The 251,126-nt window shown below is 36.0% G+C and overlaps 11 protein-coding genes and 1 long non-coding RNA gene across 22 annotated transcripts; 8 read left to right on the top strand and 4 right to left on the bottom strand.

Annotated features, from left to right (window-relative positions):
- Positions 1 to 4,955: 4,955 nt before the first annotated feature.
- Positions 4,956 to 19,695, top strand: LOC135696270 (macrophage metalloelastase). The gene is made up of 5 exons (XM_065215614.2): positions 4,956 to 5,694; positions 10,207 to 10,741; positions 13,612 to 13,905; positions 16,179 to 16,393; positions 17,007 to 19,695. Exons 1-5 carry the CDS (start codon positions 5,584 to 5,586, stop codon positions 17,388 to 17,390), a joined length of 1,539 nt encoding a protein of 512 aa, XP_065071686.2. The 5' UTR covers positions 4,956 to 5,583; the 3' UTR covers positions 17,391 to 19,695.
- A 16,432-nt stretch (positions 19,696 to 36,127) lies between these two features.
- On the bottom strand, positions 36,128 to 37,518 carry LOC135696279 (uncharacterized). The gene is made up of 4 exons (XR_010517357.2): positions 37,365 to 37,518; positions 37,124 to 37,176; positions 36,456 to 36,583; positions 36,128 to 36,282 (listed from the first exon to the last, which is right to left on the bottom strand). It is a non-coding gene; the product is annotated as an uncharacterized LOC135696279 (long non-coding RNA).
- Positions 37,519 to 60,947: 23,429 nt separating this feature from the next.
- On the top strand, positions 60,948 to 63,920 carry LOC135696277 (uncharacterized). Its single transcript, XM_065215625.2, has 2 exons — positions 60,948 to 61,387; positions 62,352 to 63,920. Exons 1-2 carry the CDS (start codon positions 61,303 to 61,305, stop codon positions 62,891 to 62,893), a joined length of 627 nt encoding a protein of 208 aa, XP_065071697.2. The 5' UTR covers positions 60,948 to 61,302; the 3' UTR covers positions 62,894 to 63,920.
- A 146-nt stretch (positions 63,921 to 64,066) lies between these two features.
- On the bottom strand, positions 64,067 to 96,538 carry LOC135696263 (uncharacterized). Its single transcript, XM_089112473.1, has 15 exons — positions 96,030 to 96,538; positions 94,467 to 94,542; positions 93,493 to 93,619; positions 92,721 to 92,954; positions 91,882 to 92,059; positions 91,341 to 91,429; positions 90,060 to 90,194; positions 88,229 to 88,319; positions 85,025 to 85,186; positions 83,666 to 83,759; positions 83,180 to 83,271; positions 82,604 to 82,822; positions 80,973 to 81,094; positions 70,763 to 79,340; positions 64,067 to 70,311 (listed from the first exon to the last, which is right to left on the bottom strand). The coding sequence occupies exons 1-15, from the start codon at positions 96,122 to 96,124 to the stop codon at positions 70,263 to 70,265; spliced, it is 10,341 nt and encodes a 3,446-aa protein (XP_088968599.1). The 5' UTR covers positions 96,125 to 96,538; the 3' UTR covers positions 64,067 to 70,262.
- Positions 96,539 to 97,499: 961 nt separating this feature from the next.
- LOC135696266 (kinesin-like protein KIF11) lies at positions 97,500 to 116,019 on the bottom strand. Its single transcript, XM_065215604.2, has 26 exons — positions 115,829 to 116,019; positions 115,407 to 115,640; positions 114,717 to 114,795; positions 114,284 to 114,349; positions 113,474 to 113,599; positions 112,818 to 112,942; positions 111,618 to 111,708; positions 111,123 to 111,189; positions 110,400 to 110,575; positions 109,803 to 109,898; positions 109,006 to 109,094; positions 108,143 to 108,585; positions 107,560 to 107,669; positions 106,693 to 106,755; positions 105,537 to 105,665; positions 104,996 to 105,094; positions 103,929 to 103,997; positions 103,114 to 103,218; positions 101,355 to 101,416; positions 100,957 to 101,056; positions 100,454 to 100,537; positions 100,208 to 100,303; positions 99,460 to 99,682; positions 98,727 to 98,854; positions 98,245 to 98,322; positions 97,500 to 98,082 (listed from the first exon to the last, which is right to left on the bottom strand). The coding sequence occupies exons 1-26, from the start codon at positions 115,888 to 115,890 to the stop codon at positions 97,963 to 97,965; spliced, it is 3,120 nt and encodes a 1,039-aa protein (XP_065071676.2). The 5' UTR covers positions 115,891 to 116,019; the 3' UTR covers positions 97,500 to 97,962.
- Positions 101,018 to 132,857, top strand: LOC135696268 (uncharacterized). Of its 7 annotated transcripts, none has more exons than XM_065215608.2 (6): positions 101,018 to 101,129; positions 123,418 to 123,532; positions 124,142 to 124,210; positions 125,915 to 126,055; positions 129,010 to 129,072; positions 129,684 to 132,857. In XM_065215608.2, exons 5-6 carry the CDS (start codon positions 129,017 to 129,019, stop codon positions 130,879 to 130,881), a joined length of 1,254 nt encoding a protein of 417 aa, XP_065071680.1. In that variant the 5' UTR covers positions 101,018 to 101,129; positions 123,418 to 123,532; positions 124,142 to 124,210; positions 125,915 to 126,055; positions 129,010 to 129,016; the 3' UTR covers positions 130,882 to 132,857. The 7 variants fall into 7 exon arrangements, with proteins under 7 accessions (XP_065071680.1, XP_065071683.1, XP_065071678.1 ...); XM_065215606.2 differs by lacking the exon at positions 101,018 to 101,129 and adding an exon at positions 118,595 to 118,771; XM_089112483.1 differs by lacking the exons at positions 101,018 to 101,129; positions 124,142 to 124,210 and adding an exon at positions 118,595 to 118,771.
- Positions 132,858 to 133,730: 873 nt separating this feature from the next.
- LOC135696272 (acid-sensing ion channel 1C) lies at positions 133,731 to 166,660 on the top strand. 4 transcript variants are annotated; one of them, XM_065215619.2, is made up of 7 exons: positions 133,731 to 133,903; positions 160,444 to 161,183; positions 162,629 to 162,776; positions 163,181 to 163,237; positions 163,710 to 163,875; positions 164,554 to 164,645; positions 165,602 to 166,660. In XM_065215619.2, exons 1-7 carry the CDS (start codon positions 133,879 to 133,881, stop codon positions 165,733 to 165,735), a joined length of 1,362 nt encoding a protein of 453 aa, XP_065071691.2. In that variant the 5' UTR covers positions 133,731 to 133,878; the 3' UTR covers positions 165,736 to 166,660. The 4 variants fall into 4 exon arrangements, with proteins under 4 accessions (XP_065071691.2, XP_065071689.2, XP_065071690.2 ...); XM_065215617.2 differs by lacking the exon at positions 133,731 to 133,903 and adding an exon at positions 143,249 to 143,383; XM_065215618.2 differs by lacking the exon at positions 133,731 to 133,903 and adding an exon at positions 144,252 to 144,615.
- Positions 166,661 to 167,995: 1,335 nt separating this feature from the next.
- Positions 167,996 to 190,461, top strand: LOC135696265 (erythroid differentiation-related factor 1). 2 transcript variants are annotated; one of them, XM_065215603.2, is made up of 28 exons: positions 167,996 to 168,183; positions 169,162 to 169,250; positions 169,662 to 169,736; positions 170,594 to 170,697; positions 171,158 to 171,221; positions 171,682 to 171,713; positions 172,317 to 172,410; positions 174,226 to 174,294; positions 174,600 to 174,679; positions 174,946 to 175,111; positions 175,937 to 176,049; positions 176,610 to 176,721; positions 177,742 to 177,804; positions 178,394 to 178,478; positions 178,950 to 179,002; positions 179,223 to 179,281; positions 179,506 to 179,547; positions 180,355 to 180,424; positions 180,918 to 181,082; positions 181,931 to 181,981; positions 182,464 to 182,529; positions 183,410 to 183,740; positions 184,397 to 184,728; positions 185,668 to 185,849; positions 186,598 to 186,736; positions 187,255 to 187,413; positions 188,153 to 188,311; positions 188,966 to 190,461. In XM_065215603.2, exons 2-28 carry the CDS (start codon positions 169,200 to 169,202, stop codon positions 189,605 to 189,607), a joined length of 3,558 nt encoding a protein of 1,185 aa, XP_065071675.2. In that variant the 5' UTR covers positions 167,996 to 168,183; positions 169,162 to 169,199; the 3' UTR covers positions 189,608 to 190,461. The 2 variants fall into 2 exon arrangements, with proteins under 2 accessions (XP_065071675.2, XP_065071673.2); XM_065215601.2 differs by having other exon boundaries at positions 169,659 to 169,736.
- Positions 190,462 to 191,745: 1,284 nt separating this feature from the next.
- Positions 191,746 to 201,164, top strand: LOC135696275 (stAR-related lipid transfer protein 7, mitochondrial). Its single transcript, XM_065215622.2, has 9 exons — positions 191,746 to 192,493; positions 193,661 to 193,812; positions 195,025 to 195,074; positions 196,498 to 196,608; positions 196,848 to 196,892; positions 197,496 to 197,533; positions 197,788 to 197,887; positions 199,393 to 199,477; positions 200,387 to 201,164. The coding sequence occupies exons 1-9, from the start codon at positions 191,970 to 191,972 to the stop codon at positions 200,458 to 200,460; spliced, it is 1,179 nt and encodes a 392-aa protein (XP_065071694.2). The 5' UTR covers positions 191,746 to 191,969; the 3' UTR covers positions 200,461 to 201,164.
- On the bottom strand, positions 200,748 to 205,892 carry LOC135696278 (copper homeostasis protein cutC homolog). The gene is made up of 8 exons (XM_065215626.2): positions 205,752 to 205,892; positions 205,225 to 205,284; positions 203,234 to 203,402; positions 202,738 to 202,778; positions 201,921 to 201,956; positions 201,605 to 201,738; positions 201,354 to 201,381; positions 200,748 to 200,971 (listed from the first exon to the last, which is right to left on the bottom strand). Exons 1-8 carry the CDS (start codon positions 205,807 to 205,809, stop codon positions 200,748 to 200,750), a joined length of 750 nt encoding a protein of 249 aa, XP_065071698.2. The 5' UTR covers positions 205,810 to 205,892.
- Positions 205,893 to 207,223: 1,331 nt separating this feature from the next.
- Positions 207,224 to 222,278, top strand: LOC135696273 (protein SSUH2 homolog). Its single transcript, XM_065215620.2, has 13 exons — positions 207,224 to 207,379; positions 210,241 to 210,550; positions 211,248 to 211,313; positions 212,677 to 212,749; positions 213,412 to 213,541; positions 214,021 to 214,081; positions 214,920 to 215,044; positions 215,440 to 215,502; positions 215,993 to 216,084; positions 216,849 to 216,941; positions 218,671 to 218,773; positions 219,405 to 219,509; positions 220,883 to 222,278. Exons 2-13 carry the CDS (start codon positions 210,256 to 210,258, stop codon positions 221,027 to 221,029), a joined length of 1,353 nt encoding a protein of 450 aa, XP_065071692.2. The 5' UTR covers positions 207,224 to 207,379; positions 210,241 to 210,255; the 3' UTR covers positions 221,030 to 222,278.
- A 487-nt stretch (positions 222,279 to 222,765) lies between these two features.
- Positions 222,766 to 237,284, top strand: LOC135696271 (2,3-bisphosphoglycerate-independent phosphoglycerate mutase). Its single transcript, XM_065215615.2, has 12 exons — positions 222,766 to 222,844; positions 224,807 to 224,882; positions 226,453 to 226,736; positions 227,423 to 227,555; positions 227,901 to 228,079; positions 228,348 to 228,429; positions 228,670 to 228,779; positions 229,364 to 229,490; positions 230,230 to 230,378; positions 231,536 to 231,653; positions 231,987 to 232,121; positions 236,944 to 237,284. Exons 2-12 carry the CDS (start codon positions 224,819 to 224,821, stop codon positions 237,078 to 237,080), a joined length of 1,518 nt encoding a protein of 505 aa, XP_065071687.2. The 5' UTR covers positions 222,766 to 222,844; positions 224,807 to 224,818; the 3' UTR covers positions 237,081 to 237,284.
- Positions 237,285 to 251,126: the final 13,842 nt, after the last annotated feature.

Genomic DNA, 251,126 nt, shown 5'->3' with positions numbered 1-251,126 from the left:
CTCGAAAGGCAAAGTTGATTTTGGCCATCTATGTTGTATAAAGGGTGTGGCCTAACGTTTTTGTCTTGCCGAAAACTTCTTTAAAGTTTTTGAAAAAACTAAAATATCTTTTCGGCTCTTGGCTCTTCTTTACTCTATTACGAAAGAACATGATTTCTGATCTTGGGAAGGAGAAAAGCCAAGTGAAAGTTCACTTTCTCGCCCAACTACCCTTGTGGAGCCCCTTCCCCCAGGTTTCAAATATTTTTCATAAGGGTTTATTTCTAATGCCAGCTTTACGCCTCGATATTCAGAAATTAAGTGAATTTGAATTAAGTGTCTCAAAATAGAGCCTCTTTTAGCAAGAGACTGGGGCAAATGCCCCTTGCCCCAACTTCATCACAATATTTTGCTCTCTAGTAGATGTTTATCCTTTCCTTGTTTCTGTTTTTTCTGTACATGTATTATCATATGCTAACCCGAATCCTTAGCAACAGCTGAAAAGGTATTGCTACGAAAATGCAGGAAGCTTTTCAAGCGTTCAACCAATTCATGATAGGCTGCTCATTGTATTCCCTCCTCCCATTGTATTCCCAGTACACTGTTACAAAGGAAACATACTACAGCTTGACAATTATTGGGGGGGGGGCTACAAATGGTAAACTACAAAAGAGTTCAATTACATGTTAGCTTCTCCTAGTGGTTCATAGGGCGAATAAAAATGTTTTTCTTCTATCACACAGTTTTTGTTAGATAGGATAGAATTGTTTTTCAATTAACAAACCATGTCAAAGCAGGACATACAACAACATACAGGTCGTGACTTGCTTATTCCAGCCTAGTTGCCACATGTCTATGCTATTTTTTATGAGCCGTCCATCCTCAAGAATACCCCTTATCTCGACAATTGACACCTACAGCTCCCTGCCTCCCTCCTTGGATGCAAAAAACAAAACGCAAGCTACGTGAATTTGGAAATTAAAATCATACACTTGTAGGACATATCATTCATAAGAATTAGAGGCTAGAAGTGTAAATCAGAGGTCAAACAGAAACGAAATCTACAAAAAATCCTTGCTTTATCCTGGGTCATTTTATCAATCAATTAAAGTGTTATTTGTGGCTCCTCCAGGTAATTAGCGTCTAAAGTCAGTCTGTGAAGAACTTCTCCTCCCTCTCTTTCAATGAGCTGCTGCAAAAATTATGACAAATATTTTTAGCATCTAGAAATGGTTCATGACTTTTGTTCCCTTAATAAAGACTGCTGCCATCTCTATCGGTGGGCTCCTTTGCATTATGATTAAACATTACGTTTCAGTTTCAGATAGATAATGTTTCAATTTGGACCAAATAATATTCCACTAAGTGCTTTTCAATCTCTACGCATCTATGGTCATTTTTCGAATACTCTCTTGATCCTTAACAGGAACGCTTCCTTGTCACATGCTATCCGATGCTAATATGAAAGTAATGCCCTTCCTATCTGAATGAAGTAGTGGTAAGATTTGAATTTTCCTTCGATTCAGAATGCAGACAATGAATGTGTTTTTAGTGACCTCAGACTCAAGAGGAATAAGTGCATTTACTTGACAATGTCATTATGTGACGTAGAAGAAAGATGGGGAGATAAGAAATGCATGACAAAAAATGTTTAAGACGAGTCTATGTAAAATAAGTTTGGCACTCAGTGAATGAAATAGGACGTCATATCTGTTTTTGTGGGATTGGTCAATATAAGAAGTGAATTGTTGGTTGAATTGAATTGAACTGTTATTTTAATGGAATTTGCTAATCCATCGTCAGATTTGAAACAAACTCGCCTTGAATGCATTGATTGCAAATTAATCAATTGATGAAGAAGGCTAGTAACGAAAACTAGTCAAAGATGTGCTATTTTGGCAGTCCCACTGAATGTGATGTAGATGTAGAAAATTGATTTTTATAATGAAAACTAGATGGTCTTGAACTCAGATGCTCAGCCCGAAAGAGCAGCATGCTAACCAGAAGAATCTTTTAATTGATTCCATTAACATTAATGAAATGTTTTATTAGAATCGAGGGGAAATTATTCAAAGCTTTTTGTTATATACGAAACGACAACTACAGAAAACTTGTTTCTCTTCTTTCATTTTATATTTGGTATCACTCCATTCCTTCAATGCTTTCTTGGAGATTTTCGTTGATAAGTTGATAAGAGTTTGTGCATTTAGGAAAATTTTGGTCCCATTTTGTAGTGATTAATGTGACCAGGCCCTTTTCCATTTTTCAGATGTATTAAACCTGTATTTGCAAGGGCGGAGATACCTTAATATGGATATGAGGGGATCGATGGGGTTCAGATAACTTCAAGATGGAAATAAGAAATTTATTAGAATTTGGAGCTGCAAAAGTACAATCATTTAACTAGCAAAGTCTTCTTAAACTTGCAGCACCATTCTCTTTCTACTTAGTAAAGATTCCAAGCTTAATGGTCCGAGATTAAGGTTTCTGAACTTGATGAAATTCTCCTGCAGTTACAGTCCAACAAGTACTCACGTATAAAATGGAGGGAAAAGATCAACTACGAGCTTATAAATTTTGGCTTTCCCAACTTTCGGTACAATGAGTTGCATTTCCTGCCAAAAGTCTTTGTGATATATGCAATCAAGCGAAGGACATTTAAAAACTGGTTTTTTGTGCAAATCAATGTCAAATTTTATTTATTGCATTTACCGAGAGATTTTTTGTCAGGGTGCTAAGGTAAAGGCAGTTCTGAAGTTGAGTGGCAAGTTCAGATGTTTGACCATTCAGACAACAACAAAGAGGCAAGATTTGCCCTTACTTACCCAATGTTCACATTTAAGGCTACTTTGGAACATGACAACTTTGTAATGAAATCGATGATTTTTGTAAAGCATAGAAAGAGTTGTTGGTGATAGATAGCAATTATTTTGTACTGGCATTTGGAACTTGTGGCTCCCTTCGCTTTTAATGGCAAATCAAGCTGCAATTAACAAAATGTCAACTACGTGATCAATACACTTAAAATATAATGTAACGTTTTCACTGGCTAAAATTATATCCGGTAGGACAAGTTAATTGGTTTTAATTAACACTGTCTAAAAATATCACTCGTTCATGCTTCAAAGCAGCCTCATGACTCGGAGAAAAAGTCTATAATGATAACGATAGCCTTATACAAGCCTATGGCCTTCGAATTGGGGGAATCTGCAGCTTTTCTTTTCCAACCCTGTTGTGCAGGGGCAACAGGGTAACCGCCTCCTACATTCAGCCGACTCGGACAATTATGCTAACTGTGAGTCTGATGCAAGCAATTGCGTCATCACTACGTCAGCGTAACGTCATTTGAAGGAGAAACAAAAAAGATTTCTTGCTTATGAGAAAGCTTCGCGCGATGAAACATTCTTCAGACTGTCGTGAGATGAACCAAAAGTCCCATTACGGAGTGCTTGCTTAACAAAAAGGAAAAAGCGACAAGCATCAAGTTTAGGGCAAGTAATTTTATCTCACACGGCAAAATTAGCCTCATAGATTTCGAAAAGGCGATCAATGTCCCTCAATCTTTACAGACACTTGAGCGCCTAAAAGGCCTTTCGTATCTGATGTCATTTGCATAAGTCTTTATCATGGATTTATTTCTGTTACATAAAAACTTGTTGAGTAGAGTCCTTATCTAAACGAAAGGAAAATTGGTTGAAACCCCCCTCTGTCAAAAAACCATACAGATTTTCCATTAAATAACAAAGACTAACATCAAGGGGCACTTTTATAAATGGAAAACTTTTGGCTCCCTTGCCGCTTCTATGACGTAAGGGCAGGCCCGTCGCTAGCTATTGTGCACAAGGGGGGTTTCCAAGTCCCCTTTTGCCAACAAAGTGGGCGAGCCATTCTTTATTTGCCGATGATCTGAAAATTTACCCACTAAGCTCTCATGCATGCAAAGAAAATCTTCGTTTTTGCAATGGAATTTTTTCAAGGGGGAGTCACACCCCACACACTTACAAAAGAAACAATCTCGTGAATTGGGTGCAATTGGCCTTGCACCCAAAGAACTGTTCAGACTCCAGAAAGATTGGCTATTGCATTGCTTTTATAAATGTGGCCATTGTTTGCTTCTGAAAAACGTTTTCAAAGGACAAACATTCTCTTAGATTCTACCTCTGCTTTTACAAGAGCAAGGGGGGAAATCTACTCATATGTTGCTCCTTTGGTGCAGACTTTCTTGTTCCGACTCCAAAGAGTGGAAAAGGACTCTTTATTCTATAGTCATAGTTTGCATCGAGGGAAAAATTCCCTCTTGTAGTTGGCGTACGAGATTTCCGCAAGCACTAGGAATTTTAAGGATTTTCAGTTTAAAAATGGGATTTCCACCAATAATGAATGAGATTTCTTTTTTACCATCCCAGCTTTCCTTACAGATAGAAAAACAACTTTTCATTACACAAATGTCACAGGAGTCCATACCCAAACCAATATTTTCTGTAGCCATCTTTCTTCTTTAAAAGACATTCATTGACAAGATCTTGAATAATGGACATACTTATGATAACAATTAGAAATGTAATCACGCAATTCTGTAACTAACCACAAGCTGGAACATACGAAATGTTTTTTTTGACAAAACAAACTTTGAAACACGTAAGATCACGGTAGTGGCATTGTTTTCACGCGTAACAAAACCTAACATGAAAAATATTTTCCATTGATTTAATGTATTGATCGAAAGACCTCAATGGAAGAGTATGACATCAGAAAAGAGAGTGAAATCAAATGCAATTCAGTAGTTGAATGAGTGTGTCCTGATACCACAGATAAAGCATTTAATCCCTGTTACGTACATAGTAGGGAAATGACAAGAAGTCAAAGAATGAATGGATTAGTGAATGGAATGGAAAAATGAATGTAGACTTCATGGATGTGTTCTATCAAGATCTTATGTTGTCATGATTCTATGGATGAATAGTAATAAAATGCATCGTCCTATGCAAAGTAAATTTATGTTTACAACAGGTTTGTAGGAATTTTGGTGGACAATTTGGGTTCTAAGTTCTATGGCAAAGATCTGCCTTGCTTCCCTAGTTAATGAGAAAGCAAAAGAGGATGTATGCAGAAGGCAACACCAGTCACCAGCCGAGAGTGGGTTTATCTCGGGAAGCTAATCTCAGCAGGCGACGTGTCTCCAGTGTGCAAACGCAGCCTCAGAAACTCAGGTTATTGCCGATAGCAACGTGGATACAGTTTTAAATGCAGATTAGTACTGCGGTATGAGCGAGAAGAAAATTTTATTGCGAATTCCAAGGCAATTCTTCACTGACATTGTGACCGCAACTTTACGGGGGGGTCAGATAGTTAACGCAAAAGTCATTGATACATAGCAAAGTTGGTTTTCCGGAAGCCTATTGTTGATCTTAATTGGGTCTTTAAAAACAAGAGTGCATTCGTCCTCTGGTCAGAAGAGACTTTGACGCCTGCAGTACGGCAGAGAAAAAGATATAAAGTGTAGCAGACTCGGCGATTGTTAAGTCAAGAATTTAAGCCTTGCCTTTTCAATTCTAGAGAGCGAAGATATAACACAGGCAGGTTTGAGAACCGTTTTTGCCAAAGATGTCATTATTAGTATTATTCGTTTTGATGACCGTCAACGCTTGGAGAGTATGGACGATGCCTGTTGACTACAGCTACAGCTCGACAAGCATGACAACAGATCAGGTCATGGTAAGAAAGTTTTCGCTTGTGTGAATTTCTATAAAACCATTTCTACTAAATTCTAGAAGAGCATACCCATTTGCGGGATATCTTCACATTACACTGTTGAACGAAGGGACGTTTTAAAAATGGCCTGGATAATAAAATCAAGACTTGTATCAGTACTTTGATAAAATAGCGTTTTGCCCAGCAGATCTGATCCAAGGGTTCAGATGAAGGGGACAACATTTAAGGGTGCAATCTAGGGGATAGATTTAACCCCAACTATTACTCTAATCCAAAGAAGCATGATTAATGTGAGGTATGTTTACTGCATACGCACAGAATAAATTTACACGCCTTCCCTGGAATAGAAAATTATCAATACAACTCCAACTGAATTATGATAACCTCGACTGTAGAACTGAGCACTTAATACTTTTTTAAAAAGTATGTGCTTTACAAAGAAATAAGATATAGAAAGAAACTTTAACATCAGACTTACAAATTAGAATTGACTTATAACCGACATTTGAATATTCCAAAATCAAGGCTGTTTTGTTGTTTATCAGGATAAAGCATAGTAATGATATGCAACCAAAGCTGCATTTGAAAAGTTGTTGAGCCTCATAGACAGTTGTTGACAAATATTTGTCTATTTGTGTTGAGAGAAAAGTCAAAAGATTGGTTGAAAATTTTTTAGCATTTTTATGGGTAAGAATACGCCAGTGTTGTTACAGTAAATATTTAACAATTTGTTAAGAAAATAGGATGCATGTCGTATAAATCGCAACATCCATGTGTTTAGTGGCGATAAGAGGGAATTATTTGAATAAAATTGTGAATACAAACACAAGTACTGCAAATCCCATCCTGTTGTTCGAATGGTTGATAAAAGGGGCAGTCGTTACAATGACAGAAAATTGTTTCAATTAAAATGACAGAGCTCTTGTTATCTGTAACAAATGAACCTTTTCGAGTCCTGTTAAACAAACAGGGCATGTATGAAGTGAGCCATGACGACCGAAAGATAAATTGTTTCGCAAACGATATGCTGATGCTTGACAAGGACAAGGTTGCTTCCTGCGGCGCTCTGCTGATTTTTAGGAAGAGAGACGTTTGTCAATCAAACTGAGTTTTATTTACGAAAAGACCTCCCATAAGTAATCCGCTTGAAAACAGAACTTCAACTTGCAGAGTCAATCTCTAAATTTTGCATTTTCTCCTTTTTTTATTGTTGACCTATCTTCGTCCTCCGATAAACCCCTATTAAAACATGGGTTCTTACGTCTCCTGCTCATTCGGGGACAATGTCCCCAAGTTTTATTCTGGGAAACTGACCCCAGAAATTTTTAGAAGAATAATGTTTTCAAGAAGCAATATTTTTAAGAGCATTTTTGTAACACGTATTGCTCAGTTTCAGCTGACATATTTGTCTCATTTTTCAGCAGTTGCTTATTCTGCCATGTTCATAACAGATAATAGCATTACTGACACATCTCCTTTTTTTAAAAAACTTGGTTTTTATTTGAGGGCGAGCAATGTTCCCCTGAAACCAGATCAGATTTGAAAAAATATACTTTAAGAATATGTTCAGGCTCAAAACAAAAATATTTTCGAGGCTGGACAAAGTTTATAGTATTCTTATAAAAAACGGAATGTCTTGTTGCAGGTCGAAGATAACCAAATGCTAATAGAAAATGGTTGTATTCTTTCGGTTTCGTTAGCAAGAAAAGTTTACAGGCCTATTCAATTCAGTTTATTGCTTTTATTGAAAGTTACTTTTCTTAAACTGACCCTCGCCTAAGGAGAAACTTAAAAGACTGTGACGCATCTTTAAGTTTTCTTAAACCAGGGGTTCCTAGATGAGGTAAGTGTTCGAGCAAGTAAATGTTCTGGATTTCGGCAAGAGGAGGAGGTACTACCGCTATTGGCTCTGGTTCTTTATGCGTCAAAAGCCGCCTGTTTCGCACAATTTTACATGTTTCCTCGTGAAGTGACATGATTTCTAGTGACTTGTCTGTATGCGACCCCGTAGGAAGTGAATGAATGACCAAACAGGTGTTAGCCCAGATTATCCAATGAATGGAATCAAAGGTGACCGGCAGATTCGTCTCTTGTCGCCAAGAGTTAGACTTGATCGTATGATATGACTCCCTTGAACAGTCAGCAATGACCCGCCAAATTGCCCATGGGAACATTCTACTCAAAGGGCATGGGTTTCAATAGCTATCCCTCTATTCGGCAATTTCCAAACACGATGCAACCCTCTATGTGACCGTTACACAGAGCGGCAGGGATGTTTGCTTTTTATTTGTTTTCTAGAAATAACGAGACAGTATTGTCAAGGCACATAGACAGGATTTCTATAGAAGAGCATCGCTGCTTCATTCAGCACAGTTTTAGTGTAATACAACCAATAGTCTGATATGCCTTTGGTGATGCTAAATAAAAAAAATTAGCACGGAATGGGGGTAGCAAAACATCCTATCATGGCAAAGATTTTTTTACATTTAGTTAACTTTCTGTGAAAGAAAGTGGCTTTGTATTGTATTGCCATCCACTTACACTCTTTTTTGTAAGAACCAATAAATGTAAGTTTAGGCTGACTGTTTTTAAGCTGCCTACTAAGCATGAATGTATGCAGCATAGTTATTTCTAGGCACCAATAATGGGACTCCTTCGCTTGCTGGCCCTGATGAGCATGGTATAGCTTTGAGAAAATAAAGAAAACGGATATACAACTTGTGTACTTTGGAAAGGAACGATTAAGCGCGTCAACAGAAAATGGCATAAAATTCGAGTTGTAAACATTGATCACTAAGGGGTGTGCAGCAGTCACCAGTTTCATAGCAATTTAAAATCTCAACTCAAAACATTTCTGCGGGTTTGTGTTTGGTGATATTAACGAACTAAGGAAGACAAGAGTTTATCTGTTGCAAAGTACCCACTCATCTTTGCAAGCATAGAGACATGAAACTTCCTTGCAGGAAAAAAGTGTATCTATAGAACCCTGGTATGATTAAAGTTAAAGTGAATCGGAGACCCTGCCCTTCCTAATTTATTTTCTTGCGTATCAATGTATATTCTTAAAACGTTCTGCTTTGTTTTTCACTAAGTATATTATCTCACATGCTTGCTTGATAAAAAAATTCAGCTCGCAATACCGTAATTCCTCTAAAAACGCCCCGGCCTTTATTACAAACTTCAAATTTTGGATGCGGCGTTCAATAGAGTGCGGCGTTTTTCAGAGGGCGGTGTTCAATACAAAATGAAAAGTTTGTCAAATGACAAATGACAAGAAAAGTGCAATGAAAAAAGATAGAAACAGACGTTAAACGCTGTTTTTTCCCAAAAACACATAGTTAAGATTGTGTGAACAATTTTATAAAGTTCACAAAAGATGTGTTCACGCTATGGCAATGTCCAGAAATGTCAATATCCCAGTTTCCGTCGGAGTCCTCGTCACTATGACATAAAAACTTTCATAGCTTTTGAACAGTTAGCGCATAAGCGATTCCTTGATTCTTGTCTGGTGTGTTCTCTAATGAACGCCGCTTTTCAAGATACGGCGTTCAATAGAGGGCATCGTTTATCAGAGGGCGGACGGCGTTCATTAGAGGAAATACGGTATCCCGACAGGGGCATTGAAATCACGTGGACTGCCAATCAAAGCAGTTTGATACACTATATTGCAATGAAAACATCCCTTATCAGTGATTGTTGAAAAGAAGGGGGCAACTTGACAGGGAAGCGAGCTGACCATGATTTGAAACATCCAAATGAGTAACTGCTGTAGCAAAATGTTAACAAATATCCGCAATTAATTTGATTTGAAAATGTTTATTTCGCAATCAATCCACTTGTAGGATATGTCCTAATGATTAATTGCTTCACGAGCAATCGTTAACATCCGAGATTTATGTTAATTGCAACTATACGTCGCCCATAACGACTCGTAAAATAATTTGTACCTAGTCTAACGCTCATGTTGCTGTCGCTTTAAGCTTGTTGATATTCTGTTAATTATGAATTAAGCACGTAGTTGTTAATGAGCGTTATCACATTATGCTCCATATCTGAAATTCTGTAGACACTTCGGTGTATATGACATGACTGTTCTATATGTTGCAGTTCCGTACGAGCATCGGGCGATCGGCTCTGCCGGCGTCGAGCACTATGAAACAAAACAGTCTAAAAGTAATTTTTTGAATCTTTATAGAAATAGGTTGAGATTTTCCCTTAGTCAAGCAAATGATTTTCTCTTAACTTTTAATCTATATGACAGTCTAAAATCCTGGCAGTCCTACTCGGCATTATGAAATGGAGTAATTTTTTCATCTTAAATTATTTTGTTTCTATTATTTAAGTCTATACTGGTCGAAGACTTTCTTTGTGACACTACCTACAAAAATTACTTGGATTTCTATGTTTTGGTCAAATAAATTTTCGTGTTAAGTGAAAATAAACTGCTTGTTGAATCAATGATTTTATCGATATTGTTATCAAGAATTCAACGCAAAAAAACTTTCTTTTACCTAGAAATATCTGGTTAAATATGGTTATCTGCCGGATAAAACTCCAACAACAAGTACACCCCTCGCTAATGGTGCAATCAATGTGACAAGCAACAATAGCGTTGTGAACACCTCAGTACCCACGACGGCTCCTGCGCAGCCCGAAAAGTCAGTGACGTCATCAAATAACTATGGAAGGGGTGAGATACCAAGGGCCTTGGGAGATTTTCAAGAATTCATGTCCTTGAAAAAGACAATGATGCTCGATTCTGAAACTTTGCAACTAATGAGCCTGCCGAGATGCGGAGTTGAAGACAAGAGGCCACACGTTTCATGGTTGCCTGATATAATGCGACGAAGGAGGTTTGTTGTAGAGGGCAGCAAATGGTCAAAGACTGCCCTTACATATTCCATATCACAACCAAGTTCAAAGCTTGCCATCAATGATCAGAAGGAAGTTCTTAAACTTGCGTTCAGTCGTTGGGCAGAGGTTTCCCCACTTACTTTCACATACACAGACAACAGTCAGGGAGCCGACATCAATGTCCGCTTTGCCTCGCGTAAGTAAACGCCTTTCTGCCATTCATTCAAGTTCATTTCTCTTTTGGCTGATTTTGTTTGTTGGGCAGGGGAAAACTTGCCCAACTGGGTTCAAACGAGTGCAGTAATAGATGAAGTCATGAGTAAACCATTCGAAAAATTTTGAAATTTTAGTTCCTGGATGCTTGAACTGAGGTGAAAAGCAAAAATTTTCGGCTTGCCCTTCCTCTCAGGAAAGATATGATAAATAGGTGTTATTATCTCGATAAGACGTAATCATCGAGTGAATGGTTCCAAGCATGTTTCAATATAGCGGTGATGAGGAAAACCATTTCAGTTGCACCTGACTACTGTTCAGTACGTAAATCTACCTCGGTCTATCCTTAGGGTCAGTGAAGCAAGTCCAGCTGAAATCTTTCCTCAAAACAGTGAAAAAGCAGCATAGTATTTGCATAGTTCGAGTGCTCTGCTCCGACTCATTTTTTTCAACGGCCTTATTCATCATTGTGTGAATAAAATAAAGGTCACGATAGCAGTCTGCTCGACGGACTCCAAGGAGTCCTTGCGGCAAAAAATCGATGAAAATGTAGCAAATAAGAAACACCGCAATGCGACGAGAATGAACAACAATAAATACGCGTAAATTAATGAAGGTTAATATTTCGCTCCGACATACGGGGCTTCATCAGAGCAAAAGTAAACGGACTAAAAATGTACACATTTAGAAGAGGCGATGGTGTTCGGATTGGCTGATGTGGAATGGTGTGAATGCAGCGCAGCGGCGGAGGAGGGAAGGATGGTGACTGAGAGACCTCCCGTTTCTCTATTTTTCTTGGCCTCTTTGACTGATACAAAAAGTATATGGATCTTATAGCTTGCGTCATAACGGACTCTTTCTGGCTTCTAATTGGGACTGTTACCCAGAAAATCCATCTTGTTGACAGTAAGTAACAAAAGATGTTTAAAAAGGAACCGACCTTTAGAAAGGATTAGAAGGAAAGTCGATGTCAAGCTGAAAATGATACAATTTTAAGGATTGCCCAACCTGAAAATAAGGTTTGAGATAAAACCTTTACGCCTACTTGCAAGGGATTCTCTCACCATTGTTATCTATTCGAATCTTCTGTTTCACCTTAATGTGTGGTATAACCTTTGCGCTGGCCTCTTGATTTGTGAATGAGTGTTAAAATACCAACATGTGTTACGATATAATCATACTAACCAGTATGAAGTGGAAATATCTTAAATTCTGTGTATCTACTGCATTTGTGATCTTCAGCTTGTTTCTAAGGAAAGGAGCAAATCTGTTCTTTGACTTGTAGTACAATGCACATTTGCATTGGTGGCATACGAACATTATGACTTTGTGTTAGATTTTGTGTGAGTTATTCTTTAAGTAAGCATTTGATGATAAAGACTTTGGAAGAAGAAATTGGACTCAAGGTGGGGTGGGCAGGGGATTGCTTGTAGCTACGTCACTGCAGCATACCTCGTTTTTATTCGTTGATTTTGACTTTAAGTAGACTGGTAGAAGTTTTATCAATGTTGTGTTAGTTATGTGGAGTAAGAAATGCATGATGAAACGGAGGGAATTGATCAAGGGTATGCCGATGAATGTATGAATAAAGAGAAGAATGAATCCACTAGAATAATAAATGATTCAATCAACGAATGGTTGTATTTGCTATTAAATGCTTATATGATTCAGGGATTTGATGAAGACATACATGGCTAATTATAGAGAAGACCGATCTAGGAAATTTGCAACGCATACTCGAGTGTTATTGTAGACGGGAATTTAAACTTTCCTGTCCTTTCATATGTATGGGATAGATGTAGGCATTGAACTTAACAAAGGCAAGCAGCGAACAGACGCCAACGGGCTTTGCCTCGTAGCAATGCAGACTTGAATATTGTAAACAAGCGGCTGGATGTTCATACCTATATTTACTCTCTTTTACATCCTAACGCAAGCTACGGATAAGCTGAAAGAGGTCTTCATTGACTGAGTGGAAGATCTCGGATGTATAAACATGCCTTTTAAAACATCCAACAAAGGCTGCAATTTATTGAAGGCAATTTCTCGATACCTTTGAGCGTTTTCCGCCTTTTCAAGTAATTGACTCTGTTTCCGATAAGGCATTGTGCCTAGATCTCGTGCTCATGCTCCATGTCTGCATCAGCAGATCCGTACGCCCCCGCAGAATACAAATACCGCTGCAGTACAAAAGGCTGTTCTCACAAGCATTGAACCAAGATCAGGATGCGCAGTTTTCGCTTCACTTTATCGCCGCTTTTAAAAGGATGACATAAAAGCATAGCGTTGTCTGCTTGCCCTTAGCTCATAATTGTCCTTCTCCTCCTGCTTTTGTTAGTTAAAAGTTTATGATTGTTGAGGAAATCAATTAAATATCCTTGATAACTCTTCTGTGCTAAATCAGCTCTCAAATAGAATGCAGTGGACTTTCCAAAACAAGTACATCTAATACTTGTAGCCAGGTCCTCTGTTGGGACCTCTTCCAGTTAGAAATGAATCTTTTGAAGTACATATAATCATGATGATCCATTTTATCCCACTGAAGATAAACTACTGTTATTAGTTTCTATTTTATTCAAAACAAACCCGTTGTTTCGTCCGATAGCAGCACTATGTGAAGATTTACCTTCATATTGTAACCGTGATCTTTTTCTTTTAGTAATGAGAGTTAAAAACCAATCCTAGTTTTTCACTGATTAGTTTCCAGTCTTAGCATAACATCAATAAATCGTTAAAACACTTAGACAAAGTTCGAAACATTTAGCAATCTCCTGAGTGATGATGATTCTTTAGTCTATGAAATTAAGGTAAGATCCATAGAACTCGTGCTTAATTTTTTGCCTCAATTTTTAGTTTCACACGGAGATGGAAAACCATTTGATGGCCCCGGAAACACTCTTGGCCATGCATTTTATCCTTCAGCTGGTGGTGATGTCCATTTTGACGAGGATGAAGCATGGGTGACCGGTTTGTCTACGGTGCCAACAACCTCAAAAAGTCTTTACAAGGTTGCAGTGCACGAAATTGGACACTCGCTTGGTCTGAAGCACTCTTCAGTCACAGGATCAATTATGTCCCCGTTGTACCATGCAGGTAGTGCCACAACACTTGCTGATGATGACATCAGGGGCGCGCAAGCTATGTACGGTGAGTAATCTAACTTTTTTCTCCTTGCATTGATCGTCCCATCACCTGAATCAACACAGTACTTACTCTAGTTTCTAGTGCTATATACTATAAAGGTTTCCAACAGACGGTTTTCTGTACTCAATTTTCTTGTCTCTTAACAAAACTTTAATACGACCACTGAATGCCAGAGACAGAGCAAGATTGAGGGGTATTAGATCATGGCTAGATTTTGTTATCACGCCCTTCATGTGCCTTCAAAATGATGGAAGGGCTTGTTTTTACAATTCCATTTTTAGCTATGAGATAAAGAAAATAAGAAGATAAATAAAGTAAAATTTTAGCGTCATTTGATTACACCTGACTATCAGAAAAATCTTTTTACTGAATCAATGCAAATTTTTCTGAACGACGCAAAAATATTGGGAGTGGATGCCACAGCCCCGTATCCCACGGTAAATCAGTCCCTGGCCATAGATCCCATGTTCCTGTTTCTAGAATTGCACTATCCGTATGTGATTTATTCACTTGATAGAACGATGTTTGTTTTAGAATTTTCATCATTTTGATTTTGGTTTTTTATTTCATCAAATAGATCTTAGTCTATAATCGTTTAATCGGAAGGCAGTTACTTTTAATACCTAAAATCGGACATTACTCATCTTGCAAAGATTCTAATTTATTATGTTGAATTTCCATTTACTATTCATTCTCTTGTGTAATAATCCCATCACTGTTTCTAATTCGTCTGAGGCCCCGAAAACATAATTAAGTTAATAGACCCTCCTGAGTTGCTATTATCTTTGGGATTTTCATTGCATTTTACTGGGCACCCAATTTGATACAATTTTGATGATGAGTAACTCTACAGATACATCAAAATCCAAACACGTTTTATTGCAATCCTTGAATCTGAATAAGTGCTTTGTGCTCAATCTAGGCAGTCTGTAAATGCTTATTTAGCGATAACAGCACTGCAAATGGGGATCATGCTCTTTGCGCTCAGCTCATAGTCTGAATTCTTCTGTCGTGTATTCTCTGAAACGCAAACAGTCACCGCCAGATGACTACAGTTGAGGTGGCAGGCAGCAAACATGCTTTTAATTGGAAAAACCGATCATTAAACAGCCAAAGTAAAATCCTTACCCAGTGCTAGACTCTCTCAATTCCTTCATAGCCTTTAAACCAACAAAACCAATCGTAGATTTAGGTAAATTGTATTGAGGTGTTATCTCCAGCCTCTTGCAACGTTTATGTAAACTGTCTGTGAGTTTTTGGAAATGATTTCCTTACACAGTCAATATTTTCTATTTCAAAGAGCACGATTCCAGATTCTAAATGCTGTATCAAACGCGAGGCGGATGTTGGTTCCTTTACTCAGAATCTGAAGGAGCAGCCTATATGCTTAACCAACAACGCCATATTGGTAGACAATTTCGTATTTTTATCAAAGACTAAGTGTCCTGAAAAAGCACACAAATTGAACAGAAAATGAGTTATTACGGAGAAGCTGTCTCCAGCAGATGCCTCAATGTTGTCGAGCATGACACTCGAGCAAGCTTCAGCACCCACGTATTTCTGCATGAAATCGTTTTGTAAAAAATCAAGCATCACATGCTCTCAATATTTGAGAAACATTTCCTAGAACTGTTTTTTATCGTTGGCAAGTTCTTAAACTCACTGATAATTGTGCATACCCTATAGAAGTATGAATTCAAAATGGTATAAAAAAGTTCTTAGTGAATAAAATGATAATTTGACGACAGTTATTCCACTCAAACGATGGGTCTAAATGTTTTTTGAAGCTTTTAAACGGAACTTCAAAACTTTGTTACATGCTTCTTCTGTTACGTTATTCATTGTTAGGTTTTTTTAAAACCCCATTACGATTTAAGAAACTTATCAAAGAATATTCATTACTAAAATCCTAAATGGTACGTTTTATTCACCTCCTAAGACCTGATTTTATCATAAAGCCATGCGTAATGCAAAAAGAAGGTTGCTGTTTTCTCGTTGAATATCATCGTTTTCCACAAAAGGCCCAGCACCTAATGGGTCTCTTATTAGTGTTGCCAGCCTAAGATTTTCGCTGAGGAGCAGTAGCGGACGAAATTCATTGTTCTAGTATGTTTGGTATGGTCCTGTCATGGTTTTTGAGAGAAACTAAATATTATCATAAACTTTGGCAAATAAAAGATTTGAATTTTACATTTTCAGTGCTTGTTAACTAATGAGATTTAAGCACATTTTTCAAGATTCTAGATAACTTATTTCAAGATTATATTTTCCAACAGGGCAATGCTCAACCTCCATTGACACTGTTTTCAGCTGGATAGCAAATGGGAGGACATATTTTTTCAAAGGCGCAAATACATGGAGATTTTTGGATGCTGCGGGTAAAAGCGAAGCAAGTTATCCAAAAAGTGTTGGCACCCAATGGATAGGGGTTCCCAATAATATCGACGAAGGCTTTCTTTGGGCAGGAAATTGGAAAACATACTTTTTTAAGGTAAGGTACAAGGGCTTTGTTTCCATTTATGATATCTTTGATAACTACTTCTTCTGAAGTGTCTTTGGAACTGATTTTTGCGTCTATCAGTTACCAGAGTCTAGAAAGGTGGTCATCATTCCTCTGTACAACTTTTTCAAGTTTGGAAAGCCTTCGTAGAAAACACAGAAAATAATTTCGGGGCTCGGGGAAACATTTTAATTTTCTCTTGTTTTCATTGGCCTTTATAGTCCTTGATCATTTGACTGCCATGTTTCCCTGGCACTGTCAGTTCCTTTCTGAGCCACTGAACAGCTGTCAGAGTAAATTTCCAGAATATTTGAGCCGCAGTCCTTGCTGTATTTGAATGAAAGACTGGCAAATATCATAAAATTGCCTTTTGGCAACCATTTTAACGTAGTTCACTGCTTGCAAATTGCTCACGAATACCAGCAACGACAGAAGCCATTTCAGAAGGAGGGCTGGTATGCAGAGTAATATGGCCTCCATTTCACATTTTTCATTTATATAAATTGTTGATGATTGCATTAACTCCTTGAACCAATGGCTTCTTTATTTCTCAATTTTTTCATGAACCTAAATGTTCTAATTCAAAATTTATATCCACTTTCAGGGTAGCAATTATTACCGGTACAACGATCAACTCGACAGGGTAGAGAGTGGCTATCCTAAGTCAATTAGCTCAGGTTGGAGTGGAGTGCCTGACAATATAGATGCAGCTTTCTCGCTGAGTTCTCAAGTGAGTTATTTCTTTAAAGGGAACCTTTGCTACAAATTCGACAGTGCCACCGATAAAGTATCTACTGGATATCCTAAAACAATAAGCGAATGCTTCCCCGGGGTTCCTGATAACTTAGATTCAGCTTTTAGATACTATTGGGACGATGTTTCGTATTTTTTCAAAGGACATTATTATTATCGATGGGATGCAACCAATAATAAAGCTATAGGTCCTTATCTAATTGAAACGAAATGGAAAAATCTCTGCTTTGTATAGTTGAAATGTTAATATGTATGAAACTTCACTTACCAAATAACGTCACAAATTCATCTCCTTTTGATTGCAACTGGAATGATAACCAACCAATCAAGTCCTATAAACAGGCACATGAAAGATGCATAAATGAAAAATGATACATACCTCTAGTTAACCAATTTTTTCGCTTTAAGAGAGATTGAGAATGTAATAACAACACACTGTGAACTATGTACTATGTAATTTTCCAGGATTGTATTAAAATTCAAGGGCTCTAAACTGGGTAAAAAGAAACGTAAACGAAAACTGTGAAATCTTTGTTTGGCACATCAATCAAGGAGATGAATTTTTGATAGTTTTTGTAGATGGCTAAGTAATGTAATCGTTTTATGGTGTATAGATAGGCTGGATTTCGTTTCTAGTTTTACCCTTGTTTGATTTGCAATTCGGGCCTTGCAAGAGCCTCAAATTTCTATTAGCAGTGTAATTGATTAATTCTAAGAGGTAACCCTGCTACGAGTTTTTTAATTAACCTGAAATGCTCACATGAGTGTCTAGCAATGTTGAGCAATGTATTTCGTTCTTAGATTGCTAAATTGCTCGCAGTGTAGCAGACTTTGAGCTTACGAAAATCAAAACAAAACGTATCACTTTCATGGCACAAGTGTTAAATGTATGATAATTTTGGGCATCTGTGTTGAAAAACGAATCAGTCAACACACTACCTCTATTAATATACATAACCGTGCTCCTGCGTGTATTTTTGTTTTAATTTAGCCTTGTGATACCAGCCTGCTCTTTACAGCTGCTGTTTCTTAAATCACATTTCTTCCCCACTGAATTTATTTCGTCATTCAATTTTTATTTATCGTCGAGGAATTGTGTGAATTTTGGCTCGCTTATGTAATATAATAGTTTAAGCATTTTCTCGATGTTGTGCGTTGATATTTTAAAGTTGTGTAAATATCTCATTTTGATTACTAAATATTTTATTACTGTTTTTCAAAATATACCATTGCCTTTGTATACCAATATTTGTTAGGAGAGAGATTTCTGTTCTTCGACCAGACAGCTTCGAATAAATTACCCATCACTGCTTTGATCTATTGATGCAGAAGTTTTCAATTCTTTGCACCCCTTTTAAGTTTGAATGAGACCCCTGGATTTCAGGGCTTCCAAAAAATCAAATAAGATCGAGTTTATTGATAGAAAATTTGAATGTCAATGTAGAAGCCGGAAAAACCTCTCTCCTCAGATATACATTTATGTAAAAAAACACTAAAAACATCTCATCGACGATCCCAGTTCTCTGGGAGCATGTCTAAATTTTGTATAATTCTGGGTTTTAACGCAATAATTTAAGCGTGGATGTTGATTTCCAACTGGGTTGATTCGGGTATTCATCAATGCCAATATCAGTTTGAAATATTATCAGTATAATAACAATATAAAAACGTTTTTATCAGCCCAGATTATATTGGGCCTTTGTCTGTTCAAACTGTGAACTCATAACATGTTTGAATCAAAGTAGCCAATAGTTGAAAAACCAGGCTAATATTAATTCAAAGAGAGATGAAATGCCAGACAGTGTGCAGCCCAGTTTCAATATTCATTGATATCAAGTTGTAATATTCGATGTAACATATAAATATTATTCTTAAATTATATCTTCATGATATTAGTCGACGCTTGGCGTTTTAGTTGATTCGAGTTACAGCAATCAATCGTAAATTAAAAAGGTTTAAGTCAAATCGACCGATGGAGCAGATAGGTCGTGTTTTCGAGCTAGGTTTCACACTCCTGTCTAACTTATTAGATGCTAAAATTCTTTTGCAATCTCCAATCTACCTTTGTAGATCAAATTACCTGGTCGCAGGAATATTTTGGAGGTCATTAGAAAATACCCGTGCTAAGACGAGTTTCCCTTGATAAAACGTAAAGATGTGGTTAATATGTTCTCATATAGTTTATAGTGGCGTTGCTTACGTCATTTATCCCTCAAAGTCTACAAATTCTATCTTTATATAATCCTATATAAGAGCAAGTTTTGTATAATGAATGAAATCTGCATGAAATCTTCAGCTGTTTGGCGTGATAAACTTCAGTGAAACTCTTTTTGTTTTTCGTCTTGTTAGCATTTTTTACTTTCAAGATCTGACCAGAACTTTAAATTCTTCTTTTGCCGTTCAAGTTGATATCTTCCTTATTTAATACTTTTTCTGTTACATTTGAGCATGCCAACTCAAGATGAAAAGTTGTAAATAGTGATATTACATGTAAGTTAATACTATATGTATGCATCAATAAGATTTTTACCTTCATTCTATTACTTGTGTATCTCTATTCAAGTCTCATCTTAAGATCCCACTAACCTTCACCAGGGGCGGATCCAGAGCAAATTTGAAGGAGGGGCAGTTGGTAGCGGGGCGCTGAAAAATTTTCAAAAATTGGTGACGAGAGTACGCTGTATACAGCAATTTCAGATACATTTTCGGAATAAACAACATAACTTTGTGGTAATCCTTGAAGCAAATTAACTTATCGGTCTCAGAATCTTTTTCATCTGATTCTCATTCTTCAAAAGGGGCGCACAATTTCTAAAAAAGGGGCACCACACTTGTTTCAACTCGTTGAGGGGGGGGCAACTGCCCCTAGTTGCCCCCCCCCTTAAATCCGCCACTGACCTTCACGTACATAAAGGCAACCAATTGTAAGGCCTAGCCTAATTAAACTGGATATTGTTTCTCCACTACCTCTTTTATACACCGGGGCAGCAAATCTGAAGTTCTAGTCCCGCAACATTGGATATCATTTTCTCTCTTTCACTTTTACGAAAGGGCAACGAAGCTGAATTAATGGAGGGGCTAACCGGGGGCCAATCTTTCAGTTATAGGAGCCAACTCTAGCTATTACTTTGGGAACTAGTAGAATGTAAAGTAGTGGCGTGGTGGCTCAAAATTAGCCAGCTACAAGGCACCGGTTTTTAGCTCCCCATAGATAAGTATGTCCTTGGTACAGCTCTTTCAAGTTTGTTATCATTTTTCCAAATAGTTTTATTAGTGGTGTAAGGAGCAGCTGTGTCCCCTAGGAAAAATAACAAAGAAAAATTGTTGCTGGGGCTCCCTAAAGGTTCGGGACCGTTTGTTATTTGACTAAAAGTAACTTTGTTCTATTACTCCACTGAGTTTTATCTGTTTAACAATAATGCATCATGATCATGATTTTCAACAGAAGAACTAAACTTCTATAAAATAAAAATCTAATAGCTTTATGAGGTTGATTGGTAAAATTTTTCCATAATAGGTATGTCTTATATCCAACCTCCATGAGATCAAGCAAATCATTCTGTTACACAGAATTTCAAGTCATAAAATTTCGATAAGTAATAGTAGATTGCCAAGGTATACTGGGATGGTATTGGGCTGACCCTGCGCACCCCACCGCAAGAAGGTGGATCTTCGTGATAATATATAGCAAAAATAGAATTTAAATGATTGTCAAGAATGAGTTTTCTTGGTAACTACAGAACTCTTGGTAACACTTGGTTTTTGCTTGGTAACTTATTAGAAAGGAGCCAAAATTTCATAAATGTCCACCTCGGTTACAAACCAAAACGCTCATCGTGGCCCCTAGTTTGTTAAATAAATGCAATAAAGATAGTATTGACGAAAATAAAGAGAGCAACCCTAACAAAGTGAAAAAACAACTGAATAGCTTCGGCAGAAAACATTGAATTTTTAATAGAAACTTTTGAAAAAGCCGGGGGGGGGCAAAACAAGGGACAAAGAAAATTTCTGGGGGGGCATGGCCCCCGTATAATCGCCACTGATTTAGCCCCGAACCCACCCTGTAAAACAAAGCATCTTTATCCTTGTTGCATTTCAACGAACCAATTATCCGGTAAAGAGACATCTTATAAAGTCAGACGAGGGTGCTAAAACCAAATAAAAAAGGCTTTTATGGTGGTTCATTTCATAATACCTTGCATTTTTGCAAAAATTTTAAGGGCTGTAGTCCACCTAGCCCTCCTACTCCGCAGTGCCTGCATTCCCCCTTGTACATAGACATCCTCACTAGCCCAATGCCACAACGGTGAATTCAATTTTCAAAAGCCTAAAGGCAATAATTTGAAGACACAAATACCAAACAAAGTTTGTCTAATTCCGTAACAGTTCTTAAATTCTTGCCCGTTGCAGGGTTTCAGATGCTGTTCAGAAAGAGCATATACGTTGTGCTTTTTTGAAAAAAGAATATCAAAGACGATTGAATGAAACGTTGAATGAAATCGTCGGAATGGACCACCCGTAAAGTGCCTACCATGTTCTTACACCGATTTACTTTGTAGATAATCTACCGATACCACAGGTTAGAAGGTGCTTTATAAAATCAAAAACTAAAAGTAATCCTTGCGTTGATATTGTGAAATAACGAAGATATCAATTTCGCAAACGTAAGTGATCCCAAAGAGAAAAGTTCTTTTTGATGTATCGTTTTTGAATACAATCAGTCGCTGTCACCGTCCGTCGTTGAATATACCAGTAGACCTTTCCCCTAATCACGCCATTACGCAATGCATTCTGGTACTTGTAGTTAAACCCGCGAACATTGTCACCAGCCTCATTTTGAAATTACTCCAAACTTCATTTTACGACTTTTTTGAGCTCAGATTTGGTTTTATGACCATACTTCCCAGCTAAATTCAAATTTTCATCATTTTTTTTGCTTGGATGTTAGATTGTATGGAGAAATAAAGTTTAAAAACTTGTAAGGAATTTTATCCCAATAATCGTTCCAGGTTAAATTTTAACCCCCTTCACGGTCGCCAATCACGGTCAAATTCCTTATAAAATTTTTATCTGTCGTCACAAAATCAATATCGTGAGCAATAACATAATGAAAACTTTCAAGTAGACTAAAATTCTTGAGTCAAAAATTTTGTACAAAATGTTTCGAAGAATTTTCAAAATGAGGCTGTAAGTTGAATTGGCGTCAAGTCACGTAAATTCTAACACATTTCTGGTTGTTCAACTTTGGTTCGACAGGATTATTGTGGGGACGTAAGGTGTAATCCTTGCAAAGACGTTGCTTTGGGCTAGGTTGTAGCTTTAGAGAGGCTCTATTGAGACTATACATCCTGAGTTTATACATTAAAATAAAGGCTCTCGCTCCAGCAAGTCATTCGTGTCCCTGGCAGAATATATATATGCGAGTAAACGAGTCCTAAACGCCAACCACCCATGATTTTGTGGAAGTCAACGTATCGGGTTATATTGGCTTATACGATGAACCTTCCTTGATGTTACAAAAATTGTTCAAATTAGGGATACACTCTTTTTTATAAGAGCAAGTATGTTAAATTGAAGGCTGGCTGTTCTTTTAAACTCTGTTTGAAAATTTTACTTAGGGTGTAAGCAGTGTGGGTGCATTCAGGCGTTATATGCAAACAAAGTGAGTGAGGCATCAATTGTTTGCCGACAAGTTTGAACAAACCGAAAACGCATCCCTAATGGCAAAAAACTCCTTGCTTTTATATGGAATATTTCAAGGGGTCTTCACAACATTGCTCAAAGTCACATTTTACAGTAGCCTACTGTAACTAGTGTTATCTTATGTGCTCAACAACAAGATTTAGTATTTTGATATTTATTTTGGTCTTATCAAAACCTTTTAGCTGATAATTTTGGGTCTGTAAAATTTGTTTTCGATACTTTTAGATGAATTTTGATAATTGCAGATGGATCTCCCCGTTTGTGAAAAGTCTGATTGACTCCCCTGGGCGTTGAACTAACCCAACTAAAGAAAACAGCTAATAATACTTTTTATGCAAATAATGTTGATTAATCTAAAAGGTTAATCGAAAATAGTATATTGATATATTCGTAGTGATATCAGGCACCGCGTAGCGTTGCGAAAATTGGGTAGGGGGGTTAAAGAAAGTGCGGGGGCTAACACCAAATTAAAAAGTACTTTACTGGTGGTTTTCTTCTTAATATTTTGCAATTCTTGCGAAAAGTGAGAAGCTTAAGCCCCCCAGCCCTCTCTCCTCCGCGGTACCTGGATATTCTGATTGAATATCTAAAATCCGAATGCCTGGTATCATTATTACACTAATTATAGTATTTCCAATTTTATACCTTTATCAAATTTTTTCTCGGTGCCCTTGACCAGTTTAAGGCACCTCAGTCAGGTTCACCTTATTTTCAAAAGTTCTAAAAGTTTCTTCACTGAAGCATATAAATTTATTTATCCCTAGTTCACAAAAACAATTATCATTTACATCATGCTGTTCTTTTTAGTAGGCTGTGCATCATGGGATGGGACCTTCTAGCAGTCTGTAGATACAGGGGCATTGTTTCAGTTTTATTCATAAAGCCCCTAGGTGACATTGTTACGCCACTGCCCTTGGCCCGGCAAAAGATGTCGATGATGCCATTTAAAAGAGACGTCCTGCACCTGAAGAGAGGTTGGAGTGCTGCTAAACGAGACCACACGTGACTATGATTCTCTGAAACGTATAAAAAAGATTTGATTGCGCAGCCTAGATCTCTATTTAAAATCTTGTGACCCAATTGCTTACAAGTCTATATTAGCTAGGAAACTTTCGTAGCCCATTACACAGTTTTCAAAATGCATGCTAAAAAGTTATTTGATGAACAAATAATAATGGAACAGCTATGAAATGGCAAATTTGTCCAAGGGCTGGTTGGCATCAGAGAACTGGTTGCGCAGACTTAATTGCAACAAAAGAGAAAAATCAGTCATTATACTCAAATTTGTCTGATGAAAAGACACTGAATAAGTTAGCATTTCACGAATAACGAATAAACCAATTATAAATGCTATACACACAGAATTGTCTGTTAATTGCCTGCACCTAAAGAAGATGTTTCCCCAGTGTCCTGTTGCAGCAGCTGAGGAAAAGAGCCAGAAGAGAGAATAGAGAATACTTTTAAAGTAAAAATGGGAAGGTATAGAAGGTTATATATGAAAAGTGCAGAAAAATGCGCAGTCCCTTGCCCAAAGAAGTTTTTTTTGGAAATAAAGAGTAGACACAAAAGAATCACAGCTCCATGCATGGATGCAGAGTATAGATGAAGAAAGGCAGAAATAGAAAAACATCAAAAGAAGACAAGATATGAATAGAGAAGCCGTATTAAATGAGAAGAAATCACAGAAATAACAGTTTTGCTAGATAAGATATGCAGTATCTCTTCAGCTAGTGTTGCTAACTGAGAAATGAAATTTGTCACGTTATTGATGGACCAGCCGAATGGGAATGACTTTTTCATAGCCCCAAAGGGACATGGAAGGATTTTTTGTGGCCCATCCAAGCACCATCCGCTTCCTTAGAGAGTACTCTATTGCCAGTCCATAAGGAGAAGGGGTCGCGCTTTTTGGAATAGAAGTTTTGAAGAGATGTTTTCCAGAGAGGAGTTCGAAAAGGGAAAGTAAAGTTTTGAGAGCAAAAAGTTGGTCGATCCGAACAGTAGTGATTTAAAAGAAGCTTCTCGACACCAAGTGTTTGGAAGCTTCTCGACACCAAGTGTTTGGATGGAGGGGGGGGGGGGGGGTTTCCAAAATCAACAGCGAAATTACTGTTTCTTACATGAAGATGACCACTTGCATTGGCAAAAAAGGAAGGAGAAAGTTTATCTAAACTTTTATAATACAATACTTTACAAGCTCTGATAAATTCTCCCTCTTCTGCACTTTCGTTTATGCGTGACTTTACAAGTTGGGGAGACGGAGACTCATTATATGACAATGCGAGACAAGTTGGGGGAGGGGTAAAAAGTGGTAAAATAGGGTGTAACTTTGATTTTAATTGTCTCAATTGACGAAAATAAAACCCTCTTTGCAACAAATTGTGTCTAGCAGAATGTAAAGTTTGCCCTTTTAGTTATCTGTTACACTACTTTTGTTAGCAGAAATTTTGCAGACGTTGCATATTCAAAGATCCATCTGCCAGCCACCTTTGACTTCTATCAATCAATTGCATTGCTAAATCATGGGGTTTGTGGAGACAAACAGTTCTGAATTGACATAGTCTGCAAAGGTATTGAAATCATGAAGAAGGGTGTTTCTGAAATGAAAAAAGTGTCACCTTAAGGCTTCACCTTTTTATCTTCCCCAACACCACTATCCCCTCTGACTTACGACACCGAAAAGCACCGTCACTGACGGATATGACCCACAAAATGTAGCACATGTATTAACGGAAAGGAAACTTCATAGCCTCCAGCTACATCCATCAATAGGAATGTCTTATAATCAATAAATAAATTCCTAGACGGATTACAAATTATACCCAAAGCATCCCATGCTTTACTTGATGGTGGAACAGATCCCAATAGAGGGTCATCGACGATTTTTGTCGTCTCTAGTTACCTGACAAGAAAATACCTGTGGTACCAAATGTATGAAAAAAGGAAAAACTGGTATTAGCTCGTGTCAAGGAATTGCTTCAGATGACGTTCTTCTATTTGATACCATCTCTTCTTAGAATTTAAATGGGTATAGGGGATTTGCTGCCCTTTATGAAAGAATGTGCTTTGTATACACGTTGGATTAGTAACAGCATAAGAAATCTAAGTATTACTCTGTAGTTTACTCTTGGAAAGCCAATTGTTTAACTTCTTATCATGTCTTGGAGACAGTTCATTCATTTCCTTCCCTGAAATTCAAGATTATCACTTTTCCTTTGGCTTTGGTGAAATTCACACTGCTTATAAGTATTGATGGCTTATTTCACAAAAGATTTCAGATATATGAAAGTTCCTTATCACCAAGGATGTCTTCTCTAAAACTATGGTGCTTTACAACCTTTTGCCAACAAAATGCCGAGAGCAGCCTTTTTGCTGTCAAAACATCTTCAGTTGAGATCATGACAAGGAACGCAAATTAAATGGTCCTGCCGACTTTTTAGACGAAGCGAACAAGAGGATCCTTGTCAATACATTGGTATCTTAATTCACTACTAAAAATACTTCCCGCATCAAGTTGTTTTGACTTCTAGCAAAGAGAAAAGGTTTTTGATTGAATCTATCCATCTGAAACAATGCCTAACTGCAGTATAAGGTGTTTCTCCAGACTCCTTTCTAGGTCAATTCTTTTCAATGCTCTACGCAACATGTTCTATCTTTATTGAAGCAAAAAGATACACTGTACGGTGACTATACATAGGTTAGAGTATTCATCAAAGAAAGTGCAGAGTAACTCAAAATCTTAATAGGAGAATAAAACATAGCTTAAGAGTGGCTTACAAATTAGAATTAAATATTCAAAGAATCAAAAGTTTAGAAAATGGAATAGGACATAAATGCACTTTACCAAGAAGAAATGCGATACTCCTGAACCATAATCTAAATGCCAAATTCGTAAATTTCTGGATTGTACAAACATACACAATATCCTAGAGATATTCAATATGCTTAACTGAGATTCTGGCTGCAATTTTAGCGTAATGCTTTTTTAGGCCGCGAATTAATCTGCACCCAGGTCAGTTAAAGAATAAAAATTGCTACAAAAAGTATTTTTAGTAGTGCAGAACTTGAAATTGGCTTTGAAAAAAACATACATTTGATAACATATTGGCTAAAAGCTTCTTCGTCTGACACTCCTCGGGGCATAAAATGTCAGAATAAGGGTCCCAAAGAACGCGATGGAAAATATATACCCAATTGTGAATCGAAATAGGCCAATCAGAAAAAAAGCAAGCGCATGACCGGCATTGTTGTCCAATCAGTGCCGCGTGCCTAAAGAAAAATACCACTGGAGTCCAAGAGAGAAAACAAACTCCTTCTGTCTACATAATGGCGGCTTTTTCATTTGTATGTAGATCGATTCCAAAACTGATAGATGAAAAGACGACCGGGCTCTGCCAATTATCTGAAACATGTCGTCATTATAGAGTTTTGCACAATCTGGGTAGTCTTGATGGCAGAGTCACTAGTTTTTACTGTCTTTCTAGACCTACAACTACAAGATCGAGGAGGCTGTTATCTTTGAGGGGCAGTCTTGCTTCTTATGTTGTTTTATCCTATCCCCCAATTTTTGGGCTGTACGTCCTGAAGATTGGTCAGTCCATCACTGAAGGAGCTTAAGCACAAAACCTTTGCAATTAGTTTGTAATTTGTATTTGTCTCCCCTGCTATCGAAATTGCCCTGAATAGTACCAGCTTGCAGCTGAAGAGACACAATACTTCGTTTAAAAGTGGAACAAATCAATCCCAATTTATCAGCCTTCTTATTAGTTCAAAAAGTACAACTTCACTTTTACAGTTGTTTTTTTCTAAATCGTACTTCATTTATGCGAAATGGATTTCTACATTCTGCTAATATCCACTTTTTCGCTCGGAATTTTTCAAACTCGGCCTTTAAAAAGAGTCTCTCATTTGAAATTAAACTAATGGCTGAATTGTAAGGAGCTGTAAAGCCAACACCCAGGAAATTAAAACCATTCTATTAGAGACACTTTTGCCTAAAAAGTTATTTCCAAGCAATGGTAAATGAAGTTTATTTAGGCTGGTACACTATTCATATAATGTTAAGAATCTAATACATATCTTGATTCAGAAATATATTGTTCATTAAGCAATGGGCCAGCCAAAAACTACGCCAAAAAATAATGACCTTGGCCTTCCCAAGCCAGTTAGTCATAAGTGAGCACGACATTCGTCTGAAAAAAGCCAGTTTCTATGCATAGTCAATACAACTGACCTCTTCAAATCTAATCTTCGACGCTTTTTTAGAACATTTTCCCTGACCTGAGTACGGTCATACTAGGAAATGACAGATCCCGTCTAATCGAACCGAGATTATGGCGTAAGTTTATCTCTAAACAGTGTTGGTCTTTTGCAATGCACTAGAGGCGAAAAGTTCTTAGCAGCTGTTAAATAGGCTTAGGAAGAAATCTCTGAATCGACTGGGGTTTACTGCCTACAGTTATTCTTCTTGCCGCAAAAATCGAATGACGAGAATCAAAACCATCTTTCTTTATCGGTGTACTTTCTTTACGGGTTCTAGATGTTGCTTGGCTGAAATTCTTAAATTTTAAATTCCTCTACACCAGACAGCTGGAGGTCGTGGAATTTGTCCAAGAATTACTCTGAATCATGGGGGGGGGGGGAACTAATCACTCTTAGAAGCCTGCCCGTCCAAATGCATTACCATTGATTAAACATGCATCTTTCATAATTAATGAGACTGAATAAGGGATCAAATTTGTACAGATTGTGGGATTTGAGAACCTTGCAATCTTGCAAGTCTTATAACTACAGAACTTTTCAGCATTTTCGCCATAAATTGGCATTTTGCTCTCAAGTAATAAAGCTTTGAAGAGGGGAGGCTACTGAGGCCATTAAGAGTTTAAGAACTACCTTATCTGAAAACACCATTTTTGGGGACCTTCCCGCAAAAGAACACTACAATAGAAATTGTTAAGATCCGGTCCTGAAAATTGGGACATTGAACTCAGTTGCAAAGGTAAAAGCTGCTTCTTTGTTTGAAAAAATGCCATATAAACATTAAGCTAAATGTTCCATACCTTATATACCCCCTTATGGATTTTTAATTAAGAACATCTCAAATAATATCACCGATTTAAAAGTTCGTTGAATTCCTTATAAAACCCCCTCCCTTTCAATTCCATTCGTGGAATCACCACAGTCATGACACTGCGCCAATAATGCTTTGCGTTAGGATTCGTGATCTAAACGAGCATAGATTTGATCACAACTTTGCCTGCCATAGCCCAATGAGGGAATGCAAAGCAGAAGTCGATTTAATCGATCATTTATTCCTACATTACAAATCTCGTTTGCATTATGGGGAAACCCTGGTCGAAGAACTTTCTAACATTCTAAATTATTATGTAACTCAGTTACCTGACGATGATCTATGCGATTAAATACGTTATGGTATAATAAAACTTTTAACTCACTAGCCAGCAAAACGATTTTGGAATGTACCGTTTAGAAGGTAGATATACGTAGATATACATAAGGTAACATTTATCGCCCTGAATAGATTGTTATCAGTTATTTTGTGTGTATGGTATTTGTTTCGGTATATCTCCAGTTTAAATTTAATTTCGGTATGAGAAACAGCTCAAAGACAAAGCTTTTTTGCACTCATCTCAACAGCTTAAAGTTATTTTGTACTGTAGTTACCCTACGTATGTTAAATTTCTTCGTCCTTAAGAAATGCTTTGCATGTACTTCAGTCAGCAAGATCAGTATTGGGGACTCGATTCTCCTTTCTCTAGTAACAGACGATATCTAAACAAGAACTTCAGTGAACGGGAAGATGCCTCGACCCAAATAAAAATTAACAGTCATAAAGTAGTTACAACAATTCAAGTAATGATGAATCCAAAATGCCAAGATTGAAAAATTCTAAGCAAATGCTGTTGAATGATGGAAAGAGCCAAGTCCTTTTCAAAAAAATTTTTATTTTGTCCTAGAAAACGCTCATTCGTAGAAATGAGAGTTTCTCGAGCGATGTGTATATATCAAACTTGCAATTAGCGTCCGACCTCTGCTTAGAAGATTTACTCTAACAAATCGAAAAATATCACATTCCGGTTTGCTTGGCTCCTCAATTAATATCATGTGTGTAAATGTACATCTCAATGACAGCATAATAGTCCACTTCCTGCAATTAAAAAAACGTATGCCCCCACCCCCAACAATCAACTTTCTAACCAATTTGGCACAAACCACATGGACCATATTTCTGAAAAAGGGGAGGAGGCAAGTTCCCCTGGCCTTCCTGTGGCTCCACCAAACCCTTAAAGGCAGGTGGTAGATTATTCTAACAGCGATGCCTTCAAAATGGTCAGCTCTTACTTATCAAACCATACTCAACAAATTGAAGGTGTCTCCAGAAATGGATACAAATCGAAAAAAGGATGGTGGCTTTCCTTTTGTGATTAATGGGGACTCATGATCAATTAAAAGATTAGGAAATTATGGGATGAAGTTCAATGGGTGTGGGATTTGTTTCCAGCCAACGTGAACAGCCATTTTTACTACTGATTGGCAACAAGGTTTCAAGAGCTCATCGAATGTAACAGGGTATATCTTAATGGTAAAATGGTAATTGTTTCACTAAATTTTGCGGGGAGTTGATTGCATTTCTTGATTGAATTTGTACCATCTACAGTTTTAGGAAAGACCACAGCGTATCCCTTAATGGTTTGATTGAGTTTCGGGCTCGTAATGACTTCAGATAGTAAACAGAATACTATAAATTTGGAATAAAAAACATTTGCTTGGATACATGAGTTCCAGACAGTTTGAAAAGAATTCGCATTTGTAAAAATTATGAATGGTCTTTTTTCTTTTTTAACTTTAATTGATTTGGCCTAGGATTACAGTATTCAATGAATACCTTCATTTTCTAGTACGTGAGGATGATATGTAGAAAGACGGTCTGTTTAATAGGGTTTAATCGAGTTGATATAACCTCTAATGCGTAAGCTAAAGTTGCCCTACTACGATATTTACGATATTCAAGCATACATGTACTAGCATAAAAGTATAAAATGTTTATACTCCTTCTACTAAAGCTCGTATAACATGCATCAACCATTTACATCATTTTATGTTACGTCACATTACATTTAAGTACACTTCCACTTTGTTACATTCGTTCAACATTCTACTTGTGCAATAGTGGTTTATTTCTTTCGTAAAGCAAGTTATGCATTGGATTGCATTTGATTATTTTTATCGATATCAATCCACTTCAGAATCAAAATCTTCCATCAGAAAATATTATACGTCATTTTGCATTCTATCTGGAAGCTTTATCTTGCTTCATTGACGTAAGTTATAGGTGATATTGAATCATTCTACTTTCAAGCTTTCATCATTTATCAAGAGAAAATAGACGTAACACTATTTAGAAGAAGAGAAAATAGAAGAAAGCACATTTTATCGATTAGCATTCCACCTAAAACCTTCCATCTTGCATCAAAAACGAATTTACGTCACATTGCATCGAAGTAAATTTTGTCGTAAAGCAGTCTACTTCGAAGATTCTATCTCCCATCTAAAAGATTTCTAGCGCACATTGGATAGAAGTAAATCTTATCGAAAAACATTTCACCTGGAAGCTTTCATCTGGCACCATTAAAAATTATACGTCACTTCGCAACGATGCATATCTTATCGATAAAGATCCCACCTTTAGCTTCTATCTTGCAACTATGAAATTATGTGTCACATTAAATCCGAGTAAATTTTATCGATAAACATTCAATCTATATAATTATATCTTGCATACATAAAAATAATGCGTCACATTGCATCGACGTGTATCCTATCGACGAATATTCTACCTTAAAGCTTCCATCTTGCACACTATTCCCACTCATCTTTTGCGGTTTTCACCTACCACGCATGCGCTTTTCCCCTACTTTCCCCTATGTCAATTAACTTTGTTTTCCCATATTTCCCCTACTTTTCCCTACTTGTCATCAATTTTCCCTGCAATTTTTCTCACCCAAACAGTGCAGTAACTAGATAATTGTGGTTTGGGGGGAAGGAGTATTGAATGGTGATAGACAAATAGGCACACCTCCTTCAGAAAATCCTTTATTGCAAATGCCCTTCGAATGTGTAAGCAATTATTACACCTCAATTGAGTCCTTCAAGATAAAAAATACCATGTTTTACGCCGTTTTCAAAGAAATATGTTTTTGAAATTTCCAAATATCGAAACAAGGCGTTTGTTGCTTTGTAAAGCCTTTTCCTTTTAGAACCGAAATTGCTTGGGTGGACCGCCGGCCCGCGGCACGCCGAGCCAGTGGACTGCAAGCCCTCCCCAACCCGCGCTGCAAATTAGCAAAGAACGAACAAACGCCATCCCAAACACACAAAATCCCCGTCACACAAAACCCCAACACACACAACCTGCCCCCTGCATAGGCGTGCCCCCGCAGAGGTGTTGCTCTCGCACAAAAGAGGCTATCGCCAAAAAGAGGCTATGGCGTGCTCCTCCGCAGAGACTGTGAGAACCACGCCCCCACAAAATTCTTCCTCAAAAAGATGTGCAAAAACACTCGCACTCCTGCAGAATTCAGCGAAAAAATCACTCGACCTCCAACGCGATTTTTACTCGAACTCCTGTCGCAGGCGCTAGAGGGCGGGGAGCATAAGACGGAGAGGAGAAGGCTCCCCGCCCTCTAGCACCTCATTTTTTTACATTTTCATTTTATAATATTTATACAGGTTAAAGGTTCATACATATATATGTTTTTCAAGCTGACCTGTTTAAAAGATTATAATAAGCACTTATACTAGTAAAAAAAGAAATTTATTAACCTAACCTACATTACCAGCCAAAAGTGTTGGAACAGTCCAATCATCTTTCCTACTAAACCTCTCCACTCCCCCCATATACAATGTTGGATTGCGACTGGAAAATGACAACAAATGTATGTCAGCGCGCAAATTTTGTAACCCATGTTTAGCGACATGTTTATCCTTCTTCACAACATTGTACAAGGGGGGAGGGGGTTCCGTCTGCTTGAAATAGGGAAATGAACTGAAAAAAATACATTTATTACAGGTACAATCTCGGTGTTACAGGTACAATCTCGGTGTTCCAGCTTATGGATCTCTCGAAAGCCTTTGATTGTATTAAACATGACCTCCTTATAGCAAAACTAGATGCTTACGGATTCAGCCATGAAGCACTGTGTCTTGTTAACAGCTACTTGGAAAATAGGCATCAGAGAGTTAAGATTAATGGATCATTCAGTACCTACAAACAACTGTTCCTTGATGTTCCGCAAGGATCAGTTCTTGGTCCCCTCTTCTTTAACATCTACATAAACGACTTACTTCTCTCCTTAATGGATACGGATATCTGCAATTACGCGCATGATACAACTCTATATGCGTGCGATAAAAATCTCAATAATGTAATTGCAAGGCTAGAGAATAACTCAAGTATAACTATCCAATGGTTCGCTGATAACTTTATGAAGTTGAATACAAACAAATGTAATTTACTTATTCTTGGCAAAAGTTCTAATCAACAAGTTAAAGTTAATGTAGGAGATTCTATCATAGAAAACTCGGAAAAGGAAAAGCTACTAGGTGTTGTGATAGACAAAAAACTCAGTTTTGAGACACATATCAGTAAGTTATGTAAGAAGGCTGGTAGCAAACTCACCGCCCTCGCTCGCATATCTGGATACATGGACGCTAAAAAACTTAAAATCTTAATGAGAGCATTTGTAATTAGCCAATTCGAATATTGTCCACTAGTCTGGATGTTCCACAGTAGGCACTTGAATAGGAAGATTAATAGAATACACGAAAGAGCTCTGAGAATTGCATACAAAGACTATGATTCTAGCTTCAACACTCTGCTAGAAAATGATGGCTCGGTAAATATTCATGTAAAACACCTGCAAAATCTCATGATTGAAATGTTTAAAACAAAGGGAAATATCAACCCTCCTTTTATGAGGGAGATTTTCTGCGAGCGTCATGCTGTTTATAATTTGAGAAATAATAATGAATTTATGGTACCAAGAGTAAGAACAACCATTTATGGAACCGAAACTATCAAATATAGAGGGCAGCGTCTTTGGCTCTTTTTACCTCAGCACATAAGGAATGCTCAATCTATTAATGAGTTTAAGAAAGAAATTAAAAGCTGGAATGGCACAGACTGTACATGCAAACTATGTAGGACGTTCGTGCCACAGCTTGGTTTTTTGTAATTCTATCTTTTAAATAGCTCAGGTTTTTATAGTTTTTTAATGGATCATTTTGTATTAAAATTTTATGCATTTAATCTCGTATGTATTTAGTTGATGTAGTAGTTTTAACAGTTGGCTTGGATTAGCTCATTTCTTTGTAAATAGCTATGTAGCGCCAACTTTAAATAAATCTATTATTATCATTATTATTATTTTTATTATTTGACGGGCATTGTAATTTACAATATTATATAAAACTAAGGCTATAAAACCGCCGCACGCCTGTGACAAGAGTGCGAGTAAAAGTCGCGTAGGAGCACGAGTGACTTTTTCGCTGAATTCTGTTTTTGCACAATTTTTTGAGAAAGAATTTTGTGATGGCAGAGGAAGTGGTTCTCGCAGTCTCTGCGGGGGAGCACGCCACAGCCTCTTTTTGGTGGGAGCCTCTTTTGTGCGGGAGCAGCACCTCTGCAGGGGGCAGGTCGTGTGTATTGGGGTTTTGTATGAGGGAGTTTTGTGTGTTTGGGGTGGCGTTAGTTCGTTTTTTGCGAATTTACAGCTCGGGTTGGGGGGCTTGCGGTTCACGGGCTCGGCGTGCCGCGGGCCGGCGGTCCGCTGGCTCGGGGTGTCGTCGGCCGGCGGTCCACCCAAGCAAGACCCCGCTTTGGCGGGATCGCCAAGAAAGGCTAGTTTTATTCCATTCCTTAATAAAAAATAACAATAACATTCAGTAAATACTTTTAGGAGGATTGTTGTCCATTTACATGAAGTGTGGTAACGTCTGACATGTTCTTTGTGGTAAATTTTAGTAGAGTGGAGCATCAAGAAATATATTAAATGCGCAAAATAAGTCAATTCTGGTATATATTGCCAGAGATATGACTACATATATACTGGCTCCTTCCCCATCAAACCTCTGTATTAGGGTCTTTGCTCATAGGCTTATGAACTGAGCCAAAATACAGCGATTTGTTAGCAAACTTCTTGTTTGTTGTTTGGTAAAAATTCAAAAACTCTTAATTGAAAAATTAGAAGTGAGAATTTTAAAAGGTACGCACATCACCTGGTTTGAATTGAAATATAAGTCCGCACTTTTTTATTTAGCGTGTAGCGCAGTCATTTTTTTGAATGAAAATCAAATCCAGTTTAGTGTGCACTGTATGGTCCATGGAGGAGTTCTTAGGTGAAGGCAAGGTGACCTTTTACAATAGGACAACATCAGTAATTTAGTGTAGTGGAATTCGATATAAAAACGGTCTAGCCCGAACAAAAATAATATAAAGCTGTAATTTGGCACAGATGTTTTATATACTAAGTTGGAAATGACTAGAAAAAACCCCATCAATTGACATTGGGAATTCCTTTTTAGGGCAAATACCATAATGGCGCACTGATCAGTAGTGGTTCAAAATTTGCTATAACCACATAGTATGTACATCTTTTGAAAGATAATTTCATGCTGAATAATTCTTATTTAACATAAGTACCCTTAGAATATGCAAATTTAGTGGTGATTGGGCAGAAACAAAGTGGGACAAGTGAATATTGAAAATTACGCGGAAAAATGGCTGATCCTCTTGCTGAATATTTTCATTTTATATCGCAAATTCTATCGATGCAAAATCATTAAGAGTGTGAATGAGATAAAATATGATAATACCCACTCAGCCCGGGCTGACTTAAACCAGGCCCACTCAGCCCGGGCTGACTCAACCCGGGCCCACTCAACCCGGGCTGACTCAACCCGGGCCCACTCAACCCGGGCCCACTCAGCCCGGGCCCACTCAGCCCGGGCTGACTCTAGTGAGATTTTTTCACTGCAGCAGCAAATTCCGGTAAAATTTAAAGAAATATCTAAATATTCAAAACAAAGTAACTCGCGACCGAACGGTCCAAACAACATTATTTTACATTATAAACTAATTTAAAGATAAAGATTTCAATTTTGAAACTTTTTTCATTGATATCCTCCATCTTAGTAATTTTTGTTACTAAGACGTGAAAGACACTGCCAAATTCAGTGCAAATTCAAAGTGGCTGCAAAAAACTACAGCTTGGTGCTACAATTTGTTAGCTTAAAATAATTTGTTTGTAAATATACATAAATTAAATTTCAAATTCACAGTTTTATTTTCTTTCTTTTCTTTTTTTCTTTTTCTGTTCATAATCCGAACGTGAATTTCATCACCGGGCCTGTGAAATGAAATAAAAATTTGTTAGGAATTGGAGGCAACAATACAACAATACAAGGGAACAATACATCGCTTGGAGGGAAAGAAAGGAGCGTGTAGGCACATCATTACCATTTAGGTAAATTTCATTATGCTTGCATGGAAAAGAAAAAAATAGATGTACTCTATTGGTACCTTATCTGTCGAACAGGGAGCCCTGCTGGCGTTACAAGGCGAAACCTCGTTGCTTGTGGTATTTGGAACTCTCACTCTCGGGCGATCTGCCCCTTCATCCGAAACACATCATTATGATCTGGAAGCTCCTGTGAATATCAGATGTACATAAGAGGTATCTAAACAGAGGGGATGCTAAATTTAAGTGTAGACAAAGTTAGAACACGAAGACATCATTTAAATCAAAAATCGCTTGCCCTGTGATGAAGTTGGATCAGAATATCTTGTACAATACTTTGGTCAATCCGCCACGGCAATTACCTGCAAAAATTCCAAGAATAACTGAAATGAAAGCTGTGACGCAGCAAGTTTACCAAAATCAAATGTCGACATCGAAGATCAAGGTTCCTTCTCGATGCGTCACTAATGATCGTTAACGATCCGCACTCACAAAAAGTTTCCCCAATAATGATCCTGCAGACAATGGGGTCACAACACAAAGGGGGCGTAGCTTCATCGTCGTTCACAACTCAGGCAAAACTGTCCTAAAAATTTTGAATTTCTTGAATCTCCGTGTTGCAATTCCGTGAGAATTTGTTCCATAAATTGACAAATAATAAAACATCTCGATCTTGAAACGTAGATAAACAAAAAGGCATGGAAATAACTCCCAAAACAAACACACTAACCTGATGAATATTCAATTGAGGAAAGGTATTCAAATCGTCTTCTCGAAACTGTCCTGCGAAAACAGCAAGAAAAAAGACGGTAAATTGTTATAGCTAATAAAAGAGCAACGGACACAAAGCATTCAATGAAGGGGCAACCATCAAAAATTTCACGGTAGGGGCAGAGTGTTTTGATAGAAAAATGGCAGTCAAATAAGGGCAACGTACAGAAACATAAACGAAAGGAATAAACAATACTCACAGTCAAAATTGCGTCCAAAATCAAGGGTCCATTGTGAGAAACAGGTGCACTTCTAAACCTTCGTTTCCAGCCGTGTGCTCTAAAATCGAGTCAATTTATCACCCTTTTATCCTGTTGATACTGTTCAGACACAAATTGTACAGTCATTTATCAATCGATCCTCCATAAAAGGGAATTTTTCACTTACTGGGAAAAAAACTGTCCCAGCAACAATGCAAATCGCTACGTCATTGCAGCGCATCATGAAAAGACCATAATAACCATGCGTGCCTAGTTTAAACAACAATGAGATAATCATGACAATCATAACTTTTACTGTACGGTCTCGAGTTTTTAGGAGAAAGATGCCTAATTCCACTGGTTTTGATTCCCAGAAACTCGAATCGAATCTTCCACCGAGAAGGGAGAACCGACCTGTGACGCAGCAAAGTTTTCTTGGAAAGGAAATCGAAGCTGTGAGAAACTTGAGGATTCCGCAAGCTAGGAAACTTCCGCCAAAAAAAAGTTTTTTTCGAGGACTTTTCAGCAGAAAAAGGCAGAAGTTTTCGAACGAAAGGAGAAAAACCCATTCGTTTCGGGAGACGGTCTCTCGGGCAGCGGGGACCGGAAACAGGGTCGTCGCGTCATCCGAGCAAAAAGGGGAAACAACAGGTTGCGGACCTCTGACCGTGTTCAAGCTGGCATGGAGCTAATTTGCATAGTAGCATCTTAGACCCCGTTTACACGAGAGCGGATCCGAACCGGATCGGATCCAAAAGAGTACGGATAAGCCTTGCGTTTACACAGGAACTGGTGGATCCGTATACTTTTGGATCCGCAATCCGAACACTTTTGGGATCGCTTATGCGTTCAGAGGTGATCCCGTGTGGATCCGATCTGGACCGGATCCCTTGTAAACGGGTGGATCTAGTCCAGATCGGGTCCGTCTACGTTATTTGTCGAAAGTGAAACAGAATATTTTTCAATTCAAGGTAGTTTGAATATGTAATCTGTGGCTTTTTGGCGCCAGAAAACCGAACATCATGTTGATAGACTACTGTGTTGAAGAATTACTATGAAACTTTGACGATATGTCGTCGTACTTTGTCCTTATATTTTCCCAATCCTGTCCATCTGCAAGCTTTGCAGTTTTGTAGTCCAATACTACTTTTAAAAGTAGCGCGGTTTTTTCTTCAGTCCACGAAAATTTACCCTTTTTAGCGTTACCTCCCTCCATGTTCAGGTTGAACTGTATTTTGATCATGAACGAACTTCTGAAAACATCATATTCGCGCCGATTTTCAAAAAGCACATGCGCTTAATCAGTTGAATTCATCTGGATTCTTTCCCGTGTAAATGTAAACGCAAATGGTTCTGGATCGGGTGGTCCTGTGTACAAGCGCGCCAAAAATTAATATCAACTCGAGTCTATCAGTTGAATCAATACGAGGCTATCCCGCTTCCCGCCTAGGCGAGCCACCTTGGTCAGGCGGGCTGGCCCGCCTCATATAAACAGGCCCTTATTGACAAATTTACCACCTAAAAGTTCTATCTTGTTTAGATAGAAATTATAAGTCACATTGCATCGAGGTATTTTTTATAAATAAACATTTTGCTTTAAACTTTCTACCCGCCTTACCTCTTGTGACTGATGCGAACTCGTGACCAATTAAAAGAATTGAAATTATGGGATGAAGTTCAATGGGTGTGGGATTTGTTTCCAGCCAACGTAAACAGCCATTTTTACTCCTGATTGGCAACAAGCCTTCAAGAGCTCATCGAAGGTAACAGGGTATATCTTTATGGTAAAATGGTAATTGTTTTACTAAATTTTGCGGAGAGTTGATTGCATTTCTTGATTGAACTTGGAAATGGAAAAGCAACCATAAATAGTTTTTACCATCTATCTACAGTTTTAGGAAAGACCACAGCGTAGCCCTTAATGGTTTGATTGAGTTTCGGGCTCGTAATGACATCAGATAGTAAACAGAATACTATAAATTTGGAACAAACAACATTTGCTTGGATACATGAGTTCCAGACAGTTTAGAAAGAATTCGCATTTGTAATAAATATGAATTGGCTTTTTCCTGCTCAAATTTAAATTATTTGCCCTACGATTACAATACCCACATAGGTACAGTATTCAATGAATACCTTCCTTATTCCATTAGGTGATGATGATATGTGGGTAGAAATACAGTTGTAGCAAATATGTTGAAGCAAAAAGCATAAACATTATCAAGAAGATTGAATTCTTGAAATGCAAACATAGAAGATTAATGGGGTTTTATCGAGCTGTAGTCAATCAAAACCCCTAAATTGATGAGCTAAAGTTACAGGGGCGGATCCAGAGCAAATTTGAAGGAGGGGCAGTTGGTAATGGGGGCGCTGAAAAACTTTGAGAAATTGGCGACAGCTGTACGATGAACTGTACGATGTACACAACACTTTCAGACCCTAACTACTAACAGAAGGCTCTCCATTCACCTTGTAAGGGGATTTTTACAATATTTGTTTCATTTTTTGAGGTAATTCTTGAAGTAAATTAATCTTTAAGTCTCAAAAACCTCATTTTGGTTCTTCAAATGGGGCGAACAGTTTCCGAAAAAGGGGCGCCAGATTTGCTTCAACTCGGTGAAGGAGGGCAACTAACCCCCTAAATCCGCCCTAAATAGTTTTTTGTAAAATCTCAACCGTACAAAGTAAACCTGCGATTTCTGATTTTGTATTTGAAAACAAAAATCTTGATTTATTTTTGTACGAATGCAATACTCTCTGAAACTATGTAAGAAACTGAAACCAAAATTTCACAGTTTATTCTTAAAGGTAAAGGTAAGTTCAAAAATAGTCAGCAATTGTGAAAAAATATTTGGTTCATGTCTTATTCACAATTGAAATATCAGTTTTCATTTTGCAGGTCAATATATTTCCTTATAAAATTTGTAAGTTCAAACTTTACCCCACTAAATCCGCCACTGTAAAAATACCCAAATGCGAAGATTACTCTTATATGATGGAACATAGCAAGGACTTCATTTCGTCAAGCTAACATTACATTACATTTTCATATAAAAACATAAAAGTAAACGAATTTCATACCCCTTCCACTGACGTAGATGTAGAAAGTATTATACGTCACATTACATTTAAAAAATTTATATCGATCAACGAAAATAATACATCAGCATGCATAAAAACAATTCTATCGACAAGCATTCTGCCTAGAGGTTTTAATATTTTACAAAAAAATTTAAAAGTTATAAAGCATCGAAGCAATTTTACTAACAAACAGTCCTCTTAAAAGATTCTCTCTGGCATCAAAAAAATTCTATACGTCACATTGCATAGAGGTAGATATAGTCAGTTTACACTCAGCTTGATAGCTAGCTTTGTGCATCAATGGAAAATATATACCACGTTGATATGAGGTATGTTTCATTAGTTTATATTTCAAAGGCAGATTTCCATTTTCTCATCAATAAAAATTATACGTCACATTGTATGGTAGTAAATATAATTGGTAGACATTCCATTTAAAGACTAGGATGTGCATCAATGGAAATTATACGTCACATTTCGATGAGGTATGTTTCATTAATTTATCTTTCAATGTAAAATATAAATTTTGGATCAATAAAAATTATACGTCATATTGCTTGGTAGTAAATATAGTTGGTAGACATTCCACTTGAAGACTAGCATGTGAATCAATAAAAATTATACGTCACATTTCAATTAGGTATGTTTTATTAATTTACCGTTCAATGTAAAATATCCATTTTGCATCAATAAGATTCTACGTCATATTGCTTGGTAGTAAATATAATTGGTAGACATTCCACTTGAAGACTAGGATGTGCATCGATAGAAATTATACGTAACATTTCGATGAGGTTTGTTTCATTAATTTATCTTTCAATGTAAAATATCAATTTTGGATCAATAAAAATTATACGTCATATTGCTTGGTAGTAAATATAATTGGTAGATATTCCACTTAAAGACTAGGATGTGCATCGATAGAAATTATACGTAACATTTCGATGAGGTATGTTTCATTAATTTATCTTTCAATGTAAAATATCAATTTTGGATCAATAAAAATTATACGTCATATTGCTTGGTAGTAAATATAATTGGTAGATATTCCACTTAAAGACTAGGATGTGCATCGATAGAAATTATACGTAACATTTCGATGAGGTATGTTTCATTAATTTATCTTTCAATGTAAAATATCAATTTTGGATCAATAAAAATTATACGTCATATTGCTTGGTAGTAAATATAATTGGTAGATATTCCACTTAAAGACTAGGATGTGCATCGATAGAAATTATACGTAACATTTCGATGAGGTTTGTTTCATTAATTTATCTTTCAATGTAAAATATCAATTTTGGATCAATAAAAATTATACGTCATATTGCTTGGTAGTAAATATAATTGGTAGATATTCCACTTAAAGACTAGGATGTGCATCGATAGAAATTATACGTAACATTTCGATGAGGTATGTTTCATTAATTTATCTTTCAATGTAAAATATCAATTTTGGATCAATAAAAATTATACGTCATATTGCTTGGTAGTAAATATAATTGGTAGATATTCCACTTAAAGACTAGGATGTGCATCGATAGAAATTATACGTAACATTTCGATGAGGTATGTTTCATTAATTTATCTTTCAATGTAAAATATCAATTTTGGATCAATAAAAATTATACGTCATATTGCTTGGTAGTAAATATAATTGGTAGATATTCCACTTAAAGACTAGGATGTGCATCGATAGAAATTATACGTAACATTTCGATGAGGTATGTTTCATTAATTTATCTTTCAATGTAAAATATAAATTTTGGATCAATAAAAATTATACGTCATATTGCTTGGTAGTAAATATAGTTGGTAGACATTCCACTTGAAGACTAGCATGTGAATCAATAAAAATTATACGTCACATTTCAATTAGGTATGTTTTATTAATTTACCGTTCAATGTAAAATATCCATTTTGCATCAATAAGATTCTACGTCATATTGCTTGGTAGTAAATATAATTGGTAGACATTCCACTTGAAGACTAGGATGTGCATCGATAGAAATTATACGTAACATTTCGATGAGGTATGTTTCATTAATTTATCTTTCAATGTAAAATATCAATTTTGGATCAATAAAAATTATACGTCATATTGCTTGGTAGTAAATATAGTTGGTAGATATTCCACTTAAAGACTAGGATGTGCATCGATAGAAATTATACGTAACATTTCGATGAGGTATGTTTCATTAATTTATCTTTCAATGTAAAATATAAATTTTGGATCAATAAAAATTATACGTCATATTGCTTGGTAGTAAATATAGTTGGTAGACATTCCACTTGAAGACTAGCATGTGAATCAATAAAAATTATACGTCACATTTCAATTAGGTATGTTTTATTAACTTACCGTTCAATGTAAAATATCCATTTTGCATCAATAAGATTCTACGTCATATTGCTTGGTAGTAAATATAATTGGTAGACATTCCACTTGAAGACTAGGATGTGCATCGATAGAAATTATACGTAACATTTCGATGAGGTATGTTTCATTAATTTATCTTTCAATGTAAAATATCAATTTTGGATCAATAAAAATTATACGTCATATTGCTTGGTAGTAAATATAATTGGTAGATATTCCACTTAAAGACTAGGATGTGCATCGATAGAAATTATACGTAACATTTCGATGAGGTATGTTTCATTAATTTATCTTTCAATGTAAAATATCAATTTTGGATCAATAAAAATTATACGTCATATTGCTTGGTAGTAAATATAGTTGGTGAACATTCCACTTAAAGACTAGGATGTGCATCAATAAAAATTATACGTCACATTTCAATTAGGTATGTTTTATTAATTTACCTTTCAATGTAAAATATCAATTTTGCATCAATAAAAATTATACGTCACATTGCATGGTAGTAAATATAATTGGTAGACATTCCACTTAAAGACTAGTCTGTGCATCAATGGAAATTATACGTCACATTGCATTGAGGTATGTTTCATTAATTTATCTTTCAATGTAAAATATCAATTTTGGATCAATAAAAATTACACGTCATATTGCATGGTAGTAAATATAGTTGGTAGACATTCCACTTAAAGGCTAGGATGTGCATCAATGGAAATTATACGTTACATTGCATTGAGGTATGTTTCATTAATTTATCTTTCAATGTAAAATATCAATTTGCATCAATAGAAATTATACGTCATATTGCTTGGTAGTAAATATAGTTGGTAGACATTCCACTTGAAGACTAGCATGTGCATCGATAGAAATTATACGTAACATTTCGATGAGGTATGTTTCATTAATTTATCTTTCAATGTAAAATATCAATTTTGGATCAATAAAAATTATACGTCATATTGCTTGGTAGTAAATATAATGGTAGATATTCCACTTAAAGACTAGGATGTGCATCGATAGAAATTATACGTAACATTTCGATGAGGTATGTTTCATTAATTTATCTTTCAATGTAAAATATCAATTTTGGATCAATAAAAATTATACGTCATATTGCTTGGTAGTAAATATAGTTGGTGAACATTCCACTTAAAGACTAGGATGTGCATCAATAAAAATTATACGTCACATTTCAATTAGGTATGTTTTATTAATTTACCTTTCAATGTAAAATATCAATTTTGCATCAATAAAAATTATACGTCACATTGCATGGTAGTAAATATAATTGGTAGACATTCCACTTAAAGACTAGTCTGTGCATCAATGGAAATTATACGTCACATTGCATTGAGGTATGTTTCATTAATTTATCTTTCAATGTAAAATATCAATTTTGGATCAATAAAAATTACACGTCATATTGCATGGTAGTAAATATAGTTGGTAGACTTTCCACTTAAAGGCTAGGATGTGCATCAATGGAAATTATACGTTACATTGCATTGCGGTATGTTTCATTAATTTATCTTTCAATGTAAAATATCAATTTGCATCAATAAAAATTATACGTCATATTGCTTGGTAGTAAATATAGTTGGTAAACATTCCACTTAAAGACTAGCATGTGAATCAATAAAAATTATACGTCACATTTCAATTAGGTATGTTTTATTAATTTACCTTTCAATGTAAAATATCCATTTTGCATCAATAAAAATTATACGTCACATTGCATCGTAGTAAATATAGTTGTTAGACATTCCACTCAAAGACTAGCATGTGCATCAATAAAAATTATACGTCACATTTCAATTAGGTATGTTTCATAAATTTATCTTTCAATGTAAAATATCAATTTGCATCAATAAAAATTATACGTCATATTGCATGGTAGTAAATATAGTTGGTAGACATTCCACTTAAAGACTAGGATGTGCATCAATAGAAATTATACGTCACATTGCATTGAGGTATGTTTCATTAATTTATCTTTCAATGTAAAATATCAATTTTGGATCAATAGAAATTATACGTCATATTGCATGGTAGTAAATATAGTTGGTAGACATTCCACTTGAAGACTAGCATGTGCATCAATGGAAATTATACGTCACATTTCAATTAGGTATGTTTCATAAATTTATCTTTCAATGTAAAATATCAATTTGCATCAATAAAAATTATACGTCACATTGCATCGAAGTAAATATAGTTGTTAGACATTCCAGTCAAAGACTAGCATGTGCATCAATAAAAATTATATGTCACATTTCAATTAGGTATGTTTCATAAATTTATCTTTCAATGTAAAATATCAATTTGCATCAATAAAAATTATACGTCATATTGCATGGTAGTAAATATAGTTGGTAGACATTCCACTTAAAGACTAGGATGTGCATCAATAGAAATTATACGTCACATTTCAATTAGGTATGTTTCATAAATTTATCTTTCAATGTAAAATATCAATTTGCATCAATAAAAATTATACGTCATATTGCATGGTAGTAAATATAGTTGGTAGACATTCCACTTAAAGACTAGGATGTGCATCAATAGAAATTATACGTAACATTTCGATGAGGTTTGTTTCATTAATTTATCTTTCAATGTAAAATATCAATTTGCATCAATAGAAATTATACGTCATATTGCATGGTAGTAAATTTAGTTGGTAGACATTCCACTTGAAGACTAGCATGTGCATCAATGGAAATTATACGTCACATTTCAATTAGGTATGTTTCATAAATTTATCTTTCAATGTAAAATATCAATTTGCATCAATAAAAATTATACGTCATATTGCATGGTAGTAAATATAGTTGGTAGACATTCCACTTAAAGACTAGGATATGCATCAATGGAAATTATACGTCACATTTCGATGAGGTATGTTTCATTAATTTATCTTTCAATGTAAAATATCAATTTTGGATCAATAAAAATTATACGTCATATTGCATGGTGGTAAATATAGTTGGTAGACATTCCACTTAAAGACTAGGATGTGCATCAATGGAAATTATACGTCACATTTCGATGAGGTATGTTTCATTAATTTACCTTTCAATATAAAATATCCATTTTGCATCAATAAAAATTATACGTCACATTGCTTGGTTGTAAATATAGTTGGTAGACATTCCACTTAAAGACTAGCATGTGCATCAATAAAAATTATACGTCACATTTCAATTAGGTATGTTTCATAAATTTATCTTTCAATGTAAAATATCAATTTGCATCAATAAAAATTATACGTCATATTGCATGGTAGTAAATATAGTTGGTAGACATTCAACTTAAAGACTAGCATGTGCATCAATAAAAATTATACGTCACATTTCAATTAGGTATGTTTCATAAATTTATCTTTCAATGTAAAATATCAATTTGCATCAATAAAAATTATACGTCATATTGCATGGTAGTAAATATAGTTGGTAGACATTCCACTTAAAGACTAGGATGTGCATCAATAGAAATTATACGTCACATTGCATTGAGGTATGTTTCATTAATTTATCTTTCAATGTAAAATATCAATTTTGGATCAAAAGAAATTATACGTCATATTGCATGGTAGTAAATATAGTTGGTAGACATTCCACTTGAAGACTAGCATGTGCATCAATGGAAATTATACGTCACATTTCAATTAGGTATGTTTCATAAATTTATCTTTCAATGTAAAATATCCATTTTGCATCAATAAAAATTATACGTCACATTGCATCGTAGTAAATATAGTTGTTAGACATTCCACTCAAAGACTAGCATGTGCATCAATAAAAATTATATGTCACATTTCAATTAGGTATGTTTCATAAATTTATCTTTCAATGTAAAATATCAATTTGCATCAATAAAAATTATACGTCATATTGCATGGTAGTAAATATAGTTGGTAGACATTCCACTTAAAGACTAGCATGTGCATCAATAAAAATTATACGTCACATTTCAATTAGGTATGTTTCATAAATTTATCTTTCAATGTAAAATATCAATTTGCATCAATAAAAATTATACGTCATATTGCATGGTAGTAAATATAGTTGGTAGACATTCCACTTAAAGACTAGCATGTGCATCAATAAAAATTATACGTCACATTTCAATTAGGTATGTTTCATAAATTTATCTTTAAATGTAAAATATCAATTTGCATCAATAAAAATTATACGTCATATTGCATGGTAGTAAATATAGTTGGTAGACATTCCACTTAAAGACTAGGATGTGCATCAATGGAAATTATACGTAACATTTCGATGAGGTATGTTTCGTTAATTTATCTTTCAATGTAAAATATATCAATTTTGGATCAATAAAAATTATACGTCATATTGCATGGTGGTAAATATAGTTGGTAGACATTCCACTTAAAGACTAGGATGTGCATCAATGGAAATTATACCTCACATTTCGATCAGGTATGTTTCATTAATTTATCTTTCAATGTAAAATATCAATTTTGGATCAATAGAAATTATACGTCACATTGCATTTAGGTGTGTTTCATTAATTCATATTTCAACGTAAAATATCAATTTTGCATCAATAGAAAATATGGGTCATATTGCATGGTAGTAAATATAGTTAGTAGACATTCCACTTAAAGGCTAGGATGTGCATCAATGGAAATTATACGTCACATTGCATTTAGGTATGTTTCATTAATTTATCTTTCAATGTAAAATATCAATTTTGAATCAATAAAAATTATACGTCATATTGCATGGTAGCAAATATAGTTGGTAGACATTCCACTTAAAGACTAGGATGTGCATCAATGGAAATTATACGTCACATTTCGATGAGGTATGTTTCATTAATTTATCTTTCAATGTAAAATATCAATTTTGGATCAATAAAAATTATACGTCATATTGCATGGTAGTAAATATAGTTGGTAGACATTCCACTTAAAGACTAGGATGTCCATCAATGGAAATTATACGTCACATTTCGATAAGGTATGTTTCATTAATTTATCTTTCAATGTAAAATATCAATTTTGGATCAATAGAAATTATACGTCACATTGCATGGTAGTAAATATAATTGGTAGACATTCCACTTAAAGACTAGTCTGTGCATCAATGGAAATTATACGTCACATTGCATTGAGGTATGTTTCATTAATTTATCTTTCAATGTAAAATATCAATTTTGGATCAACAGAAATTATACGTCACATTGCATTTAGGTATGTTTCATTAATTCATATTTCAACGTAAAATATCAATTTTGCATCAATAGAAATTATGGGTCATATTGCATGGTAGTAAATATAGTTGGTAGACATTCCACTTAAAGACTAGGATGTGCATCAATAGAAATTATACGTCACATTGCATTGAGGTATGTTTCATTAATTTATCTTTCAATGTAGAATATCAATTTGCATCAATAGAAATTATACGTCACATTGCATGGTAGTAAATATAGTTGGTAGACATTCCACTTAAAGACTAGGATGTGCATCAATAGAAATTATACCTCACATTTCAATGAGGTATGTTTTATTAATTTATCTTTCAATGTAAAATATCAATTTGCATCAATAAAATATATACGTCACATTGCATGGTAGTAAATATAGTTGGTAGACATTCCACTTAAAGGATAGGATGTGCATCAATGGAAATTATACCTCACATTTCAATGAGGTATGTTTTATTAATTTATCTTTCAATGTAAAATATCAATTTTGCATCAATAAAAATTATACGTCACATTGCATGGTAGTAAATATAGTTGGTAGACATTCCACTTAAAGACTAGGATGTGCATCAATGGAATTTATACGTAACATTTCGATGAGGTATGTTTCATTAATTTATCTTTCAATGTAAAATATCAATTTTCGATCAAGAAAAATTATACGTCATATTGCATGGTAGCAAATATAGTTGGTAGACATTCCACTTAAAGACTAGGATGTGCATCAATGGAAATTATACGTCACATTTCGATGAGGTATGTTTCATTAATTTATCTTTCAATGTAAAATATCAATTTTGGATCAATAAAAATTATACGTCATATTGCATGGTAGTAAATATAGTTGGTAGACATTCCACTTAAAGACTAGGATGTCCATCAATGGAAATTATACGTCACATTTCGATAAGGTATGTTTCATTAATTTATCTTTCAATGTAAAATATCAATTTTGGATCAATAGAAATTATACGTCACATTGCATGGTAGTAAATATAATTGGTAGACATTCCACTTAAAGACTAGTCTGTGCATCAATGGAAATTATACGTCACATTGCATTGAGGTATGTTTCATTAATTTATCTTTCAATGTAAAATATCAATTTTGGATCAATAAAAATTACACGTCATATTGCATGGTAGTAAATATAGTTGGTAGACATTCCACTTAAAGGCTAGGATGTGCATCAATTGAAATTATACGTCACATTGCATTGAGGTATGTTTCATTAGTTTATCTTTCAATGTAAAATATCAATTTGCATCAATAGAATTTATACGTCACATTGCATGGTAGTAAATATAGTTGGTAGACATTCCACTTAAAGACTAGGATGTGCATCAATGGAAATTATACCTCACATTTCAATGAGGTATGTTTTATTAATTTATCTTTCAATGTAAATATCAATTTGCATCAATAAAATATATACGTCACATTGCATGGTAGTAAATATAGTTGGTAGACATTCCACTTAAAGGCTAGGACGTGCATCAATGGAAATTATACCTCACATTTCAATGAGGTATGTTTTATTAATTTATCTTTCAATGTAAAATATCAATTTTGCATCAATAAAAATTATACGTCACATTGCATGGTAGTGAATATAGTTGGTAGACTTTCCACTTAAAGGCAAGGATGTGCATCAATGGAAATTATACGTCACATTGCATTTAGGTATGTTTCATTAATTTATCTTTCAATATAAAATATCAATCTTGCATCAATAAAGATTATACGTCACATTGCATGGTAGTAAATATAGTTGGTAGACATTCCACTTAAAGGCAAGGATGTGCATCAATGGAAATTATACGTCACATTGCATTTAGGTATGTTTCATTAATCCATATTTCAACGTAGAATATCAATTTTGCACGAATAAAAATTATACGTCACATTGTATGGTAGTAAATATAGTTGGTAGACATTCCACTTGAAGACTAGGATGTGCATGATGAAAAATTATACGTCACATTGCATTAAGTTATGTTTCATTAATTTACATTTCAATGAAACTTTTTTATTTTGCATGAATATAAATTATATGTCACGTTGTATAGAAATAGATATGGTCGGTAGACATTCTACTTAAAGGCTAGGATGTGCATCAATGGAAATTATACGTCACATTGCGTTGAAGTATGTTTCTTTAATTCATATTTCAATGTAAAATTTCTATTTTGCATCGATAAAAGTTTTTCGTCAAATTGTCATATTTACTTCCAAGTAAATATGATCGGTAGTCACTCCACTCAAAGGTTAGAATGTGCATCATTAGAAATTATACTTCAAATTGCAGTGATGTATATTTCATAAATCATTTTTCCAAATGAAAGATTTCATCCTGCATCATTAAAAAAAAGTGATATTTTTTCAAAGAATATTTTTTTGATATATTTTTTTCTTAGAAGCTTCTATTTTCTATCAATAAAGCAATTACGTGATATTGCAGCGAAGCACATTTTATTGATTAACATTCCAACTAGAAGCTTTTAACTGGCATGAATAAAAATTAAACGTCACTTAGCAACAAAGTATATTTTATCAACCACATTCACCCTAAAAGCTTCCAGCCTTCATCTTTATAGAAAGTATGCGTCTCATTGCACCGAAGTAATTTTTATCGGTAGTCATTTCAACTAGATGCTTCGATCTTGTGGCAATGAAAATTAAACATATTATCGAGAAAAGTAGTTATTATTGATAAATATTTAATTTGAAAGCTTCTATCTCGGATAAATAATAATTATACGTTTCATTGCATTGAAGAAATTATAATGGATAAACATTGCATTAAAATTGATAAGAAGTTAAGCAACATATTGCTGCCACTTGAGTCTTTGTCGATATATTATCTTGGTAGGAGTTTATATTTTTCATCTTTGAAAGATTGAGCGTTAAATTGTATCCAAGTAATTTTTATCTATAAACATTCCCGTTAGAAGTTTATATGTTGCTTCCATGAAAAACTATTCGTCATATTGTAACCAAAGACAGTATATCAATCTCATCAGTGTTTATTTCTTGCATTAATGAAATGTTAAACGTCATATTACATAGTAATGAGCTTAATCGATAAACCTTCTAGCAAGGAGTTTTTACCTTGTAGCATAAATCTATTTCTCATCACATTTCATCCATGAATAATTTGATCATACATTCTCCACGCAGGTGATTATATGTCACATTAAACCAAAAAGTATGTAATCTATATGATATCTGTTTAAGTGCCAATAATTTGCATCAGTAAATAACTTTTTTTTCCTTTACCCCCGTGTATATTGCATCATTGAACAATAATATTGTTTATAAAATTCGATATAGAAGTCTACATTACGTTAAACCAATGTTAACTAAAATTGTTTACATTCTTTCTGTACATGGTTTTATATCTAAGAATGCTCTTTTTCTGTAGGTAACCTGATTTTATCTTGCAACAGCTAATTATTTTACGATATATTTTATCAGGATAAGTGGCGGTTATGGTAAAGCACTTTGTCAAGGTTGAGCTGTAGCGCTTTTGTTGTTTTCTTTCACTTCTTTCAAGGTATTCGTTGTTGGTACGAATTATAGTCGAATTCAAACCAGTAGAGAACATATTTGTCAACCATCTATGTGTTATTCTTCTCTTTGTAATTTGTGTTATTCTGTAATTTTGTAATCTTTGTAATTCTGTAATTTTTGTCTCATCATCCAACCAAAATTCAAATTAGTTTTACTGTTACTATTGTACATTCTATTGTTTTTTATCCTTGAATGCGCGAGACTTACGCAAAATGTGCGAGACTCCACACAATGTGCGAGACTCCACACAATGTGCGAGACTCCACAAAATGTGCGAGACTCCACAAAATGTGCGAGACTCCACACAATGTGCGAGACTCCACAAAATGTGCGAGACTTCACAAAATGTGCGAGACTCCACAAAATGTGCGAGACTCCACAAAATGTGCGAGACTCCACAAAATGTGCGAGACTCCACAAAATGTGCGAGACTCCACAAAATGTGCGAGACTCCACAAAATGTGCGAGACTCCACAAAATGTGCGAGACTCCACAAAATGTGCGAGACTCCACAAAATGTGCGAGACTCCACAAAATGTGCGAGACTCCACAAAATGTGCGAGACTTGGTAGATTTGCATAAGCTTATTGTGGTTATGAGACTCGAATGAGTTGGTGCATTGTGTTCTACTCGAAAGAAAACTCTACATGTTGTTAAAGGAACTCACTCGATCTTTCTGAATAGAGTGAGAGTAAATAGATCAAAGAGCATCTTTTATGTCGGTAAGCTAAATATCAATAGACTACTGACTGTGACTACTGACTGTAACTTTGGCATCACAGCCCATTAGATTTGTCAAGTTTACTTTCTACCGTGACATGGAGAATCTCTCTAAAAGGACGTAGGAACCAAAGTACACTGTCACAATGTTTTTTGAAAAAACTCTCTCCTTCAATATTGGAGTCACACGATTAATAAGATCCTATCATACCAGAATTTCGAAGCAAATTCCTTCCAAAACCGGCACAAGTTTTCTCAAGGAGTCCTGACTAGTCAGAAACCAATTAGATGCGCTTTCTTGCAAACATCGATGAATAACAGCGTTTCAGGGAGTAGAAACTTTGAGCTACCCTAAATGTTTCCTTGCTGATACAGTAAGGGTGCCGTTCTAAAAAGTTAGGAAGGGAGGCTTTACTGTAAGCAAATTCAAGAGACCACACCTATACCATACTTGCATTTGTGCTAAAGACTCTCCGTTGTCTGTTGAAATCATTCAAACTATTCGATGACACAAAAGACCTAAGAAATTGCCCATTCCAGAGAAATCTGTATTAGTATAATAAAGGGTTGCCAATGCAGAATTCGTCCAAACAAATATAAACTCACTTTTTAAAGGAGACTGACCCTCTGCCAAAATTCTCTCTGAATTTTAACAAGAGGGCTGAACCCCCCCCCCCCCCCTTAGCCTCCTCTGCACGGCACCACTGATACAGTGCTGGATCTGCCCTTTAAACTAGAAAATAGAATCAAACCCTGAAGCGCAGTGCAAAGTCCATATTGAGAAACAGCAACATTTCAAAAATCCTCTATTTATTTCGTAATCATCTATTTCGTAATATTAGGAAGCTAGCAGATGCTCAATGATTTGGTTAATAGAAAGGCATAAGATGAATGTCTTGATATGTTTTAAGGTCATCCTTAATTGACAGGATAAGCCAAGTACAGAATAACAGGCTCTTGAGTACTCAGCTGTTCGCGACAGCAGGCTCAAAGGGCTGATGATTGAATTTCATGGATTTAGAAAACCCTCCTCTTTCTTTGAGGTATACTTTTATCAATCATTGTCTTGATAATCAAAACTTGATAACTATTTGAAACATTGCAAATTCATCCTGATTAATCATCTTTTGGTTAAAAAAACTTTAACTTCTAAGCAATTTTCAGAGGACCTGGTGGGGTGAACAAAATCGAGTGTTATATCAGCCTGATTTCCGAAAAACATGCTCTTCTTTACAACTTTGGTATATTTTGAAAAACCAGTTCACGATGTTACTATGCTAACATTATTCTTCGTATCGGACGGCCTGGATGTTTTTTGCACAAAAAGTTTCAAATTCTTTAAAAACTAAAATCCAATAAGTAACCTTCCCCACTGTTTGCAACAATCATAAATAGTAGTGTTATTTTTGATGTTAGCAGATTGGGGTGAATAAATCACAAAGTATCAGTGTATAGTTCCAAGACGTTTTCAGTGTTGTAAAGTAATGCAATATATTGTCTTACTGACTGATTCTTATTTCTAATAGCTTTAGCTCTTATTTTTTCAATTTTTTCAGCATTGCTACCTTCAAGATAAACTAATATTTATGTTAAAATCTGATTATTGATGAATTATTTGCAAATAGTGTGGCTGTTTAAGGCTAACAATCATTGACTGTCTATAGTTTCTGACAGGAGCCTTGATGAATGAGACAACCCAACTACAAGACAACCCAGATCTATCATTTGTTTGGGACACGATTCCAGATTCCTATTGTTTACGGTAATCATTTGCCTGGACCATTAAGAAAAGGCATCATATGCACATGCGTTTCATGGGTGAAGACTTCATTCTCACTTTTCTCATGAAACATTTTCCTAAATATTCTTAGTCGTTTTACTCGAGACTAGGTTATCGAAGAGCCACCAGTGTTCCTACCCGCAGAATAAAGTTCGCGACGTGAAAATGACGTCATCGATTTTAACTGCGCATGTGCATATGATACAAAATTTTGAAAGGCAACAGAAATTCGAACAAATGCTAGTTCGTCTCCCAAACAATAAACAAAACATCCTTTCGGAAGAAGCCACGCAGCACCTTCAACAAAACATGAACTTGCTTATCGTTCTTTGAAGACAAATTAACAGGCTTCAACTAATTAAATAACTGCTTTTTAGAAAGAAACAGTTCTTGCTGGCATGCGTCTTAATCAGCAATTCAACGTACTTGTTTAAAAGTGACTCCATTACTAAAATATGCAAACAGAATCAACATTTTACATCAGAAAATCAGATTATTTTTCATACCTAATTTTATATTGATAGTAGGTAGTGCCGATAGCGTAATTCCTATTGCTTTCTTTGCAAAGATCATTCATACTTCAAAATATAAATGAAAATTTGACTTACAGATAAGCATACTGCTTAGGCCAACTCGTGCCAAATATCCTTCCGCTGTATGGCCGTGATGTCAAGTTAAAGTGCAGTTAATGGCATTCAAAAAAATCCCTTGGGTACTACCAACTCCCTTGGTAAAAACAGCTATTTGCAAAGAACGTAGAATCAAAACAAAATCCAATACAATCTTTCCCTCATGGGATGTTAAGTTTGAAAGATAAAAAAACTCCCTCAGAAGACGTTGCCACATCCCTCATCAAATAAGGTCCTGAGGCTACACTCCCTCATCACAGGAAGCAACGTTGGGCCGTTGGTGCATCGGCACAAGTTGCTTTACCTAACCCATACAAAAACCTAACCTTTGATTAGCAGCAGCAAGCAGCTTAAAGTTCTGGGCAGGGAATGGGCAAGAAAATTTCACTTTCCCAACTAGACAGCCGATGCACCAGTCCTACCCTAGATACCTACATAGATAGGGGAGGGGAAGAGAAAACATGACTGAATTAAGAGCCTAGTCTTCCCTTAATGAAAAATAACAAGAACTTTGAAATGAATCCCATGATTTAAACAGGCCTTAGCCTAATATAGTAGAATAAACAAGGATTTGGAGAAAAACACTACGCTTGATATCAAAAGAGGAATGAGGGACGGGAGAAGAGAACAGCGTGGAAACAGCATACAAAATAAGCACGATATTCCCGACCCAAAACATTTAAATACACCCATTCTATTATTCTTCTTCTCTATTATTTCCAATGGCATCAAAGGAGCAGATAAGGACTTGAATACCAAGTTAAAGCATGATAATTGACACCCTAATGAGAATAATACAAATAAGTTGAAATAAGAACCCTTAGCGAAATAAAATTCTACAACATCCCTCGTGAAATTAACTCTAACAAAAATTCATTTGATCAGCATTACATCTACCCTAGGGTTGGTTGCAAAAACGGTCTTAAAAGCTAATTTTCTAAATGTGCTGGTCTCTTTATTCTGACACAAATGTCAGATTTTAGTACTAAAACTTTCTTTCTCCCCTTTATATAAATTTTTTTCTTTCGCTTAGTATCTGTAACTTTCTATCCGGATTTTTCGTTAGATAGATTCGAAAGCATCCTTGCATGTTAAATCCGATGTTGATGAAAACAATATTTCATATTTTTGTTCTTGGTTTTACAATAGTTGAAAATAAATCACCAATAATGCATTGAAAGGTTAAAAATTGTGTCATTTGCTTGAAATTGGCGCGTTTATTCTTGAAAATTGACCAAAGTTGAAAGTTGTGTTTTAAAGGTCAATTTATTAAATCAATAAAAAACTACATATAAATATTGACATATTCTGGGGAAAGTTATTTTTAAAAACTTGATACGAGTCTGAAAATGCGCTAAAACAGGAAAAATAACGCAAGAAGATCTCTAATTTCAGGTTTTTGTCTGTTGCAGAGCACAACTCAGCTTGTATCACAGCACAGCACAGCTCAGCACAGCTCAACTTTGCAGGTTCAAATAATGTTGAGTAGAATGAGAGAAGTTGAGGCCATAAATTGCAACTTATACTATGTATTTTGTTTCTTGTGGTCAGCTATTGAAAAACTGACTGTAATTGGGATTGCAATACTTAGAATAAAGTTAACTAGAAATGGAAACTGTTACTTTCACGTGATGTGTGCAATGCACATTTTCCATTTCTCTCTTGATCTTGAGGCGGTAATGGAAAATCCTATATTGTTTTAGTTTTCTGCCAAAGCACAGATTCTAGCCAGCATCAATATGGCATTATGGGTTACCTAACATGGAAAGTTAAAGAGGAAATATTGATGTCTAAATGTTATCTGTCTGCTCATACTTTCTAAAGATTTTACTGTAAGAATATCAACATGGTAACTATGTAGTGTCATTTGTCTTGTGTTATGACAAGCTTCGACCGGCATCTTTTTGATTATGTTTGTTTAATACCTTCTAAAATTGCAGAGAACATGTCATAACATACAACCTTGCTTGGATTACCATCTCAACTAACCTCCCACTTTATTTACATGCGAAATACCTAAAAAATAATTTTATCTTGTGTTCTTTCGCTAGAAAACCACATGCATTCGAGATCTCAAAAACAAGGGATTATGAACTCGACGAAGCTAAAAAATGCAAAAACATTGCAAATCTAAAGCAAATGGCAAAATAATTGACCCTGCATCAGAAATCAAATATTTAGCCAATTCGACTTATCTTAAAGAACTATTTAATCTTGGTGAATCTTTTAATACCATTATCGAATTCAGCCGTCTGAAGTACAGTTGATTCAACAGTAATGCTAACAAGGTTTTGTTATCTTTCTGACTTGTACCCATGGTCAAATTTCGGTAAGAACATCCAGAGCAGCATAAAGTTTAATCCTGCTAGTGTCGAAAATGTGGCCACAGTTTTAGGTTAATTATAAACATGGCTCATAACTCACCACAATTAATTTAAGAGATTTATTCCATATTATTATGTAATATCATGCAAATTGCATGATAAATATTTGATATATAGCAATCTACCTAAGGATCATAGAAATAATTTGAGATCCAACATGGCAAGAACAAAGGTTTCCAGTTGTAAATCGACAAGAGCAAAGGAAACATTAGAAATATTTCATGTCACATGTATGGGAAAAGATCAAAGTCCGGAGTTAGTTTAATTTTGAGAGTCTGGACAGTCCGCTTTCAGACTTTTCGCAATATAAAGGATCATAGTGAAAGTGCACGTGGTGGCTGGGAGCACTTAGGTTATCGATTTCTGTACACAACTGCGTGCACGGCAATGATTGCAAAAGGCAGATTTGTGTCACTCAGGGGCGACATTCTGCTTTGATGAAAAAGCTTTTTACTCGGCATTTGGTCAGTGATGTTTCGAATTGATAAGGTGTGATTTTCCTATCCATCCAATTAACACGGCCAACGCCCTTTTTGGCCATGCCCTCCATATTTTTGCGAAGCGAGTAGTTTTAAAGCTGCAGTAGAAGAGTAAGGAAGCCTTGGCCCCCTACTTTCGCTTTGGTCCCCCCACTTTCAAATTTGTGGCGTGGGCCCTGATTAAATTGCTGCGGCAACGGCCTGGTTACCAGTCCTTCATGATGAAATTAAAGTCATGAAGATATGATCTCACATGCTATTTTTATTAAGAAATTAATGTTGCTTGAATTATTCAAAAGCTACTAATCCCACTAGGTTTTCAACGAGATACCTCATGTGTACAGCTACAGAAAGTATCATCTTCCTTCTATAAAACTGAGCCTGGTAATGAAACATTAACCACAGGGGCGCCTACATCGGGGGGCTGGAGGGGCAACAGCCCTGAAATATAAGAAAATATTATAAAATCTTATCGATGATTGATGACCACCTTGATCACTCTTGTTATGTTAGTTTCTATCAGAAAATATTAGAAAAATTAAGACACCAGCAAAAACGCAAAAATTGAAAAAGTTTGTCTGTGGCAAGGTGGGCTACAAGAGGGGAAGCGGCAAAGATAATTGTAGATAAACAAAAGTCTTGTTCCCTCAGAAGTCATCTAGAAACCAAAGAAGAATAAATCAGTATCAAAACTTTGCGGGCAATCGAAATTTTACAACCATGATTTTATAAATCCAAATATTGTGTATAGTGACAAAGCCATTTAATACCCATTTTATGTATGGGTATTTTCGTCAACATTCTCTCTATGTTTAAAATCATTGATGGTAGAAAAACTCAGCTGTATGGTTGGCACATATCCATGTTAATATTTTATCATGTTACCCCACCTTCCCAAATTTCTGCGATTTGCCCTCAGCACCAACACTGCCCCTCCTGCCCTAATCTTGTGCAGGCGTCCCTGATTAACCACGAGGTCATAAAGTTGTCGGATATTAAGTTTAAATTACAGCTAGCTTTTCTTTCGTCGTATCAGATCGTCATCATCAATATCTTGTGAACGGGCAAAGGTACTGAAAGGAATTCCGAGGTCCTTTCGAAAAAGGAAAAAAAATGTTAGAACACAAATATCGTGTATCAAATCGCGTGTACTCATTGGAACAATATATTATAAAATGCAGAACCGAAGTGATTTGAGTCAACTGCTCAAGCATCCGCCCTTTCCATTTCAGTGAAATAGAGGGTTCAAAAGTATCCTTTTTTAATGACAAAAAAATTATCACTAAGATAGAAATGTCCGGGACTGCATAGATTAAACTACAGGGAAGGAACACTTTTGCTATATATGAAAGACAAGGGTCTGGTGCATAATGACTCCTACCCCCCCCCCCCCCCTTCGGGCCTTTTTGGATAAGGCTTAGCGTACAGCACGAGTAGTGCGTTGTCTTTAAAACCAAAAGAGTTAACATTTTCTTGCCAACACTTGGTAACATTAACAGGCTGGTAGAAGTAATAGGTTTAATCAATGTTTTCTGGCGGTACAGAACTTTATGTTATGAAATGTTTGCTTTTTTCAAAGCCATTAATGTTCCTATTAACGAAAAGAAGCCGCAGAATGGTATATTCTGGCTTTTAATCTTCAGGCTCCAACAAGGCTCCGAACTTGAGCCTTTATCGTCTTTCATTTTTACGCATGCTAAACTTTCAAAGCTAAGATTTATAAACATTAACAGGGCCGGCGAAACCGGGGGGCCGGGGGTGCCATGGCCCTCCCACTTTTCTGCAGAGCTAAAGAAACATTTTAGGCAAAAAGTGGAAACAAATGTAGTATATGATTCTGTTAGTAACTTTGCCTAGTATTCGCTTAAATTTGTCCTTAGCTTTACCTTGGTTGCTATGTCTTTACCATAGAAGACATACATAAAATTGAAAATGGGAAATAGATCGAAGAAATCGGTCATTGTCTAAGTTTTACAACGAGTAACAGCTTGGCTTAGCAATTAGATCGAGAACCTAGTCCAAAAGAACTTAGTGCCGGCACAAATTGACGGAGTTTTGTTTTTTCCATCACACAAGGTGTTTTGTTAACGAAAACTTTCTCAGAAACATTACAAAAAGAGAGAAATCAGTTGTTGAAGGAAAAGAAACAGCTGGAAACAACTTTTTATATGAGAGGATATGAGAAAAAAGTATGGGCAGATTTGTTCTTAAACAGTATCATCAAGAAAACTTCAGAGTTTGATCGTTTGGATAATCCCTACTAAGAAAGAGAAAATATCGACGCAGTTATAAATTCTATCTAAACTCATTTTGAAAGGCCAGTTTGAAGGTTTTTCAAATTTTTGTTAAAGCACTTAATTTCCGACAAAATTAAGATCAGATGTTATATCTTAGCTGAAAGTTATATCCTAACTGTACAAAATTGCTCAACTTTTTATTTTTAGTTGATAGTTCCTCTGCTGATATTTCAACGTTGGTGTTTTTATTAATCCGTGTTTCACTTACTATTCTCCCCTATCTTATTTCGGGTACTTTTAAAATCTAAAAAAAGGTTTCATTACGAGCTATATGATAGTGGTTATTCTAAAACTTTGCAAAACTTTTCTATTTCAAGTCGAAATCACAATAGACGCGACTATGCGACACCTTCAGTCAAAATTCATTGTAGATATTCAGATACAGTTTTTGGCCATCCCTAAGACACCATAATTCTAAATTTTTTCTTGCCGCCAATCACGGAGGCGGCATTTCCTAAGCCCTTTTAAGACTTTGATATTTTGGCCCCTCCATTTTCAAATACGTTTCGCCGGCCCTGATTAAGATAGAAGAACGCGCTATAGGCGCGAGAAGGAGGCTATCTGCAAGTGAATTCAAACTCAGTGGGATATGACTTGTCAGTGGAAGATAACTCATAATGCCACAGCAATGATTAAGAACTTCAAGCGTAATATTTGCCTAAATGGCCAATTTACTCTACAATGCCACCTAAAATACTTGGAACATCCAGCAATTTCTGTTGTATTTCATATCTTTCATTTCCTTTCTGAAAAAATCTCAACTTCCTCCTAGAGCAATGTTGATAGTTACAAGTAGCGCAAAAGCAGTTCTAAATCTCCTGTGCCATTCTACAGTAAACCAACATTAAGTCCTAGGGGAAAGGGGAATGACCTTGAAAACTGACGTCATTGTAGTAATCAAATTTGGATAAGAGCAGTAACAATGTAAAAAGGGAAAATAAGTTGTCATGTGGAGAACATGGTCTCAAACACAGGTGAGTAGCGGTCCCACCCCTCGGATCACATACACTGAGGACTTTTCTGCCCGGGGAGGGTGCACAGTTTTAGAGCCAGCAAAGCTTTCATATATTTCTTATCGCTTAATTATTCTCAAACGTGTTTTAAATTAATGTCAAGATAAACGAAACATGAGCCTTTGGACGTTGAGAAATTCTTCAACAATACCCTGCATGTTCGATTGGGTCATATATTTGAGACCTATCTAAAAATAATCCCACAATACAAGCAAAGAGTCAACAATATGTTCACAAATCCCCTCAAGGGTCTATAAAGTGCACGAGCCGGCCCTTGTCAGTCAGAACTCTGTGTTCATTGCAGAAGTACACAGCCAAAGAGACTTAGAAAAGAAGGGCTGCTTAGGAATTGCACAGTTTCGCAATGGCTGGATGTCGAGGCCGATCAATTGATGATGGCTGGGTGTCGAGGCTGATGGTTTTTCTACTGCTTTTGCTGTGTAATAAAGGTAAATATTTTGCACTTCAGAGAATGCTGTTTCTAAGTTGTCAAGTAAGCTGAAAAATGTACGTTCAAGATAAAATTTTTATAAAAAACGAATTAATTGGCGTTTTCGTTCTTTCAATAAATTCAATAAATTAGTTTTTCTTGAAGAGCAAATAAAAACAAATCACGTGACAAAATAAACTAATTTCATGAATATGCACGCACAAGGCTACGTTTTTAGAGGAGAAAATTTGCGAAGTAAACTATTTTTGGGTTTAGGTATTTTAATGATGCTTGATCAAAAGAAACTTTTGACTCTTTCGCTAGATTCAATCAATGCTTGCTGCAAATAATCCAGAGGCCTTGAAGGAAATTAGAAAAATGAAGAAGGGATCTTCTTAACCTGAGTGAATACAATATACAGCTAGCAATATTCCTTTAAGACTATTTGTTCAGAAGACTTTTAAAAGCGAAATTGAAATTATGGTCGTCGCGATTTTGGTGCATTTAAACTGCAGCAAAAAACAAAAGAGATCAATAGTCTTCAACAATCTTTGCTTGTCGTCTTGAATATTATAAAGAAAAGACAGCATTGAATCTTACTGAAATTTTGAAACTTCAGTAAGTCAGTAAGCTAAGAAACAACAAAGTTCTTAGCATTACAAAATCCTCCTCAGCATAAATTCCAGAAAAAGCTGACAATTCTGGAATGAACTAGGCATTAGGGTAGCAGTTCAAAGAAGCTTAAACATTTTTTATGCTAAGAATAATTAAGAAAAGATTTTGAAAAGGAAATAATCCTGATGTTGGCTGGGACTTTGAAAAAATAAGGGGAGCAGTCAATCAATCAGATATTGCGAAAAGTCAATCAATCATTAATCCCCCAGCCTCAATATTGTGACTCGTCTATCATTAAGAAACGTATAATGTGACGTAATCGCTCGACAAATGACAACCTGTTTTTTATATTATTGTTTCGATCTTAGGATCAAATGCAATGAACACAAGCGGTGACAATGGGGGAAGTAATCTGTCTAGCGTTGTCACTGGCTACGGGAGCTCTGGGTCCGGACGAGGTTCTGGTACATATACCGGATCGGGTTCTTTAGGAACTTTGCCTCCATGTACAGAATGCTTTGGACATGGCAGCAATCCAGACAGCAATCCAAAATGTAAGTTAGGATGCAGAGGCACCGATGAAGCAACCACAAGGCAAAATAACAACAGAAACAAACAGCTCAATTTCAACGCAAACGTCGGCTATCATGCTTGCGGACAGAGCAAGCACTGTCCAGATAAATCGAACAACCAAAATAACGACAAGGATAGCAAGAGCGGCTTTGCGGCACATGAAAACGAACGCGCGAAGAAACTAAAGCTGCAGCTAATTGTGTTTACATGTGTCGGTTGCGTGGTTTTAATTGTAGCGGTAGCTTTAGGACATTATGTACGGCGCAGGCGACTAGCGCGAGTCGTTGTGTCGGAGGAAAATTCAATAACGATAGAGAACCCAGCTGTTGTGATGTGAACCTATAAGAAATCCCATCCAATTGAAAGCGCAGGTCAAAATAGAGGTGATGCACCCTACAATTGCCACGTACGCAGGCGTCATCGGACGTTGTTATGGAGCAAACTATAACCAATGGTTGCACAGACAGTTCGCGAACTAAGAACGCCAACAAAAACTCTACTTGGGCGTAACAGCTAGCGATTAATTGAAAAACTTTGTCCAGAAAAGTGCGCAGCCCTTTAAGCGAGAGATAGAAAAACCACTCTTAAACTTCCTCTCTATTTGGAATGACCTTCAATCGACCACTTGACTTTGGGGCTGGTATCTTTTCTGGATTGCGTACATGGATAAGAAATGAAGGTAGCTTCGTAGCATCTATCCCATTGCTAAAATGTTAGTAGTAAAAACGTTAAAGTAGTATTTGGAAAATTTCATACTAGTTTTGAAGCAAGCGGTATGTGCAAAGATTCTGTGCAATACCTATCTGTCACACTCTCAATCCTTTCATGTTATCTATTTGCACCCTAAGGAGGGTTTTTGCACTTATCCATCACCAAACGAAAAAACAACATCTGCACCTCGAAAAATAGATTTGAGGAAATAAGAAGAGCTTCTTAACTAAACCGATTGCAGTAACAAGCAAAAAGGGAGGGGGATGTAGGGTTGATGTTCTGTTGGTCAGCCATTGTAGTTTATGCTAAAAACAAATTTCCCTCAATGGCTTATTTGCCAAAGTCACTGACCATGAGAAGCCCTTTATAGCCTCATTGGTAAGAAAGCACCCTTGAACTTTTCCAACCAAAAGGTCCACATTAGGAACACCCTTCACAGGTCAGTTCTAAACGGCCCAAACCCCAGTACTGTGGTGATGTTATTTGACGCCCCCAAAATGAAAACCATCCTCGCGAAAAGAAAGTTCGTGGGCAGACGCTGCCAAGTGTTCATTTATAAAATTTCTTTTTAAAATAAAAGTAGCTAATTTAAGACTTGTTAAGCTATAACAATGAGTTTTGTATTTATTGTAGCTGATAAAAAATAAAACAGAAACTGGTATTTTTTCTTTTGTCCTGGTTCTTATACCTCTGAATATCATGCTTTTCTTAATCCACTCTTGACAATTGACAAAAATCCACTTTTTCGCTTTTCAATACTTACTAGACAGAGTCGCTAATTCAGAAATCTTTTCGATAAGTCAAGAGTTCGACGACTTTAAACTTTGCGAGATGGAGCACTTTCGAAAAGTCTTTTAAAGTGTTCAGTCACTGACAGAATAATACCGCCATTCTTTTAAACATTGAATTTATAGAAAAACCTGTGGAAAGCGTCTTGTTTTTTGCAATGACAACTTTCCCTTATGCTGATGCAGCTAGGACAAAAACACGATCGTTATACCACTGTCGTTACTGAATATTAGATTTGCAGAAGAGAATCTGGAAGAAATGTTCAATTTTTTTATTCTATACCACGTAAATGCAACAAAACAACAAACATTAACCTTATTATATCTAAAAATTCAAAAAATATACAGCTGATACCAGAACTAATGATATACTTAAAAACTCTAATGCGAAAACTAATTCAACAGTAACAAATCGAAATACAATATAAGGCCTATATACTATTCAATCGCAATAAAAAGTAAAAGCATGTCTGGTTTTTCTATTTGCTACGTAATAAATACAGTAAGATATTATGACATGTCTTCGTTTAAAGGCTCTTTCGCAACCGGCACGCTAAGCAACTACAACTCAAAAAAGCGGCCTAATTTCGTACTGCATGAAACCACAAAACACAATCAATTGCTGAAGACAACTGCCGCTAAGCATGCCGGTTGCGCAAGGGCCTTTAAGAAATACCTTTAAATCCTAGAACCAAATTGAAAATAAAAATATGAACTGCACATTGACAGCATGAGAAATCCACTACTTTATAATTGGTCTCGCTGATAAAATGGCTTGAGGACTCAATCCCCTCTAACGATCAAAATGCGCTACCTGAATCTACCGCAAAGTCGACATTTTTGGGGGGAAGTGGGTTCAACCACAGGTTTCTGACAGGAAGTTTTGAAAAGAAGAATTTTCCATTCGTGCTTTATCAACTCAATACAAAAATTCTAAACGCAAAAAATTTTCCAATGAACCATAACTGGAGCGCTAGAGACTCAAATCCCCCGTTATTTCCGCCACTATGAATCGTCAAAACAAACGTCGAAACAAACGTCGAAACAAATGTCGAAACGAGCGTCGAAACGAACGACGAAACAATCGCCGTGCTCTTGTTTCAGTCCCATCCACCACATACTGTTTTACCAATGAACCTACCTAAAGCTAATTCAAAGTAAATTGGTCATCCATAAATTAAGCACTGGAAACCATCTAGTTTAAAATAGTGAGCTTTTCGGATGTGGAGTTGAACAGGCATGCGCGTTTCTTATATTATAAGCATCCTTGAGCTAACCCCTGCGTAGAGTTCTAAAGATAAGGCTGGTATTGAAATGTAGTGCATACAAGATACGGGAAGCATTAACAAGGTAGGGATACAACCTAATAATAGATTAAGCCAGTATTGGCAGACAATCCAAGCCAAAAAGATTCTTCTTTTTGACTTCTAAGCGATAAGAAAAATTTCTACTCGCAAATACGAGCAGCAGCTGCATTGTGTAAAATCGTAATTCTGCAAGATATAAAACAGAAAGAAATGTAGAACATTACTCCTGAGCATCTTAATATAATGTCAAATAATGGAAAAAGTGGATTGAGCGATAAGAAACAGCACATTTTTAGGATTCTTTCATTAGAAATCAAAAGGCGCTGTATCATTTACCGATAGATGTGGCATGGCAGGGTTTTAACAGATGCATTTAAAGGCACAGGTTAGTAGAAAGTGATTCAAAGAAAAAACTGATTCAAAGCAAGGCATTCAACAGAAGCTTTGTCAGGCCGTTAAATGGCAGAAGATTGCAAAATTAGCTAAAATGCTAAATTGAAATAAGGCAAAGCGATCATGTGCATTGAAATCAAGAACAGAGAATATTCTCCATCCAAAAATATTTTGACAGAGGTCTGTCAGCAGAAAGGTGAAATTCCTACAGCTGAGAAAAACAGGCTATTTTGTGCTAGTCTTTATGGACAGTAGATTGTCGTTGATTAGCAGTGATTCCAGCACACGAATTTGCATATCGCTAGATGGTGTTATGAATAGACGATAATAAAAAATACAACCCATGAAGATTTTTACGAGAACGAATAGGGCGTAACTGTTTGTTGGTATCAGAGTTTAATTATCGAATCCACAAGCAAACAGAATTGTCTCACCGATATGCCAATATAAACTAGGCAAGGAAAACACAGCTTCAGTTTATGGTCATTAGATATATCGGAGATTAGCGGATTTCAAATAAAATGCCTTTTTAAAATGGTCTCTGTGCGTAGAAGAGGCACAAAAATAATGGAATAAACAAAAATTATGGTACGAACAAAACCTTTGGTTTCAAAATTTAATTAAATTATTGAAAATATAGAGGAACAGAAGCTTTAGGATCAGGTAATGTGTAAAGAAAATGAAAATTATCAGCGGCTTGTAAATGACAGAATAAGATTAAATTACACAAGTATAATAAGAAAATAGTACAAGTATAATAAAGAAGTGTCACATCTTTCCTTGTCAGAATTTCCTTGCAACTGAAAACCAATTCTGATGTCATGATACCTTTAAGGGTTTATACCACAAATGCACAAAGTTTCCTAGATGTACTGCTCATCCTCTGAAACAAATTATTACCATTACTTTTTGAAGGCTGTTTCTAGTCGTGACTGTTGATAGGGATTTAACCAAAGTTTTAAATCTGATGTTGCTTCGTTGATTTAGTGAACCGTACATGAAGTTCTTTACATAAAACGAATTGCACAGCCATATCGGCGGTTTAAATAATCAACTCCGGTGAACACATAGAAATTGTGACAACCTCCATTAGGAAAATTTCTGAAAAACAAACTGACTCCAACAAATGATTTCTTAGCTGTTAAAGCACTGATTAATTAGCAAACTAGATTCATTTTGCTATTGCATAGTAAGTTGATGCTGGATTTCCGTGAACACTAGAATGGAGTACTCGTTTTTTCCTCGAGTACATATAGCTCTTTTAAAGCTAAGTGAACGGTATTTTTAATCTATACATGTACAATTAGTGCTAAACTCTTTATGAAATTTGAACAAGAACTGAACTTTTTCTGGCATATCTAACGGTGCTCTGCTCAAAAATTTTGATTTTTGCAACTCTCTTGTGATCCAACTGTAAGAAATTGACTCCATCTTGCCCCTGCGGCCGTTTGCAATGGATCCCAATCATGTGGTACAACATGTATTGTTGCATTGGCTAAAAAAGATGCAATTTTGTCGATATCGAATAGAAGTCAAAAGCGAGAATGGTGATGTCTGTCAGGTCCTTCCTTTCTGCAATAAGTCAGCTATCGCCATTGAGCTATAATCAGTACTGCCGAATCTAATGTTGCAGGGAGCATTGAACAAGGAAAATGTCAAAGTATGGTGTGGTAAAAGCAATCTTTAAGGCAATGTTTGTAAAGATGCGGTAGAGGAAGGCCGAAAGATCAAACACGACCATAAAGGCCTTCGTAAGAGTTCTTTCGTAAGAGAATTTCCATACAACCGGCCGACTGCAAGAGGATACGAAACCTGCTTATTGAAAATCAGAGAATGCTCTAGTTGGTTAGAGATGGGCTGTTGAGGCCGCTACGTCCAATGGATGTGTCTGAAGGAAAAAGACATCTGCTAAATTTGGCAAAGATTATAATTGCAATCCTAGCTGTTATCCCAGAGTATCATTGCACAAGGTCTTGAAAATTCATCCATAAACAACTGTGTTTAGTTCTATCCATAAACAATCCTACAGGTCGGGTACCATAATGTTCCAATATATAGTTCTATACTTCTATAAGAGTCCCATAATTCCACAACTACAAAACAGCATCATTTGGGTTAAGAAACATGCATATCACTTTGAGCAAAACTCGTCATTCTTCGGAAAGGCTGCATTGCCGTCACCGGCCTTTCTTGGCAAGTAAATCCACATACATTAACAAAAAGCATTCGAAAGATTTTTTTGTCAATGACTTCTTGCACCGATCATGAACCAAGCTTTTGTCAACATTGAGCTTATCTTGGAACTGTAAAAACTTTCAGATCTTTGACATTAACATATATTCATTTTAGAGGAACAATATTACCAGAACTTATACTGGAAACACAGTTGGCATAAAATCAACATAATATAACCACGACTGTCGTCCTATATAAACCACTTATCTTCTATTCATATTTTCTTCTATTCTTTCTCTTGTCTCTTCTTTTCCTTAAATCTTTTCTAGCACCCTGTCCAGTGATACATTCCTGGCATCCTTGGATACGAATCAAGGTGGGAAATGAAGCACAAGGATTTTAATATAAAACTACTTGAATCAATAAACTCTCCCGCAGAAACAGAAAATGTGTACGGCTGGCTTTTCTTCACGACAAAGTGCACTTTATCTCGAATATTCTTTATTAAAATGTATCCACCGAGAAACCCCTCTTCATAATCCACTAAGGTATTGTAGGTCCTCATCAATCTCCAATGAAGCTAAAGTGGGTCTTCGGATGTATACACACCAGAGAAAGTTTGAGGCACTTCTGCTCCATTTGGCTTAAGTCAACTCTGTTGCATGTTATCAGCCCTTTTACTTTGTCCTTAACACGCCGCCCAAATCAAATATTCTTCCACGAAAAGAAAAAAGACAACAGAAAAATACAAAATATAAACAAACAGATAACTAAACGATGAAAGAAACAAAAGACATGATAACTAAACGATGAAAGAAACAAAAATGAAGCCAAGCTAGATATCAAATGACCTTCAGATACATAGGCAAAATGAGTAAAGCATGAGGTAAGCATGAGGTAAGCATGAGGTAAGCATGAGGTGAGCATGAGATAAGCATGAGATAAGCATGAGATAGACACGAGGTAAGCACGAGGTAAGCATGAGGCAGTTGCAAGAACCTTTCAGAAAAGAATAAGGACAATCTTGGTTAAGACACCACTCAGGTTGTATAAGCTAGAAAAGATGGATGTTTTGCAAAAAATATTGTTCAGTGAAGAGTTTCTTTAGCAAAATCTTAAATAATTTTACACTTGAAAGCGACGAAGAGGTTATTAAGCATTCTATGCTGAAAAAAGCATGCACTGTTAATAGAAATTGGTCAAAACTTATTTTTTGGATTAGCTCTGCAATGCCATATCGTTTAGATTGATAATACATGTAACATCAATCGTATTAAAAAGAAAATCCAGTGCCGAACGAGCAGTTTGTAATAAAACGAGAATATCGTTGAGTGAATCAGAATTTCCAAAGTTAAATAAAGGCAAAGAAGTTCCCCTTCAAAGAAGATGCTTTCCACAAATACTGGTTACATGTAGCAAAATGATTTGTGGAGTGAACCTTTTTGACAGTGGTAGGAAACAAACAAAAATGGAAAAGCATCAAGAACCTGTTACATTATCATATTTGGCACAATAGTGGAACCATAAAAATTGGCACTGTATATAATTCATCCCAATTTGATAGCAAAGACGTCCAAGGAAAAGAATCCTTCTAGTTTCACTTCTGATTTCACTTCTATAAAAAGTACCAAAAACCTACAGCAACTGCATGTCGTGTACGGCTCGTTAAGAGAGATAAATTAACATCTAATAAAAGAGATTCACATCGTATTTTCCAGCACAAAAACAAAATACAGAGAAGAAAGAGAAAAGAGATTTTCTTGGTGAAAAGAATGGTTTTCGAAGTGTTTCAAAGCCAAATAGACAAAAATTTTTGAAAGCAAAAAGAATCCGTTTTTGAGACGTTTAAACTGATTTCCTAATGTTCCTATCGACCCATTACTATTAACATAGCCTCTGAAAGCAGACTTCTGCCTTCTTATGATGACCACTTACAGTGCCTCTGCTATAGCATATGCATAAGAGAGTTGATAACAAGCCTTTAAACACAGCCTCACCCCTAAAGAACCTTACGCAAGAATAGGCCCAAAAATGCACATCTAAATACTTCTAATGCTCAGGAATCTTTGGCTGTACAATAAGGAATTTAACCTGAACACATTCACAATCTGCTACTTATTTCATCAATATGGGTTCTCCCACATCCCACAGTACCCATCGCTTCATGACATCCCACAAGTGTACATACTCGCTACATTTATGTTAGAACGCAATTTCGAAACCAAAGGCGTGCATGAGATGATCTAATGAGGCTCAATTCGCCAATTAAAATATCAAATGTAAATCTTTACGAATTTAATAAAAGCATATTAGCTTACTAGTTCTCTTCTTCTCATTTTGCATCGACAGGAGAACCAGCTGATTCAGAATAGGCTTGACGTCTAGACGTGATAAAAGGGCAAAGAAAATTAAGCCTAAACAATACAATTTCGTCATATGTAAATGTTTCTAATATGTAAGCAAAGAAATTGCGAGTGGTTCACTTTATGGGGTACAAGGCTAAATAAATATCGCCCTAGGGAAAGGTCAGATAAGCAAGTCGATAACAATACTTTTCAAAAAGCAATTAGAAACAAAAAGAATTAGAAGCATCTCATTAAAAACAGCAAAGGATAGAAAATGATATGTAGAAAACTACATCAGTGAGAACAAAGGTAACAAATGCCCGAGAGTCTGTTTACTTGTCTTATCTCAAACATTATTTCCGCTTCGACGTTTAAGACGATCCGTTTGCAGTTTTACGTATAGATTGTTGATGGATTCAAAATGAATACGACTTCAAAATATTCTACATGGCAATAGAAAATAACGAACAATTTTAACTAAACTCACCGATCTGGACGCAAATAGCGTGCAAAGCCTTTGTTGACAATATCATCAGCAATGAATTTGTTTGGGTCATCAGGGTCTTTGATGTTGATTAAGATGTCACCTGACGATGTCTCGCCACGTACAACTGCTGTCACTGGTATGTTGCCGCTGTCCAGTTTAAAGGCAAAATACCTTATGGCTTCAGTTGACCACTTGTTCCTTATCAACGGCACAATATTGAACAGACGGCATCGTGTGGCTCTAAATGGCTTCTTGAAATCTTCTGGAATGAGTCGCCTTAGATTTGACTTTTCAGCAATCTCTGTGCGTCCTTTGTCGGCATCACGCACCAAAACTTTGGTGTCAGAGTAAACGCTCTCAATGATTGCACGAAAGTATGAGTCTTCCACAGGATTCTTGGCAGCGCATAGCATCCCTTCGTTGACTAATTCCAATTTTTCGCCATCCTCGTACACAACGCTTGATAAATTTTTATTCTCTTCTCCGGCATCTAACATGATATAGAAATGCCATAAATCCTCTAGACATGAGACTTTGCATTCGATCTCGACACCACTGAACAAAGATGGCAAAGTTTTCTCCTGTGGAAACCTCTTGCGTTTGTTATAACTTCCTCGTGTGAAACCATTTATGCCACCTCTAGGCACATTATTATTTGGCGCGCTATGATTCCCTCTGAAATTGTGACTTCCTCGACCAAAAGGCATTCCTCCTCTTCCATAAGGCATTCCTCCTCTACCATAAGGCATTCCTCCTCTACCATAAGGCATTCCCCCTTTTCCATGAGGCATTCCCCCTCTTCCACGAGAAACCCTCCCTCTCAAATTTCCATTTTCATTCTGTTCTAATTCGTCATTACTTGAAGAAGACGATTCCCTTTGGTGAAATTCCACATTAATATCACGACCTCTTCCCCTGGTACGACCTCTTTGGCTACAAACTCCTTTACCACGAGCTCCATTAAAATTGCCAAAGCCATTAACGCTACCATTACTGGCAAAACGATTATCACCACCATGTAAATTAGCATTATTTGCTTGATTTGAGAACATATAGGGATTGAATGGAAACAAGAAAGGACTGTAGTATTGCAGCAATTGAGGGTCAAATGGCAGATTTCCTGCATTTTCAAAAAAATTGGACATCTGCTCCATAAAGGCCGGTGGAGGAAAAGCTTCAGGAAATCCATTGTTCTGCATAAAACCAGGTCCTCTGCTTCCTCCTCTGCTTGCACCTCTGCTTGCTCCTCTGCTTGCACCTCTGCTTGCTCCTCTGCCTGCCCCTCTAAAATGTCCTCTTCCTGCAAACTTTTGGTGGTTTGAACCACTGTTCCATTTATTTTCACTCTGAAAATGATCATTTGCAAATCCATTCTTTTGAGAATCTTCATTATCAGAGTTGCTAAAGCTCTTACTTCTTGGCTTGAGTCCAGATGAATGGTAATGAGAATTTCTGTATCTACTAGATGACATTTTACCATCAACAACATCACCACTAAAGTCACGTTCTTTCTTTTCTACATCTGTCGAGCAAGCTGATGGAAATCCCTCAGAATCGTTTGTTCCAGTACCATTATGCTTAGAGAAAACTGGAACATAAGCTTCAGGCTTTTGACAGTGCCTAAGGTCACTGCTGTTCGAATTAGCTTCTATTGAAGATACTTCATCCGCAGACTTACCATCTTGCTTTCTTAATTCATTCGAAGACTTAGCGCCCTCTTTGCATGAATTAAAGGCAAGCTTAGCATCAACTAAGAGTTTCCCTACATCTTCACCAATCTCTTCACAGATCATCTTTCCAAAGGTTCTCTCGTTCTCAGTTTTCAAAACATCAAACATGCATGGCTGGAAAACAATCCTCTCTTCCAAAAATGCCTTTGCATTCTTAGCCCATGTAGCGCCTGCTGGCTCAATGTCACATAATGTCACACGTATAGCTTGACCAGGTAGTGACTTCAGTTCATTTGGCATCATTCTAAGCCTGTCTTTTGTTGTTTCGAACGTGTTTCCATAATCATAAAAGAAAACACGGCAAATGTCACCGTTAACAGAAAGTACTTTTGCTCTGTACCAAGTTTCATCGGTAAAAAGAGCACAGCAAGAGTCGTCTACCCTTGGGGTCATGTAAGGGACTGGCTGCATATCGGCAAGTAGAGCTGAGAATTCGTTTACTTTTCCAATCTTTTCAGCATCAGCAATTTGTACATATATTTCTTCAGGAGATTCTACATGAACTGGAATAACTCTTTGTGTTTCTTTTGCCTTTAGCTTTTCAATGTCAATGGTAAATGGTGCCTTGACCTGTAGCCTAGCTGCTTGATTTTCGCTTCGGCTGCTAGTGTTGGCCTGAATAGAACTTTCTTTTGCCCTAGTTACAGAAGGACTTCCTTGCTTTGTGCCAGAAACAGCAGCAAGCTTAGCATCAACTAAGAGTTTCCCTACATCTTCACCAATCTCTTCACAGATCATCTTTCCAAAGATTCTCTCGTTCTCAGTTTTCAAAACGTCAAACATGCATGGCTGGAAAACAATCCTCTCTTCCAAAAATGCCTTTGCATTCTCAGTCCAATTAGCGCCTGCTGGCTCAATGTCACATAATGTCACACGTATAGCTTGACCAGGTAGTGACTTCAGTTCATTTGGCATCACTCTAAGCCTGTCTTTTGTTGTTTCGAACGTGTTTCCATAATCATAAAAGAAAACACGACAAATGTCACCGTTAACAGAAAGTACTTTTGCTCTGTACCAAGTTTCATCGGTAAAAAGAGCACAGCAAGAGTCGTCTACCATAGGGGTCATGTAAGGGACTGGCTGCATATTGGCAAGTAGAGCTGAGAATTCGTTTACTTTTCCAATCTTTTCAGCATCAGCAACTTGTACATATATTTCTTCAGGAGATTCTACGTGAACTGGAATAACTCTTTGTGTTTCTTTTGCCTTTAGCTTTTCAATGTCGATGGTAAATGGTGCCTTGACCTGTAGCCTAGCTGCTTGATTTTCGCTTCGGCTGCTAGTGTTGGCCTGAATAGAACTTTCTTTTGCCCTAGTTACAGAAGGACTTCCTTCCTTTGTGCCAGAAACAGCAGCAAGCTTGGCATCAACTAAGAGTTTCCCTACATCTTCACCAATCTCTTCACAGATCATCTTTCCAAAGGTTCTCTCGTTCTCAGTTTTCAAAACGTCAAACATGCATGGCTGGAAAACAATCCTCTCTTCCAAAAATGCCTTTGCATTCTCAGGCCAATTAACGCCTGCTGGCTTAATGTCACATAATGTCACACGTATAGCTTGACCAGGTAGTGACTTCAGTTCATTTGGCATCATTCTAAGCCTGTCTTTTGTTGTTTCGAACGTGTTTCCATAATCATAAAAGAAAACACGGCAAATGTCACCGTTAACAGAAAGTACTTTTGCTCTGTACCAAGTTTCATCGGTAAAAAGAGCACAGCAAGAGTCGTCTACCCTTGGGGTCATGTAAGGGACTGGCTGCATATTGGCAAGTAGAGCTGAGAATTCGTTTACTTTTCCAATCTTTTCAGCATCAGCAATTTGTACATATATTTCTTCAGGAGATTCTACGTGAACTGGAATAACTCTTTGTGTTTCTTTTGCCTTTAGCTTTTCAATGTCGATGGTAAATGGTGCCTTGACCTGTAGCCTAGCTGCTTGATTTTCGCTTCGGCTGCTAGTGTTGGCCTGAATAGAACTTTCTTTTGCCCTAGTTACAGAAGGACTTCCTTCCTTTGTGCCAGAAACAGCAGCAAGCTTGGCATCAACTAAGAGTTTCCCTACATCTTCACCAATCTCTTCACAGATCATCTTTCCAAAGGTTCTCTCGTTCTCAGTTTTCAAAACGTCAAACATGCATGGCTGGAAAACAATCCTCTCTTCCAAAAATGCCTTTGCATTCTCAGGCCAATTAACGCCTGCTGGCTTAATGTCACATAATGTCACACGTATAGCTTGACCAGGTAGTGACTTCAGTTCATTTGGCATCATTCTAAGCCTGTCTTTTGTTGTTTCGAACGTGTTTCCATAATCATAAAAGAAAACACGGCAAATGTCACCGTTAACAGAAAGTACTTTTGCTCTGTACCAAGTTTCATCGGTAAAAAGAGCACAGCAAGAGTCGTCTACCCTTGGGGTCATGTAAGGGACTGGCTGCATATTGGCAAGTAGAGCTGAGAATTCGTTTACTTTTCCAATCTTTTCAGCATCAGCAATTTGTACATATATTTCTTCAGGAGATTCTACGTGAACTGGAATAACTCTTTGTGTTTCTTTTGCCTTTAGCTTTTCAATGTCGATGGTAAATGGTGCCTTGACCTGTGCCCTAGTTGCTTGATTTTGACTTTGGCTGCAAGTGTTGGCTTGAATAGAACTTTCTTTGGCTCTAGGTACAGCCGCATCTCCTTGCTTTGTGCCAGAAACAGCAGCAAGCTTAGCATCAACTAAGAGTTTCCCTACATCTTCACCAATCTCTTCACAGATCATCTTTCCAAAGGTTCTCTCGTTCTCAGTTTTCAAAACGTCAAACATGCATGGCTGGAAAACAATCTTCTCTTCCAAAAATGCCTTTGCATTCTCAGTCCAATTAGCGCCTGCTGGCTCAATGTCACATAATGTCACACGTATAGCTTGACCAGGTAGTGACTTCAGTTCATTTGGCATCACTCTGAGCCTGTCTTTTGTTGTTTCGAACGTGTTTCCATAATCATAAAAGAAAACACGACAAATGTCACCGTTAACAGAAAGTACTTTTGCTCTGTACCAAGTTTCATCGGTAAAAAGAGCACAGCAAGAGTCGTCTACCCTTGGGGTCATGTAAGGGACTGGCTGGATATCGGCAAGTAGAGCTGAGAATTCGTTTACCTTTCCAATCTTTTCAGCATCAGCAATTTGTACATATATTTCTTCAGGAGATTCTACATGAACTGGAATAACTCTTTGTGTTTCCTTTGCCTTTAGCTTTTCAATGTCGATGGTAAATGGTTCCTGGACCTGTGCCCTAGTTGCTGTATTTTGACTTTGGCTGCTAGTGTTGGCTTGAATAGAACTTTCTTTGGCTCTAGGTACAGCCGCATCTCCTTGCTTTGTGCCAGAAACAGCAGCAAGCTTAGCATCAACTAAGAGTTTCCCTACATCTTCACCAATCTCTTCACAGATCATCTTTCCAAAGGTTCTCTCGTTCTCAGTTCTCAAAACGTCAAACATGCATGGCTGGAAAACAATCCTCTCTTCCAAAAATGCCTTTGCATTCTCAGTCCAATTAGCGCCTGCTGGCTCAATGTCACATAATGTCACACGTATAGCTTGACCAGGTAGTGACTTCAGTTCATTTGGCATCACTCTAAGCCTGTCTTTTGTTGTTTCGAACGTGTTTCCATAATCATAAAAGAAAACACGACAAATGTCACCGTTAACAGAAAGTACTTTTGCTCTGTACCAAGTTTCATCGGTAAAAAGAGCACAGCAAGAGTCGTCTACCCTTGGGGTCATGTAAGGGACTGGCTGGATATCGGCAAGTAGAGCTGAGAATTCGTTTACTTTTCCAATCTTTTCAGCATCAGCAATTTGTACATATATTTCTTCAGGAGATTCTACATGAACTGGAATAACTCTTTGTGTTTCTTTTGCCTTTAGCTTTTCAATGTCGATGGTAAATGGTTCCTGGACCTGTGCCCTAGTTGCTGTATTTTGACTTTGGCTGCTAGTGTTGGCCTGAATAGAACTTTCTTTTGCCCTAGTTACAGAAGGACTTCCTTGCTTTGTGCCAGAAACAGCAGCAAGCTTAGCATCAACTAAGAGTTTCCCTACATCTTCACCAATCTCTTCACAGATCATCTTTCCAAAGGTTCTCTCGTTCTCAGTTTTCGAAACGTCAAACATGCAAGGCTGGAAAACAATCCTCTCTTCCAAAAATGCCTTTGCATTCTCAGGCCAATTAGCGCCTGCTGGCTTAATGTCACATAATGTCACACGTATAGCTTGACCAGGTAGTGACTTCAGTTCATTTGGCATCATTCTAAGCCTGTCTTTTGTTGTTTCGAACGTGTTTCCATAATCATAAAAGAAAACACGGCAAATGTCACCGTTAACAGAAAGTACTTTTGCTCTGTACCAAGTTTCATCGGTAAAAAGAGCACAGCAAGAGTCGTCTACCCTTGGGGTCATGTAAGGGACTGGCTGCATATTGGCAAGTAGAGCTGGGAATTCGTTTACTTTTCCAATCTTTTCAGCATCAGCAATTTGTACATATATTTCTTCAGGAGATTCTACGTGAACTGGAATAACTCTTTGTGTTTCTTTTGCCTTTAGCTTTTCAATGTCGATGGTAAATGGTTCCTTGACCTGTGCCCTAGTTGCTTGATTTTGACTTTGGCTGCAAGTGTTGGCTTGAATAGAACTTTCTTTGGCTCTAGGTACAGCCGCATCTCCTTGCTTTGTGCCAGAAACAGCAGCAAGCTTAGCGTCAACTAAGAGTTTCCCTACATCTTCACCAATCTCTTCACAGATCATCTTTCCAAAGGTTCTCTCGTTCTCAGTTTTCAAAACATCAAACATGCATGGCTGGAAAACAATCCTCTCTTCCAAAAATGCCTTTGCATTCTTAGCCCATGTAGCGCCTGCTGGCTCAATGTCACATAATGTCACACGTATAGCTTGACCAGGTAGTGACTTCACTTCATTTGGCATCACTCTAAGCCTGTCTTTTGTTGTTTCGAACGTGTTTCCATAATCATAAAAGAAAACACGACAAATGTCACCGTTAACAGAAAGTACTTTTGCTCTGTACCAAGTTTCATCGGTAAAAAGAGCACAGCAAGAGTCGTCTACCCTTGGGGTCATGTAAGGGACTGGCTGGATATCGGCAAGTAGAGCTGAGAATTCGTTTACTTTTCCAATCTTTTCAGCATCAGCAACTTGTACATATATTTCTTTAGGAGACTCTACGTGAACTGGAATAACTCTTTGTGTTTCTTTTGCCTTTAGCTTTTCAATGTCGATTGTAAAAAATGGTTCGACTGGAGTTCTAGTTACTTGGTTTTCAAGACTATTGCTAGGCTGCTTTTCTCCATTTGTGGGTAGTAGCTTTGATGACGCTGTATTAGTAGCCACGGCAAATCCATTTTCTATCATTAATTGATCAAGATAGTAGTCAATTTCCGGAAGATAAACTTTGACAGCACAGGTTTCATCTTTTGTGATAACATCTACAGAGCATAGGGCATTCATCAAAAGGGTTTCTTTACAGAATGTCTTCTCTTGATTGGTCCAAGGGCCACTTAATGATGATGCTGGCTGGATACCATGAAGAGAGAATTTTCGGGCCTGCATTGGAAGTCTTGACAAATCTTTTGTAATTGGTCGTAAGAAGCACGGATCTATTTCTAAATGATTTCCGTAGTCTATATACATAATTTGGTATGTTCCATCCTCATTCTTTTTGGTGACCGCAGCTCTTGACCAAGCCGCGTCATCTGCAAAATAGGCAATGCAGAGTTCGTTGATCTCTGGTTTGAAAGAAAAGGCCGTGTTGCCTTCAGCGAACTTCGAAAGCAAGTTGCTCATTTCTGCTAAAGCCTTCATATTTGATCTGTCCTCGGTTATAATCTGGGCATAAAAGCATGACGGTGAGACCACATCAGTTACCAAAATATCAAATTTACATTCAGTTGGAATTGGCTGCATAGAAATATTTTCAAGCATTATCTTTTCACTGCTTTGATCAGTCAAGTTTTCTAACAATTCACTCATTTGGCTATTAATGTAGGATCCGGTATTTCTGTCTTTCAAAACAACGTGACAAACACCTTTTTTAACGTCTTTGACTTGACAAAGCATCACTTTCTCGAAAACCAGTTCTTTCAAGTGGCTTGATAATTTTTCTCCAGTAGCTTTATCGAAATCTTTGGGGAAAGCATGTAGAACTAGTGTTCTGCATTGTCTTGGCAGATCTACTCCAAAACGAGGCATCAGGTAAACATCTGAGATATTCAATGTTGTTTTATTACCATAGTCAACAGCAAGCACTTCGACTTCTAAAGTTGCCTTTTTGACTTTGGTAATAACACCACGGCAGGTTTCATTTTGATAGTTAAAGAGAACAAGTATACCCTCCCTGCAATCATGTTCAGTTAGGATCTGAGGAGAGCCCTTAACATGTTCAGATAACCTTTCTGTCAGCTCCAGAAATTCCTCAGTGTTCTCTCGGCTCACAGCCTGACCTTTCATGGTTAAATTTTCTACGACATAGATTACAACTTGTGTCTCTTTCGGCAACTCTTTTTGAGGAGGGATTTCATCAATATTGAAAATAGCATGCTCTTCAAGCTCAAGATCATCAAGTTGGACAAGCAATTGCTCTTCACATAGATGCTCTTCAGGTTTGCCCTGATTGGATGTACTTGTCCCATTCAAGTGCCCATGTGGCTTTTTTGGCGACCCATTTGTCCCAAGGCAATCTGTTCGGTGCTTCGGCCAGTGCTTGGTTTGGCAATCCATACTGCAGTAGCAGCCCTTGCAACGCATGCATGCAAGTTTTCCTTCCTTGTTACAAGCCAAACACAGTCTTGTTTCTGAAAATCAAAGGTCGTAGAAAATAAAGCAACCACACTGTAATGCAATATATTGGAAAACAAGCGAACATTTAAACAATGATATTGGGGTACAGTGTTTGATTGCTTATAAAGTAAATACTACATTTCATTCTAATTAACAGAAGTATCACGCTATAACATTGTTACACTAGAGCATAACACGCAGAACAGATAAACCCTAAACAGATAAAACTCTATTTTTACAAGTCCGGTTGTATTGGAACTCGTGTTGAAAAAATAAAGATTCCAAAAGCAGTCCATGAAAAAGCATAATTCTCTTCTAAAAGTTAATTTATTGAGACGAGTACGCTCAAAGCACCCAAAACTGAGTTTAAAAGTGTTAGGCCCTGAACAAAGTGCAACGAATAAACGCCTAAGAACTTTAATTTAAACTTTTCGCGGTTCATTTTAAAAAAACGTGTATGATACTAACTCATGGTGATTAATTTTAGTTTGCAGTAAAATTGTAGGCAATGTAAGCTGGGTTTGCAAAAATTAACCCAAAATTGGGTTTGTCATAGATTTTAAAATTACTTCACATTCTGATGCAATCACACTGCAAGTGTGATGCATCTTCGAAAAACGAAGTCATATCTGCTAAAGCCAGCACAGCAAGTGCAAAATGACAAAAACTCCATTTGCTGGAGATTTGCCTCAAAATCACGTTGTCGCTTCTCACTAGGCAATGCTATCTTTATGGGTAGGTGGGTAGGTAGAGTTGCTTATGTAGCCGTTGGAGCCCGACTTTAGCGAGTACTTTCGTGGGATTTGTTACACCCAGTTCTTAAGCTTACTATCAGTGGCGGACACTTAGGGGGGTGGCGGGTGGGGGCGAGGGGGACGACCGCCTCCAATACTTAATAAGACAATGATAATGATCTTTTGTTCTAAAACAATGGAAAATGTGACATCATCTTACTAAAACAATAGGCTTGCCCCCCCAATATTTAACCAAGTGTCCGCCCCTGCTTACTAATGAATAAGGAATAAAAACAACCTTTTGGGTTTTCACTTGTGAAGGAAATGGATTTCTTACTAGCGTACACAACAAACCAACACTTACTGGGCAATAAATATGCTGGAATTCCCTTTGCAAAAAAAAGCCTGGAAATGTTTATCACAATGTGGAAGGAAAAATAAAATAGGCCATAACCAATCGTTTTTCAACGGTGAAGCCACGTGTGGTCTATAAAGTACTAAGGTCATACTTCCTAGCAAACACGATATTACAAATGTGAAGCTCTGCATGTTGGACGCACTAGTCAAATGTTACAAGAAAGAATCAAACAACATGTTCCTGAAAGCATCAGGCAAAAACGGTTCCGAAAAAGGAAAGGCAATGACGTAGTGGCGGAAAAAAGAATATCCAAATAAACTGCAATTCGGCCATAGTTCCAAATTTGCACTTTGTGAAACGTGTGTCCTATGCATGACGTCACAAATTGGGAAAACTCCCCGAAATCGCGACTTCCCTTAGGTATAACTTCCCTCGCTTATGAGTACTGAAATGTTGTCGTCTGCTTTGAAATCAGAATAACAATTTAGTAAGAGCAAAAAATCCAAAATTCTAAAGATAATGTCACGGCCATTGAAAAGGAATGCAAAACTTACTTTTATTGCCCGTTGAACTGCCCATCGCAATAGGTAATACAGATTCTCCGTTGGTCGAACACTTGACTTCTTTACTATTTGGTTGGCCTTGTTTTTCCGGATAATCTTCTGCTGCATTCGAACTGGAAAGAAATAATGTCCGGTGAAAAAGAGGGCTTTTACTATCTTTAACTGGAAATGCAATTCCTTACACCCACTACCTTGATAAGAGCTCAAAAAACATGCATTGGCCAAAGGCTTTAACACCCATAAAGATCAAGTTGAACATTGAGGATATAACGTAACAAACGGGGGGGGGGGGGGGGCGATTATTCGATACTAGAGAATGCTTGCAAGATTAACAGCAATTCTAGGGAGAACGTGCAAGACCTTTAGTAACGCACTCAATAAACATCCCTTTCATATGATTCAAACCCAGTATGTCACTGTCACAGTTGAAATGTTAATAATGTCCCCAGGGGCGTCGCGACCAGTTTGGCCGACATCTTTTACATCTTTTAGACAACCCAGATTGTGCAAAACTCTACAATGACGATATGTTTCGGATAATTGGCAGAGCCCGGTCGTCCTTCCATCTAGCAGTTTTGGAGTCGATCTACATACAAGCGAAAAAGCCGCCATTGCGTAGACAGGAGTTCGTTTTCTCTTTTGAACTACAGTGGTAATTATTTTTAGGCTCGCGGCACTGATTGGTCAACTATACCGGTCTTGTGCTTGCGTTTTTCTGATTGGCCTATTTCGATCCACAACTGGGTATATATTTTTCATCGTGTTCTTTCGGACCCTTATTCTGACGTTTTATGTTCTGATTCTGACGTGTCCGACGAAAAAGCTTTTAGTATGTTGTAAAATGTTTGCTTTTTTCAAAGCCATTTTTAAATTCTGTACCGCAAAAAAATTATTCACAAAACTATTAGGAAAGTCCATTATTATCATACAGAGTTGGATTGACAAAATGTATTGCAGAGGTCTGTGACAGCGGCTATAAAATTTCAGGCAATAATTTTTTAATCAGGTAAATTTGTAGTTCACCCTCCCCCCTACGAGGCTTGCCTCGCGACGGCCCTGGATGTCCCATTACTATATATTTGATATTGCTATTACACGTTTGATATTGCTATTAAACACACTTTATATTAATTTTAAGTGTTTCATGGGATACGTGATTTTCAGAGACTGTTCAGTGCACCTAAAAGAGCGCAGGTTGAAGAAACAGCTTATACTGAAAAATTTAGGCAGAATTTCTCCAACCTCTTTTACCCGATGAAGAGTTATGCTCGAAACGGCGCAATTATATTTAACCGTTATTTAAGTACATTAAATAAATTATAAATATGAAGTCGTTATTTAGTAACATTAATTTTTTATCATTAAACAGCAAATTTTTGGTTTCTACTAAAAATTCGGCTAAAGGAACACGATTTCCAGTCAGGTTAAGTTAACACATTTTTCAGACAGGATATAAAGTTAAAAGGGACTAGAGGTGGATAATACCCCTATTTTTAACTAGATATGCCAAAAACAATACTGAGTTTTTTCAGATAAAAACTATTTTCTTATAAAAAGTCTTGCTATTGATTTTTCTTAAAAGGTTAAATAAAAGACAAAAACCTGATTCAGAAATAACTCACCTAATGCTATTATCAGTGTTTGCTTCTAGATTTTCGCTATATTCCTTGCAAAGATTTCTGTAAAACTCTTCGTCTTCTCTTTGTCTTTCTCTCTGTCTTTCCCTTTCCTCATCTGACATAGCAAGCTTCACTCGCAGTCTATGCCGGGTGCCAAACGAGTAATTATGGAACGCTTCAATTACACTTTCAGCATCTTTGGCAGAGCTGACAGATGCAAACCTATAAGAAAGTGACCAGACTAAAAAATTACTAAAAAAAGATGACTAGCATGCTGAGCGATATAATAATGCACCAGTCACAACATTGATTGGAGAGAAGGAAATCTGTGAAACAAAATTCTGCCAAAGAGACTAGAGTTGAATGCGCTTTCCTTAAAAACATTAATAGAGTTTAGGAATAGTCAAGCTATCAAGGTTTTGGTATATGTCAAAACTCTTGCCTAATGAGACAAAGAACAAGGGTACCATAAATAATTTGACCGTAAAACTTATGAAGCTTGAGTCTATGTAACAAACATTGATAAATTTGTCTGTTTTAACAGCATATCACTGAAACAAAAGCTACATAGTATGATACCCATATGTTGTTCCTCTCTCTGGGTCCTTTGATGGTAGAATAGAAAGTGAGTTAACTTGAGCAGCTCTTGATAGCAAACTCTTTAGGCCGTCCTAAATAATAGAAAAAAGAAAAATTCAAATCAGAAATTTCTATTCAGTATAAAATGAGGTTATTTTGTAATTATGACTCCCTTTTTAAATCATAAATGATCTCAATCAGGACAAAATCAAAAACAGATATCTTTATCCAAAAGCAACAAATATGTGCTCATTGGTAGACTAAAAAATACTCCTTATCTTTTTACCAATAATATCTAGTAGTTGCTAGGTGGTTGTTTGATTTGATATTCTGCACAGCCAATAATTTGACAGAGTCTCCAATGAAAATTACTTCATAACACACACACCAACACAATTCCAGGAAACGGATTATCCAATAACAAGTGTAAGCATTAATTTAATACTTTACAAAACTGACACACAAATTAAGGTTTCAAAAACTTACCCTTGAAAGAGTCAATGGTATATTACCAATGTACAAATTTACTTTATTGCTTTCAGCTTTGGATGGAGAGACCGACTGGTGCAAAGCTCGGGAACTGCAAGAAGCATAAAGCTCAAGCTAAGACTAAGACATCCAATAATAGGGAATGATGAGAAGGACAGGGAACAATGTCCTTTTGACTTTTTGTAAATGAAATACTTAAGTTCAAAATATAAAATTACAAAATACGAAATTTAAGTTTTGGACAGTCGAAAATACAAATAATGTAGGCCCTCTGAGCTTTAGAGATTTCAAGAAATTATGCTCCAGATTTTGTTATATGATTGTCAAAAATGTGAGGCTGCTTTTATTTGAACAAGCTTAACCCATCTAGAGACTTTAAAAATGCCATAACTGGTATCACATAACTGTAATTTCAAAATATTGTAAAGAGTTCTTGATTTGGATTTTGGATCATTCCATGTCAACTAAACAAGAGTATGCCCCAAACATATCAGAATTGGCTAAAGTTCTGTCTATAGAACCTTAACATATCACAGGCACATCTGTACATTTTCCCTAAAATTTCAAAACCGTTTAGAAGTTAGGGGGTTTAAATTTTATCAAAACTCTCCCAAGTTGGCACATGGTGGCCATTTTGAATTCCAGTTAGAGTCTTCAAAGAGAACTAAAAAATTAAAACCCTAAAATATTATGTGTTTGGATGATTCTGGTCCACGAAACTGTGCCATGTATGAAGATTCTGGATATGCTATTAAATTCACCATAACTGTCAAACTTAACCCCCATAGTATCATTTGTTTTCCCCTGTTCTTTAATGGGGTACTTCCGATATCACTTTTTCTACATATATTCAAGTTTCAATAAAAGATATTAGACAACAATATTTAAGGCCAAATTTGGCAATGAGTATATTAAGACACTGCACTTTATCTCAAATAAAAACTGTGATGGTCTTTTTCTCCATTTTCAAATAATTTGTATCTAAACTTCTACAAAATTCATAACTGCATTTGCAGACTAACCTTATTTGATAATTTTCCTTTACGATATGGAAACATATTTTAAAAATTTTTAGGCTATTTATTACCATGTCTCTTTAGCAAATCTCAAGCAAAAAGTCATTGTAAATTAGATTTTGCTGTGGAAGAAAGACTTAATAATATCATATTTAATCATTTTCTGCTCAGTTTCTTTAAATCATTAAAAGAATTTTAAATCAGCAGGTTGTAAGTTCAATCCAAGTCATTGAAAATGCCTAAGTGGAGCATAACAAACATGGATTCCTAAACTTTGCAAACTTTTGTCTTTGCAAAAATAGAATTAGAAGTAATGTACATATAAATGTGTTTCTCCTACCCTTCAGCTACTGTGTATTTTTCACGAAAGTTGGAATCATACTTTGGCTCAAAGTAGTTGTTGAATGCCTTTCCCTGGAATGCATCAGTCATAGGATCCCAGTCTGACAAGTGAGTACTGGTTGCTTCATTGATTTCTCTTCTCTGTGCTTCCTTGTCAACACTAGGAATTGAAAGCACATGTTACTTTAAACACCAAATAAATCAATTGAATAAAGCAAAGGGAGATACTTTCTAAAATAATTTGCCAAAGACTTTATTCTTTAATTTCCTACCATGAATAAAGGGTCCATACCAGCATGGTACAGCCATTGAGCTAGCAGGGGCTATGCCCCCTCACTTTTTGCAATTATATTATTATGTTATTAATGAAATACCAGGGGTTGACAGAGTGTGCAAGGTCATGAAGCTACATATGTAGGTCTCTACTCTGGTAGGAAGAGACAGAAGTCTGGTAAAAACAACAGCCCCACAGCCAGAAAATTTTTGACAAAAATTTTGTATCAAATCAAACAATTTCTTCAACATTGATTCAGTCATAATGGAATGAGCAGAACTGGCTTGTAAAGTCCCTCTTACACAGCCAGTTTTTATTGAATTCTACTCATCAAAAGCAACTAAATCTGATCGTGTACAAGTATAAATGAAGATCGAAAAGTTTTCAGACAATTCAAATAGATTTTCTAAGAATCAAATGTGGTTTATTCTTTTCAACTAAATCTAAAGGTGAATTTGTTCATGCTGTTTAGTACAATCTACTGTCAGCATGCCACTAATTTGTGCCTTCAGAATTGCCTAAATTTAAAGAAAAAAATAAGGAAACTGGTGCAGTTATTGTAGAATATCACAATGATTGCTTTTTCCCATTGCAATTTTCACACTCGGTCTCAAATAACCAGTTTAGTTCCCTGCGACACTGTGATGCATATTCTTTAAAGGGGCTGTAGTGTATTTTTGTCTGCAGATTGAGTATATGAAAACATATTAATATATATGTACAATTCAGAAGACTAAGAATAATAACCTAGATTTTCATAAGGGCCAGTGGCCTTGGCCTCTTTGCCATGTGGTCACAAACCCATAATTAACTAGGAAACTACAATAATTTACATTGCTAGAAATTTTTCATTGAAAAAATATAAAATGAAAGCAAGCTTTAATGGAAAGCTTGGCTTGCACATGTGTTGTATAGATCTCCCACCTATTGATGAATGGAAAATTTATTGCATTTTCATCAAGAACAAGAGCAGACTATATTTTAAAGAATGTTCAAACAAATACTCTTGATCCATTATATTGATAGAATGGGTTAAGAGTTTTTGTTTTTTATTTGTTTGTTTTAAAAACTTTCTCAGAAAACCTAATTGTTTAGATTGGGTATGCTAGATAGCATAACAAGGCACACATATATATAATTGCCTGCCTAAAATCCCTCTGTTTAATTTTAATTTTACAGGGATGTTTTAATTTTACGGGGATGGGGTGTTTGCCGTTTAATGTGTAACATGCAAGCATCGGCAAATCGTGGCACCAATAATGCGAGCGATTAATCGCATGAGTTGTATATTTGACTGTTGTTTTTGACCTTCAAAAATTTGTTTTCTTCAAGGAAATATTGGAGTTTTATTTATCATAAGCTGAGCAACATCAGCCATCTCTTTGAATAGTGCCTATTTTTTGTCTTCCTAAAGTGCTCTGCTCTATTCACATTCCCCCGGAAAAATGGCAGTTGTCAGATTGTGTTCTAAACTATTCCCTTCCAGTTTTCGCCCCAATCAGGGTAAATAACGATAAAATTGCGCTAATAAAGATGGGCTTTTTTTAATGATGCGGCAGGCAGGGGGCAAATGGACCGCAAAAGAAGATCTTTCGACGATCAGAGTCATTATCAATCCAGTTTGCGTAGAAAAGAAAAATTCATAGAAGGGGTGAGAAATTTAGATTTTCCGACAAAAAATTTTTAAGAACTTTTATTTTTTCAAAAATTGCTTGAGAAATTGATTAATAATAAATTTATGAACAAAGTCAAAATTACAGAGGAAACAGCTAGTGAACTTGTGGCCGTATCTCAGCCAATTCGAAACACATTTGACTGATTTTGCATAACTAGAGGTAATTTATGTACTCTTTCAGGTTATGGGATCCAAATCCAGATTTTTGTGATGTCATAATTCTAGAACACTATGCTAGTGTGATGCTAAAAAAGCACATATTTTCTATGACTTCATTTTCAAAAATATTTTTATTATCCAACAAATATTCCTTGCTCTTTTGATGTAATAATTTTTTTAATTTGGTAGCAGTATTATTTTTTATGGCAATTTTCAGGAAGAACTAGAGAATTCTTTTACAAAGATAGATATTTTTAAGGTAGGCTTGACAGTGCTTCTATTCGCCTATTTTGCTGCCAATAAGAAACATTTCTCTGTCCTTTAAGACAAATCTTAAAATACTGTATAAGCTAGGAAAATCTGAAAAACAGTTAAAAGTATAAGGAAATTAATCTCCAAACCAGTTTATTACAATTGTTAGTTTGTGTTTATTTTGCATGTAATCAGTGAAGGACTATTGTAAAAAGTTGAGCTTATAACCCCGTCAGACAAATCATTTAAATAGTTTAAAAATGGTTTATTTTTATGCATGTCGTTGTAAATGATATATTTCAAGTCAAGCTTCTTTAGATTTTCATAGTTTTTTGTAATATATCAATCGTTAGGTTTGCATTTGAGATAGAGTGAAGTACGGATATTATTTACAGGCAGCAAAAAACATAGAAAAGGTGCTATGTCAGCATTAAGTCTAACATAAAGTGTAGCTAGACTTCTTCTCAGCCTTCTTCGAAATCTGTTAAATTATGTTGTCTTAGACACTATAGGCTCGAGACGCTTGGCTGATTTATCATGCAGCAAATCAGCACATGTCAATAAAACACAAAAGGGTCGACACAATCTAACTTTGCACAGCATATGAGAAGCATGAGAAACTATTAATTGCAATGCAGCTAAAGAGAGATTTGCAGTGATTACAAGAACCATTTAATACAACTGGGCCTAAAACAACGAGTGTACACCAAACCAGGCAGTCCACGACCAATACAAAAACATAATGATTCTGGTCAACTTACCCTGAAAATTCAGCCATTCTTGCTGGAGTTACAATCTTGAGTGTCGTTTATTTACACAAAGTACATAGATTTGATACTCACATCTTGCAAAATAGCAATATATCCCCCCAAAGTGAAAGTTTTTTACTGGTGCCAGAAGAACACGTGCGAACTTTCGGAAAGGGGATTGCGCCTCCTCACCGTTTCTATTTATATGATGCGTAGGAGCAAGCCTCGTGGGCAATGTGGCTGTTCCCCCTACTATTTTATTAACCCACGAGGAAGAACATAGAGTCAGTCATTATCGTAAAGGGAAAATCCCACTGATGTAGAAAATTTGTTTTTGCATTGTTGAAACCTTCCATTTAGTAAAATCAAAAAATGACAACTCTGATAGCATCTTCATCTAGAAAATTTACAACTTCAATTTACAATCAAGGAAGATCCTAGGCAGTATCCATAATCCGTAACACTTTCGTTGTAATTGTGCTGCATATCTTAACCTGGTTTGATACGTGGTGATTGGAAAGGTCTTGCAAAGGTTTAGAATAAAACATTAAGCGCAAAGATGGAACATTATGAAGATCGCTTGAATGTAGATGAGCATGAATAAAGCTGTTAATGTTACGTTATTCAACCTTCAAGAAGTCAAAAGCCCAGCAAATAAGCCCTTCGAAAACGCTTGGTGGAAACTTAAAACCGTTTCACTTGGCTGTGAATGCACAAAGTTTATTAGATATGGTCAAAGTTAGTAAATATATTAAATATAAAAATTTATAGATATGTTTCCGTGTAAATGAGAGTAGTGACAAAGTAGCGATTGCGCAAACCAAGTCAGCAAGGGGTAAACAACTCCAAGATGAGAAAAAACAACAAAACATAGACATATTAGCAAACAAGTTTAAGTGACCTCATTTTTAAAAAAGATATACATCCCTGAAATTACTCTACGATTGAGTAAGAATCAAATCTAAATCAAATTTAATCATATCTCTACACACAAAGTATGCAATGTAAAATATATTTTAGACAAAAAGTACCAAATCTTTCATCAGAAGTTAGATCAAGTTGAGCAAGAGCATATATGAAAAAGGATTTATTGTACAGCTGCCCCCTTAACGAAAAGAAAGTTATTATACAGCAAAGGCCTCGTTCGGATTTCTATTGAAAATTAGGCTTTCTTTACTGTAATTTAAAACATTATTCAAATAAATTAATACCAAGCAAATTTTACGCTTATCTAGCTAATCATTGCCATGAGAGGGTCTGTCTAACTCATGTGCCACACAAAAAGGTTTATACATAAATTTTGAACTTTCTTCCAGATGTGGGGAAGGCACTATTGATTAGTTAAAGCTTTGCAAACACGCACCTCACAGAATGATTTGGCATTAGAAGCAAGTTTTAAACTGTTTATATATTTAGCATGAAATCTAAAGATGCTGTTAGGATGCGCAATAATTGAAGTCTTAGATTTTAGATACCATTTGAGCCTGCTACACCAAAAAGAATTATGGGTATCAAGCTATAATAAAAAGACATTGATCAAGTACGTACACAAAGAAGATAAGTTGATGGTTTAAAGAGAGTCTAATATCTACGGATTACAGGGTCCAAGCCACGAATTTGAAAGTGGGGGGGGGGGGGCAATGATAGCAAAAGTAGGAGGCAAGGCTTCTTTCCCCTTTTACTGCAGCTTTAAATTTACTTGCTCCGCAAACAATGGAGGGGCAATAGCTTCCATATATTTCTTAACTACAATTGATGCTATAGATGTTAATGCTAAAAAGTGATCGACATCGATATGTGACTGGTTTGCTTAGGCATCCGTTCACTCAGAAAAATAAAATATCCCAATCCATGACACAAGGACCTTTCCATTGATTTTTGTTCATCTCGTGCAACTTCCTTTGGTATATATTAAACGTCTTTTAAGCTGGTATAACTTCTCTTTTGATTGGAGGGCCTGGGTGGTTATATCTTCCAAGTGAATACCCAAATGTATCTTTACAAACTGGCAACAGTCGAGTCATGTCACCATAAGTGTTGCTGATCTCAAACCGTCCCCCTAAAGAAAAATATAACCGTGTTATTAGATGTACATTGACAATGAATGTCACCTATGGAGGGGTGCGGGGAACCTAAAAAATTTATTATATGGAGAGCATAGAGCGTCTTATGCAGTTTACAACAGGTGTTTTTATAAATTGATTAACAGCTAAACTAATAACAAGGCTAAAGGAAATAAAATTCATAGTTATCCTAACTAAAGCACTATCCTTCAATGAGCAACAGATAGGAAGTAAGATGCTCAGCCAATATTAAAATACAAGATTTTCAGAAAACACAAAGGATAAGTTACTCTTTTGAATTTGTTTCAAAATTTCTATGTCTTAGCTTTCAGTTCCCCATTAAAAGCTAGGTATGCAATGACAAATATTGAATAACAGCTGCTAGCAACTATATTAGGATAGCTACACGCTCCTTCAAAGTAAATGTCCTTAGGAAACGTAAGCGTATCTATGAATCAAATGGCTAATTATCGTCAAGAATACCCTTTCTATCAAAATGCAGATATCATAAACGAACACCTGGTGTTACTTGGACAACGAAATAAAAAATTGATGCCCTTTCAAACACTGTATCAATTATCCTATAATAACCTTTTCATTTCCTTTTTTCAATGAGTAAATGCTTCCTCGGTGACCTTTTCTGATTTGTGGTCTTCTAAACATTGGGTACTTGCAGAAAAATTTCAATCTACTGCCCATACCTTCGCCATAGAACAGATCCATACAATTTTTACTTTCCAGGAGAAGTTTGTCTCTTGTAAAGCTAGTTTAAGACTAAACTGCTCTTGTAAGGCTTGCGACAAACTTTATTTCGGTGCTTTTGTTTGAATCTTTACAAATTCGTTTGCAACAGATAAAAGTATCGTTCACTAAATTATCGAGCACTATCAGACAAGCACACTAACCTTGTGCAGTTTGTTGAAACAAGAAAAGCGGATTGATAAATCTTACAAAGACAACATGCATCGATGACCCGTTTTTACTGTCTCAACTGCATTATAACTTAAACAGGTTGCCCCTCTTCATTATATCTTCGAAAATCAGCCTACGTTGTCTCTCTTCATTATATCTATCAAAGCATGAAAATTTGTGCAATTTCTTCATTGAGTGTATAGAGGGTGAAAACCCAATTAAAAAATTACCTGGGACATAGCCAGTGTACTTTGGTACCATTCCAATTGGCTTGTAAATATTTCCATAGCTTCCAGTCTTCGATAAAGATGGAAGCGACCTTAAAACGAACATTGAAATGTTACAGAACAATTTTTTTTTTAAATTTCTCAAAGAAAATGAGCCTTTCAACATATGATAAACATTCAAATCTGTAATTGGGCAACCGTTGATTAACATTATTTCAAAGAATTATTTACTTGCAAAGCTGTAATTGGGCAACCATATAAAACATTACTTACTTTTAACAAAAAAATTAGACTCTTTTGAACATTTATATTTCTTTGACATTTCAAAACAATTATATTTCTTTCTTCAAACCACCCCCTGTTTTTAATCAGCCACAACAAGTTGTAAAAAAATACTTATAATCTTTTTCACTCGTTTAATAACTTCTCGTCCAATTTTCAATCCAACCGACATCAAAACGTCAATCTGTACTTTTTTCAAACAACAAGCGAATAGAATATTTCACTCAGACAGCGCATATGGCTCTAAGTATCATCTAAATACCTTTTAAGTTCAATAGACCATGTGCTTGAGTCCTCCTGTCTTCGTTTAGTAGTGAGTGCATCGACATAAGCCTTTCCAGACCAATTACCGTAGGTTGAACCTAACTCATGCTCCTGTTTCTTTGGGACAAATCCTGTGTAACCTGGGATTGGGGATTCGGTGAAATCCCTATGATCAGCTACAATTCAATGCAGGCAAGTAATTAAAATGAGGCCTAAATAAGGATTGGATCAGCGTCGAAAAGATTCCAGTGCCTTAGAAAGCCTCGGGAACATACATAGAGATAGAGAGAAGGGTATAAGGTATCAAACGAATATGACAATACATGGGAAGAAATTCATAAGATTTTCGATAAGTTGGCAAAAGCCATTGGCGTCCTTGGTTTAGAAGTAGTGGCTGGAGTTAAAACGCTGAAGACGACCTGAAGCAAAGAAACCAGCAGAAGGCAACAATCAGGGGCGTCGGAACCGTTTGGAAGGCCAAAACCTTTTCAGAAAGACTACTTGCTATTCGAAATTACAGTAAATTCCACAAATACGAAATTTGCGAATCTTTGCTGAATATAAATCGATCTTTAATGGAAATGATGAAAATTTTCAATATCTGTGTCTTGTGGTTAAAATGTAATAGACGCAAGGTTGTTATAAATATCTGTGTTTCCTATTTTGTAAATATAACTGTTGTTTGTAGTTGTTCTGAAACTGTCGAAGATAGAAAGGAGAGGCCTTTTGTTAGAATTTTTACAAGGCAATTCAGTTTTGCTGCGTTTTTCACTTTGTTTCGCGAAATTATGAATTTTTGCCTATTATATCAAGCAAAAAGATGAGGAGCATACTCACAGAATTTTTTTCCATAGTAAGCTGTTGCATATCGCAGATTTGTGCCAGGATGCGATACATCTGGAGGGGGGTATGTAGCAGACAGTTTCAACGGTGGTGCCATTGCAGCTTTAGCATTAAGGTCGAGTATCTCGGTCTTCCGTTGGTCATCCTTCCTTTTAAACTTAGCAACAGCCCTTTCGGTACCTTCTTTGTATGTTGTACCAAAGCCAAAATGATGACTCGGCACATAGCCTGTTTTAACAAAACAGTCAGAAAAAAAGTTATGGACGATATGAGATCAGATTCAAAGATACATCTTGCAGTGGCGGCTCCAGCCTTGGATATGTGGGAGGGACAAAAGGTGTGTCAGGGACCACGCCCTTTTGGACCACGCCCTTTTTACCATGTTTGAAACTTTTTCTTCCGGAGGAAACACCTGTTGTCTCCCAAGAAATGTCATTTACATGTGACGATCTAGATAACGTACATACCCCGTCCCCCCTGAGGTTTTCTCATCAGGTTTGCAAGAATCTCAAGGACCAACTTTCTGGAAAAGTGGGGGGGGGAATAGTCCCCCAATTCCCCCCGTGGCCCGCCACTGACATCCTGTCACGTAGAAATATTAGTTTGTGTAAAAACGCAAAGATGTAGAGCTTCTTCTCTTACATTCTGCTAAGAGATAATGATGAAAACGAGAGAAGCAGTGGCGGCATCAACATCTGCAGAAAGACGTTGTAACAACATTGTATTTGTTCTTTGAAATTCAATTGCTACGAAATGTGATCATTACCTGTGTATCCTGGTACCATTTTCTCAACATACTTGTTATCACCAGTATGCCTTGGCAAATATGTTTTTTTCAGCTGCAAATCTGTGTCTGGCCTTGTGTGTATTAGCTTTTCATTACGCATATATCTCTAAATCATAGGAAAGATGGTATTTTTGATCAATTAGACTGTCAGAAGACATGAAAGATACCTTGTATATAACTCAACATGCTTTGTTTTAAATATAAGGATCTAAAATCATTCAAATCCAATAATAGCTTAGAAAATGAACTATAAAACATGTTGTTTTGGTTTTATAGGATCGATTGTTGGTGTTTGATTTGTTCCTATATTTTGCTTCTATTCAGTGTGCTATCGTTTTTATGGTCTTGTCTTGTTTAACCTGCAGAAAACACGGAGCCAGCAAGAGACGTTATTGCGTGACTGTAGCGTCTTGATGAATTTACTGACTGACTTAATAAATACAAAACTGGGCATTTACTCATAAAACAAAGGGACAAGGAGATGCTACCAAAGTGTTGTTGATTACGTTACTTGTTGATATGTAGACAATGGATGGTGTTAATGATTACGATACAATGGATAAATTATTACGATTGGAGAATGGTCATTACAATTTCACTTTGTAAAGTTTGAAGACAATTAAAGTAGATCCTCAAGCAATAACCCCCTTTCAAAAGAGCAGCCTTTAAAACTGTAAAAATATTAAAGAGAAGGGCTATGATGATGAGAAAAAAAATTGCCATCTTTATTCACCTGAGTAGAAAGATAACATTTACTTCTTAAAAGAGTTCAAATCCAACTGACATAGTGTGTCAGGGCCATCTTTAAATAAGCACATTTAAAAACATTTGAATATTAATGAGCATCCCTGACATGTTTGAGAATATTATAATTCTACCTTAGTTTAGCACACCTTCAGTGATAATATGCAGTTTACATTAATGTAGATGCAAAAAAATTAATCAATAGATACCTTTGAGAGAACATCAGTATGATAACCATATGTATGGCCACAATTGAATTTTAGTTGGGGTGTATGTCCATTATACCTGATAGAAGATACATTGATGATATGATGAATAGAGAGTTTTGACAATTTTAGAAGTGACAGAAGCAGAAACTTAAGGAGGTATACACCCCAGGGTAAGCTGTATTGGCTCATGGTTGGCATGGCAGCTTTACACAAACAAAGATGTGGTACCATGAAACACTATATATATACAGCCCTGAAAAAGGCTGTACCCAAAACATGTGGTTGAACACTCTAGCCTAGCAATATACTTCTCATGTTCAATTAACTCAGAAAAGTTTCTGTTTTCAATTTGAAACTCTCTATAGTGGCATGAAAAGGAAAATTTGTATAGTAAATAATGGATATAGCACAGGTTAACACAGGGTCTCCGATGATACTTTAAAAACAAGAAATTTTCATTGCAAAATATTTTGTCATGAGTTTTTCACTTGCTTATCTGACCCCTGATTCAACTTGAATCAGAGCTTATGCAGCAATGCAGTGGTAAGGTTGATACAAGGGTATCAGTCATATCATATTCTATGCAGCAGTGCAGTGGTAAGGTTGATACAAGGGTATCAGTCATATCATATTCTATGCAGCAGTGCAGTGGTAAGGTTGATACAAGGGTATCAGTCATATCATATTCTTGTTTCAGTAGTAAAGCTTGCTTAAATTGCATTTAGGAAAGACTCATCTTCACAAAAGCTCTATCCTGTAATTCTGAGATAAAAACAACGGGAAAAGTGCACATTTTAGTGTGCATTATTTATCAAAAAGTTTACAAAATTCTGAATTTCACTACCAAATACTTATCAGTTATGAATACTGAAGAGCTGCAGTTTCTATATGATTCAACTTAGAGTGTCTTGAAATCCTTCACAATTGTGCTGTCAAAATTTTCTTATGGGTTTCCCAAATTTTATGTTTTCAAAGCAAAATTTTTATTCATTCTTGGAGCTGCTATGAAAAAATGAAGAACATTTCAATACGTACGATCATTCCACTTAATTATATTTCGATTCTACTTATCATGGCAACTTTTTATCCATCACCTTGCTGGAACGCCACCCTAACCCAAAATTAAATGAAAACGAAAGAGATTGCTGTTTTAATGCTTTGAAAACATCATCATAACTTAAGTCATTTAAAACTAGCAAAAGAATTAAAAACTAGTTTTTAAAATGCGTACTGTGGCGGCGTCTTGGCAACGATAAACAGAAAAGTATTCAGATTGAGTTTGAAAACAGAAAAGTATTCAGGCAAATTCCCGCCCGGCACAACAATTATTCATTTACTTGTCTTTGTTTGTGAGTTAATTCCACACTTTAATCTTAAAGGTATTGCTTTATCAATGTAAAAAATAAGTTGCAGGAGCTTTATACACTGTCTGTAATATGTTCATTTGCTATGGCTCAACATGTGAACAATGGAATTGACGAGCGGAAGCTTTCGTGGCAATTTTCTGGGGATTCAATCAAAGTTAAGTGCAACAATGCCAAATTGATAAGTAAAATAACATACCCTGGTATCTCACTAGCTTTGTGTGGATGAATAAGGTCTTCTGTTGTTAATGAGGCAGAAATTGGATTTTTCGGAGAGACGAAACTGTCCGCCATCTTCGTTTATCATGAGTATGGTTGCTGTGTCCTTGTGGTTTGTTTAGTGACTATTGTTTACGTTTCCAAGGAAATCATTGATATCCACAAATGATGGCGGCTGCGTTGACAAAGGAAACTATCCCATCTGTTCTGCAAATTTGCAGGTTTAAAAAACGTACCTTAGCAGGTGTTTCATGCCGCAAGATCGCTCTTAAGAATGTCTCAGTCGAGGATAAAGCGTACTCTGACAATTCAGTTTTATTGCAAGTTTAATCACGTCGTAGCAGTTCAGAAGCCAGTTTTCAAATACACTATGTACACTACCAGGACTAAAGTATTGCAACACCCAAACGAAAATGGCATCCAACAAAATTGAAGTTCTGTAAAGTAATATCTTTATGCTGAAACATTCTCCTTAAAGAGAAAATAATCATGCTAAACCAGTAGTAAAACTCTTTGGAATTTATCGAGGATTTCGAAATACTCAGAATTACAATATTAACCTAAATATCAGAATTACAATTATAATATTCGAATTTACCCTTCATTGAAATTGCAGTTTCATTTGCGCGCCATTGGCCGATCAAACAATAGCTTAATCAGACAACAACAAAAGTTATTGCGTGATCCGGCATTAAACCCCTTCGCAGGTGTTGCAATACGTACAAGTGATCAATTTTCTCAGCGCCTTCGTGCAGCTTTCAGTACAAAATGATAAAAAAAATTTATCTAAAAACTCAAAGAATCAGTCATTTTTGGGTACAAGAATTAAAAAGGAACGATATTTGCGTAGCAAAACACTTTTGTTTTTCTTGACAGTAGATTGGCGCGACGGATTCACCGAGATTTATTCAGAAACGCGGTACGTCAACTGCTGAACGGTATTCACTGCAAAATTTCATACAGGTGAAATTGAGATTACCCAGACTGGACCTTTAGAATAAACACATTTAGGGATATACTGTATTTGATTATCCATATGTAAAAATAGCATCAAAAATAGAATACTGAAGCAAAAATTTAAAATTGCTACTGAAATTCGATTTGTTTACCTCCATTTCTAAACTTCCAAGAAAAGTTTTCTTGTGAGCTGGTTTTTAAAAAAATTGTTAATTTTTGTTGCATTCTAAAAAAATGTTCAAATGAGACATTTACGGAAGCATATCAAACTCAACAGCTGAAAAAAGTGTCAATGAAAAATTTAGCAAAAGGCCTACTGCTTCAAGAGTCAATCTGCCTGATTCGCATTTTCCTGAATCGAGCGCAACCAACAGCAGGATAATCGTTAATTCTGTCGCAAAACCAAGTGTAACCGTAGTTTTATATGCATTATTGTCGATAATAATGGTGCAAGATGAAAATTTAGAGATTAATGCGAGAAAATATAAGAACAGACTTTCAATTGATTCATACAACTTGACTTTATATACAAACAGAAAGATTAAAAGTGAGCAAGTAAAAACAATTTATCAATGCAACTGTATAGCGAAGTTAGGCCAGTGACAGCAAAATAATATTTTCAATAGTTGGGTTCAATGCAAACGCGGCCCATGCTAATAAAAATATGATATTGTAGAGAAAATCAAGGAGGGGCTGCAAACACATACGACCAAAACCGAGATAACAACAGGTTGTTGGTGGATATCAGTGTATATACATTCGTAATTGTACGCCAATTAGCGATATGTTCTAAATAAAATGAAATTAGAATACAAACATAAGTGTCTTCAAAGATAATTTAAATTTGCATCTTCGTGAATGTCTCTCTGCAATTTTTCGGATCATTCTTTTATACATTCAGATGCTGACCAAAATGACATAGGAAACATTCCAATAGAAAAAGGGATTTAAGATTTTCAATTGACAATTGCAGTTCTAAGCGGCAACTTGCTCCTCCCACTTGGGCTGTCACTAAAGTTTTTAGCCTTAATTGCAGGAGAAGAGTTCTCTTTGCCAGATTTTTCAGAATTGATCATCTGGAAGAAAATTTAATGGATATCAATAAGATGTAAATTTAAGACAACTAAATGTTAAAGGAAAGAAATAGTTTTACCTATTATTGAGCCAAAGTATAACTAACATTAATAGTGGAAGAATATATAAAATGAGAAAATGATGTTGATAGAAAGGGTACTAACCATTCTTTGAACATTTGCAACATTATTTTCTTTGTCTTCAGAAGGACTGTCAACACAAGGTGTTTCGACTTCGTTCTCCTGAAAGAAGGAAAAAACGTGGTGGAAAAATATCGCTTTTACTTCCATATCGCTAGTAAAGGAAGACCTTTTACTTAAAGAACTAACAATATACACAAAGGTCTTTTTGGGAGTGACTCTGAGCTCAGCATTGGCCAGAGAATAAAACAACCAGGGGTGGACCTTGGTCAAATATTGGAGAGGGGGGCAAGCCTATTGTTTCAACAAGATGACGTCACATTTCCCATTGCTTAAGAACAAAATACCAGTGTCCTCTAAAGAATTGGGTTCACCCCCCTCCCCCTCGCTTCCCCAGGTATCCGCCACTGAAAACAACGGCCCAAAAAGCGTCGACATGCTACAAAACAGCAAACCAATGATACAAACACAATCATTTCTCAATTTATGATCTACGAAAAACTCACCTCTGTTTCGTCAAAGTCTATCGAAGGGAGGTCATTTTCCTGTCTAAATTTGGCAATAAGAAGCTCGTGAGGTTCTGTTTTAGCTAGATCAGCTGGGTATTCAAATTTTCTCCTTTGAGGAGTTTCACCTGAAATTCAATATAATGTTTTAGCAGATTTGATTACTCAAATTTTAATTGAAGGATAAACTGCAAAATACAAATATGGAAATATACTTTAATAGAACAGAAAAAGCAAAGATCTTTTCAAGCTAGAAGCAAATTAGAACAACGGCATGTCTTTGTACAACTAAGCAATCCTCTCATTTCACTAGCAAAAGAACTTTTAAATCTCTACTGTGAATGCCTTTTGGCTAAAGAAATGGGTCATTTGAAAACTGCATTGTTCCTACCCCTTGAAAGCAACAGGTCCATAACAGGTACTAAGAACAAGAGATTTGAGACTGTTTCGCGAGACAAGAAATATTTATGAAAATTCGGTGAATAATATGGCTTTACTGGAATTCGACAGAGCTTAACAACAACCATAACAGATTCCTCGCTTGTCTGCGCATTACTGACGAGAAGAGTGAACTGAGAAAAGTCTTCTGAAAAAAGGTCCTGAAACTCTTCATATTTCATTTAAGTATGGTCGTTCTTCGGCCGTGGAGTATTCTCAAATTTCGAGTAAGCCGTTTTTGAAGGTGTCTGTTTTCTACAGGAGCTGCTTTTTGTACTTGTTACAAATTATTTACCTGTAGGAACCACACGCTGTAATCTTTTATCCAGGAACTGATCAATATCTTCTTGTAAATTCTCATTTCGATTTGTCATTTGATCGGTCCACGCTGATGTCTCCTTGAACTCTTCCTCTACGCACAGATTGATGTCATCTCTGGCCTCGTTCAGGGCAGCAATATCTGTATCACTTTTCTCTTGAATTCTTCCAGCAAAGTCATTCTCTTGATGCATTATTGCCTTAAAGCAATGACAGAAGTTAGCAAAGGTTGATGCTTTTTCAGTGAATCTGGATTTAGCGATACATCCCGAATGCTTTTCGAAAAGCAATGTCATAAAATCATAAGCAATATCATAAAAAGATCAATTCATATCATACAATAAAGATATTTTTCATTTATGATAATGCTTTAAAGAATTGTGACATTTAGATGAATCAAACTTTTAAAGAGATTAACAAGTAGACTGAATGCAAGCAATTTATTTTCCCTGCAACGGTCTCGATCATATTAAATTACGGAACATGCTCTTACTTTTGCTTTATTCATGAAGGCTGACACTGGCAAAACTGGCAGGTGTTTTGCTATGTTTTGGTAAACATTTAGTAAGAGCATTAAATAAATTTTCGCCACAAAACTTTAGATGCACTATCAACAAATGATTCTCCAGTCGAATCACAAACCTTTTGAAACTCAAGCATGGCCAAACAAAGATCACACATAAGAAATAAGAGCAATAGCTGTTTAAAAGTAAAAAAAGACTTACTGCAGTACACTCCAACATATCTTCGAGATCAGAATGACGTTTTTCAAGGCCATCCTCGGCAAAATTGTTTAACTTGTCTTGGTTTGACTCCAAGTTCTGAAACCAGAGGTTGCTCGTTACTGTTTTACAAATTCAGACAGATATACACTAAAAGGTAAATCAATGGTTCCAACTGCTCCTTAGAAATTTTTTAGAATAACCACGGTATAGTAATTTTGGTAATTCGGTAACTCTATTAGAAAATACCTGGCAAATTTCGTTTAAGAATGCTTCCTCGGCATTCGACACAACTTGCGCTTGAGCACTGATGCTGTCGCAGTGGTCTTTGACCTAAAACGAAGGAAAATCAGCTTAAATGATTCTCTCAGTTCTCGTTAGAAACATTCTGCGATGGTTTGATGAATTTAACAAGTAATTCATCTATCCTTTCTAAGGAAAAAAGGAATTAAGTTAAAAAGCGAAGTTCTGAAATGAATGCTCAAACCATAATTGATAAAAAGTGGTTAGAAAAATTGAGAAGAACGTAAAAGAAGTTTGGGCGATTTTCTTTGGCTTGGGCGATCTTTAAGGGTTGGGGGAATCTTTAGGGTGTAAAATCTCTGCTTTCTTTCCTGGTGTTGGTGTGATCAGGTTGAGCACTCTTAATTGAACTTCGGAGATTACAAGTATTTGATAATCTTACCAATAAATTCAAAGCAAGAGAGAACTTAACACGGGAGATTACATTACAGCGAGTAAAATTTACTGACCATTGTGTCTGATGCTTCAAAATCGACCAGTCTTTGTGAAAACCACAAATCAGTGGTCGAACCAAAAGAATTAGCATTGCTCAGTATTGACGCTACTTGACTGGAAGAAGAAAACACAGATTTGTGAAAAATTCAGACAACGAGGATATCTACTGATAACCGAAAGGATAAAGGTTTGTTTCTCTAGAAAGTACATTATATTTTTAAATTCTATTTTTGTGTAGGTTGATATGCATCTCTTGACCTCTTTTAAACACCAGATGTATCACTTGACTTTTTATTATTAATGCGAGTAACGCAACATTAAAATCACACGATGTATCTTGGGTGTTGTTTGTGTGATGGAAACCTGTTTTCACCCATAAAAAGCTTTATTTGAGGTTTGCTTGCCCACTCACCTGGAGACGTTCTGCTGTAGCGCTTGTTCGTGTTTCTGGAGACTAACAACTTCCTCCTCAATCTTGAATGAAATTAGTACAAGTTAACGTATACAGGGGCGAAAATACCGGGGGGGTGTGGGGGGGTGTGACACCCCCCCAATCCAAAAAATAGTCGATTTCGCAGGGCAATCGAAGATTTCGCAGGGCGCCAAGAAGAGCTTTATTGCCACGCAGAAATGCCACCTCTGAAGTTCGTAAAGGGCCGTTTAGGAATTTTTAAATGGAAATATCGTATTTTTTATGAACCTCCCTTCCTGACATTGTATTTTGGAGAACGGAACAGGTATGTAAATAAAAGCTCCGTTATTTGCAAGGCGAAAGCATTTCTTACCGAAAGTCATAGCCAATGGATGCAATGATGGATGCATATGTTTATGAGGGCAAAATTGAGTCCATGCAAATTAATTTAAGTTGTAAATTATTTTCATGACAGGCACGGCGTCACTGGGGGGAATAGGGGGCTGAAGGCCCTCACTTTGATCAAGATAAGAATTTTTTATCATTTTTTCTATTACTTTTTAACAGTGCATGAACTAAAAAACATAATAAATCGTTAAGATACCGAATTTGTTTCATCTAATTGCTAACTTTTTCACGTATATTTTTATCATTTTTCTTTCATTTGCATTAATTCAGTAAATCATTTTCTGTATCATTGCAATGTTTTAATTTTTGATGTGTAAACATGTCCTTCTCGATACAAGAAACTGCACATTTCTGTTCAGGAAAAAAAATTCCTCAAATCAAAACAACATCTTCCTCTGTCATTCACAACTACGTGCAATCTGAAACGAAAGGTTGCCGTTTCTTTCCTTCCCCAACGTTTAACACTAGAGTTTTAGCATGATATTCCCCCTCCCTATTTTTTCCAATAAACAATAATATTTTCAATAAACAATCAGTTCTTTTAGCACAATAGTATTTTGCTAAATTTTTGTCTGAAAGATGCTTTTTAGCCCTTTTAGAAGGTATAATTTCAAAAATTTTCTTCACGTCGGACCCAACCATGGTGGGTCCTCCTACCTCACTTAACTTGATTCTTAGTCCCCCTGAGCTAAATTTCGTTGCGCTGTCTGCATCATGTATCCCCCCCCCCATTAGCTGTTTATTAACTAGTATTTTGCAAACCAACATTCAATGAAGTGAATATAAAAAAAAATTACGCTCACGTAGAGAAATAGATATTTCATAGGCAATGAAGTTTCAAGTTTGTTTTTATTGCTTAGAAGTTTGTCTTTGGTAAAGACCAGTGTACACTGGTAAAGCTTTCACTAGTAACCTATAGACAAACCGTTGCTACGAGGTCTGCAGGGCACCACTCAGTTTTGCAGGGCAGAAACCCTTTTCACCCCCCCAAACCTATTGGCCAAGTTACGCCCCTGAACGTATAGATAGCCCTCAGTGCAAGATAAACAACGATATTTTAACAAATTAAAAAAGAACGCTTTAACGATGTTATGCCCTAGAACTTGGATAGTGGAATGTCTTTAAATAGGTGGGAAAAGATTTTTTGAGCTCCGTTTAACTTTTCAAAGCGTTGAAGGTTTGAAATAACATTCAGCTCTTCCAAATTGAATATCCTTTTCAGGAAATGACCTTTCCTTTGTGTTAGCTCAAAAATGAAATGGTGAATGTTAATTGTTACTACGCAGATGCCAACTGCATGCGCAAAGACAACTTGCCTTATGTTATTGAATCGAAATGTCAAAAAACGTACCACATTTAGGCCTTTCTTGGCTTGTTCGGTTTGTTTACAGAATAAATTTTGTAGTTTAGACGACAAGACATCCGTCACTTCTGACATGAAACCTTGTAGCAATTCCTAAAAAATGATCACAATGATTTCAAAAGAACGGGAACGGCTGAAAAAGCTAATCAATATTGCTAAATTTCCAGTTTTCAACCAGTGGCGGGCACCTTCCAATACTTTGGAGGACAATAGTCTTTTGTTCTAAAACAATAGGAAAATGTGGCGTCATATTAAAACAATAGGCTGCCCCCAATATTTGACCAAGTGTCCGCCCCTGTCTTCGATTGCAATGTCTTTTGTGTCAAGACAGCAGCAGGAACAAAAAGCAGAGATGGTGTCACGGGAATGAGGTAACTCTACACAAGGAGGTAACAAATATCACATTCTTTATTGACACGAGAAAGCATCAAAACAGCAAGGACACACTCTGTTGGAATTAACGAGAAGGAAAAACGCAGAGACCAAAGTCTTTTGAATCGTGTAAGCCAACACTTAAGAAAAACTTCCAAAAAGTTATATTTCAAACGAGCATCAGGATTCTACCCTTGAAACTAGTTTTCCATGTTCTGTAATGAATAAATTAAAACAAAACAGAGTTTAGAATTGAAACAGCTGCCATGTCCCAGCAACTGCTGTGAGCACGGAACAAAATCCTCTGAAAAACCAGAAAGTCTCTTTGAAAATCAATCTCCTGACGATATTTATGCAAATATGAAAGATCTGTCACCTGGCTCGTAATTACTGAGAGTTCATAAATTTTACAGTATAGAAGTACATTGTACCTGATTCAGCTGTTCCCGCTCTGCAACCCAAGTCCTGTTGGTTTGTTGGATTCGCTCGAATGACTGGTCCTAAAGCAAATGAAGTTCTAAGTGAGTAACAAGAAATATATATTTAATATACGAAATTGGAATATTTTGTTTTGCAGTTGGCGGTTCAATGCTAGTTCAAACAATAACAAATTAACAACAAGAGACATTTTAATTTCATTCAAGTTTCATCAAAGATTGCTTGAAAAAGCTAATCAATCTTTCGAGTGACCTAAATTACAAAGCGTCACTAAGATGAAGATTTTATTTTGCTTTCCTAAATTACATTTTCGTTAAACTTTAGAAACAGTGGTTTTATTAAAAACTTCCATGTCGAAAGCATTTAGCTACCAGCAAGGGTTAGGAACGTCAAAAGACATCCTGCTACGAAAGCAAGCGGAATATTATTTCAAGGTTGAAAACATAGGGACTAGAAAAAGTAACTCTTGTCTTAGATTCTTCATAGAAGTAAAAACAATACTGTTGATCTAATTAGCGACTGGTTATTCAGTTAATTAGCCTGATGAAATCGTTAGACTAATTAACGGAATGTTACTCGGTACAGAAGGCTGGAAAAACAAAAATTCTCTCTGAGGATGATTGTATTGACCATACTAAAAATTCTATTCAGAATAATCTACACGGAAAAACAAACAAGTAGATGTAAACAAAACTGTAAGGTTACTATGGAAACTACTTAAATTACAAAGATAGATTGACATTTGGTATCATTAGTGAATAGAAAGAAGCGAACAGTAGAGCGAATGGGGAATTGGGCTGAGTTGTGAAAAGCTGCCAATAACAAAGGAAGGCAAAAAAATTAAAAACATTGATGCACGTCAGCCAATAAAAGAGCAAAGAGGGCAAAATATGGTTGGTAGTTCTGATGACAACCAGTTGAAAGAACTAGCTCTTTCTAGCAGCTTTACAAGCTTAAGCTTTATCAAAAAGCAGATGTCTTTCATAAAAAGTGGTTGAACATTGGACTTCTTACTGGCAAAAAAGAGAATAAAGAGCAGAGTAACGAGAACGAAAGCTACCTGATCATGCATGTGATTGTCAACCGCACCATTGATAAGCATCAGGCGTCCTTCGAGTCGCTTCACAAACATCTTTTCCTCTTCTTGTTGGCGCAAGATCTAGATTGTCGAAAAGCGACTTTAACATCGTTCTTTTGGTCTTTCAAATGCACGTTAAAGCAAAATATATACCAGACAAAAACATTCAACTTGTAGGTATAAAACAACGTTGATATTTCAAGCATCCTCTTGCTGGAATAACAATTCATATCAATTTGCAACATGTTGCTATTTTGTTATCTCGAAAACGGTCACAAATAAGGACATGAAATATTTCCTTGGCCTTAACAAAATAGGCTTGAATTGCATTCGAAATTTCCGTGAGTAAAAACCATGAGATTTAAGGCAGAAAATTCATCCCCACGGAAGCTGAACAAGCAAGTGGCTTTTAAACCTATTCGACTCTCAGTCAAAACATAAGTTAAACCATTCTTTGATGCAACATGTCATCAAGCCAAGACTTTAAATACAACCTGCCTCTCAGTAACAAAGTAAAACTAACCTCTCCTCGAATATTTTCATGAAATGCAAGAATTTCTTGGTGCATAGACTTGACACTGTCACCAATCAGCAACATTTTTGGGGAGAAAGAAGCAATTTCGTGGTCCCTGATCTTCGTGACATATTCATCCTGTATGATTCACAAAAACAATATTACTTTGAATGTAACTCATTGTGATAAGCTTTTGAACAAAATCTTTGCGACAAGCTATTGGACGTACGTTTTAGAAAAAGTCATACACATTGCTTTGCCCAGGGTTGAAATATTCGGTGCCTCTGAGTTAGAAATATGTTATTTCAAGTAACCAGAAGATTTGCTACATTACTCATCTCAACTTTAACTAGCTTTTTGCGGTTTATAACATTATAAAAAGATATTTTTCATCTAAACTCTGTTTTTCAACCCCTATTTATGAATTTTCTAAAAACGTGTAATTAGAACAGAGTCTTGCCCTAAATCCTCGAAAGGCCTCCTTTCCTTCTCATCCTCTGCCCCTGAAATTGTTCCAATCATAGGGGTGAAAAATTTGAATAACCCCCCCCCCCCCACTCTTGAGCGAGCCTCACCCTGAAATTCCAAAATTTTGCAATACGATATTTTGGTTGATGTTAAATACAGTATTCAAGGGAAATTGATAATAAAAATAAATGAAGCTTTTTCATATTGTTTTTGTGTTAGTATTGTTGTCAGCATGTTTCAATTTTCAAGCCCCCTTCCAAAAAATGGCCCCTAATCGAAAATGTTTCAAATCAATAAGCACCCAAAAAATTAGTTCGAAAATTTACGGTATGCGAAATTGCACCAGAAACTTCAAATATAACCATCGGATAAGCGGATTCACAAGATCGAATTGAAAAAAATTGTTTTTGCTACACATTCATGTGTATTCACAACCTTTTTGGGTTGTACTCAGTAGGCCATCATTGGTTTCCAAAACAGAAACAACTGACAACCCTTAAACGGCATAAATATCTTCAACTTTAAAGATATTTAAACATAAATATATTTAACTTTAATTTGAAAGATACTTCATGTGGTTTATTGAACATCAATATGTCTATTGACACATTATTAACACAGGTCAAAAAATACTTCTACGTGAATGTAACAAAAGGAGTTTATAGGAGCATACGTGTTTTACTCGAGATATAATTACCTTAGCAGCCTGCATTTCTTTACAAAAGGCATCATTTTCAGTATCAGTCTTTTCAACGGATTCCTGTGAATGTAAAAAAGCATTTTAGTCACTTCTTATCATTGAGAGAGCAAATCTATGAAAAAAGGCTTTTTGGGGGTTTGTCAAACTGCGTAAATGCCTGAGAAGAAATTGCCATACACTGGATTTTGAAAATTGTTAAATCTCGATAACTGCCGTAAAAATCCTCGAATTGGACAACAGCCTCGCATAGGCTTCCCATTAGTTGACATCAGCTTGGAACTGAAAACTGTCCAACCCCCCGACCAAAACATGCCAATATAATACACGATTGTAGTCTATGGCAGACCATTTTGAAAAACGAAAAATGAAAAAAGGAAATAACTGAAACATCCTGGTTGTCAACAACGTCTTGCAGAATGGTTTGTTCCTCAAAGTGAACGTGAAAAATTGAAAAGCTTAGAATACAATTTATTTGTATGACGACTTTCAGAAAATATTAACGAGCCCTCCTTGCTTAATCTCCTCACTTTCTCGTCAACCCTTATCTAAAATTTATATAAATGAGAAAGCATCTAGAGGGCTAGTTTGAGGATTTACAGGGCCTGGCAAGGTCAGGTATGATAGGTTCAACGCTTGCTATGTTGATTTCACTTGTAGAATGCTCGATGCCGCGTAGATGCATCGCATGTACCTGCTTTGGTGTGTATGGCAGGACAGGTCTAAATTGCTACTCCAAGATAAAGAGCATGAGCCAGCCTTATGCGAACATCATAATTATTTTAAATTGTTGTGTGTTCCTTCTGAGATTAGCCGTTGGAAGTTGTACTGTCTTGCAATGCAATTGACATTATATAGTTGATTTACCTTGTTCTTCAAAGAGACAGTGTCTAGGCTTTGTGTGAGGTCGAAGGCTCGATCTTGTACAATTTTGCTAGTCACTTCCATCGCATAGGACTGCATGCGTGCCAGTTCATCTACGACCGCAAACAAGTTATGAATTAACAAAATATCGTAGGATTAAACTATTTAGGCACAGTCAGTATAATATTAGCAATTTATTCCTTTGCACTGGTTTAGGCAGCGAATATCTACACTATAACAACCTAATATCGGTTCCTATTACAAAAAACAATAAAGATGCAATCTACATTTTTATTGTAACTCGCTGAGAAAAGGTTCCAAATTCAAAAGCTACAGAAGATATCTTAGACGGCAATAAAGGGAATGCAGAGATGTTTGAACTCTTCAAGCCTCTCTATCAAATCTTAGAAAGAGCCATTCGCATAAATAAGAATAAGATCGAGAGTATTACATACATGATACATGGCTTAATCAATTTCAACATAAATTGGTATTTTTTAAAGAGTGGCTATGGTTTCAGGATTCGAGCACAAAAGGACTTTCAAAGAAAAAAGATAATGATTGTAAAACTTAAGAGAAAACACACCCATCTTTGAAGTGATTGCTGAGAGAAATCCTTGCTGCCGTTTCCTGCACAACTCCAAGTCCGATCCCATTCTTGCAATGTTTTTATGCATTTCTGATTTGAACATGCTGCAGCTGTTTTCGTTATGGGAATGAACGTTGCTTGTTCTATCTAGCTTTGAATGCAGTCCTTCGACGTCAGAAATACTTTCACCTACAGTTCTCAATAAATCTGTCGCTTGACCATACAGGTGGCTGCCTTTATCCACGTGATGCTCTAATAGATGCTGTCTCTCATCTCTCTGCTGCGTCGTCACTTGTAAATTCTTCGAGGTGACCTCCAGCTCGCCCTTCGTGTTGTTAAAAAGTGAGGTGATTTTCTCTACTTCCTTTTCCATGGCAGATATCTTGTCAACATAATCCTGAATCGACGATTTCTGTGCTTGCAGTTTCGTTTGCATTTCGCTATTTGAAAACACAAGATATTACCCCTAACGAAACATCAACTGTATCGAGAATTTCATGTACACTAAATTCGACTTTTGGCATCTGAGTACAAAGTTTTACGTTTACAGCATGCTTAACCCTTTCGTAATACAAAGTTCTACGTGTTTACGTTCCACACATCTTAGGTTCCATACAAGATGCTGGATAATTTTTAAACGGAGAATGGGCGGCTGTATCTAGATGTCTGATTTTTTTCCTCGGTTTGAAATTTCAAGCTAAGATAGACCTAGAAAAAAGTAGCTCAGGGACAGCAACAGCAACCTTAAGTGTAAAATGATCCATCCTCAGAGTGATAAATGCTACAGTGCGTCCAATTCTGTTCAGTTTATGTTTGTTTATAAAATGCGATTCATTGTAGTTATACAAGCAAAATCTCACGTGTAATTTTCCTCAGAGATGAAGATTCCATTCTTATCCCTTGCAGCAACAAGGTCGCGTTTCAGCCGTTCGATTTCTTCAGTATATTCCTAAAAGGAGAACAATTACATGACAGTCAAATGTTAATTCTTAAGCCATATATTGAATACTCTGGATGATTTTAGAAACCTTTCTGCGATGCCTCTTGTCGTATAACCATATTTCTACTACACTTTCAATTTTAATATTGAACTTTTTTATACCGTCTCAAATGCAAATGACATACAAAAGTATGTGAAATAGAATATAGACGACTGTTACAGCAAAACCCTAACAAAATTAGAAAAATCTTAAAGAATAATAGTAAATGTTTTCCTTTAAATAATCAATTACAACCAGGTTTAAAAGAACACTCAAATTCTTTACTACCAACCCATAGCTGAGCTTCTCTTTTAAACTCAGTTTGACGATACCTAAGCATTGCCTTAAAGAGTAACACATACAGGTTCCAATAGCAACATGAAAATCGAATTGAAAACCAAGTAGGCAACAATTTCAACAGCTTTAAGAGCATATAACAAACCCTATGGACACATTGTTAAGTCTAACCTTCAAGGGAGGTAAAGGAACCATCTGACTAAAGCAAGGTTTTTGCCTTGAATCAGTTAGGAAAAATAAAATAGGAATTGAATATGAGTCCAACTTAACGAAGTCCGAGTTACCAAGAGAACAACATTTGTCTCAGCATAAGATGGCCATCAATATAAGCAATTGCTGTGTATAGGCTGGATAAAGCAGTAACTGCAGTGTATACATACTTTGATAAGTGCCTTCTTTGTGAGCTTCTGGTTGATTTCTGGTTTGTTGAGGATATTCTTGGCACGGTAGGCATAATCCAATGTGCTCAGAGTTTCCTTAAAATAAAGAATGCCATTGCTTAATTTTTTTGGGATATTTTAAACAGCGTTTACAAAAAATAGGCTTAAATAGTCAGAAGACGACAGAAAACAATATATTTTTGTCCTATTAAATTCTACCCCTTCTTCATCTTCACTCTGCTACAATCAACAAAATAAATCCTGAAACTCCAATACATATGAGTACAGACCGTTTAAAAGGTTTTGTAAGGAATTATCAAAACCAAACCCATTAGAGATAATGTATTATGTGACAGTCGATCACAGAAAACTGTAGAGGCCTTATTTCAAGATGCCAACGCCAAATTAAAGGCCAAAGATGATTAATTATTTACACTTTGATTGGCAAGGCGTCACTTGTCTTAAAAAAGTAGAATCTCTCTTTAACATAAAGGAAGAATTCATACTCCAGTTTTACCAGAAACAGCCATACACCTCAACGAATTTAAGGATTTCTTCATGAAGAGGGAAGATTTGTATGAATGGAAATGAAAGTACCTCAAGGTTGACAGCAGCCGGGGAAACAGTAGCAATAATGGATGTTTTGGTGCGACCACCAAGAGAATCTTGCAATACTCGTGTCAACTTGCTTTCCCTGTATGGCACATGAGGAGCCCGTTCAACCAAGGCGGTTATTACACGGCCAAGTGTGAGAAGACTCTGATTTATTGTTCCTTTGAACAGAAAAAAAGTAATATATAAAACTGTTAACAATTGTCAAAGTCAAGGGATACAGAAATGATTAAAAGAGAAAAAACTATATTTGGGTTAAAATTTCTGCTTTATACGGGGCATTATTTAAAATATCAATAGTACCATATACTGCATTAAACGTCCCTTATTGTATAATATGTGACATTCTCCAAATTCACTAAAGGTAAAACAAGAGATGAACAATAGGCACTTGAGATAACTTTGTTTCGGTTTGACAACTATCGAATATTTCTTACGATAAATGTCATATGAAAAACCTTTTTAGCAAACGAAATTGACCTTTCTTTGGACGTTTAAAGCAACAAGTTTAACCCCTGTTTGACCAAATTAAAATATTTTTACTAAGAGTTGAATGATTACTAGAAAAGATTTGGTAAGATATTATATTTAGCAAGATAAGATATTGAAAGCTGTAATATCTGCATCAATATATGCAAAATCATCAAGTTGATACCATCACCAAGAAATCTGAAAAATTATTAGCAAATAAAACAAAAACTTTCATGCCTGCTTCTCTTGCTCTTTTGTCTACAGCCCCAGACCTTCCAATGTTTTCACTGCCAGCCAAGTCCACCTGAACATCAACAAACATTTTTGCATATAATAGAGATAAAAAACAGCACACAAACAGCAAGTAAATTAACAAAACACAAGGAAGGTTAAAAAACGATAAACATACAAAGAATAAAAAGGAGAGATCACATTATCCAAGTTTTTAGGGCATATTAAGAGAATAGCAAAGCAAAGGCATGTTATTGACATCATAAAAACTTGTTGACAGTAGCGTTTAAACTGTGATTATCTTGCACTTCAAAACAAAAATTATACTCAACATTTTCACAAGCTTGGAAGAAATTCAAACTAACTTCTATTTTGCAACCATTTCTGTCAATTTTGTATGGTTAAAAAGATTGATTTGGAAAAAAAAGCATTGATACAACAATTGAGATAAACATAATCAAACTTGATAGAAATTTATAAAGATAAAGTAGAGGTACACACCAAATTCAATTTTCCAGTTTTTAAGAATTCTTCTCCATTAATGTTGTTTTCTTTCATGTGAATTGTTACAGAGAATAAAGTGTGTGATCGACTAAAAAATAGCAGATTAATAAATATATTTGATCTCAAACAGCAAATCACAACAAAGTATGTCCAGCCACAAATTTAGTATTAGGACATTAACAGGATATGTGTAGTCTTAAAAAATTGGAGAATAGCCATACTATTATATCAAAACATTTACTCTTGTGCCTAAAGATGACAGTAAAAGATAAAATCGAAGTAATCAATGTTGCTGTACTGTCACAGGGATTTCAGTGACACAATAGCGCGTGAGCTTGCAGGCAAGCGCCTGAGGTTATCTTTAAGAGCTATTAGTCGCACACCCAGTGATAAATATTTCTCTTGAAGAGCGCGATTACCTGATCCTGATAGGTCAATCCACTTGAGAAACTCTTTTTAAAAACGGAAGTTTGACATCGAATCCTTCTTTCCACTACTCCGTTTTCGTATGTCTCCTTTTTCCGATCATTCAGTTTCTGTTATTCTTTAGCCGTTCCCATTGCTCTGGCCCACACCGTTTTGGCAAAACAAATACGAAGGTTTTCCTATTACTCTATTTTGTCTGTTTTTATATCCTTAGTTTGAGCTCATCTTGAAACAGAAGATGGACGAATTTGTTTTAAATTGACTCCGTTCTTGATTTTTTCATCAAAACAATTCATTGGGTTTTCATGTCCTGGCAGAGTAATTAGAACAAGGCATGATTTCCAACGGACTTGTACATTATTAATTGCCATTTGTTGGTTAAACAGGGCCTTCTTTTTGTTTTATTTGCTAACGGTATTTTTGTCTGTTTTTTCTGAAATTTGTCACGTTTCTAAAGTCACACAGTACCCTTCACGATAACTTATGAGGGAAACATGAACATAACTATACAATGTGTAGCATTCAGTTCATTTATTAAAAGTTTTGTCACTTTAATGATTCAGTCGAAAAAACTTTACTGCTTTGTGTTAACAAATAAATTTGTTTGTGCACCCCACTCTTATCATGCCAGTTTTTGGCTGCGCGCGTTGGTTTCTGAATGTGAAAGCCCTGCATTATGTATATACTTGATACTTGTCTATACATACACAAATTATCTGCCTGCATGCCATTTAGTTTGTTAATTAAAATAGTTTACTGAGAAGCTCTTACCTTGAATGAGCATTTAAAAGAGTGGCAGCTGTTTGCCTTTTCTGGGCACCCCTTTGAAGAATCTCATAAACTTCACTTCTGTCATGGACAATCACCTCCTCAATTCCATGGATCACAACAGAACCCTGAAATAACAGAAGAATATTTCAGTTATTTCAAAGTAAGGATTACAAACTAAAACATTTGTGTTAAATGTAACATAAACAACCTATTTAATTCAATCATTCTTTAAAACATGCCTAAGCAATTTGCACTTTGTAAAAATTACTTTTTTATCATAAACTTTGCCTTGTTGCCCAGGGAATCATTTTCAAACTATAGCATTTGCCATTGCATGCATCATCATCACATTCAAACCATAGCATTCATCACATGACATGAAATGCATTTTAAACAAAAAAACAATCTGTGCTGGTTGAGCTGGTTGAGTGAAAGAACTATTCTAAATCTGTGTGACCCTGTTACCATGACAGGAAGTAATTTTTAGATTAAAAGCCTGTTGATGAACTAGCTACACTTGTTCAGTAAATTACTGTTATGAATTTGCCTTGGGATCAAAATTATATCAAATCATAAAATGGATGAAGCCTTGTATAGAAGTATATATGCTGAAGGCTTTGTTGTGCAAAATGTGTAAGCCTTCATCATAAAAATACCTTCTTAGATGAATCTTCAAATATTCGAAGTCTCTGGCTATCTAGACTGCTTGTCCCCAGTAAATCAAATAACTCTTCATTATAGATTTCAAGAAATGAAACTCTTGCTGAAAACTCTGCACAGTCCTGGAAGAGAAAAAAAAATAAATTATGTTCTAATTTCTTGATTCAGTTTCTGCTAAAGATAAAATATCTTATCAAGTGATAAGATTAACATTGACTCACAACAGTGTAATATGTTCAAAGGAACAAAAACAGAACTACAACAAGAATAAAAAATAAGCATTGCTCAATGTTTCACTAACTCAAAATGATTTCTTTGTAGGGAGGGACTGCTTCTACTTGTCTTGTTCATCATTGATTCAATCCTTGAAAAAGGACTTGAAACAGTGTGTTGAAATCTATTACCTATTAACTTTGTCAAACAATTTAAGTTTTTATTGAGCAGCATTCTACATTTTTGCACAGAGTATTATTTGATTGGTTTGGTCACTTTTTCAACCTCACTGAAAGTTCTCAGTGATGTTAAGTCCACGCTAAGTACTTTTTGGTAGTTACAAAACTCTTTAAGGGTTTGCTAAACTTCTCCATTGTTTTTAAACATCCTGTTTTATGGTGCTAAACTCCAAACACCACTTGACAAAATAATTTAATGCGGTGGGTGAATGCTGCACAATCTGATATTGAATTTTTTGACTAGGACATTAGGCAACCAATATAAATTAAAAGTAAGACATCAAAAGAAAATGTAATACCTGAATGTTATATTCATTAAAAAAGAGATTTTCCTAAGATGTGTACTTTTATTACCTCTTGTTGTGGTAATTTCTCAAAGAGATGGTGCATGGCTCTTGGAATGATCCCTGCTAATGGATCCTAAAAAGAGAGAAACTTTATAATGCCAAACAATGAAGAATGGGCAAGAAATTCTAGACCACAAACTTGTTGAAAACTGGAGGATTTACAAAAACAAGCAGGAAACATGACTGAATATTCACATTTAAATCCACTTATTCACAAACAACATAAGACATAAGTTTTTGTGTTTTATATACAACAAAACATTTTTGAGCATTTATGGAGTTGTAAAACACATCTTTTCAGTCACCACTATAAAAACTCAATTGCTTGAAAACAGGGACAAAATTATCAATGTTGCTTTAATATATTGTGACTTTTCTATAAGTTTAAGCTGGAAAGAATTTATAAAAGAAACCAGTTCCACTAGAATGTTAAATCTTACATCTTGCCAGCTGTATTTGTCTCCTGGTGTTCTTTCTCCCTCCATGGTGAACGTTTTTCCTGTACCTGTTTGTCCATAACTGAATAAAAGAATAATGAAACTGAAAAAACTGTAGCCAAATTCAGTCTCAACTTCTTTTAAATGTTATATATATATCTAATTCCGTTATATAAAACGTTATATGTTATATAAAATGTTATATATCTAAGTCTAAAAACTTGGAATTACTATATAATTGACCATATGGGCTTTTTCGATAAATCCTGATATGACCTCCTATTTTGCAAAATAATATTTTAGGGGGGGGGTGGCTTATTTTAGAGAGAATTATTCATGGGAGGAGCTGTCTTATTAGGCAGTGCTGATCAGCCAAAAATATTACCAAGCAAGACTAATTTTCTCTACATATTCTAGATGTGTTTAAACAGCTTCAATTGTCTGAGAAAAAAACAGGAAATTATTTTATTGATTTCGATTAAACCTTTATTGGGGGTCATCAGAGTTTTGGGGGCTCTTATTCGCCTTAATTTAAGTAAAGCTCTAGTTTATGATTTGTATATAAAAAAGGGTATTTTCTGCAAAAATAGATGCACCACAAAAAACTGTTGAAATAGAAGTCATTCGCGTGGCTACATCGAATCTGTAGACCTAAATAAGACCGCTTGCATCACAAAATTGTTTTTCACTCACGCAAAAATGGTGCAATTGTATCCCATAAGTACTTCTTCTATTGCTGGACTCACAACATGATTGTATACATCTATCTGCTTTGAATCTGGCCCAAAAACTTTGTCGAAGACAAATGTCTTTTTGTTTCCTCTATCCAGATAGGAGAGGTCCTGCTTTACATGAATTTCTCTCTGGTCCGGAAAGCAGTCAACAACAGACGGAGAGCTAGCTTTAACTTCAGACTGGTTTCTTGGCCTAAAATGAAAATTATACAAGAGAACATTGCAATAGCTGTTGTCTCTAAAGAAGACTTAGTTTATTAACCGAGTATTATTTTTGAAATCGAATCTTTATGCTTGAAAAATATGCTCGAAGTCGCAGTCGCGAGGAGAGACGGGCCTAAACATCTTTAGTTGCTAAAGTTATTTGAAAAAGAAAAGTACCTGCATCTAACTGCCACTTGTATATTTTGATTCTTGTCAGCTTTCCCGTTACCCTTAACCATCTTGCAATTGATGATCGAGACAATTTTGCGCCAGTTTTTGCAGGAATATTAAAACACGTTTAACTTCACAGTTTCCCGCTTGAACTTTAGCAACAACGGTTTAAAATTTCAAATGTCAGCAAAATATAAAGCAGCCAATGAGAACCATCTGTTTTCGACAGAGGCTAACCGCAACAACACAACCTCCACGGGTCGCACGCTCCCTCGCGGTGCTAAACCTTGATATCTAAAATCAAATTAAATCAAATTAAATCCTTTTTATTCAAAAACAAAATTTCAATAACAGTTTTTAAAGGTTTACGAATGATAGCTAACAATGATAAAGTTTACTGTAGGGTTAAAATTTCCATTAAATTTTGCCAAGGACATTGAGACAAACCCAGAGGCTTTCTGGCCACATGTCATTTTTATTGAATAGTTAATACAAAAATAAACTGTGATATATACTTGTAAATGGAAAATACCAAGACTACGAGCTAAATTTCGCAAAGTTTGATTTCAATTTTTTTTAAACGATAGCAGAACAAAAAGAAGGGGAAAAAAGAAAAGAAAATAAGAAAAAGGGAAATGGGAGGGCACGGTGGTTTGATGATGGGATTGATTAGTAAATGTATTAGGGAAGGGATAAGAATTTTCAAGTTAGGCTTTCAACTTCCTCAGTCAAAAACTGACGGTCAATAATGCATCAGTTTTTGTCAGTTTTTGCTAAATACCCGATCAGTTTTTAACTGAAAACTGTCGGTTAAAAACTGATGAAAACTGATCGTGTATTTCAGGCTTTCGAGGGGCAAATCACTCCAAGAAAATTTCGTACACCTTTTGTGAAAATCCTATTGTTTTATCCGAAAATCCGCGGAAATCCTTTTCTTTCAGGGAAAATCTCGTACGCTATTTGCAAGAGTGAAATACCCCTCACAGACTTTAGTCTCAATGCCCCATGGCTGCAGAATCATCGAGATTGTAAAAAGGAAAATTATAATCGCAAAAATTAAGTGTACAAATAAAGTTGGGTTAACCATTTCCCACCCTATTGTCCGGGATTGTGTAGCAATTTCCCATTCTAGAATCAAAATCTCGCATTATCCCTGGCCTTATTTCATATTCTTATCTAGATTGCCAAAACGGTGTTGTTTTTAATCTGTCGGTTCGTCGTTACCCATGGATGTCCGACATTACATAAGGGCCGATTTTAAAAAAAAACAACAAACCGTCTGAATGCAATATGAAAATTAATTTGTTCTGAAATTCGCTTATACATGCGATACTAAAGCCTTGACCAAACTGGGCAACATTGTTGCCCGACAATGTTGCTTGAAATTTTGTTGATTTTTTTGTCGTCGAAACATGGTGGCCAAACTGGGCAACATTGTCGTGCAGCATCTTTTGCTGATGTTGTCAAAATAGCGCGCCAAATTTGAATTGATAAGTGGTTTCAAAAGTTTGGATAAGTATGGCTGAAAGAAAGCAAGCTGCAGCCACTAGAAGCTGATTTTGACACATCACAACACCATCCTGTTGCTTTCAGCACTCTTTGGTTGAGCACTCGTAGAAGCAGTAGCATTTGGCTGATTTGTTGTTTTCAAGAACTTGCAATTGGAATTGTTTCAGATGAGACCTTGATATTCTTCCTCTCCATGGTTTACTTCCCATTCTGCAAAATCAACTTCGAAGCTTAAATTTTGACAGGCCATTTTAACTGAATCAAGTTGAGGATATTGTTTTGCAATACAACACTGCGCATGTTGATTTTTCTCAGATGGGAAATTAAGGTGGATTGTTGCCCGACAATGTGGCCAAATTGGACAACATAGAGCTGAGCAACATATATGGCCGAAAAATGTTTGAGCATGTTCAAACATTCGAGCAACAAATTTCTTAATGAATTTGTCGGCCGACATGGTGGCCAAACTGGACAACATTTGAGCAACATTATGAATTTGTGAATATCGCCCGACAATGTTGTCCAGTTTGGCCAAGGCTTAATGGTAATGATAGATTTGCAAAACAATTAAAAGGAATCCGACGTTACACAAAAAATTCTAAAAGTATATTTTTAGTGTTCATCGGAACATCGATCGATGATTGACTATAATATCCATTAAACGACTTAGAATAAAATGTTGATGTCAGCGAACAAGAAAAGCGGCTCTGTTGCGCAGACTATACTTTCTCTCCTCTTTTCAATTTTCGAGTCTGCACGCAGGCTATATTTAACGTGATTTCTACTGATTGACTATTATTTACAAAAGTGTGTATTGATTTAGAAAACTAGCAAATTTAATTAAGCGATAAACAAAGGAAAGGATGGACTTGACGGCTAACAATGGTGTGATGGATTAGGTTGAAATAAGGTGTAATTAGCATAGAGAACAATGAATGTAGAATTGCGTAGGTATTTAGAAAAAGCAATGATTAGCAATTGTATGGAAAGCAATTGTATGGAATAATTCAATGGCCTAAATTGAATCACTATATATTTTTATGACGTCTCCACTTTTGGAAGATATTTTGCCTACAAAATGAGCAGTATAATCTAAGCTTTCGAATTGTGTAGACAAATAACATAATTAAATAATACAGGATGTTATAATTAGGGTTTTTTAATGTATAATTAGGGTTTTTTATGCAGTTAGCAAAATATATATAATTCATCTATAATACCGTGACGTCATCACTCAAAAACTCTTCGTTTTGCGCATGCCTCGAGGCTCGTTATCTATAAATTGCCTATCTTATTATTGCTGCTTTTGTGTTGAAAACATAGGTTGACCAAATAACATCCTGGAGGGCCTAGAATATGCATAAAAGAAGGAAACCACATATCGTTCAGCAAATATATGAAAGGTAGCTGAATGCGTGAGCTCGGCTAGGTTTACTCGAGGTAATCCATATTTTTGTATTTTGATTAAATAATAGGCCTATGTGTAATATGACCAGGGATGCCGGAGCCAATAAAGGACAAGGGGGGGGGGGGGCAGAAATTTAGAAAAGGCATCTTCAGTGGCTAGATCGGCGCATATGTGCGCCGTAAGGTTACCCTTCTATCCGCTATTGTGACAATAGCAATAGGTTACAGTAATTAGCGGTGGGAGACCTACGATAATTTGTCAGCGGAAGTTTACAGAAATCATCTATTATTTTTGAGCAAAAAAGAACGATAGAAGCATAAGAGCCGTTGGGAATTGTGGTCAACGTTGAATCTTTATATAAAAAATGCCCCCCCCCCACATAGTGGCATTATATGAAGTCCTAAAAAGGCTGAAAATATCTTTAATAATATTAACAGTGCTGCTGAGAGGTCCTGGGGCAAAACCTAAAGACAGGGGCCCCTGCGAACAAAGCAAAATTGTGTGAACATGCCCTCTAGATTGCCTCAAAATACATTTTAGAATATTTTTTGCAGTCATTTTCTTGCAATCATTCAGAACTTTTTTAGGCATACATTTGTTATGTTTGCTTAATTCTATTCTATTAATGGAATCTATTACTTTATGAGGCCCCCTAGACCTTGAGGCCCCTAGGGTAATTTACTACCTCCCGTCCCCCCCCCTCTTTATGGTCCTGCTCATGAAGCTTGGATTCTCATTTTTTTGAATTTTGGAGATTTGGCTTGCAACTACCTGAATATTTTTCTGATGCATTGTAATTGCTCTGTCTAATTTTATAATGTCTTCAAAAAAGGCTGGTATCATAAGCTAGTTTTGGTGCTTTTTCATGTATTAGGTTTATTGGCTATTCAACTTCATATGTGCGTAGCTTTGTGATTCTCTAAAGCATTCCAAAGTTGGAGGGTCACAGATAAGATGGTACACCTTGTTACAGTAAAAGAGGCAGTTTTCAAAGAGGCAGAAAAGGATATTTTCCAAAAGTTGGGGACACATGTCCTTGGTGCACTCCAGTTGCGATCTCCTTGTTTGTGATGTCTTTACCCTTGTGTTGTTGATTGACAATGAGTTGACCTAGTTAAAGATCATTCAGCAAATAATTTGCTCCTAGAACTCAGTTTAGTGTCAGTTCAGTTCACATGATAATTTAGATTCTCTACATACAATTTGAAATATATCACAATTAATTGATACAGTAAAAGTGATAAGAAAAGATGCAGGTAGCAAATAGATCAACTTGAAAAAATTGCCCCTCCCCCCCCCATCCTCCAGTTTCAATCCAAGTTGAAATACCTTAAGAATTTTCTGAAAATGTCTTTTACGTTGTTCCTTATGTTGACTTTTGCAATTTTCGTGAATCATTCTAGACAATGTCTTCTTATGGTGTTGATTGGAATAAAATATCAATCTATTGTAACGATTGTCTGGTAAATGTTGATCTAGAATAGTAACCAAAAGGAATAAACTTCTGTTGTTACTGGCATCTCATCCTCTATATAGCACACCCTACAAATTGGCGACAGGGGTGTTGCCACACTGCTGCATTTCCTTCATGATGATGGCTGGAGGAGGGTTGAAAGCTTTTACATTTACTTCATTTCTAGACCGCTTGGTATTTAAGTCACTGTTTGTTCTTCCCTTTCTGTAAAGCATCCTCCAGGTAGATCTTAGTACCAGCCTAGTTTCCTTTGCACTTTTGAACTTCACAGCTTCCCTATGCCAACAAATCTTTGCATCCTCTGCTTTCTCTATGTGACAACTGGACCCTGAATGGGATGTGTTGATATGAACCTTTAAGTTTGAAAACTGCAGTGAAATGGTGGTGTTGCTTTTACTTGGGCCATCTTTGGTGCTGAGGATAGTGCATGCATTTTGTCAGTTCTTTTGATGTACTATAAGGCTTTATGCCAATGTTTTCTTGCTCTTTTATCAATTTCATAACAGTTTTTGTCTCAGTCTATGTGTTCCCCTGACAGTAGGTATTTGTCTTTTTTCCATGGCTGTAGCTTTGGCTGAGACTTTGTTTGGTGCCTCATGTACTTCTTATCCACTAAACTTGTCCTTTAGACTGTGAACATTTTGCAGAACAAGATTAAATTTCCATGAAGTAGAGTAGTGAGGGGGCAGGGGGCAGCTGCCCCCATTTGCTTAGAAGACTGGTGTCTGAGAAAAGTGCAAATCTGCAATAAAATTAGTACAGAGATGTATTTTCAGCTAAACTAAAGGGTGTCTCTTCTGTACCACTAAGGAATGTTTTAAAATTTTCCCTCGTTTTAGGGTTTACATATAAAAGTCCTTCATGTTCTTTATACACTCTCGATTAAATAGAAACTAATATACTAAAGCGCTTCAATCGTTAAAAACTGGATTCTGAAATTAATGCTCATCAGGGATTTTGCTTCTAGTAAAATGGACTTTGTTCAAGAACACTGTTTATTATTTTTATATATTTGCTTGCAACTTTGGAAAATCAGTTTTTACATGTAGAGCTTCCTCGCCTGATACAATTCAGAATATTAGAGGAATTGTGAAGGAAATAGACAATTGTATAATGTGATCAGCAACAAAAAGCTACAACTGACGGTTATTGTGTTTGATTAGCCAACTTTTGCCACGTAGAAAAAGCCATAGCTTCAAATGCATTTACAAAATTAGGCATTTTCCCAAATTCTTATGAGTGTGGTCAGCAAAAGTTCTCCTGGGGGTAAACCCCTGCACCCCCTCCTGTGTATCTCTTCTTTGTCCCTCCAATCTTCCAACCCCGGCTATGCCACTGTTTCCATACTGTGCAATTTTTTTAGTTGTAGAAAATGTTTCCTTGTGCGATCTAATCTTCCTTCATAACAGAAAGGTTGAGCTTATCAATTGATACATATGATTCAAGCAACATGCTACAATCTTCATTTTTGTGGGGCAGCTCATCTTTTCTTTCAATTTCATGCAGTGCTATGGTGTGATTATGTAAGACACGATTATAATTTGCTTTCTTCATAAGAACTGAAAACGTCCTGCTAGTTTGGTGTTTTGATTCAAGGTACTCCCATCCATACTTCTTTTGTAAATTCATTTCAACAGATGTCTCATCACTGTCTGTTTTAAATTTCTTTTTAGCAATATACAACAACTGAAAAACAACAACTTGACTCACACTTTTTACTTTTGAGCCATGTTCGTGTCCATAACTCGCATCACATATATTATCAAGTTAGGGAGCATGTCAACCAAGGAAATTCAACTTATTTGTTTTTTTACAGTCATTTTCAAAATTTTGATGTAAAAACTATGCAAATTGTTATCAGTTGGTTGCAACACTATGCTAAGTGTGTGGCAAACATTTTCGAGCCAAAACTTTTGCACTTTCTAGTTTTTCTAGCTTAAAGTAAAAGAATCCTTTTGATGTGATTTTAGTGGGCTCTTTCTAGGAGCATGCATTGCTGCAGGTACAGGAATCCATTCAAAAACAAATGTTTAGTTTGTTTTGACAACCTTTAAGATCAAGCATTGCACAGGTTTTTTAGGAAATCAATCAGTTAAAGCTTTGATCTTTTTCCTTCATAAAAACAATTAGTTCAAAGATTAAGTAACACAATTGCGTGCAGGAAATGTTTTTGTATTTAACTTCAAAGAACTATATTTCAGCATGATAATTGACAAAACAGTTATATGTGGATCTGTCTGTTTGCTTGTGCCCACTATCTATCAGTAGGCAGGTGGTTGAAAAGTAATAAAGCAGCTGAAGGACAGCATCTGTGCATTATTTCTTTAATGCTCGTGTTTTCTTTAATAGGAAACTGTCTAAGTTAACTCAAATGGCTGAGGATCTTTTTCAAACCGTTCTCGTGTACGGCAACTAAAACATTAAAACACCTTTTATGGATGAACCTCGACTTTAAAAAAAACTGCTTGCAAACCCTTCCTTAGAAGATGATATTAAAATTTTTCTTTTCGACGATTATGTGCTTATTCTGTGCTCAATTGGCATAGACAGAGTAAAGTACTAAAGTACATAGATAATAGAAAAAAGAACTACTTATTAGGTTTTATATCTCTTGTTTACTTTTAAGTTATTGTGATTCTAAAAGTTTCTCTTTAGCAATTGATATTTGAAATATCCTTACGAAAGCTCGACACTAAGAATCATTTAATGAAAGTTAGAATATAAGCACTAACCCCAGGCTTTGTTTCGTATAAAATAATGCATGTAATAAGACAACTGGAACAAAGCAACTGTGCAATAACGTAAAATTTGGAAGGTTCTATGGAAATTTTACCATCACTTCACCTGAATTTACTAAGGTACTTATAATATAGTTTATGAAAATTACTGTTATTCGGTCTGTCAATGCTGTAGACATAGAGCTGTACTCGCATTTTATGTAAAGAACAAGACAGTTCTAGTACGTCGAAATACGTTATATGAAAACCAGCCTTAACTTTCTATTCTGAGGCTCACGCTTTATGCGATCATCAGGCTTCTGTTCCAATATTTTGTGAAATTTTTAGTAGCAACTTAGAACCGTCCTGTTATATACATTAAATAGCGCATGAAATTTAGTTCATTCGTCTCTTGCCGCTTGCATTAGCTTTGGCAATAAAAAAAATTCTTCAAAGATGATTGATCTTCTGCTTCTTTTCATTGCAGAAAGCTACTCGGCCATTTAGCCAAAGCATTGGAATATATGTTACAAAAAACGTTTTAGATATTGTTGAAAAGATTCTTGACTCTGATTTTTTATCAAGAAGAATATCGCCCGGAGGTGAGATATATGAATTATTTTGAGTTAAGAACCATCGTCAGTCAATGCCTGTATATGACTACACGCAGGTAGTAATTTTTGTTAGACATGGCTTATATTGAGAAATAGTCCCGGACACCCCTATGGCCAAACATATTCATTTTACCATAGAGTAATAAAGTTAAGAACTAATTACCTGTTTCTTAATTTATTTGTTTATTTTACTATTTTTATATATATATAAAATTTTCTTGAATCTCCAAGGGCTGAAGAGCTAATTTTTTAGATAAAAATGACACAAAAAAGTAAGACAACAAATCCTCTTCCAATTCATATGAATAAAATCGTTTACAGGCAATATAAAGAAACAACATAGAAACATAACAGCACAACAAAGCATAGCTTACAATAATATTGTTATGTTATTATAAACTATGTTTTTAAAATGACGGAACATAATATGAAATAGCATAACATAACACAAAATGGCATAACAAAAAATAAGAAAATGAACTAACAAAATTTGATATAGCATAACATAACATAAGATGGCATAACAAAACATGATGTACATAACATAACATGATGTACAAAACATAACATGACATAATATAAAGTAACTATTTCTAGTTGAAACTCCATCGATAACAGAAAGAAGCCATCACTGTGACTGGTAACTTGTTCTGCTCGTACGTTACGGTAAGTTCCGCTCTTGTTTTTTATTTTCTTGCTAAATAGGATCTTTCTAACACTTTGGTTTGTAAGCAATCGTGTAAAGTATCTTAGTATCTTCTTAAAAATGCGTATAAGCAGCAGACCTCATTAATCTGTGCAAGTGCGCAAGGACTTTCTGCAGGCACATTTCTGAATCGATTTTTATTTACCTCTATTGTGTTACAGTCATGCTTTCTTTAAACAGCTTTCTTGGTATTGAAATTGAACAGTCAAATGAAATATAAAAGGTAGTAGTAGAAAGTCTTCATTACCAAAATGACAGAAGGTCCTCACTCTAAAGGCGCCATTTGACTCTCAAATCAAGTTGCCTGTTTGTCTCTTTTCATCTTTTATCTCTTGGTGGAAGAGATCTCTTGCATAGTATCGCTTTTTTCTCAGAGTATTATGCTACGACTTGTAAAACTCATTCGTGCATAGTTGGCTGAAAAAAGCACATTCCTTTAAGTTAAAATCTTCATGCTTTTGAATCTGGTGGCTATCGATTTCTGATGTATTTGAGCAAAATTTAATGGTACACCTCCAAATAATTCATAAAAAAACTTTCGAAAATTTGTGACAACACAAACGAGCCTCTATTTCTTCAATTTTTGGAGTGAAAGCATTTTCATATTAAAGTAAGTATGATAAACGTCTTATTATAAAAAGTATCCTTTTAAGATTGTATGTATCCTTTTCTAACAAGACATTTCAACGAAAGTAATTGGGGAATAGGATCTTTCATGGCTATTTTTTATATCTTTGAAATGAGAAAAACCCAGTGTAATGTCGAAATTCTTGCAACTTTTGCCAACGAAGCGAAAGCAACGTCCTAAAATTCAGAAACTTTGAAAGAAGTGTTGTAAACTAAACTGCTCCGTTTAAAGTAAAGCGTTCAAAATATCGGACAGCGTTTTTACTGAAAATGTCTTTATTTGATAAAATCGATAACAGCGATAAGGCTACTTGACAACCCAAAACGACCCTTTGATAGAAACTGGGTCATTCCCTTTTTTGTAACGCATGAACAAAATGTAACGATGGTAGCATTTAGTCAGTTTTACGTGTAGTAACATGTAGTTCATGATGATATTGATATGGCATCTGCTTTTGGTGTAAGTTGGTGTAACAGTACTGAGCGTAACAGGGAGGTTCTCGATTTATCAATATCTGACTATAAATTGCAACCTATTTTACTTGCAGGCATATTTTTACTTGGCTTTGCACTCACAGGCACAAAATATTATTAATGAGCCCTGATAAGCAGGTCCGTACCCTGCCAGCTAAATTTTGGTACGGTTTTCTTTGCTAGCTTGAAAGAAATCCCTTCAATGGGAGTTTCTTACTTAGAACAATTTGATTACGTTATTTATCATTTGCATTACCGATGGCTTCTGAAAAGCTTTTAAAAATCTTTGATGATTATTTATGTATGAACGCGATATAGGAGATGTTTCATCTTTCGTAAAACAAATCTTTAAAATCTCGTATTTTATCGTGTTTTTTATATTTTCAAATCTCGCATCTCTTTTCTAAAAACATATTTCTCATTAATGTATTCTCGCGAGTGTTTGTTGATTCTGTGATGAGATAAACCATAAACCATTTTTTCCAAAAACAAAATCATCATTTCTGCCCTGTGAATCGCAATAACCACGCAGTGAATCGTAATCAAAGTACCACCTGTTGTAGGTTCAGTTGCATAACTTACCATCTAGCTATCACGTTTTGTGTAGCTTTGATCCTAATCATTTCAATACATTCTCCTGTGGATATCAGTTCGGACATTGCTGCTTGCTTCTGGCCTATAATCCTGTGTCGTTGAATTGCCAGGTAATCACGTTTCTACGTTAAATTCAGCTGGTCTTTTCTTATATTAAACTTCTCAATTGTTGCCTGATGATCGCATTAAGTGTAAAACTCGGAGTAGCAGCTTAGAACCGTCCAGCTCTATACACCAAAAGCATGAACAGCTCTGCCTATATGGCATCCTGCACTTTATGACAGACCGGTAAACAGTAATTTTCGTTACTACTTGTCATGGACGAGTAAGAGCTTTTTGGACTTTGTTTCTACGAATGCTTAAAAAATATTTAGGATATGAAATAATGATAAAACTTATGTTAACAGAATATTTTCTGTATGTTTTCTTATATATTTTATATCATACTCTATCATGTAGGCACCAATCAAAACTTCGTTGATATGAATTTGCTTGCGTATTGAATGGCCTTTCATTCTCTATTCGATAATAACCTTCCTTGTAGAGGTACATTTGCGTTTTGAATGGCCGTTCATTCTCCATTCGATAACAGCCTTCTTCGTAGAGGTACACTTGCGTATTGAATGGTCATTCATTTTCAATTCGATAACTCCCTCCTTGCAGCTGTCACACTGTTTCTTTATCGCAACCAGTCGTTCCAAAAGAAGCATAACCTTTATCGATTGTAGTTTAAAGTTCTCTAAGCTACAACTAATTTTTCACCCTTGAAATAAATCATCAAATAAGCCTTTGATTTAGCAAAATTTGAGGATAGGTTTGTCAGACAAAAAGTGCTTTGGTATGTTTTGTTTCTGTTTTCCGTGCTTTTTCGGTTAGATAATCAACTGTTAATAACTCTTAGGCCCAAGTTGAACGCCTAGCTTCTCTTTTTCTGAGACTAAAACACTTCTAGTACAGCGAGACTTTCTGGACAACTGTTGACCTTTTTGTCGTAATCCTCCTTGGGCTCATTTTAGAATCCCTTCCCCGAAGCAACAGTAAGTCGCGGATCTTGCAAGAAGTTCTGAACTTGGTTTGAGTTTTTGTTTTTCTACCAGCTTGATAGATTCTTCATGCTCACCTGCCTGCTTTTTGTGCTTTTCTGTTTTGCAATTGTTTCTTATAACCTCACATTCATTAAAGCTGAAAGTTTTACATAACATAGCATTTCATAATAAAACATTACATAACATAACATAGATAATAAACATAGCAATCGTAACATAATATGACATAACATAACATAACATAACAAAGCAAAACGTAACCTAATATAACAAAACATAGCATAACGTAACATAACATAACATAACATAACATAACATAACATAACATAACATAACATAACATAACATAACATAACATAACAAAGCAAAACGTAACCTAATATAACAAAACATAGCATAGCATAGCATAGCATAGCATAGCATAGCATAGCATAGCATAGCATAGCATAGCATAGCATAGCATAGCATAGCATAGCATAGCATAGCATAGCATAGCATAGCATAGCATAGCATAGCATAGCATAGCATAGCATAGCATAGCATAGCATAGCATAGCATAGCATAGCATAGCATAGCATAGCATAGCATAGCATAGCATAGCATAGCATAGCATAGCATAGCATAGCATAGCATAGCATAGCATAGCATAGCATAGCATAGCATAGCATAGCATAGCATAGCATAGCATAGCATAGCATAGCATAGCATAGCATAGCATAGCATAGCATAGCATAGCATAGCATAGCATAGCATAGCATAGCATAGCATAGCATAGCATAGCATAGCATAGCATAGCATAGCATAGCATAGCATAGCATAGCATAGCATAGCATAGCATAGCATAGCATAGCATAGCATAGCATAGCATAGCATAGCATAGCATAGCATAGCATAGCATAGCATAGCATAGCATAGCATAGCATAGCATAGCATAGCATAGCATAGCATAGCATAGCATAGCATAGCATAGCATAGCATAGCATAGCATAGCATAGCATAGCATAGCATAGCATAGCATAGCATAGCATAGCATAGCATAGCATAGCATAGCATAGCATAGCATAGCATAGCATAGCATAGCATAGCATAGCATAGCATAGCATAGCATAGCATAGCATAGCATAGCATAGCATAGCATAGCATAGCATAGCATAGCATAGCATAGCATAGCATAGCATAGCATAGCATAGCATAGCATAGCATAGCATAGCATAGCATAGCATAGCATAGCATAGCATAGCATAGCATAGCATAGCATAGCATAGCATAGCATAGCATAGCATAGCATAGCATAGCATAGCATAGCATAGCATAGCATAGCATAGCATAGCATAGCATAGCATAGCATAGCATAGCATAGCATAGCATAGCATAGCATAGCATAGCATAGCATAGCATAGCATAGCATAGCATAGCATAGCATAGCATAGCATAGCATAGCATAGCATAGCATAGCATAGCATAGCATAGCATAGCATAGCATAGCATAGCATAGCATAGCATAGCATAGCATAGCATAGCATAGCATAGCATAGCATAGCATAGCATAGCATAGCATAGCATAGCATAGCATAGCATAGCATAGCATAGCATAGCATAGCATAGCATAGCATAGCATAGCATAGCATAGCATAGCATAGCATAGCATATAATAAGATGAGGAACAAAACATAATAATCGTTACATAACATCACATCACATCACAAGCGAAACATAGTTTAACGTAGATGCTCTGATTGGACATTAAAGATATCAAACTGGCATGGCAAACACCACATCATCATTAAATTATTAATGACAAGAACAATTTCATCTTTTTTTGTGAAGCACAGTTTTTCAAATCTCTATGACATGGTTAGGCACAAAAGTGCTCGAATTGGAAAATGGCTTTTGTGTTTGACATGAATCCAATGTGCTTGTGTTTAGTGCATAAATTGCAAACCAAATCTACCTGTTGTAAAACTAAATTTCTGACGGTGAACAAATATTTAAAATTTGAATTCTTTCGATTACAACAGGCTAATCATGCTGCAAGAAAATAATTTAGTCAACTTTACAGACGAATATGCCAACAAACCAGGGTAAGTATTCTGTTGAACTTTATGAACGATATTAAGCGATGGCGTGAGTATTATTACAATAGAGTTCTAAAGTGTGACGTCATCAAAACCAATTTTTAGAATTTTTTAATTTTAACCACATAGCGTAAAAGATCATAATGAAATACTTTCAAATACGCAAAATTGGCCAAATATGTCTAAAATCTGTTGAGATATGGCTAATGAAAGATTTGATTTTTGCTAGCGAATCACTGTTATTTTGGCTCTGATCATAAAGTTATGAACAGAGACCAAAATACAGAGGTTTGATGGGGAGAGAACCAATAAACATGTGACCATATCTCTGCCAATTCGTAACACACTTGCCTTATTTTGCACATTTAGAGGCATTTCATGATGCTCTTTCAGGTTATGGGATCCAAATTTAAAAATTCTAAAAATATATTTTTGTGACGTCATCACTTTAGAACTCTATACCAAGTCTCTTTAAAGTTTCAAGCTTGATTAAATCTTTGATCTATTGATTTTCGAGCAGTTATTAAATTACTTTTACTGAGTTAATGTTATTCAGTTCGGTTTTTTTGGTTCGTAGAAATTTTTTGGTCTTCAATTCTTTTATGAATCTATTATAGGCAGTCGTTCCATTCTAACCCACAAGACCGTGCTGTCTTGAAAATGATGACAAATGTTCGATCGACAATGGCATCAGGAAGTAACGCGTTCAAATGTGGTAAGCTACAGATGTGTGCAACTCTTTACAAGAATACCATCAAGATAGCGCTCCGGGACAAAAAACTCACCAGAATGCCCCAGCATCTAGTAGAAGAGCTGGAAAATGGATTGACGACCAGTTCAGAGTGCGAAAATCAGAGTGATGCAGTTTGGAATCTGCGTCATGCCTTGGACGTGGTGTATGACGAGTATGTTGATATGTACTGCGGAGTAAAAGATGCCAAGTTCAACCCAATACATCTTGCTATCAGTAATGCCATAAGCCTGGGTATGGTTTTGCGTGGTGACAAACGTGAAGAGCATCAGCGGGACTTATACCACAAGTTAGCAAAAGACATCCTGGGCGTAGCAACCTTGTCCAACGAGTCAAAATCCATGGTCAAAAGTGCGTTAGAAGTTGACGGGGATGAAGACAAGCGAGGGACACAAGTATTTGCCTTGAGGAAAGCCCTCGATTATGTTTACGATGAGGTTCGACTGCCCGAAATGCACAAAAAGCTTCTTGAATCTACGCCTGTAGATGAAGTTAAAAAGAAGGAAGAATTCCTGCTTGACTTCACGAAAAAGAACGAAACATTGATGACATTTACACCCAAAATACTGAACGACACAGTGATGGGGGGAAAGAGCAGTTCGGAACTGAAGCTTAAAGATGATGTGGCAGAATTTTGTGGCTCTGTATCCACAGAAAGTAGTGGTGGCTTTGCTAGCATCAAGTTCCACCCTAGCAATGTGGAAAAGCTCAGGGATGCCCTTAAAAGCTGCGCTGGGTTTACAGTTGTGGCCAAGAATCTAGCTGAGAAGGTTCAGCGTTTCAAATTCCAGCTTGTTTCTGTCAAGAAGATGCGTGCTTTCAACTATCAATCTGAGATCATGTTGCCTCCAACTTCTGAATTTGTGCCAGTTTTTCTGCATATATCTACATTCTGGCCAACAATGTTTGGTCATGTGTTGGCCGATCAAGGAAAGGTTGACACGACAGCTGTGGATGCCATTGGATTTCTCGTTAGCAAATTGTGTGATGATGGGAAACCAAATCCGGACTTCAATGAAGGTGATTTCTCTATAGCTATAGAATCTGTAAAAATAGTATATTGAGACTGTATCTCTAATGAAAGCATGCTGACTTTGCAGCTGGCCCTTAAAAGTGATATAGATCTAAGAAATTAGTTGCTTTTTGTTAGAATTTTTGGTTTGATATGCTATGTATCGTGTAAATTTTTTTAAGAGCTTCCAGCGGTCATGTTTGCGCTTCTTTTTCTGCTTAATGTTATAAAAAATTAGGCACAGTTTATCGGCTTTAAGATTTCGTGCTTAATGCAAAATATTCGGTAGCTAGGGCATAAGGTTTTTTAAGACACTATAAACCTTTCTGAGACTGAATATAAATTAATTTGAAAAATTGGATTCCCAGTACAAAGGTTTTTGAGTCACGTTTTTTTCTCAGATTTCTTTCTTAGCTTAATACTTTTCCTGTCGATTTAAGTCTATTGATCAAACCTTAACTGTTCTCTTCGAAATTCATGTGAGTTTTCATTGCAAACTGTTTGTTCTTATTGAAATGTGGTTCTAATTGGAGCCGGTTATAAACTGATTTTTATAATGTGCAGTCATGTGACAGCTTCCTCCAGGCCCGAGGCAGGTAGCTTATCTAGGTGAGGCTATTGATGACGTCATCAAAAATAAGTTATAATCCCGGCCACAGTAACTGAAATATATTCAATTTTGATATAGCTTATCCAAACATTGCAAAAAGGCTCATCCTCACGTTTCTGGCCCCCCTCAGCTTAAAGTCCGAAGCAATCGGACCCCTCTTCTTCCGTTTGTATATTTCATGTATATATATGTATGATCCAAAAAACAGCTACAAATGTTGGTATTGTAGATGCTCATTTTTGGTATGTAATTATTTTTTTCCTCGCGCATATGGAAGCTTAACCTGCGGCTAAATTTAACAATTCACATATATATTGATTCGATTTATTTATAAATGTATTTGCCATGAATAGTAAAAACCTGTGTATAAGAACCTACATTTTTTTCATTTTAGCACAGATATGTTCTTAGTCAATGAGTACCTTTTATTTTTTGTCTATTTGCATTTTACAGTTGTTTTAATGACAGCATTTTGCAACTTCAAATCCTGTGTAAATTGTTTGTACTATTGATGGCCACACTGAGAAATCCTAATTGGAGGAGACTCGGCGAACTCCGATTTGAGTTCTTCGAGCCTCCTTGTAGCATCGAGTTGGAATAGCCAATAGGAAAACATCTCTAATCAGAACGTAATAACTGTGCTCTGCACAGCGAGCCTCGATGCGGAGAGGAGGCGATGAAAAATAGAAAGTTAAACCATTCTGAGTTATTCAAATAAGAACCTTTTCTGGAACTCAGGGTCAACATGCTTGTTAAAGTGGTCCAAAGTACCTTTGTTAGTCTTTTGTCTCATTATATAAACTAAATTATTTGGTTGATGAGTAAATAAGATGTTGACGTAACCCCCCTCTTCTCACTATAATGATTTATCTTGCATTCTGTGAGCGTGAAATCTTCCAGTTGTACTAAGACTCGACATTGTTAGTACAATCTTTCGTTTATTGAATTTGTCATAATGCTGTTCATTTTGACGTTACTTATTTCAAATTTTATGTTTGATATGTAAGATTATGTAAATTTTTTATGTTCAAGTTGAATTTGTTCTTCTTGGAGCTTATAATCAATTAATTTCATTCATGTTAATTATGGTGGATTCTTTAGATTTAATGCGAATGTTTTATTTTGATTATGGGTCATTCAATTCTATAGATCTATTTGGAAAAATGGTTCTTACGTGCGGTTTTTAGTATATTCTTCATTTTGATTTTTTGCTAATAATGCTATTGTATAATTGTAAAACAACTTTAGACTGTTGATAACAGAGTTGTATTATTATTCAAGCCGAAAGAATGTATGTTCTCGTAACATCTTTGTACAATAACTTTCCCATGTATCGCTGCTCTTATGATGAAAATACTTGCTAGGACTGCTTAAACGTGATGTCAAAATGTCAGATTCTAACATCAATAAACCTGTCATTATATAGTACCTTATATATATACACTTAATGACAATGACTATTAATTTTATAGTCTTTCTATGGGTCTTTCTCCCCCAACGATCTACCTCTTTTCTATTCTAATATCCCCGTCTTCTTGTTATATAGATCGACTTAAATCTGTATGGGCAATTTTTCCATACGAGTTCCTGTTTAGAGTTCAGATACGCTCTAAACTTAGACTGTCTCTATCAAAAGGATAAACTCTTGTGGGTATCATCTTTGTAGGATGCTTGAGTTTAATTCTTTCTGTCTCTTTTTGAATCCAGTGCATTGCTTTTTCTCAGGTAAGACATCTTTCTCTCACGTGTTCAAAAACCTATGGAACTTGCTGCCATCAATTGAAAGTGGTAATTCTTTACGCCAGGGTATGAAACGAATTTAGCAGGAAAATGGTCTCGGTATCTGCGAGACGGCTAGGAGTTAAAATCCGATTTTTAAACATAGCCATTATTCAATGGCTGAGGATGAAATATACCAACAGTTGCCGCCAAAGTAACAATTGTTTACAATTTTCTGACTTCTTTGATACTTTATGGGTGCGAGATCCTAGCCGCTTTTCCTCAGCAAAATGAAGGCCATGTCCCCCTCCTTTACTAGGTATCCTAAAAGTCTTCAAATTTAAAAGTTTCGCATGGATTTTTATGCATGTCATCCCAAAAGTGCTTATTAGGTTTTCATATCAGCTGGCAATTGTTTACACGTTATCCTATTTTATTGAGAAAATTTAAATTTTTAATTTCAATCACGCTGATGGCTCCGTGAAATCAGCGCCTCTTGCAATGCTTGGCGAGTTTCCCATTGTACTTATTCTGCCAAATCTAATGAAGATATTGCCCGCGAAACGCTGTTTCCATGCCTCGAAATCCACTGGAATTCGGTATTCCAGTCCATTTAAAGTTGCGAGGGATTTCTCTCCATTCTTATTCAACCATTGTGCCAGACAGAACTGTGATCGCGTCTTGGCCTAAGTTTTATTACTCCAGCATTTGCCAGCAAACATGATGCTCAACGGGTTGAAACCAAGTGAGTTACCATCTAACTGTTTCAATTTATTGCTTTTATTTGTTTTATAGACATCAGTTTTCTTGGATATAGTTAAATGTATATGCAAGTTTAAAAGATTATTAATTCATATTTGTTCCACATAGATAAAAGTCATTTCTTGAGATGTGCAAGACATTCAAAACATAGTAAAAAGGAAGATAGCCTATATATCTTCTACTAAGGACCGGTTTGTAACTAACAGCAGTGAAAATTTCCTGTATCATCGTTTTTCCCGTCGTTTCTTTTTCCTGTTAAAACCAGCACCTTTAAGGGAACCATTATGGAAATAAGGTCAGCTAGACCTTTTAATGCTATCCGTGCCACTGAAATTAGGGGTGTCTACCTTTCTGTTTTAAATGTAAATCACTGCATTATATTATTTTCTAACTTTACGAGGTTTTGGTCTCGGGAAAGACAATCCAGAGCAAAATTGTTTGTTTCTTTTTCCGTTAAAGCCGTACGCTGTCTGGGGGTGTCTGTTGTTGGCTCTGTGTCCGCTAATTAGGTTTTCAGTGTATGACTATGGTGCACGGGTACCTTTGAAATACCGATGCAAAACGATAGTCGTAAGCTGGAACAGCAAATAAAGCAAAATTTGTTCATTTCATGTGCAACCATCACAATGAGTCAACCACAAACATGAGCTGGGGACCACGCAAAATTGTTGTTTCATGAAAGGGATTATTAGATCGTTTTTGCCAAAACCTTTAAATTAATGTTAGAGTGTTTTGTTCCATCACCAAATAAAAGAAACATAAGCTAAAAAAAAGGAAATTGCTATATTGCTCAGATCCAATTTTCTTCTTCACTTTTTCCTTATCAATACTATCAAGATAAAATAAGGAACTTGATAGTGTTAAGCTAATGAAAAACCCTTTGATGAGTTTGCGTCGCATCACATATCAAACGTGATTACCTCTCATTTGAGATTGATTAAGTGTTTAACTCTAAGATGAAGTAGAGAAGAAGATGAATAGAGGAACTTTTCTGCATCATTTGTTACTACTGTCTACCTAATCGAAGATTAACTTATCTAATCGAAGACTCTGAGTCTGCGCGCAAGCTAAATTTATCGAAGAACATAATATTGGGGGGGATGTTTCATCCCCTACCCTGGCTACCAGACTCACTTTAAATTATTCTATATATAGTGAGTCTGGTACTCAAGTATTCATCCCAATACCCCCCTGGTAAATCCCCAATGTATGGAATATATGCGCTGCCAGCGGATCATAACATTCCTGGGTTTTCATATCATACATCTCGCCCCATCGTCGCTTTGCAAAAAATTTTTGACTCAAAGAAAAACAATGATCAGAACACCGCACTTGTCGAAAGACGGCTACCCTGGTTTTCTAGGTTTCTAGAGAGTCAAAGGCTGACCGAGAAAGAGGGGTGCGGGGTATGTGGAGGAGGGCTGCGGGGGTGTGTGGAGGAGGGGGAAGAGAGACCCTTTTTTCTTTCCTCCATCGGATCACTCAGCTAAACGACCTGTTCTCTGCAACACGTCTAAACTACGCCTGGAGCGGGCTTGTTGCTTAAAGAGTATTATATCGACAAGTGGTGCTGTGGCGTACCCTATATGAAATGGAGAAAACCCAACTCTATAATTATAAGAATAATCGCCTTAGAGGTTCGAATTCTTTATTATTGTAACTCTGCAAAATACGAGCAGCGTGTTTACTTCAATGTTACTGTAACACCTATTTATGTTTACGGAAAAAACAAACCTGCGTTGCGTTTGTCTGTGTACTGCTGAGTGGTCCCGTACACCATAAACATCAGCTGCTAGAAAACAAACTTTGTCTGTTACTTTCAGTCGCACAATCTTTGCATTTATTATTCAAGGCAAGATTGGCCTTTGAAATTTGCGAAATATAGCAAGATTTTATTTACAATATCGCCTCAACTTCAATAAATTAACATTATAAGCTCAACCATTTGACGGCTTCAGGACCGAAACGACGATATCACTTTTAGGTGATTTTTTATGAATGAGAGACGTTGAATATCTAGATGATATCTTTTTATCGATCCTAGGCTAGACAAGGTTGAAAACTTGGAGTGAGACTTATGTTTATAATGATAAGATAATACTTATATAGGGTTAACCATGTCAGTACTACGAGTACTATTATCGATAAAAGCCCTGTTTAAAACTAAAATTAAAACTTTGAGCAAATTGAAGAAAAGTGTTTAGCCTAAAATGTTTTTCGATATTTTTATCTATAGTTTGAAAATGAGCATGATGTTAGCAATTTATTAGTTTCTAAATATTTGGAATAATTAGTTTTAATTTATTAGCTAGCTATTTGTTCATAGGCAAATATTTCTATTCTTTGGATATTTTGTTATAAGCAACCTTAGTACATGAGTTAACGCGAGTTAACTTTGTTTTGATATTCCCTATACAATTCCCAGTTTTTTTTTTATTTTACCTTATTCTTAGTTTTTGTTAGATGGAAATCTTTTGATTTTATTAGTCATACGATCTCTGGAGTTCGCCAGGGACAGTGCAAGCCACAAACCTTTTTCTGCGTTATTGGAGCAAAATAAGGGAAGCTAGGGATTTCTGGTGGTGGGGTGAATATCTGCTGAATCCCAAATAATTTCTTCATTTAGAAAATTGTATTGCGATTGGCGCTTCCTGGACTGATATTTTACAGCTTTTTGCATCTATAGCATGACAAATATCAAAGTCAAATATCAATGGAATTATAAAAGATACAAATATATCATTGCAATAATGAAAATATTGCAAGGCTTTTGCCAACAAAATATGTAAAGGAAAATATCTGTTAAATTAAAGAATAGAAAAGCATAAAGCAAACAGCACTGTACTTGACTCAGTATCAGAATAACGTCCTAGCTTTTTATGTCGAGAACAGCTTTTGAAGCTCTCTTATGGTAAGATCAGGTACCGTACAACCTCTCTATTTATTGCGACTGTTGCCAGATCTGAAAGGTGGCTTTCCGATATTGCGCTTCGCAGATATGTCTCGACTCGTTATAAGCAGCTAAAGGCTCTCTCATCATTTGCAAAGAAAAACAGACAGTGTTAAAGATATCTGCAGCAGCGTGACAGTGCTCTCAGATTAATTTGTTAAACTATGTTTTATTAAAAAACAAGTACATTTTCATGATCACCACACGGAATCATTTCCCCTTCAAAGAATTCCCAAGCATTAAGATTGGTTCCCACTAGGCGACTAAGTGCGTTCAAGTGCGTTCATCTCTGAGCGTTCAAGTTTAACGCCAAGTGGGAATGCTCCGAGCGCTTAACTTGGAGGAGATGAACACACTTAAACGCTCAGAAAAGTTAAACGCCAAGATCAAAAAATTTCATCTCAGCGTTTAGACATAAAAGAAGCCCAAAAATTTAAGGAATGTTTCGTTCATCAACCAACAAGTAAGATTCAAATGTTAAGCCAAAACAAGGCAATTTCAACCGTAGCAACGCATGAAGTCGATTTTGTGACTCTCCCCAGAAGCCAAGAACCTTAAGCTAGCCTTTCTTTGGCCTAAATTGGTTTTCTGAACGTGGCTTCGGATTTTTTGATTACCGGTTATACCAGATCCAACTCTGGCTATATCTAGCTCTGACTAGGCTAAATCTCTCTGGACTCATGCGCAAATACCGAAAAAAATACTCTTGATCACTTTAAAGTTCGCCGAAAAGTGTATTAAAAAGCAAAGTTCTTGTCGTTTTCTATAAATTTCACATTCCCAGAACTTGCTTTTTGATTTTGTTTTCAAAACTTGAAGCCTTCTTAGACATGAAAAGTTCAACAAATTATCTTTTTCAAAGTTTCGCGGTTCATTTTGACTTGTCTTCATACAGCTAGTTGAACGTTTAAGTTTTGCAAGTGGGAATGTCTCGGTAGTTTATCTGTTATCTTTAATTCATTTCAAGGATTAAGAGATGAACGCACTTATTCGCCTAGTGGGAACCAAGCTTTAAGAAGTGCATGCACATTTCGATGCTGCTTCAAAAGAATTTCGTTTGATTCGATATCATCATCATAAAAGTTTGACAAATCGTTCAAGTCATCGAAAAATATTTTTGCATTCTTGCCAATGGTGTTAACGGGAGACACACAATCTACTTCCTATCTTCTTCGCATTCTTGTCCTGAGTATTTAGTTTCGTCTGACTCTTTTGACGTTGATGGTGAAATTTCAATTCGATTTTTTCTTTGCCAAAATTGACAGGGTCTTTACTTTCAATGTTACAATGACAGAGCCATCATTTCACGGTGGTATTTTTTGTTGTGCTTTTTCTATAATCTTTATCGAAAGACATCTTACAAACCAAGCAATCAATTTTCTGTCTTTCTGCTTTACCATGACCAAACATTGTCGCTTTTGTTCTAGCTTCCGTCCTTAGCACACACCAACAGGCAACTACGCCATCCCAAAACACAAAGTTAAGTCAATATAAAAAGATCAAGGTTAAATGGAAAATAAAATATCATGACGCGAAGCTATTTTTTTACAGAAAATTCTGATAAGGCTTTGCTGGGTATTCATGAAATCTCCGACAACACCAGCTTGATACTAAGTGAGGGGCACTGGTGAAGGGGCGTTGGCCCTGCCCCCTCCCCCCACCGTTAATCTACGCCACTGACAAAGTTTCGTTGTTCTCTGAGCAGACATTAGAAAGCATGTCATTGATTCTGTCATTGAAATCTTCAGGTAGATACAAGCACTGCGCAGCCATTGGGCTAGCTAGGGCTTGCCCCCCCCCCCCCTACATTTTAATGCAATAATAGGCTAGAAAAGTTTTAAAAAGGTTACTCTAAGGCAACATTGAAAAGTTTACTTTTCTGATTTGGTTAGCTTGATGTTTAATGATCTTCAAGCTAGTTTTATCCATTTTTATGGTAAATGATATCTCTGAGTCGGACCGTTTTTAATAAAAGAAAGTATTTTCAAAAAGGGGCGTTTTCCGGTGTTCTAGATGGCGTGGTCTCAAAAACTTTCTGTCGCGCCTTTTTCAGCCCACCCGTTTTTAGACTGGTGCATAGTGCTTTGGTAGATAAAACGTGCTTCTCAAAGACTTTCTCGCAACCTTATTGGTTTAGTTTGATGACGATTCCCATGGCGGTTATTCCTTTCTAGCCAATCAAGATTTGACGCTTATGCTTTTCTGCGGTGACTGGTCCGAGATCTTTAAAGAATCCAGAAAAAATGTTAACCTTCCTCCGGCCAAAAAAGTCTTACTATAAAACCTTCCTCATTTTAATGGGTTTGAAATGGGAGTGGTCAGAAAAGGAGGTACACGACCAGTCTTGATCTCCTCTCCTCGTAACTCTGTTTTTTCAAAATCTTCCTATAAATTTGTAAATTGTTTTCAATTATAAATTTTTGCTTACTTTACTTACCGATTGTAAGTAAAATACTTATATCGATTAGCAAAAAATCGTATAATTCAAATATCTAAATTTTAAGACGTTAATGCCTAAATTTCACAGTGCAAACTAGTTCAGCAAACATATTCATAATAAAAAACCTCCAGTTTTTTAAATTTAGTTTTGATTCTTTTCTTTTTTATGGCTGTATTTTGAAAATTTTAAGGCTATAGAGATTTGTCAACTTCCTCAAGTTTCCAAATTTTTGGCCACCTTCCTCAATTTCTCTTTGTTTCTACAATCTTCCTCCGTATTCGTGACTCTGAATTTTTGCACGTAAACAGCAACTCCCCCATCAGCAACCTCGGCACGATCCTTTTTACACAGATCAAACCCAGCAATCTCAATTTCACTGTCTTGTACATTAGTATGCTTTTGCTTCGGATCTGAGCTGCATAGCAGTTCCTCTGAATTTGCTTTTTGGCAAATTAAACCGCAATTGGTGCAAAACTTTCATACCTCGTGTTCGGAGCAAAACATCTAATTTTTGAGAAATGGTTGGACTTTGACGAGGATTGAGTCCAATTTCTCCACCATGTCGTCTGCATCTTGGGTGTGCCATTTCCATGTTCTGCATGCTGGGAGGGGCGGAGTAGAGGGACAATTCTTTTAAAATATAAGTATACCCAAATAAGTTCTTGATACCGAAAATGTGTCGCCTACTCCCCAGTCCACAAATGCTGCCACATACTTACTTAGGTACTTTTCGTTCGACATTCTTCAAAGTAAAAATGTCGGATAATGACCGGATACCAGGTGTGGATAAGGCTATTTTGCTTTTACCAATCAGCGACCGCTAACCTCCCGAGTCATTTTATTTGGGGACTTTGGTTTTTGCAAATACGTCGTGTTTGTTCAGTTTTTACATTTCTGTCCAGTAAACAAGTTTTGTTGCCTGATGCTCGCGGGAACATAGGCAGGGCATTCCTCTCAACCATCGACCGCATTGCCTAACCTTTGTTTTCTCGACTGATTATGGAACAATATGGTATAACGAATAATTTAAGCCCTTCCAACATTTCCAACAATAGGCAAGCGGCACTGATTGGTCAACCTCGACAGTCATGTGCTCGCGTTTCTGATTGGTCAGCATAAGTTCCAGATCTTTGATTGGCTGAGCGACCTAAATTCTCCATACTCCATTAGCCAATCAGAATTCAAGAATATGACAACAAACGTGTTTCGCAGCTAGATTTAGGCCTATTTTGGACGTTTTTACCACTACCCACAAAAAAAACGTGTAAAATGTGCTGAAAGATAACCTACATTTTTTTTAAAAATTAAATCTTCAATAAATTTATGAAAAACTGCCGTTGTACTCAGTCAAAATTCTTCCTCGCCAATCTTTCTCTCAAAATACCTACAATTGTGCAATTTCTTTTGCACTCAGGTACTTTATATCTGCATTTTAAAGGCTTGAAGATCGATGAGAAGCTCATGTCCACTGATGTTCACTGCTACGGCCTTGTAAAAGCTGACGCAATTTGTGAAAAATGAAAAGGGCGGGAAAATGAAATATGTATCATTTACGAAAAATTATTTTGCTGTGCTAAACATTTCCTTTGCTTTACGTTTTCTTTGATCGGGTATCCTCTTGAATCTTTTTCAGAAAACCGGAAACGTTTTTTACGCAGAATAGGTAATTTCCATAATTCAATGTATTTTCATTTTCCCGCCCTTTTCATCGTTGACGAGTAGCGTCAGCTTTTACAAGGCCGTAGCAGTGAACATCAGTGGACGTGAGCAGCTCATCGATCTTCAAGCCTTTAAAATGCAGATATAAAGTACCTGAGCGCAAAAGAAATTGTACAATTGTAGTTATTTTGAGAGAAAGATGAACTGCATTTTCTCTCAGTCGAATTTAGCGATTTTTTCCGTCAGTAGCACAAGCATCAATGCCGACAAGAAAAGATTTCAAAAGTGGCTTGTAAAGGTAAGTTCATATTAGTTAATTAAGTGGATAAAACAACTTTCAAAGATAAAAAACTGTAATTTTTATGTTATCCCTCCCCCTAATTATTATAAGGGTTTGAAAGGGACAGTTTCAAGCCTAACTGACAATCGCGGAAGAATTTTGACTGAGTACAACGGAAGTTTTTTTATAAATTTATTAAAGATTTAATTTTTTAAAAAAAAATTAGGTTATCTTTCAGCACGTTTTACACGTTTATTTTTTTGTGGGTAGTGATAAAAACGTCCAAAATAGGCCTAAATCTAGCTGCGAGACACGTTTGTTGTCATATTCTTGAATTCTGATTGGCTAATGGAGTATGGAGAATTTAGGTCGCTCAGCCAATCAAAGATTTGGAACCTATACTTGATTGGTCTACTTCGATCCACAACTGGGTATATATATTTCCTAGCGTAGAATTTTCGATCTATGTTCTGGCGTTTTAAACTCTGAAGAGTATCAAACGAAAAGCTTTAGTTTATTCAAATGTCTGCTTTTTTCAAAGCCATTTTCAAATTTTTTACCACCAAAAGATTGTTTGTACTGACTTAGTTCACATTAGCTGATGCTTGAGGGCTTTTCGTGAGAATTTCGCAAAAAGAAGCCAGATGGTTGGCAAGATATTACTGATCGATATTGTGATAGGGTCCTTAGTTCGTATTCAGAGGATTTGCTGCTAATTTAAGCTTTCTTCTACGCAATCCGAGTTGTTGACAAATTATGATAGGTCAGTGTGTTATGAGATTATGGTGGGTGTACTTATGATGTCGGGAGCGAACAACATCTTGAACAGGATGACACAGATGCTAATATAACATAATTTTCATCTCTACCGTATCAATAGTAGATTGACTTGCAGTTCAGTTGAATTTATTGTATTTGGAAGTGAATTTCCAATCTTTTATCCCATAAAACTAAAATAATTTGTATTTTTTCAAATAACTTTTTCGAAGATTACAGCACTTGGATTCCGCAAGAAAATCAATTTTTTATAAGAATTATTTCGTGTACTTAAGATACCAGCTGCTTAGTAAAGTGGGCATGGAATTGAGTAGGTTCAGCTTTTGTATGAAGATGACAATATGATGATGAAGACTAATTTGAGAGTGCTAAACAAAGGGTTTTTGAGTTTCTTTCCATTAATGCAGAAGAACCAGTTAAGAGTAATGAGCACAAACACTTCCTTCTTTGGTACTAAGGAATCGAGCTAGTCTTCTAATGTACAAAGCGCCTGTTTTTTTGAAAATGTTGTCAGTATGCGAATAAAATTTTGGTTTTACGTCCATTTTAATTATAAGAAGATTTTTATTGTTTAAGTTATTCCTGAATCATTGTTAACTTGAAGTTTTTTATGATTAGCAATGTATGAAGTTAAAAATTGTGCTACCTTCTGCAAAATTACATAAATTACTCTTTTTAATGACGAGAAAGATGTCATTGATGGAAAGTTTAGAAAGCATCGGTCCAAGATTTGATCCTTGGGGCACACTTTAATTGAATGGACTCCGTGAACTACAAACCTATGGACCTTTACGATTTGTTTAATATCTGCAAGTTACCTTTTAAATAGGTTTTAGCATATGTATCTATACAAATTCGATAAGCATCTTACTTTGAATATGAAAGAAGGAAACTGGGCTTTTTGTTTTGTATAATTTTAAAAGCAAAAGGTTCACCACAAAAAATATTTTATGCCTTCCATCTGCAGATAAGAAACGGTCTTTTGCAAGAATTTTATTACGTAACATAAGCAATCTTACTTCTACTTCATGTTTATTATGGAATGTAGACGTGCGAATCAACTTGATATGCACTTGCTTTCGACAGCTGTGAAAAAACACAACAACAAACCAGCTCTTTATCCGTTATCAAATTTCGAGGTTTGCTTATAAAACTAGATATTTTCTATGAAATCGTATTGTTTGCTGATAAGTAAAAGCTTGATCGATATCTCTCTAATCCATAAAATCAGGTGGCATTTATGGCACTGTGTTTGCAGTTGTGATGCAAGCAGCTGTTTAGCCGAAGGGGTATATTTCCTTTTCTGAGAATAAAATGTTTAGGAATTATCAACATGTCTTCTTGGAAAAGATGAGTGGTAAGTTTCTGTTCATTATATCGGTGTGAAGACACGAGAGAAAGCATGTCACAGGTGTTTCGCGGTCAAACGCAATGAACTCTTGATCTCAGTGTAAACAGCCTTAAGCAAACACAGCAAATGCGAGTTGATGCGGAAAATTGATTTGTTATGGAAACTTTGTTGTACTGGTTAATCAGAGATGCCATCACAAGATTCGCTAAGGGTAGAGAGAAACGTCGTGTTTTTATCAATCAAACTATTATATTTTCATAATGGTACTAAATTTATTTGCTAACTATATTATCGTTGTTCTCGCCCTTTCTTTCAACAGGTTGATTTTGCCAAAGGCTTTAGTTGCATCTGTATCTATTCGATTACTGTCGTTTATTGTGAATCATATAATGCAATAACGTGTTGATGTCTATAATAATGTTTTTTAGAATTTTTAAAAGCTATATAATTTGGAATTAAAATATTTCAGGACGCATCCTGACAGCATACGAAAAAATATCTGTACAGTGCAAAACCAGTTTAAACTGTTGCAAATTGGCTGACACAAAGCAACTAAAAATTAGCTTTGCAAAGGAAATTTTGCTGTTAGCCTGGTAACTATGACAAGTGCTTTGTTTTGGAAGGGGGGGGGGGGGGGGGGTGCTCATCTGGTCACATCTCTCTAAATTTTTAAGGGAACCGATTTTACACATCAAGAAGCCATCTCAAAATGCTCTTTTGAATATGCAGCCAAAACTAGAAATTTTAAAATTCAAAGTTTACCATCAATAGTTAGTCTGATTATTCTATGATAAAATATGCCTTGGATCAAACGTCCAGTCATCTTAGATCTAATTTTGATTTTAGATAATGGAGCAAAATCGTTATTCTCACTGCTGGGACAAGCAAAAGGGCACACAAGATCATATAATCCATTTTTCTTCAATTGAGGGTTAGAGGGTTATCTTGTTATTAATACTCGCAATATTGAAAAATTTTGGCTCTTCAAATGAATCTCTATTTGTTTTCCTCTTACATTTTAAAAACTTCATGACTTGATAGTGCAAAAGCTATAAGACTTAATCGTAATTCGCGTAGAACATAAAGGGCCTAACTGGTTTCGAACCACACCTTTACGAAGCATGTCACTCACAGCTAAACCACAAGAAAAGAGCTTATTTAAAAATGTTACATGCTTCCATAACCCAGTCTACATTGAAATCGTTTCATAATGGAGGAAGAAATGGAGTTTTCGCAAGGTAAGCCAGCACTTTAAATTCACAAGAAACGCTTACAATTCAATGTTGATTGTGTCAATTTAACGTTAGATATTTCATACGATACTTTTGTATGCAAAATAACAAATTGATCATTGCGGTATAAGGTGAGAGGATGGCTCAGTTACTACGGCCGCAGACTACAGATCCCAGGGTTCAGGTCCCTGACATGACTAAGCATTCACCTAAAGTGAGTGTAGACATCCGCTCTCTGCATTTCCAGGCTTCGAAATCATGAAAGGCGGTCACATCGAGAGACAGGGCCACGGCCCTGCATGATAAACCTTTCTGAAGGAAAAAAGCATGCTCTCCAAATGTCAGCATGCATTTCGAAAGCTGCACAACACGTTGACCTCATTACTCAATGTTACTGAATCATGGTTCTCAAATGCCGATAAGCGAAAAATAAATATTAGCATCTTCCTTGATCTAAAGAAGGCATTTGACACTGTGAATCACAAAATTCTGCTCTCTAAGTTATCAAAGTATGGAATAGGAGGAACCCCTCATCAGTGGTTTACATCATACCTAACTGATAGGATACAATACTGCCAAATCAATGGTTCCAGTTCACAACAAAAGAAGGTTCAGTGCGGTATTCCCCAGGGTTCGTGCCTTGGGCCTCTCCTTTTCATACTATACGTAAATGATTTTGAGCGATGCTTAGAGAAAAGCTCAACAAATATGTATGCAGACGACACTAGCAGAACATGCTCTGCAAAAGACATTGAGGAACTGTGCAATGACTTAAAAACTGAGGGAAAGAACATTGCAGAGTGAATGCGGCAAAGTAAGCTTAGTCTGAACACCAATAAAACTGAATATATGGTCATTGGTCAAAAAAGACAAAAAAACCATATCCAGGGGGAGATAAGCTTGAAAATAAATGGAGAAAAAATCCAACGAGCCCATGAAGTAAAATATCTCGAAGTCACTATCGATGAAAACCTACCTTGGAACAAGCAGTACAAGAGGCTTAAGTGTAAACTTAAAAGTGGTCTTTTTTCGTTGAGGAAACTTAAAAACATACTCCCACAGTCGAAATTGGACCAGGTTTACAGGGCACTTTTCGAGAGCCATCTAAGATACGGTGATGAATTATGGGGAAGTCTGTCCGCTACAAAGCTGATAAGAGTAATGATAAGAGTTGTGAGTTTATCTGAGCTTCCAGAGCCAGGTAGCTCCTGTTCTTTTATTTGCACCCAGTGGGGTCATAATTTGATGCTTTTCTGAAAAATCACTACCTTTAGGTGTAGTAGTGTATTGGGAGAGGATAAAACAAAAATCTAGGTTACGTTCTTTTTGCTGTCAGAGAATGTCCTGTTAGCAACAGGGAGCGCCAGTGTTTCTTAAACCGTACTTACTTTTGGTTACGCAAAGACAGTTTCAAAATTATCACAATATAACTTCAGGTTGCCAAAATGTAACCTCATAATACATCAAAAACTTGGTAGGAAATGCGTCGTTCTAAACCCGAAAACCCACTCCGGAAAATGATCCGCGGATCGGCGGTCACATCATCTCTGGACCACGACCATGCATGATAAATGTCCTAATTTAGGACTCCGAAAAGCTACCTTCGAATGCTAGATAGAAATAAATACAAATAAAATGCAAGTACATAATGCAATGGTATAAGCACAACATGAGTGCAATAGATATTGTAATCAAGTCGGTATTAAAAATTCGTTTGCGATGTATTAATATTATCTTCCTTAAAGTTAACATTTAAAACCACAGGAATCAACTGTGCATAAAACAATTTGCTTTTAACTTCACTCAGTATGAAAAAGAGAATGGTAAATGTGAATGACCACAAAATTTTAGTACCTTTTTAAATAAAGACAAAATTGCGTGAATATTTCAAATGCGCATCTTTTTACATTTCTTACTAACTAGATTTAGAATTGCATTAACCTTCAACTTAAAAATTTTGGTTTATTTGTTGACATGAAGGATACCTCTTTACCGTTGTTGTCATTTGCGACATGCGCATTAGATAGTCGTTGCCCGTTTTCACGGCGGTTCTTGAAACCTCATAATACATCAGTCGTCCTAAAGCCGAAAACCCACTCCGGAAAATGATCAGCGGATCGGATCAGATTTTGTGTTGCGCATGCGCTGTTGATGCAAAAATGGTCACATGACTGAACCGCGACGGATCGAAACGGATCGAAAAAAAGTTTAATTCATTCCAACTTTTTTTGTACCGTTCTGTACAGTAGTTTTCTTTTGATCAAAATCGAAATAGAGCTTTTTAAATAATAGAGCACTTGCGCCATGAATTCCAATCTGAAACGATCCGCGAATCGAACGGAACTGATCGGAACAACACGATCTGATCCGATCCGCGGATCGTTTTCCAAAGTGAGTACTCGGCTTAAGTCCCAAGGTCCTCCCGTGGACCGCGAACGACTGTTGGTATACCTGTTACATCACTGGAGAAAACAAGTAACAATAAAACCCCTTTAGGAGTTTGTAGAAAGGTTTTTCAGCCAGAAATCTTATATCTTGCTTAAATTTTGAGAAGAAGCCCAATACAATTACGTCAATGTAGAAATTAGTAAAGGTACCGTGACCACTTGTGACGTTAAGGCACTGTAACTCTCTTAAGTATCCCCCCCCCTTTCTTTTTTTGACAAGTATGCATTAATTTTAATCAAAGATATGTTGCTTTGGAAAATAAAGATGTGGTCCTCGCGATAATTAGAAAAAACAATAGAATGGGTACCCCGAACCCCCCAGCTCTAGAACCCTGATCTCAATACTGTGGGTGCACTTACAGTCCGTAGACATTGGCTAGGATCTAAGAGCTTTGCTATCTATTTATAAATAGGATTCAACAAGCTAATGATGACATTTTTCATAGTTTATTTCTAATCCTGATTTTGAAGCATAAACAAGCAATTTATATTCAAACATGACGATTTGTTTCTAATTTCTGCGAATAGGATGTTTACTCCTCAACAAAAACAAAAAAGATTCACCCAGGTCATTGGATTTCTCAGGAAAACAACATAAGAAGAAAAACTTTAAACAGCATACCGTACCTTTCTGTACAGGTATTCGCTGGCAACTTGAATTTCTGGATGGTGGCTTATTGGAGAGGAGTGCTTATTCGAAGGGAGGGATTATGTAAGAGGGCTTATGAAACTGTTTAGTACATTCATAAGTGTCATGATAAGCAATACAAACTCCGTCTACCACCAAACCGGACGGTAGAGCAAAGATCAACATATACTGGAATAGAAATAAGTTATTTGAGAAAGGGAGGGGGAGGCAACCTGCCAGAAGTGATTTGGAGTTTGGGGCTTATTTGAGGAAGAGTTATTTGAAAGTGGGTGCTCAATTAAAGATTAATGGCTACTATATTGTATCATGTGTAAAAAGGAAGAATCGCAAGATAGACTGTCCGCTGGATTCTGTTAATCTTGCAATGATTATTAATACGACTTGGTAAGGGGGGCAACTGCCCCCATAAATCCACAAATGATCTATAACGTCATGGCATGGCCAGATTGCACACTATGGACGAGCGTTGAAGATAGTATGTCTTGAAGTAATAACTGCGCCAGTGGCGGACACTTGGTCAAATATTGGGGAGGGGCAAGCCTATTGTATGAATAAGATGACACATTTCCCATTGTTTTAGAACAAAATACCATTGTTCTCTAAAGTATTGGGGGGGTCGCCCCCCCCCTCGCCCCCCCCCAAGTGTCCGCCACTGAACTGCGCAAAACTTTGAGTCGCAAGTTTTCTCAGAATGGAAGGCAAAGTTGATGCAAAGAGGAGATATCACTGGTTTCTTGGAATGCAAAAAAAGTAAAGCAACTTCTGATAGCATTTTATATAAAATGGTTTTCGAACTGATAAAACTAAACGTTTTGAGAGAAATATCTTATCAAATCACGAAATTCAGACAGCAAACTAATTTAGCAGATGATTACCAAAATTTCAAGCGAACCTTCTTGTTTATGGTTCAGTGGGATACTTTTTTTCGTTAAATTGATTTATAGTGTTTTCTGTCTTCTTTGATTTTGACTTTTTATTAAGATTGGTCCTTTTGACGTTGGTATTCTGGATGTGCAGATAAACGAATGCAAGGGGAAGGGGCCCGAAATCTGTATGACTTGGAAGTCCAAATAAATGGACTGCTGGTTGATTAGTTTTTTGTGTTTTGTCTTTATTGTTTTACTAATGTTTATAATTGAGGGACCTCAAATTGAATCGCCCCTAGAAGCCTCGGTTGCCTTGGGCTTCCATGGCTACCTTGGACTTCCACGGGTGCCTTGGACTTCCACGGGTGCCTTGGACTTCCACGGCTGCTTTGGACTTCCATGGGTGCCTTGGGCCTCCACGGCTGCCTTGGACTTCCTCTGCTGCCTTGGACTTCCACGGCTGCCTTGGACTTCCACGGCTGCCTTGGACTTTCACAGCTGCCTTGGACTTTCACACCTGCCTTGGACTTCCACCGCTGCCTCCGCTATTTATAGTGTTGAATTTTACGGCCCAAGTTTTACAAGCAATAAGCCAAACAGATGGGCCAACCAAGCGAAAAAACATTAAAAATTGTAATTCTGTATGCGCTAAATCTCTCATTCAATCATTTCAAGAAATTGATATGTAAGCAGAATGGATGTCTATTTGACCTCGTGATGTAATCTCGTATTCACGTTTCGTAGGAAGGAGATTAATCCTTTTGTAAACAAACCAAGCCTCATGACCGAAAGTACAAACATGGTTAACAGTTCGAAAGGACTTTAAGCTAGCGCCTGTTTGCTCATTTAAGTTAGTTCCTTGAAAGACGAGAATAATCAACTGCTATAATAATTCTTTTGCTGTTTTGTAAATGGGATTTTGCTAAATTTCTTGAAGCTCTGTTAATTAGCCCGTATGCTGGAATTAGCATGCATGTCGTTCAATAAGATATTTTTGGCATTATTTATAAAAAAGACGGCGACTTAGGTGCTCGAACCAAACATTCTTTGAATTTACTCTTTAAAATAAAACTCTATAGAATAGCAAAATTGCTATAACTAAACTCAAAGTCAATTGGTATGAATCAAAATTATTTCGGTCATGGAAGAAATGCCGAAAAGGAATCGATAAAGAAAATTCTTTAAAAAGCTGGGCAAGTTCTCTAATTGAATTGTTTTGTAAAACAGCTACATTAGTTGTCTTGTAGTATACATACTATAAACAGTGGGTCGGTGGTTATAAAGTACAATAAATAAGTTTGTTTTGTCTACATAGTAAGGGAAATGGGACAGGGTAATATAGTGACCAAGATAGCAAGGGAAATGTTCGTCATTTCTTCTAGTCGTTTCATTTGATGATTCAATTTGAGAATTTTTGGATCTTTTTTGGTTGAAACAAGTCATTGCAGATACCACGTGCAAAATAGCTTTCACGTCATCCATTGGAAATCAATACAAGGTTCTGGCCTCGGTCAGGCTTTTGACAAAAGCCTCGAATTCGCTATCCTCATAAAATGCATCGTTTCCCTTGCTATCCGTAAATTCTGCGGTTTTAATGGCTTGTTCCAATGCTAAATCTCTATTGTCAGAAATACTAGCATGGGTTACAAATCCTTTCCTATTTGTTGTTTTTTTAAAACGCACAAGGAAAGCTGATGCTATGACAATTGCCAAAAATTTCTGCTAAAAAACTAATAACTTTTTGGATCATCATAGATAATATCTGTGACGTATTGATTGGATCGTTGGAAATGATTTAAAATTCTTTCAAAGTTTTCCTGCGAGTTTGCGTTTTCAAAAGAACTATCTGACATAATCCATTAAAATAAATTCATAGCTTTTCCAAAATGCGATCAACGGAGGCCATCGATTTAATTCCTTCATTGTCTTGATTGTGACTTGCATATTGTTGACTTTTCATAACCTGGTTTGAGCATAAATCGACATCAAATCCGCCTTTGCAGTATTCAACTCATATCTCGGGTATGATTACATTTGATAGACATCTAGGCTAGTCTACAGACATAATTCAGAACGCAATACGCTTTTTCGATTAGACTCACTCAGTTGTTTTCTTCGAACGATCCATCTTGCCTTCCTGTCAGTACCTGCTTTAGGAATATTGACAGAAAAGGCGTAGAGTACAAACTAGAGAAGGCAATCTTAAACTTAAACTATAAAACGTTTTCTGCAAGAAATCTAACCATTAGGGACTCGTAGTGGTGATCTGCAAAAATTTCAAACATCACAACTGGAAAGCATTGAAACTTTTTTCATTATGAAAGTGTATTATAATATTAGGATATAACGTCCTACAAATATTATCACATGAAGTATACCCGAAAAGTATTCCTTGGATATTTTAGAATTGTTTAAAATTTTATGAACAGAATTTCTGTCAAAAAATTAATAGATGGGCTGATGGAGTATTTATTCTCCAGACAAACCTCCATTACTAATATAGCCGATTTCCATAAGAAGTCCGTTAACTTACTTGCAACAATGGAGATATGATTTCCGTTTACAATGACCCTTTTTGTATCATATTATTTTGCCTCTGTCTGGATTTTTTGCAGCATGCTTTATATCAGAAATCAAACGAACTATATAAAAAAAATTGCAGAAATCCATAAGATTTTCCAACAATCCAGAATGCATCTAAGGAACATGATGGGCTAAAAAGAGAAAAAAATATGAAACAAGTTTACTGAGAGATCATCCTCTGTAGGATTTGAGGAGAATCAACGTCTGAAGTTTGAGAAAGCGAACAATAGGTCACGGTTGAATATAGTTCAAACAGAGCAATTCTTTGCTTGTTTACATCTGCCAGTTGCCGACTTCTTGTCTTTTGATACACAGACGTGGGGAGCGCGTACAATTTAAAGACATTACGAAACATTTATTAAAATGTACGCGTAAGAGAAGCATTATTTTCGTCATAGAAAGATATCATGTATTTTGACCTTGTCGGTAGGAGTTGCGATTCTGATCAAATCGTGGAAAAGTTGTTCAAACTTGTTTCTTTGGAAATAAATTATTGGTTGCCAAATTAGATCGATCTTACTGAGCTTGGAGGCTAAGATTTCAATTGGGAAAAAATTCTTAACGGCATCCCTGCAATTTGTAAAACTATACAAGATGTATAGTCACAGCGAGAGTGTTCGTGAAAAAGAAGTTGTCAAGAGTGTAGACTGGATTTTTGATTTTGGGGATGAGTTTTCTAACAGAGATATCTATAGGAAAGTTATGACTCACATGGCAGGTATGACCGTCTACTTTATTGATTCTTACCACTTCTTAAGCAAAAGCAATTTCGAAGTGTATTTATCAGAAGGTGTATCTTTACAAGCATATTTAAACGAAGTACAACTTTCCATACATTTGGAAGTGAAATGTATTTGTGTTTGGATTGACAAGGCATGAAATAGTGAGGGGTATCATGTTCACAATCGGGTGTGCATTACGCACCCGATTTGGCCATATTTTTGTAGTGGGAATGTGTGTAAAAGTTGGTGTCTCCTTGTTTACTGTTAAAAAAGACCATGTTTGTTATAAGGATTCCTGTCATAACAATTATATTTAGCTTTGAAATGTGTAAATCTGCATGCAGTCTGTATTCGCTACTGCAAGACAACACATTTTATTCAGTGGACAATTACAACCTTCTCCAGCAGAAATTATACTTCATATCTATATATTTTGTTTATTATTTCAATTAAACCGGAAGTCCATGTAATTAACTTGAACTTAACAGATCCAAGCAGTTAATTGAATCTTACAAGAATGTGATTGATACACTGAAAAGCAATGGACTGAGATGCCACCCCTGCGCTTCGATCCCTAAGACTCAAATATTTTTTTCTTAGTTTTTTGGCATCAAATTTTGCGTTATTTTCGGCGCATGATTGCATGAAAGGCTCCCTAAATGTTTTCCTAGTCTCCTGATGCAACCATCTTTTTGAATTTGGCTTTCGATAAGCCAAGATTAAATTGTGTAATCAAAATTCCAATGGTATCAAGCAAACAAAAATAGGGTATGGGCAAGCCTTGTTGAACTTGCTAATGTCTTCCGTTTTCCCTTTATACACTGATAGGCCATACATGCAGACAGTGGCGTAGCCAATGTGGGACAAACCTGGAAGGAAAATAGCAAGGGGTGCCGGGGTTTTCCCCAGAAAATTTTGTAAGACCACCCCTTTTAGAATGCCAGGAAATGCCCTTTTATAGATGGCTTTTTTTTCTTTCTTTAATTAAAGTTATAATTTCTAGCTATGCATACTCAAGCTAATTGAAACCAACTGATTTAAATTACCAACGCTAAATATAATGTAAATCAAATATAACCGGTGTTGCTAACGTATTCCTTGCAAAGATTACAAGTACAATTAAACGATGTAAATTCTGAGATATTTTTCTTGAATATTTGTAAAGTAGGGAAGTACTTTATCTCGTTTGGAACTGAGTTCCATATTTGGCTACATCTGTATGATACGGTATTAAATCAATATATTTTGTAATGTGGCACCGCTGTTTTAAATTGGGAGTTTCTTAAGTAATATGGGCATTTATTTATGGAAAATATCTCATCCATATAAGGTGGATTCAAACCGTTAAATGTTTTTTAAATCTCTATCGCAAGATATTGTAAAGTTATTGTTTTATTCTTTGTTAAAAGTTGTTAAAAAGTTGATTCATAATCATCATGAGCTATTCTCATTGCTCTTTCATGAATCCGGTTTATCCGGCTATCACTTTTACTACTGCAAAACATCCAAATAAGAGGCGTTAAGGGTCAGCAGGTTAAGAAAACGTAGTTTAGTCAGGCTCAAGCCCTTTATCAAACACTCGAAGTAATATAGATTAAGAATCCGTTGCCTGGGCTTTTATCAAAACAGAGCATTACAAAGATTGATCTCAATGATATTTCGGACTTTTATGTGAATTGAAGATCTTGAGTATGAAACTCCGTTCTTCGTTTTGCAAAATTGCAGCTGCCTATCAAGCTCCCCCCTAGAAATCTTCGTAAACTAATAGAAGCATTTACAGTCGTTGTCCAAAAAAGGACGCCTATATATCTGCTGTCAATCCTTGATAAGAAAGGGCTAAGAATATTCCTTTTGGGGGATGGGAGGGGGCCTTAGGCCCATAGCTATTTCCTTTCTAGAAGGAACCGATACCCAATCGCTGGCTAATTTGCAAACTATTAAAAATATCTATACAACAGCAATTTTGCCTGTTGTTTGCATGGGTTCTCAGCAAGGTGATCGATTTTGCCACGAGTTTGATATGCAGTTTATAGTTCAAGTCTTTCTGCATTTCAATTTTCCTGTTGTTATTGCTAGAATTCTGAAGTATTTGCCAAATTTTACTTCATTTTGCTTCGCGAGGGATTAGCGAGAGTATATTGACCTTACTTTTCTGAAGTGTGAAGCACAAAAAGCTTGGGAAGCAAACAGCTTATTTTCTGATAACGTTTGTTTGTGGGAAACTCAAGATCGGAGAAGATCGTAGCATTTCTTGAAACCAAACAAAGACGAAATCAACTTTCTTTGAAAGCAAATTCTAAATAGATATAAGCTTTTTCTTATCACAAATCAAGACATTCAGTTTCAAGGAGTTTATTTGTCAGGCAGGTGACAAGTTTTCTTGAAGATTTCTAGCCAAGCAAACATATATGCAGTGTTGATTCTTGTGCTCTTCGTCAGCTAAGGGCAGTCAAGCAGTATTTAGCATAACGGTTGATTGTGTACTACGAGATGACAAGCAGAGCGGATGAAGTTGGACTGTTTAGAGGTGGGTATAACATGAATTAGAAGTGGGCGGGATGTGAGATCCGAAAATGTCAGACAGTGGACATCGAACGCTAAACATTTAAAGAAAATTAACAAAACTTTTCTATAATGCACTCTTTTTCTAAACAGGATAGGGTAATCTCTAAATCACATGGTAGGGTATGTTTCGTTTACGATATAGCCAACGTTTTTCCCAATTTTCTTTTAACTGAGCAGGGATTCGACACACAACTTAACAGAGACAAGTTTTCAGAGAAAATGTCCGAGGATACCTTTTCTTGCAAACAGTTTCCCAACGGCAGTTTTATTTGACCTTTAAACAAACATTTGTGTACCTATTTCTTAGTTATACGTTTGAATAATTTCATAGAGCGATTGCCTGTTATCTAATTATGAATTTAACTCAAGAATGACAAGAAACAATTTTGAAGACATTCTTCACTAGTATAAGGGTTTGGCTTTGGTTTTTTATAAATTGTTTTTCCTTTTTAATCAGAGAACGAGGCCTTGGACTATGTCTTCCACTACTCCAAGGGTGTATCATTATTTCCTGAAAGGTGCAGGGTAAAAACCTTATTCCTTGTTAATAACTGAGCTGCGGTAGAAACCCTCCGTCTGTCCCGTTCCGTCCCTAATTATCAGACTTTATGCACAAGCATATGCAAGACATTTGTTTTTGTTTGGCGTTTCTGCCTTTAGCTGTGGTATGTAACCGTTAATTGTTAGAATTGATGTCCTTGAGAAACTTTGTCGCTGTCTGGATGGAGGTTTTATCAAAGAAATATTCATTATTTATGTAGCAATCCCAAACGTTAGATACTAAGGATTTATCCTTAGATACTGCTACATTTGTTCATTGTCTGTTTTGTTTTTGATGTTGGTTTAGCACATAACACGCCCAAAGTATTCTTTATGCATTCCACAAAGCAAGGGGACGTCATAAAAGCAGTTTTGCTTTACTCAATGGCTTCTGTCTTCTGTTCCTATATGATACAGACATTTGATAAGTATATATGCAGATCAGTGGTGCCTATAAGGAGGCATAGGAGCGAACCCCCCCCCCCCCCTGAAGCCAGCAAACCTTTTGACAATGGCGGACTATAGTAAGCTACATAACATATAATGAGAAGCACGTAAGTAATAATTCCTAGGTATTTCCAATGGATTATCTGCTCTTTAAGGTTCCATACGAAAAAGTTCGATTGCCTGTTTTCGGACATTATAAAGTTATGCTTCTTGAGCATCACACTTCTCATTCCTCTCTTTTTCTTTCCAATCATAGATACCGCAAAAGCTCTATTAAGCTCCCTCTCTATTAAGCCCCCTCTCTATTAAGCCCCCTCTCTATTAAGCCCCTCTTTCTATTAAGCCCCCCTCTTTATTAAGCCCCCTCTCTATTAAGTCCCCCCTTCTCAAACAAAAACTTTAAATAAGCCCCTATCTCTATTAAGGCCCCCCCCCCTCTTAAGCCTATGATGTCAAACAAAGAAAACATGTGCATTTAGTGGCTCTCTTGACGGGTGTGATGATGATAAGACCGTGTGCATTAAATACGGCCTATGCGAGGACTAACTTGTGCGATTTAGTAGTCAATTGAAATTTGTTTTGAAGATATCCAAGGGTTACCTATTAATCCTGGTGATGTTGATGAAGATGAGGACCTTATAATTGATTGATTAAACTTTCGAAGCTGCTAGCAAAGTTTTTTGAGAACATTTCTATGACATTTTCATGACAAAAATGGCCTAGGGCATTTTTAAAACTTTTTTTGCTTCAAATTTTTAATAAGCCCCCTCGCTTTTAAGCCCCTATAGATATAAATAAGCCCCCCCTGCTGAAAAAATAAATAAGCCCCCTCCCCGGAGGGGGGCGGGTTAATAGAGCTTTTACGGTATTCAAACATCTTTACGTTATCCTTTTTCTTTGCAAACCACAAAATCTATGAAGTCATAAGTCGACATCTTCAGTACCACATGACACTGGTTTGCTTCCTGATTACCGAATTAATGATCCAGCTGATTCTGCAACTCTAGAGGAACGATTCTTAAAAAGCCAGAACATTTTAGTGCCCTTTAAGTTTTACACTTCACGTCATTGAAATTATCAAATGAATATTACTATACTTTTTAGTAACGATTCCACTTTTCTTTCATAACAACAGATTTGAAGTAATCTCCCTAGAAAGAAGTTCGAAATCTGTTATTTAAAAGTAATGCGGAAACATTTAAAGACGCTTTGCCTAGGTAGTGTAACATAAACAATTATACATAAACCATTAGTACTGGATAAATAGTAAAACGGATTAAATGTGCAATGTGTAGTGGAACATAATGATCAGGAATGCATACGATATAAAGGGAAACAAAACTGCACAGTTACCCAATGTGAAAGTGATTCACGTACTGGCAAAGTATCTATTTAGACAAATGTCTCGGAGACGCCATGTTTTACAAATGACAAACGAATGAGAAAGTGGGAAGACGATAATACGTCTTGGTGGTATCCATTGGCAAAGAAGTACTCCTGCTGTTCTACATTAGCATCAACCCTGCAAGGCGCTTTTCTATATCCTATTCAACTGTATTCTGTTTGGTTTCAAAAGCTCTGTGGAAGAAAAAAAACATTCTCTGCCTTTTCTCGAAAATAAAAGCCTAAGCAGGGCTTATATATGCTGATAAGCTAGGTTGTGTGCCATGGGACCCCCACTGTTCTGATGCCTGGAAGAATTACTTCGTTTATTTTATGCAGTGGGGGCTGCCTGATTGGAAGAGATAATATTAATAATTGTCAAAGCACATCCATACTTAGCCCGTACTTAGCCAATTATCCATAGACTGTGCATCGTTCTCATATTAAGAGCTCTGTAGAAGCTTTTATATAGAAGCAAGCATACTTGAATGTCAATGCATCCCCGCTGGTTTCACGCCTCTCGAATCGGATTTTACAGCAGGAGAAACCGTTATCTGGAAAAATGCATTGACTGTTTCCTTTTTTCTCTTTGTTTAACATACGTTACAGGCTAATGATGAATAAACCTGTGCTAACACAATGACCTCAATGCTGCGAGTAGTCTTGAAGAACTCAGATGTTCACTGAGGCTTCTCAAACTTTAATTTTTTTATCCCTGAGCCTGCTTTTACACGATACCGGATTGCTTTTCATATCGGCTTGGTCTTAGCAGTCCTTTGAAACAAAAGAAGTATGCTGCATAGTGAATAGCGGAGCAAGGACCGGGAAGCATATCCCAGATTAAGGGGGGGGGGGGGGGGCTATAACTAGCGGTATCGTGTAAACGCAGTCTAAACATGTTAATGCATTGCCACATTCACTCTTCCAATTTAGCAAGATTTCATTTTGTCAAACAAACCGGCAAAGTGATTTCACATTTGCAGAAAAAATGAGCCACTTGTTTTCTATGGTCCAATTACCCCTAACAAGTGTCGTTTTGCACTGACGTACACACAGTTGGATCATTTTCCCCCTTTCTTTTCTTTGCAACTAGCTACTTTACTAAAAGTGGCCTTCAAAGATAATCTTTTTTAATGCTTTACATAGTAATTACGTAGAATAGATCTTCGTATTAGATGCCCCAATTTCAAAAAGTACTCTTTGTTGTTCGAAAAGCAAAGAAAAATAAAAGTAATTCAATACTGAAAGATGAATCAATACATAGGAATGTCGTATACTTTTGATCAAATTCGTTTTTCATCTTACAATCCCTAGAAGCTCTTTTGATTTCGTGAAAATCTCGTACGCTTTTTGCAAAAGAATTGTCCCTCGTGCGATAGAGCGGTGAAATTCACTTTGTATTTGAAAGAAATTGGTAATGTCTCTATGCTAAATTGGTAAAAGCCTCTTATGGAAATTTTATCTGAACTTCTGTTCAATATTCAAAAAATGAAACCGAGGTTTTATGTAAACGAGTCTGTACTATAAGCTTTATCGTTTGTGGTTCGTTCTGGCTTTAATCTATAATTTGAAAGCTTCTTTTTCATTTGCTTGTTTTGATTTTTCACTTTATTTTAAAATCATGCTGTGTTTGTCAATTTTTTTGGGCTAGAAATCCTTGATGATTGTTTTGCAGCTGATTTATTTCTTTCGATTGTTCATATGTTACTACACCTTTCGAATTTATCACTGCCTATTAGAAACTGTCAAAACTATAACACTCAATAAACATTGGAATACAAGTGAGCATAATTAATTGGAACATAGGAAAGTCTCTGTGGTGTATCGAAATGTAAGAATCAAAGGCTATTTTTTAAACATTTTCCATAACATCTTTCTTTCCCGAATTGACACATCTTTAGCAAATGTCCATTGTTTGATGACTTGTGTAATATACACGTCATCGTTAGTACTTTACTGATGGATGTCATAAAGCACTTTGTTACGTGAATGCGCACTGAATTCATTCGCATAGCATAGCACGTCATACTCTAGTCCTGGCTGTATATGAATCACAAATTAGTTATAAGATTATAACCTAATAGGTTTCAGGCAAAAAATAAGATGGCCAATGGGGTGTTTGCTATAAACATTTAGATTTAGATTATGCAGCAAACAAATCCTCTTTATTGATAGTCAAGAGGGCTTAAAAGTTCAATGACATGGCAATGCTGGAGAGCTTAAAAGCCGCAAAGTCGGTTTAAACAAATTTCAAAATTCCTTTCCTTATTCCCAAATATTAATCTCATGAGTATGCACAAAGGTGAGCTTGCAAGGCCTAAAGCGAAAACAATTGCTTACATAATCCTTAAGACAGGCTTATGTTCATTAAATATTCGTTGATTTTCTTAATTAAAACTTTCGAATCGCTAGACCAACAACGAAGCAGTGTCTTTGATCAATATACTTTAATTGACATTTTGTGCCTGTTCCTATGCCATGGGTAGCGTGAAATGACTGTTTTGCGATTTTTTTGACGACGTTAATGGCCAGTGGCGTAGCTTGAATTCCAGACTAGGTGGTGGAGGGTTATTGGTGAGAAAACTTACCAACAAAAACAAAAATTAAGAGAAATTTAGAAGCTATTTCACCTACCAATAGACGCTTTTACCGACAAACAAGGCCGCTAGCTGCGCCCTGTTAATGGCGATAGTTTTTCTCGATTTCATTTAATTCTAGATCCTTGGCTTAATACATCGAATTCGGAACAGCTCAACATCTTTTCATAACTGCTTTACTTAAAAGGAAAGTTAATAGTAAAGGCAAAACTTTGCCAAAAGATGACTATGGAAAGAAACTAGAAGCCGACCAGTTCTATGGGCTGAACTGATTACGTAATTGTATAGGGTGTTTTCGATATCTGGAAGTCCTGCACTTGCCCACTCAGCATGAATTGGGTGGAAACTAATCAATCCCATAAGCCTTCATCACTTTACCAATGGCACGACCGTGGTCTAAAAAGAGCCACATAATTGTAACCTTTACAATAGTTTAGAAGAAGCAAAGTTGGTGACTTTCTTTGAAGCCTGCTAAGTGGACTTCCCTGTTTATTCCTATTCATTCTTGATTCCTTTTTTGGAACCCGTGTTCAATGAAGAATTTAATAAATAGCTTTGAAAAAAGGAAATATTTTTCAGCAAAATTAAAGCTATTTCGTCTGACACTAATCCGAGTATTAAACATCAGCATAAGATTCCAAAGTTTTCAAATTTTGTGTCGCCTGTCGAAGAATGAGCAGAGTTCTTTTTCAGACTTTGAAGAGTTGCTCAAAACATCGTACTTATCTCTTATTCGTGTACAAAGTCGTTATTTAATTGCATCAATTTTTGCTCATTTCTTGACTTACAACACGCTGAACCTTTTTATTTTGCTCATATAAAATCTAGCGCTAGATTTTAAAAGTGAATACTTGGGCTATCCCAAAATTTGTTGTCCAACTGTGGATATTTCTTTATCAATAAACGTATAACACCACTTTTTATGTTAGTCATTATTTCTGCATTTCTTATTTAGTGAAACCTGATGAACCTTTCAAAGCTTTCTGTTTTTGGCCATGTTTGTTGAGAACATTATTTACATTCTTCATTCTCTAGATGCTGAATTGCTAGACCTGAGAAAGGAGAAGGAAGTAAGAAGACAGAAAGTCAAACAGCATTTCGATGATCTTGTGTCCAACTCGACGCTTCATGGTCTGCACTTCTGCTTTGACAAACAGCATTTTTTCAGACGCATTTTTTGGACTTTGTTAATCCTTGTTGCCCTTGGATTGCTTGTGCAGAAGTTATACGAGAGCACGACGTACTTTTTCAGTTATCCTTTCAGCACAACAACAACTGTTAAATACGTCAACCAAATGGTTTTCCCGGCAGTGTCAATTTGCAACTTGAATGACTTTCGCCTTTCAGTGATGAATGGTACAAAGCTGCATAAAGCTATTCAAGAAAGAGGCAATATTCTCGCACTAGATGGAAAGGAGTACACAGATACAATTAGGAAAGCAAACCACCGACTACAGGATATGTTGCAAGGATGCACAATGAATAATAAAATATGTACACACAAGAACTTTACAGAGTTCTTCCATAATCAGGGTGATAGATGCTTCACTTTTAATTCTGGGATGAATGGACAGCCTCTTATCACTGTGAACAACACAGGGTTGAGCCAAGCTCTCACCTTTCTTATCAATATCGAGCATCATGATTATTATGTAGACTCGCAGCATTCAGGAATTCATTTGATATTGCATGGGCAGGACGAGACACCGGTCAAAATGCAAGGTGTAATATTGTCCCCAGGATTTGTGTCGTACATTGAGATTAAAAAACGCAAGGTAAGATTCAATTCATTTAAGTATCTTCAGGGACATATTTTACAGGTTGTGGCAGTAGCGGTTGTGGCAACCAAATCTTTTATGAGCTGTATAAATGCTTATAAGTTAATTTAAGACGGGAAACGGATCACTTTATTTCATCGAAAGGGTTCTAGTAGAGACCACATCCTTTGCTAAACAGAGGCAATCATTTCATGGGAAATTTCGCTGTTCGACTTTGAAGATGAGTACTTCTATGTCGTATCACGATAAATTCCTTTGCTTTCCAGCTCCTTTTCAGGGAAGAAGTCTAGTTTAATGTCCCATACACAGTAAAAGTTAATTAACATAATTGATCGTGTTAACCATTTATTACTTATTCTAACGAAAAATCCATCTTATTTATGAACTTTTTTATTGGGTCTCTCGAGCTCAAAGAGCTACAAATGATGAAAACGAACTCGAAGAGTGAGTAATTAAATGGAGAATTAAAATGCCAATTTGTTCTAATAGAAAATCATCATTGAAAATCTTATCAATTTGAACAAAGAGCTCGCTAATTGCTTTGTTAGGATAATAATTCACTTTTTAGACATTTTGTCAAATAATTTTGTAATTTTGTCAAGGGTAAATGGAAAAAGAAACATATCGCGGTAAAGCCAGAGAGGGTGCGTGGGTGCATATGCCCTCCTTGGCATGGGCGTGGTAGATACTTAAAGTTTTAGGGGGCTTAGTTCGGATCCTGCCCGTACATTTCTGCATCATTAAGGTAGAAATGCCCAAATGGGGCCTAAAATGCGATAATTTCTGCCTGATTACGAGGGCTGCAGCCCCCACTTCTCACGTCTCTAACGCCTAGGCCCCTTAGCAATTCTATGATTTTTATCAGAAAATGATCTGCCGTGGAAAGCTTTCTCTTACCAATTACTGATAGTAACATATTTCAGTTTGATGCTAAAAATTTCCCATAACTTAAATCAAATTGCAGTTTTTGGAAAACAATTTTATGGTTTTTCGTTTTCTTAAATTTGTCGCACCTCGTCAGGATATTGGTAGACTTTTGAACACATCACCTAGAAAAAAGCTACAAATTTTTCTAAAAATATGGAAGCTGGGTTAAATTTCCTAAAAGTTGTGTACGATATGGCCTTTGAAAGATTTTAAGTTTCCTAACAAATTGCTGTTGTTGTCGCTTGGTACATAATGGTATTACAAATTACAATGATTTGATAAGCAAAAGCCTGTGGTTAGGTATCCGTATTTCAGCCAATTTATAACACACATAGCTGATTTCGCATTTTTAGAGGTAATCCTTGATGCTCTTTTAAGTTATGCATCCAAATTCAAATATTTTAAACCAGGAACTCAGTTGCCTTACAAATAATTATTAACAGTACATGTACTGCAAATATACGCTTCATCTTCATTTGAACAGAACACAACTGACACAGGCTTTCTCTTTAAAGGTGAAGAATCTTCCACATCCGTATGAAACTAATTGTGGAAAGCTAAAGCTGAAGTATTTCCGTAGCTATTCAAAGCATCTTTGCTGGCTCGAAAAGCTGACTGACCATGTTGTTAATCTTTGTGGGTGCAAAGATTGGTTCATGCCTGGTATGTGTCTTACTACTTCTTGTTCATTGAAGCAATATAGCAAATTTGAAATATGTACGAACAATAAGTACATATAACGATGGTCTTTACAGTTGACAGAATTCCGATGAATAATTAAATGTCGCTTTAAAGTATCAATGCAAATTAACTGTACATCCTTGAATTAGGCCTCCTTCCTCGCGCAAGCCTCCCATTCCCAATAGACACCTACCCCTGATTGAATGCTGTTAACGAACCTTCACCCGCAAATAAGCCCCATGTTTTGCCATTCAACGGACTACTCTGCATATGCAATACAATATTGTGTCAAAAAATATACTGTGCTATATCTACGTCACAGGTTCTATTTCTATTCTTTCTATTATTCTATTTCTATTTATCATTTTCTATTCCTCCGCATCCAGGTGATCACAGAGTTTGCACCTTGAATGAATCAATGAACTGTATGTGGATTCATTGGTGTAAGTATTCCTGACAGAATTGCTTTGACAATATCATCAGGTTTCACTAAACTACAATTTATATGATGGATTATTATCTATGGCTATTGCTCTGTCCTTTAACATGATAAACAAGTCAAGTAACTGGCAACGTTATATATTCCCATCTTTCTCTGTTATCTTATACAGTAGACTCCCAAAACTCAACCTCTTATACAGGGACCAATGAAATGCTCGAGATAACGAATGCTCGATCTATGTTGACATTCTTATATGAATGTATTGTGCAAGGGGAATGCAATACCAGTTCAACTGAGCAAATGTTCGGGTCGTCGAGGGTGCAAGTTAACGGGAATTTTTATTAGAAAAATATTTTTATGAAAACTCGGAAGATTAGTTCATCTAGTGTAGACTACACCAATCCCAATGCTATTTGCTAAAGCTTTGCAAAGATTTAAACCTTATGTTGTATATAATCCTGATTTTCTTTCAGCTCAATTCGACTTGACGCAAAATTACAGCTGTCCGCTACCATGTATTATAGACTCATATACCCCAACATTGTCATTCGCAAGATTTCCAGCAAACAACCTCGCAGACAAGATGGCAAAAAGATTGAACATCTCTGGGACGAAAGCAGAACAGCGCGGATGGATTAGGTATAGCGCTTACCAAAGCCTAAAAAGAAAAATAGCCAACATAATTTACCCATGACAGAATTTGTGCTTTCTTAGTTCTGGGATAAACAAAGCAGATTTTTCGAGCTTTTCTTCTTAGACTAGCCTTGTCAATTTTATTTATGCAAAAAATATTGAGTTTGGATCATAAATATTTCAACATTTATTTTTCAAATTGATATTGATATTAAATTGATATTGATATTTTTTATATTTCAACATTTATTTTTCAAACGTTTACATACTATAAATTGTTTCTTAGGCTATGAGATTTTTCTATGAAATTTTCAGTAGCTCAGAAAATTAGTTGATAAAATCCCTTTTTTGTTAACACGAGAGAAAATTTTCAAAAACATTGTTTTTCATCTTCAAATGTTCAATCTGGGTTTGGACATGATCTTACATTGTTCTTATATGTTTCCAGCAAATCGAGCCTCGGTCTTCCTTTAAGGTTTTTCTTATAAAAACAGAGTGCAATGTCAAATTAAAATGGCCAATGAAGAGTGGATGCCACTATCCTGATAAATTAGCTCGATAGTTAAAACAATCTTGTCAATCAAGAGACAGCTAATCGAAGGAAGTATTCAAAGACAGTTTTGTTTCTCTTCTTGCCTGACAATTTGCAGTTACAATCACAACATATATCTGCCTCTTTTTCAGAGATAATTTCTTAAAGGTGGTTATATATTATGGAGACCTTAATTACGAATACATGGAACAAATTCCAAGCTACGATTTAATGGTGCTACTGGGTGAGTGCCTTCTTATTTTTATGAACTCCACTAGAAAGGTGCCTCGAATCTCAAGGGGGCTCTTTTAGAGAGGGCTCAGTCAACTCATGCAGCTTTCTACCTTCTAGTGCAGAAAGGTTTTTTGAGATTTGCCAAGTACAGTTCATTTTCTCTATTTAAAGCAGTCGAAATTCTCTATTCAGGTATCCTACTTGATAAAGTGAGATCGGAATGCACATTCCATTTTATTACAACATATTTTCATTTCGAATTTTGAGATAAAGTCCCTAAGGAAAAAAAAACACGTTGTCTAAGATCACAAGGCTGGTACACTGATTTCAAAATGCCTTGCTTTTAGATCAGTAACTTCGTAACATTACAGAAGATATTTCAACATAAATTGTTCAGGATTTGTTACTGTAACCAGGAAGCAAATCGATGATAAAAGTTAACTGTTTTCTTTTAATGAGTAACTGGTAGCAACTTCATGAAGAAGGCAGCAAATTTGGGGCAACCCTTTTCCAGCCTGAAATTAAAATTTTACTAATATTGCATGCAATATTTCTCTGATTACTATCTATGGATTACTATCTATCTATGGATCGTGGTGAATTCATTAATAATATCTATTAATCAATTCACTACGAATCTTTCAACTTTTACTTCGCATTATGTTGTTTTACAATAAAGCATAGGTTTTTTGTTTTACAATAAAACTGTTTGCAACCATGATTTTAAACCTCTTGCATCTGGAATTTAAATCTAGTTTTCTTACAGTACATATTCATAAAAAATCACATTAATATTTTCTTAATTTCTCAATGAAATTGAAAACTGGATGTATTAACTCTATTCTTCTCTCTGTTTGCTTGATTTGAATTTCCTTGTCTCTGTGTTATTGAAATTTTTCAAGTGTAATTTTCTATAATTTCTTTTGATGATATTTCTGAAATAATGCCATCCTTTGCTTTTTTCAGGTGATATTGGTGGTCAATTAGGGCTTTTTCTTGGTTCCAGTGTCCTTACATACATCGAGTTCTTTGATTTTTTCGCAATGGTCATATACACAAGATTTTTTGAAGTATTCAAAAGGTCACCATCCCGGGTCTGATGCTGCATATTGAGACCCTGGCATCTACCACAAACGCTTAAAGGTTGACTCAACTGGCAAGCGGAGCTCCTATATTTTATAACATTTGCTCGGCTATAATTCTATTTTTTTGCTAAATTTTTGACGATATAAAAAAGAATAGATTTAGTAATTTTTGTAAACTGGTTTTGTACTCTTGCTAAAGGAAACTTCCTTTGTAATTTTTGTAGTAATTCAGTCACGTATCTCTTATTGAGATGTCTGGTACACTTCTCTACTGTAGTAAAATAGTCGTTTACGCCTGAAAATATTTGTTGAAAGGTTCAGAAATTTCTGTTTTGACATTTCTAGATGGTTATTATGATTTTAATTCAATTATTCAGGAAACCTTTCAGTTAAACTGTGGTATTATAAATCTTATCATGAGGTGGAACTAAATCATCTGGCGTGTGGGTTAAGTTACTCAAATTTTTCTAATTAATTTGAGCTTTATCAAACTGCGTGAAATTTGGTCTCCTGGTCCTTACTGTATCTAATAACATTCAACTTTGATATTGTGTGAAAAAACTCTACCTTAATTTGAATGAAGTCTCAGATTTCTGCACAAATATCGATTAGAGCAATTCTAAGGACGAAACAGGATGATTTCTAGGAGTTGAGTGAATTTAAATCAACCGGCCAAGATAAAATCGGTTTCATACAACTTCTTGATGCTCAAAAATATATCTTTGCGATGATCTTACAAAAGGAATACATTACAGCTTAATCACGGATTTTTCTATAAAGTTTTTATCTACCTGCTAAAAATATTGTAATTTCGTAGTCAATTTAGAGTGAGATTATTAACTTTCGTGGTAAAGAATATTTTCCTGTTACCACTGGCAAGAGTAACTCCAGTGCCAAGCTTGTTAGTTTGATAAAATGAATGATTTGCTTTTGCAGTGAATTTTTGTCTGATTTTTTTTGTTTTTAAAGCTTGAAAACAAAGCAAACGGTAATTCATTCTTATAGCAAGAATTATTATCTGATGTGGTATTCTAAGCAGATTACAGATTGGAGCATCTTCTAAAATTCATTTAACATCCTGTTGTTGAATTTCTTTGTCATTGAGACATGAGATTTGCCTTTAGTTTTGAAGTCATGTCACTAACCTTTTTAAAAAGAACGTTGTCTATGATCTTATAATTATTTTTTTGGGTAATTTTTTCTGATCAACTCAAGTTCGGCAAAATGCAAGAGATATCTTCAGCTGTCCCTAACCATGACGAGGAAAGCATTCTAAACATCCCCAGAGTTTCAGCCTGCAAGAAATTTGAAGGCAATCCAACCGATATGCCAAACTAAAAGAAAAGGGTGCCTCGTCAAAAGCACGTAGCAAAAAGTTACTTGCCATTTTTTCGAATTTAATAAAACATGTCATATGATTAGCTTCATCATGTAAGGCAGCTTCATACTTTGAAAAAAACACCGAAAGCCCTACATGGTTATAAAGTGTCCTTCTTAGCCTTAGTACCATATGTTTACTATTATACCTATCAATCTTTATTGTCATAAAGAAAACTGCATACACTTGGTGAGCAAAAGTATTGCTTTACCCGCCACAAATTGGCAGCACCGCCGCAAAAGTTTTATAGCAAACCAAACATCAAATTGCTTTAGCAAGATAAAAAAAAGTTTTGAGATCAAGGTATAGTAATGAAACTGAAAAATGCAAAATTTGTATAATGCTTTTGAAAACCGCAGGTGAGGCATTCGCAAAAATTTCCAAAAGCAATTCTAAAAAATATAAGAATATTGGTCTTGGGCATTAAAATGAGAGGTCAGGCTCAATGAGGCCCCAACCTTATTCGTCGCCACTGAGTGATTCCGTTATAGTCCAGGGCCCGCGTTACTGGGGGGAGGGGAGGGGTAGCCATGGCCCCGCCACTTTTTGCGAAGCTAGTAGTTTCAAAGCTGCAGTAAAAGAGGTAAGAAGCCTTGGCCCCCAACTTTTTTAGCCTTGGGCCCCTCACTTTCAAATTCATGGCGCGGGCCCTGTAGTCTGGATCATTTCAAAAGAAGGGTCTCAATAATAATCTTTATCTGACACTTCATGTCAACTGCAGAAAATGAGTTGGTTAGAGCATTTCTTATCAGTAATACAAGACTTTTCTCTTTCTATCACAGGCTTTGATTTACTACAGCTTTATTCTTTCTTTCTAATGTTTATGATATAATAACGATTCGAGTAGAATAAAAAAATGTTCTGTTATTGATGCCCTTTTGCCTGCCTATGATTCCAAATAGAGGCTAGAACAACAGGATAAGAAAGCACTAGAAAAGTCCAGAACGAAATTTGCGATGAAGCATTTATCTATATGTTTCAACAATGTGCAGTTATCTGCTGACACAAAAATCGAATAGCAGCATTAGACAGGATCTTTCTAAAGCCTTTTGGTTTTAGAAACTGAAAATTTTCTGCATTGAAAGGTAAGATTAACAGTTTACATGAAAGGGCCGAGCTAGGCCTATTATGTGTTTTTGTTATGTTTGTCACTGTTAGTTTTTTCAATATGCAGTAGTTTTTTATTTATGTATATTGTAGTTACAATTAAAAAACTTAGACGCCCCTGCGAGTGAACCGAACAGAAAATTTTTGCAGCTTCACCCTTAAATTAGCTTAAAAGTGCATTTCATGATGTTTCTTGTGCACAGGTCATTTTCATGTAATCGTGTTAAATGTTTTACTAGTCTACTTTTAGGCACATTTTGGTTACCTTTGGTTAATTCCATTCTAAAAATGCAATTTATTACTTTTTGAGGCCCTTCACCTCGAAGCCCAGATGCGATTTGCCCCCTCTGCCTCCTCTTGGCTGTCTTGGGTGTTTGTTGAAATTCTGTTATGATCTGATGCCTACTTGTTTGATAGAAGAAAGAAACAAATAATAATTTTTACATTCAGGGTAGTGTCTTGTTGTCTTTATAATGACAGCAAGTGTGAATAATGTTTCAGCCAATCAGTGTCAACCTTCCGACCAACTGTCATCAACTTTCTTCAAAATTTTCATGCAATGTTTTTGCACCAAAACACAGTGAAACAGGTTGAAAGTTCAAGCCTGCTGTGTAAAAGCATGTTGAAAAGTTAATCCTGCCTCTCTGATAATCCGACCTCTTTTTTCGTGCAATATATTTGGAGGTTTAATCAATAAGCCCGCAATAGAAATACAAAAAAGAATATGGTATGTGCCCTGGCAGGAATATACATAGCACATTAAGTTATTAATCTTTTTCTGATCCGTCACTGATTTTTAAGCCATCTTGTTATAATAGCTAAAATATACTTTGATATTTCAGGAACCTTGTAATCAGCTTCAATCTGGGATTAATTGAACACATGCTAGTTGAATTGCTTTTTTCTCTAGATAAAATCATTCTTTAGTGCTAATAAAATTTCATAATTTATTTCAGTTAATCTGACTTTCAAGTCAAAGTTAATAATTTGTACCATGGATATCTCAATGAAACTGAATGTCTCAGAAGGCTGCCTGAGTGAACAGGTTAGCAATGATGTTTTTGCTTCATGATGTTTGTGTAAATATCTTTATGCATAATATTTGGGTTGTTAAAAAACGTGGCCTTAGGCCATTGGCCTACCTTTTGGGGGTGTCAATGGTGTCAATTTGGCATAACAATGGCGTAGCACAGAGCAATTTGGTATAGTAATGGCTTACCACAGATCAATTTGCCATGCCAATAGTGTAGGCTTACTGTACCTCTGCACTACCACAAAAGGCTTAAAAAAGAAAATTTGCATTAGAATTGTCTTCAACACAAAAGCGTAAAGATTATTTTAAGATTGAATTTGATTTGAGTGATATTAGTTTAATAGTAGGCAAATTGCTTAAACTCTTCATTTTTTTATAAGCACTTTTTTGACATTTCCTCATGATAAATCAATTTTTCAGCAGTCTGATGTATCATCTACTGCAGTCATTAAGTTTAAAGAGCCAGCCCTCCCAGTGCCATTCAGAAAGCTTGATGAAGTAAGTACATATTTGTTTATTGTGATCACTGTGACTCAAGCTGCTAACTGACAATAAGAATTATCAATATCATTTATACATCTCAATTCTCAAGCATAACACATTTTGTGTTTATTACAGGACAGTTTTAAGTTGCCTAAACAGGTTGATGGAAAAGTGATTTTCAAGGATCATACAATTTTGTACTAACTACTTTCAATCTATATTGTTCCATGACTCAATTTTCATAAAAGTTCTACACCTTGAAAAGTTTCATCCTTCTTGTAGATATTCTAGAACTTGAAAGCTTTTACAGCAATAACCGTTATTCAAAATGGGCAAACAACAATTTAACAACAATTTATTAACAATCAATGTTTAGCACAGGTACCAGCATGGGATAGCTATTTTTGCAAGATTTAAATTATTTATTGATTGTCTGCATGGTAGATCAATTGAAGGATTGACTGATTGGCAGAAATGAAAGCTTTCCAGGCCTTTTTGTAAAAAAAGTAGCCCATGCAAGTGGCCAAGTTTGCCGTTTTTGTTTGCCTTAGTGCTGACATGACACAAGTGATCATTTCTATCACACAGAAAACATATTGAATAAGTTTACGTTATTCATAAAGTGACAGTACTGATTCAATGTCTGTCAAAACAGCTCAGATGTTTCATGATTAACTACAGGTAGAATTGTTTGCCATTATCATGTGTCAATCTTTTTAATAAGGAAATGTTTACCTTATGTCCATAACCTTTGCGGCTAGGATTAAATCCATTACAATTCAATTTGTGTTTTTATCTTTGTAATATATAGTACTTCCATTGAATATTATGGAATTCTTCTTGATTAATAGTTTCTGAAATTGCCGTTACAGGATACAAATTTGAATTTTCCACCAAAAAATTGGCTGAGAAGTAACCTTTCTCAGAAATTCTTTGAGGGAGGCATGGATAAAAGGAGGCCAATCAATTTGTCAAGGTTTGATTTTCTCTTAGTTTCAGGAATTTGTTTGATGTGACCAGTGATGGAAATTTAAGTTTTTGAGTGATGGGGACAGCAGAGTGAATTATTTCTGACAAGAGACATTGGAGTTTGCTGTTTGAGAGTTATTTCCCCTTTGATTTCTTTGGCCAAAAAATAAAGATATTCCGAGTAAATTTTCCAAGGCACATCCAAGAAAGTTGCCACCTTTCACCCCTTCCTTTATCTCCACCACTTTTTCGTATCCATTATATACTGCAATTCCAACAAATACTATTTCATTCTAAAACTTTCATAGTCCTGCATGTGAGAAAAAACTAAAATGTTTTAACAAGAATCGTTTTGTATCTCTTGTCATAAAGAAAAGCCTTGCCTGTTTTTGTTTGATTTTAATGTTATCCAATGTTTTTATATGTTCATTGCAAAGATTTTACTTGAGATTTAATTGTGTTTCTAGTTTCAAAATGGCAAATAAATATCTAGAGCATGTTGGAAATGTTGATGTCATTTCAGATGCAGAGGTATGGTTTTATATTCTCTGCATGAAGGCTTTTTGTGTAGCATATTATGAAAGTATTCTTGTTAAGGGTATTTTTATGCAAAACTACTACCATAAGTATTTACTGAGTAAAACTAGTGAATTTCCATTATAACAAATTGTAAGCTTTTTAAAATGATGAATCTTTGGTAAAGGTAATAAATTTTTAACCACAGAAATGTTATTCAAAGTTTTAAAGTAGGCATATGATGCATGTAGTTCACGATGAACAATTAGTTGCCCAATGATTGTATGAATCGTAAAACTTTGAGTGGCAACTTACAACCAACCTGTTATATGCACAAATGGCATGTACAGCACATATTTTATAGAGCACTTTATGACAGGCCGGTAAACAGAAATTTTGATTTGAATTTATGTTTAAACATTAAAACATTTTACATTACACATTTAGATTATGCATTTTACATTTATACTTTTAGAATATCAAGCGACTCCTGAAAAGTCCATACAGGTAAGAATTTGATTATTTATCAAAGACTGGCGTTTCTTTTGCATCGAGATAAGATTTATTCTTCAAATTGAGTTTTACATTAAAAGTTATCATGCTATTATTAGTTAATTAGTTTTGTTATTGTAATGAATAAATTGTCAATAAAAATTGCTTGCGTTCTTTTGAACTTGCCGATTCTTTTCGACTTGAGCAGACTTATTTGCTAAAGGGAGTTTTGATCAACTTATCAAGGTTTTAGACTAAAATTGAGGTTGCCCATAAATTATCTGTTCTGAATCATCTTTAAACGTTTATGAATGGCAGTAAAGGTGCGTTCCTAAATCCCCTTTAGGGCCCTGTGATGTCTGCCATGCTGTCTGCTATTTAAAGCAATCTCAAACCAGAAACCTGTATCTAGTTCAGGCTCTAGAAAAGATCTTTTAAAGTTTCTATTTTTTTTAATCGAACTAAAATAAGAACTTTTCGGATAAAGCTTTCCTAAAAGTTTATTCAAAAACACCACGTCAATCAACTCCAGACAGGTTTGTGCTTCTTAAAACTTTCAATTTAAAGGCAAATTTCTACCGGATGATTCTTTAAAAATACTTTTGATTTTTTTCGTAGTGATGGAGGCTTGAGTATGGCCGTTCATAGGATTCAAAATACATTGCTTATTAGTGAACTGGATATTCCAAAAATCATATCTGCTGCTTCGTCGGTACTTCAAAGATTTTAAATCTATAATTATTGTAGAGTAGTAGACACATTTATGTGGAGACTTGTTTTATGTGTAGAGACCTGGACATGTAAGGAAAAGTGATTTGAAGGGCATCGGCTATTACTAAAACAATGAACGGGGAATATGGGAGTGGGGGAATATCGAGCCCAAAAAGCCAATTTACCAGTTTAATACCTTTTTCGAAGAATTTTTGCGTAAATACTTCAGTTCTAAGACTAAAACGCACATTAGCGCAATACAGTTGGTTAGATTTTGAGAAATACCAACTCCGGCTAAAAAATGAAAATTGACATCCACGACTACCCCCATCCCAACTCATTAATTTGGCAGCGAGGCACTTTTTAAACCATATATCACGTCTTAACGAAACAGCTCAAGCAAACTACTATTTGGTATCTACTGAGACGGCTTTGAGGGACTGCATGGCATTTTCATGACCCTGAATACCGCATTTGTTTCTCATGTTCAAAGAGAATGGAAGTTATGTCGCAAAAATGAAATTTAAACGTTTATTATAAGAACACTTAATCAATTTTTCAGCCTGGCGTTTTTCATTTTTACGAATAGTTTCGCCCCTACGTGTTTTATGTCTTGACCAAGATGCTGGCGGCAATCTCCCATCGTATCGAAATAATTTATTTTTATTGACCGATCAACTTAATTTAGAAAATTCAAGAGACCTTCAATAGCAAAATGAAGGACCTTGTGCAGTGATGAGGAGGACGATAAAAATGTTTTTGTTACCCTCGAAGGTGAAAGGGCGAAGGCTCAGCTTCTCTTTTCATTGAATCAGACGGGTGAATCATTCGATGGAAATCATATTTTTCTATCTGGAAAACCAAAGAAATTCTTTTGTTTTGATAAAAGTCTTGGCTAGAGTAGATTGTACCTTGAACAAATTAACGCATAAGAAAAGGGGCAATCTGTTCAACAGACTCGTGCTTTTTTCCTTTTTCATTCCAAACAAAAATAAACTCCCTTTATATAAAAGCCAGTAAATTGAGGCCCAGGTTGGATGTGTATTGGCAGAATATTGGCAGAACAATATTGGGAGAGAAAATCGACAATATTTTCATGCCCTCTCAATTCCTTCAGCAGCTTCGCTTCATTTATCATATCTTTTTCAAGCCATCAAATTGCAAAAGTTTAATTGTTACAGATCAATAAAGTGTGCCAAAACTTCCTCTACCAGCCTCTTCATCAAACAATCTTATTCCAGTCAGTTTCTAGTACAAAGTGCGGTTTGTCTCTTGCTTTTTAACGGGGACAGAGACCTTTCATCACCAGGGTCCAAGTTTCTTATCAATAGGTACTGTCTAGTCAAATCAACTCCAGCTATATGACAGTACAGTCCATAGACGTGTATTCAATGTTACTTGTAGTAGTGTATGATATATAAGCTACAATATAATTTTTCATACCAATAGAATACAAACACTACAACCATATCCTAGAGCATAAAGAGAAAATACTACTATTTATACTTGAAAATAAGAAACATTTGTATTTCCGGTCTCTCATTGTTTCCTATGAAGTGAGTCTCTTTTGAAGGACAAGAGGCCTGTTTCTTATACAATGGGGTTTTCTGTAACCTTGATTTTGGTTAATGGCAGTTTTATTTATCTCGATAAAGAGCAACCGTTTTAACAACTAAAAAAGGGGTATGGTCCAAAAACAACATCACTTGCTAAATGCTTTTCAGTGGTTGGGTTATAATTCTTATTATCCTTGGGTTGCAATTGATGTTCTGATTGTTCTTCTATTTCATACTGAGTGTTCTTCTTTTCTCACTAGAAGCCTGATCTTTGCCGGAGACTGGACTGGTTGAAAAGATTTTATTGCAATGTTGTCGGCGTCCCTCAGGTAGTGATTTTTCTTCCACTTACCTTTGCATGACATATGATTTGAAAACATTGCATACTGAAATATTCAGCTTCCCACTACTTCTGACTTCGTTCAAAGAGATCTTTGGTCCGCTCGTTTATTTTTCTGTAAAAACAAGCATATTCTTAGAGCGTTGAAGGACAAGACTTTGGCTCTTGATAAAAATATGTGCTACTGTTACTATTTTGTTCAAGCGTCACGCTCTCCTCTAGTTCACATATTAGAATGCCACTATTGCAAATATACTGTTAGCATATTGAATTTCATCATTTCGTCATTTTCAGGATAGTGAATTTCCGAAGAAAAAAAGGAACAGAGAATATGCTCGAGCGCAAAATATGCTATCAAAATTCCTTCACTATAGGTAAGAGTCTTTTTTAATTACTGTCAGTCGGAGGTTCACCGTGAAAATACTGATAAAAAATTATTATGTTAGCAAGGGCAGATGCTGACATACAGTATGATTTGTTTTTTAGATTCGTTGTTCTGGGGGTCACCACGGGAAAAGGGTTCAAAGACCAATACCCTTACAGGTTCCCTTATTCGAGTATGTTTTGCTGCAAAAGTAATCAACTTGTCCTCTTAAGGTAACTATTTTTTGCTAAAGTAACAACTTTGTTTTGTTTTTAGTATTGAAAATACCGCCTCCAGCAGTGAAGATATGCAAGCAGATCAGTTGAGTTTTCTTCAACAAATCAGCGATGAGCTTGATACTGATGCATTTGAAGTCATGTGTAAAGAAGAAACGTTTTTATCTCCTTTCTTTGATGGAAGAAGAAGTGAGCTCGAATCAGTGGTATCTAAACCTTCTCTAATTTGTAAATTCTTCAATCATACCACGCTGGTTTTAGTTCCTAACTGGTTGAGTCACTGTACATCTGAATGCTCAAAAGGCGCAACTTTACATGGCACTTTTTCTTGCTGCTTGTTTACAGTGCAGAAAATATTTGCTATCTGAACCGCGGTCCCAGAAAGAAAAAAATCCCCCCCCCCTCTTGTAGTTTATTTTCAGCAACCAAGTCAGTTTTTCGATTTTGGTTTTATGGCTAAAAGCAGCTACATGCAAGGCAAAGTAGCTATGTACTAGGTGCAAAGCTTCATCATCATGGAATGCTATTGAGGAAGGTTCTCTTCATCCTTCCTCGACTATCTTTTGTCAGTCATGTAGCACAATGGGTTGACTAACTCTATACATAGTGTGAAAAGTTGATCAATTCAAAATCTTGTGACCACAGATGCTTCAGCTCGAAATAAAATCAGCAGAATCAAAGACTTGCTTTCATCTGTCGCTCATGGAAACCTTGTGTTTCACAAAATCTTCAATTTTGCACATTGATATAACAATTGCTGGTGGACATTGAGTTTCCAAGTGGCTGTCTGTATTATTTCTTATTTTTCAATTAATCTTTATGCTGATATTTGCACGTGGACACCATCTACAAATTTGTGTGGAAAATCTTTCGGATCTTCGAAATCAGCGGATGTATCTTATAGTTTTGGTTGATTTTGAATCTGTAGCAGTAAAAGTAGAATCTGAAATAGGATTCTCTCATAGACCGAACTCTAGAACTGCTCGCCACCGTTTTGCCAATGTAATTTGTTTATCCTCTCTTTTGAACAGTCACCCTTCCAGCGAGATGTTGTTTGGTCTCTGGATGACATAACAATGCTTGTTGGCTCTGATATGCCGATTTTTGGAGGGGGATTGTTTCCAGCTGTTAGCCTAAAATTGAGGTAAAAATGGAAGATGGCTAGTTATGTGAACTATATTGGGGAGACAATAAATGCTGAAACTGTTTACGCTTTTATGTAGAATGTGTCAACCTGATTGACTGTGGCATATCTGCCAACCAATCAAATCGCTATGTATCATTGTATTGTGACAGCAGCTCTAGCAAATAAATTATTCTCACCCTGTTAAACTTCCACCGATGATTGAAATTCAGCATACTTTTATTGCAGTGCTTAGAATTCAGCCTACCTAAAGTTATCTTGACATCAAAATGTAATTCTTATAGTTTTATTTTGGCTATCTGAAAAATTTGCTTTGGAGGTACCTTAGTACTTTAGCCGTGCAAATGCAGGACCCTGTTCATTTAGTTGATATAAATCTAAAAATTAAAAAAATGATCTATATAAGAGGAGAGTACTTGAAACGGAAAGTGTCAATAAAGGTGCACCTTCAAATTTGTAAACGGTTTGTTTTTGCTTTACCTTACACAAGTGCTAAATGCTAGGGGCTAACAACGAGATGTTATCATGAATCGTTAATGCTTTTTGTACTTGCTTTCTAGAGACGCAACAAAACCTATCAATATTCTCACTGGTCTTGACTACTGGCTTGATAACTTAATATGCAATGTTCCTGAACTCGCTATGTGCTATCATACGGAAGGAATAGTGCAGGTTTTTGTCATATTTACTGATTTAAGTGCAGAAATTATCTCGAGAAATCAATTCACAAGATTCTATAAATTTATATCAATTTTGCTTAATCACTCCTTGTCAAAGTCTATCGATTTGCAAAGCTTAAAAGCATTATGTCATGATAAAAGAAAAGTATATACCAAAATTTTCTGCGTCGTTATTTTCATGCTTCAATATTATTGGTGGACCTGTGACTGATTACAGACCTACCAAGTCGTGCATTTTGCGTGTGACACGCGCATTTTGATCTTTTTTCACGCTCACACGCATCAAAGCAAATTAATATTTTCTCGAGAGTGATGTTTCGGGTAGCAGTTGAACAGTAGCGCCGAAAGGGGGGTTCAGCTAGGGCAACGACCAAACATTTTCCCTTCATTTTCAAAGAACTCACTCATTTTCAAAACTAAAACTTGACACAAAGCTACCGCGTACTGATTCTAGAAGCAGATTCTGTCAAGCACCATGTTTTCTGAAAAATGGCTGCCAAGATCACATAGAATTGTTCTGAGCATATCAAAAGCAGATCCCCGCCTCCTGCAGAGAATGCAATCACTATAAATCAACACTTAAAGTTTTTTGGCATTTGACATTAGATCTAATTCAAATGTTTGACTTCTTTTGACATAGCAATTTACTTATGCATGATAAATATCCGTGATTGTTGTTGGAAATATTTCGGTGCTGTTATTGTTGTCCATTTGTTGTTGGAATTAGTTTTGTTCTTAAAGTTGTTGTTGTTGTTCCACTTTGCTGTTGTTATTGTTGTTTCTGTGTTGTTGTTGATGTTTGTTGTTGTGTTTAAGTGATGTTGTTGTTGTTGTTGTTGTTGTTGCAGTTTTGCTATTATTGATAGAATGATGAAACAAATCCATGTATAATCGTGGGTGTCCTTCAATGATATAAATTGTGATAATCTGCCTCGGTTCGGTTTTTCGAAGATCATTTCACTTGCATATTATCCAATCCTTCCTTTAAAACAATATCTCCGAATTTTTGCAGAAATATGAAATGGTTTTAACAGAAGACCTGCCAAAACTGGAAGACTGCAAATTTTCACCCAAGGTAATCACTTGATGCAAATTTTAAGCTTCTTCATATATCAAGCTTTGGACAATTTTTTGGCGGTACTAAATTGCTTTATCGTCCAACATAGACCAATAAAACGTCAGAATAAGATTCCGAAAGAACAAGATTGAAACGTTATATCCAGTTGTGTGTCGAAATAGACCAATCAGAAAAAGGCAAGCACATGACCGGTACAGTTGTCCAATCAGTACTGTGTGCCTATAGAAAATTACCAATGGAGTCCAAGAAAGAAAACGAACTCCTTCTGTCTACACAAAAGCGGCTTTTTCGTTTGTCTGTAGATCAATTCGAAAACTTTTAGATGAAAACTGCTATATTTTTCATATCAAGCTTTGTAAATCTTTATTTGTTTATCATATAAGCGTTCTTTTTTTATTTACAATCACTCAAATTCCTCTACCAATGCTTATCGTATAAACTTTATGATTTAGTGTGAGCCTATGATTTTTGCTTTTGTTAACAAGAAATTCAATATTGTAAATTGATCATTTCCCGATAGAATGGATCAAAATGCTAAAAATGTATAAGAGTCACTTTGTTCTTAGTCCTTTGTACTCTTTCATAGGTAGTCAAAAGTATCGCCCAAGATATTCTGTCTTTTCTGAAATCGAAGTGTACAAAAGAAGGGCATACTTATTGGCTTTTCAAAGGTAACAAGATTGATTTATTTTCATTCAGAGGCTGTGAAAACGATTTGGACGCAAAGAGATTTAATTATCGGCTCTGCATGAGTTTTCGTGTAGCATTAAATTATGTCAGTACATTGATAACATATAGCATTAAATTATTTGGAAACCGAAACCCATATCCCCTTTCTTTTGTCTAATTTCAGGTTACCCTATCCCTTGCTTTATATCTCTTAAGATTTTATCAAACTGGAGAATTGCTGCATATATTGCGCATGCCTATTGGTGGGGGACCGGTTATAGAAGATTTTTGAAATCCCATTCTCGCAAAAGTCGGTCTACTCCTCTTTCTCTTTGTTGGTTTTAAAGTCTCAGATCGCTTTGCAATTTTGTGGTCTTGACATTTCCAAATTAAAATAACTTAATTTATAACTTTGAAAAACTTGTCGCTTTGCCCTATGACCTTCCACTCACTTAGTCATTCCATTTTTCAAGGCAGCGAAAGTGACATCGTCAAATTATATGATCTGACGTCAATTTGCAATGAGGTTGGTACTTACGAAAATGCAAATGCTCATTTTCTTTGGAAAATTGTCATTATAAATTTGTCAATCTCAAATTTTTTAAAATTGTTTTTTGGAAATTTGAAGTTTTCATTAGAATGAGACATTTTTTAGCTTTCGATAACAAGACTATGTGAAAAATCCCTTTGTCGTGATTTGTGATTTGCAAAATGCCAATATGAAGTTTTAATTTATACATATCTAGGAAGCCGATGATAGTTCGCTGAACCCATTCACGTTGCCAGTCGCAAGTCTTTTGTTTCGGTGAGTAGCTCCGCGTGGTTATTTTGGCAATTTGACTCTGTCTTCAGCCAAGAGTTTCAATATGATAATTTTTTTCTGGCGCATTTTTTTGAAATCAGAAAATCTAGTGCAATGAATAAAGAGCTTTTATAGGCATTATATTTTTAGCAGTATCCATTCGTAGCAAAGAGTTTACAGACGAATAAAGTGAGTCTTTTTGTTACCTGGTTTCTCATGTGTTTTAGGATTGCAAATAACATGATCGCCAGTGGAATCAACCGCAAGAAGTGAGTTCACAACTTATTTGTCTTACTAAGCTGTAGGTTATTTTAGTAGCAACAATACGCTCATATTGAATGATATGGCAGGGCTTGACACGACATGTCATGACACGATACGTCTCGACACGACATAACAAGATGTGAAACGACATGACATTAAACGACATGACATAGTGCGACACTACACGACCAAACCTTAACTGACATCACATTACATGCCATTGCATTGCATTAAAGATTCGAATGACATAATTTTTATAGATTCTAGGTGTTGAATTTTTTCATTACCCTCGCAAAAGAACATTTAGTCGTGCTTTTTCTAAGTAATGCTTTTGCTGAAGCTATGGCTTCCAAAGAGGCGAATATTGTCTTCATTTTAGTCATCTCAGTCGTGTTTGTTGGTTAAAACAGGCCAACTTTTATTTTCATCAGCAAGTCAAAAGCAGGGTTCTGAGATAATCTTTAAATAATCTTTTTGCGGTACAAAATTTAGAAATGCCTTTGAGATAAACAAACATTTGGAATCATACTTTAGCTTTTCGTCTGACACTCTATAACCCTAACCCTAGGAGTATATCAGACAAAAGGGTGTCAGACGAAATGCTCAAGTACGAATCTAATTGTTTGCTTTATTCAAAGCAATTTTCAAATAGTGAATTAGCTATTTCAAGGTTATTGGAGTGCATATGAGGGTGTCAGGACAGGTTATCTTGTTGCCAGGACAAGAAATGTATATGCTGAAAAATCCAGGAGGCAGGAGTTTTTAATGAAAGATATTATTCCAGAATTAATGCCTTTTTTTGCATACCTCAGGGATGCCGTTGCTGCCTCATGCTTGCTACAAAATTGCATTTTGCTACTGGAGAATTCAAATCAATCCGAAGTAAGTTGCTCCTGATTGAAACCTCTATGACACTGGGCGTAAAATATTTCGATGAAAAGTTAGAATAGTCAAGCCAAATTTTCAAAAACAGAGAAATCGAGATAATTTAAAATTTATATTACAGGCTTAGGCTAATGTCAGGGCTTTATATTATACTAATGATCTGTATATCTCTTTACTCTTTTAATCCATGAAATTAAAATACATTGGCTCTTTCACTTTGTTCGAAACGACTTCAACTTGATCACTGCTCATAATTATCATTCATAATGATAATAATTGATTTTGGAAAACAATAAAAACCACATAAACTGCAGAATATTTGGGTTTTTTAATTCAGGTTTTAGCTATAAAAACATATCGTCCTAAATATCAGCGCTAATAATTTTCCAACCTTGATATAGACTTGTCGTAACAGCAACTTTGTTTTTGTATAACATTCGCTAAAAACACTTGAAGATGTAAATCTCGATGTTTCTGTTTTCATTTCCAGCTTACATTGGCTGCGCACTACTTACTTGCTCAATTATACATGCAAGATTTCTTTTCTGCTGATGACGATTCTAATGATGGAAAACCAAGCTTCGAGGAAGAGGGTTTTGATGACAACTTTGCAAACGAGGCCGAAGGTTTCACGCGGGCTTCTGACGATGAAAAGGTGAGATTTCAACCTTTTGTTAATATGTCATCAAGTTTAAAGTCTTTTTAAAGGCTACTTTATCACTAGCAGAGTATGTCTGAACTTAATTTAAAGATTATTTAATTGCTCCTATTGTATATGTTCGGAGAATACTTTTCAACATGACAAACCTCAAAAACAGAGAATTTTTGTGTGAACTGTGTATGCCAGCAACAAAGACTGCAATTCAAAAGTGATATATACTTGGGTCTTTATTGAAGTATGAAGTTTTTAATTACATATTCAAAATGGAGATTCGATGTTCTACATGAGGTTCTTACGGTGTATACGGCATCTATAATCTAATTTTGATTCACATAAGATTTATTGTATGTGCTGTATGTGCGAAAAGGTCCGTCTAAAGCTACTTTATTCCAAGATTTGGTTCATTTTCAAAGTATAAAGTAACTTTATAGTTATCCCAACACATTGTCTAAAGTATTTTTTAGTTAAGCCTTGATTTGCCATAACTACAAATAACAGTTTAACATAAAGCTTTAATAGAATACAAAATGGTAAAGGACGATCAATACCAGGACAGATTTTAGTCACAAATTGTTACTGTATGCTTTTAAAAGCGATGACCATGAATATTTTTGCAATGTGTATGCAAGTGCGTTTTGTGTTATTGTTGCTTAGTCATTATGTCGCATTGCTAGAGCTACAGGCAACTTACATGGTCATTCGTTTACTCATTTTCTCAGTTTTGTGAATTTTCTGTTATCCGTAAATGTAATTATCTCCAACTCACTCTTGACACTTTTCCAGCTGCATATCGTTTTTGACTGCTGGACAAACAATTCTTTATTTTTTTTACTTTCCCGAAGGTTAATGAAGGCTTTCGTGTGCTTGTAGATGCTATGAAACAAAATTACCAGGTAGCCTTTGACAGTACTTTATGTTAACCTTTATTACCCATTCGTAAGGTACAAATTAAATCTGCAATACAGGTTTTACACCAAAGCCCCCATGTTCAATGTTCATATCTCTGCTATTAAAATGAATACGTGCAAATTCAAAGTCAGTCTTGATTGCTGCAAACAATATATTTTTATCTACTTGCTAGCTGTGATATGAAAATTTTAGTCCTTTCCAATCAAGAGCGGGTCCAATCTGAAGCCTATCTTCAAAGATATTTGTTATTTGCGCCCTTATCTCCAGAACAACTTTCCATCAAATGCCATACCCCTTCCAGATGCCAGTATGCTCCTTTACACGAAGTTTTTATGTACTGTGTACTTGAAAAATTCGGGATGGTTATGAAAAATTTGGCCAGATATTTTCTGGAATCGTTAGTTGCTGCAATAAATAACTTGTACAGATTTTTGAGACTGATAAAAAACTACACCTTGTTTTGTAGGCTAACGCGTGGTTAAATGCCACTAAGGAGGAGAAATGCAGAATGACAATCAAGTTCATTGTCAAGGTAACAATCAAGCTAATTAGTTCAGAACTTTTATTTTTGCAGATAATCTAATTTTGAAGTCGTAAGATTTTAGCAATTTTGTAATAATCTGAAATAGCTACCTATTTTGAAACCCGGCAAGCTTAGGGTGCAATGCTGCTCTGGGATGAGTTGCTTTAGTTTCAAAGTTTATATCGTTGTTGGAAGAATTCCCTATCACGTCATGGATACAACCATTGCCCGGCGTAGACCCAAACCAGGCAAAAACGGTCACAAAATGGGAAAAGACAGGGTATTTGTTAAGATAAAAAAGTATAGCGCGATTCAATCTTCTGTTGGCAATTTCAACAAAATCTAGAGTGCGCCAAAACGTATAGTGACGACGATTTCAAAATCACTGGACAGGCAAGGTCGTATTTCAATTTAAGTGCCTTGGAATTTGCCTTCATCAAAGCAGAGGATCCCGATTTGTGTAGACAGAAAGAGTTTATCTTTTTGAGTCTTCAGCTAGTAAGGAGGTAGCGGCTGGTGACACTATTTTCCATGTTACTTTACTTTCGACCTGCATATCTCCGCTTACCTATGGCCATTATACGACACTTTTCTGACATTGTCAGATGAAGAGTTCTCTAGTATGCAATCGGTCTTCCCACGTTTTCTTCAAATTTTGCAGGCCAAACGCCTTACTTACTTCATTGTGTAAGACAGATGCTTATTTTTAAGCCCTTGTGGCGGTACAGTACCTAACTCAGAGAGGCCACACTCATTTTATTTTCCGTTCTTTGGATAAAATGGGTATGTTTTTATTCTCTTTAACCCACTCAAGCTAAGGTAAAATAAAACAATAACATTTGAATAGGGTTATATTAAGTTATTCAAAATGACATCCTTTGTTTCACAGGCACTTCAGTCTTATAACGTTGTCTCAAGCAGAGCTGGAAAACGTCTGACGTATGGGGACTTCGAAGGCGCCACTTCCTCTTCGTCTGCAAGCAACGAGCAAAGTGGGTCAATTATTTCGCTCAGAGACACGCAAACTGGTCATACAGTGGAAGATCGCATATACAGTAACTATGGTTTGCACGATATGCAAAACCCGGAAAATGGCCGGATAATACGGAATCTCAATATCGCCGCAGTTAATGCATATTCTTCACTTGCTGAGCTTAGTATATCCAAAGAGAAATATGGAAGGGCACTGCGATTTCTCAAGATCGCTCTTCAGGCCATTGGTAGGTTTAACTCCTGTTTGTGTTTGTGCTGTTTCGCCGTACTTTATCTTTTCTATTTCTTAATGCCAGTGTTAGCAAGTCGTAGGCCCATTCCGTTGGAGTGACAACCCTAGATCTTTTCTGCTATGATATTCCGCATGATATACCAGATATGTTGTTGGTAAGTCTAATACGGTAGTAGCCGTTGCCTGTCATGCTTGAGTAACAATGTACTGACACGAAAGGCCAACAAAGGCTAACACGAAGAAGATTATGATAGATTATAATTCAACTAAAGTTTAAAACATCTTACATGGTAATATTACAATACATCTTATCATTATACAATACATCTTACATAGTAATATTACAACGTTCCCTGACGATCGCATTAAGCGTGAAACTCGGAGGGTAACCGTCCTATTCTATACACCAAAGCGTGTACAGCTCTGCCTATACGGCTTTGAGATCTTAATGACAGACCAATAAACAGTCGAGTTGCGTAACTTTTTGGGGATGGAGTCCCAGCTCCAATGGCAGAAACCAGCTACCAAAAAACTGAGCAGAGTGCTTGCTTTACGTAAAGGTCTTTATTTCGCTACTTTCTATTTTCATTGCTGTGCCATTTACGAAACGTTGAAAATATTTGATCGCTTTGATATGCTTGTTTGTTACAGGAAAGATCCCATCTCCGCAACCAGACACAGTATTACGCAAACATGCCAAAGTCAACATGTTGCTAGGTGACGTATGTCTTGTTCTTGCACGAACGAAAACAGTATCTAGAGAAGACTACTTCTCATTGAGCGAGGATGATACTGAGTTTATCAGGCTTTGTGATTCGTATGCTGCTGCTTGCATGCCTGAGAATGAGCTTGCGAGAGGTAGCAACATCGACGAAATATTCATGTTGTCATCGGAAGAGCTACTCATCAAAGCTGTTTCTTGGTACGAAGAGAGTGTTGCAGTTAGTCCTTCGGACGAGACGGATCTTGAAAACGTGGAGCAGGTTGGTTTTTTGGAAATTTCATCAAAATAAGCGCTCTATCTAAGATCAGCCTGCATTTAACCAACTAAACGAATCTTAATAATGCCCTCGCCTTATATTGATAGCTATATGCTGCAAGATTTCAGATTTGATATTTGAAGCTTTTTTGATAAAGGGCACTGTTAAGCCTTCAAGACACAGTTGTATACCTGAATAAAGCTTTTAGCACCATTAACAAGCATATTCAGTGTTGTTATTGGACTCCCATGTTCTGAATATCTATAATTTTTTCGATTGTCAGCAAAGTTTTGTGAATAATTAGAAAGTATTTAGTACAAGATGTCACAATTCCATTTTAATATTGAGCATTTTAAGTATTTCAGTTAATTTATTTCACGCTTTCACTACAATGAAATTCATTTCGATTATTTGAAGTAAGAATCGTTAGTAAACGTTCTAATTCCCACAATAAGTGATTAATACTTTATAAAATTCCAAAATGACATCTATATTTATCAAATCACGACCAAAAGCTAAAGAGGATGGGGTATTTTCCATTGAATGCATTGATAATAATGTTATAAAGATAATAGAACATTGCTGGAGAAAAAGTAAGGGGTTAGGTGTAACCAGCTCCTTGTCTCTTTCTAAGGCTTTGCAAAAGTCATAGTGAAATGAAACCTTGCGTCTGATCGCGTTATAGTGATCTGAACTTTGAGTTCCCGTAATTGGTAAAATCGCTGCCGTGGTGGTCCAAGAGGTGATCCTTAATCCAGGGGCGCTGGATTTCTAAAACCGAAGAAACATTACGAGCCCGAATCCGGGCCCTCAGCAAAATGAGTTTTTAACATATACCTAAAATTCTTCACCGACTATTTGGGGAATAATGAGAATTTTCCTATCTGGTTAATAACTTCGATATGTTTGCCTGAAACTCTGTGTTATTATTTACATTTCAAGGTTTCTGCAGTGACTGGCAGGCTTGGCAATGTGCGCAATGAACTCGGAGTCTTCTACATGAACGTTGCTTCTTCTTTATTAAAAAGCCACGGAGATCCAACAGCCGAAGAGCAGAGCATTTGGAAAAAGAGTTACCAGTATTTTGAAACCGGAATTGAAGCATTTTTGGTTGTATCTGACAAGTAAGTCTACGATTATTTATATAAGTACTTCTTTTGAAAGAAAGCCTCTGCTTATAGCACGGTCGTCTTATAGCAAATGGTACGTTAAATTATACGTGTAGGTCAACTGAGTTATATCTTAGTCACCCATTTGAAGATCCAGGAGGCTCTTCATATATTTTAGAATAGGGATGCTCAGGTTACCTTTTTGGATCTTGTATTTGATCAAAAGTCATTTTTTAGGTCAATCAATTTTACAATTCCTTTTTTCTGTACATGAAAATCTGAATTATTTTTTTGGACTCGAATGTGAAAAAAGTTTAAAAATAGAGACAATTTGAAAATTTTTTTGATGGAGACTCCTTTTTTGAATTGATGGTTTGTACCCCCAGCCTGTGCATTTAAAAGTTGGTAAAAGGGTGCAGAGAAGGAATGTTGAAGGGAAATATCGAACTGGGCTATACATACAAACTGGGAAACCGGGCAAGCTAAAGTGGCATCTCTAAGTAGGGTAAAGTTTGGGCTATGTGCCTCTTGCGCCCCTGCTTTTGACGTCTCTGCATAAAATCTTGGTGCTTGGTAGACTAACATCTTGAAAATTTTCCTTAAAGATCATATAATTGTATTGAAGACGCATTCTTTTACAAAATTGCGTGGCATTAGTTTCTTATAAAATCTTATTCTCTATATTTGTAAATTTCATGTTGTTTCCCATGTTATAGTTCTTCTAAAAATTACTTCTAAAAAATTTTTTTTACTCCAAAAAAAGGTCAAATGTAGCGCTGTTACATTCGAATAGAGCAAGGTTGATGCGTCTCTGTGCCACTGCCTATGGCAACAGTACAAGGCAAAATGAAGAGGAGGAGCGAGGTGAATTCACGCACCAAGAAAGGCTGTACTTCAATAAGGTAATTAATGCATTTTTGCAACCTGGTCGAATGCTTGATTCTGAAAGTGGAAGATAAGCCACTGTTCCAGATTAAGCATCCTGATTTTGCGGACTTTAAACTGCTTGAGCAAAGAAAATTCTAGAAACACTTGAAAAAAAACCCATTTTTTTTCATTGAAAGTAACAGAAATAATAACCCTTAAGCGTTGAAAATGTAAGATGTTTGTTGAGGAGTTTGTCACCAAAATTTCCCAGAAGGGTCTCACTAAGCAATATAAATTCTCTGGAATTTTCCCTTATTGATATTTCTTGACAGGCCAAGGGGTATGTGTAGAATATTCTAAAGTATGTTTAATGTAGCGCAGCGAAGAATTTCTGTAGTTAAGCATAAGCACGAATTTATTGATTCAATTTGAGCTCAGGCTTATAACTTCTGTCTACCAGTGGCTAGCTGTTGTTCCCTCTTCTAAGCACTTAAAATAGATTCTAATCATTTCACTGTTTACATTTTAATGATACTCTTTACATTGTCTCCAGGCCTTCGAGTTCTACCAAAAAGCGCTCTCATGCTTGGGAAGTAAAGATAAAAGCCAAGATATCTGGAATCAAATATCATTTGATTTGTCTGGAGCATATTTCGCAATGGCCTGTTTACTACAAGACTACGCTCCATTGAATACGGTGTCATTTGAGGAGGTAAGCGTCTTCGATACTCAATCCCTTGCATCTCAGTTTTTAGATCGCTTCTTTAATTCGTCAGAAAAAGTAGAAGCGCAGATGGGAACTTGGCTGCTCGTACTGAGTCTCTTGCAAAGATCTAAAGTCAGTGGATACAGAAAACATTCAGGTTGGTCGAAAACAAAGGCTAGCTATTTTTGGTTTGCTATGGTTGCTAATATGAAGCAGAAGTCATGAATCGAATTGTATTTACATTCAATGGACAATTTGTGAAGATAGAGACACTCAAAGGAGAATGTTTTATATTAAGCTGTTTCATTGACTTTCGGCAGAGCAGTTTTCATCCACATCCAGGCTCAAAGGACACAGCGAAAAACTACAATCAGCCTTGAACGAATCATTCAGCATCGAAAATATTACTTAGCTTCAAGAAACAGATCAAGTTCTAAGATTTTTTTCAAATTATCTTGCAGACTAAAGTTCCCGAATTTGCTTCAAAATATTCTTCAGCTTAAGTAACCAGACGCATAGTTTTTATTCAAAAAGAGGACCAAGGACCTGTTATTGGTGGATTGTTGGTTTTCAATATTTTCCTTCAATTCTTTGACTTCGAATCTTTTTGCACACTGACAGTCTATAACCAACTTTTGATTCCCAAACAAATATGCATTTTTCTGCCAGTTTAATAATAACCAGCACGCCAGACAACTTTTTTTCTAACGAATTGACTATCAATATCTTCTTTACACTTTGACAGGTTTCTAAAGAAGTCCAGAATCTTATGATGAAGTCGTTGCACTATTGTCAAGACGAGGAATGCGATGCAAAATCTCCAAGAACTAAAAGCATTAGATTGAGAATAGGCACCATTCACCACCGCATTGCATCATTGTACCACCATGCTCTTCGTAACAAGGTATGTCTTGGAGCTAAAGATCTCGTTGCAATTTTTGATCGTAGACACAGCTTTTGAAATGAATGCTCTTTAAGACTTACTGGGCAAATCAATTGCGAAATGCATCCCCTCTATACATCAAAAGGTTTGGACCTGTGTATCTTTCTAACAAAGGTATCAGCATTCAACTGGCAGCGAGGGGCAGTTTGGTAAACGAAAAAATTTGTCTTGGATTGTCTCAAAGAATTTGTCTGAATTTATTTATTTAAAGATATGCTTCTTTCTAGCTGCATTAATACCGAAAATCTTTGTCAGTTAATAAAGTGACCTCCTTGTCCTAACTGTTTTACTCATTCATTTCAAAGCTTGCTATGTCCAGGAAATAGTAGATGTTTTGTATTGATTTCAGTTACTTTCAAAAAAAACAAAATAATGAATTAAGGATTTTGTTTTTCCTTATTTGTAACTTTGTTTTCGTCACCCTCTCTTTACAACGTGAAAATGGAATTTCTGTATCGCTCCGTATTTTCCTTTCTGTTGTTACGCATAAATATAATTTAAGTATGGTAAATGAAAGAATTATCTTATTAGTACGACTATATTTTAGAAAGTAATAAGAGATTCAAGCCTATTATATTTGAAATTTCACTACATGAAACGTTTTTTCTCTTCTAGGACCAAACCGCTTCGGCCAAAAAGTTAAAATCACTAGCTGATTTACATTATGAAAAGGCCTACTGTCACCTTACAGATGAACAAGGCCTCTTGGAGTACCTTTCAACTTTAACAGAGCACATTGCATTGCATTCGCAGTTAGAAAGCAAGGCTTCTAGTAGTTTCACGAATGTTAAAAGACTCAAAGCAGCATTGACTATAGTTCTCAAGAAATCAAATATTGATGTCCTCAGAAAAGGTGCCTGTATCTTGGAGAGTGAAGAAATGGGAGAGAATTGCGAGTGTGCATATGTTGGCCATGCGGAGGAGAAGCTAATAGAAGGAAAGAAAGGGATTTCATCAACCTCAGAAAAAATCAATAGCAACTTTTCTTTAGAAACCCTATATAGAACTTTATTGCTTTTGAACACACAGTTACGAGACATTCTAAAAGACCTTGTTTTGCTTTTCTCAGCTAAAGGATCAAAGTTAAAAAGTTTTGAGAACCTTGACTTAGCCGAGGTAAAGAAAATATATGAAATTTATCTTCGAAGATCACCCAGCGTTGATGAAAAAGACAATGATACCGGAAAAAAGTCTGTACATATGCTAAAATGTATTGCAGATATTGTAGAGAAAATAAGGTCAGAAAGTAATTTATAGAAAAGTAAGATTATACAGTTAGAATATTTATTAGTATCGTCATTCAAATTCACGCACCATGTAACAAGTGTTATTCATTTAATCATTACTGCGGATAAAATGTTTATTTTGGAATCGAACAGGTGGAGGTTAGAAAGAAAGTATCTTTTTCAGTCTTATCTTGATAGTATCTCATCAAACGTGTAGATTGATATACGATTCTTGAGTGCTAGGAGCGTTCAAGGATTGACAGAATCTTTGAAAAGACCTGCCGTACACTACTATAGCCTTGGCTTTGAACTTCTTCAAAATCTTAGGCCAAGTTGATATGAATGCCAATGAAGTTCAAAACTGGCCGTGTCGAGAAAGGGCATCATTTTGCCCAAAACTTCATTCCCTGCTGTCTGTGATGTGAGAATGATGCCTGCGGACATTGCCCTAATCATAGTTTTATTCTGTCTCAAATATATGAAAAGTTTGCCTTGATTGCATTTTTCTTGAAAGTACAGATAGATTGTACTTTGCAGGAAGGAAATTTTTTTATAATGACCAAATATTTTTTAAACAAGTTGTGCACGAAAAGTTTCATACGACAACGAGTTTTCTGTCGGCAGTGTGAATTGTCAGTGAATAAAATACTGAGTTCTGTTATGGAAGCGCGTTTTGTTCCCTTTGATATCCATCACTTTGCAATAATTTAGCAAAAGCAATAGGAAATGTTGCTTCTTCGCCTTTGAGTCATACGATTTCCATTCTCTGCAATTAAGAACTTTGATCTTAGACTGAGAATAAAGTTTTTACTTATGCATAAGTTACAGCAAGTTTTACACCGTCCCTGGAATACTGTATAAATGAAAGTCAAAGACTTCAATTAACAGCTATATCTGTAGCTATTTTCAAACATTGTATCTTACTTCTCACTCAGAGTATGCATGTATTGTTTTTCCTTTTCGATTATTTTCCTGTTCTTTTAGTTTTTGACTGTCCAGGGCTTTTTTGCGAAATACTTTGTTCTCCATAATTTCAGCCATTTCCTAATCACATTTTGATGGACTTAACAGTTCAATACGAGCATTGAAGTCTACATTCTCAAATAGTTAATTTCTATTGTTTATTTGATTCAAATTTATTTAAGGAAGAGAATATGAAAGTTTTAAAATTCTTTTTACTGACAAATTTGCCCCCTCCCCTTATCACAAAAATGTGTAGCTTGAAGGCTTATTGTAAGCAACTAGTGGTGTCAGTGACCAACAGGTTTGGGGCAATATCAGTTCAGCATGACCTGTGCTCTAGATCTTTCTTATTTCAAGTTAGGGGTCTGGAACACGGCCTAATACTCGTTAAAACACCAGGCTCTGGCCTAAAAATTAACACAATTAAGTTATTGTTCTTTATCAATCAATTATTGGAGTGATGGGGATGTCAGTAGTATATCTATAGATCTGGTAAAATCAATGATATAATCCGGGAGACCATTCCAATGGTTTGTTACTCTTAAAATGGGGAAATTCTTCCTGATAGCAGTGTTAAACTGTTGTTTCGTCAATTGCTGGTTGTTTTCTCGAGTCTTCGAATCCAAATTGGGATATTTTGTACAAGAATCACAAGGTCACTCTAACATGAAACTCGGAAAATTAAGTGTGTCTGTCCCAACGCTCGAAAGGTCTGTGTTTTTGGGAATTATCTTAATTACGGTGCAACGAGGAAGGTACGTAACTCTTTAAAGTTGCATTGAATTTCGCTGCAAAAATAAATTCTAAAGAGGATGACGGGTGGGACCAGTTTTACTTTGATACTATAGCTGTATTAATTTCTGCAGTGAGCGTACAATAGGCATCCTCTCACAGCCATAGAATAACTGTGTCAAATTTTATTCCGTCCATCATCGAAGATGTCTCCGACTGCTAGACTTACTCCATGAGCCTCTGTTTCGCTACTGCCTCACTTGACGGACGCTACAACAGAGGATGCCGTACAACGGAACGAGCAACCAGCATGGTGCTCTTGGACGATGACACTTCTGTTGTAGCGTCCGTCAAGTGAGGCAGTAGCGAAACAGAGGCTCATGGAGTAAGTCTATGCGACTGCTGCGAAGAATCATTGTCTACGAACGAGTCTCAGCCTCGACTCCAGCCTTTCACGTGAGCGGTTAAAGGTCCAAAGTTCATTTTTGCAATTGTTGTTTGCGCGTAAAATTGAGAGCGTGGTGTCGTTCTGTTGTTGTTTTCTTGGAACGTTCCAGGAATCCATGGATTTGAAAAACTAAGAAGATTTAGACAATTACCAGTTCGCATTCATTTGTATATACATTTTCCTTGAGTGATTTCAAGTATTGGGACAAGACGCTACAACGAGACGCCGTACAACGGAACGAGCAACCAGCATGGTGCTCTTGGACGATGACACTTCTGTTTGGGCGGAAAGTTACCCAAACTTCCTTCGGTTAGCTGCGGCCACAAAAGCTTCACTTAAAGTTCCGCTAAAAAGGATGAAGCCTAAAGAAAATATGCCACCAAGATTCAACGTTAAAGGGATGTCTGTAGCAGTGCGTGTTTTAGGGCACGAAATCCGCCATGTTACTTACAAAACAACTGGAAAAGATTTGGCGGACTTACGTAATTCTTGTCCAGATATATTGAAGAAAATAGGCCAGGCAGCAAAAGATAGAAAAATCCCATTTGCGAAATTTACTGTTCCTTTGTTTGATTTTCCTCAGAGGAATCTGCATGAATTTGATTTTAATGGACACTCAGTTGTTTCAAAATGGGAGCCTTTCTGTGCCCAAAACTTGCCGAATGTGGAGACTGATCCGGATCCAGACCTATGTAGTTGCGGGCTTGATCAGTGGGGTTCTGAGTGGAAAAGTCAAACGATAAAAGAAACGATAAAAGAAACTGAAATGCAAAGGTTAATATATTTTAATGACCATCTCATTACAAAATTACAAGGTCTGACAAATATTCACAGCGACCTGATGAAAGTGAAATGCTCAGTTTTGATATATATTTCCAGAATAAATTTCCAGAATTTAGGAATAATTTTCTGTGCATTCATAGAACTGCGATTGCAAATTCTATTTACTATTGTCCTGAAGTGCTGTCCCAAGTTTCCCAAACGCCAAGGCGCATTCCATGTACTTAGGCCCAAAGATCTTCGGCGATCAGCCAAACTGCAACAACTGCAATTAGCAAAAATTTCATCTAAAAATGGAGAATGTGCCAGTGCTGTCAACTTTTCCAGTGCATAATAGATCTAGTTTTTAGCTGCCCAAGAAACTCTGTTGCCCATCAGCACACACACCTGCTCGCTTTTGCATATCGGCCATGCAAAATCCTTAGATAATAACATTTAACATTATTAACTCTAAAAATAACTAAGACTGTATGATTTCTTGCACGCAATTTCAAATTTTCAAAAACTTCTGCGCAAGAAACACAGCATCTAAGGTCTGCAATTGCCATGCACTGCATATTGGAAAAGAGGCACCCCTTTAGAAGGACTGGTAGAGCGTGGTAGAAGGAATTGAATTAGCTTTTTCAGTCTTTTTCAATTTTGTTTTTCCATTTTTTTAAAAACATAATTATCCTGCCAAACCCAAGGTGCGAGTCAGTTGGTGCACCTAATATTTTGTCAAAATTGGCCATTATCTGTCATCTGCTGTCCCTCCCATTTTTAAGGGTACATGTACCCTTTTCCTGAGTATCTTCATTGAAGCATGAAAACCCAAAATTTTTATATTTAATCATTGATGATAAGTTTTACACTACAAGTTCTGTGTATTGGCCTTTTTGTAATAGCAAGGCTCTTCAAGTTCATTATATTTACATGTCAAGTTCCATTTTGAATGTTTCCAGCCACAACACAATTTCTGTCTGAATTGGTGCATTTGTTTTTTTGCTCCAAATCTCACCAACTTTTTTATGATAATCTTAAATTCTTCTCCTGGGCAGTAAAATTAAGCCCTCAGTTAGGGTAAAAAGTAAGTTGCTTTGGTGCCAGTGTTTTGGGAATTACTTACCAGATAAAAAGCAGTTGGTCCTCTGTTTTGGAATCTAACAGTAATCTTTCTTTTAGGATTGCTGCGCTGCTTTCATCGTCAAGTCTTAATGATGATTCAAGTGAAATGGCTTCTAGTAATAAGGATTCTTGGAAACTGTTTATGAAGTCAAAAATGTATCATGTATGGAGAAGAAAAGGAGATTCTGATGGAAAATATGAATACAAAAGTAAGCAGACCTGACCGTGGGCATTTTAGCACGGTACATCTTGGTAAAGTCAGGCGGGCGATTTTTAGTCTATTAAAAATCGTCAGTAAAATTATATAACAGTCTTTAACAGCTAAGTTTACAAAACAAGATTGCGATTCACCGACAGAAATAAAACAATAGTTTCATATATCAACAACAACAGTCAACAACATCAACAACAACATTCTCACTAACAAGGTTAGAACAGAACCAAAAAAAATCACTTAGTGTGATTTTGTTATAACATTAGTACAAACTAGCATTCATTCGAAAACTGTCATTTGGACGTTCAAATACTTGAAGGCTTGTTATTTTGGAGTTCCTTGTCACAGAAACATACACATATTTTATTAAGCGAAACTGATAAATTCAGCTAGTACTGGAAATTCAGAGATTAAAAAATTTTGAGAGATGACAGTTTCATACTGGTGCTCAAAAAGCTATCTATATCTATCAGTGGGGGTTTCCTGTATACTTTAATTAACATTATAGCCAGTTATTTAAAGTTATTTATTGCCAAGTTTGCACCAAGCGAACATCACCATGTTCTTTCCATCTATCTCCTCAATTTTTCTTCCAAAAACAGCTTCTTTGTCGTATTTTTGGAAAGTTCTTAGCTCAGCAGTTGATACTCGCCATGTTGAAACAATTCATGTTCCACGTGTTAGGAATATTATGAATACCTTAAAGGCAACCCTGTCAAGTGACATTACAATTGACCTTCGAAATAGCATTCTAGTGAAAATGAAACCATTCAAAGGATTCTCTTCCCTATTGCATTTAAAAATGCTTGGTTTGTTTTTCACGGACTTGTTAAGTAGTTTACCAGTTTACAGGAGTAGATGACTTTCTAATAGATTGAAAGGTGATAAATGTTATTTTGAAGTCAAAACATTGGGGATCAAGTTCCTATCAATACTTTAGTTTAACCTCGAAAGGTGTCGAGAAATGTAAGGAAGACCAAGGCGGGTGGTTAACTGACGATAAATAGCTCACCTCGCTAACCCAAGACGAGTGTGGAGGCGTGCGCATGATCGCCCACCTCAAATGGCCACGTCTGAGTAAGCATCTTGTTTTATGTATAATTAACATGTTAAGAAAATTTTTGTTTTGATAAGAGATACTGTACAAGCACTTTGCCTATCATTTTATGTTTATTTTGTAAGTATTTTAATCAAAATTTTCTTGCAGTTCAAGGTACATTTGATGATGTCTGTGCAAAGGCCTTTTATCAAACACAGGTATGCTCAAGTTATCCTGAAAAGTTACTTTACCACCATGTTTAGTATTAGTATCAAATGCATTTCAGTGTATGGGTGAATTGCTGTATTTTGCTGTGTAAAAGATGTACCCTTAATTCTATGTTTAAATTCTAAGAATATATATAGTTGTTACTTTGCTTTACCAAGTAAAGATGCACCCACTTTTGTTCATACTGGTAAAGTGTGTTTCAGTGAAAAAGTGAAATGACTGAAACTAACCCTTGGAGGGAAATTTATTCAAACCCAAGTTTTTTTGTACCATTACCTTTCAAAGTATCAACTAGAGATAACAGGTTTGAATATCCATAAAGTTCTTCTTTGCCATCATATTCAACAAAAAGGTCCTTGCAGTATTTTTCAGATAACCCAGCTATTGCTTATTAGTTTTTGCAAAATTCATGAAACACAACAAATTTCCCATAATTAGCAGGCTTTGACTTTAGGCAAGCTATAAATCATTCTTTGATTTCAGTCTTATGTTGAATGTGTCATCTGTGGTCAAACTATGTTCAATGAATGCAACTGATTTCTCAAGTTATGTTGAGATGTCACCTTTGGTTTGGTGGTCATCTTTGATTTATCCTGTTACATTCCCGAATCTAGGTATCTAACTATTGTACAGGGCAATACAACCCCACTACCTTTATTGAAGAGAACTTTTTAAAGTATGGTTTAGATATAAGTGGCCTGACCAGAGCCCAGGTAATAGCCAAGTTAATTTTATGTGTAAGAAGTTAAAACCACAGGATAGGCTGTCCACTGGATTCTATGATGCTTGCAATGAGTATAAATACAAAGATAAAATTCAGGAACAAAGCCAAACAGCGAGGAGAATCCAATGTAATTCAAAATAAATAAAATAAAATGAATACTCATGTTTCATCTGGCATGCAAGGCTTGTCTCATTTGTTTCATTCATGCTGATGAAGCCCTGTATGCCGGGGCAGTATATTAGTATTTCTTTTACTTAATTCATTTTGAACTACATTGGATTCCAGTTGATGTTTTGCTTTGTTCCTCATTTTTGTTTAGATTTATTTCACCATGTATAAGATGCAAACCCACATCAAAACCAATATTAGTTCAAAATATATGTCTTATTACCACTAAATATGGTGGTCCTTTTTGTTCCTTATTTAATGCTCCCAAAGATGCTCCCGAAGAAGTAAAACATCCTGCATTTATTACGAGTGTGTTTTAGGGAGCACCTTCATTTTGCTGAAAACAAGCTCTTTTGCACTTCCTTTTATCCTTTTCTTTACATGCCATGCAGATATTCAACTAAATCAATTTATTAGTGAGTCTGTTAGTCACACAGCATCCATAGAAATTAACTATGAAAAATGTGCTATATATTTTTCTGTGTATGATATTCCTCAATTACTGTCTTTCAATTACTTAGATTGACAACCAGTATAGATGTTCATGGGATTCATATGCATTGGCAATTGATGTTGTGTTGAAAGATCCACTTAGTGAGTCTGAAATTGTGCGTTGGACAACAAAGTGCCCAGTAAGTGACATCTCATGAAGCATACAATAGAGCATTATAAAAACTGATTAATTGGATAGACATATATTTTATTATTGAGCTATGGTTGATATTATTATTCTGCCAATTTATCTTTAACCCTTTTGTTTCATTTTTATTATAAATTACAAAATGTGTAGCATGCATAGAAAAAACATTGAATATTGATATTTTTTCTATGTGTATCTTATATATCTCAATTTTCTATTTATTTCTTTTAGTATCCTATGAAAAGCAGGGAGTACCTATTTTTAAGAAACTCAAAGGTAACACCAGCAGTTAATTTCTCAATTAATTGCATTTTCAAAGCAAGAAATATTTTTAAAGAATGAGAACTTGGATCTTAGATTGCAAGAGTCCTCTGGAAAAGTTTCTAGAGATTTGACATTACTGTTACCATTTTGGGTAATCATGTACTAAGTGAGTTTTGACATGTTCAAAAAGAAATGGGCATCATTATAAAAGGTAATGTATCCATATAAAAGAATTGCGTATACCCAGCTTGTCAAGTAACATAAAGATAACGGCTTGTGATTGGTCAGTGTTCTTGCCATGCAAAACTGTTCGCATGAAATGTTAGTCTCGCAGCAGGGTAGATAAACAGAACGGTTGTTACAGCTGGCGCAATGACATGAAAAATCACTTTTCTGAAAACCCCTGCAGAGTTGCTTGCTTAAGCTGGATACATTCCCTCTAAAATCTACATTTTGGGTGACCACTTTTTTGTATTTAGCAGTAAACAATAAAAATAAATTATGAATTGATGAAAAATAAAAGGAACGGAAACATGTTAATTAGCAATGACATTCATGTATCACGATATTTGATTTTTTGTTTGCATGCTAATTAAGTGTTTTATTAATGTTAAGGTTTATAAAGATGAAAACGTTGCTGTTGTCCTTTCAAGGTATTGTATACTAGTTTCAACTAGCTTGTCTTCCTTTTAGCATGCATATTTTGGCTAATCTAAATAACTTTTGTTTGGGCTATGATCAGCATGCCTGTGCAACTTGGCTTGAATGTGATGCTTATATTATAGCTAGCATTAGATTAGGGTTTTGTAGAGCATTTTGTTATTATCAGTTTTATATTAAATTTCTATAGACACAGTTATTTTTATTGATTTTAATACAACAATGCTTGTTACTGTTCTTCATGTAGGTCAACAGAACATCCTGACTATCCAGAAACAGATGACTTTGTTAGAGTTTGTGCTTATGAGTCAAAAATGGCAATTAAACCATTTACAAAGTTTGATCAGGTACGTTCTGTAGGACTTATTTGCATTATACACTTTCAAGTGTATTACTCAAGTGTTTGTACTCAAGAGTATTTGTAGGTATATATTTGGCCAAGACTTTGACTTTCAACTAAGGAGATTTTATGTGTTTGGTTGGTTGAATTAATGCCGGTTTCTTGACTATAGAAAATTTTTATGTGCCTACCTATTTTTGCCTTTATTGTGGGGTTGGGTTTAGATAATTTTGGTAGTTTGAATAGATCTGTCCTTTTGATAAAAATATGCACATCAATCATATCATTCTGGTATCCACCCTTTGTAATTGTTTTGTATTATCAAGCGTTATATGTCAAATCTTAAAATTATTGAGCCAAGACAAATTAACAATAATGTTGAAAAATTTATTATTGTGTTTGTAGGTTGGCTCCTAGAAGGGCTAGCTAACAATGTGGTGTGAAAAATCCCTTTTCCGTAGTACATGATTAAATAATACTCTTCACAATTGAATAAGGTTTTGATTAAATATTGGCCTTGTAAAAAACTCCAGACCAAGGTCACTGTCTTTTCAGTGATTGTGCTTGTTTCTAAGGGTCCGTTCACACTACTCTGTTTTCAAAAGAAAAATGGAGTCAAACTAATCCGTTTTTCCCTTGCGTTCACACTACTCTGCTATGAAAACTGAGTCGTTAAAAACGCAAATGAAAATGGATACTTTCGAAAACGGTGCGTATTGAATACGCTCCGTTTTCAGTGTGAACACCAAAGACAGAGACATTTGAATACACTAACAACGGCAACAAAATAAACGCTATCTAGCACACCAAATCTAAAAAATCTTGAAATATAGAATTCACAATAGACTGGTAGTTGTTACAACAAAGTTTTTCACGATTTGCTTTTATTTAATTTCATCATAATGTTGCCAATTTGTTGAGGATTTGTGAATGCCTCTTTTCAAAAATGAGGGCACCAACAGCGTTTTTGTTGGAGCAGTTTGAAGACATACAGTATTCAAATCCTATTCATTTGAAAATGGATAAGTGTGAACCAACAGTGTTTTCATCAACAAAAACTGAGCAAAATGAATACGGAGCAGAGTGAACGTAGCCTAAACTTTGTTTATATTGTTCTCTGGGTGTGTTATTAATTGATCCCATAGGGCATGTTCGATTCACAGCTTCTTCTTCCCAATATTTGTTTGATCTTTCATTGTGATCTCAAGTTTTGGCAGAATTTTTTGTATTAGAATGGATTAGATACTTTTTCTTTAAGCAGTTTTAGATGATTAATTTTTAGGTTCGCTATTTTTGCCATCAAAGAGCCCCAGAAGTGTGACTTTTATTCAATAACTAAATATATATGTTATGCCACAGCCACCTCTTGGAAACTGTAAGGATGATAAAGTTTTCACATACAAATAAATTTGTGTATTAATTTTTGCAGCAACAGGTGAAGAATTTGAAGTTTTCATATTTTAGCATCAAAATAATGTTTCCAGTCTTTGTAACAAAGTTTGTTTTTTCCAGAATGGAATGGAATTTGTACTTATTTATTCAGATGACCCTCAAACTGCCCTACCTTCCTATTTACTAGATATGATCACAAGTTCAGGTTAGTCTCATATTTGCAGTATTTCATATTTTGTTCATATATACTGGATGCGTTATACCAAAGGAAGTTGTGCGGAGACAGAATTCAAGGGGCCAGACATTTTTTGTCATACCGAAAAACTAGTTATACTTGTATCCGGGTTTCATAATATTGTGATTCCACTGTAGATTAGTCCTATGGTTTTTTCAAAATTTTTTATTTAATCCACAATCCTGATAAGGTGTTAAGCCTTTTTGAAGTGGCATAAAGTAATAGTGGCAAGGAAGGATGAATATTCTACCTCAATCTCAAAAACCAACAAAACCAATAATTATGAATTTTGCTTCCATAATAAAAGAAGGCGTGTGATATTTTGCACTCCTTGAAAGCAGTAGGTGTGCGTCAGGGTGTGTGCGTGCGATCGCACGCCTTTCCAATGAAAGCCTGTGCTATATAAGCAAAAATCAACAATAATGAAACAGTATGCACTTCTTTATCTATTTACATACAAAATTCTGATAATGTTTTACATATCCATTTCCTTAATTATTTTTGCAACTTTAGTTTGAAGGGGGCAATAAACTTCAAGGTTCCAATGTAGCAAGTAAATCATGTAATATGTACTTGAAGCCCTGTTTATGATAGAAGAAACAGCATTTAATTTTTTATTTCAAATTGAAGTTGGTTATTTCAAAAGGCTTCAACCTTTTGAGTTTGGTTTTTATGGACTGTCACTATAACAAAATTCATTGGGCTCCAAAAGCAACCTGGATATTCCCAGCATATACACATATTGCAAATGATTTTTTTCTTTGCCCTTCTCTAAGACATCCACCCCCTCCCCTCATCATTGGGTCCAAGTTTACTCACTATCTGTCTCGTTGTAGAATAGCAAACTAAATTCCTTAAGAAAATTGCTTTTTTCTCTAGGCATTTCAGAAATGATGTCAAAGCTTCATAAAGCTGCCAAAGAAATAAAAGAAAATGAAATATGCGAACCTTGAATATTTTGTATTCTTGGATCCATTTTGGAATCATTTTAGAGCCATGGTCAAACTTTGGTTTTTATACTTTTCAGTAGTTTGACAATCTGAACTCGATAATAATTTTTAGAAAAAAACAGTATATAGGTAAAACCAAACCTAGGTAAAACTAATCTCCCTTGTGTGATGTATTTGTTAACAGCTTTTTTGAGTCTCGAGTGACTTTAGAAGAACTAACAGTTGTTGTCATTTAATTTCGAGTGAAAATAATCTTCAGCAACAATCTATAGCAGCATAATATTTTAAAATCAACAGTGTTTAAGACTTTTCCATTTACTAACAAGTTCCTTAACAATATTTCTGTCTGTTACTTTGATAGCGTATTCTGAAGGGTAACAAGCAGCCCCCATATGAATTGTATTGGTCCTTGCTACCATTTCAGAGTCTTGGGTCTTTCTTGCAGAGCAATGAAACTCTTGTGCACCACAACCTTTCAATATTCTTTCTAAATTTCTTTTGTTGATGCCACCACCTAGACATGAGATGTTGTGATAAATAGCTTTTATATACTGTATCATGTAAAAGAATATAAAGGCTTGATAGGGTATCTAGAAAGTGAAACAATTAACATCTAGAAAAAGGACAGTTTGCTTCTGAGGTTTCTACTTATGAATAATTGAAAAACATTATTTTTCAAAAGATGATGAAAAGGCTTATATGCAGAAGTTTACCTCAATATTTTGGTCTTGATACAGAATCTATGGTTTTGTCACTTGTGTTTTGCTGTGAAGTTACCAGTTTTCACACAAATACTCTTGCCTCTCTGTTTTAGCCAAAGGTTGCTTTTCACATACTAGGAAAAACTAACAATACCCAGTAAGCTAAAAAAAGACTAATAATCTATACATACTGACCTGGCATGACCTGGATCCTTCCATTTGCCTAAGGAAAATAAGAATAACCAATTATTTATTATATATTCGTAAGGTTTCGTGCTATTAGCATTTCCCGCTAAATGAATTTCTGTTAAAACTATCTTTCTCAGTTGTTCAAGTACTTCTGTCAAAGGCAAGTAAGTAAAACTGATGAAAAAATTGATTTCTAGAAACATTATTTGTTTAATGAAGTTTTTGCTTTTTACTTTATTAAGATTCTAGTAACTGACCTGTTCAATTAAAGACTTCAATGTGTCAAGACCCTCAAGGGCTGTTGGTTCTAGACCACTTGTAAGCAATCTTTCACATCCTATACTAATGACCTCTTCCAAAGCTGTTTTGTAGTCTGAGACCATATCAAAAGCTAAAAGGAATTAAAAATATTCACATTGCATCGAAAGAAAATAATACTCAGTTGTTGAAAAATTGGATAATTTATTGCAGGCATGGCAAAGTATTAAATTTTTGCAAAAATATAGTGATTTACTCAGAAATATCCTGTTCTGCAGATTTTATTTGATATTTTACAAAATCAAAGTCTCTTACCCCTGTGGAATGTAACAGGCAAAGGAGAACACAAATCTACAAAAAAAATTCAGATTTTATTTTAATGACTGGAAAATAATAGCAAGAACAAAGGAAAATATGAAACAATAAGGTCGGGAAAACATCTTGTGGATATCAGCATAATTATGAGAGGAAAAATTTTAGTCTAGGATAGATGGCAATATAAACGAAAAGAGGATGCATTTTTATAGGGTCTGCTTTGTTGGAGGGCCAGTTTTGTGACTGACTCAGAACTATCATGATAATTGCTAATTGTTCAACCACATTACTAGTGGCTTTGGTTGCAGTTTCAAGCAATGTCCTGTAGCTTTCAAGTATTTCTGGTAACTCCATATGAGAGCAGGGGCATATTTCCAGCGGTTAGGACACATTTTGTTTTTTATGATAAGTAAATGGCTCTCAAAAAAGAAATACTTTCTATAAAATATTGTATTCAATTTAGCAAAGATAAAATAAAGAAATTAATATTGAATTTGGGTGTAAAGAGATAAAGTTTTACTTCACTTTTCAAGTTTATCACCTTCCCAGGGTCTTGGGGAAATTAATTTTTGCATAGCTTTTGTGAATTTTTTTTACAAAAATAGTCAGTTATCAATTTTTGCTAATGGGCCAAATTCGAATTCTTAATAGGAATCTATTAAATATCTGCCGATTTTCAATATTCTTAGGTTGGACATCTGGATAATTGATGAGACCTTTATTCCTCAAAATTGACTGTTTTGCGCAAGCGATCAAATGCTCGCTTGGTTGGGTTTGGGCGTAAAAGGGTTTGAGTAAGCCAGTTGAAACCTCTTACCTTTCAACAGTTGGCATCTTGTAACATCAATGGATCCATCTCTAAAAAACAAAGACTATCAAACGTTTTTTACCATTAGAAAAGGTAGCAGAAAAGGAAATCATTTTGTACTGTGATACCATGGTTGATATTTATTCCATGTTAGCAAGATTTGTTTAAGTTGTTTCTTTGAGATTTAAAATGCCTTTACCAGCACAGACCCACAGTGTCAAAAAAGTAGCAATAACTGTATTGCTGCATAGCATATCTCGAACTTGGTTTCCCCATTGTCAGTCTTTCTCTGTATAGTTTGCAATATGCTGTTCCATTCTTACTGAGACTCGAAAAAATGAACCAAAAGGGGAATAATAACTCAAAAGGACAAATAGGTGATCACAACAAGAATACCCATTTATGAATATTCCCATGTCATATTTTGAAGATCTTCTGGGTCTCCAAAAAGGTAACTACATAAAGAGAAAACCTTATAGAGTCCAAAAAAGCTTGAAGAAGAAACCTTGTAAGGATCCCGAAGACAAATCCATCAGCACCATGACTTTTAAAAATCGTTATTTCCTTTTTCATGACATCAAAATCAAGTCCACTATACAGAAAATCGCCACCTCTTGGTCTTATCATGACGAAAACTGGGATCTTCACTAGTTCTTTGATTTTTATAAACAACCCTGGAAATTGAGAATAACAAAGTTGCCAAGAAAGCTAGCCTGCAATGGTTCATTTCTTTAAACAACAGAAAGATAAGGAAAATTGGCTTTGCAGTGTATCAACTGTAAATAAAAATTTAATTAAAAACAGAGAATTTACTAGTACTCAACATCACAGATCAACACTTATAACAAACAAGGCCATTCAGTTCTGGTATAGATATTATTGCAAACTTTCTCAAATCCAAAGAAATTGCTTAATTTTTAAATAACTTCTTTTGAATGTAGTTTCAAAAATTGAATGTAGCTTTAAGAGCCCTGGAAGATCTGAATGAAAACTGACAAGCTTTTCGGGTCAGCAGAGTGAATGAATAAAAAGTGTGCATGTGCAATGGGTCATGGCACCACCAAGCAATTTATGGTATGTTATTGAAACAGTTTGAGGGGAAAACGACTTAGAAAACAAAAATCAAGATTATTGGATTTACTAAGAATTTTTCAGCTCTATAGAAGGTACTTACAGTTATCCCTTAAGACGTGACTTTCATAAAATTTGATGAATAACATTTTCAAAGACAGTGGCATGAAATTGAACCCAGGGTGTGAAGAATGAAGTTCAATGACATAGGAGGACCCACCATGGTTGGGTCTAATGCGAAAGAAAATTTTTGAAATCATACCACAGAATATCGTTCCTTCTAGAGAGGCAAAAAAGCATCTCCTAAGTTTAACAAAATTCTATACAGCTCAGGATAGACAATTTGATGTTTCTCAGAAGAACACAGATTATTGTTTCTCGGGAGAAATTAGGTAGGGGAGATGCTAAAACTCCAGTGACAGACATTGGGGGAGGGAAAAGGGGGATCTTTGGCTCAGAGTGCATATTTTCAGTAGTTGCTTTCTTCGCAATGTTGACTACAGAGAACCACAATACTGACATTATTCGCTTTTTCAAAACCTTTGCTTTCTATTCAAGAGCAAGCTTTTTTATTGAAACAGTATAGGATCAAAAAATAAAGAAAATTTCTTAATAACATTGAGGCTGGGCAAAATTCTTAGCATTCTAATAATAAAGAGTGTAGTCATTATGAAATGAAATGCAGTGCCTCTCTCTTTATGAAATGCAAAGGTACTTCTTTATTGGTGTAGTGCTTTTGTGCAAATCATTTTTATTTCTTGCCCTCTTTGTCTCTTGCCCTTTTTTCTAGCTACCGTTAAAAACAAAACACTGAGTTTCTTTTTTTTGTGTCTATGCTATTTTCACGTCACTAAATGTGCAGTTAAATTAAGAAGCTATTATGGAGATCTTGGTTCCACATTTAGACTAATAGAGGTCCATAAATGAGGAACCTTAAGAATTAGATTTTCAGTTAGGAACTTTAAAAAGAGGCGTGTAATGAATATCTGTGTAATTTGGATTTGTCAAGATTTATGGTGACCTAAATGGTTCTTTTCTTACATATTCTTTTTGATTAATTCAAGGGTTGACTGGTGTATAAGATATTTGGGGCAATTTTCCCTGTGAGCACAGTCATAAAAAATAGACCACTTGAACTTGACACCATGGCATAGTGGCTGAGGTTTGTTGCAATAACACAGAAAACTTAGTTTGGTTGTAACCCAGCTACCATAGTTCCCTTTCTTTAAAAGAAAATTACAATAATTTTTGAAAAAAAAATTTGCTCCAGATTTTTGGGGGTCTTGCCCCCCCCTTCCCCGTGGGACTTACAGCCCTGATCCAGGATACTTCTACATAGTTCATATGTAATAGAACGTAATAATTTTCACTCTTTTTATTCACCAATCTATCAAGTAACTTTCAATCTAACAAGTCATAATTCACCTAAGCTTGGGGTTGTTCCTCCTTCAGCCAAATTACTACAAAGTTCCACTCTTGCTGCACCTGGAAAAAATTGTTAAGGCTACATTTGAAATGAATAAATTTATTGTTGGATATAGTAAAGAATGTCTAATAAGGTGAGGGAAACCATGGAATACAATATTAGATGATTCATGGTTTTTTTTAAAATAACCACAATATAAGATTGATTGCTTCCATTCTCATCAAAATTATGACGAAGGGTTTTCATCATATTATTGACATTTTGTATAAAATTTCTTTTTGTCTGGTGTTTTGAAATGTCTGGCCTGTCAGCTTATTAGCTTGTCAAGTCCTGCTGGAACTTTTCAAAAATATCCTCGTGAGAATTCCATGTTGATGCTTATCTTCGATTAAAAAAGAAACGTGATTTAGTGAAAAAGCAGAAAGACAAAATGTTTCATTGGAACGGAATTGGCAACTGGTTTCCTGGTGACCTCACATTAGTAGAAAGAACTGAAGTAACTAACAAAAGAAATAAAGCAGCTCACCTCCTAGTTCTGCTTCAACAGCTGATATAACGCTATCAATACACACTTCCATGTTCATTTGATTGCTACCAGGAACATTGCATTGAGTTCACTGGAACATTGTACTGTCGAGCAGCAGCAACAGCCAAAGTGCCACGCCAGGGGGGTTACATGGGGGGGGGCAATCCTCCCTTTTTTCAAAACATTGTCTACCAAATTACTTTTGATACAGACCAAATGCATCGAATTAATACAACCATACAAACGTAAACTTAAAACAGTTTGAGAAAGGTACCATATAAATCATGTTGGCCTGAGTTTCAATGTGAACTTTTAAGGTAATCATAAATTTAATACCGTTCAGCATAGTTGCAGCCAATTTAACAAATGTGAGTACGTAAATACTTTCCTTATTATCTTTACTGGCTTTTTAGAATCTACTCTTGGGAATGTTGAATATTGGCCATTGATAATATCATCTACAAGCACCTATTTAATTAGTTGAATGCTCCTTCTTGTCTACTTTACAGCACATGCAGATTGCAGAGATATGTCTACCCTAGCTCATCCGAGAGATCTAAAAATACCGTTCCATCTGAATTATTTGTGAACTTTTAGTACCCTTTTTACTGAGATATAATACTTAGCCTATTAATAATTAACTACACGTGAGCAGGAGTTCCTGAGCCAAATGTTCTTGTAAAAATGTGTGTATGCGAAAAATGTACATGTTTGAGACTTCGACATCAAACCAGCAAGATTAACTTGGAATGATTATTTTGAAACATTTCTTCTTTGCTGAAATCAAGAGTGGAAATCCCCGGGGATTGGAAACCATGGCAATCCGCTGTCTTGAAATTGGGAACCATGGCCAAGTGCTACTAAGTGGGCAGCCCCGCCCTCTAGATATAAACTTTATCGTCCTGACGTTGACGACATGACTGTCGAGTTTTTTATTCTGGAAGCAAATGGTGAGTTGAAAAACAATAGTTATAGCCACAAAATGCGAAATTTTTCTTACAAATTTCTGTTTCTGCTTGATCTCCGATAATCACGTACTAGTTCAGGTTCTTTATCACGCCCATCTTCACTATTATAATCCATTTCCTTCATGTCTGGAATCCGCTTGAAATGCGAAACGTTTCGTGTAATACGATGTTTTTCTTTGTTTTCTGCCATACTTGTCGTGCCTTTACAAGCAAATACCTTCTATGAATAAATACAATGTACAGTCACAATTTTTTGAATGTTCACCTATTCATATATTTTTATATTTTATTTCTAGGGTGGCCCTTCAACAAAGTTGATTTACAAGGGGCCCTAACTAAAAGATAACAATTACAATTGATAACACTTTAAACAATCACAGATATAAAACCCTATTTATAGCAGTATAAATATTTACATAAAATAAAAAATAAGAGTTGGAATAGAAGTAAAAACAAATGTCCACTAAATAAAATGTTTAAAACTACTCTGTGCCCCACTAGAAAGAGCAACAACAACAATTATCTTTCGAACAGTGGTCGCGTTCAAAAGCAGTTCCTACTTGCTGCCGTGACGCCGTGACGTCCTCAAAGTTCAACGCCACAAAGATACCCTAGCTTTTGACTTAATAGTCTAACAGCAAGAACGTTGCTGGAAAACCGGTAGGTATCTATCAACTAAACTGTAATACAGTTAGTGTAATATACACTTGAGTCTTTCAAAGCAGGTCTTGTCAAATTGCCGAGTTGGTGGTTTTGAATTTCGGAGGCATCACTTTGTAATCGCATACCAAGGGATTGTGTTAACATACTGCATCTGAGTAGCCTAATATTGCAAAAATTCCAGTGTAGGCCAGGTTTACACGTTGAAAGTCAGTTATATTCTAGCGATTTACACGTGGTGGCATCGTTCAGATTCGTGCAGGTATCAATTATCGCGCAGCGGCATTACATGCCTTCTTTGACGAGAACTTGGTTGTGCCACAACTGAAATTTGATATTTGACAGCGCGGTATGTTGCATACAATGTGTGTTCTTAGCAGTATCAGCCACGTTGCTGCAGGGGGGCACGGGGCTGTCCCCCCTAAATGAAAATTTTGACAACAACTGGCCCCTTCTTGGTACAGTTTTCTCGAATGATATTTTGAAAAGTTTGCATAATTATAATTCCGTGAGCTTGATTTAGTCCAAATATATGTGTTTTTTATATATCTGTTTTCTTGTTTTAAGGCCTGCCCCCCTCATGTAAGGTTCTTACACGAGTTTGCCCACCCTAGCCGACATCTATGTGGTAGAGCAGTATGCGGCAAGTCAATATGCTACAAACTTTTTACGTTACCAAAAACGTTTTTAGTAAAAAATCTCATTAGATTGTTTAGTGTGTTTTGAATGGTCTCCACAAAAAGCCGCTCGAATGATGTGAAACCAAATGGGCAATATACTTGAATTTAATACACCAGGAAACTCATGGGAAATTTTCCATGCCTACCTCAAACTCATGGGAAATTTTCCATGCCTACCGTAAAACCTAGAACTACAAATTGTCAATAAACCCTTCTCCCGAATAAGCCCCCACTGCTACCATAAATTCTCAAATTGGTTCCCTCAGTTTAATGATTCTTGCCATCTGAGGTTGCCTATGGCGTTTCATTGAATTACCACAACAAATTCATGCTTTTGGTAGTAATTAATTAAATACTCATAGAGAAATTTCTACTAAAATAAACAAGGTCTTTTAATAATGTCTTCTTAATGTTTACAATAATTTTATAAGCCCCCTCCCCTCTCATATGAGCCCCCCTTCAAAAATATCAAGAATACATATGCCCCCAGGGGGCTAATTCAAGGATTTATGGTATCTATATTCCTATTATGAGTAACAAATTTAAACAGAAATGATTCCTTGAAACAATGGATGTCAAAAAACCAACAAAAGAGCAGATGGATTGAAGATTTGTCTTTACCAGCACGCAATTAAGTACAGTACTGTAAGCCTACATTTCCTTTGGTGTTTCAGTTTCTGGTAGATTAGAGGCCTAATGAGAGAATGGTTACAAAATAGTTTTCCAATCTTTCAATTCCCCTTATGATAACTCTTCAAGATATATGGTATTTGTTTGTTTCATTATTGCTTTTTTCTCCAAGGTCCCAATGTGCATTTATTGTTTTAATTGATTGCAAAGGCAGTGGCGATATTCTGCCTCTGCCAGACTCTGTATGAGTGCCTCTATGATATGTGACTTTTATATAGAGATGTCAGTTTCTGTTTCTTCCTCTACTCCTTCTTGCTTCCTTCTCATTAGCCTGGGTTGCCAGTGCAGATCCTCCTCCTCCACTCAGTTCTGTCAAGTGCCTCATCTCTGGAACTCTTTTCTCCTGAAGGAAAACTCTAAAATAGTTTTTTGTGACATCATCACTTGACAACTCCATTGACCAGAGAATGTGGGAATACAATACCTGAAGGAAAACAGAGCCACCTTTTAGGTAATTGGTCATTGTTTTCAAAACAAAAAGCTTTGAGTTTTCGACAGAATCTAAAAGCAGATGGTGAACTTTTTATATCAAAGTAATGCTATTCCGGCGCTTTGCTCCAAAGTATCACACAAACTTGAGACCATATTGAAAGGTCTTTTTCTATCCAACAAAGAGATCATCCTTGCTAGCTTCTTGTTTACCATATAACTAGTCATGTACCATGTCTAATTTTTTTTTGGTTTTAGAAACTATATTTTAAATCATGTTAGTTTTTTAAGCTTTTTAATTATCACTTACATGTTTAGTTTGGTTAAAGGGTCATTCAGGGGTGCACCTACTGATTAGCATTTTTTACTGGCCAACTTAGGATTTTAGGGCCCAACTGAAGATTTATTGCAGGAAGCTGACACACCCCTTACACCCTCCATCCCACTAGTTATATCCTTGGCAAAGGGGAATGTTATGATACAAATGTGGATACTTTTTTATCATATATATGTGAACTATAAAAGTCCACTAGCATTTTAAATTGTTAAAATCACTTGCAATTTTTATTTTCCTCGAAAAATCTTGGGTTTTCATTGAAACCCCTATGAATTCCCAGAGAGTACTCCAGGGAAGTGAAGCTCAGCCATGGGACATTAGTGCACAAACAGTTCAATAGCATACCTCCATTATATATTTTCATTACCAATGCTTCAATTTTCATGAAAAACTATCAATTTAGATACATCCTAGACCACACCATTCATCATAAACTACACAACAATTAGTAGTACATAGTTGAAAGGTTTTAATTTAATATTATTAGCCCCAAGTCCAACCACAACCCTGATGCTGGTGATAGTAGTTTGTCTATCATCCATTATATTAGGGAAGCTTTAAGTCCAAAGTCTAAAAGGTTTTTCTTACTTTGAGACAGCTCCATTCATCACATGGTCTTTGTTGTATCATTTTCTCATCCTGAAATTAGATTGAATCCAAGTTTTTTAATCTCTTTGATTTCCTATTTCCTTTCCTCGATGTTACCATGGTGTTATATTTTTTAGACTCTGAATTCAGCAATGTCAGCACCAGTTGGATACAATTCTGGAGGCATGCCCCCACAGCAAGGTGGATATCCTCCACAGCAGGGTGGATATCCCGAAAAGCAAAGTGGCTACCCTGCAGAGCAGGGAGGTATGCCACCACAACAGGGTGGATACCCTCCGCAGCAGGGAGGTTTGCCCCCACAGCAGGGTGGATATCCTCCACAGCAGGGAGGTATGGCCCCACAGCAGGGTGGGTACCCTCCACAGCAAGGAGCCTACCCTCAAGGGGGTTACCCTTCAGGTCAAGGTTCTCCCCCAGCCAATACTGGTAAGCTTTTGCTTTCATTCAAGTTCTTCATTTAGCTGAACCGTAAATCCTCGAGTTGCCCCACCCTCAAAAGAGCCCCCCTCGGAAAAGGCCCCCTCGAATAAGCCCCCACCCTAGAACTATCAATTGTCAATAAGCCCCACCTCCTCGAATAAGCCCCCACTGCTACCGTAAATTCTTGAATTGGACCCCTCCATCTGATGATTTTTGGCATCTGAGGTTGCCTATGTCGTTTTATTGAATTACCACAACAATTTCATACTTTTTGTAGTAATTAATTAAATGCTTATAAAGAAATTCCTACTAAAATAAACGAGGTCTTTTAATAATAATACACTTGATTTTTTATCGTAATTTTTCGTCATTAATTGTACTTTAACCCGTGTTTATTTATGAAATTTCTTGTAACACTGATTTTTGTGGCCTACGCTGCTCAAATTGCTGAATGGTCATTCAATTTTAGGCTCGTTTTCAACACAAAAACAGCATTTTTCTATTGCTCTAAAGAGTATTTTTTGAAACGTGAGTGATGACTGCGTTGTTCCCTTGCCTAATTTTCAAAAGAATAAACACAAAACATTGAAATGAAATTAGATATACATATTTGTGTTTTTTTTTATTTTCAAGGTACAGCTTTGCAAAATCTACTCACTGATATATATTGGAAGTTTTTTTCAAGACTTCTGTTCTTTTCTAGAACCCAGTGCACCGCCTTCCTTTGAGACAGTTGCTGGTTATGAAAATGCACAGGGATTTGATTTTGGTATGACAATAGATTTTGTTGTGTTACTTTGAATTGTTTTCTTTATGTCTGGGGTCTCAATTAGAAGTTGAGTTGTCAGAATGGGAAAGGTGCCTATCCTTGAAGAAAAGTTACTTGGTTTCCAGGGCACTGGCTAGATGCAGAATTGCTCGAAATAGCTCCCGGAACGTTCCAGAGCAAAGGGGTCAGAGAGTTCTTTGTAAAATCAGCCCACAACATGGGCAAAAGAAGGGAGAGGGGGTCAAAAGTCCTCTGCTCACCTCCAGTCTATGTCTGACCCCTTGTTGAGGTACTTTACATTCGTAAAGGACATTTATGCTTAAGAGCAAGATTGATAAGAAGCACATCTAATCTAAAGTATTGACCGAATAAGTGCTTTGAGCTGGCAATTGTTATCATTCAAGAAGACAAGTTTGGTTTCTATTAGCTTTTTGTCATTTTCATACGAGAAATAATGCCAATGCGAGGAATCATAAAGAATGAGAACATGCTGATACATAATTTTTCGGTGGTACAAGATTTAAGCTCTTTAAACCTCTATGTTTTAAATTGTTTGTTTTATTCAAAGCCATTTCAACAATATCTTTTTCTGTTTTTTCATATCGCTATGTTTTCTTCCTTGATGTTAAATACTTACTGATCATCCTTGTATTCTTCAAACATGTTAGCCAGTTGAGTCTTTCTGACGGTCGGACTCTTAGTTTCTGTCTGCAGAATCTGGAGTGGTTAGATTAGGAAAGGAAGAGTTCTTAGTCAGAGTTGGCCGTTTTTATTGGATAGTAAACAGTGACAATAATGTGGGGCTATAACATCAATTATGCAAATCATCTTATTGCTGTAATTAATTACTAAGTTGGAAAATTTGAAAAGGTGATAGAAACGTTATTAGTTATTCGAAATATCACTTTGTTCCAGGCGATTGCATAGATTTTGCAGCTCCTTAGCTTTTTGCTCCTTGTCTGCTTGCTGATTTTAATTATCGCTTAGAATATTAAGCAATTGTTTATTCACGCCATTACCTGGGATAGTGTACAACGATCTTCAATGAATGGCAATTGTCGCAGACGAGCTCTCCCTGTCCTTTTTTGAAATTTTGCAATAGTCTTTGAAGAATGCAGACGCTGACAATTGATTGCCGTGGGCTAGGCCTGTTTCAGGTATCTGTAATCCGTATAAATTTTTCTTTGCATAAGGATGCCAGCTCCCCAAATAAGTTATTCAGAGGTTATTGTTTTAGCTTGAAACGCTAGCAGACAAATTTGAAGATGTTGAAACTAAGTCAGTGCTCGTCACATAGATAAGCCTCTGTTTTATTAGATAAAATATTTTTTATTACAATTTGGTTATCACTTCTATTTTGCAGTGCCAGCAGGCCCACCCCCTGCCTACACGCCCGCGAATCAACCGCAAGAATGCCCCGCGGAGAATTTTAACGCGTATGTTTTAAAATTTCGTTGATATGAATTTATTGAATAATGAATATAATGAATAAGAATCGGTTCTATGAGGCTGTAAATAGAAATTAAGTGCAAAATAAACAAGAATGCAAGTTTATTCTCGTTAAGTAACCAGAATCCAGTTTACCAGAATCCCGTTTACCAGAATCCCGTTTACCAGAATCAGTTTGTCACAAAAACATTGTTCATTTGAATCATGAATTTTCCACTAGAAAAATTTGACATCAGCTTCATTGCGTACCTCGTTTAGGTGTGTAGAACAGGGCAGCTCTAAGCTGTCACGACCAGTTTCAAGCCTGCTGCAATTATCTAGCAACCTTTGATAGCAGCTGACAGAAACAACCGAGAACTGTCCTATTCTGTAAAACAAATCGTGTTCAGCTATGCCTTCACTGCATTAAGCACAATAAAACATACTAAATTATCTTCATTAATTGGCACACAATAAAATTCATTAATTCAAAAGGTATGCAAAGCAAGAGGAAATCAGAACACCACTTCACTTTCTGAATTTGATTCCCATAAGCACAACAAATCCTTAAAGCAAGGAATGTTATTTGTATCGATGTCTATATTTGATGGCAATATATACATGCATATTGTAATAATTTTCCTTGCTTATATCTCCCTGGTAATTATAGGGCTGGACACATAACCGACGCACAAGCGACGGACGCTTTGCTTCAGTTTGTTAGTGAACACTGCTGCTATGGAAAAGGTGCAGCAAATAATATGAACATCAAGGACATGAAAGCTTCAAATGCACTCCATGTATGTATTTGTCGTAGAATTGTTTAGCCCTCTGTTCTTCATGTATTTTGAAATTGTTTAAGAACTAGGCAGATCTTTCCATGCCATGAATCCTCGAGAGCCATACAAATAGTTTTTTTCAAAGCTTTCTCAACTGTTTCAAGTTCACTTTGCGAAACAAAATACTCTTCAAATCGATTTTGAAAACAAAAGGTTGAAAAAAAATTTTCTTTGCTATGGTTTTTCCATTTTCTGTTAAGTATGTGTTTCATTTAGGGCCACAATCATTATGGAGGTATATTTGGGAGTAGGGTTGTTATTAAGGAAAAAGCGAAACTTGAAACAAAAAGAAAGAAAATAAATTAAAAGAAATGCTGCAAGATCTAAGATAAATAACCTTTAAGATTATTGTGTGGGTAAGGCTAAAAGAGCCTCGGAAAGAAGGGAAACCGACATTACCCTTCTTTTGTATTATGTATTCAAAATGTGATTCTTTCTAGTACAAACTTGAATCATTTACGGAGACAAGAACATTTAACTGGCACCAAGAACCATACATCGGTAAGAACTAATTTAAAGTTGGGAGGTATTCAAGTTTTTTTTGTCTTTTCTCATCAGAAATTATTTTTTAGGTGTTTCAATAACACGACGTTTTCTAGCTGATGAATTTAGGAGAATCGCATTTCTGCTATTGATTATCTATTCAAAGGAAGAAGATACGCAAAAGAGATTAACAAGGCAGTGAAGCCTTTACATTAATGTAACAAACGTGGTTTTGCAAGTAAAATGAAATGCGCTTGCACAACCTGCATGCTCTGCTTTAGATTTTTTAAAAGAATATGAACTGTTTTTGGTATTTTCATGCGGTACGATATTGAGCCGGTTTTGAAAATGTGTTCGCAAATGTATTCAAGTCTCCGTGACAATAGGATATGGAATGTATTTGGTATTTTCATGCGGTACGATATTGAGCCGGTTTTGAAAATGTATTCTCAAAGCATGCCGATTGAGCAAGAGTCTTTATTGATGGAGAGTCATATAACGTTGGTAATTCTTTTATTTTCTGTCCCCTGATTTGATTTGTTTGCACCATATTGTAATATCTTGTAGAACAGTTAGTCCCGATTGAAGAGTGTTTTAGTATTACCGGAGTTTTGTAAACTATGTGCTTTTTACCTTTTTTCAAAGTTTTTTACTGATAATTAACATTTCTTGTGTTCGAAAAAGTCAGATTTTTGAACACCCACAAAGGCCTAATTCTTGTGGTTTTGATATCATCAAAATGTATTACTATCCCATGGGTATTCAAGAAAAAATCATTTGCAAACATGGTACTTGTGGATCACATTACCTTGTTGTATTAAGTAATGTATTAAAAATCACATTACCTTGTTTACAGGCCAGGTAATTGATGGGCCAATGAACGGACGCGCTCCAGGTGCATGGGAAATTCAAGTTCAACAGCCCCGATTTTTCGATCCAACAACTCTTTACCAAGAAATCCCACATACTGCCAGCGTTCAGGTAAGGCCTCGGTCAAACGAACTAAACATTTCATTGAACAACTCTCAACATGCCTGGTCACGCAAGTGTAATGTGTTTAACATTTTGGCAAATTTTATGTTTAGTCAAATGTACAAAATATTTTTGCTGATACGTGGAGAATGCGTATTCAATATGTTTCTTGTGGAGATTGCTTACTTGTAAAGACAGTATAAGTCATATGCTACTCAGGCTAAAATGTAATTGATAGGAGAGCAGGATTTGGGAAAATTTACTGAAAGAAATGTGAGCAAGTGGCGCGACCAGGACAGGACTTGAACCCGTGAACAGATCTATCTTTCATTTGCATGTTTAAAGTGAAATATACTTTTACATAACTTTGTGTAGTGACATGTCTGATTATATTTTTTTACTAGTTGTGCAACCATTGTGTTGGAACAGGACAAAACAAATGCAAGCATTGTCATGGCCGGGGAAAGGTATTTAGATATTCAGCTTTTTCTCAAATTTTCTTTATTTTCAAATTTCCCTCTTCTACTTATCAACATGGTACTAAAGAACCAAATAATACAATTTTCAAAGATCAGTGTTAAGTGATTTTTTAAGAGCAATTACAACAGATGGAAGTAGCGCCTGATTTTTTCTTTAGTATTACTCAAACCAGGTAAATACACTCTGATTTTTAGAAATGATATTTATGATATTATAGAATTGTGTATTTAGAAATGATTTTTAGAATTGTATACTATTCAAATTGTCGACACAGTCGCAAGCACCGCCGGCTCTTCTCTCTCTTCACCATCGCCGACTTCGTCACTTTTTCTATGACACCAATGTCACTTACACCGCAGCTTTTACTTTGCTACAGCTATTGCAGCAGAAAAGTCACAAAACGCAGTCATTGGCTGATCTAATAAGAAAACTTCTGTCATATTTTGTTTCTATTTTTTTGTTGATATCTCTATCCAGGAACGTTGCACAAGCTGTGGAGGAAGTGGCCACGTTAATCGTGCAGAGGGACGCGAAAATTGTGTATTTTGTCATGGACACGGAACAAGAAAGTGAGTAAACAGTAGAAGAGATGAGTATGATGGTCCAGGATATCTTTTTCCGCCATTCTTAAACAAATATGTAGTGGGGCGGGGCCGACTAGGTGGGTCCTGCATTTATGATTTACGTTCTGAAGTGTTCGATTTGGATCTCGGCAATAGCTTTTATCACCTAATAAAAAGAAAAATTCAGTAATCTCCGTTTACCCGGTAAAGAAAAGTACCCGGTCCCATCTAACCAGAGGTTCTACTAAGCACAGAGGCTAGGATTTTCAAATGCACGGGGGGCGGTGAAAGGGATGGTAGTGGAATCTCTAGAGAAGCATACAGAATGAATCTATATGATTCTTTGTGTGATTAGCAATTTAATTTGGTCAAGTAATAGAGTGAATTCATTATCGAATTATTAGCTTGCATATATTTTCGAAATGATATATTGGACACAAGGGGTTCTTAGAGCATACCATAAGAAAATAACTGAGCCCCCACCTTCCCCACTCTTGCCAGGAAATGTATGCACCTTTTTCTTCTCAGTAAGAAACTGGTGCACTGAAAACTGATTTCTGTTAATCGAATATGTTAGCGCTTATGATCGTACGAAGCTACTTTGAAAACATCTTTATAGATATAAGAAATAATTTTCTTTATTTTGTCACCCTTTGGCAATTTTAATCCTTTTATGATAACGGTTCTACGGCATTCGATGTCATGATACCAGAACAGTTCTTTTGATCCTGTTGCAGTAACATATAGTGACACAGCTCTTTTTATTATAGCTGCATGCATTGCCATGGTCGTGGACTGGTCACGTGCACAACATGTAACGGAAAGGGCAAATTGAAGCATTATCTTCGCCTTAAGGTTCAATGGTAAGCTATTGACATAATGTAGCTTTTTATCTCTCATATCGATCTATAAATGCTCGAATAATCGGTTTAGGAGAGGCAATGTGATTGAAATACCATTTACGATTTAACAAAAATCATTTCTGTGTTTTATTTAAGTGCACAGGACTAAAAAAAGGTCTGTAAACTGTACTCGATATGATTTTCTATGTATTCCGCAAGATTCGGTTCTCCAAACTGAGAATTTTTGAAGAGGCTAGGTGTAAGAGCAAAATTCCTTAGCCAGAATCACATAATTTAACTCGTTAAATCACCCAAGCGATTCTAATTGCCTGCTTAGGCACTCATGATCAGGTCTAAAAGGATTCATAATTTTCTGAGATATGAAGACTTCCCAATTATTGCTTCTCTGCTCCATCGATAAAAGTTAGCCTAATTAAACTAGTTACTGAACTCTGTTGTCAGATTTTGACAGAAAGTGTAGTTTGGCTGTAGAAAGGAATTTAAATTGTCAGTTTAGGAAGCTGTCGTAAAGACTGACCAAAAAGGCAGAAGCAAATTATCTAAAGTACCACAAAATTTCAAACCTAGTGAGAGAACTGTAAAAGATTCCACAACGCCATAAAAATATGCGAAGGTATTTAAAACCCCTCCTCTACAACTTCCCAACTATTGTTTTTCTTCTGTTGCTGTCCCAATTTGAAGTTTATTATTCCATTAAGAACTTGCCAGAAGACACTGGACACTTTTTCAAAAGAGACCACAGCCCAAGATAATTCGCTTTCAACATCAGCATCTTCTGATTTTGAGGAGCCGTAGAACATGAATGAGTTTGCTAAAAATTAGAGATATATTTTCAAAAATTTTAATGTGGTTTCATACCCATACTTTTTCCCAAAACTTCTCCAAAAAAGCTAGGAGAATCTTTAAAAAGTAAGTGGTATTTAAATGAAAAGGTTGGTAGACCTTCGAATCTTCTTATTTGCCCCTGCATCGCAACTTTCTTGGCCATTCCCTCGGTCGGTTTTTTAGCTAAAACAAAACGTATTTCTTCGTAAATACATTTTGTGAGGTAAAACATTCCCTCACAACGTATTTCTTCGTTTCTCAAAAAAGAATAATTGTTGAAACCCAAACAATAGTTTGCATAATTTTCATTCACGGGGGTTTTTTTTATCGGGTGCACCTTCATTGGCCTGGTGGCTTCTTGAATGGAACGGCGGGTTCTCTGTTGTGATGCTCGACAATTTATGAGTGGCTGAACGTGTGACACGTGTTTAAGTCTCATTCAAGTAAGAAAACCAAAGAGGGGTATCTTTTTTCTTTCTGTACTCTGAATTTTCAACGAATGGCTCAACGAAAGTCTGATATGATATCGATGAATGATAAAGGTAGAGGGAAACAAGGCATATGTTAATTCCAGGTTTTTCTCCATTGTGTGCTTTTCTGCATGCCTAAATTTGAGTCATTTCATAAGGGACGATGGCCTAAGTTTTTCACGGAGCAAAGCGGCCTGCAGTAATGTTGCTCGTGTATAAAGAGAGAAGAGCCGATAAAACCGACTTTATACAAGCATCTAGATTATACAACAAATTGTTTGTAGTACGTTGATTGTATTAGGGAGTACTAAAAGGTGAGGAAAATAATTTTTACTGAAATCGTTCCATAGGGGCGACGTGACTCTAGTGTTCTTGTTATGCTTTCTGGTTGTTTTTTATTGTGACTTTGAATCAGTACTTGATTATCTTTTCAGGGAGATTAAAGCCAGTGATCACGTGGTTGAGAAAACAGATATGCCTGATGAGCTAGTGACTCAAGTTTCTGGCGTTGAACTTTTTGCTCAGGAGTTTCCAAGGGTACGGTTGATTTTATCTTATTATTAAACATAAATATATAGTGAAGGCAATATAACAGCAGTACGTCAGAATTAGACTCATGATCGTTTGTCAGTCATTGCAAATTTGGATTGCCTTGGGATATTTTATAATAGGTAACTACTTGTGCCGATGACTTAAAAAATTATTGGGCAGTAGTGTTGGTTTTCTGCCAATTTGTAGAAGACATGCAAAAGCACCCTTCAAGTTAAGCATGCGCCATTTGCATTTTTGAAGAGATTCTACGTAGCAACTAATTTTAACTGGTAACTAAGAAAATACGAGTGAATAGGTGTCGTATCAAGTGTATAGGTGACTGAGGAAGAACGGTCCCAGTTGATTAGCTCTATGCTTTATATGGGCTGCATCGTGGTATCATCAACTACAGTTTTCAAATGCTTCTAATATCCTGTCCTGTGCTGTACAATATAAGGTTTCTGAAGTTACCATTGCAAATTTTATTACCCATAAATAAAACTTTGCACTTTCTCTGCCTTACCACTTTTTATCATGCTTAACGTGTATGACATTTATAATTGAAGACAACAGTGAAAATGGCAGTATTCCTTAAATTGACATGGTCTTTCCTCCTAACCTTGTCTTGTCTTTCCAGGTCTTTCCACTGATATCCTTTTATGAGCAGGAAATAAACACTGCCTCGCAGCAACTGGTCAATCAGCATGCAGGCTTTGCGCAATCTTCAGTCCTTCACCGTCAGGTAAGCGGGAAGTTGGATAGCATTTTAATAAGATCTATGTCCTTTAGGATCGTAGCGAAAAATTTACGTTATCTTATTTTTACTAACAATTTTATTCTTTGTTGCTTTTCCTTCTTACTTTCATTCATTCATTTTTCATTCATTTATTCTTTGATTTGTTATTTCATTCATTTATTTATTCATTCCTTTTTCCATTCATTCATTTATTTATTCCTGCCTCCATTCATTCATTTATTTATTCCTGCCTCCATTAATTTATTCATTCATTCATTCATTCATTCATTCATTCATTCATTCATTCATTCATTCATTCATTCATTCATTCATTCATTCATTCATTCAGATTCATTTATTATTTTATTCTTTCATTTATCTTTTAAATCCACTTTCTCACTTCCATTTTATCTTTTTGTAATTCTTGTCACTAATTTCTCACTTTCTTTGTTACTTTACTTTTTTCATCGCGATTCATTTTGTACCTGATTTGTTTGATGTCAGAAAAATTGCGACAAGGTTGTATGTTGATAGAAATCTTACCAAGCGGCAAGCAGAGGTTTAATATCAGCTTAAATGAAATTACAATTAAGGAGAAGCCTTGAATTTGTTCCCATTACCAGAAATTCCATCAAAATAGTTTCTGACTTTGAAAAAAGCAAACATTTTGTAACATATTGGATAAAAGCTTTTCGTCTGACACTCCTGAGAGCATAAAACGTCAGAACAAGGGTTCACAGGAACACTATGAAAAATATATACCCATTGTATAATATATACGAAAAATTATATTTAAAAAGCCGCCATTGTGTAGACAGAAGAAGTACGTTCTCTCTCTTGGACTCTAGTGGTATTTTTCTTTAGGCACGCGGCACCGATTGGACAACTATACCGGTCTTGTGCTTGCGTTTTTCTGATTAGCCTATTTCGATCCACAATTGGGTGTATATTTTTCATCGTGATCTTTCGGACCTTTATTCTGACATTTTATGCTCTGAGGAGTGTCAAACGAAAGAGCTTTTAGCCAATATTTTAGAAAATGTTTGTTTTTATCAAAGCCATTCTCAAGTTCGGTACCGCCAAAAAACTGTTCAAAATAGGTTCCTAGAATTTTAAAAGCCATTGTTGTGGACTGGCACAAGAAATTACGCATGTCATTTCCTTCTTTCTTACCTTTATTCACTAATCATCATAAAAGACTTCTAATAATCCGAAACTTGTTGACAATATTAAAAATGGACAATGTGGCTGGACACTTACTTCTGGCCTAGCTCTTTGGTATCTTGCTTGGAATTGTGAACCTTCACGTTTGTATGAAAATCAAGACAAACGAATACAGGCTACAGACGTTATGTGTTATTATATCTCCGTTTTTGCAGAGACACAATTTGCGCTCAGTGCCAGTGAGCGAAGTTCATGTTTTATGGGAAGACAAGCCATATCGCTTCTGGGTTTATGGAATGGAGCACAAGGTCCACTGCCCTGATTATCCTCAGCAGTGTTGTTGTGGTTGCACAATCCTGTAGATCAATAAGCTCCAGGTGGAAGAAGACATTCATTGTTATAATCTTATAGTGTTTTATGATTGTAACTTGTTTTTCAAAGTTAGGTTGTCATATGGTTACTTCTTCCACGTTTCGCGTTGAAGCAGTTTTTTAAATGTAGGCATTCTTTTTAGGGTGATTTTTAAATTCTTGGGTATTTCTATCTCTATACATGCTAATGAATTATAGAGAAAGCCTAATCACTTGAAGCATTTAGTAGCTGGCTTTCTGCTTCTGAAACAGTTAAAAGACCCTGAGAAGCTAACAATCTAACAACCAATGAACAATGTTACCGCCTTACAAGAACCTTCTTTTGCGGCCCAGTTACAGATTTTGCAGACTGTATTCCCGAAAGGCAATTACATTTGTGCTATGCCTTCAATTTAGTAGTAGAACGCAGTTCCGAGAAATGCATTTAAATCTTCTCCATTTTAAAAGGATTTAGCCTTGTATTTTTATTGTAATTTCTGGCCTACTCGTAAAGCAGTTTCCAAAGTTAAGTATACTTTTTACAGCCTGAGCCAACCCTAATCTGCCCAATGTCCTTCTCCTCGAATCATTGATAGATTTTGGCTACGCCTGTATATCTTATTGTGAGAGCAATAATTGCCTTTTGGGATGTTCCATAAGTTTGAGCATTGAAAAAAACCTGCCAACATTTTCGAATGCTGGTTCGATTAAGCTTTGCTTGCTTTCAATGGACAGCTCTAAGCAAGTGTGTAAGTGGCATTTCGCTTTAACTAACTTTTGAAATACGTCACACACTTTGTGATTATATGACTCAACAGCAAGCGTCAGTAATGTTGCTACCCGACTGTTACAACAAATGTTACCTTTTGCTGGTACTTCTCGTTTGGCATCTCAACACAGCGCGCATTTATATACCTGTTTTGGCCACAACCTTGTGAGGCAAACTTGATGCTATTAGACCAGATGCTCAAGCTGCATCTGAACTAGGATCGACTGTACTTCAATGTTTTTCGAAGTCTTTTATGCAGATGATATGTAAACTACAGGCATGCATTTTGCTAAAGCATAAGATGATTATAATTGATTTTTGAGATCTTAGATTTTATGAATGTATGCATTGCGCCCATTTTATGCTAGCAATAATTCGGGTATAGATAATTTATTTCATTCCGTATATATTTTTATATACAAAATTAATATTGAGATTATTTTAATCAATTATATGTATACTCGTATTATCATATACAGAGAGAACAATCAAGCTTTTTGTCATTTTTTCTACCTCTTATTCTAACCGTAACGGAACTTCTTTAAACCGTAAAAAGGAATCGACTGTTGGTAGAAGAAGAGACACATGCTATTTTAGAAAAATTAAGTCTTGAAATTGAATTTGTTAGCTTGTTGAGAACAAGGATAACGATTTGATATAAATTCTTAAAAAACTAGAAACCAAGCACTCCTAAATTCCAAGGTTAATAACATCAAAAATTGAAGGAAATGCAATTGCCCATTCAGTTTTTCTAAAACAGCGCTTTTCAAGTTTGCAACTAATAGTAGCTCCTGTTAAAGACACATCCGTTTACAGTCGCCAATATGTATAACTGTTCAATTAAGCTCCTTTTACTGTTACACTACGCTTACTGTCATAGATTTACAAGCAACATTTGTTATGACTATAATCGGAATTGCCCGGAATGACATCTCCTCAATCCTAGCCTCTTAACTGATTGCAGTCTCGATTTCACTTTTCTTCCAACTTTTTGACCCCTGTCCTATCCTGTCCTATAAGTGGTATCGTCTTTTCTTGTTGGCATCTGGGACATCAAGGTATGTTTCGTTTGCAGATTTTTTAAATAGCGACAGAGATATTTAGTAGCAATATTTGGTGGCAGGTTTCTCTGTTTTTTTAATTTCTGATTTCCATTGCTACGAGGGAATAAGACAGAATGATGCTGTCCCTCAATCAAGACGACAGACCCACCCACCCCCGTTGTAGTTAGTACATACAAATACGTTTTTATCTATCAGGGGGTGTAAAACTCAATCACACAGAGATCAAAACGTAAAATATGCGGTGAATCAAAGGCCAGGGAGAATTAAAATCTATCGAATAGGCCAAAACAGAAAGTGCCTTTAAACATAAAATGATTTTAGATGCTCCTGTTTAATAAGTTGCTCAGTGTAATAAGTTTCAGAGAATTAGGTAAAAAATTGGGATTTTTCCTGTAGATAAATGATGTGTGCAATAACCTGTATGCCCACGGATTACCCAGTTTATACAAACATTTGATAATTCTGATGAAATGTTTGTACAAACATTGCCATGTCCATAAGGAAATGAAAAGAGCCATTCCAATGGCTAACTCCCAACTTCTGAGACACCAGAAATGCAAGAGTTCTGATAGAAAACAGTAAATACCTCTGGTTTGGTTTAAAACGGATAGAAATAAATTCTGAAAAAAGAAAATAGTGTGGAAAATTATGAACAAGGTCCTGAATATGGCAACAAACTTGCATGTTCCCCCTACCATCATGAAGCAAGGTAAAAACAAAGTTACCATTAACCTTGAGAATAGCAGAGGTATTTAAAAACTGACCAACAGGTGTTTGAATTTTTATTCTAAACCCACATTATATGTACATATTCTGATGACAGTTTCATGCTGAACAATTCTTTAACATACAGACCTTAGAATGTGCAAATAGGAAGCTCTTGAGTAAGTACATAAGTTTACAAAGACTTTTCTTGATGAATCTGCTGCGCCTTCACTATGACAGAAAACAACAGGAAACAACAAGAAAAGAATACAAACCAGGAGAAATGATAAGGAAACAACATGAATCGATATATGACTTAGCAGAAATGACTAGATCCCCAAAAGGAGGCAAGTATATCCATCCACGTAGGTTGTTCCATGTTAATCCCAATGCCAGTGAGATTTGCTCTTACTTTGCTGGCACTTCATATCAGGCTTTCATAGATTAATTCCTCTTATAACAACACCATATTAACATCTATGGGCGGCAATCAAAATTTTCCCAAGTCGTTTACTACTTGTTTTTGCTTGTTTCCTAGTTGTTTCCCACTTGCTTGCTTTTACTTGTTTCTTGTTTACTTGTTACTTGCCAGTTGTTTTTACTTGTTTCTTCATGTTTCCTAGCCGTTTCTACTCATTTCCCATTATAGTAACCACATATCTGCTGGAAATTATACATAATTTATATTTGATTAACTTTGCTTTAAAAGAGGATACTTTGGGGTAAAGAAAATATAAAATATATAAAGAAAGGCTTTATGACACATAATCAAAATTTTCCAACTATTGGCAAATGTTTTTTTGTTCCAGCCAGTCTAGACAACTCCCCATTGATTTTGATGGAACTTCACTCATTGCAAAACAGGAATATTATAAAAATTTACCTTACCCAGGCATTAGAATTATTTTATTTTCCACACACAATACAGAAAATAGTCCAAACTTTAAGGGTATGTTTGTAAAAGAAAAGTTGTTCATATGAAATTGTCTTTCAGATTGCTTACATATTGTGTGGTTTTAGTGATATAAATATTCTAAACCCTGCTGATTGGTGTGGCATTGTGGGATCTGCCCAAAAAGGAGCTGTAAATGTCCAATCGATTGGTTTTTTCTGGTTATTTTCAATTAAGTATGGAACATCTGTGCCAAATTTCAGCAAAATATGATTTTTGTCCAGTTTAGTGTGTTTTCATTTTCAATTCCACATTCCGCTTTATCTCTGATAAATATGAACTGAAAGCTTGTTCTTTAGGAGAGGCAAAACATGGCAGGTCAGAAAGTCTGCCTAATTGTTATTGATGGTTGGGGAATGTCTGATGTCACAGAAGGTATATTCTTATCATCTTCAAATAAGTTTAATATTCTTTTGATACACTTTAATTTTATTCTCTAATAAGGAATTTGCTTTTTGTAGAAGACCTGAAAAATTCATACAGTCACAGGCCTGGCCGTTTGAGGCGAGCGATAGCTCGTGCTCGCCTCCACGCTCCCCTCGCAACCTGAGGAGAGCTATGAATTGCTCCCCTAAACAGAACATGAAGGGAGAATCGCTCCCCCAAAATTTTCATTCATTTGCCCTTTTACTATTCAGAGAACCCTGAAAACGGGTTAATTGGCTTATTTTTGTAACAGCGATTTCTCCCGTCACTGCATTTTTTGCAATTAACTTTTTGCTTGTTGGGCGGTTTTTGTTATGATAGGCATAAACTTCGATCTATTTGGAAAAGGATAGTTAACCGAAAGGTACGTTTGTAGCGATTAGAACCTTTCAATCTTAAGAAAACAGGAATATTTTTGGAAGGAAAGTCGAAGAAATTGGTAGGAATTGTAGATTGGGGATATAATCAGACAGCAGGTCCCTTCCAGCAATAGAAACAAAACTATCCCTCAAAGAGAACAGGGTACTCTGTCTTGCAGATCAAAAACGACAACCAAAACATGGAATTCCACTATCCAGCAGCATTTACTGAAAAACCCAGATTGGGTAAAAACTATAACGGCGACATGTTTCGCATTATTGCCAAAGCCTGATCATCGTTCCATCTATGTAGCAGTTTGTGAATCTATCTACTATATAAACATGGCCGACTGCTTTTGTATTTCGATCCAAAACTGGGTATTTTAGCGTAGAGTTTTCCATCTATGTTCTGACGTTTTATTCTCTGAAGAGTGCTAGACGTATAATTAAGTTTGTTTCAAAATTTGTTTTTTAAAGCCATTTTCAAATTCTGTGCAACAAAAAGATTGTTTTGCAAGAGAATTGTTGTTTTTGTGTTATGCCAGCTTTACATAAAACGGAGAGAGTCTGTTCTTTTAAATACTTCAAGTAAAGGGGGTGCCTAAGTCACTGTTAAAGCAAATGCTAATTGAAAGAAGTAAAACAGCACACTCCTGACTGAGGCTATTAAAGGCAACCGACAGATACTAAAGGGGCTTATTAAATCATCTGTCGATTGTCTTTAAAGTATATTCTATGTGTTACTGATTTAGCTCGCCTCAGAAAATGAGGGGAGCGATACACAGCTCACCTATAAAAATACAAACGGCCAGGCCTGCAGTCAGCACTCAAACTGATAACAAGCTTATTAATCGATTTCTACAGCAAAAACTGCATACCCTACAAATATATGAAATCCTCGAAACAAGACAATTCAAAGATCAATGATCCATTGTTTAGATTTTATAAATTTTTCATGACATTTTTCGCAATTTATTGACTTTTTTCACCAAGATGTGTGTTACCTTCCTTGCAAAAGATTTTTTAAGCCAAAAATAGGATAATTATAAGTATGACACAGAACTGAAATAACCAGGCCAACTTTATTGATTTCAGGCTTGATGAATCTTTAAAGCCAATTGAAAATTGAGACTTGTTTGATGTACATAGTTGCATTTCAGGCAATGCCATTCATCATGGAAAGACACCAGTTATGGATGGGCTGTGCCAGGGTGATGGGTATACAACTTTAGATGCCTCTGGCCTTTCTGTTGGCCTGCCTGCAGGGCTTATGGGTAACAGTGAAGTTGGTCACTTGAATATTGGAGCAGGAAGAGTTGTTTATCAGGATATTGTGAGAATAAATATGACATCAGAGAACAAAGAATTTCAAAAGAATGAGTTCTTTGCAAAAGCATGTGCTGGTGCTAAGGCAGGAAATGGTCGATTGCATTTTCTGGGACTGGTATGTATTTATGCCTATATATTTTAAAACACAACCTTTTTACTGAAGGCTTGGTTTTGAGAATTTCAGCCAGGTAGTGATTGATCAACCTCGTGTTATCAAGTAATTAGGCATTTTTGAATTTTCTGACATTGCATAAGAAGGTGCTGAGGTTGAGACTATTACCATTTTGGTGTCTCATTACAGAAATTTAAACTTCAGAGTAATCTGGTCCTAAATCTTCTAAATTTGATTCAATATACTTTTTTAAAGATGGACTGCTATGCTTTGCATTGATATGTGGTTTCTTTGTGTCATGCTCTGACACATTTAATGTAAACTTACATCATTTATTATTGCTCACAAAAATATTTCCAATTTAACAAATAGTTTAACACATAGTTTAACAGTCGGACCTTTTAATTGCTTGCCTTCTCATGTTGTATGCTTGTGATGACTGAATCAATAATAGATAGCAGAAACACAGTAACCTTAAAGGCAGACAATTTCTCAACATAAAGACTTTTAAGCTGATGTTTATGTTTTGTCCTATGGGTTTTAGGAGGTTGCTAAAAGCAAATTCAGCTAATGATACAAAGCCTTCAGAATGCCATACCAATGATATATACCCTCAAACCAACCATCTGTATGGATGTGTCTGTGGCTGTCATTTTTCTGTTGAGTCAATTTCTTAATACCCTCTTTAGGTAAGCGACGGTGGAGTGCACTCCCACATCAATCATTTATTTTCAATGATTGAAGCAGCAAAGGTTCTTGGCGTGCCAAAATGCTTTATCCAGTTTTTCTCTGATGGCAGAGATACAAGACCCAGTAGTGGAGGTAGAAATGACAAAATTTATTAAATAGTTTGTGAATGAATTCACTTGAATTTACATTTTAATCTGCTTATCATGGCCGACAGATAATTTCAGGGGATTGGCACTATTTTTCTAATGGCAATGTTGGTCCCCTTTTGTTTTTTAGCGACGTTTTAATGATCACTGTTTCATTTTTATTTGTTTTAGCCACTCCTTCAAATTATGTTATCTGTCAAGCTTGGTTAAGGTCATATATTGATTGACAAATTACTTTTTACAGGAATTACTTTTGAATTAAAAGTCTTCAATGCCAGAAGCTTCTTCCAATTTTTCTTCATTTTGATGGAAAACAATTTGCTCTTTTCAGTTGAATTTGTGCAACAAGTTATTGACAAGCTAAAAGAGTTACAATATGGTTCTTTGGCCAGTGTCACTGGAAGATATTATGCTATGGATAGGGACAAGAGGTTTGAAAGAAATAAGATTGCATTTGAGGGACTGGTGCAAGGGGCAGGAGAAGAGACGACTCTTGATAATCTTATCAAGGTTTGTTACTTTTCATCAGAAGTTTCAATTTTGGAGAGCACTTTGACAAAAATATCAAAATTTATTAGCCTCTATTTATCTGCTCTACAGATCTTATGTTGGCATAAGTATTTGGAATCAGAGGTTTTCAATTGATATGTTTTGAGATCCTATCATATTTTATTTTGTTACTAAAAATATAAATTGAGGCTTTTATTAACTTTTTTTCTCTGAGTTTTGTTGTCAGTTGTCTAATGATGGAATTAGAACACTGTTGTATTTTGTCTAGACAATTGAAGCAAGATATGCTAACAAAGAAACAGATGAATTTCTGAAACCAATTAGAGTTGATAAAGAAGGAACCATTCAAGGTAAATAGTGATTTTATAATATATGGTATACCCAGTATCAACCACTACTTGTGTCACTGGCGTTATGTGAATTTTATTTCCTACTTGGAGAAATAAGGAATTCTGAGGCGGTTTAAGGCCTGTAGCATGTATTTCTGTGGAAGCCACCAAATCTTGGAAGACTTTTGTGTGAGAATCAATGATTCGTTGATTGCAATTTGGAATTTTTTGGATGATGAAGTTTCTCTAACATTTTTCAAGATGGCGATACAATGGTGTTCATCGACTTCAGAGCAGACAGAATGCGGCAAATTGTGGAAGCATTTGGCGTGCAGAGGCATTTCGAGACTGACGTCGTCCCAAAGGATTTGGTAGGTAATTTTTTCAACCGCGATCTTTCTTTAACCTCAGCTTTTAATAAATGTAGATAAAGATTTAAATGATCAAATTTTTTAGAAAATTAGGCCATGAGTCTTTCTGTTCTAATAATATTTTTTAACCAACGTGGCCTGTTTTTGTAGATTTATATAGGTAGGTGTGGTACTGTTTTTATTTGATATTTAAAATTGTTAGTTACTTTAGAAAGCTAAAGTTGTTTTTAAGCTGTTTGCTGCTTAGGAATCAACTTGCACCCCTTATCTCAACATAAATAGGATCGTGTTTAAGTTAAGTTAGACGAGTAGGTAAGGTAAGCCTTGAGGATTTTCTAAATGTTTGAATAAAGCTGAAGAAAATACATTAAATATTCTTATATATTCGCAGGCAGAGGACATCGTTTGTTCAATGAGCCTCTCTGTATTTGTCTAGTTTAAGAATAGGTATCTGATACATACCTAATGATTGCAAAGCGTTGACCTTTATTTTGGAAGTTGATCGTGATTTTTGAATTATCTTGGTGGCGGATAAGGTATTTTTATGAAAATTAGTGATACATTCATTTTTATTTGTAACACAGAAAATATTTTGTATGACCCAATACAAAGCTGAGTTTCCGTTTGATGTCCTTTTCCCACCTGTCACGCCAAAGAACGTTTTAGCAGAGTGGCTCGCAGAGAAGAAAACTCCACAGTTTCACACTGCAGGTAGCCAATTATGTTTTTTAGTCGATGAATATCTGCTAAAAGACTTTCTTGCTTTTCATCTTTTTTGATTGTTTAGAAAATTCAGAAATACTTTGTAATTTATTTGCAAAAATGGAAATAGCAGGTCACAGATTATTTGTCACTTGAAGGTATGGTTTTTTAAGGGACGCATCATGTAGACACTGATATCCTTAATTCATCTATATTTTTTCAATATTGCTTGTATTCCTCTTCTAACATTGCAATATTCCAGTCACGCAAGATACAATTTTATGTTGGATATTCTATCGTACGGCAAATGGAAAGTTGGAATACGAATTCGGAGTATTAGTGCAGTGTCTGCTAGCAACGTGCTTTGCAAAACCTGGTCACACAACCTGTTTGATATGCTCTTTATGTTCCTTAGTGATTCCTGGGAGCCCATGATAGTCAAAACCATTCTGAAAACTCATTTTCTTACTTTCTTGGAGACTATGGTGTTATTGTCAGAGTAACGAAACGAGCATGCGATGATTAGGAAAAAATTTGAAGTCAAGGCTGCCAAAATCATAAAAGCTGACAACCGTCTCTATTTCGCCGTCGTTTTCCCTTTCTTCTCACAATTCAGTGACAAGTTATGTTCACTTCAATGCTATGTTTTTGCCTCGTTTAATCTAACCTTAAGTTAAGATTTCATTCTTAAACACGCTATGCTATAACTGCTCAATAACGTTCCTTCGACACATCTCTTTCTCTACAGAAACCGAGAAATATGCTCATGTTACTTTCTTCTTCAATGGGGGTGTCGAAAAGCAGTTTGACCTTGAAGACAGAAAATTAATCCCATCGCCTAAAGTACCAACATATGACCTTCAGCCAGAAATGAGCTGCCTCAGCGTCGCCGATGAGGTAACTGTTTGTTTATATTCAAACATTTTCTTTTATTTTCTTAAAGGCATTGAGTCATGGTAAATAGGCCTTCTTTATAGGGGGTCAATTGGTTTTAGCGTGATCGCTGCTGTTTCATGTGATATTGGCATCCGTTGTAGACAACATGAAAATAGTTTTGTCAATCAGGACGAGGTGAGTTCATGTGACCAGTTCAAGGTCAACCAATAGCATTGCAGTCATGAAAATCATGACTCAGCGGATTAGGATGCCTGACTCAATGCCTTTAAGATGTGATTGGTTCTGTGGTGATAGAGATCACCTGATATTTCATTCTTTCCCCATTTAATGTTTAAGTCATATGTCTAATGTTTAATGTTTAAGTCATAAGACACGTTAAAGACATATTTTCGTTATTTATTCCGGGATAGGCATTTTCTATATTCAAATATACACTTTCTTTTTTTTTATTAAGTTGTAAGATTCTAAGAACTTTCTTCTTCTTAGAGATTTATTGAGAAAAAATATGTCCGAATTCGTTCAAAAGTGTTCTTAAATTTTCACATTCAATGAAGATTTCACTACTGTATCCTTTTATTGAGTATCATTAGGAATCCTTGAAGTTACCTGCTTAAGTTGAAAGAATTTTTTGAGGCGCTCATTATACTAATCTTAAAGTAAACTTGAAAACTTAGAGACTGAAAAGTACACTTACTAGAGTTGAAGTGCACTGTGTCTTGTTTAGATATGTATGTCCAATGTTTTTTTTAACTGCAAGCTCACAACCAATGAGTGAAATCACATTTTTCCCCAAACGTATTTCATTGAAAGAAAAGATGAGGGGTCCTCAAAAGACAATAATGGAGAAATTGCCTCCTTCGTTAGAAGAGACAAAAAATATTAATTCATGATGATGCAGTTTCATGAATTTTCTTGTTTTAAATACTACGAAAGCCCATTTAGCATTTTCGCAGATCAGCTCAATTCTGGCAACCGGAATTCATCCAGGAATGGATAATGCACCAGCAGCGTCAGACCAGGCACCGCTGAGTGCTCCCAATAAACTTGTTTAATCTAAGGGGTATTTGTGAAATCAGTCTTGATTTGATTAGCAACTGCCTGCCTCTCTTATAACTCAATTCAAACAAATTGAATAATAACATTTCATCCCCCCGCAGATGGCAAAGACAATTGCTACCCAGAAATACCCGTTCGTTATGTTGAATTTCGCTCCTCCTGATATGGTTGGACATACAGGCGTATACGAGGCAGCCGTAAAGGCATGCGAGGCTACAGGTACACCATTTATGTAGAAATGAATTTATTACTGATTTCTTGGGCATAATCTATTAATCTGAAAAATTGGTGCTTGATGAAAATGAACATTTTATTGGTTAAAAAATTTTGAAAGTATTATAACCATTTAAATTCAGAATTCAGGTGATAATCCTTTTGAGCTTCAACCTAAGCTGAAACAGTTTGATATAGAATTGAAATAGTCTCATTGATGTTTTACCATACTCAAATTGGTTAATTTTGTGAAGAACAGACTTGTTCATAAACCGAAAAACAACTTGATTTGTTTTCTACATGTGATAAAATGTATGCATGTTCAGTCTCCTTTTGCAGACGAGGCTATTGGTCGAGTAAAGAAGGCTTGTGATGAGCATGGCTATGTTATGATGGTGACCGCTGACCATGGTAATGCTGAACAAATGATAAGTGAGAAAGGGGGGCCACACACAGCACACACCACGTATAGAGGTAAGTCAGGCTTTCTGCATGATAACTGTTGTATACTGTAAGAATTGCCATGAATCTTGAAAGCCTACATTTGAGTATGATATAGATTATTGGGGCTCGATGTACTGTAGTATTTTTCAGTTGAGTAAGCTCTCTGTTTTATTATTTATACTTTCGGATGAAAGTCTAGTCCTTTAGTCAGTCAGTTGCTGGTCAATCAGTCAGTTTTGGTGTCTTTGGTGGCGAGGCTCGCTGTCTGTCGAATGGTCCTCAAAGTTTAGTATTGTAAACAAATGACAAGGATGGGAAAGTTTAGCTGAAAAAAGAAAAAAAGGCAAAGTTCATCATAATGTTTAAGATTGATAACAGCTTAATAGATATCCATGGATACCGTATAATTTTTTTTCTATTACCATACTGTAAGTCAGATACATTTAGATTATCTTTTAAACCAAGTGCAACTAACACTTGGGTCTCGTTATATCAAAATATCAGAGCCCGGAACTCACTGGACTCCTTGAAAAAGACGATTGATAGTCTTAATTGTTTTTTCGAGTATTTAGCACTTCTTTTTTGCAAGCATTTTAGCAATGTGACCGTATCACACACAATTACATAACATTCATCGACAACCTTGCTTCCTAATTTTCTCTCAACCTCTTCAATTTGCTAAAAGGATTAGGGTTAGGGTTAGGGTTAGGGCTGGGGTTGGGGTTGGGGTTGGGGTTGGGTTTTGGGTTAGGGTTGGGGTTGGGGTTGGGGTTGAGGTTAGGGTCAGTGGCTTTAGACAGACAATCAGCCTAAAGACAAGAACATACCATAAGAGCAATCAGCGAACTTCCCAATTAACCCCTTATTAGGGGTCAAGCTGCTAGAATATCTTTTTCATCTTTGTTTAATTCAGTTGATAGTTTCACTTTTCCTTAGTTTTGCTAACCATTCTACGTAATACCCAAATGCGGGTTAATGTATAGTGTAATTGGATAGATAAATGGGCCTGGATTGCATTTTAGAATGTTTGAGCATGGTAATTGTTACTGTTACTGATGAATAAATAGTGCTATGTAACTGAGTGCGTATTCCTGGAGTTTTGAAACATCTTGAAAGCAATTTCGTATTTTATGAAATTAAGCTATATTTGACTACGATACAATGAATTATAGAAAAAATATAACTGTAGAAAATTCTTACAAAAGTAACTCAAAAGCAATATCTGTAGGAAAGTTCTCATTTGCTTATGTTAGATCATTTGCTTCTTTTGAAGGACTGTTGACGTCTGCATTTACTTTTTTTAAATGTAGCAGTATGATCTGTTTAGAATTACGGGCAGTGGCCTTTTGATTTCTTGAGGATTCAATTTTGATTAACGTCAGCCATTACCTTAAAGAGCTGTTGTCTTATTATGGAGCACGTCTTTGTTTCAGTATGAGGCCTGCTCGTAGCGTTTTGCACAGTATGCAGAACCTTAATCATTAGGATAAACTTCTATAAACGACAGTGCTTTTATTCTCAATCTCTATTAAGGATACTCGTTAGAGGTCTCTTGGTATGCATTTGCTAGCTATTTTAGGCACCTCAACGCCATACAGTTTTGCACCTGTGCTTTTTACCTTATTATATTCGAGAAAACATGGGCGATGTTCCTGCCTGTCAGGGTGTGTCCAGAATGTTGCTTAGATAAATAAACCAGTTGTCACCTGCAGCTCGCCAACGCAGTATTCAAAGTCCTGAAAAACTGCCACTTTAAGCTCTAATGAATTAAAACTACTCAAGAGCTTTCCTGCCTTCGAAAGCCTATCACTGTTCATGGCAGGGGAGCTCTTGAGTAGCTGTAATTGGCCATACACATAATTCGGATACCTTGTTAATGAGACAAACTTACAGTGAAGTGAACTTAATTTCAAACATACATTTTTGGAAAATAAGATAAGACAAAGCTGCTTTCACAGTAAACGTAGTTCTTGACACCAATTGACTGTTGATAGGAAATTTAGATGCAGTAGTGTATTTCAGAGAAATTAAAGACAATCGACAGACATGAAAGTGGCCTTATCAATACATGCCAATCAGTGAGCGTGTGAGTGGAATCATTACAAGTTGTACAGGCGAAAATTGCCTCCCAAAAACATATCATACCGGTAATATCAGCACGTCAGTCGTAAGGCTGAGTTCTCACATCATCAAGAGAGCGAGTTAAGCCGTTGGTGCATAAGATTAATCAGCCTACCACAGACCTCTAACAGTCTGAATTCCGCATGTCTGAAGAAATGTGACCCATAATTCCGCAAATATGACGAAAACGATACCCATAATTCTGCAAAGCAAATAACATTTTTAAAGCACAACAGAATCATCAACCAAATTTTGCATGTCCTTTGCCCTAAAATCTCATTATTTCACATTTATCATGCTTTCATTTCTAACTGGACATTTACTTGTTAATGCCAAATCTCCCTCCTAATAATTTTGCAACATTTCCTCAAAATGGTACCCATAATTCTGAATGTTTCTTCAAATGGTACCCACAGTTCCGCACATATTTCAAAACTGATACCGATAATTCCGCTTTTTTCAGAAAAAGGTACCCCTAAAGAATGGCACGTCCCCTCATTGAATCATTTTTCGACTTCGTACAAAGTTGTTTTTGAATCGTCTATATATGGAATGCTTATTTTCTTTTCAAGAAATTGTTATAAAATAGAAAGGAATGTTGTTATTTTGAATTGTAACAAAGGTTTAATTTATTTTCATATTAGAACTTTAATTTTCATTGAAACTAGAATCTACGATTACAAATGTCACCAGTACAAGTAATTTGTAATTGGCTAGTGTTGGTTTACGAAATAATAAAAAAACGTAATTCACATATAGTTATGTATGTAGTTAAAAGGGGAATAGTTCTGGGTCAGTCCCTGTTTTGTTCCTACAGCTAAAGATGTCATTGGTGGTACGAATGGATATTGTAGAAGGCTTAGAAATGAAATATCGTTTGTGTTGATTATCGATGGAAAAAGAATGACACATATCAAGGAATGAGCGGCACGAGTCACTGAAGATGCTTAATTTACAAATAACGTCTTTCATCATCATCATCATCATCTCGGGCATGAAACCGAAACCATCACAACTTGCCTTCTCCAGGTATTGCAGTGCACGAAGGCATAGAGTACCGAAGTGTGACGTCATCAAAAATATACTTTTAGAATTTTTATTAAATTTGGCCCCATAATCTGAAAGAACGGCATAAAATACCTCTCAATGTGCAAAATTAGCTAGATACGTTCCAAATTGGGCGAGATATGGCCAACAGAAGATTTGAAGTTTGCTAACGGATTTCTGTTATTCTGGCCTGGTTCATAAAGTTATGAACCAAGACCAAAATTACAGAGGTTTGATGGGGCAAGAGCCTGTGCTGATGTGGCCATATCTCAGCCAATTCACAATGCCTTTAACTGATTTTGCATATTTAGAGGTATTTCATGATGCTCTTTTAGGTTCTGGGATCAAAATTCAGAATTTCTAAAAATAGATATTTATGACGTCATCACTTCGGTACTCTATACGGCAGGTTGTCATGCTGTCATGTTGTTCTCTTGGTTCAGTTTGTTTATGTATTACTTGTCTGGTCTTCCAACGCTCGTTTCACCATGAGTCTGTATCCATAGAAGCAACTTTCTTGCTTGTTCATGTGAACATCTGTAACAGTGTCCCGCCTGTTTGATTATCCATTCTCTTACAGTATCGGTTATTGAAGGAATACTATCATATAGATCTTCTTTGGTTCGATGTTGTTCATAGACTTGTTAATGGTGGCCCTGGTAGTAACACGTACTCAGTTTTTGTGGGTAATAATACTTTACAAGCTTCTAGCTTTTCCCAGATAAAGATATCAAAACTGGTCTTGATAATCTTCGGATATTGTAATTTTTCTTAAAATCTTCTCCTCTGTCTTATTTAGTTTGCCGTTTCGTTGGTATTTTGTGTTGAACTAGAAGTTTTTCTTAGAATCACTCAATTTAAAGAGATTTGAAATAGAAATCTTCTACATCATTTCGGCTATATCTTCGACTTTGCGTAAGAGGGTTGCTACGTTGTTTAGAAGTATTTTCAGTTACGACATCTCTAAAGATCACATAAAGCTGTCATTTCAGTGATGTTTTTGATAGCTACTTATTATTAATTTATGCTGCTTGTTTTATTTATTAGCTTTTCGTTTAATAATCCTGTGTGGGAAACACACCAAGTTTTTGCATAAATTTCTGTTAGATGACGATTTTCAGCTTCCTGTATTATCTTTGATTCCTGCAGTTTGATCTTTGCTGTGAAGGGAGGGTCATATCCCGTTGTTTTGCGGATTTTTGTATTAAAATTTAAATTCTATTTGAAATTTTTTCCTTCTTTTGAAATTAATCTTGAACGTTTGGTATCCCGTACTGATTACTCAACTTTGTTTATCTTTTACCTTCCTTAAAGTAGTTGACCATTTCTCCGGTGTTCATAATGCTACATTCTTATTCATTCTCGACACCAATGCTTGTTGTTTATCGCTGCTGGTTTTAGGGTAATTTCTTTTTTATTATTCTGTTAGCTATGCCGTATCCAAAGCATCATTCATGATACAAACTCAAACTTGCATTTAAACTTTTTATTTAACTTATTATTTACGATATTATTTAACTGTAAAACAGAACTAAGATTGGTGCCTCTATTAAAAGAGATATTTTCATCGGTGTTTTGTATCGAGTTCGATGTAAGGCTGAAATAATCGATTTCAAAGAGCTGAAAAGCAAGTGAAGATTAAGCTGTTGTCTTGATGATGAAAATCATTTTCTTTATCCCATAGTTCCATTTTGCATCACAAAAGGACTGAAGTTCCGCAAGATAACCCACAATGCTGCTCTTTGTGACGTTGCACCCACTATCCTTGATGTAATGAAAATAGAAAAGCCTGCAGAAATGACTGGCCAATCCTTGCTATGAGGTATGCCCTGCTTGGAACTCTTAGACAGTGTGATTTTTCAATTTATTCTCTCAGTCTTAGTGTAAAAAAGAGATAATCACATTTTCATCCTTAAAAATGAACACATCTCATGATTGTAATCAAAGTGGATCTTATTTATCAAGTTGACCTTACTTATTTATCAATAATTCTACAAAATGCCTTTATTCTAGAGCTTAAAAATATTTTTCTTGCTGTGTTAATGAAACTTAACCTGTTTGAGCCAAAATATGGAGCGTTAATGTGGATGTCGCTGCATCAGTTTCCTACAATATTCCTCTAAAACTAAATTTTTCTGTACTTTGCTGCTTGCTTTTCTACGAAACAAAGCACAGCAGAATGTCTGTACTGGATTAACAGTTAATCAAGAAATCTATTGAAAGATGTTTTTTCTGGCACTGTATTTGCAACGGTAAAGTATGACGTTTTGATGCATCTCCAGCACAGAAATTCCTGTTTTATGTGTGCAGAACATGGAGTCGGAGAAGAAACTGGCATTTTTTCATTTTTCATGCTGTTCACCGTTCTTTAAAGTAAATTAATTCACGTATTTATACGAAGCATTATCCGAAGATATATTCATAAGATAATAAGATAAAGAACATGACTCCGGTTGGAGTTAGCATGTCTCAGAAGAATGCTTCGCAATTGTTTGAATTCACTAAAGCGCCTTCTGTCGTGTTATCGTAGGGTAAGGTATAGTGTGTTTTGGTATGGTATGGCATGGTACGGTACGGTACGGTATGGTATGGTTCTGCCATGATAGGGTCTGGACGCTAATTCCAACGTCACGGCGAATAAAACGACGTCAGTTGCAGCTTATTCCTTTATTATCACAGCTAAATACGCTGTGTATTTCTGAGTCAACGTTTGGTTTCAGAGCAAATTTTGGAATTATATTTGTATCTTATAAATGAAACTAAGAATGTCATGGAAGCATTGAGTCTGAACTCCTAGTTGACGTCACTTCAAAAAGCAAGTTAAACCAGCGGTACCCTATGCAGGTGATTTCTTAGGAGTCACGGCAAATAAAACTGTTTATTTCTGAGTTAACATTTAGTTATGCATCCAAGTTGGGAATAATACCCCAGTGCTTAAAGTATACAAATGAACAATTTCTATTGAAATTGGCTTTACCTCACTCAGATTTAATCTCCAGATTATTCATACGCTTCTTCCTCTACTCCGTTTCATGTTTATTGCTGTCCATCGCTGGTTGTGTTTGAACTGAAGAAATCCGACTTTACTATTTGGTCATAAGTTTTCATTATGCTCTCTTGGTGTGGTGTAATGTTTTCTAAATCTTTCTATAGAAAATACACACCAAAAAATTGAGATGTGCTTAATACTATTTTAACAAGCAAGAAAGACATAAAACTGATGTAAAAATCCTTTTTTGTGATAAGAATTATTTTCAACCCGTCACGCTGTTTCCATTCATATTGGCTGTTTTTCAGTTCGGTCTGCAGATCTGCTTAATTAAAATCAGCAAAGTGCCTGGTACTCAGGTTTACAGGAGGCACCCTAAATCTTCATTCAATGCAGTTGCAGTAAAAACCCACATGTAAGAACCTAGGGATTTAAGAACCTTTTGGCAGAAATTTGTTTTTTTAATGCTACAAAATATAAGAACCTGTTTAGCCAAACAATAAATAAGTTATCATGTTTGGGGTTTAGCCTTTTAATTCATATACCTTTTTACCAAAACGAAAAAGGAGAATTGAATTGCTAAAATGAATCTCAAAATGCACAATGCTAGGTAAATTTGGACTGTTGTTATCAAAAATCATTACAACTGTTTATATAAATGTATCATTGTTGGTGGACTTTCGGCAACATTTGTACGCTAATAAATATTTAGAACGAAGAACAGACAAGATTTAATGCTATTTTCGGATAATAAACACTGTAGATATTAAGAACCTAATTAAGAACCTATTTAGCCTAAACTGTCATTAATTACCCCATAATACAAGAACATATTTTACCAAACTTTGAAAGAAGTAGGTTCATACGCGCGGGTTTTTACTGTATTGGTCATCCTAAAGGAAATTTAGAGTATATTCAATCAGTTGCCCCAGCTTTATGGAAAATAAAGTTTTGACATTTAAATATTTTCTGAATTCGTTCGAATAAAAGAAGAATTCCTAAGCATACACTTTGCTATAGCTAAATATTTACTTTTCCCGAAAGGATTCTGGTGTTGCTGATGCACGAGTAAATGAAAAGGTTTTGTTTTGCAGTTCCCCAATAGGCTTAGCTGCAGAAAGCTGCTTAGCTAGATGATATGACCGAAAGATGGTGGTTGGCAGCAAATGAACAAAACTCTCTTTGGAAAGCTATCAAAAGCTGTCGATTTTCAAATTTGGATGCAAAATCGCTTTCTTTTTTATTAGCGACATGCGTTATTTCCAAAGAATTTCCTCGCACATTTCAGGTCAAAATCTGAAATTGACCAACTGTTACGTTAAACGTTGCCTTTGGTTCTCTTAAGCCTGCCCCATCCATTACCAACCAATTCTTATCAGCAGTTAGGCCTACCCTCTTCATTAAGCTTTCTATTGTTAATTTTCCTACCCTTAGTCTACCCGCCTACTTTCTGAACACCTGTTCCTTTCTTTTCACTTGCACACCGAACCTTGTTTGATGACCTAACGCCGACAATTAAACATGAAAGTCCTACTCATAGACAACTCTATGTTATGTAACATATAACAAAAATATGTAACAAACCCAGTAAAAACCGTCCCCGGTGAGAATTTCTTGACCGGGGGTCCCCTTTCGAAAAATCGAATGACCAGGTCCATTTCCACGGGTGTCTACAAGCTGAGATTTTTTGTTTCCAGTCAGTCTTGAATTTCCCTCTGTCACGAGTTACCAATATTCCATCTTAATTTTGCAAATTTGACTTCCATTTTCCCATTTGACTCCAATTGCTGCTCACCTTTATCATAAGTTACTAATTTATCGTCTTGAATTTACGAATTTGACATCCATTTTTCTATTTGACCCCAAGCACTGTAAACAAGATTTCATATTTTTCTCATCTCCTGCCAATGCAAGACGAATTTTGTTCTCCCCTGCCATCTCCTACTGTTCTTCGTGGAAAATAAAGTTTGTAGGGCATGTTACAGCAGTATCGACGACATTTTCTTTGCTGAAAATAACTGGCAAAAATACTATTCAACCGCATCATAATTTGTTTCACGCCCTAATATATTTCATAAGAAGAGCAATTTTAGCCCAGGTTTGGCATAATTTCACACTGTTTTGGTGCTTTTCCAGTCTCCGGCTGTAATAATATTGAAACAGCCCAAGCAAGCAGGCAGGCAAGCAAGCAAGCAAGCAAGCAAGCAAGCAAGCAGGCAGGCAAGCAAGCAAGCAAGCAAGCAAGCAAGCAGGGGCAATTATTATCCTTGAAAACACGAGGCAGTGTATCGATTTATACAATTATGTGGCAAAACGCACCATTGCACTGCTTTTTGCTTCATTCGTTATTCTTCCTGCATTCTTTGAACTTTGGCGTAAGAATTTTTTCATGAATTGATGTTTTCAACATTGCAAGAAGCTTAAAAGTAATGTGTCCAGCTAAAGCAAGCAACTCTGCGGGGGATTTCAGAAACATGTGATTTTTCATGTCATCGCCCCAGCCATTACGGTAAATCTGTTTATCTACCCTGCTGGGAGGTTAGCTTTTCATGTGAGCAGTTTTGCATCGCAAGAATACTAACCAATCACAAGCCGTTATTTTGATGGGTGGCTTGACAAGTTGGGTATACGCTGTCCTTTTATATGGACACATTACCTTTAAGCTTATGAGAATCGTTATCGGAAGCAAAGGCAGTCTTTGCGCAAATGCAAAGTGTCACGTCACTTGTTTTGAAGTTATTCCTATCCACCTGGCACTCTCCAGCCATGGCTCTTGTTTTTCTCTGAAATGAGCTCTTCAGCGAAGTTTGCAAACAGCTCATCTAATTAATTAATTACTCTTTACCTGTAAAACCCTATAACATTTTCAAAGTTAACAATTGTTAGAAGGAAAATTCAAGTGTTTCACTGTTAGTGAATGTCTTCGATGCACCTTTACTTTTTTTACAGCATACAAAGCTCTTGTTTTATCTTTTAATCTTCAGCATTCAATACGTTTAGGGCAACAGTTGTTGTCGTGAAAAATTTTGAGATTCGAAGTTGAGCGAAAGTTTAACGCATGAATTATGTTAGTCCATGAATTCAATCCATTCTATTCATTTTCTTCATTCATTTTCAAAAATTCACAACATTTATCCTCTCAAATCAGATCATCAATGCTGCAAATATATTATTGGAATATATTGTTTTCATAATCACAAAAGTTTGCATTGTTTCACATGGATTTTCATCCTTGCAACCTCGAATTCTTTTGTTTCCATACACTCCTCAACTAAGATCTTTGCCAGTTAGAATTTTGTAACCCAACCCATTTTCATAACATTCAAGTATTTTTCACAATGGCAAAGTGGATTTTCGCAGATGCAGCATGCGATCGTTGACATTGAGATAATTGGAAACGATTCACTTGATATCCATTTGCAAATGTGTGTAGCAACAGGTTTAGAATAAATCGAATTAAGTGTTTATATCTATCAGACAATTGCTGTTTCAAAGAAACCCTTGCTTAAAGCAATATTATAATTCTTTACTACTTGAAAAAATGGAAGGATTTATGTCTTTATTTAGGTTATTTGAAGAATTGCAGCTCGATGGTGTGGTACTAATCGTACTGATCTGATCGTTAGTTCATTGTAAATCTTGTGGAAAGTTATGATATACTCTTCCATTTTTTACAAATATTCTCAACATGAATCATCAAGTTAATTAGCTACCTAGTGTTATCTCTAAAAGCTTCCTTTGACAAGATAATGCTAAATTTAGTATCCAAGAATTTTTCAAGCAACATAAAATGACATTTGCCTCCTTAAAATTCTATACGGTTTATCAGGACACCACACAAATGAAGGTTTTGGTTCCTTTTGACTTCAATTTCCGTTACATTTTCACTCAGAGTTTTATCACAAGCTTCGTTGTACGCCCCAGCTGCTCTCGCTAAAATGACATGTTATTGATGATAATACTAGATAAAACTGTTAGAAACTCGTACATAAGCTTCGCTGAAAGGCTATTCATGTGTTGAGTTTTTAAAAGAACCTGACCTCGTATAGTTTTCGTAATTTTGACTACTGAATTAAGGCTACTGACTCAAGGTAATATTTTGTAAAAATGGACCTGAAAATCTAACTTAAGAAAGTTGAATGCTCGCAGATCCATTAAATTTTCAATGCGCATGCCCGTTAATTCAGCATTAGCTCAGAATTTCAGCGTTTTTGCCTCTGTTTGTGCACAAGGTGTTGAAGTAAAGCATTCTTGGGTCAAGGGCTGGAAACGTTTAAAAACGCATTTGAAGTGTGTTTAAACAATTGTTTGTTATCATTTTATTTTGGGGCTCGTTTTTTGTATGACTGTAACAAAAAACATGAAGGTACAAATAGCGTTTGCTTAAGAGTCTGGAGATGAATCTTGCGTGCGTGACCTCAGGATCGCCTCGGGCACAGACTTAAGAGCTTTTATAATTTGCTACGTTTAGGCCAGCGGCTAAGAGCTTTTTGCAAGCATTTTTCTGTTGGTACAAAGCGGGCTAATCAAAAAATGATTTTTTCTGGTGATGCCCACTGGGTTGATGTAATAAAATAATAAATATTGGTCTAATTAAGTGCACAGAAGCACCAGACAGTCTACTTAAGCTTCGCTCGTCTTATAGCTCTAATGAGCATACGGATTTTCTAACAGATGTTATACTTCCAATAGATTCACATCACCGAATCTGTATTGCGCTAGTACGTTCTCAATTATCATTGGCCAATCAGCCTAAAAAGAAACGAAACTTTACCTTATCTTGCCTAAAAAAGGACACAAGTCGCAAACAGAAAGCTTTATTGGGCCACTCGCTTTTACTGTGAGTGGATTATTTTTCTTATCCAATTTTTAAATAATCCGCTCGTCGTGATATTTTTCCATCAAGAATTTTTTTTAGAAATTAAAGTTGGTCCTTTGTAAGAATAAAACAAAAATTGTCCTTTGTCTCTACAGTCGGGAAACGCTTAAAAAAGGTTTTGAAAGAGATTAAATGACTTTCGTAACCCATATTTGCGTGACATCACATCGTGGGCTCGAGCTTTTTATCTAAACAAGTCGCCATGGCTTACCTCCCGGCGATGCATAGAAAAAGCACGTTAAGTATCTTGATTAAAAAGTGAAAATTACTTTTTCTATCAAACAGCTCTCTTCCACATCTTTGGGTATTTGATACCCTTTAATTATAAGACAACAAAGAATTTTTCTAAACATGAAAGAAACAATCTAAGAACAGAAAGGCACAAATTTTCTGTGGTCCCATATTGAGAATTGTAAAAAGGTCTCCAAATTTAAGAAAATCGTTTAGTTTAGATATTGCTCTCTGTATGTTGCTAATGCTGTTCAAGCTATTCACAAACATCGTTTTTTTGGAAGATCTTTCAAATTCTTCTGACACTAACCTTGATTAAAACTTCATAGTCATTTAGAAAGCTTGTTTAATCTCCTTGCATCTTCATTTCTTGTCAGTTCAATGCGACCTAAAACCAGCTAAGTGAAATATGTCCTAAATACAATCATAGGGTTCTTGCTTCTGTTAATGTCTCTTGAATTTTCTATTAGACAAATATACCATAGATGTAATTGTCACAAATATCCAAGATCACTTCAAGCTAAGCTGGTCCCAGTTTAGGTTATACACGTACCAAACAGCATAGAATAAAAGTCATCACCTTTCGTAGTAAAACAATCTGAAACCTGAAGAAATCAAGACAATTATTGAAGCGATGCCTTAGCAGGTGCTAGAGAGATTAGATTCCGTTACAGATAAATGCAGTTTCTAGCATAAACTAATAACGCCAATCACTGATAAACACCTACCAGTCAAAAAGATGGGAGTAAGAGATGAACCTTGCACGACACTGTAATGGAAATCGAAAGACCTGGGAACGATATGATATGCAATGCAATATGCAAGGGAAAAGAATGATGAAAACTCAAAAATGTATTGAGTAATAAAAGCAACCCAAGAGAGGCGGATAGCTTTAAAGGCACAAATATAAAAAGAGCTGAAATCAAAGGAAGATAATTCTCCAAAGTGTTTATACAGTCCAGGACTAAGGTTTCTGGCACACAAGCTGGAGGCAAACAATGACATTATAAGCTGGTCTCCAACCACTTCGTGAACTATTCTGAGATGAAAGAATCACCTGTCTTTGGTGCTCATCCAAGTGTCACTGCAATAAAGGACCTCGTAAATGTTGGTTCTTAATTGAACTCCTTACTGATGTCCCAACACAGTGTTAGAGAAGCTCTGTCATCACTAGACGCAAAGTAATCCATCTGGTGCAATGGAATAACACACGAATTCCTGAAAATAAATGCCAAGCAACTAGCTCCATCACTTTCATTATTAGACTTGTGCGCTTTATTTCATTAATTCCAGCCGATGATTATCGCGGCACATTGTCTCTAATTTCTGGGGAGACGAACAAGAAAAGGTGTTTTAATCATGCGGTAGCCCCTGTCTTTGTGTCAAAGAGCATGGGTATATAAATGAATCATTATTCTGCATGCTCTTTGACTCAATCAAAAGCGGGGGTTGGCTTGGCCCATCAAAAGACTTTCGCTCGTTCATATCTCCCCAACAGCAGATATTTCTGTGCTAACAATTAAGTTATTTGGAGTTGAGGTTGATGACGAGCGTACACTTCGCACTCACATCAGCATCTTGTGTATAAGAATTGACAAGAGAATAGGTATTATATATATTTTTCGCACTAAAATACCCACCAGTGCAAGGTCTAGTATTTCTGCAAAGTAGCAGATAAAAGAAAGATAAAGAGCATAACTACAGCTCCTGATCGACATCAGCTTCCCAGAATAGACGGCTGAGGACATTGTCACACTAATGTACAAAGGTCTAAAGCTGTCTTGCTCTTCTTTCTATGAATGAAAAATTCGAAATTGAGGGAACTCCTTACAAATTAAGAAACAGCAACTTCATTATTCCAAAATATCACATGTTGATTTGCAATCATATTTAATGTCTTTGTCTTGTTTACGACAATTTAGTCAGATTCAAATTGTAAAATGCTGAAATCTTAAGGTGCTACAAGGAATAAAAGAGTATAGGAAGATCAAGCACTGGAATCAAGCCTAATAATCATTTAATCCAGTTTAGTATTCTCTCCTATTCTCTTTCTCTATATTGGACACCTCCCAATAACAGAGGCTTCTCAACTAGGGAGCCTCCCCATCCCCGACGATTAACAGGCCCTTCTCAGAACACTTGCCAACAACGGTCATTAAATTAGCAACTCTCTTTATAACTTCTTCTTCGTGCCCAAATCCCTGTAAAAGGCGTAGCTTCAAGATAACGGACACCTCCTAATGATGGACACCTTTATTGAACGGACGGCTCTCGTCAATAGGAACCCTTCCAATAAAGAAAGTAACCCTGGCTCCAAAGGTATCCAGTCCTAATTACTTCTTCTATCTCATTATCACTGTATTGTCGTACCTTCTTTCCCATGCTGTGTCTATTTACGACACCCATGCACTTCTTAAGATGAATTGCTGAACGTTTCTGCTATCTCATATTTATATCTTTTTGTCCAAAATCTCATTAGCAGGAACTCTACGTTGCCCTTTCGTTCCTGTGATTCTCGTGTTTGCAGAAAGGTCTGCTAAATTCATCAGTCTGGTATGGAGCTTAGTGTCAACAATAAAAGGCATCAGCAGAATTTTTGGAGGGTTTGTAAGGTCGTCATGAATGCATTGTATGTAGCATGAGGTATTTCAGAGTGATGATGCAAAATGCTGGTATATAGTCTCCAATATAGTCTAAGCAATATAGTCTCCAAATATACTGCTATTTAGCAGGCTTTAGCAGTATCGTCCGACCAAACGAAGATATCTGAAGTGCCCATTTCCTCTCAAGAAATGCCCATTTTACTATTGTTAAAATTTTGGTTAATATTTCTTTATTTGAATGAGAATTGTACTTTTTCAATTAATTTCTCCTTGAAATTCGGTTTTTTAAATTACCTGGTTTAAAAGAAAATCGGTCGTATGTTTTTCGGGCAGGATACAGTCAACGTTTGTCCTGTGAGGTCGATGTCATTCTTTCTGGTCTGAAAATCTAGAGTCCTTCGTAAAATATGAATGAGCTTTTTCTAAACAGAGTATGACTGTAATTTTCTCATCAGCTAGCATATATGAACTTATATTATTGCGAAGACCTTATGTTGCCTTTCCTTTGATTCAATAAATGAATTTTTTTACACTAAAGTTTACGCTGTAGAGAGATGTAGGTCATAGGTCATGGGACATGTCACAGTTCAACGTTGAAAGGCACCTTTAAACCATAGTAGGTAAAGGTCATCCCATAGCTTTTGAAGTCATTTTATAGAACGTTGAAGACCATACTTTAGATCAGGGTTTATGCAATTAAAAATTGGATCCTAAGCTTCAAGTCATGTCACGGTTCAACTTTGCACGCCCTGTTATGGATCCTTGAAAACCATGTCATTGTTAACAATTTCAAGATTTTAACCAAAGCTATTTGTCTGTGGGAATATGTTGTTTCGCGAATTAAAGGCACGCTGTTAGATGCCAGACGGCTCTTCTTCTTTGAAGGGGCATTATAGACCTGATGCCAAAGGAAGTTTGCAACTTTTCAAAAAATCCGAGAAAATATATGGTTGCTTGGTAGGTAGAAGAGAAAAATGAAGACTTTGCTGCAATTTTTGGAAGCATAATGGTAGTATGTTTTTGTTAGAAATTTAACAATAGCTAAGCTTAACAGAAACTGTGTTTTGCAACAAAAGCATCAATTTGAAGAGTTTCTTTAATAGGACAGAGCTCCAGATCCAATAGCTCTTTGAGGTCTTAGAGATAAACTCTATAGATCTGGCTTTCCCAAAGCTATTTTTAGTGTGTGCTTAGCGAGATAGGCGTGTATGCTTAAAAGTGTGCTTAGCTTCAAAGATCTTTTTAGGCTTGACATTCTAATATTATCACTACGCTCTCAGTATTGACTCTTGTGATCTCAGTAAGCTGTGATGTTTTATCATTGACTGACAAGATAAGGTAAAGTTTCGTTTCTTTATCAAACTAAAATTCCAATGTTTAAGGCTTTAAAGTACCCTGTTGACCAACGCCCTGGAAACACGTGCTTAGAATGCTTCAGAGATTTAAATTTTAAAACCATCCACGTCAAGGTGTCTATGGATACAGGTAAAGTATATCAAATACTTTTTAAAACGTTAATCCATTCGCACGGGCGTTGAACTGAAATGTAACATAAACTATGACGTTTTTTAAGGGTGAAATCCCTGTTGTTTTAAAAGCAAAGCTTCCACGATGATGTGATTTGTCACCTGCGCAAAAGACAGCTATATTTATATACCCCCTACTTAAGAAAACGTTGCGTAAACACGGGAATTCGTCCTGCGTGGAGGAAAATTTCCGTGATAGCCAATTTTGATTTAAGAGAAAATTAAATTCAAATGAAAGCCACTTCAATATTTGAATGTGGGCAAATTTTTTTCAGAGTTATTTAAGCCATTACCATATTGAATTTTGAGCTTCAAATACTTCAGAACAAGCTGAGTATTCGTATTTTGGCCTGCCCATTCTCATATCAGAATATTGAGTAGCGAAAACTATCCTCCTTGAATATAACGACCATTGCATCATAAACGATAAAGATATCGAGGATCATACAACAATTGTCAGAAGTGCGAAAGCAGAAAAAGCTTCTTGACGCAAATGAGCTGAATTACCATCTTTCTGTAGATTTTCTGCTTACGTAACGGACCACATTAAGTAGGAATTAGTTAATAGAGTTCTAGATTGTGACGTCATTATTTTTAGAATTCTTTGCTTTTGACCATATAGTCTAAAGAAACAATTTGAAATACTTTTAATTAAGGAAAAAACAGATACATATGTTAATATCTTGGTGGAAAACGCCATAGAAAGATATGACGTTTGCTCATTATTTTGACTTGGTGCAAAATTTACTAAAAGAAAGCAAATTATAGTGATTTGGTTTGGAAAGAGCCTGTGGCTTTGTGGCTTTACGTGTATCAATTTCTAACATATTTAGTCGATTACATACATTCAGAAGTATTCAATTACGTCATCAGTTTGGAAGTCTATTTGATGTAAAAAAGTGTTGGTTTTGCTATTTCACGTGCGCTATACTCCCAAGCGTCCGGTTTTTGATGTTTCATTATCTTACCATCTTTCTACGTCGATCACACGCCTAAATTGTCTACACGTGAAAACACATCACTATGATACATTACCTAACTGTCCTTTATTCAAATTGTGATGGATTATTGTGTTTAAGATTATGGCACAACTTCTTTCTTGACGTAGATATTATGTCAAGCGTTGTTACTAATTGAAAATCTCTTAGGCTGGTTTGAAAGTAGACAGTTAAACAAGGGTTTTTATTTTAATTTTGTTTATTGCATATAGAATATAGATTGATTGTTGTTGGTGTCTGAAGACTGCTGCCATTCCAGACGTTCTCTACACTTCTGTCTAACATATTTCTTCCATTTGGCACACAAGAAGAGACTCGTGTTACATGTATTGTTTCAGAAGGTATTGTTTCGCAACAACAATAGCTTTTTGATGTTTCACCCTGTTAGCTAAAGCATCTCTTCATACTCTCCATTCATTCTTATTATACTAAACCATTTCGATGGCTGCTACTCTTTCTGAATTTTGGTACGATCTGACGCACATTTCATAGCACAAAACCAAATATACCTGACTTTGTTTATATTCCATACATCATATTTGATGACAAACCCTCAGCCATTTCATATCCTTGTTAGATTCTTTCAATCAAATGTTGCTTCTTCTCTCATTTTGATATCATGACTTGTGAAGTGCGTTCTGTATCCAAGTTTCCTTCCCTCTTTTTGGAATCTTGTTTGTGTAGAAGAACTCTTATTTGTGCTCCAAGGCGCTATGGCTTAGATTTATTTCAGCAAAGTGTCCCCGACACACATTTTCAGATACGATTTACGAGTAGCACATGCTACAGGGCCTGTTTTTTTTATCCCCGGAAGCATGTTTCGCAGTTCTTGTAAAGCAAGTAGGCACAAAATCTTTTGTGACAAGTTGAAATTGCAAGTTTTCTGATTACACTCTTTTTTATAAGAACCAGTAAATTTAAGTTCAAACTGACTGTTATTAATTTTTTCGAAGATCTGAGGCTGGATTGTCTTTGATTTGTTCTTAATCTAATAGGGAGTAAGTAGCGAGTGCTAGCTTTTTCGCTCTAGGGAAGTGTTCAGGCCTCATTTGTCAACAAAGTGAGTGAGACAGCCTTCATTTGTTGACAATGTATTTCAATGTCTAAATGATTTCATGGTTTCTGTTTCCTCACATACGGTTATCAATACTTAACTTCCATTTTTACATGTATCCATATTCAAAAAATCATTTTTTACCGTGGAAGCTCTATTAAGCCCCCGGGTGGCTTATTTATTTTTTCAGTCCTAAAGGGGGGCTTAGAAGAGAAGGGGGGCTTATTAGAGAGAGGGGGCTTATTAAAAATTTGAAGTAAAAAATGTTTTAAAAATGCCTTTTTCTATTTTTTATTATAAATATGTCGCACAAATTTCCTCAGAAAACTTCGCTAGCAGCTTCAAAAGTCTAATTAATCAATTATAAAGTCCTTATCTTCATCAGAATCACCAGGATCAATTGATAACCCTGAGACATCTTCTAAACAAATTTCGACTGACTTTTTAGGCGCACAAGTAAGTCTTTACATGGGCCGTATTTAATGCATTCGATCTTATTATCATCACACCCGTTAAGAGACCCACTAAATGCGCATGCTTTATATGTTTTTCTTGTTTGACAACAAAGGCTAAAGAGGGGGGCTTAATAGAGAATGGGGGCATATTTTAAGTTTTTGCTTGATAAGGAGGGGCTTATTAGAGAGGGGGCTTAATAGAGAGAGGGGGCTTAATAGAGCTTTTACGGTATTTAACATTTACTTTAGACTTGTTTAGCAAATCTTCAAACTGAGATGAAATTTATTGAGCATTCCAGGAATATTTTTTGTTCAAGAGATTTAACAATCCACCCTGTGGTGTCTTATTAAATTATAAACAGGATTTGAATACGTATAAAAGAGCAATGGGGATTGATCTTGTTAGTTTTATATGGCCTACAGACGTGCAAAATAACCAATATGTTTCTCTCATTAGGTTGGGTAATTGCCAGGTCTTGATTCACGGGTCAGCAAGCTACCTTTTGAAACCAAGAAACTGGATTAATTGGTTTAGGATGGATATTGGTGTTTAAGAGCCTGTTCAGACCACTAGTTAAGACAAATGTTTTCATTAAAGATTACGTTGTTAGTTTTTATATGCTGGGTTTGGCAGTGTTTTGCGTCATTCGAAACATATGTCATTCACCTTATAAGTATAAACATGTTATGTTATTTCTTTGTGTATATCAACAATTTTTGCGTCTGAAGTATTGGCAGCGCCAACTAAAAATGGTATGGCAATGCCCTCTTGTCGGCAGAGACCGCTCATGTTTCCAACATGGAACTCCCAACACTTATTTTTTTGTTATAAATGAGAAGTGAGACGCGACTTCCCTAAACAAAGCTTTTTGATCTTGTTCATGAGAGAAATATTCTACCGGTGCAAATGTGATTCTGCTCTCAGCTTGCCGGATCTAATCTTTTGGGATGAAGTTTTTCAATGTAAACAGAAAACTTGCTAAGAGGTGAGAAGAGATTCTCATTTACGCGCATGCGTTCGCATTCCATAACGGAAATTGATGCGTTGCAGTATCAAAGTGATGCGCAGAGGTCGGATATAATAGAAGCCATTTGCTGGATTGTGAGATAGAAGCAGAAGTTGCATCAAAGC

The sequence above is a fragment of the Rhopilema esculentum genome, chromosome 14 (assembly GCF_057945365.1).
Source record: "Rhopilema esculentum isolate cy_ngs chromosome 14, ASM5794536v1, whole genome shotgun sequence".
Taxonomy (NCBI): domain Eukaryota; kingdom Metazoa; phylum Cnidaria; class Scyphozoa; order Rhizostomeae; family Rhizostomatidae; genus Rhopilema; species Rhopilema esculentum.
The sequence above is the reverse complement of the archived record's forward strand: the minus strand, read 5'-3'. Positions and strand labels throughout refer to the sequence as shown.

Coding starts and splice junctions, on each gene's coding strand:
- LOC135696270 (XM_065215614.2), top strand. CDS start 5,584: ATGTCATTATTAGTATTATTCGTTTTGATGACCGTCAACGCTTGGAGA. Junction 5,695..10,206: donor TGACAACAGATCAGGTCATG/GTAAGAAAGTTT, acceptor TCTTTTACCTAG/AAATATCTGGTTAAATATGG. Junction 13,906..16,178: donor GGGCGCGCAAGCTATGTACG/GTGAGTAATCTA, acceptor ATTTTCCAACAG/GGCAATGCTCAACCTCCATT.
- LOC135696277 (XM_065215625.2), top strand. CDS start 61,303: ATGGCTGGATGTCGAGGCCGATCAATTGATGATGGCTGGGTGTCGAGG. Junction 61,388..62,351: donor GCTTTTGCTGTGTAATAAAG/GTAAATATTTTG, acceptor TTTCGATCTTAG/GATCAAATGCAATGAACACA.
- LOC135696263 (XM_089112473.1), bottom strand. CDS start 96,124: ATGGCGGACAGTTTCGTCTCTCCGAAAAATCCAATTTCTGCCTCATTA. Junction 92,955..93,492: donor AATGGTACCAGGATACACAG/GTAATGATCACA, acceptor TTGTTAAAACAG/GCTATGTGCCGAGTCATCAT. Junction 92,060..92,720: donor TTACTATGGAAAAAAATTCT/GTGAGTATGCTC, acceptor ATTGAATTGTAG/CTGATCATAGGGATTTCACC.
- LOC135696266 (XM_065215604.2), bottom strand. CDS start 115,890: ATGGTTAAGGGTAACGGGAAAGCTGACAAGAATCAAAATATACAAGTG. Junction 106,756..107,559: donor CTGTCTCTTTGAAGAACAAG/GTAAATCAACTA, acceptor TTACATTCACAG/GAATCCGTTGAAAAGACTGA. Junction 99,683..100,207: donor ATATGTTGGAGTGTACTGCA/GTAAGTCTTTTT, acceptor CATTGCTTTAAG/GCAATAATGCATCAAGAGAA.
- LOC135696268 (XM_065215611.2), top strand. CDS start 129,017: ATGCTGCAAGAAAATAATTTAGTCAACTTTACAGACGAATATGCCAAC. Junction 129,073..129,683: donor GAATATGCCAACAAACCAGG/GTAAGTATTCTG, acceptor AATCTATTATAG/GCAGTCGTTCCATTCTAACC.
- LOC135696272 (XM_065215616.2), top strand. CDS start 151,749: ATGTATAGTCACAGCGAGAGTGTTCGTGAAAAAGAAGTTGTCAAGAGT. Junction 162,777..163,180: donor CAAAGATTGGTTCATGCCTG/GTATGTGTCTTA, acceptor CTCCGCATCCAG/GTGATCACAGAGTTTGCACC. Junction 163,876..164,553: donor GAACAGCGCGGATGGATTAG/GTATAGCGCTTA, acceptor CCTCTTTTTCAG/AGATAATTTCTTAAAGGTGG.
- LOC135696265 (XM_065215601.2), top strand. CDS start 169,200: ATGGATATCTCAATGAAACTGAATGTCTCAGAAGGCTGCCTGAGTGAA. Junction 175,112..175,936: donor GAAGTGAGCTCGAATCAGTG/GTATCTAAACCT, acceptor TCTTTTGAACAG/TCACCCTTCCAGCGAGATGT. Junction 185,850..186,597: donor TTTTTGGTTGTATCTGACAA/GTAAGTCTACGA, acceptor CTCCAAAAAAAG/GTCAAATGTAGCGCTGTTAC.
- LOC135696275 (XM_065215622.2), top strand. CDS start 191,970: ATGGTGCTCTTGGACGATGACACTTCTGTTTGGGCGGAAAGTTACCCA. Junction 197,534..197,787: donor GTTGCTGTTGTCCTTTCAAG/GTATTGTATACT, acceptor TTCTTCATGTAG/GTCAACAGAACATCCTGACT. Junction 197,888..199,392: donor CATTTACAAAGTTTGATCAG/GTACGTTCTGTA, acceptor TGTTTTTTCCAG/AATGGAATGGAATTTGTACT.
- LOC135696278 (XM_065215626.2), bottom strand. CDS start 205,809: ATGAACATGGAAGTGTGTATTGATAGCGTTATATCAGCTGTTGAAGCA. Junction 201,739..201,920: donor GCCTGTTACATTCCACAGGG/GTAAGAGACTTT, acceptor AATTCCTTTTAG/CTTTTGATATGGTCTCAGAC. Junction 200,972..201,353: donor AAGGATCCAGGTCATGCCAG/GTCAGTATGTAT, acceptor TCTCATGTCTAG/GTGGTGGCATCAACAAAAGA.
- LOC135696273 (XM_065215620.2), top strand. CDS start 210,256: ATGTCAGCACCAGTTGGATACAATTCTGGAGGCATGCCCCCACAGCAA. Junction 212,750..213,411: donor CCCGCGGAGAATTTTAACGC/GTATGTTTTAAA, acceptor TGGTAATTATAG/GGCTGGACACATAACCGACG. Junction 216,942..218,670: donor CTTCGCCTTAAGGTTCAATG/GTAAGCTATTGA, acceptor TTATCTTTTCAG/GGAGATTAAAGCCAGTGATC.
- LOC135696271 (XM_065215615.2), top strand. CDS start 224,819: ATGGCAGGTCAGAAAGTCTGCCTAATTGTTATTGATGGTTGGGGAATG. Junction 228,430..228,669: donor TAAAGAAGGAACCATTCAAG/GTAAATAGTGAT, acceptor ACATTTTTCAAG/ATGGCGATACAATGGTGTTC. Junction 230,379..231,535: donor GCCTCAGCGTCGCCGATGAG/GTAACTGTTTGT, acceptor ATCCCCCCGCAG/ATGGCAAAGACAATTGCTAC.